The sequence below is a fragment of the Panthera onca genome, chromosome C2 (genome assembly GCF_046562875.1).
Source record: "Panthera onca isolate mPanOnc1 chromosome C2, mPanOnc1 haplotype 2, whole genome shotgun sequence".
NCBI classification, from domain to species: domain Eukaryota; kingdom Metazoa; phylum Chordata; class Mammalia; order Carnivora; family Felidae; genus Panthera; species Panthera onca.
The window spans coordinates 1905747-2179856 of NC_138347.1; the positions used below are offsets into that span (position 1 = coordinate 1905747).

The following is a 274110-nucleotide window of genomic DNA, read 5'->3' on the forward strand; positions in this document are numbered from 1 at the left end:
CCTCAGCGGGGGCCACGACACACATTTTTCAGCCTTCTACCTCCAGGGGAAGACGGGCCTGAGGGGCTGCCTGGAGGGAGAGTGAGACGAATGTGAGCAGGAGAGCAGCCTCCTGGACGAAATGTTGGTCTGAGTCCCACAGCGCAGTACCAGGAAAATGCACATGACCCCCGTGCTTTACAGCAGGGGAGTAAGTATGGCTCAGCACTGGGAACAGAGCACCGTAGTGAATTCCACCGACAAGGTGAACATCCCATCAACTGACGTGCACAAGCCTTTGAGAAGATACAGTGGTCATTCCTACTCTAAGTAAAAGAGGAGACGAGCTTTTCAGGGTGGTGATGCTCCCAGCTGTTCCCACTGAAATCAGGGATGAGAAGCCCACTCTCCTCGCTGTTGCCAACATTGCTCTGAAGGCTCCAGTCCCTTCTACGAGGAAACAAATTGGTACACACATTAAGACAGAAGAGCCAAAAGTATTCTTTTCTAAAGTTTATTTATTTTTGAGAGAGAGACCAAGCATGAACTGGGGAGGGGCAGAGAGAGACACACATACACAGAATCCGAAGCGGGCTCCAGGCTCCGAGCTGTCAGCAGAGAGCCCGACACGGGGCTCGAACCCATGAACTGTGAGATCATGACCTGAGCCGAAGTCGGACGCTTAACTGACTGGCCACCCGGGCGCCCCAAGCCAAAAGTATTCTTATTGGCAGACAATGTTTGTTTATCTAGAAAAACGGGAGATTCCAAAATCACTTAGTGAATCTGAGGTTGAGAGATACAAGATAGTTGTACTAAACCAGTTTTCTTTATACCACCAATAACTAATTCAAGTTACTACCAATAACTAATAACCTGTGGAAATAGGGGGGTTGTGTTCATAAAGGCGTAAGTAAGTGTATGGACGTTTACAGGGATAATTTTACCGAACACGTGTTGGGCCTCGGTAATCACACTTTTTTGATGAACTTAATTCAAGGTTGAAATAAACAGAGAGATACCCATGTTTCTGAGTGGGGAAGACTTCATATCATAGAAATGTCCATTATCTGAAATTAATCAGTAAACTGGTTGCCATTCCAATAGGTATCCCTATAACATTTTTGCTCGTTTGATTTTGGTTTTGGAGATGGAAATGAGAACCAATAATTTTTGAAGTTCACATGAAAGAGAAAATATGAAAGAGAAAAAGAGAACAGTTAATATGTTTTTGAAGTGAGAAAACTAGTGAGTTTGCCCTTGATCTGTAGGTATGAACACTTACTATAAACATTCACCCAAATGACGTGCTGGTAAAGGAAATAGACAAAGAGATTAGTAGAACAGAGACTGATGGAATAGTTCAAGTATTCGTGAGGCCTAATCCATCATAAATGTGACATTTTAGGGTGGTGGGGAGAGGTGAGGTATTTAATAAATGGTGCGTGCATAACAGCTTTCTGGAAACACAGCAACTCACTGCATTCCAGATATCCAAGATCACACCCCAGATGGCACGGAGAGCCAAATATAAACAGACGACATAACAGCAGAGAAATTTAAGAGTTGTATTTGAAGACGCATAAGGAAAATGCTGCTGACTAGATGATAAATTTAAATACCTGGCAGAAGACAAAAACATCACAAAATTATTTAAACTAAGGATCAAAAAAGAGGTGATCGGGGGAAAAATATTTGCAAAGAATGAATTAAAAGTGCTGCTGTCCAAAGGGGTCATCACACGACCAGGCAAACTCTCATTCTCATTCAATAACAAGCCCTCTCCTATTAGATCACTCTCGGAACGGAATTCTAGCCTGCGTTTCTGGAGACGGTGGGCCAGTGGCCGACAGGCGAGCGCTGGGTGCTGGGCGGGGGCCAGCTTGCCAGGTGCTCCCGAGTCTGTCTGGACTGCGGTGAGCCAGGCGCTCTCTTCAAACATCCTTAGAACCGTGTTCATTACGAGTCAAATTATGGCATACGTTCTGGAGGAATTTTCGAGTCTGTATTGAAAGCCCCTGTGGTTCAATAGTCCCCCCCCCCCCCAGGTGACAGGCTGGTCTCCCCCACAGGTGACAGGTTAGGTGACAGGTTAGGTGACAGGCTAGTCTCCCCCACGGGTGACAGGCTAGTCTCTCCCACGGGTGACAGGCTGGTCTCCCCCATAGGTGAGAGGTTAGTCTCCCCCATAGGTGACAGGCTAGTCTCCCCCACGGGTGACAAGTTAGGTGACAGGCTAGTCTCCCCCACGGGTGACAGGTTAGGTGACAGGCTAATCTCCCCCATAGGTGACAGACTAGTCTCCCCCACGGGTGACAGGCTGGTCTCCCCCACAGGTGACAGGTTAGGTGACAGGCTAGTCTCCCCCACGGGTGACAGGCTGGTCTCCCCCGCAGGTGACAGGCTAGTCTCCCCCACAGGTGACAGGTTAGGTGACAGGCTAGTCTCCCCCATAGGTGACAGGTTAGGTGACAGCCTAATCTCCCCCATAGGTGACAGACTAGTCTCCCCCACGGGTGACAGGCTGGTCTCCCCCACAGGTGACAGGTTAGGTGACAGGCTGGTCTCCCCCGCAGGTGACAGGCTAGTCTCCCCCACAGGTGACAGGTTAGGTGACAGGCTGGTCTCCCCCGCAGGTGACAGGCTGGTCTAATAGAACCAGCTGGGTGATCGATCGGCTGATACGACGTCTTACTTCTCTAACCTGGAGTTTTTGTGTCCCGTTGCTCCTATTTCGAGTCCTCGTCTTCCTGGAGAAAGCACAGTTCCCTCCTGGGACATGTGGCCCAGCCCCTGGAGAGAGGCAGACACGCCGCGGCCACGCTGGGATGCTCCAGGGCTATTGCTGCCACTTGAGGAGGCCCGCGTCCCCAGCGGAGCGAATGAGGCCCTCCTCTGTCACCACAGCGGACAAGGGGCGTGAGGGTGTGCCCAGAGTTAAGGAGACGTCCCGGGGACCTCCCGAGGCAGTCAGCAGACCGGTAGGTAGAGCGGCCTTCCGGCCAGTTCCAGGCTGGCGGGGCCCGCGTCTCCATAGCGATCAGGGACCTACCCGGCCTCCCCCCGGTGAAAACCCGACCCTGGGAGGCTCGGACAGGTCCCCAGCAATCGCGGAGCGGCCCTGGTCTGTGATGCGGCGGCGGGGACCTCTCTCTTACACACGGGTTGTACGTCAGCGTGGCTTCTGGGCCGGTGGTGAGGCGTCTCTGAGGCGAGGGAGCCCTTTCTGGCCCCGGTGGGCTTGGGGTCCGAGGGAGGGGAGGGAGGGACGTGGACCCCGGGCCTGCGCGTCTCCTGCTTGCTGAGCGTCTCAGAGCCCGTGTGCAGCTGCGGCCCGACGTAAACGACACCCGGCACCTGCTTTATAGGCTCCCACCCTGAGGGTCTCACCGGGTGCGTCTAGGCGGCTGGTCCGGGGTGCTGTGGGAACCGGTCCGGAGGAGGAAGTTCTGCGCTTTGTTTTCTGCGTTGAGGCACGTGTTTTTGCAGTTGTAAATGTGAACCGGCTTTCCACTAATGAGCCCTTGTGTGTCGAGGGAGTGTTGCTAGTGTTAGTGGGTCAAAGGTAATAGAAGGAGACTTTCCCGGAAGCCTCAAGGTAGCAGCATATCGATTCTTCAGATCTGCGCGTTAAAGAATGATACATACATGATCATTTACCAACCAGCCAGAGACTTGGGGTCAGAGGTCGGTGTCAGGTGGGAGGGGTCAGCAGGAGTCACAGTGATGCTGCCTGGGTCTGTGTCCCCTGCCCTCCTGACCCGTGACCACCCAGGGCCACCGAGACCCACAGAGTTCTCATCAAATGGGAAAGAAGAGAGGGCGACTGTTGGGTTTAAACCGCTGTCCTTCCTCCCACGGTGAGTTCCTCTCTCGCTTCGGGGGGGTGCCTGCACCGGTGGGGTCAGGAAGGCTGCGTCCCTGCGCCGTGTGCCGCGGGCCTGGGCTGGCGGGGGACCCGGAGCAGGGGTGCGGGAGGCCACCCCGGGGCCCACGGAGGCTGCTGTACGTAGTCATGTGCCTAACGAGCTTTTCCAGGCTTTCCTCCTGTGACCTCAGTGAGCTGAAACGTGCGACTAGGGTGGCGGCCGTCTGTTAACCTCTGTTGGAGATGTCTGTCTAGAGACAGAGACAGAGGGGCAGATGTCTGTCTAGAGACAGAGGCGGGGGAGATGTCTGTCTGTCTCTGACTGTCTAGAGCCAGAGACGGTGGGGGAACAAAATCTCTCCAGTCACATGGTTAGTTTCATGCAGAGAGGCTTCAACATCCTCTTTCCCTCCCGTCCTCTGTCTCTGTATCTCTCTGTCTCTCTCCCCTCCCCCTTGCCGGCCCCCCTCCCCCCAGCAAGCCCTACCCCAGGGGCTGGGCCCCCCTCACAAGCACCTGTGTCCCCCACAGCCTCTGCCCAGACCCGGGGGCAGGGGCTTCCCTGGAGGGAGTGTGGTGTTTGCAGCCACGGCAGAGTCATTCTGCGGCGAGGAAAAAGGTCACCGGCGGCCTACAAAAGGGTCCTGCGGATCCCGGGAAAGGGCCCAGGACGCAGTGTCTCCGCACACAGGCCATCGCCCCCCGCCGGCCCTGGGTGCTCTGGAGAGGGGCGGGCCGGGCAGGGCGTCATAAACGACAATAATCGCGCTTAAAAGCTGTCCTGCCTGGAGCAGCCTTTCCCGTCTGCTACCCTGCCCGCTGCGGTTTGGAGAGGTCAGACCCAAGTGACCCTCGGCCTCGGTGAAGGGCTGCTCCCGCCGTGAGCTGGGCCTCGGCGCTCCCCGCCCCCGGGCCGTCTTCCCGTGTCTTCTCATTAGCTGTTCCCGCGGACTGGCTTCCCTCCGGAGGGGAATTCCTGAAACCCACACACCCTCGGGAGGGCTGGGCACCAGATAAAAGCCGTCCTCAAAGCCCGGCCCCTCCTGGGACCCGGTGGCTGTGCTCGGCGCGCAGCTTGTCCTCCTAAGGCAGGGGTCTGCACCCACGGAAAACAGGTTCTCGGAGTTTTTCTGGTTTGTTCCCAGCTCTCCACCGGCACACCTATTTCTGTCTTTCCTTTGGGAGAAATGTGCTTTGCCAATGACTAACCGCAGTTGTGCTGAGATGCTATCACCTGTCACCTGCACGGCAGGACCCGAGCCCATGCGGAAATGAGATAGGCCCGCGCCACCTGCCTCCCCCCGGCAGAGCCCTGAGAAGGTCTGTGCCACCCGGGGCCGCCTCTGTCCTGTCTCGGGACTCGGGCATGTGGCCATCACAGTGACTGCCCCAGGGGCCCCTGCTGCCATCCTGAAAGGGCCCACCCGGGTGTCGGACGAGCAGCTCCCTCCCTGCGGGCCGAGGGCGGAGCCCCTGGATGGAGCTTGGGACCTATACTCCTCATGTCTGTCCTGCTGATGCTGTGTGTCCCGCTCCTGGCCCTGGCGACCCCGGGCCGAGGCACCCGGCGATGGGAACCCTGCACAGGTAAGGGGGGTATTGAGCTGGGGGCCGGGAGGGGGGCAGCTGCGCGGGTCAGTGCCACTTCCCATCCCCCGGTCAAGGTCACTGCGAGCCGGGTTTGCTTCGGGGGCACCGGCAGGTAGAGAGGGACGGGCAGAGGCAGAGATGAAAGGGGTGGGGGGTGGGCGGCACAGTGGAAAGCTGCTGACAGGGTGGGGACTCGGTTCAAAGCCTTAACCAGCCTCCATCCAAGGGCTTCACAAGTATTTTCCTGTGCATCCTGGGGAAAGGCCTTGCACCTGCTTCAGGAATGAGCCAGCACCCCCCCCACCTCCGCCCGCCCCCCTCAGGCCGCAAGCTCAGAGAGCCCCAGGTCTGCGCTTAGTAAAGCACAGCCCCAGACACCCACGCCAGCGCTGGGGAGAGTGCCACCGGCTGGCTCCCGGCGGGGGTGCGGTTCTGCTCCCCCTCTTTCGGAAAGGTTGACTAGCTAACGGCCATGACATCACTCTGTCTTTCTGGAGTCGCTACCAAGAGATTTTACTTATCAGAGCTAACATTAAACACAAAGTAGCCGGAGGAGGAGGCCCAGCAGCTGGAGACCCGCCGCAGGTGGGTGAGTGAGGTCCGCGGCGCGGGGCTGGGCGGGGGGCAGGTGCCGGGGGATTGGCAGGGCCCTTCCAGTTTTACGTGCAAATTACTCAGCCGGGGTCCCTTCCATGTGAGGGCTCTCTGCTCTGATGGGCCCTGGTTCCAGTGACAGGACCGGCAGATGACTGATGCTGACCCAAGTTTGGAATGCTGACCCACAGGGTGGACGGGTGCCCCGTGAAGGGGAGCAGCCAAAGCCCTGGGGTGGGGGCAGGACTGAAGCCCCCCTTCCCCCACCCCCGCACTCTGGGCTCCTGTCCGCAGTGACTGCCTTGGGACTCGTGGTTTGCGAGCAGTGCAGGATTTGAAGGTCACCTGTTGCCAGGCAAAACCCCCTGCACGGAGGCCACCGCGCGGTCCCGGGGGGCCCCGGAAGGACCCCCAGGCAGCGCTGCTGTAGCCGCTGCCCTGAGTGCGGCAGTCTCCCCGGTGGGGAATGAATCACTGACGTGTACCTTCACGTTCCCTTCAGCCCTGGGAACAGAGTCAGCCCGCAGAGTAATAATAAAGGTTATTTATAAAGCCCGCCCCCTGTGCCCTAAAGGCTTGTTGCAGATAGTTAAAAGGTGACCCAGTTATAAACACCGGGACTCAGGAGGAAAGATAAAAGTCGGGTGCATTTGGAGTGCTCCCAAGGCACTCGTGCTCGGCTGTTCGGGACTTCAAATGGTTAAAACAATCGCTTTGATTCCTCTCTGTTTTGGAAGGCACCTGAGTTTACAACGCAGGGTTGTGTGAGTGTGCTGGGGGGGGGGGGTGCGTTTCGCCCGCCTGGGGGCCTTGTTCCTGGTCTGTGCCACCGTGTGCACGCCAGGTGCCAGGAGCCTTGGCCGCCGCAGCCCTGGGCTGTCATGTCCTGCCCCGAGTCTGGGAGCACAGATGATACCAGCCTGGGGTGGTGACCGTGGGTGCCGTGCTGTCCGCGAGGGCTTTGGTGCCCCTGGGCGTCCCACCCCGTTCTGTGGAGGGTGCCGTGCTGGGGAGACGGGGCGGCTTTGGCTCCCAGTGCTGCCGTCGTCTGCCTCTGCTGCGAGGCTGTTGGGGGACTATGGGCTGGATTTGGGGGTATCCTCACCCCAGCGGGGCAGTAAAGGTACCCTTACGCCTGCACTTTGGGAAGAGGTAACTCAGTACTGGCGATGGCAGGGCGGCCAGAGGGGCCCAGGAGTCGGCAGAACTGGGAAGTGGAGTCCGGAGGACTCTGGGTTCGCCGTTGGGGAGGTGTGGGCAGGACGGTCCGGGAGGCTGGGGGTGTGGGGGGAGGGCCGCGTCTGGACGGTAAGCGGGCCACTTCTGTGCGGCTTTTGTGGGAACGGGATGGCAGGGCCGTGTGCCGGACAGCCAGGGCGGGCACGGGGTCCGGGCGGGAAAGCTGGCAGGGTCGCGTGGGCGCTCACGTTGGCGAGCAGCTCACTAGTGCTCTTTGGAGGGGGGGGCTCACCACTCCCAGGGTGACCCAGGGTGCCAGACACCTTACGGTCTACCTACTGTTTTAGTGGTAGGGCAGTTGGGTCACGTGTCTGCCCAGGAGACCACCTGCCGAGTGGCGGGGCCTGGGGCCTGGCCTTTCTGCGCAGGTGTGGGTGCAGGTGCGTCCGAGGTTGGGGCAAGTCTCAGAAAGCCTTGGCCAAGCGGGACAGAGGGGCCGGCGGGCAGGCCGCACGCACGAGGCCACCAGGGGGCAGGTGGGAGGTGCAGGCTGGGGAAACCTACGTGGTGGCCCTCGGACAGGTTTCAGGGCTCAGGGGCGCAGGGTGTGCACGTGGTGTTGGCGTGGCCTCCTGGGGGGTGAGTGTGGCCGGCAGGATTCCGGGGCGACATGCCTCTTATAAGCCGTTGGCCTCCCTGGCTCCAGGAGCCAGCCCGCGTCTCCTGACCCCTGACCCCCCGGCCGCTCCGCCAAGCGGGGCCAGCTGCTTTGGGACCAAAATGTTGAGGTTCGGGTCCCTAAGGTCCTTCCTGGTTCCTGTAGGACATCCGCGGTTCTGGGCTGCGTGCCGGGAAAGTGGCTGGGGCCGTCCTGGGGGAGACGCCCTGATGGGCTGTGCTGTGGACAGTGGGGTGGGGGGGACACTGGGCGGAAGTCCCTGGCATCCGTCACACCCAGCTCACGTCCACGGGGACGGGAGGCCGAGGTGGAGGGACGCGGCTGGACCCTCCCGGGCTGGCCGGCTGGGGGGCTCCAAGGGGCTGGGTACGGAGAAGGGGTGGGGGGCACAATTGTCAGCTGCTGCCGGACGTCAGGGTCACGGTGTCTCCCCTTCCACTTCTTTCCCTCCTGCTGCCCCCAGAGCAACCGGGGGTGGGCTCCTCGCCAGGGCTCAGCCTTGGTGTCACTCGCAACCTAGTCCGAGTGAATCCCTTCACTCACCCCTTCTTCCCCCTTCTTCCCTCCTTCATTCACTCCATACCCAGGCAAGGGCGGTGCTGTGCCCACCCCTGGGGACACTAGAATCACAGAGCCACCAGCAGCTGCGACATCCTCCAGAGTGGGAGGGGCCCGGGGTGGGGGGGCTCAAGAAGGAACCTTGAGGGTGGCAGTGGGGGACCCAGGGTGCCAGGGACCCCAGGCTGCCAGTTGCAGGAGCAGGTGGGGTGGTCAGACCTGGGCTCTGGGTGCCTGCGGGGGCCCTTCATCCCTAGAGCTAGAGAAAGTACTCACGAAATGACAGAACAGATCCACATTTTATTTTATTTTATTTATTCTTTTTTAATTTTTTTTTCAACGTTTTTTATTTATTTTTGGGACAGAGAGAGACAGAGCATGAACGGGGGAGGGGCAGGGAGAGAGGGAGACACAGAATCGGAAACGGGCTCCAGGCTCCGAGCCATCAGCCCAGAGCCCGACGCGGGGCTCGAACTCACGGACCGCGAGATGGTGACCTGTCTGAAGTCGGACGCTTAACCGACTGCGCCACCCAGGCGCCCCTTTATTTTATTTTTTAAAACGTTTATTTATTTTGAGACAGAGACAGAGAGAGAGAGTGCAAGCATGAGCAAGGGAGGGGCAGAGGGAGGGGGAGAGAGTCCCAAGTGGTTTCCCTGTTGTCAGCGCAGGGCCTGCCTCCAGTCTGGAACTCACAAACCCGTGAGATCGTGACCGGAGCCGAGCTCGAAAGTTGGGTGCTTACCCGACGGAGCCCCCCAGGTGCCCCCAGACCTGCATTTTAAAAGCTACCTGGCAGTAAGGAGGCCGGGGAGCTGGCCCAGCGGGCAGCATCGGGCCTCTTGCGCGTTTGGGGGGCAGGAAGCCTGGATGGCTCTCTCGGCCACCAACTTTGTCCTTGCACTTGTTCAGCCAGAAGCTTGCAGGAGAGTGGTGCTTTCCAGCCTGAGTTCTGGGGAATCCTGGCCCCTGGGAGAGGCCCTCAGATCGGTTCCTGGAGACCCTGTGTGGGCACGACGCCCCCTCCTGGCGGCTCACGGAGCATCCTCCCGCAGGAAGAAGAGGCTTCTGTACCGCCGTGTCCTTTGTCCAGGGGGGGACTTCCCACTGGGGGCTGGGGGCCTCCCGGTGGAGCGCAAGCAGCCCGAGCCCCAGGTCTCATCTGAGCGGCGCGCCCCCAGGAGACCCCTCCACACCCCTCACCTTCGTCTCCCCAAAATCACACCTCAGAGAGAACCACCCCACTCACTCCCCAGTGCAGAGGAGGTGAGATGCCAGCCAGGGCCCCGCACCGCCACCAGGGGAGGCTGACTCTGTCACCCTGACGTCGTCCTCTTTAAAAATTCTCACCCATTAGGCCAGGGCACTTTTTGTTTGCACGAAAGTTAGGAAGCAAAGAATATTAATTGAAAAAAATTTTTTAGCGTTTATTTTTGAGAGAGAGAGAGAGAGAGAGAGAGACAGCACGAGCAGGGGAGGGGCAGAGAGAGAGGGAGACACAGAATCCGAAGCAGGCTCCAGGCTCCGAGCTGGCAGCACAGAGCCCGACTCGGGGCTCGAACTCACGGACCGTGAGGAAGTGACCCTGTCTGGGACTGAGGCCTGCTATGGGGAACCCTGGGAAACGTGGGGGCCCCATCCAGACAGCCTCGAGGGAAGTGCCCTGGAAGGCAGCACCCCTGGGCCTCAGATGCCAGGGTGTTGGAACTCAAAGTGGCTTAGCCTCTGGGGTCTTCCTCTTGACCTCTGTCACACCGGGCGGGGTCTGCGGCCGGGGACGGCATGGCACATTGGCATGTGCAGGCAGAGGCGGGAGGACATTTGAATAAAACACTGAAGTTCAAGGGCGGATGGAGAGAGAGAGACTCAGAAGGCAATGCCCCCTTTAGCTGTCTCCCTGGAAGGCCCGGCCCCGCCTGCCTCCCGGCCCAGAAACCACCTTGAGCCCTGCATCCTGATGCTGGACTGACCGGGGAGAGCGAGGCCTGGGGCAATGGGGCCTTCTTGCCAAGGGGCCCGCTGTCCGGGTGGCTGTGGCCACCTGAGGCCCGAACCTTCCGTCCAGCCACCCGGAGCCGCCTGGAGGTGCAGTTGGTGACCACCAGGGTGGGCCTCAGAACTCACTGCCATTGAAAGTGTTCCCAAGATGTGGCTCGTCGGCAGGATTGCTAAAGCCGGGGTTCCGTTAGCCCGGAGGCTGGGAGAGAGGGCCAGTGGAGGCCAGGACTGCAGGTGTATTCGCTTAACTCCAGATGTGTGCTTGGGAGGAGGCAGACAGCTTCTAGGGCCAGGAGCCCCAGTAAGACTGAAGAGCTGGGGGCCGTGGCTGCCAGAAACAGCCTGGGGGCCTTTCAGTAACAGGGGAGGGCTGTCTCCGGTTCATCTGGTCGTGATGTGAGGCTGCGAACCGGCTCGGCCCTGGTTATTAGGCTCCGAAGATGGTGAACATTCACGCTGACCTGTGTGCCCGAGATTGCGCTGGGTTAGATGCTGAAGGAGGCAGGGAGGAGCCGGGGGTCCCCAGAGTGCTCAGCTGGCCCTGGGGGGACGTGCCCATCAGAATGGTGGCCTCAGCAGGCAGGGCGGGGGCACACGGGGCGGCAGAGCAGGGACACGCAGGAGGCCTGGCGGCAGCAGGAGGAGGCAGGGGTGCAGCAGGCGGGGCGGGGGCACGCGGGGCGGCAGAGCAGGGACACGCAGGAGGAGGGCCTGCAGCAGGAGCTGGGCTGGCAGCAGGAGGGGGCTGAGCAGGGGGAGTCCTCGCAGCAGACAGGGGTGCAGCAGATGGGCTTGCAGCACACAGGGGTGCAGCAGACGGGCTTGCAGCACACAGGGGTGCAGCAGGCGGGCCTGCACACGGGGCGGCAGAGCAGGGACACACAGGAGGAGGGTCTGCAGCAGGGGCTGGGCTGGCAGCAGGAGGGGGCTGAGCAGGGGGAGTCCTCGCAGCAGACAGGGGTGCAGCAGATGGGCTTGCAGCACACAGGGGTGCAGCACACGGGCTTGCAGCACGCAGGGGTGCAGCAGTCTCCCTGGCAGGGGGAGGAGGTGCAGCAGGACGGCTGGCAGCATGAAGAGGTTGTGCAGGGGGAGTCCTCACAGCAGACAGGGGTGCAGCACACGGGCTTGCAGCAGACAGGGGTGCAGCACACGGGCTTGCAGCACACAGGGGTGCAGCAGTCTCCCTGGCAGGGGGAGGAGGTGCAGCAGGACGGCTGGCAGCATGAAGAGGTTGTGCAGGGGGAGTCCTCACAGCAGACAGGGGTGCAGCAGACGGGCTTGCAGCACACAGGGGTGCAGCAGTCTCCCTGGCAGGGGGAGGAGGTGCAGCAGGACGGCTGGCAGCATGAAGAGGTTGTGCAGGGGGAGTCCTCACAGCAGACAGGGGTGCAGCACACGGGCTTGCAGCACACAGGGGTGCAGCACACGGGCTTGCAGCAGACAGGGGTGCAGCACACGGGCTTGCAGCATGCAGGGGTGCAGCAGACGGGCTTGCAGCACGCAGGGGTGCAGCAGTCTCCCCGGCAGGGGGAGGAGGGGCCGCACAGGAGGGTCAGGCAGGGGGCCGGGGCGCGGCACGGGGGCTCGCAGCAGCTCTCTGGGCAGTCGTCCTCCTGCCAGGAGGAGTCGGGGCAGGAGTCCGAGGCCCCGGGCAGGCAGACGTGGCTGCCATAGCTCAGGTCGCTGGAGCAGACGGACAGGGTGGACGCGGCCATGGCGGGGGCGGCGGGGCTGCAGGAGGCGGTGTGTGTGTGTGTGTGAGTGTGTGTGTGAGTGCGGGTGTGCGTGCCAGCTGTTCGGGCTCACTTTTATAGCCCTCTGTGTTGTGTGTTTTCCCAGCAGAGGCTCGGGACATTTCCCCTTCCTTGTTGGTGTTTAGAGCCAGTTTTCAGGGACCCCTCATTACGGCTTGTTTATTTTCCCGGAAGATGCCACCCAGCTCGTAAATGTGCCCCTGTGTGTTGGGTCCTGAGCGAGTCTGCTGAGTGGGCGTGGGGCCATCAGGCCAGGCTGGAGCTGAGGCAGGTGGATGTGGTGTGTGGGGAGGGGTGGGCTCTCAGCCAGTGGACAGTCGTCTTAGAGACATGGTAACAGGGGAGGTGACTCGGATTCTGGCCTCAGGAATAGCTCCTGATGTGGGTGCCCGTCTCTGGGGCACGTGGTCCCCATTCTTTTGCATTTGTCACCAAGTGCAAAGAGATGAAGGGAGGGTAGAAATGCCTGAGAGGGCTCTGGCCGTGGTGCGGGCTGTCTCTGCCTGACCACTGCCTGGGTGGAAGGCTGTGGCCTGTGGACGAACGGGCTGTGTGCTGTGGGGTCAAGTTCGTGGGCAGGGGGAGGGGTGGGCCTGTGCCTGGCCAGGCAGCCGCCATAATTCTCCTGGCGTGTCTCCTTTCCAACTTCTGGGCTCCCAGGGCCCCTGTGGCTCTGGCCACAAGGTGGGCGTGGTGGGGCAGGGCATGTGGTGCCCCTCACCTCCCCCTGGCTGGGCTGTGGACCGGTTTCGCACCCCCCCCCCCCCCTCCGCTTGCTTGCAGAGCAGCTGGTTGCGTTTCCTTCTGCCCCTTCTTCCGCCTCCCTCCCCGTGCCACTCATTCTCTCCCTGCCATTGTATCTTTCCTGGGGCTGAGCCTGGAGTCCCCTCTGTGGGGCTCCGGGACGCCCCTGTGGGATATTCAGGGTCCCGGAAACAGTCACTAAAAGCTCTTGTGCCAGGCACAGCCAGGGGCTGGGGCAGCAAGGAGTGGGGGCGTGGGGGGTGGGGGTGGGCGAGCAGATGTAGATCAGCCCTGGGCCAGGGCCTCTGCTGGAGGAGGGGGAGGGGAGACACAGGCAGGTGGGTAACCGGAGGCAGGGTGCCTGTGGGGGCTCAGGGAGTCAGCGGAGTCAGCACGCGGAGGTTCTGTGATATCTCAGTCACTGTGCAGGGGTGTGGTGGCCATGTGAGGGGTCTGGGGTGGTGGGAGGGCAGCCGACTCTCAGAGGCCGTACATACGCGACTGGGTTAGAGTATCTGCCAGGTTTGGGGGTGGCTGGACCAGACTCCTTAGAAGGCTGAGGGTTTATTTTATTTTTTAAATTATTACTGCTATTTTATATTGTCTCGGCGACATTTCAAACCAGAATCCTTAGAAACGATGAAAGCTACGTTCATCACACAAACTTGACCGTGCACGTGTGTATTTGCTTCCTGGGATTGGGTGTAACAAATGACCACACTCCCGATGCTTTAAAACAACAGAAATTTATTCTCTCAGTTCTGGGGACCAGAGTTCTGAAAGCAGGTCTCTCAAGCTGAGATCGGGGTGTGGGCAGGGCTCCTGCCCCTCGGGAGACTCTGGAGGAGGGTCTCTCCTGCCCTTTCCAGCTTGGTGACTCCCCCTGGCTTGTGGCCACAGCGTCCCGAGCTCTGCCTCCCATCACATCGCCTCCTCCTTGTCTGCCTCTCTGGTGTAAGGACCCCAGACGGCCCCTGGATGTCTAGGGCCCACGTGGCTGGCCCGGGTCACCTGCCCACCGTGGGATTCTGCATTTAGTCAGCCATCCACAGTTACCCTTCGAAGTCCTTTTTTTCCCATGCAAGGTCACAAGTGCCGTTTGGGGTTCTGGTGAAGCTGTCTTTGAGAGCGTTATGTGGCCTATCGCCGTGTCCCTGCAAACATACCTATGTTTTACCTGCACTGCCCACTGCCCACCACTGCTGGGGCTTGAACCACATCAGCTGGGCACTCTGTGGGCCTCTGTCCCCTCTGTGGCAAGATGGGCTCATAGTCGCTTAGACTAAGCTTAGAGAATGATGCAATCAGCTAGAAGGTTCTCAGCGGCTGTCAGGCACGTGAGTATGCCCGGAAGGTGCACAGCAGGGCCCGAGGCTTCAGGTCCCGGAGGGCGGTCACCATCTGGCCCTGTGGTAAGGTTCAAAGCACGGATTTCTGGGACATAGGTCCTGGCGAACTGGACGGCCTTGACCTGCACCCGCTGGGGCTTCCCTTTACAGGAGACCACGTGCAGGCCCTCACTCCCTAGGTGCTTTGGATCAAAAGGGGGGCTCCAGGAGGTCCGTGCTGGCTCTTCCCGCTCAGACTTAGCAGTTCCGCAGGCACAGAGCTGCAGGGCGAGGACAGGACCACACGGGGACGGGCGAATGCTCTGCCACGTGACCTCAGTGCCGGCGCTCCCCGGCCTGCCCTGCCCGTCGGCGTAAGGGCGCAGGGCCCCGGAAGGCAGAGTCCTCTCGCAGTCACAGTCGTTGAGTTCCCATCATCTTTCTGCAAGGGCGGCGTCTCCTACCGGACCTTCCTTAGAGGGATGTGCACGAGCCACGGGGGGCCTCCAAGCAGCAGGCCTGTCATCTTCTGGCCTGGCCCCGTTGCAGCACTCGGTCCCCGTCTTATCTGCCCGGTGTTGTTTAGCAAACGAGGGACCCCTGTTGCCAGAACCAGGGAAATGGAGGCAGGCACAGACCCTGAAGGCCTCTCCCTGGAAGAACCGCCAGCCGGGCAGGGGGTGGGGGTGGGGATGGGAGGGCCACGGCAGGAGCCCCATTCCCCTGGAGGGGGGGCCAGTTCAGCTCAGATGAGCCTAAGCTCAACTTCTGCAGGTCCTGGGGGGGGGTCACATCTGGAGGTGCACATGTGGCCTGGAGCCCAGGAGAAGCCGGACATGTCCGGAGAGAGGGCCAAGGTGCAGGGGGAGGGAGGTCAGGGTAGGGCCCTGGAAAAGTCAAGAGCTGTGTCCTAGAGGCCGGGGCCAGCTCTGCAGGGACAGATGCACAGGAGAGGGAGCAGGAGTGACACTAACGGGAGCACGGGGGCCTTTGGTGGCTGTGCCAGGCTGGGTCAGGGGCTGGGGTGTGGGAGGGTGGGGGGAAGGGTGTCTCCGTGGAGGGTGTGCAGCAGGAGGTCACTGAGAGCCGAGGCTCTGCTCTGAAGGGGACAGACACAGGCTGCTCTGGGCTGGGAGCGGGGTGGGCGCTGTGCTCTAATCATCACTACAGAGGGAAAGGCGTTCGGCCCTGTGTGTGTGGTCGGAGGACGCAGCTCCGGAGACAGGAGGGTGTTAGGTGCTGGAGAAGGAAGGAGAAGCAGGAGGGCTCCGGCGGCCAAGGGGGTGCTTGCTGGACGCCTGCACCCCCCCTTCCCCCCCAGGGTACGCCAAACCCTGCGTCCTGCCGGGCTCCCTGCAGAGGGGAGAGATGCCCAGGGTTGCTGCGCCCGGGATGGCTGCCACTGAGTCCCTGAGGGTCTACCCGCCAGGGCCGCGGCCACGGCCACCATGCCTGTGACTGGCCCAGATCTTGCGGGACGGGAGCCCCGTGCCAGGCCAGTGAGAGGCGGGGCCCTGAGGAAGGGCTGGTGTGGCCGAGGACCACAGGGCAGCCGGTCCTCACTTCTGCGGGGACCGGCTGGGTGTTCAACTAGGATTGGCCCCGAGAGAACCAGGTGACACGGGGTTAATGCAAGCACGTTTATTAGGTTTCCCCAAGCAGCTTCCGAGGAGGGGAGGCCATTGTGGCCTGCGCTTCGGACGTGGTCGCAAGTCATGACCATTGGGACCCCGGGAGGAGTGTGGCAGGGAGGTGGGAAGAGTCATCCTGAGTTGGGTGGGAACCCCCTCCCACCCAGGCCTGAGAGGAGGGGCTGCTGTCTATACTTCACAGGGGCCTAAGAGACAGACCCCAAAGCAGCTGGGAGGCTGGTAGGTGGGAGTGCTGGGGGTCCCCACAGTGACGGCTGGCCACATCACTGGCAGTAGGACTTCTGGGCCGAGGCAGGGCGGGAGCAGGCAGGGCGGGAGCATGCGGGGCGGCAGAGCAGGGACACGCAGGAGGCCGGGCGGCAGCAGGAGGAGGCAGGGGTGCAGCAGGCAGGCCTGCACACGGGGCGGCAGAGCAGGGACACACAGGAGGAGGGTCTGCAGCAGGAGGGGGCTGAGCAGGGGGAGTCCTCGCAGCAGACAGGGGTGCAGCACACGGGCTTGCAGCACACAGGGGTGCAGCAGACAGGCTTGCAGCAGACAGGGGTGCAGCAGGCGGGCCTGCACACGGGGCGGCAGAGCAGAGACACGCAGGAGGAGGGTCTGCAGCAGGGGCTGGGCTGGCAGCAGGAGGGGGCTGAGCAGGAGGAGTCCTCACAGCAGACAGGGGTGCAGCAAATGGGCTTGCAGCAGACAGGGGTGCAGCAGACGGGCTTGCAGCACACAGGGGTGCAGCAGTCTCCCTGGCAGGGGGAGGAGGTGCAGCAGGACGGCTGGCAGCATGAAGAGGTTGTGCAGGGGGAGTCCTCACAGCAGACAGGGGTGCAGCAGACGGGCTTGCAGCACACAGGGGTGCAGCAGACGGGCTTGCAGCACGCAGGGGTGCAGCAGTCTTCCTGGCAGGGGGAGGAGGTGCAGCAGGACGGCTGGCAGCATGAAGAGGTTGTGCAGGGGGAGTCCTCACAGCAGACAGGGGTGCAGCAGACGGGCTTGCAGCACACAGGGGTGCAGCAGACGGGCTTGCAGCAGACAGGGGTGCAGCAGACGGGCTTGCAGCAGACAGGGGTGCAGCAGACGGGCTTGCAGCACGCAGGGGTGCAGCACACGGGCTTGCAGCACGCAGGGGTGCAGCAGACGGGCTTGCAGCACGCAGGGGTGCAGCAGTCTCCCCGGCAGGGGGAGGAGGGGCCGCACAGGAGGGTCAGGCAGGGGGCCGGGGCGCGGCACGGGGGCTCGCAGCAGCTCTCTGGGCAGTCGTCCACCTGCCAGGGGGAGTCGGGGCCGGAGTCCGAGGCCCCGGGCAGGCAGACGCGGCTGCCATAGCTCAGGTCGCTGGAGCAGACGGACAGGGTGGACGCGGCCATGGCGGGGGCGGTGGGGCTGCAGGAGGGAGTGGGTGTGGGTGTGGGTGTGGGTGTGGTGGGTGCTCGGGGTGTTTGGGGCTTATATACACCTCGGGGCTGTGTGCTGTTCATCACGAGGCCTGAAAAGCCAGTCCGCTTGTTGCTGGAGCGCGTCCCTGAGGAAGCTGGTCAGGGGCCCGTGGCGGGTAGCTTAGCTCATTTATGTCGCGGGAGGGTCAGTCACTCCTGATACCCGCCCTCCGCTCCCAGCGTCCCTCTGCAGCTACTTACTGTTACTTCCCGTGCCTCTCAACACTCAGAGAAATAAATCATGTGCCTATTTTTTCATATTGTCTTTATTTGGGGAAATGACTCTGTTCCGAATGCATCAACCAACGGATAGCTTGGGAGCTGCGTTTATTTTTGGTGTATGTGCAAACAGGCGTGTGTAATAGCTCTTCTGTGCCCGCAGCTATTTGGAACGAGTTTGTGTACATTTTTTTAAATGTTTATTTTTGCGAGAGACAGAGCACAATTGGGGAGGGGCAGAGAGAGAGAGGGAGACACAGAATCCGAAGCAGGCTCCAGGCCCGGAGCTGGCAGCACAGAGCCCGACGTGGGGCTCGAGCTCGCAAACCGTGAGATCACAACCCGAGCTGAAGTCGGACGCTTAACCGACCGAGCCACGCAGGTGCCCTGAAAGTCTGTACATGTTAACTCCGTGACCCTTAACCTTGTGAAGTGGGAACTGTTGTTCCCATTTTACAGGTGGGGAAACCGAGGCACGAGTGAACACCAACACCCATACAAAGTGAGCAGAAGGGCCCGGATCAGAAGTGGGGGGCCCGTGTTCTCAGGCCAAGACTCTGCTGCCCCAGAGGGCGGAGAGCAGGCTGGCTTCTGGGAGATGCGAGGGCACAGGATGAAGGCAGATTGAGAGGTGTCCGGGAAGGTGTGCGGGGGGTGCCGGCCGGCGGGCAGCACCTGGTCAGGCGGTGCTTCTAGAACCTGGGAGAACGTGTGCTCAGTGGCCGCAGGATCGTGTGCACGGACTGTGGGGCGAGGTTGCGGGAGGCAGGTGGTCGGTAAGAGCAGGACCTTGTCCGGCTGAGAGCAGGGAGCGTGGGACAGGGTGAGTGTCCCACGCGGGCTGAGGCACCGGCCTGCAGGAGCCCGGCAGGTGGCGCTGGTGAGCCATCAGCTGGCGCAGGCGGGGATGGGGACTGGGGGCGGAGCCATCGCAGGTGACCCTGAGGGAGTCCGAACCTAGTTGGGGCGCCGCCAGGGGAGGCCTTGCGCACGGCCTGACTGGGACTGCCAACTTGGTGATCGCCCCCCGACGGTCCACACTCGCAGTGGGAGGGACCACTGCCCTCTGTGCGGGGAGGCCAGCCTGCAGTGGCCGCTTGGGCTCCGAGGGGAGCCTGGTGTCAGCAGGAGAGCAGGGATGCAAGGGTGGGGGTGGGGGGGGACAGAGCCCCTGAGCGCCCAGAAGCCTCAGGGGTGGAGGGAGAGCAGGTGGGTCCCCAGGGTTTGGGGGGCCCCTTCTGGAGGGGATGCGGGGCATTTCTGGGGAGCGTGCGGGCTCCGGGGAAGCAGGCTAGAGGGCTGTGGTGGGTGTGGCTGGTGCCAGCCAGACGGGCCGCCCTTCCTGAGCCGAGGCAGGTGCAGGCACCGGGGTCTCTGCTCATATGGGCACCGACGGGCCACACGTGCCCAGACGCCAATGCCCCGCAGGGAAGACAGATTTGATTGAGGATGACACGGCGGGGCCGAGACTTGGGCATGGAGCTGAACGGGGTGCCCCGTGCAGGCAGCAAGGTGGTTGGCCAGAGGGGAGCAAACGGTGACAGGCAGAGGGTCTAGACTTGGGGGGGGGGGGGCATCCGGGTTTGGGACTGGCAGTTTGGGGTGGGGCCCCTGCCTTCCAAAGAGACAGGCAGGCCCACCTTTCCTGATGACGCTTCAAAGGGATGGCGCCCTGCTTTCCGCGAAGCTGGGCTTGTGCCAGGCGCGCCTCCGGGGGATGGGGTCTGTAGCTGCTTTGTGGGGACGCCTCTCGAGCGGGGGGCTGGGGCTGGGGTCGGGGGCGGCCAGGCTTTCCCGGGGACGTGCTTCTCCAAATGCTCGTGCGCTGAGAGTGAAGGCAGTGCCCGCCTCGCTCGCGGCCGCCCACCCCTCTGATGCCTGCCCGGCCGCACACTCGGTCCCCTGGGACGCTGGCGCTGCTCACATTCGTGGCCGCCCAACAGGCGAGTGCTCTGTGGGCCAGCGGGGAGCCGTCCCGCCCTTGCCGCCCGAGCAGATGCCATGAAGAGCCACACGGTTATCTCGAGTCTCCCCGACCCGGTGCTGCGCCCACTGGCGGGGGCTCTGCCCATGTTCCCTCCGCTCACTGCCTCCCTGAGACGGCCACCTGCAGCCTCCTGTGTGCGTGTGCAATTATGAGCACGCAGGGGACCACTGGGTGGCTCAGTCGGTTGGGTGTTTGACTCTGCATTTTGGCTCAGGTCATGACCTAACTGTTCGCGAGTTCGAGCCCTGTGTCAGACTCTGTGCTGACGGCAAGGAACCTGCTTGGGATTTTCTCTCTCTCTCTCTCTCTCTCTCTGACCCTCCCCTACGCGTGCTCGCTCTCAAAATAAATTTAAAAAGACTAAAATTATGAGCATGCAGTGGTTGTTATATGTTATTATTGCAGCTACCATTACAAGTATGACAAAGCCATATTCTTCTGTTTGACTTTCTTTAAAAAAGTTTTTTAATTGTAGTAAAACAGAAATAACAGAAAATCTGCCATTGGACCCATTTTCAAATGTACAGTGTCGGGGCACTAAGTGCATTCGCGATTGTGCAGCCGTCTCCACTGTCCAGCTTCAGGACTTTTGCCATCATCCCGAACTGAAACTCTGTCCCCATGGGACACTGCCTCCCATCCCGCAGTCCCCCCAGCAACCCCCTCCCCTCCATCCTACTGTTTCTGAGTCTGGCTGCTCTGGTACGTCATACGAGCGGGGTCAGACCATCGCTGTCCTTTTGTGGCTGGCTGACTTCACACAGCATCGTGTCCCCAAGGCTCATTCATGTCGCAGCGGGTGTCAGAACGTCTTTCATGTCATGAATGAAGAATATTCCACTCTGTGGACGGACCACATTTTGCTTAGCCATCCGTCAGTGGACCCCTGGGTTGTTTTTACCTTCTTGCTGTTGTGAACAATGCTGCAAAGAACATCTGACTGCCTTTTTTACTTTTTTGGGGTCTATTCTTAGGAGTGGAGTTTCTGGGGGCATGTGGTAAGTGCCAGAATGTTTCCAGGCTGGTGCACGACTTGATAGTCCCAGTGATGATGTTTGAGGGCTCCAATTTCTCCACATCCTTACCAACACTGGTCCCTTCTTTTTCTTTCTTTTTCTTTCTTTCTTTCTTTCTTTCTTTCTTTCTTTCTTTCTTTCTCCCTCCTTCCCTATCTCCCTTTCTTTCTTTCTTTCTTTCTTTCTTTCTTTCTTTCTTTTCTTCCTTCCTTCCCTCCTCCCTCCCTATCTCCCTTTTTCTTTCTTTCTTTCTTTCTTTCTTTCTTTCTTTCTTTCTTTCTTCCTATCTCCCTTTCTTTCTTTCTTTCTTTCTTTCTTTCTTTCTTTCTTTCCTCCCTCCCTCCCTCCCTCCCTCCTCCCCTCTTCCTTCCTTCCTTCCTTCCTTCCTTCCTTCCTTCCTTCCTTCCTTCTTTCCTTCCTTCTTTCCTCCCTCTCTCTCTCTCTTTCTTTTTTCCTTCCTTCCTTCCTTCCTTCCTTCCTTCCTTCCTTCCTTTCTTCCTCCTTCCCTCCCTCCCTCCCTCCCTCCCTCTCTTCCTTCCTTCCTTCCTTCCTTCCTTCCTTCCTCCCTCCCTCCCTTCCTCCCTTTCTTTCTTTCTTTCTTTCTTTCTTTCTTTCTTTCTTTCTTCTTTCTTTCAATTTTAGCCATCCTAGCGCATATGAAGTGGTGTTTCATTGTGGTTGTGATTTGCATTTCCCTGATGACTAATAATGTGGGGCATCTTTTTGTGTGCATGTTGGCCCTCTGTACAGCTTTGTTGGAGAAATGTCCATTCAAGTTCCTTTCCCATTTAAAAAAAAGTGTATTTATTTTGAGAGAGGCAGAGAGAGTGTGAGTGGGAAAGGGGCAGGGAGAAGGAGAGAGAATCCTAAGTAGACTCTGTGTGCCATCAGTGTGGAGCCTGACATGGGGCTCGAACCCATGAACTGTGAAACCAGGACCTGAGCTGAAATCAATTTGGACGCTTAACTGATCGAGCTACCCAGGTGCCCCTCTCTGCCCATTTTTAAACTGGGTTACTTGTCTTTTTGTTGCTGAGTTGTATGGGTTCTTTATGTTTTCTGGTTATAAACTCTTATCAGACATACGATTTGCAAATATTTTCTCCCATTCTGTAGATTGTCCTGTCACTTTCTTGATGGTGTCTTTTGAATCACTAGAGCTTTTAATTTTGATGATGTCCAATTAATTTTTTTCTTTTGATCTTCATGCTTTTGGTGTCATAGCTAAGAACCTGTTGTCAAATCCAAGGTCACGAAGTGATTCCCCTAAGTTTTCCTCTAATACAGTTTGGTTTTAGCTCTTACATTTAGGATGTTTATGACTTTTAGTTAATTTTTGTATATGGGGTGAGGTAGGGGTCCAACTACATTATTTTGCATGTAGAAATCTGGCTTTTCTGGCACCATTTGTTGAAAAGATGATGTTCTCCACTGAACAGTCTTGAAATCTTTGTCAAAAATCAGTTGGCCATAAATATATGGGTTTATCTCTGGACTCTCAGCTTTACTCCGTCAGTGTGTATGTCTGTCCTATATGCCAGATACCACACTGACTCAATCACTGTACTTTCGTAGTAAGTTTTGAAATCAGGAATTGTGAATCCTTCAACGTTCTTCATCGTTTTCAAGTTTATTCTATTCTAGACTCTTACCAGTTCCATATGATTTTGAAGCTCAGCCTTTTCATTTCTAGAGAAAGAGACTTTGGGATTTTGATAAGGATCACACTGGGGAGTACTGTCACCTTCACGTTAAGCGTTCCCATCCATGAACATGGGATGTCCTTGCTCTTATCCTCGTCTCCTTCAGTTCTTTCAGCAGTGTTTCAGAGCGATCGGTGTACAGGTCTTTCACCCCCTTGGTTAAATTTATTGCTAGGTGTTTTATTCTTTTGGATATGATTTTTACTGCCTGAAAAAGTGTTGAAAAGCAGATGACCACGCACACACAAAATACAGCCACTTAGTTTTAGAAAAACACTCCTGCTTATTTAATACGTCTATTGCCAATAATGTGCTGTCGTGTTTATTACTCACTTAAGCATCGTTTACGTAGTTTTCTACTCATCTGTTTACTTACAGCACACCCGTGTTTGGAAACACAGGTTGGATTGTCACCAGGACTTTGTGAGCACTGCTCCTGAAGTTTGCTAAAGCGTGCAGTGCTGTTGATGGCAAGTCTGATGCCAGTCAGATTTTTACTTTTCCGTAGGTGACTTTTTTTGGCTTGTTTTGTTCTCTGGAGGCGCTTTTGGGAACCACCTATTGTCCATCCCATTCTGCAGTTCCAACAGGATGTGTCTGGGTTTTCCCCATTCCTTTTCTTGGTGTTGCTTAGTCCTTTAACCTGGGGACTGTGTTTTCCACTGTGGGAAGTGCTCCTCCCTGGGGACGCATTTCCTCATCCTCCCTGTGTCCTGACTGCCTCTCCTCCTGGAATCCCACACACCAGAGGCTGCAGCCCCCAGATGGGTCCCCAGGCTGGTTTCTTTCCTCTCATACTTCCTACCTCTTTGATGTTTTGTTCTAAGTCTGAGAGACTTCTCAGCCTCACTTGCAAGGCCCTTTGTTTAATTTCAAATACCAACAAGAGACCTTTTTTGGGTACGTTTGCTAACCGTTCCTTTTCAAAGCCTCTCCCCCCTTGCTCTATGGCTGTGACATCTTCTTGAATGTCTTTGAGTGTATTTAAGATTTGTTAAAAGGTGATTTCTGCTTCATGAGCTGTCTGCCTGCTCTGGGGTGTGTTTTATGTTTGCTACCCCAGGCTGGCCTTCTCACGCCACTGGCTTTGCTCATACGCTGGGGTGAGTGTGGGAGTGGTCGTGGCGGCCGGGCTCCCCTTCCTCTGCGTGTCTGTGCTGAGTTAGAGAAACCTCACCCGTGTGGGGAAGTTGACATGGTGCTCCGGGATCGGGGGTGGGGCCCTGCCAGGTGGCGGGGTTACCTGGGAATAAGAAAGTTGGGAGCCCAGAAGCCAGGATGAGACTTATGTACATGGGGTGTCAACAGCCCCCCAGGAGCCTTAGCCTTTCCCGGGTGAGGTGTTAAATTGTCCTAGAGATACACACCGGCGGCGTTCTGGGGAGGTGCAGAGCCTCTGGGCACTCTGCCTCCGATGGCTCCGGGTGCCCCCTCCCCTGTGGACACACCTTCCTCCACCGGGCCTGCCCATGGGGACCAGGTGCTGTCGTGCTCCGGGGCCCAGCCTGCTCCACCCTGCCTGGAGGTCGGCACATCTCTGCTTCCCGTTGGCTTTGTTGCGACCCTCACCCGTTGCAGGCTGACTTCTCCCCATGGCAGGTCTTGGGAGGGTTGAGATGGGGACAGTAGGCCCAGCCCGCCCTCTTGAACGGAAGCATCAGCTCTCTTGGCGTGCTGGCTTTGCCACAGCCCCCCTGGCGCTCTGGTTTGGCTGACCCACAGTCCTCCTTATTTCATTTGAATGCTGGGTCCCCAAATTCTCTTTGCACCCCAGTTCACGTGGAATATTAGGCTGCCACAGCATGAAAGCTCTTGGTTAAATTTCCCATCCAAAGCAGGAATCCCATTTGTGCCTTCTGTTTTCTTTTTAAAGGGAAATTTTATTTTGAACTACTTAGCTCGCCTACTTTTTCAACTATTTTTATTTTCATTTTATTGTGAAAAAAATCTCAGACATACAGAAAAACTGAATCACTCAGTGTGTAGCCACATATCCCGTCCTACAGTCCACAACCAACATTGTGCCTCACTTCCTTTCCCAGATTCTTACCCATCAGACCGTCCCTCTACATTGCCAAGTCAGTCGCAAACAATAGTACGCTTCACTCGAACACTCAGGAAGCATCCCGTTAGCAGGAGTTTCTGTGCTTTTGGGTGTGAAGTACCATGCCTCTTACGTGTGTCATTTGATGGCTTTTGACAAATGCGTGCATCCGAGTAAACCCTCTTGGGACCCACCACGGGACTGTGCACCCAACCTTATCGGGGCCCTGGACGCAGCCTGTGCCCAACCCTTTTGGCCCCGGCCCTAACCGTCCTCCCCAAATGTCCTCTTCCCCCTGGTCAGTTTACCCGAACCCCCCAGAAGCAGCCCGTGTTCTGGCCGTTAAACATCTAACGTGGTTCAGCTTGTCGTAGAGCCTCACTTAGACACAGTGGTGTGGCGGGCGCTGTCTGCCCGACTCTGCTCACCAGCACCGTGTTGCTGAGACTAAACAGTGCGGTCCTCTAACTGCTGATTCGTGTGACTGTCGTGGTGTTTATCCATCCCTGTTGATGGGCATGTGGGTTGATTGCAGTTCTGTCTGTTATTGAGAGAGTGGAAGAAACAGACCTCGTCTTCAAGGCTTCGGGGCCCGGAAGCCAGGATGGTCCCCAGGTGCTTGTTATTTTGCAGGGCAGCTCTGGCTTTTAGGGAACTTTTTGTTCTCTGAGCCGAAATCTGTGTCCCTGTCACCTTGGCTCTTTGGTGCAACCTCTTTTGTAGTATACTTTTTTTAATGTTTATGTTTGAGTCAGAGAAAGAGCGTGAGCAGGGGAGGGGCAGAGAGAGAGGGAGACACAGAATCCGAAGCAGGATCCAGCCTCCGAGCTGTCAGCCCAGAGCTCGACGCGGGGCTCGAACTCACAGACCGTGAGATCATGCCCCGAGCCGAAGTCGGACGCTTAACCGACGGAGCCCCCAGGCGCCTCTCCTTGCTCTGGAAAGCCCGCACGTGACTGTGAGCAGCCGTGGTCACTCAGGCGGTGCCCCCCCCTCCATCCCTTACCCCTTTGCGCAGTTTCTAGGCCCCGAGGAGCCCAGCACGAAGGTCCTCGCTTGAAATGGGGGGAAGGGAGGCCCCGTCGGGTTTGACAGCCTGGTCACCGCTTCTGTCAGAGGGGCTCCCCAGCATGCCGAGGGGCGTGACCGCCCCAGGAGGCCACCCAAGACAGGACTCGTACTCAGACATCGGCTTGTCCAAGGGGACAGGTGACAGGGAGAAACGGCTTTGGGGAACACTCACAGAAAGACAGCGTTGAGGTGCAGAGAGAGGGATTTTTAATAGATCCTGAGATCTCATGGATAAGACACTTGGGGATTCTAGTGTCTGTGGAGTGCGGCCCCGTCGGGGGTTCCGTCATGAGATGTGGCAGGAGAGCTCACGCTCCGGTTGATTTGCAGCTGCAGTTAGGGGTGCCGCAGGGAACAGGCCTGAGGACCAGGGTGGGGCAGGAGGGCCGGCAGCACCCGGAGGACTGGCAGGAGGGGGTCACGCACACAACAGGCTTGCGGCTCACGGGCACGCAGCAGGCCAGCTGGCAGGAGCTGGGCACACAGCTGGCGCTCACCCCCCACCCACCTTCGTGCTCCCTCTTCCCACCTGCAGTCTCCCCCCTCCCCCCTAATTCTCCCTCTTCCCGCCTGCGCGCTCCCCCCCCCGCCCCTGTGCTCCCTCTTCCCGCCTGCGTTCTCCCTCCTCCCTCCTAGTGCTCCCTCTTCCCGCCTGCACACTCCTCCCCCATCCGCCCTCATGCTCCCTCTTCCTGCCTGTGTTCTCCCCCCCAGTGCTCCCTCTTCCCGTCTGCATGCTCCTCCATGCTCCGCTCCTGTGCTCCCTCTTCCCACCTGCGCGCTCAGCCCGCCCCGCCTTCCCCACCCCCCTGCAGTGCTTCCCTCCTGCGAGGGCCACTTTACTTCCCTTTCTCTGAAATGTTTCACTTCACCCGGTTTCAAAGGACTTCTTTTTTGCTATCCATGGAGCTCTCGACGGGCAGTGCTTGTCCCCAGCACCTCAACACCGTTGCCGCTTCTGTGCCGCCTCTGACGAGAAGCCAGCAGTTTCCTTCTCCTTCTTTTTTATTTGTTTTAATTTTTTTAACGTTTATTCATTTTTGAGAGACAGAGCGTGAGCGGGGGAGGGGCAGAGAGGGCGACACAGAATCCCAAGCAGGCTCCAGGCTCCGAGCTGTCAACACAGAGCCCGATGCGGGGCTCGAACCCATGATCCGTGAGGTCGTTACCTGATCTGAAGTCGGAGGTTCAACACACTGAGCCCCAGCACCCCCCCCCCGCCCCCAGGCGCCCCTGGTGTCTTTTTTTAAAACCAGGTTTTGGAAGCTTGTCCATCGTGTGTTCAGCTCATTGTGCTTCGATTTCCTTCCCTCCTCCCGAGGGTGACCTTACCTGTGTGTTAGACTGTCAGACACCGGCTCACAGGCTCTTCTCATTTTTTCCTCACTCTCGCTTCTCCTGCAGGTCAGATAATTTCCCTTGACGTGGATTCACTTTCACACACTATTACTTCCGTCGTCGGTCCGCCGTCGGGACCTCCCAGTGGATATTTCATTTCTAAGTGCTGTGCTTCTTGGCTTGAATTCCCGGTTTTTAAAGCAGTTTCCATTTACCTGCTAACATGCCGTGTCCATTCACTCACAAAAGTAATATTTTCCTTTAATTCTTCGAACACGCGTTCCTTGGATTCTCGAAACATCTACAGTCGCTGCTCCACAGTCATTGCCCAGCCACTGTCCGGGCCATCTCGGGTTTCACGACTATTGATTGATTTTTTTCCTTAACTGGTGGATTGCATTTTCTCTGCCTTTTGTGGCCGGTGGTTTTGTTGTTGTATATTGCAATTAATTATGGTGATACATTTAGAAGGCCTGCATTCTCTTTTCCTGCCTATTCACTTTGGTTCTGGGTGATCGCCAGTTATTAACTGATCATGTTGAACTTGAGCGAGTTTTACACCTGCTCAGGGTGGATCTGTGGGAAGCCCAGGGGGATTACTAAGCTCCTTGTCTTGGTGGGGGTCGAATTCCAACCGTCTTCTCTGGAAATGTTGCCACCGGTTGGCTTTGTTGGGGCAGGCCCAGAGTAGGGCTTCCTGTGGGTCTGGTCGCTGCTCCGGACGCCTGACTGTGTGGGGCCCTAGCAGCACGTGGGGGCTCCCCCTCCGTCCTGTGGCACACGCTCAATGTTAAGCCTCCGGTGGTGTTGCCCCGAGCACAGACAGCCCTGCCACCTTGGACAGATGTACAGCAGCGTCTCACGCAGACTCACGCACGTTCCCTCCCTCCTGATGCCCCACTCCTGGGATTCTAGCTGCTTCTGCTGCCCGAGCACGGGGGGTCTTCCTCCTCGGCAAGCAGGCCGTTGTGTTCTGCGAAAACCCCAGCCCACTGAACGGCCTTCGGGACGCTGGCCTGGGCAGAGCCGGGCGAAGGCCGAGCGTCTCTCGTGTGCACTCTTCCTCTCAGCAGCCGGTCTGTGCCGGTCGGACCGACCGCGGCCCGAAGACGGAAGGCTCGTCGCTGTTCTTGGGTCGTGTCATTGAGGGAGCACTAGACTACCGGCGCTCCGCGGGTTTCCCCGGTATCCTTCCGTTCTCCAGACTCAACACTTGTCTGTTCTGGGAGGTTCCTGGTCCACACAGCAAAGGCTGTGGCTTGAGGAGCCCTGCAGGTGTCATTCCTGTCTGCCTCGGTGTGGGCCCCACGGAGACAGGCAGCTACCAGGCTCTCTTACCCACCTATCGCTGCTAGAACGGTTGGAGGACGTGGCTAGGTGTGTGGCTGCTGAGACAGAACCAGGCAGACTCCTGTCAGGGACAGCCTGTCCTGGAAAACCGTAGATGACACCCCCCGCCCAAAAGAGGTCACGGTTTTACGCTGAGATTGCCCCGTCCAGGCAGACCCCAGCCGGCGCTCTCTGCAGGCGGGCGGCCCCAGATCTGCAAGCAGAAAGGAGTGGAGCGGGGGGAGGGGGGTGGGAACACTGACGGACGTCTGTCCTCCCGGAGGAGACCTCGGAGTGGGGAACGGTGTCTCCCTAACAAACAGGGAGGCCCACGAGTGTTTGTCTGGGCCCGGATGTGTGTGCCTCTGTGGGGGTGCCTGCACCTCCCTGAGCTGTGTGTCCATCTTTGGGGCCGTGCGCCAGAAAATTCTCGTAAACCGGTCCTGAGTCTTGTGATGCAGCAGCCTCCTGCAGAAGCGTTTTCAGAAACGCCATCAAGTTCTCGGGGTGTTCTCACTGTCGGCAGGGCGGGGGGCATGCAGGTGGCAGGAGAGACCTCGGATTCTTTGTAGGAAAGGTATGGAGGTCATCCAAAGGCGATCTCTGGAGTTCACAGGCCAGAGCCCCGAGGAGGGTGGGGAGTGCTCCTCCAGGCCGGCTTTCAGGCCCGAGACGTCAGGCGAGAGCCCCAGGGAGGAGAGGAAGACCCACCGCTGACTCAGCCCGTCACCCGGGTCCCCAGTGACCCTGTGTGTCCATCCGCGGCCCCCCGGCCCTCACGCGCTTCCCGGGGACGCCCCTGCTTCCTGTAGGGCCGCACCCCTGTGCAGCGGATGCCCTGGCTTTGTGCAGCCTGCCTCTCTAATGATGAGGTTTTTCTCACGACGAGGATCAGAGGTCACTGCCCGTGAGTTCTCCGTGACCCGTGCCCTCAGTCCATACCCGTGCTGTGGGCCAGTGGCCACCGTGTCCTTCCCGTGTACCGGCCGCTGCGTGACCTCCAGCTTCTGGGACACTCGGACGTGAGCCCGACTCTCTCGATCTCCCCGTGTCTGCCCCGGAGCCTTCCTGACGGGCAGAGGCTGTTCGGGGACGTCATGGCGCACAGAGGCAGGTTGGGAGGTCTGCGTTTTCAGATTCACGCAAACGTAGCTCGTGTGAAATCGTGAGGAACGAGGCTCCAGTAAGACACTCGGGCAGGTTTCCAAGTGCAACACGAGCGTGGGGAGGGGCAGTTAGTCACGCGGGCGAGCGCCAAACAAACAAAACACGTGCAACAGAAAACTAAGTTCTGGGAGACGGCCCGGAAGCAGCTCAAACCAGGAAGACAACCGTTGTGTCCCGTGTTGCCAGGACGCCCACGGCCCGGTATAAAGGCGGCCCAGGCAAGGAGCCTCCAGACGTCCCCGCCCTCCTCCCTCCCGGACACCGGCCGAGCCCCACGCCAACATGTGCCACACCAGCTGCTCCGCGGGCTGCCAGGCTTCCTGCGGCTCCTCCGGCCCCTGCCAGGCGTCCTGCTGTGTGCCCGTGAGCTGCAAGCCCGTGTGCGTGCCCGTGAGCTGCAGACTCGCCGTGTGCGTGCCCGTGAGCTGCAGGCCCGCGTGTGTGCCCTCCTGCCAGTCCTCCGTGTGCGTGCCCGTGAGCTGCAGGCCCGAGTGTGTGCCCTCCTGCCAGTCCTCCACGTGCGTGCCCGTGAGCTGCACACCCACTGTGTGCGTGCCCGTGAGCTGCAGGCCCGAGTGTGTGCCCTCCTGCCAGTCCTCCATGTGCGTGCCCGTGAGCTGCCGACCCGCCGTGTGCGTGCCCGTGAGCTGCAGGCCCGCGTGTGTGCCCTCCTGCCAGTCCTCCACGTGTGTGCCCGTGAGCTGCAAGCCCGCGTGTGTGCCCTCCTGCCAGGCCTCCACGTGCGTGCCCGTGAGCTGCACACCCACCGTGTGCGTGCCCGTGAGCTGCAAGCCCGCGTGTGTGCCCTCCTGCCAGTCCTCCACGTGCGTGCCCGTGAGCTGCACACCCACCGTGTGCGTGCCCGTGAGCTGCAAGCCCGAGTGTGTGTGCCCGTGAGCTGCAAGCCCGCGTGTGTGCCCTCCTGCCGGCCCTCCTGCCCCACCCTGGTCTGCAGACCCGTGTGCTATAGCTCCCCGCGCTGCTTCTGACCAGGGGTCTCCTAACACCTGCTCCGGGGGCAGAGGGGGCCCCGCCCGTGCCCCTCCGGTGAGGACCAAGTCTTCGCCGGGCCTCCAGTTCTGCGCGCGGCAGGTCAAACACTCCCGATGAATCGTCTGAACCCTGGGGCGAGGAGGAGCAGGACGAGCCGGATCCCCCCGTGACCCTGCGTGTCTCCGCCGGGGTCCTTCTCTGTCTCCGGCAGGGAACCCAGCCCGTGTGAGCCCAATAAATCGTGCCTTCCTGAGGCAGCTTTCTACTCCTGTCTCTCTGTTTCTATGTTTCCTGCCCACTGAGTCGGCGCTACGGAGCGGGGAGGGCTAATCCCCTCCTCAAGGCGGCTCGTCCGCGCTGGGGGCTCCCGGTGGAGGGAGTGGCCGCCGGCCTCAGGCCCCCGTGATCCGTGGCCCGGTGCGTGTGGCCGCGGCCAGCGACTCGCCCTTTTCCAAGGCTGCTCTTGCTTCCCCTGGCTGTCAGTTCCGGCCCTCAGTTCATGATCCACTTGTGTCGCTGGTCCACGTGCGGCCCAGTGTTAATTGATTGATGATCAGTTATTATTATAATAAACCCCACGAACCCACTACCCCACGTGGAAACTAGAGCACCGTCGGTAATTCACCCCGGGCTTCTCAGGGAAACCGCTGTTAGAATCGTGTGCTCTTTGCTACCTTCTAAAAAAGAGAGCGGAGTCACCTCTGTGTGGCCCTGAAGCGCGTGTTTTCTCACGCAGGGCCCTGAGGGACGTCGGAAGGTATTGTCCTGCACTCCTGGCCTCGGACTCACTTTCTTCACTCCGAGCACTGTTGCTAGGATTTCTAGCGTCGTGTCGTGTGTCCTCTTGACCCTTCCCGCCTGCTCCATGCTGGGGCTGTTTCGGGTGAAACCTGCTCCCGTAGATGGGCAGGTGTGGGTGCCGAGGGAACGGGGGACCGGAGGGCCTGGCCGCGGACTGTCCACGTCCTCCTTTGGCACCCGTGACCTTTCCGTTTGGGGCAGCCGACCGCCCGTCCCCCGGCAAGGCTCTCTGTCTGTCTGGCAGTGTCTCAGGCTGGTGGGCAGGTGCATGGGAGCCTGCCCCCCCCCCCCCCCCCAGGAACACACACCTGCCGCAAGCCCCGGGCGACAGTGGAGAGGCAGAGACACCGGCTTCTCACCCACCTTGTCTCCAAAGCCACTGCACCTCCATGCCTGCTTTCTGGGGGTTGTTTTGTAATGAATTTTCTGAGTCGGAGAAGTGGGTGCGTTTGAGACCCGCCGGCAGTCTAGTCTGCCTCCACCTCCCCCCCGCGCCCCCCGGCTTTGCTCCCAGCTGAGGTCGAGAGGCCTGCACTGCGGACAGGAGCCTGGCTGCCCTCCCACCCCAGGGATGGCCTCCGGAGCCTCAGTCCTTCCTCCTCACGCAGCTCTGCGGTGACTAGATGTCACAATACCTGGATCCTGCCCGACCCCACCCCCAGGCCCCGTTGTCCCTGAGCTCCCGAGGAGGCCAGTGGGGGCCGGGAGGCAGGTCAGCTCTCTGGATGTGGCTCTTTTTTTTTTAATTTAAATTTTAGTTAACATGCAGTGCAATATTGGTTTCAGGAGTAGAATTCTTTGATTCATCCCTTACATACAACACCCAGTGCTCATCACAAGTGTCCTCCTCAGTGCCCATCACCCACTTAGCTCCTCCCCCACCCACCTCCCTCCATTCTCCCCCAGCTCGTTCTCTGTCATTGAGAGTCTCTTGTGGGGGCGCCTGGGGGGCTCAGTTGGTTAAGTGTCTGACTTCAGTTTAGGTCATGATCTCTTGGTTCATGGGTTCGAGCCCCTTGTCGGGCTCTGTGGTGACAGCTCAGAGCCTGGAGCCTGCTTCGGATCCTGTGTCTCCCTCTCTCTCTCTCTCCCCCTCCCCTGCTCACGTTCTGTCTCTCTCTGTCTCTCAAAAATGAATAAATGGTAAAAAAAATTTTTTTAAACAGTCTCTGTGGTTTGTTTCCCTCTCTTCTCTTCACCCCCTTCATATGTGTTCATCTGTTTTGTTTCTACATATGAGTGAAATCATACAGTATGGGTCTTTCTCTGACTGACTTATTTCACTTTGCATAATACACTTTAGCTCCATCCATGTAGTTGTAAATGGCAAGATTTCATTCTTTTTCATTGCTGAGTAGTATTCCATTATATATATACATATCTTCTTTATCCATTCGTCAGTGGATGGACACTTGGACTCTTTCCATAATTTGGCTGTCGTCAGTAGTGCTGCTATAAATATCGGGACGCGTGTGCTCCTTTGAATCAGCATTTTTTGTATCCTTCGGGTAAACACTCAGTAGTGTGATTACTGGGTCGTAGGGTAGGTCTATTTTTAACTTTTTGAGGAACCTCCACGCTGTTCTCCAGAGTGGCTGCACCAGTTTGCATTCCCACCAGCAGTGCAAGAGGGTTCCCCTTTCTCCACATCCTCGCCAGCACCTGTTGTTTCCTGAGTTGTTAATGTTGGCCGTTCTGACAGGTGTGAGGTGGTATCTCGTTGTGGTTTTGATTTCCATTTCCCTGATGATGAGTGATGTGGAGTATTTTTTCATGTGTCTGTTGGCCATCTGGATGTCTTCTTTGGAAAAGTGTCTGTTCATGTCTTTTGCCCATTTCTTCACTGGATATTTGTTTTTTGGGTGTTGAGTTTGAGAAGTTCTTTATAGATTTTGGATACTAATCCTTTATCTGACATGTCGTTTGCAAATATCTTCTCCCATTTTGTCGGTTGCCTTTTAGTTTTGCTGATTGTTTCCTTCACTGTGAAGAAGCTTTTTATCTTTTTTTTTAAGGTTTTATTTTATTTTTGAGACAGAGAGAGACAGAATATGAATGGGGGAGGGACAGAGAGAGAGGGAACACAGAATGGGAAGCAGGTTCCAGGCTCTGAGCCATCAGCCCGGAGCCGGACGCGGGGCTCAAACTCACGGACCGCGAGATCGTGACCCGAGCCGAAGTCGGATGCCCAACCGACTGAGCCACCCAGGCGCCCCCAGAAGCTTTTTATCTTGATGAGGTCCCAATAGTTCATTTCTGCTTTTGTTTCCCTTGTCTCTGGAGACATGTCGAGTAAGAAATTGCTGAGGCCGAGGTCAAAGAGGTTGCTGCCTATTTTCTCCTCTAGCATTTTGATGGTTTCCTGTCTCGTATTTAGGTCTTTCATCCATTTTGAGTTTATGTTTGTATATTTTTATTTTTGTGTAAGAAAGCGGTCCAGATTCATTCTTCTGCATGTCGCTGTCCAGTTTTCCCAGCACCACTTGCTGAAGAGACTGTCTTTATTCCATTGGATATTCGTTCCTGCTTTGTCAAAGATTAGTTGGCCATACGTTTGTGGGTCCATGTCTGGGTTCTCTATTCTGTTCCATCGGTCGGAGTGTCTGTTTTGGTGCCAGTACCATACTGTCTTGATGATGACAGCTTTCTAATACAGCTTGAAGTCTGGGATTGTGATGCTTCCAGCTTTGGTTTTCTTTGTCAGGATTCCTTTGGCTGTTTGGGGTCTTTTCTGGTTCTGTGGATGTGGCTTTTGAGTCCTGGAGGTACCAGTACTTCCAAGGGCAGTCTCACTACTGGCCGTCTGAGATTTCCAGCCCCTTTAGTCTTCCTTAGGGACAGGTGATAAACTTAGAGCTGCAGAACTGCTTTTACGACCTTTTAGCTGCACGGACTGGAACCTATTACATTGTTTGAATTTGGGGGACTTTGGTAAACTGAGCCAGTTGACTCGGATGTATGTAGACATGCACCCACATACTTGCATATGATGTATGCACACACACACACACACACACACAGTATATATGTATGCACCGTGCACACACCAGTGTATATCCCTCCTACACACACGCACACACATGCACGAGGCATCTGGTTTCCCCAGCCAGCAGTGGGAGGTGAAACCCACAGAGTAGAGATGGGGTGCGGACAGTGACATAACAGCACCCCCGAAGCTCCTCCCCAGAGGCCCCACTCAGCCTGCTCAGAGCCTATGGGACCCTCAGGCCACTCGGAGCCTCTGTTCTGTGGTGCTGCTTTTCCACATCGGGCATGTCTTAGGAATGAGGTTTTACAACATGAGAAACCAAAGAGGAGAATGGAAATCTGACAAATGTATTAATTAGGAAAAGGTCCTCCAGGAAAGTGCGATTTTCTTCAAAGCCACGATAAAGGGAGGAAAAGGAGCAAGTCCGAAACGGGGCCTGCGGACTGTGTTTCCATCCGCCCCGGGAAGGAGGTCTGTGGAGAGGGGAAGCTGGTGTGGGTCGGGACGGGACAGATCTCGCTGGGCTCCTTGATGTGGCCGGAGTGGTTCCTCCAGGACTTGGAGGCCGGGAACGGATGTCCTGCAGCAGGTGGGGGCACCAAAGGGGACAGGTGTGCAGGCGAGGGCAGGGCAGGAGGACTGTCATACACAGGGCCACCCGCACCTCACGGGGCACGCACGTGTGCGTACACATGTGCACACACACCCAGCTACACAAGGGCACACACACATACGCGTGTGGGCACACACAGGGCACAAAAGTACGCACAGGTGCACACAAGGGCACACACATGCATGCACATGCACGCACGCACACACACACACACACACACACACATGGCATTCACACACTGAGCTGTGCTTATCGGGTCCCTTGTCACACTGGCTGATGGGAATTCCCATGAAGCTCACAGTGTAGGCGGGACACAGGACACAGGACGCCGGTTTGGGAACCTTTGGCTACTTTGCCGTGTGAGAGGCACATGGTGAGAAAAGGCTGCTGGCAGAGTCCAGAGAAGGGAAAAGAGTTTTACTGGGTTAGAAAGGCCTCCCTAGCGCCCCCCACAGGAACCTTACTTGAGGCTGGGGTGGTCACCACAGGGTGTTTCTTCACCCATGTTCTGGGACAATGTGTTATATTCCTTAGTGGTTTTTAGCATTTACAAGGCATCATAAACTGTGCACCCTTTTAAACATTAAAAAAAATTTTAATGTTTATTTATATTTGAGAGAGAGACAGAATGTGAGCAGGGGAGGAGCAGAGAGAGAGGGAGACACAGACTCCGAAGCAGGCTCCAGGCTCTGAGCTGTCAGCACAGAGCCTGACGCGGGGCTCGAACTCACAGACCACGAGATCACGACCTGACCTGAAGTTGGACACTTAGCTGACTGAGCCACCCAGGCGCCCCCTGAGTCAATTTCTTTAATGGTTCAAAGTTATTCAAGTTTTAAATGGCTAATTTGGGAAAGTTACATATTTTTAGAGATTTTATTGGGATTAAGTTGTTCATAATAGTCATTATTTAAAAAATCTCCATTATATCTGTAGTCTTGTCGCATTTTTATCCCTAATTTCCTAGTAGTCTTTATTTGTGCTTTCTTGTTTATTCCACTGGCCAGTCTTGTCACATAGTTGTTTTTTCATAGAATCATCCTTGGCTTTGTTGATCTGTGTGGTGTGATTATTTTCTATTCCATTAATTTCTGCCTATGATTTTGCTATTTCTATACCGAGTAACTTTAACAACATTTCCATGACACTCTCCATAGAAAATCTTTGGAAAACCGAGTACAGATGTTTTCAGTATGTCGTAGAGTGGAAGCCAACAGGGAAATCCCAGCCCCTTGTTTTACAGCGACAATAAATTCATATTTCTGACCTGCTGTGGCTGAGCCTCATTCATTGTGGCAGAAACCAGTGTTTTTTTAGTCTCATTGAAATTCTTTGTTGACAGGTATAAAGGAGTCAGTGTATATACACCATGAGCTCAGATTTTTAGGCCACAATGAAATACATAAATATAATGTTTAACCTGAAAATAAAATACATGCTATCTTACCGTGTACTGGGAGGTTTTTGAGACAAAATACTGTGTCTCATCTATAGCTAAAGAAAAGTATTTGCCACTTGCCGAATTCTGAATGTGTTGACCATTGATGTCCTTTTTCTGCTTGCCCCTGTCATGTTTGAAGACAGTGTGTCACAGTCTCCCTGTAACAGGAGCTGTCACTCCTCCTTGGAATGCACCAGACATTGATATTTGAGGCTATACTTTGTGGTACATAGAAGGTCAGGATCATTCTGTCTTTCTGGGGAGTTGGATTTTATCATCACCAATGAGACATTCTCTTCATCAGTAACGGTGCTTTCTACCCTCAAGTACATGTTGTCTATTAAAATAGTTGTACTAGATGTTTTGGGTTAGTGTTTGCTAGGTGTCCCTTTTTCTCTGTTCACTTTCAGCCTTTCTGTCTGTGTGCTCTGGACCAGGGGTTGGCACCCTTTTTAGGTAAAGGACCAGGCAGCAGCTGTCTGCAGCCTGCGGGCCTCCTGGTTGCTACTGTAACCACGAAGCCCTGCTGTTGCAGCACGAGTTGCCATAGACGGGGCACAAGCAAGGAGCGTGGCCATGTCCAGTGAGCCTCGTGGACACCTGGGCAGAGGCCCAGCGCTGCCCCGAGGGAGGGGTGCAGCCTGTACCCTGACTTAGACCACAATAGCACAGAGCTGAATTTCGTTTCTAAAAGATTCGATCTCTGTTTTTTAACTGGAGAGTTTAGTCTATTTATATTTATTATGATCACTAATATATTTGAATATATTTCTATCATCTTATTTTGTGATCATCTTTGCCCCACCTTTCCATGCTGCTTCTCAAAGTCCCTTTCTACCTGCCGTCACGTTGACATTTTACAAGTTTCCTTTTGTTTTCTGTCTTCTCTGGTTCTGAAGTTCCTATGCTTTCTATTCTTTGATTGGCGGTCCTTAAGATTTCCATGGACATCCCTCATGTGGTCTGGCATCAATCATGTCCCTTCTCACCTGTACATAAAGCAGATTCCCTCCAGCTTATCGGCATTGTCTGTCCAGGGCTCTGGTTCGCCTTTAAATTTTTTCTAACCCCACTAATTAGCATTGTTGCTATTCTCCTCAGTTAATATTTGTTTATCCACATATCTACCAGCTTCTTAAGTCACTGCCCTGCTCCGCCTCCCCGATGGTTCCCCCTGGGTCTGGTCCTCCTCCCTGGGGACATCCTGCAGGTGCTCCTGTGTGTGCACTGCTGATGAGTGAGCTTGCCTGGGAACGTGCATGGAGGTGGAGGGAGGCACGCGGACCTTTCCATCCGCCTCACTGTCTCCTCGTGTGCAGCTATGGAGCCCACTGCAGCCGCTCCCCGTGGGCAAGCTGGACTGTTCTCTGGCTGCTTCCAGCACATTCTGTCCTGAGAACTCCCGGTGCTCGTCATGTGGGGGGGACTTGGGTCTCTCGCACTTGCCTGTGCTGCTCTTTGGGACCTGAGGCCGTGCTTCATCACCCCTAGAAGACAGCTTCTGCCCCTAGTTCTCTCTGGTCTCTTCCTCTGGAAGAGCAATTAATCGACTACCGGACCTTCTCCGTCTATCTTCCAAGTCTCCGGGCCACGCTTTGTCCTCACGGGGTCCCTGCAGCTCAGCGCTGTGGCTCGTGGCAGCCCGTGGCAGTGCACCCGCCCCGCCGTCTCTCCACGCAGAGGGCTTTCACTTCAGTGGTTTTACCCGTTTTAGCTTTAGAGGTTACATTTGGTTCTCCCGAGCGCACGTATCTTAAAAAAGAATGGAACCTTCTTCCTCTTTCATGTTTCTTATTTCATCTTTTAGTTTCACCCGTTTGAAGCTCACGTATTTAATGTCTGTGGTGGGATTTCTACGGCGCGAGGTTCTCGGGCGGCTGCTGTCTCTGTGGCACTTTGCCCGCACGGACGTGTGCGCTCACGCGGTCGCGTCTGTAACTTGAAATTTGTATCTTTTGACCCCATACCCATGTCACCCCCCCCACCCCTGGAAAACATCAGTATCTTCTCTGTATTTATCACCTCGTTTTGTTTCGTTTTCTTTCCTTTGGTTTGTGTTTTAGAATTCACATATAAGTGATATCATACAGTATTTGTCTTTCTCCAACTTATTTTGCTCAACATCATTATTTTAATGTTTCTGTCTGATAGCTCCAACATCTGTGTCATTTTTGAGTCTAGTTTTGTTGATTGCTTTGTCCTTAGAAAATGGATTGAGTTTTTTCCTTGCTTTTTAAAAATATGTCTTGTAATGTTTGATTGAATATCAGAGATCCTGTATTAATTGAAAGGGACATACCCAGTGTTTCTTCCTGGAAACGGGTGAGTCTCTCCTGTCGGGTCACCAGGGTGGTGGGGGGTAAGTTCCGATCAGCCTGCTCAGATGTTGACCTTGGCTTGGGCGTCACTGTTCTTGCGATGACCTTCAAGGTACTAAGACTTGAGATTCCTTCGTGCTGGGCTTCCAGTGCCGTGTGCGTGGGGCGAGGGCTGGAGGCGCAGGGTTCTTGCTCCGCCCTAAGTCTCCAGCAGCCCCTGTGTGCCCCGCCCACGGAGGGGACCCTCCACGTGCCTGCCTCCCCCCAGTGACCGCTGCTGCTCCTGCGGCCGTGCCGGCCAGGCCGAGTCGGGGGCAGGAGGGCTCTGTTGTCCTGGCCCCGGGTCAGTCCTGAGCAGGCCCGCGGGCCTGGGTCTTGGAGGGCGAGGCTTCCTCACTTCCGGCTGCTCCTCCCCGGGGTGGTCAGACTCCCCTTTGTAGTGGGGGTGGGTTTGTGTGAGCTTCCCCCTCCCTGTTGTAGCGATCCTCGAAGGCACCACGTCAGGCCCGGCGCCCGGCCCGATTCCCGGCCCCTGTTCAGCGGGGCGGGTTACCCCTGCACTTCCCCTTCTGCAGGGTGAGTCTCGGTGGTGGGTGTGTGGATGGCACCGCCCCCCCTGCGGCCTCCGAGGAGCCCCCGCCTCGAGCTGAGCTGTTGGAAAGGGGGCTCTTTGAGGAGGGGCGGCCGCGCTTATGGTTTGTATATGCCCTGGAGGAAAGAACTTCAAAGACTGTGAAAATAAGACAGGGGCAAGCTGCCTCAGGGAGGCACGATTTATTGGGCTCACAGGGGCTGGGTTCCCTGCCGGAGACAGAGAAGGACCCCGGCGGAGACACGCAGGGTCACGGGGGGATCCGCTCGTCCTGCTCCTCCTCGCCCCAGGGTTCAGACGATTCATCGGGAGTGTTTGACCTGCCGCGCGCAGAACTGGAGGCCCGGCGAAGACTTGGTCCTCACCGGAGGGGCACGGGCGGGGCCCCCTCTGCCCCCGGAGCAGGTGTTAGGAGACCCCTGGTCAGAAGCAGCGCGGGGAGCTACAGCACACGGGTCTGCAGACCAGGGTGGGACAGGAGGGCCGGCAGGAGGGCACACACGCGGGCTTGCAGCTCACGGGCACGCACACGGTGGGTGTGCAGCTCACGGGCACGCACGTGGAGGACTGGCAGGAAGGCACACACTCGGGCTTGCAGCTCACGGGCACGCACACGGAGGACTGGCAGGAGGGCACACACACGGGCCTGCAGCTCACGGGCACGCACACAGTGGGTGTGCAGCTCACGGGCACGCACGTGGAGGCCTGGCAGGAGGGCACACACTCGGGCTTGCAGCTCACGGGCACGCACGTGGAGGCCTGGCAGGAGGGCACACACTCGGGCTTGCAGCTCACGGGCATGCACGTGGAGGCCTGGCAGGAGGGCACACACTCGGGCTTGCAGCTCACGGGCACGCACGTGGAGGCCTGGCAGGAGGGCACACACTCGGGCCTGCAGCTCACGGGCATGCACGTGGAGGACTGGCAGGAGGGCACACACTCGGGCCTGCAGCTCACGGGCACGCACACGGAGGACTGGCAGGAGGGCACACACTCGGGCTTGCAGCTCACGGGCACGCACACGGACGACTGGCAGGAGGGCACACACGCGGGCCTGCAGCTCACAGGCACGCACACGGTGGGTGTGCAGCTCACGGGCACGCACGTGGAGGACTGGCAGGAAGGCACGCACTCGGGCTTGCAGCTCACGGGCACGCACGTGGAGGACTGGCAGGAGGGCACACACTCGGGCTTGCAGCTCACGGGCACGCACACGGTGGGTGTGCAGCTCACGGGCACGCACGTGGAGGCCTGGCAGGAGGGCACACACTCGGGCCTGCAGCTCACGGGCACGCACACGGAGGACTGGCAGGAGGGCACACACGCGGGCCTGCAGCTCACGGGCACGCACACGGCGAGTCTGCAGCTCACGGGCACGCACACAGGCTTGCAGCTCACGGGCACACAGCAGGACGCCTGGCAGGGGCCGGAGGAGCCGCAGGAAGCCTGGCAGCCCGCGGAGCAGCTGGTGTGGCACATGTTGGCGTGGGGCTCGGCCGGTGTCCGGGAGGGAGGAGGGCGGGGACGTCTGGAGGCTCCTTGCCTGGGCCGCCTTTATACCGGGCCGTGGGCGTCCTGGCCGCCCAGAGGCACAGCTGTGGACTTCCTCATAGCTTTTTCCATCAAGTTTCCCCAACACCCTCTTGTCCTGAGACGCCCTCCCCCGGGTGATGCGCCGCTGTAAATTAAGTTTAGCTTAGAGGCCAGTTTCTTCTTCTGTAAACAGGACGTCCTGGTTCGACTTTACTTGGGGTCCTTGTTACTTCTCCAGGCCGATACTGTGCCCGGAGCGCCACCGGTTCGACTCAGCACCGTAGCCTTTATTCCTTTTTGCTGTCAGTGGAGGCTTTGGGGCAATAATGCGTTTTGAGCTTTTATTTTGCACGGGAAAACATTAAAGTAGGGATCTGCAAACTGGGGAGCAGAGAAGTCTGTGGGACAAAGGCGGCCTGCTGCCTGTTTGGCAAATAAAGTTTTATTGGAAACGGCCATGCTCGTTTGCTTACGTGCCGTCGAGGGCTTGCGCTGTAATGTGAAGTGGTTATGAGACAGACCACGTCACTGCAAAGGCTGAAACATTTACTGTCTTCCATTTATAGAAAGGTGACCGACTTCTGCCTTATAGCCATCTATGTAATCATCGATTTGTTCGTGCAACAGACATATACTTTGTGCTGGCTATAGAGATGTCCTAGCCTCATGGGCCTTCTGGGGCAATGGATACATGAGTGCGTACAAATCAACGCCTGAAATAATTACAGAGAGGGCCGAGTCCCAGAAAGGAAAGCAGGCCCAGCAGGTAGAGAGTAATGGGGTGTTGGTGGGTGGTTGGGGGCCTCTGTGTGGAGGCGACGCTGAGCTGGCTCCTGGGTGATGCGGAGGGGTCGGGAGGCGGTGTTCCAAGCAGAGGCAGCCGTGGGAGTGTTAACGACACTGCTGCAGGATGGGCATGCTCCAGGAGCAGCGGGAAGCGTGGACGAGCGCGGCGTGGACGCTCGTCTTTAGGTGCGTGCGGACGGGTTCAGACCGTGCAGCTGGGGGTCCAGCCATCCCAGTCCTGGGCCGACAGAAGAAGAAGGACAATGTCAACTTGAAGACACGTCGGGAGGAATCATCCAATCCGAAGAAGAGAGAACAGAATTATGAAAAACGAAGAGGGCCCCTGGGACAATATCGGGAAGTCGAACAACAAGCAAGTTCAACACAAGAAGGAGAAGAGAATGATACTGAAGCACAAGAATGTTTTGAATAATGGACAAAATACCCAAATTTGATCTATTAAAAAAATTCTACCTAACAGCTCCAAGAAACTCAGAAACCCCCCAAAGCCCTAGCATGATTTGGCCCGATGGTGAGGACCACAGACTCCAGAGTGAAACCCAGCAGCTTCCAATTCCTGCTGCTTGGCCGCCCCAGTGAGAACGCGCACACAGCACAGAATCCTTCCAAACCTGATTGCACATCCGTGTAAGTGGGGCACACCTGCCCCTCGAATGGTGGCAGGGACCGATAACTAATCAGTTATGAGACGATCCACGTGAGATGCTTAGCACAACACCCGGCACAAAGCTGGGACTCCCTCACTGTTATTCTTGCAATAACGTGGCCACAGCTCTCCCCGATGAGGAGCCCAGCCGTTTGGCCCTGGCCAGGGGGGGAAGGCCTTGTAGGTCACTGAGTTTCCAAATCAAAACGGGGGCACCGCCCCCACCCCCCCACCCCGGGTCTGGTGACTTGGATGGTACTTGTGTGGACGGAGGGCAGGGTGTATAAACTTGGGGAGGACCTTGAACGTCCTGATGTGGAGTCCCCTGTCCCTGCTGACGGTCCTTGGCCATCCAACCTGGGGTCTGAATCCAGAAATCGCAGGGCCGCTGGGTTACAGTGAGCCTGGGGGCTGAGACAGAGTTTCCTGAACTGAGTCACTTCCAGCAGAACCTCCAGGAAGAGACGCACACAGGAGGAAGAGGAAGAAAACAAGCAGGCAACCAGGAGGAGGGCGCCCCTGTGGCTTGTTGCCAGGACGCCACAGCCTGGGTATAAAAGCCGCCTGGGGAAGGAGGCTCCAGACCGGCCCCGTTTTCCACCCTGACTCCACTCCAGCCCTACATCGCCATGTGCCACACCAGCGGCTCCACTGGCTGCCAGCCGGCCTGCCGTGTGCCCAGCTCCTGCCAGGCGTCCTGCTACGTGCCCAGCTCCTGCCAGGCGTCCTGCTACGTGCCCAGCTCCTGCCAGACGTCTTGCCGCGTGCCCGTGAGCTGCAAGCCTGTTGTGTACCTGCCTGTGAGCTGCAAGCCCATTGTGTGTGTGACCCCCTCCTGCCAGTCCTCCGGGTGCTACCGGCCCTCCTGCCCCACCCTGGTCCTCAGGCCTGTTCCCTGCGGCACCCCTAACTGTGGCTAGCCCGTGGCCTCCTGGGACCCCTCCTCCGTGGGGCCAGAAGTAGCTGCTGTCTGAACTCCCGGCAGGCAGACCTCGTCCACCTGAGACCTTCTGGACCTGACTAGACCATCTTACAGCAAAGCCGCCTGATCCCCACTAACCAAGCAGACAGAGTCACCCCCGTCCCCCGACCCCAGCCCGGGTCGTCCACACGGCACCCACCCTGGCTGGTGCAAGTGCCCAGCCTCTGCAGCCGCCAGCACTGAGCTCTAATAAATCCCAGAGTGCATGTGAAGCCCACCCGAGCGTGTGCTGTCTCTCCTTAGTGCTTTCCTCAAACTGCTTCCTCCAGGACTCGCTCCCAGGCTTCTGGAAAGCTCCTTCTGCAGAGAAGCCACAGGGGACCAGATGGCTGTGCCCAGGGGACTGACCACTCAAAGGCGGCCCCTTGGCGCGTGGGCACTCCTAGCTCAGCCCGACGGGCCCCCAGGGCTTCCTGTGTCCCTTGAACGTGAGGTCAGTTCTCACTCAGCTCTGGGCGGGACCCAGGGTGACCCTCTGACTTTGTGAGGTTAAAAGTCCCCCGCTCGGCAATTACTATGCGAGCCCACCCCGGTCTAACCATTAAAACTGTCCGCTCCATACAGAGTACAGCTCCTCCTGCAAACGTCCGGGGGCACAGGGCTTTGTGGGTAACTTCCGTGGGCCCCAGAGATGTCCGCGTCCCCATGCCCGGAATCAGCGACTGCAGCCCTACAGGCGAGGCGGCTTCCCAGACGGGGTGCACGGAGGGTCTCGCAACGGGAGACGCCCTGGAGTAGCCGGGCGGGCCCGTGTCATCCCGGGGACAGGCGGGAGACGCGCAGAGAGGGCGTGGTCGTCGGCACAAGGAAGCCGAGGCACACCGTGGTGCCGGGGGGAAGCTGTTTGGGAACCGAGAAATAGTGTAAGAGGAACACCATCAAGGGGGGGTCCTTCCTGCAATGGACACATATCTGGAAACTTCCCTTATCGTGAGGTCACGGGATAATAGAGGATGTGAAATTCAGGAGCGGCTCTCAGAGCACCGGCCGTTCGCAGCCCTTCCTCGTCCTTGGTCCCATTCGGACCCCACCGCCAGCCACTGTCTCACCGTCACAGGTGTTCAGTCGTTGCGTCAGGCCCTCGTCTTGCACACACCCTCCCTCCAGGACCCCGGGGCCACGGGCCCACCCACCAGGCAGCGGGGAGGCCCTCCTAGTCTCCTCAGTGACGCCTCGGAGGGGGCGACCGTCCTGGTCTCGGGCCTGACGGGTGACGGGGTGTCTGGGGTCGGGAGTTGCCCACAGACGGGCTCCCCCGAGACCTGGAGGGTCCCAGAACATGCTGCACCGTGAACGGCGTTCAAGAAGCTTCCAACGGTAACGACAGCCATCACCTCCGACTCGTTCTCTCCTGGGCAGCGGTCGCCCGCTGACTCTGTAGACGCTCTAGCTGGGAGTCGTCCCGCGGACGGTGTAGACGTTCTGTCTGAGAGCTGTCTGGCTGACCATGTAGACGCGCCATCTGGGAGCAGTCTGGCTGACCGTATAGATGCCCCATCTGGGAGCAGTCTAGTCTGGCTGACCGTGTAGATACCCTGAATGTGAGCAGTCTAGTCTGATTGACCACGTAGATGTCTATCTGGGAGCAGTCTGGCTATGTAGACTGTGTAGACGCCCCTCTGTGAGGAGTCTGGCTGACCGTGTAGATGCCCCATCTGGGAGCAGTCCAGCTGACCATGTAGACGCCCCAGCCAGGAGCAGCTTGGCTTCAGGGTGGCCGGCCACGCCTTCTGCAGCTGTGACCGACTTTCCCGGGGAGCCGTCAGAAAGTCCTGGATGTTCTTGTGCCACGGGGCAGGAGTGGGGGCGGGGGCACGTCCTGCAGGGGCCCTGCCCCTCCCTCCCATGCACTATCCTGGCACCGATGTGCGTTGTGGGTTGCCGGTTTCCACGTGAGTCAACATCCGTGCACTGCACTCTTTTTGGTTCCCGATGAGGCGGAACTTCCTCACGTCTCTCACTCTGTGCTGTGAGGAATCCAATCTGCCCGTCTATCTGTGCAGACGGTGGAATTTTTCTTAAAATTCAAATGGACGAGGAACGGGCACAGGTTTTGAATAAATGTGGGGAAACTGAGGGATTTAGGAGTCAAGGCAGGTAACAATCCAGCCCCTTTCTCTTCACAGGCCCCTGGGGATTTTGCTCTGTCTCTGCTTCCCTGGGAGGGGGGTGGGGAGAGCCAGCCTCTGCGAGGAGGTACCTCCCGTTCCCGGCTGCCGGCCTCTGCTATTCTGCTCCCGAGGGCCTCTTCCGTCTGTCCCTGGCACAAGGGACAAATAGGGAGCCTGATGCTGACCTGGTGGGTCTGGCCGGTGCTCCCTGACCCTCTCTAGTGCTAGTGGTCCACTGAGACTGCAGGCTCGTCCTCTTCCACTGTCCTGAGGATTGGTTCACAAGGCAGCGTTTTGCTCCCTGTCTCCTCAATCAGGCCTTGAAACCTCGAGCAGAATGCGTGATGCCTGAACCGACCCCTGCACCCCTCCTGGGGCCCGCGGGAATCTGCTGGCGCTCAGAGCGTCAGCCCTCGTGCCCAGACCAGCACGCAGGCGTTCCTGCATGTGGACGCCTCTCTCCAAGGGCGTCAGCGCGGTGTTACTGGGCCCTCGGGTTCCCACCAGGTAGGGTCGTGCTGCCCCCAGCTCACCTTTAACCTGCACGGGCAGGGGGCCAGGCGTGGGCAGGGCCCGAGGCCCACTCAGGGTGCGAGGCTTCTGCAGCCGCACTCACGTGCCGGGCCCAGCCCGGGGAAGGCCTGGCTCTTCCCCGGGAGGAGGGTGGGGCCGCGGGGTGGGAAGGGAAGTGGAGTATGTGTGCAGATCTCCTCTTTCGGGGGCTTTGAACTTGGACTTGGAGGCTGCGTCTTTGTCGCTTGCTTCCACCAGGCAGAGCAAACGCTGCCCGCTTTGGCGTGGTCTCTGGGCTCAGAGGAGAGGGAACAACACAGCCATCTCTGTTTCATGATCCAGACATTTTATTGATGATAGCAGTGGCCTTTGTCACCCGGAATGCGAGCAACCAGCCCTGCAGGGGAGGGCTCCAGGGTGCAGCAGCCCCCCCCCACCCCCCCGTTGAGGGACCTGTCTTTGCAGAAAGGGAAGCCGGGCATGTCCGGATCCCCAGAAGGCAGCAGCCGTGCGTCCACCGAGGGGCAGGGGGTGTCCTGGCGCCCCCAGAGGGGTTCCGGGGCTCCTGAGAGAGGACGTCTGTGCTCTGGAGCAAAGATGGCAGAAGGTCTTCTAGAGGCAGAAGCTGGAGCCGGTCAGCAGCAGGGCTGGCCCGAGACAGGGCCGCAGCAGGCAGGGCGGGGGAACGCGGGGCGGCAGAGCAGGGACACACTAGAGGAGGGTCTGCAGCAGGGGCTGGGCTGGCAGCAGGAGGGGGCTGAGCAGGGGGAGTCCTCGCAGCAGACAGGGGTGCAGCACACAGGCTTGCAGCACATAGGGGTGCAGCACACGGGCTTGCAGCACACAGGGGTGCAGCAGACGGGCTTGCAGCACGCAGGGGTGCAGCAGTCTTCCTGGCAGGGGGAGGAGGTGCAGCAGGCGGGCTGGCAGCATGAAGAGGTTGTGCAGGGGGAGTCCTCACAGCAGACTGGGGTGCAGCAGACGGGCTTGCAGCACACAGGGGTGCAGCAGGTGGGCCTGCACACGGGGCTGCAGAGCAAGGACACGCAGGAGGATGGACGGCAGCAGGAGGAGGCAGGGGTGCAGCAGGCGGGCCTGCACACGGGACTGCAGAGCAAGGACATGCAGGAGGATGGGCGGCAGCAGGAGGAGGCAGGGGTGCAACAGGCGGGCCTGCACACGGGGCTGCAGAGCAAGGACACGCAGGAGGATGGGCGGCAGCAGGAGGAGGCAGGGGTGCAGCAGGCGGGCCTGCACACGGGGCGGCAGAGCAGAGACACGCAGGAGGAGGGTCTGCAGCAGGGGCTGGGCTGGCAGCAGGAGGGGGCTGAGCAGGGGGAGTCCTCGCAGCACACAGGGGTGCAGCAGACGGGCTTGCAGCACACAGGGGTGCAGCAGTCTTCCTGGCAGGGGGAGGAGGTGCAGCAGGACGGCTGGCAGCATGAAGAGGTTGTGCAGGGGGAGTCCTGGCAGCAGACAGGGGTGCAGCAGACGGGCTTGCAGCAGACAGGGGTGCAGCAGACGGGCTTACAGCACACAGGGGTGCAGCAGGCGGGCCTGCACACGGGGCGGCAGAGCAGGGACACGCAGGAGGAAGGTCTGCAGCAGGGGCTGGGCTGGCAACATGAAGAGGTTGTGCAGGGGGAGTCCTCACAGCACACAGGGGTGCAGCAGATGGGCTTGCAGCAGACAGGGGTGCAGCAGACGGGCTTACAGCACACAGGGGTGCAGCAGTCTTCCTGACAGGGGGAGGAGGTGCAGCAGGACGGCTGGCAGCATGGAGAGGTTGTGCAGGGGGAGTCCTCGCAGCACACAGGGGTGCAGCAGGCGGGCTTGCAGCACACAGGGGTGCAGCAGACAGACTTGCAGCACGCAGGGGTGCAGCAGTCTCCCTGGCAGGGGGAGGAGGGGCCGCACAGGAGGGTCAGGCAGGGGGCCGGGGCGCGGCACGGGGGCTCGCAGCAGCTCTCTGGGCAGTCGTCCACCTGCCAGGAGGAGTCGGGGCAGGAGTCCGAGGCCCCGGGCAGGCAGATGCGGCTGCCATAGCTCAGGTCGCTAGAGCAGACGGACAGGGTGGACGCGGCCATGGCGGGGGCGGTGGGGCTGCAGGAGGGAGTGTGTGTGTGTGTGTGTGTGTGTGTGTGTGTGTGTGAGTGTGTGAGGAGCTCCGGCTGTCTGTCGGCTTTTATACCTCCCGGCTGCGTGTTGTCCCAGCCGACGGCTCACACGCCTCCTTCCTTGTTGGTCTGAGAGCTACTTGCAGGGTAAGCCCTCATTAGCGCTGCTTTATTTTCTACGATTGGATTTTACTCAGTCGTCTTGTGAGTCTGTTGCAGGACTCTGTTTTCCCACATGTTCATTGTTTGGTTCCAGAAAACTTGTGGAAAATATTTGAGGCAGGTTTTGCTGAGTGAGGTTAGAGGGGAGCCCTTCTCCAAAGTGATGAATTCTGGTTACAGCTCCCCTGTTTGGAACTGCTTTAAATATTTTAAAATTCCTTTGAAGTCTGATAAAGTGCAACTCACCTTATAAAATGCAGAGGACTGGCTCATAGAAAGCTAAGTACCCACCCTGTGCCTGTGTCAGGAGCAGTGTTTCCATGCCCCCAGACAGGCTCAGTCTCAGCTCCTCTTCGTCCTCCATGACTAACTCAGAGGCCCCTTGTTACATTTCAAGATACATTCTGGACTTCTTTGTTCCATTTTCATTTGGCTATGTTAGAAGATCAAAAACATTTTTATATGTGGTGGTCGGTTTTATATTTTAGGACTTTTTTCATGTCTGAAATGCAGCAATTTATGATAGTTTGGCTGGGTATAGAATTCAGATTTTTAACTGCTTGTTTCCTGAAAGCCTCAAAGGTACGTTTCCATTCTCTTGTGCTGCCATTGTTTATTCACCTTTTATCTCTCTCTTTTGTTTTATACTTGAGGAGCACTTGGTTTTCTTTTTATTGTAGTTCTGAACTTTGTATGGTTGGAACTCATCGAGCATTTCAGTGCGAAGGCTCACTTCAGGAAATGTTTGTGTACAACTGAAAAAAATATCTCATCTTTCCTTGTCTCTCTTTTTGTGCTCCAGTTAGACATCAGACCTTCTGGAACCAGCCATTTAAAAAAAATTTTTAATGTTTATTTATTTTTGAGAGAGATAGAGACAAAAAATGAGCAGGGGAGGGAAAGAGAGAGATAGAGACACACACACACACACACACACACACACACACACACACACACACAATCAAAAATATGCTCCAGGCTCTGAGTTGTCAACACAGAGCCTGACACAGGCTCAAACTTGTGAACCAGGAGATCGTGACCTGAGCCAAAGTTGGACGCTTAACTGACTGAGCCACACAGGCACCCCTGGAACCAGCCTTTCTATCTCTCAACTTTTCTCTCATTTTCCTTATGTTTGTCATTTGCCCTCTTGACTCTCTTGGTTTTATGTTTTGGACCACGTTTCAGTCTTTAGCCATTTCTAGCCTATTATTTGGCATTATTTACAAGCTTACAGTTTTCAAACATCATCACCTGATTATTTCTTGTTCATAGCAGCTTGATTTCATCTTGTGATGTGAAGGAGATGTGTTCTCCACAACTCTGATTACGGTACAGGTGTCTCCATGCTTTCCACCATGTCTTACACGTCTATTTCATTGGACATCAGGCAAGGCCTGCTCAGTGGTGTCAGTTCATTTGATTTTATGAATGAAAAACTTCTGGGGCATTGAGGTCCTGTTCCAATTTATATACAAATGTTTCCATCTGCGTCTCTTTTCTACAAACATAAAAAAATCCCGAGCTTCCTTCTTGCTTTTATACTATTTTGATTTAGTTTTCCTTATAATGTTTGAGATATCCTTTCTGTAGGCCTTCTAGGGGTTGTGGGAGAACCATGCATTTAATCCACTCCCCTGAACGGAAGAATGCAGTGTTGCTATGGGAAATACGAATAACCACCTGGTACTACAGGGTGTTCCGGTGCTTTCCTGTGTAGACACACACAGTCACGGTGGGCAGCTTCCGAGGTCAGCCACTGTGTGAAGTGCCCCTCGGGGACCCACTTTCACAGATGCAAAAATGCTGGAGAAGTGAACCATTCAATGGTGGGTGGGAAGTTCAAGAGCCCACAATTCCGGATACATCTCTCATGCCCCCTGGTCAAGCCCCCAGGCCTGGCCCCCAAAGCCTGGGGTTTTGTGAGTGGGCATGGGGAGGGAACGCGGGCTTGAAGCCAGTGGAGTCGGGGGAGGCTGACGCTGGCTTTGGGGACAGGCCCTGGTGCCGGTTTGATGACTTCTACTCTGCCCACAGCTGCCTCTGGGGTCCGGCTCAGTCTAGCAGGTGTTGGGGCTCATCCTCCTCTTCTGCTTCTGATTTGTGGCCCACGTCCCTGTGTGTGATGCCCTTTCCCTTGGCCCATACACTGCCTGCTTCTCCCTTCTCTGGACGGTCACAGCATCATTCAACTGCCCCTACTTCAACCACACCTCCTGAGGGTTGCCGGCGCCCTGACCCAGGTCCGGACCCCTCTCTGAGACGGGCCACTGTGGGTCGGGGGCCTCAGGCTGGTGCCGGCAGGCCAGGGTCAGTGGGAGATCGAACGATCACATGATTTCTGAAAACAGGAAGAAAAGCTCTGGGCATCTGAGCGGGGACAGAAGGGCAGCGAGCTGGGTCCTGGCTCGCAGGCACGGAGGCGCCAGCAGTGAGCAAGAGTCCAGAAGGCTGTGTCGCAGACAGCCACGTCAGTGGCAAGGGATTCACGTTTCGTGTCTTCCTTTCCAAGCGCATGCATTCTGTTTATTTTGCTGTCATGGCACCAGCTGGGATGTCTGGTACAGCCCGAGCCCCTGGCAGCAGACCCTCCTGCCTCACTCCAGGGGGGAACCAGAGTGCATGATGGAGCGTGTGGCCAGGCCGACGTTCATGGCTTTGTGGTGGAATTTGGTTGAACTTACGTGGTTTCTTTGTCTTCCCAGTTTGCCAAGAGTTTTGCTTTGGGCTTTTGAGTAAAGAATGAGTCAGATTGTGTGTGTGTATGTGTTCATCTGTTGGGAGGAATTCTAACGGCTTTTCTGCTCCCACTCTCCAGCATCGTTGATCATATTTCTAACTTGCATTCGGACATTGACTCGACTTTTTACTCTTGTCGGGCAGCTCCGTATTGGATGAGCTAACACTTTGGAATTTCTTACTTTGTATTCTTAGGTGAGCCTGGGTTACAGTCAGTTTCTCTGTCTCCCTCCCTCTAGAGAGAGGTTTTGGCATCAGAGTTTTACCAGGCGTGTTAAATAAACCCAGAAGACTTCTGGCTTTTTCTAAGCTCTGCAATGTTGTGAATGTAACAGGAAAGGCCTCTGTGTTGAAGGCTGGCAGTAGGCAACCTTACTGAGTCTATGCCTTTTGAAGATCAGACCTTTACATATCTTTTCAAGATCTTCTTTGGATATCGTTGTATTACAATTTTCATCTTGTTAGTCAATACAGGCAACTTATAATTTCTAGAACTTGGTATATTTCATTTACATTTTCTTTTTTTAATGTTTGTTTATTTTTGAGAGAGAGGGAGAGAGAAGGGGGAGGAGGGGCAGAGAGTGAGGGAGACACAGAATCTGAAGCGGCTCCAGGCTCTGAGCTGTCAGCACAGAGCCCGACGTGGGGCTTCAACTTACGAATCATGAGATCCTGACCTGAGCCGAAGTCGGACGCTTAACTAACTGAGCCCCCCAGGCACCCCTTCATTTACATTTTCTAATTTTAGGATAAATATACTCATATACTACTTTTTTTATGCTTAGAAACAAATATCTCTGAATCGGTGAGCGTATTCTTCTGTCCATTTTAAAGTTTATTGTTAGTAAACTTGCCAGAACTTGTAACATTTTACTGATACTTTTATTAAAATTTGTTTTCATGTTTATTTTAGGGAGAGAGAGCAAGGGCACAAGCAGGGGAGGGACAGAGAGAGAGGGAGAGAGAACCTCAAGCAGGCTCTGTACTGTCAGTGCAGAGCCTGACATAGGCTCGATCTCACGACCCTGGGATCATGACCTGAGCCCAAATCAAGAGTCAGACGCTCAACCGACTGAGCCACTCCTACTCTTTCTTAATTTGTTTTTTGAGGGACACCTGTGTGGCTCAGTTGGTTAAGTGTCAGCTCAGGTCTGATCTCACTGTTTGAGTTCAAGCCCCGCGTACGGGCTCTGTGCTGACAGCTCAGAGCCTGGAGCCCACTTAAGACTGTGTCTCCCTCTCTCTCTGTCCCCCACACATACTCACACACTCTCTCTCTCTCAAAAATAAACATTAAAAAATAAATTTAAAAAAATTTTGCTTTTTCAAGTATTTTTTTCTAGAGTGTTGAGGGGAACACTTAACCTCTGTCCCGGAAGCCACGCACCAGGGGAGGTGAGGCTTTGTCAGTAATACTGTTCCACACGCTTTTGTTTAGGCTACTGTGTTTTCGGGACTGTCCTACCACCACCATAAGGCCAGGCCTCCCTAGGAAAGGCTCGACAGACTGCAGGCGGGTGAGTTTCTGCTTCGGAGGTGACGGATGGTGGTGTCACGGCAGGTGCCTCGGGATTCCCTCTGGGTCCCAGGCGCAGATAGTGTCCGTGAACGTTCTGTGGACACGTGAAGAGCCCGGGCCATTTCCGTCTTGCCGGAGATCGCTGAGCAGAAGTTTGGGAGGTTCATGGGCAGTGAACTTTCCGGGCTCCTGTTGTTTAAAAGCCGTCCTCTGTGGTGAGTGGGGCAGGGCCAGAGGTTCCTCTATTTTCTAGTCTTTTCTCTTGCTAGAACCTTGTAGAAACGTCCCCCTCCTGGCCCCTGCCACCTCGGATTACCGTAATGTTTTCATCGCCTTGTTTCATCTTGCTGCTCACAGCGTCTTCTGGCTCCAGGCGCGTTTGTGCAACTTTTATGCCATGACTTTCTTCCGTGACGGGGGTTCGATCCTTCCCCTTCCGCTCTGCTCGGGGCCACGGATGCTGGCCGGCTGCGTTTGCCCTCCTCGTGTCCTGAGCTCTTCGGACCTTCCTCGCTCTGTCCTTCTGAATCGCGTTCTGTGCAGATCCTTCCAGAATTAGCTTTTACCCACACGCTCTACTGCACACACTCTTATGTCTCCTTTTATCTGGAGCGTCGTGCTTTTAGCTTCCAAGAAGTCCCAAGTATTTCCGTCCTTCTTCCCTCCCTCCCTCCCTTCGTCTGTCAGTCTGTCTGTCTTTCTGTCTTTCATAAGCATCCTGTTCTTACTTTAGGAAGTGGTAGCCTCTCCCTTACTTCAGTGTCCGCTTGACGGTTAGTTCAGAGATTTGCTTCTCTTCCACACTTACGCTTCCCTTACGTGTTTGGAGACCTTCGGTGTTCCCGTGTTTACGCGAGGCTCTGGAGAGCTGGGTGTTCGTTGGCGGTATGTGCTCTGCACAAGCAAACGTCTCTTTCTTCGTGCAGAGCTGACGGCTGGGGCTCTGAGGAGCGGAGGGAGTGTCCTATCTTCCGGAAGTTTCTAAGAGTGCTGCGTGTTTCTCTCCAACCCTCAACCAGGATGGGAGCCTCCAGGCCACCCCGCCCCGTGTGGTTCCTCTCCCGCCTCTGCTCTGCGTCAGCCGGACGCACCGGGGCCGCGCAATGCAGGGCTGCAATCCAGGAGTCCCTGGCCCAGGGGTCACACACAGTCTGTCCTCAGGTCAGCCCCTGACGCCCCCACCTTGGGCTGCTCCAGGTCCTCGGAGGAAAGCTGCGACAGTCTGCTGACACCTGCCGTACTTCCTGTCGAGGTTTAGAGTCAACCTGCGCTTTCCGCTCAGACTTTCCCAGAAGACCTTTTAAGGGTTTGGTCCCTGGGTGGCCCTCCTTGGTTTTCTCTCCCTGCCCGGGACTCACTGATTCTCATTTGGATGCAGGGGAAATGGCAGCGTTCGTCAGCAAACCGGTCCAAACTGGAAATGGAACGAGGTTTTGTGCGTGTGTGTTTTAAGTTTATTTATTTATTTATTTTGAGAGAGAGAGAGAGTGAGCGCATGTGAGGAGGGGAGAAAGAGAGAGAGAGAGGGAGAGAGAGAATCCCAAGCAGGCTCCGCACTGCCAGTGCAGATCTCCACGTGGGGCTTGAACTCACGAACCGTGGGATTGGGACCTGAGCCGCGATCAAGAGTCTGACCCTGAACTGACTGAGCCCCCAGGCACCCTGAGGCTTTGTGTTCTTGACAGACTTCTTCTATATATGTGGCTCACCTGCCGCCGTGTTCACCTACTCCGGGTGCATGGTCCGTGGTTTTGTTGTGTTCGCAGACTTGTGCCGCCACCTCCACGCCTTAATTTTGGAGCCTTTTCACCACCCCTCCCCCTCAAATGTAGGGACTGTGATGGTTACCAGTCGCTACCTCTGCCTTCCCCAGCCCCCAGCAACCTCCAGTCGCTTTCTGTCCCTGGATTGTCCGACTCTGGACATTTCTGATGAATGGGAACCCACGACACGTGGCCTTTTGCGTCTGGCTCTCGCACTCAGGCCCAGCCGTGCCGGGGTGGACGGTGCTTCCCTCCTGATGAGACTCTGTCGCGTGGCCCGGCCACATTTTGTGTGACCTCTTCGGCTGGTGGACATTCGGGTCGTTTCCACTTTTGGTTACTGTGCGTCAGGCTGCCTCGAACGCCGTGTCCGGATTTTGCCGGCACACCTGTTCTCCGTCTTCAGGGAAGGTACTGGGAGGTGGGCCTGCTGGGTCACGTTGTGACTCTCGGGAACACGTTTGGAACTTTCTTTCTCCAGCCTGTGCCTGGGACCCAGGTTCAGACGGGGCAGAAGGACACTGCAGTGGGGCGTCCCCGAGGGCGGCTGACACTTCCCCCTGGCGCGCTCCCGGGGGACCAGGGCAGGCTGGGCCACGCTGGCTGTGACAGTGGCATAGGACCAAGTAGAAGAGGAGGGGGAGGGAGCCCCGGGCCCTCTGCTGCCATCCGCTCCCCCTGCGGTGGCCAGAGGACACAGAGCCCGGAGGCTCAGGCCGTGTGGGAGCAGGAAAGCCAGACTCTCTGCTGCCTCAGGCCCTCACTGTGTCCCTCCCTAGGGAACTGGCCGTGCTACCAGGAAGGCGGGCCAGCCTGTGTCACCTTGGCCTCTAGCTCTGGGGGTGCCTGTCCTAGGGGGCGGCCTCAGGGAGGAGCAGGGTGGCAGCCGTATGAGATGGGACAGCTCAGCCCGCTGTGCGTGCCTAGCCACCTGGCCGGCTGTCCTCCGTGCCTACTTGCTCGGTCCGTGTGCTTGGGATCCCGGACCGCGTGTCCCGTGGGGCGCCCTGGAGGGGGCCTGAGCCCCAGCCCGAGGGGCGGCGGGCAGAAGCCAAGCGGCCATTTGGGGAGGCCGGGCAGACCTCGGGGTGCGGGAAGGGCAGCCTGGGGGGCAGTACGTATGAGTCCTGCTCCCCCACCCCCCGCCCCACCACCAGAGACGTGGGCATCTTCCCACCTACCTGGGATGTGGGCCTCAGGGGCCCGGTGCAGTGGGGGTGGGGGGGTGGGGGGCCGGGGCTTAGGGAACAGCGGATGTGGGAGCATCAGACCAGGTGTCGGAATCCAGGAAATGGTCAGGAGGCAACCGGGAGGAGGCTGCACAGGGGCTGGCGTCCTCAGTCGGTGAGCACCGTACCCCCGCCGGCCGTGCCTGAGAGCCACGGTGGGGGCTTCTTCATCCTGGTGTGGGGCGGGGACAGGCCGGAGGAGAGGCTGCTGGGTGTGGGCAGCCAGCGAGCTGCAAGGGAGAGTGTGGCTCAGGCGCCCGTGGCTGCTGACGGCGTGGGGGTGGGCGTCCACTGTGTCCCACGAACCTCGGTCTTGGTTAGAGAGACAGCTTTTCTGAGATGGACCCGGGGGCCACGTGCTGGGGCCGGGGGTCCCCTAGGGCCCACGGGGGCCTGGCCTGTGGGGTTCCCAGAAGCCAACACCAAGTGTCCACCTTCACCCTGACCCTAGTGTGTCCACAGAAAGACAGGAGGTCGGCAGGAGTCAGAGGTGGCTTTATTAGGACCCAGAGGTGATGTCACTGCTGGGGTGGGGCCAGGTCTGCTGGGGGACAAGGAACACCCCAGAGCTCATGGGGCTGGTGCTGCTGGGTGCCCTTGTGCAACTGGGGTCAGGGCAGATGTGGTGAGCATCCCAGGTCTCTGAATAAGCGGCCAGGCCAGGAGGAGGGGCTCTCCTTCCCCTGGTGCTTGTGCAAGCCACAGGGGGCACAGCTGGCTTGAGGTCAGCGTCCTGCCCGGAGAGGACCCTGGGTGATGTCTAGGAAGGCTCAGCAGCAGGACTGGCCCGAGGCGGGGCCACAGCAGGCAGGGCGGGGGCACACAGGGCGGCAGAGCAGGGACACGCAGGAGGCAGGGCGGCAGCAGCTGGACCGGCAGGAGGAGGCAGGGGCGCAGCAGGCGGGCCTGCACACGGGGCGGCAGAGCAGGGACACGCAGGAGGAGGGTCTACAGCAGGGGCTAGGCTGGCAGCATGAAGAGGTTGTGCAGGGGGAGTCCTCGCAGCAGACAGAGGTGCAGCAGACGGGCTTGCAGCAGTCTTCCTGGCAGGGGGAGGAGGTGCAGCAGGACGGCTGGCAACATGAAGAGGTTGTGCAGGGGGAGTCCTCGCAGCACACAGGGGTGCAGGAGAAGAGCTTGCAGCAGACAGGCGTGCAGCAGGTGGGCCTGCACACGGGGCGGCAGAGCAGGGACACACAGCAGGAGGGTCTGTAGCAGGGGCTGGGCTGGCAGCAGGAGGGGGCTGAGCAGGGGGAGTCCTCGCAGCACACAGGGGTGCAGCAGACGGGCTTGCAGCACACAGGGGTGCAGCAGACGGGCTTGCAGCACGCAGGGGTGCAGCAGTCTCCCCGGCAGGGGGAGGAGGGGCCGCACAGGAGGGTCAGGCAGGGGGCCGGGGCGCGGCACGGGGGCTCGCAGCAGCTCTCTGGGCAGTCGTCCACCTGCCAGGGGGAGTCGGGGCAGGAGTCCGAGGCCCCGGGCAGGCAGACGCGGCTGCCATAGCTCAGGTCGCTGGAGCAGACGGACAGGGTGGACGCGGCCATGGCGGGGGCGGTGGGTTGGAGGAGGGAGTGGGTGTGAGTGTGTGTGCGAGTGTGTGTGTGTGAGTGTGTGAGGAGCTCCGGCTGTCTGTCGGCTTTTATACCTCTCAGGTGTGTGTTGTCCCAGCCGACGGCTCACATGTCTCCTTCCTTGTTGGTGTTTTGGGCTGTGAGGACTGTCATTAGGGCCTATTCTGTTGTCGTGTCATGATCTTGCCTCAGCTTGTAAACCTAGGACAGCGCTCGTCAGGGCTGGTTGTCCCTGGCATGAGCCTGGTTCCCCTGGGACACGTGCAGGGAAGGCATAGCCTCTCTGCGGCTGACTCCGCGGCTCCCACCTGGCCGGTCATGTGCCGGGGCCCCTGGTGATGGTTCTGGGCTCATGTGCTGTGCTCCTGTGGACCCAGCCTGGACCTGATCTGGAGCAGCTGGCCTGGCCCATGATTGGGAGAAAAGAGGACAGAGGTGCGTGTTGTAGGGCACGGGCAATGTGGGACTGACCCTTCTGAGTGGGCTTATAACTTCTGTGGTCCCGATGTCAGCCATGGCCGGCAAGGAGGGGGACGTCCTCAGACAGGACTGGACCTCCCTTCCCCAAGGAGGAACTGGAATGTCCCAGGAGGCCTACACTCCCTAGGTCCTTAGGAGGAGCAGATTCAGGGACTGACCTTTGGTTCCGAAATCTCGTTCCCCCGAGCCTGTGGTCAGTGGTCCTGGCAGAGGCAGGTCCCCGCTTGGGGCCTGAGGGTGGGGTGAGATTTAATCTGGAGGAGTGGGCGTGGAGCAAGGGCGATATGGGGACCGTCCATCCAGGACCCTCCATCAGTGCTGTATTTCAAAATTCAAAGGGAATCTTTTTGGAATACAAATCAAGGATGTTGAACTATAAAAAATGTTGACAATGTGCCTGATGGATGAAGGTCAATGAAATTGATAAAGTCCTCACAATGAAAGGAGAGGGTACAAAAGAGTCACACACAACGTTCAAGACATTCAGATTTCCACTAAGCACATGGCAACTACTTCAGTTTAGTAATAATCAGATGTTCTCAAAGTAAAACAAAATGTCCTACCTGTGAGCTCAACAAGATTTACAACGTTGATCACTTCCAGTGCTGCTGAGTGTGGGGGCTCACTCCCAGAAGCCCCTAGCAGGCATGATTTTTACAAACAGAACCCATAATATATAAAATTTATGATCGTATCCATTTTATTTTATTTTTTAAATTTTTTTTAATGTTTTTTATTTTATTTTTGAGACAGAGAGAGACAGAGCATGAATGGGGGAGGGTCAGAGAGAGGGAGACACAGAATCCGAAACAGGCTCCAGGCTCCGAGCTGTCAGCACAGAGCCCGACGCGGGGCTCAAACCCACGGACCGCGAAATCGTGACCTGAGCCGAAGTCGGACGCTCAACCGACTGAGCCACCCGGGCACCCTAGATCATATCCATTTTAAAGTGCACAAGTCAGTGGCATTTACAGGAGTCACAATGTTGTGCAACCCCAACCACCCTCTACTTCCAGAACATTCTCATCAATCCAGAAAGAAATCCCGCACTATCTCGGAGCCCCCCTCCCAGCCCCCGTCCGTCACTAATCTGCTCTTGTCTCTATGGCTTTGCCTGTCCCACACATTCCACAAACAAGGAATCCCGCAGCACGTGGCCTCTTGTGTCCGGCTACTTTCACTGAAAATCATGTTCTCCAGGTTCGTCCGCGTTGTAGCAGGTGTCCCTGCTCCGCTCCTGTTCATGGCTGAGTAATATTCCACCAACCGGGGAGACCACATTGTACTTACCCGTTCGTCAGTCAGTGGACATTTGGTCGTTTCCACCTCTTGGCTGTCGTGAACAGTGATGCCGTGGACATTTTTGTGCAAGTTTTTGTTGGAATAGCTCTTTTCGGTTCTCTTGGGCGTATATACCCAGCAGTGGGATTGCTGGGGCAGATGGTCACTCTGTGTCTACCTTTCGACGAACCGCCAGACCACTTTCCACCGCAGCCGCGCCATTTTACATTCCCAGCAGTGAGGTGCGAGGCCCCAGTTCCTCCGCGGGCTCCCCAACACCGGTTCCATTGTGTTCGGCATGAAAAACATTGGAGCCATCCTAGTGGGCGTGAAGTGGCATCTTCTTGTGGTTTGGACGCGCATTTCCCCGATGACCAATGACACGGGCTTCCTTTTGAGTGCTTGTTGGCCATTTGAATATCTTCTGTGGAGAAATATCTAGTGCTTTGCCCATTTTTAATTGGGTTATCTATCGTTTTATTGTTGAGTTATAAGAGTTTGTTATGTATTCTGGATATTAAACCCTTATCAGAATTATGATTTGCAAATATTTTCCCTCATTTTCAGGCTGGCTTTCACTCTCTTGATAGTGTCCTTCAATGTACAAAACTTTAACTTTTGATGAAATCCAATCTATCTATGTGTTCATTTGTTTGGTGTCATAACCCAAAAAACCATTGCCAAATCTAAGGTCATGCAGATTTACCCCTATGTTTCCTTCCAAGAGTTTCATGATGTCAGCTCTTATATTTAGGTCTTTGATGCTTGAGTTACTTTTTATATATGGTGTGAGGTAGGGTTCAACTTTATTCTTTTGCATGTGGATGTCCAGTTGTCCCAGCACCATTTGAAGAGACTATTCTTTCCCCACTAAATGATACTGATACCCTTGTTCAAAATAAATTGACCATAGAAATCCATTTATTTCTAGACTTTCAATTTTATTCCATTAACCTATATATATGTAAATCATTATGCCAGTACCACTGTTTTGATTACCGTAGCTTTGTAGTAAGTTTTATTTCTCCTTTCTAATTTGGATATATTTTATCTTGTTTTCTTACTGAACTGTTCTGGCTAGAACTTCCAGTACAGTATTGAATAGAAGTGGTGAAAGTGGGCCTCCTTGCCTGTTCCTGGCTTAGGGGACGGCTTTCAGTCTTTTGCCATGGTGGCTGATGTTTGCTGTGGGTTTTTCATCTGCCCTCTTATTATTTTGAGGAAGTTATTTTCTCACAGTCTGTTGAGGGTTTTATTATGAGAGGGTGTTGCCTCTTGTCAAATGCTTTTTCTGTATCAGTTGAGATGATCGACTAATGTCGTTTTGCTAATGTCGTGCATTACTCTGGTTTTCATGCGTTGCATCACTCTTGCGTTCCTGGGATAAACCCACTTGGTTATGGTGTATGATTCTCTTAAAATGCTGCCAGATTTTGTTTGATTGTATTTTGTGGAAGTTTTTAAAATCTTTATCTGTAAAGATTATTGATCTGTAGGTTTATTTTGTTGTCTTTGTCTGGCTTTGATATCAGGACCTCACAGAATGATTTAGAAAGTGTTCCCTCATTTTCCGTTTTTTGGAGGAATTTGAGAAAGTTTAGTGTTAATTGTTTTATAACTGTTTAGCACAACTCATCACGAAATCATCTGGTCCTGGGCTTTACTTTTAGGGGAGGTTTTCAATGACAGTGTTATCTTGTTACTTGTTTTATGTCTGTTCCAGTTTGCCTATTTCTTCTTAAGTCAGTTCACTCACTTGAGATTCAAAGATACAAATACATTGAAAAGAAAGGATGGAAAAAGATATTTCATGCAAATAGTAACCAAAAGAGAGCTAGATGGCTATAATAAAATCAGACAAAATATACTTTCAGTCAAATATTGTTGTAAGAGACAAAAGGACATCAAATATTGATAGGGGCACCTGGGTGGCTCAGTCGGTTAAGCATCCAACTTCAGCTCTGGTCATGATCTCACAGTTCATGGGTTCAAGCCCCACATTGGGCTCTGTGCTGGCAGCTTGGAGCCTGGATCCTGCTTCAGATTTTGTGTCTCCCTCTCTCTCTGCCCCTCCCCAGCTTATACTCTGTCTCTGTTTCTCAAAAATAAATAAAGCATTAAAAAATATTGATAGAAGTGTCAATATATCAAGAAGATATGACAATTATAAACACATATTCACCCGGTAGCAGGCCCCTAAAATATACGAAGCAAAAATTACAGAATTGAAGAAATAGTTTCAGTTCTACAACAATAGTTGGAGACTTCAGTAAGTCATATCCACTAATTAAAAAAATGACATAATAGAACAACTAGATCAAAGATCAATAATGAAACGAAGGCTATAAACCAACTAAATCCATGACATATACAAGACATTTAACTCAACAACAGCAGAATGCATGTTCTTCTCCAGTGCCCATGGAACATTTTCCAGATTAGACCATATGTTAGGACACAGAACAAATCTTAGTAAATTTTAAAAGACTGAAATCATACAAAGCATCTTCTCTGACCACAGTGAAAAGAAACCAATAACAGAAGAAAGATAGGAAAATTCACAAATATATGGAAATTAAACAACACACAGGGAAACAATTAATGGGTCAAAGAAGAAATCACAGGAGAAGTTAGAACATACATTGGGATGAAAACACAATAAACCGGTACTTACAGGATGCAGCAGAAACAGTGCTCAGAGGCAGATTCATAGCCATCAACACTTAATTTAAAAAGAAGAAACATTTAAATCCATAACCTGACTTTACATCTTAAGGAACTAGAAAAAGAAGAGCAGACTAAACCCAAAGCTGGCAGAGGAAGGAAACAAAGCACAGATTAATGACATAGAGGGGTAGGAAAACCACAGAAAGAATCCATGAACCCAAAAGTTGGTTCTTTGAAAAGATCAACAGAATGAACAAACCTTTAGTTAGACTAAGAAAAAAAGAGAGAAGACTCAGATTAAAGAAAAATGGGGACATCACTGCTGACCTTACAAAAAGAAGAGTACGGTGAACCACTCGACACCAAGGAATCAGATGCAACACACAAACCCTTATAAACACACCCACTACCCAGTCCGACACCCTTGCTAGAGTTCTTCATCCCTAACTATGTCTCCAAGTTTAGTGCCTTTTTATTTCAGCCCAAATGGTCATTTCTTGTGGGGCAGATATATCCACTAATAATGAGCTCTTTTAACTTTCATTTACCTGGAAGTGTCTTAATCTGTCCTTCATTTGGAAAGTGTATGTCTAACATGGACTTCTTGGTTGGTGGTCTTTTCGGGACTTTAAACACATCATCCCACTGCCGCCTCGCCTCGCATTTCTGATGAGGAATTGGCTATTATTATTCCCACTTGCTGCTTTTAAGATTCTCTTTGCCTTTGCCTTTGGATAGTTTGGTGATAATGCATCTTGGTGTGGATGTCTCTGAATTTATTCTACTTGGAGTCGTTTGAGCTTCCTGTATGTGTAGCTTCCTATGTTTCTTTAAATTTGGGAAGGTTTTGGCCATTATTTCTTCAGAATTTTTCCTGCTCCTTTCTCTCTCTTCTTTCTTTTGGAGATTCCTGTCAAGTGTATGTTGGTCTACTTGAAGGTGTCCCCACAGATCTTGTAGTCTCTGTTCATTTATCTTTATTCCTTTTCCCCATCTACTCCTCATACAGGAGTATTTCAACTGGACTGTCTTCATATTTACTAATCCTTTCTTCTCCTGATCACATGTGTAACTGAGCCCTGCTGGTGAAGCTATTGGTTCAGTTATTGTGACTCATTCAATGACCCTAGAATTTCTTTTTGGTTCCTTTTTATACTTCTGTCTCTTTATTGACATTCTAAGTTTGATGAACATTATTCTCTTGGTTTCTCTTAGTTCTTTGTCCACGGTTTTCTTGAACTCCTAGAGTATATTAAGAGTTTATTTAAAGGCTTTGTCCAAAAAGTTCAATCCCTGGGGTTTTTCAGGGACATTTTCTGCTAATTGCTTTTTTCCCCTGTGAATGAGCCATCCTTTCTTCCTTCTTTGCACACTTCATAGTTTTTGTTGAAAACCAGAGATTTCCAATATTATAATGTAATCATTCCAGATATCAGATTCTCTCCTTCCCTATAGTTTGTTGTTGCTGATTGTTGTGACCTGTCATTGTGTTTTGTTTAGTGAACCTTCTAAACTATTTTTGTAACAACTATACTCTTTGTCAGGTGTGGTCACTGTTCCATTAGGTTAGTGGTCAGATAGTGGTTTGGCACAGAGTTCTTTGAACACCCCTGGAACCAAACAGTATTTGTGTCCAGACTTTGTGGCTGGGCTCTGCTTGTGTGTTGGGCCATGCCCACAACCCTGGGCTGGGCGTTTACAGCTCTTCACCTCCACTTCCTGCCTTTCAGAGCGGGATGTGCAGCCAGCAGTGAGTGCGTGGGGCCTTCTCAGGTCCTTTGTGAGCACGGGCCCCTCGTGGGCATGGGTGGGGTCTTCTGGACTTGCGGCCATCTGTAGAAGCATTGAAAGCCCTATTCCCCCAAGAATTTCATTCTTCAGGCTTTCTGTCCTCGGTGTTTTGGGGTGTCTTCTGTTTGCCACAACTGATACCCTTTCCCCAGGCGGCAAGGGGTTAAGTTGACAGACACTCTATGTAGCTCCTTCTCTGCCTTGAAAGAGTTCCGAGTTAGGAGAAAGAAAGCCAAGCCTTTGGTGTGGGCGCCTCCAGAGGCCACTGCACAGACAACCACCCTTCTGGTAGAACAGGGGAACGGGCCCGCTCTCTCCCTCCAGCACCAGGCCCCTCACCGGGACCAAGTCCGCCAGGCTGCAGTCGCTTTTGTCTTGATGAAGCATTCCCTTGGTTGTTGTAAACCTTCGGCCATTTCCCACAACTCAGATGAAACTGACTCCCACAGCTTTGCCAGTTTCTTCAGTGTCTGGGGCTGGGGAGCGGGCCCTTAGAGTTCCCTATTCCCGGTCTTTTCTGACATCACTCTCAGTAGGCACACTTTTCAAAAGTCCTTTAGAGGGCACCTGTTGGCATCTCTCAGGATTTAAAATTGGCAAACGCTCTGACCTGGAAGTCACTTTGGAACTTAGGTGTGGTGAAAACGCACGCCAGTGCACACAGGCAAGTGGTGAGGACCTCACAGTGCGCTGTTTGTGATAATCAAAAGGAGAGAGACTTTAGATGCCCGTTCTCCTGTTTCTGCAAAAATAACAGACTCTTTTGAGAGAGAGAGAGAGAGAGAGAGAGCAGGAGAGAGGGGCAGAGGCAGAGAGAGAATCCCAAGCAGTCTCCACGCTCAGTGTGGAGCCTGATGTGGGGCTTGATCCCACAGCCCTGAGATCATGACCTGAGTGGAAATCCAGAGTCGGATGCCCAACCAACTGAGCCCCAGAGGCGCCCCTGTTTCTGCATAAATAAAATGGCATATCCACACTTTGGGAGGCTATATGTCTAGGCAAAAAGGAATAGTGAGAAGGTATTATTCTCTATCAAGTTAGCAAAGATAGAAAAACGTGGGCTCCCCCCTCCCCTGTGGGACAGCCCGTACCTGTGCCCACCCCCTGTGGGACGGAGCTGCTTCTACCCACGGCGGGTGGTGGTGTCTTTGTTCCCAGCCCAGGTGGTGCCCACAGATTTCCCCAAGAGCAAATCTTCATACCTGTGATGGCGGCCGGACAGCAGAGCGATGGCCCGAGGTAGACACGGCTGCCGAGTGTCACGTGCAAGAGCCCTCGGCCCCCCAGAGGTGGCGATCTGAGCCCCAGAGAAGAGTGGCAGAGGCCCTTGGGCGCTGGCTGGTGGCCACGTGCTTCCCCTGAGCCCCCATTCCCAGATGAGCCGTGGGTCTCTTCGTCAGCAGAACAGCCACAGGAAGCAGAGGGAGAGGGTGTCAGACATGTGAGGATTCGCTGGGGGTTATTCTTCAGACGGGCAGTTGCATGGCCTGCCTGACCCCGGGGTTGTGTGGGGCTGAGGGGGTCAGCTCCTCGCCTGTCAGGCCCCGAATGCCCAGGAGGGTCCATGGTGTCTGCCTTTCAGGGCATCCTGGGGACACTTTGGGGGCATTTTCTGGGGGGGCTGCAGGTGTGGCTGGCTCAGGCCTGGAAGGAGTTCACGGTGATGGATCCACTGGCTGTGAAAGGGAAAGGCTGGCGTGGCTTCTTCCTGAGTCGAGAGTGGCCTTGGGGGCTCAGCAGTAAGCAGGGTCCTACAAGTGGCGGCTTAAGTGACATGGGCAGGACCCCGAGGGGAAGCTCATGGGCGCGTGGCCGGCTGGGCTGCAGGAGCTCCCACGACCCCGGGGAGAGGGCGGTGAGCAGGGACACAGCCCAAGGTCTTGGGGGGAGCTGGCTGGCAGCCTGTGGAGCCGCTGGTGTGGCACGTGGGGGCTGGGGGCTGGAGGGAGGTCAGCGTGGAGGTCGGGGCTGGTCTGGAGGCCACTTCCTTGGGCGGCCCTTAAATGGCGTCATGGCAGCCAGCCACACTGTCTCTGCTGTGTTTTCCCAACTTTGTCCCGGGAGCATCTCTCTGTGGGACTCTCCTCTGGCTGTTATGAACATGTCTGCTTGGAGACCGGTTCTCCAAGTAGGAGAGCTCTTCTGGCTTTGGATAGAAGCCGCAGGCTTCTAGAGCGTTCTGTGCCTACTACGCGGAGAGCCTCAAGTTTAGCCACGGCTCAGGGGGTGGGTCAGAAACTGCCCTCAGCAGTACCTTCGGGCCTGGCCCCAGTTCCAGGGGACCCTGCTCAGCTCCCCTCCAGCTGTGTCAACCCCCTGCCTCCGGGGTGAGGGGTCCCGGGGCCAGTAGCAGTGTCTGGCCAGAGCCAGTGACCCCCTTCTAGACCACGCTCACTTCAGTGCCAACCCCCCAGATGCCCACCCAGGTGTCCCCAGGCCTGCCAAGGGCACACATGGGTCCTTCCATGGTGTGCCCAGGGTGCACTCCCCAAGGCCCCAGGGGCCCGAGGGCTGGTGGACGGGGCTTGTGAGGAGCAGTGCGGGGCTGGGAAGAGGAGGGCAAGGCTGCGTTTGCACCCTCACCCAGGGCCCTGACCCTGAGTGTGGGAGCAGTCTGGTCTGTTTCGGGCTGTTGGGCATATGCTTCTCAGTCCCCCTCTGCCAGCGGGGCCCCCGACACTCTGTTTAGCCTGTAGCCTTCTGGTACCTTCCCAGCCACCATGACCACTCTTTGTCTCAGGACTGTCCCAGCTGCAGCACAAAGCACATGACAGAGGCCACCTGGTGGTCGGTGGGGACAGCCACCCCTGTTCAGGTGTGGGCCAGGCTTGGACCCGCCATGGCAGCCAGGAACTGCCCCGTGGGCAAAGACTGGCAGGTGCCCTCGGGTGATCGGAGAGCGGGCCCTATGACAGCCGGTGGCAGGGTGGCCCTTTCGGCGTGCACCATCCACACCACTTGGGCCACGTCACTCAGACCCAGAATCCCATGTCTCCCGTGACGTGTAAACGTGCAGACATCATCCTGGGGCCAAGAGACGCTTCTGTCCCAGAAAAGGAGTTCTGCCGCAGGGCAAAGTTCACGTCTACGAAGTTCTCCCACAAAGGCAGCAGCCGGAGCACCGCCTGGACGGGGCTGGCCGTCCCGTGTGTGGCCTCAGCTTCCTCGTCGTGAGGGGCGTGAAGGGGTCTGAGAGCAGGGACCACAGTGAGATTAGCTCCCGAGGCCTCCTGGTGCCTACAGCTGTGAGGCCCGGAGAAGGGCTGGGCCAGGCCACTGCTTCTTGGAATGGCAGGTGGGCTCAGAGCGTTCAAGACCGTGCGCCTTGCGGAAGCGACAGGAGAGCCCAGAGGGCCCGGGCAGGAGATGCTTACCAGACGGGATCAGCAAACTGGGGCATGGGAGTTTATTAGCACAGCTGCGAGGGGTCTACACGGCTGGATGGACGGAGGCAAGGGGCCTGAGCCAGAAGCACACGGTCGGTGTGGACACATACTGGAAGGGTCTTCACCAGCTGGGCTGGCACGGCTCCAGAGACTGGAGAGAAGCCCGCAGAATCGCAGGTCACGTGTGCAAACCACTCAGGACAAGTGTTCCTAGGGTGGGGGCAGGGGCCGGGGCGGGACAGTCCCGGCCACCGTGGTGGTGACCTCGCTACATATCCCCGCCCTTGTCAGCAGGTGCCCTCACGTGCGGCCAATGTCACCCAGAGGTCAGAGCGGACTGTCACCTACAGCACTCGGTACATCGTGGCCTGACGGGGTCCTCAGTTCACAGGGAGGGCCCTGCACCATGACTCCGTGTCCCTCATAGCCCCCCGGGCGGAGCCCAGCCTACCAGATGGTGGCCCCAGAGTCTGGCCCGGGACCGCCTGGGGGTCCTGCCACCCACCCTCATACTTTGTTTCAAACCTAGTCGATTTCCATGAGAGGCTGGAGCACTGCCTGCCCCGCTCCGTCACCTTTCTGCTAAATGGGTAGAGCCCGCGGGAGGACCACAGGGCGACCCCAGGCCCGTAGAGGCTGTGAGCCTGGAGCCCCCAGGCCTGCTTGTCTGGGCCCGGTTTGCCCGGATGGGGCAGTGGGTGGAAACGGGCCAGGCCACGACCCGTGGGCAGGTGACCAGCCTGGGAAGCCCTGGGCACCGGGCCCACCGGCACGGAGCTTCCTGGGCCAGGGCGTGAGTCCCACCCGTGGCCCTGCCCACACGAGGTAGGCCCGCCTCTGGGACTGCTCAGTCCCTCGTTCCTAGAAATGTTTGTGGCTGGAAGAGACCGTGTCTGGGCCAAACCCCGGGGTCCCCGCACCCCCATGAGGGTCACATGAAAGGAAGCAGATCAGCTGGCAAAGTGAGTTTATTGGGGTACCCAAGGAGGTACTGACAGGTTAGGAGTCGAGGTCAAGTGACCTGAGCAGAGAAAGGGGGAGGGAAGGACAGGTGACCCAGAACAGGTGCAGGTGCCCCCTGGGAGCAGAAGCTCCAGGAAGCCGCGGGGTCAGCGTTCCTGGGAGGCAGGAGGTCAAGGTCAGGTCAGGAGAGTGGACACATGGAGGACCCCGTCCTGGGTGGGGGCAGCCACCTAACACAGGTCAGGACTGACTGAGGGGTGGCCGGGAGGACCACAGTCACCAGGTGGGACCTGAGCCCAGCTGGCCCTGGGGGGACGTGCCCATCAGCAGCAGGACTGGCCCGAGGCGGGGCCGAAGCAGGCAGGGCGGGCGCACGCGGGGCGGCAGAGCAGGGACACGCAGGAGGCCGGGTGGCAGCAGCTGGGCCGGCAGAGGGAGGCCGGGGTGCAGCAGGAGGAGGCAGGGGCACAGCAGGCGGGCCTGCACACGGGGCGGCAGAGCAGGGACACGCAGGAGGAGGGTCTGCAGCAGGGGCTGGGCTGGCAGCAGGAGGGGGCTGAGCAGGGGGAGTCTTCGCAGCAGACAGAGGTGCAGCAGACGGGCTTGCAGCACACAGGGGTGCAGCAGACGGGCTTGCAGCACACAGGGGTGCAGCAGGCGGGCTTGCAGCACACAGGGGTGCAGCAGTCTTCCTGGCAGGGGGAGGAGGTGCAGCACGCGGGCTGGCAGCATGAAGAGGTTGTGCAGGGGGAGTCCTCGCAGCACACAGGGGTGCAGCAGACAGGCTTGCAGCACACAGGGGTGCAGCAGGCGGGTCTGCACACGGGACGGCAGAGCAGGGACACGCAGGAGGAGGGTCTGCAGCAGGGGCTGGGCTGGCAGCAGGAGGGGCCTGAGCAGGGGGAGTCCTCGCAGCACACAGGGGTGCAGCAGACGGGCTTGCAGCACACAGGGGTGCAGCAGACGGGCTTGCAGCACACAGGGGTGCAGCAGTTTTCCTGGCAGGGGGAGGAGGTGCAGCACGCGGGCTGGCAGCATGAAGAGGTTGTGCAGGGGGAGTCCTCACAGCAGACAGGGGTGCAGCAGACAGGCTTGCAGCACACAGGGGTGCAGCAGGCGGGTCTGCACACGGGACGGCAGAGCAGGGACACGCAGGAGGAGGGTCTGCAGCAGGGGCTGGGCTGGCAGCAGGAGGGGCCTGAGCAGGGGGAGTCCTCGCAGCACACAGGGGTGCAGCAGACAGGCTTGCAGCAGACAGGGGTGCAGCAGACGGGCTTGCAGCAGACAGGGGTGCAGCAGACGGGCTTGCAGCACACAGGGGTGCAGCTGTCTCCCTGGCAGGGGGAGGAGAGGCCGCAGGCCGGCCGGCAGCAGGAGCCGGTGCGGGCCGACTGGCAGGGGCCGCACAGGAGGGTCAGGCAGGGGGCCGGGGCATAGCACGGGGGCTCGCAGCAGCTCTCCTGGCAACTGTCCACCTGCCAGGAGGATCCAGTGCAAGCACTGGGTGAGCAGACGCGGCTGCCACGGCTCAGGTCGCTGGAGCAGACGGACAGGGTGGCCGCGGCAATAACACAAGTCCTAGAGCAGCAGGGGTCAGCCATGCTGGAGTTTTGTGCCGGGAGCGGAGCTGGACGGGGGTGTGTGTGGCAGGTGCGAGGGCGAGGTGCTCCGGGCCAAGGGCTTTTATATCCCTCCCTGGGGTGCCGTGCGTCGCCGGAGTCTCGACCGGACTTCCTTTTCCTTGTTATTGCCGGCGTGTCTGCTGACGATGCTGATTGGTTTACCTCCTGCGAGGTGTTTGCGGCACCATCTCCAAGACCCTGCGTGTGTCTGGTGGTGGCTCGTGTCCAGAAAGCAAAGCCTGGGATGCAGAGGTTCCGTTGGCTGAAAGGCCGGTGGTTGGGTGTGTCCACTCCAGTTTTGCTTGTGTGTATTTGGTGTGAATTCCGGTCTCTGCAGGTGCTCCGCACGTGGCCCAGACCCTCCTCGCTGAACGAGGCTGTGTTGGCCGGAGGGGTGTCCCCTTGCCGGCTCCACCTGCAGACTCTGGCAGGTGCGCCCAGCCCTGCCGATTGCGTGTGACCCCCGAGGTCCGTTCCAGACCCTGTTCTTAATTCCCTGCTTATCTCAGTTACCTAACGATGTGCGTTATTCTGTTCTCTCCCGAGTTTGCAGTTTCATTATTTTCTTTTAACTTTTGACTTTTTTCCAGTTTTTATGTTTATCACCTGGTGCTCATCACAAGTGCCCTCCTTGATCCCCATCACCTGTTTCCCCCATCCCCCCACCCACCTCCCCTCAGTTCTCTGTAGTTAAGGGTCTGTTTCTTGGTTTGCCTCTCTCTCTCTTTTTTCCCCTTTACTCATTTGTTTCAGTTTTTAAATTCTGCATGTGAGTAAAACCGTATGGTATTTGTCTTTGACTAATTTTACTTAGCATAATACTCTCTAGTTCCATCCAGGTCTTTATAAGATTTCAGTTTTTTCAAAGGCTGAGTAATATTCCGTTATATGCATATATCTATCTGTCTATCTCTGTATCTACACACACACACACACACACACACACACACACACACACACGCCCCTTCTTGATCCATTCATCAGTCGATGGAAGTTTGGGCTCTTTCCAAAATTTGCTGTTGTAAGTAATGCTACTATAACCTTTGGGGTGCATGTACCCCTTCAAATCAGTATTTTTGTATCCTTTGAATAAATACCTAGTAGTGCAATTGCTGGGTCATAGGGTAGTTCTATCTTTAACTTTTTGAGGAACCCCCACACTGTTTTCCAGAGCGGCTGCACCACTTTGCATCCCCCCCAACAGTATAAGAGGGTCCCCCCCTTTTCCACATCCTTACCAACATCTGTTGTTCCCTGAGCTGTGAACGATAGGCATTCTGACAGGTATAAGGTGGTATCTCATTGTGGTTTTGATTTGCATTTCCCTGATGATGAGTGATGTGAGCATTTTTTCCTGTGTCGGTTGGCCATCTGGATGTCTTCTTTGGAGAAGTGTCTATTCATGTCTTTTGCCCATTTCTTCACTGGATTACTTGTTTTTTGGGTGTTGAGTTTGAGAAGTTCTTTATAGATTTTGGATACTAACCCTTTATCAGATATATGATTTGCAAATACCTTCTCCTATTCTGTAGGTTGCCTTTTAGTTTTGTTGGTTGTTTCCTTCTCTCTGCAGAAGCTTTTTATTTTCATGTAGTCCCAGGAGTTAGTTTATTTTTGCTTTTGTTTCCCCTGCCTTGGGGAATAAATATAGAAAAATGTTGTTATGGTGGATGTAAGAGCAATCACTGCCTGTGTTCTCTTCCAGGATTTTTATGGTTTCAGGTCTCATATTTAGGTCTTTATTTTGAGTTAATTTTTGTGCATGGTGTAAGAAAGTGGTCCGGTTTCGTTCTTTTGCACATTGTCGTCCGATTTTCCCAACACCATTTGTTGAAGAGACTGTCTTTTTCCCTTTGGATATCCTCCCTTGTTTTGTCGAAGATTAATTAACCATATAACTCTAGGTTTATTTCTGGAATTTTCTATTCTGTCCTATTGATCTATTTGTCTATTTTTGTGCCAGTACCATACTCTCTTGATGACTACGGCTTTGTAATATAACTTGAACTCTAGAATTATTATGCCTCCAGCTTCGCTTTGCTTTTTCAAGGTTGCTTTGGCTATTCAGGATCTTTTGGGGTTCCATACAAATTTTAGGACTGTTTGTTCTAGTTCTGGGAAAAATGCTGTTCGTATTCTGATAAGGATTTCATTACATGTGTAGATTGTTTTGGGTAGTATAGACACTTTAACAATATTTGGTTTTTCAACCCATGAGCATGGAATCTCTTTCCATTTCTTTGTGTCCTCTTCAGTTCCTTTCATCAGTGTTCTGTAGTTTTCAGAGTATAGGTCTTTACCCCTTTGGTTAGGTTTATTCTTAGGTATCTTATTATTTTTGGTTCAATTGTAAATGGGATTTTTTTCTTAATTTCTCTGTCGACTTCTTCATTATCGGTGTGTAGAAATGCGACAGCTTTCTGTACATTGATTTTGTATCCTGTGACTTTACTGAATTTATTTATCAGCTCTAGCAGTTTTTTTGGTAGAGTGTTTCGGGTTTCTTATCTATCGTATCATGTCATCTGCAAACGGTGAAAGTTTGACTTTCTTCTTACTCACTTGGATGCCTTTGTTGTTGCTGTCTGTTGCTAAGACTTCTAGTACTATGTTGAATACAGTGGTGGGAGTGGACATCCCTGTCTTGTTTCAGACCTTAGGGGAAAGGCTGTCAGGATGATGTTAGCTGTGAGGTTTTTATATATTGCCTTTGTTTTATTGAGGTATGTTTCCTCTAAATCTACTTTGTTGAGGTTTTTTATCATGAATGGATGTTGTACTTTGTCAAATGTTTTTTCTGCATCTATTGAAATGATCATATGGTTCTTATCCTTCTTTTATTAATGTGGTATATCACATCAATTGCTTTGCAAATATTGAACCATTCTTTATATTGAATAAATCCCAATTGATTGTGGTGAATAAGTCTTTTTAAAGTATTGTTGGATTCAGTTTGCTAATATTTTGTTGAGGATTTTGCATCTGTGTTGATCAGGGACATTGGCCTGTAGTTGTGTGTGTGTGTGTGTGTGTGTGTGTGTGTGTGTGTGTGTGATTTCTTTATGTGGTTTTGGTATCAGGGTAATGCTGGCCTCATAGAATGAATTTGGAAGTTTTTCTTCCTTTACTAGTTTTTGGAATAGTTTGAGAAGAATAGGTATTAACTCTCCTTTAAATGTTTGATAGAATTCCCCTGTGAAGCCATCTGGCCCTGGACATTTTTTGTTGTTGGGATTTTCTTGATTATGGATTCAAATTCTTTGCTGGTAATTGGTCTGTTCAAATTTTCTATTTCTTGCTGTTTCAGTTTTGGTAGGTTATGTGTTTCTAGGAATTTATCCTTCTCGGTTGTTAATTTGTTAGTGTATAGTTTTTTATAATGTTCTCTTATGATTATTTGTATATCTGTGGGGTTTATTGTTATTTCTTTTCTCTCATTTGTAATTTTATTTTTGGGTGTCCTTTCTCTTTTTGTCTTGATTATTCTGGCTAGAGGTTTATGAATTTTATTGAATTTTTTTTTTTCAAATAACTAGCTCTTGGTTTCATTGATCTGTTTTACTGTTTGTTTTATTGTTGTTTGTTTGTTTTAGTTTCTATATCATTAATTTCTGCTCTGATCTTTATTATTTCCCATCTTCTTTTCGTTTTAGGCTTTATTTGCTGTTCCGTTTTTAGATCCTTGAGGTATAAGGTTAGATTGTATATTTGAGTCTTTTCTTGCTTCTTGAGGTAGAGCTGTATTGCTATAGACGTCTTTCTTAGAACTGCCTTTGCTGCATCCCAAAGGTTTTGGACCCACTTGTTTTCATTTTCACTTGTTTCTATGTATTTTTTAAAAATTTCTTTAATGTTCTGGTTGACCCATTCATTCTTTAGTAGGATGTTCCCTAACCTCCATGTATTCGTGTTCTTTCCAGAGTTTTTCTTGTGGTTGACTTCAAGTTTCATAGTGTTGTGGTCAGAAAAGGTGCATGGTATGACTCCAGTCTCTTTAGATTTGTTGAGGCTTGATTTTGACCTGATATATGATTTATTCTGTAGAATGTTCCACATGCCCTTGAAAAGAATGTTTATTCTGCTGCTTTAGAATGGAATCTTCTGAATATAGCTGTTAAATCCAGCGTGTCATTCAAAGCCACTGTTCCTTGTTGATTTTCTGCTTAGATGATCTGTCCATTGTTGTAAGTGGGGTGTTAAAGCCCTTTACTATTGTATTTTTATAAATTAGTTTCTTTGTGTTTGTTATTAACAAATTAGTTTCTTTGTGTTTATATATTTGGGTGCTTCTCTGTTGGGTGTGTAAGTGTTTACAGTTGTTATATCTTCTTGTTGGATTGTCCCCTTTATTATTATATTGTGTCCTTCTTTGCCTCCTGCTACAATCTTTGTTTTTAAATCTAGTTTGTCCTATATAAGTGTGGCTACTCCAGCTTTCTTTTGACCTCCATTTATACGATAAATGTTTCTCCATCTCCTCACTTTCAATTAGCAGGTGTCTTTAGGTCTAAAATGAGCCTCCTGTAGGCAGAATATAGATGGGTCTTGTTTTTTTTCTTTAATCTATTCTGTCACCCTCTGTATTTTGATTGAAGAGTTTAGTCCATTTACATTCAAAGTAATTAATTGATAGATATGTATTTATTGCCATTTTATTGTTTTGTGGTTGTCTCTGAAGATTTTCTCTGATCCCTTTTTGTCTTTCTTTCATGGTTGAGACTTGCTGGTTTTCTTTAGTGATGTATTTGGAATTCTCTTTATTCTTTGCATATTTATTAGTAGGTTTTGACATATGGTTACCATTAGGTTTGTATATAACCTCTTCTGCATATAGCAGTTCATCTTAAGTTGATGTTCATTTAATTTTGAACCCATTCTTCTTCTTCTTCTTCTTCTTCTTCTTCTTCTTCTTCTTCTTCTTCTTTTAATTTTTGAGAGAGAGAGAGAGAGAGAGAGAGAGAGAGAGAGAGAGTCTGTGAGTGAGGAAAGGGCAGAGAGGGAAGGAGAGAAAGAATCCCAGGCAGACTCCATGCTGTCAGCGCAGAGCCCAGTGTAGGGCTCAATCTCATGAACCATGAGATCATGATCTGAGCCAAAATCAAGAGTCAGATGCTTAACTGACTAAGCCACCCAGACACCCCATGAACCCATTCTTTACTCCTCCCCATATTTTAGGTATATGTTGTTATATTTTATATCCTTTTATTTTGTGAGTTCCTGGACTGACATTTTACAGAAATATTGATTTTTTACAGAAACATTCATTTCTTACCTTCATACTGCCACTTTTGGTCATTCTTTCCACTCAAATAATCCTCATTAGTATTTCTTGCAGGGCTGGTTTAGTGGTCGTGAACTCCTTTCATTTTTGTTTGTCTGGGAAACTCTTTATATCTCCTTCTATTCTGAATATTAGCCTTGCTGGATAGAGTATTCTTGGCTGAAATTCTCCCTTTCAGCACTTTGAATATACCATGCACCTCCCTTCTGGCCTGGAAAGTTTCTGCTGGAAAATCTCCTGCTCGCCTTAGATGTTTTCCCTTTTAATATAATTCTTCTTTTATCTCGCTGCTTCTCATATTTGGTCTTTATCACTGTATTTTGCAATCTTAAATACAATATGTCTTGGTGTGGATCTGCTTTTGTGGATTTTGTTGGCGGCTCTCTGTGCCTCCTGCATCTAGATATCTGTTTCCTTTCCCAGACTAGAGAAGTTTTCAGTTATTATTTCTCTGCCTTCTTTTCTCTCTCTTCTTCTTCTGGGATCCATATAATATGAATTTTATTACATTTTGTTACATTTCATGGATTCACTGATTTCTCTAAGTCTATTTTCATGTTCCATAATTCTTTTTTTTTCCTCTTTATTCACCTTCATTGCTTTCCATTACTCTGTCTTCTAGTTCATTGACTCATTCCTCTGCTTCTTCCAACCTGCTGTTCATCCTATCCAGCATGTTCGTCATTTCATTTATTGAAACTTTTATCTCTGCTCTTATACTTTATCTCTGTGTTAATGGTCTCACTGATGTCCTCCACTCTTTTCTCAAGTCCAGTGAGTATCCTTATGATCATTGCTTTAAATTTTCCATCAGGCATGTTACTGATATCTATTCCTCTTAAGTCTCTTGCTGTGACCTTGTCCTGTTCTTTCATTTGGGACAAATTCCTCTGCCTTCTATTTTGCCTAAGTCTGTGTGCCTGCTTCTGTGTGTTAGGAGTCACTCTCCTGTTCTTAAAGGTAATGGCCTTATGAGGAAGAGGTCCATTAGGGCCCCTAATGTAGTGTTCCCTGTTCCCCAGAATCTGATGCTTCCAGGAGTGTCTCTGGTGTGTTCTGTGTGTACTCTGCTGTTATGTCCTGGCCACTTTATCTTTCAAGTCAGTCATCTCTAGGCTCTCTTTGCCTGTTGTGGGAAGTGTTTGGTTCCTGGCCTGAATGTGGCACATTTTAACGATTTGTGCTCTGGCCTGCTTGTGAAATGAGACCTGTTGCCACCACCACCGGAACCAAGGTCTTGCAAAACTCCTGTGTTGGGAAGTGCAGTGTGAGCAGGGGTTTGGGCTGGTCTTCTAGGGGAGGGGAAATGTCATGCTGGGACTGTGGTGAGCATGACTGGGAAGGGTGGTTCTTCTGGAACACGGGGGAATGAGGCTTGGTGTAAGCAAGGTAGATAGCCAGTGTCAGCACTGGGCTGGTTCCTGCAGGTGGCCCTGTGCTTTTGATGGAGGTGGTAGGAGGGAGATGGCATTGGCCAGTTCCTTTGTTCACAGAGAAGTCTCTCCGTGAATGCTGCCTCTCTTGGATATGCTTCTAGATGAGCGAATAATATCCCCACTGTGTGCCCCAGGTGCTCTTCAGATTGCTGTTTCCATGCTGTATGTCTGTGGACTGTTTGCCTGTCTCTTCTCCAAGAGCAACCCAGTGTCCTCTGTGCTCTCCCAGAGACAAGCACACTGATCTTTCAAACTCCAGGCTCTAAGCCCCACTGGTTGTAAGAATTCATGAAAATTGGGCCCTTTCACTTTCTAAGCCACTGGCAGTGGGGCTTTGTTTCCCCCGTGTGCTTCCCTGTGTGTTAGTCTGTCTCTCCCCCTTCTCCACGACCACTGTTCCTTTCCCCCTGCAATGGCCACGATCTGTTTCTCTTTCAAGCCACATCTCTGCACATCCTACCTTCTTTGATGTGACCTTTTCTCTCCCATTAGTTGTGGGGTTTGTTCTGCCAGTCTTCAGATCAATTTCTGGGGTATTTAGGATGATTTGATGGTTATCTAGTTGTATTCATGGGACAAGGCCAGCCTAGGGTCCTCCTACTCCACTACCATCCTCCCCGCTTCTTGAGTCTTCAGTTTTAGATACGATGTGAGTTTCTGTTGTGGAGGAAGGCACTTTCTCATATTTTCCACCAGGCCCATAAAAAGTTCCTTTTCCTAGAAGGCAGCAAAATTTGGTTAAATCAGTGTCAAATCTGTATCATTTTAACCAAGGTGTATTGCTTATAGCCAGGTCTGTGTAGTGGAGACAGACTTAATTTCCTCATTTGTACATGTTTTGCTTTTGCTTGTGTTTTTCTGTTCTTAGAGTTAACAATCGCTTCTTATGTTTATTTGCTTATTTCTTTGTGTACCTATCATTAAATCATCCCCAAATCCTCTGACTAATGTATCCCCAACGTCCACACAAGAAGGTTGAAAATATTGGGTAGTCTGCCAGCTTCATTTATTTTGTGGAAACATCTCTCCAAGAACTCTTTCTATTTGTGGGCTGTTGTCTGCTGTCTATTCGCTCAGCTGCACGTGTGTACAGGTGTCATCCAGGGATCTCCCCTCACCATTGTCTTTGGATTTTCCTCCATATCTCTCCTACCATGAATCTCTTATTTCCTGAATGTGGTGTTCTTTTCTTTCTGGATCTATGCCTTTATTTTGAGGAAGCACACCCTCTGGTAGCTTTCTGAAAATGGTGCATGGGAGATAGATTTTTGAGCATGACATAACTAAAAATTATTTTATTTATTCTCCACTTATTCTTGATTAATAATTTAGCTGGGTATAGTCCTCTGGATTGGAAAGGTTTTCCCTTAGAATATTTTTTTATGTATATTTATTTTTGAGAGAGAGAGAGGCAGAATGAGAGAGGGGAGGGGCAGAGAGAGAGGGAGACACAGAATCCAAAGCAGGCTCCAGGCTCCAAGCTGTCAGCACAGAGCTTGATGTGGGGTTTGAACTCAAGAATTGCGAGATCATGGCCTGAACCGAAGATGGACGCCTAACCAACTGAGCCACCAAGGCGCCCTTCCCTCACAATATTTTCTTGAAGACAGAATGTTTCCAGAATCCCAAGTGTTCCCTTGTGCTGTTTCTCCATTAACCCACCTCCTCCAAGGAGTCGCTATTCCACCTTATCTCTGCATGGATTGGTTTCGCCTCTTCTGCCTACTCCTTGGTTTATGGCTCCTTTTGTTCAACACAGGGTCTATGATAAGCATCCATGTTGCTGCAGATTCAGTAGTTCGTTCTTTTTTTGCTGTGCCATAAAAGTTGTTACATTAAACCTGTTATGTGTTATTGATTCACTCTCTTTCCCAGTGATGGAGTTTTGGACTGTTTCCAGAATTTGGCTAATATTAATAATGCTGCTATAAAAATTCCTGTGCATTTTGTTTTTGGTGGACATATCTGTCAATATCTCTTTAATGAGATTCCATGAGTGGGATTTCCAGATCAAATGTTAGGCACAGGTGCAGTTGAGCAGATATATTTTTTTGTCCAATGGCTTTCTAAAAACATTTACATTCCCACTGACCAATCTTACGACTTCTAGTCACTCTGAATCTTTTATAAAAGAGGTATTGTCAGTCTTTTAAAATTTTTACCCATTTTGGAAAGGGTGTAGGGATACCACATCATTACATTAATTTGCATTCCCTGATGAGTAAAGCTGCTCATTAAACATTTGGATGTCTTTTCTTGTGAGGTGCCAGTTCAAGTCTTTTGCTTGTCTTTTTGTTAAAAGTAGGATTATTTGTATTTCTCATTGGCTTATAAAAATTTATTATATATTCCAAATATGAGTTAGTTGTATGCATGCAGTGGTGTCTGATAAATGTTTAATAATTGGCTCTCTATAAAACAAAACAAAACAAAACAAAACGAGCCCTGATTTGTTGCATGTCCCTGCTTCTGTGCTGTAAACACACCACAGCTACCACCATGATGTTCTGAGCACAGACCTGGGAAGAGCTGATACACGTGTGCTTCAGCACTCCATTGGATATGAGCATTACACAGGACTCTTCCTAGAGGGGGTTTCATTTCCTCATCCTCTTGATGGCGTCCTTTTAAAAGAGTCAAATTCAGGGGCACCTGCGTGGCTCACGATCTCACAGTTCGTGGGTTCGAGCCCCGCGTCGGGCTCTGTGCCGACAGCTGGGAGCCTGGAGCCTGCTTCCGATTCTGTGTCTCCCTCTCTCTCTGCCCCTCCCCGGCTCATGCTCTGTCTTTCTCTCTCTCAAAAATAAATAAACATTAAAAAAAAGGTCAACTTTATTGAGGTATGATTACATACTGGAATGTGTATCCATCTAAAGTTTCCGTTTGTTGAGTTTTGGGAAAATCTACCCCTGCATGCCCACTGCCATGAGCAAGATAGAGAACTTTTCCATCATCCCCCAAATTTCTCATGTGTTCTTAATCCCACCTCCTTTTAACCTTGACCTGGGAAATTACAGATCTCCTTCCCATCTAGGTTAGTTTTGTCTTCTCTACAGTTTCACATAAATTAAATTACATTGCACCAACTCTTTGGGTTTGACTTCCTCCCCTGAGTATATTGAGATGTATAAACATGTACGTGGTTGCCTTCTTTCTGTGCTGAGTAGCATTCCATTGTGTGGATATAACACAATTTGTTTATCCACTCAGCTGTTGATGCACATATGGCTAGTATGAACATTCGTGAGCAATTCTTCATGTGGACTTGTGTTATCTTTGCTCTTGGGTAAACAGCCAGGGGTGGAATGTCTGGGCCACATGGTTGGCATATGATTAAGAGACTGCCAAACCGGTTCCAAAGTGACTGTACCCGTCCACGTTCCCACAGGCACATGCGTACGCTCTGGTTCTTCCACATCCTCCCTGACACTCGGGGTAGTTAGACTTTCTGACGTGCGGCGTAGACTACCCCGAGTTAGTCTGGTTAGTTAGGCGTCCTAATGGATGTGTTGTGGTTCATGGTGTCCTTTGACGAATAGGAGTTCCTAATTTTAACGAAGTCCAACACGGTGATTCTTTCCTTTTATGTTTAGTGTTTTTTTAATGTACTATTTCCAGTCTTTGCCTACCACACATGGTGAGGATATTCTCGTGTGTGTCCTTCTGGACCTCCACTATTTCACCTTCCACACGAAGCCCTAAGATTCCTGCCTCCCCTCCATTAATTTTGTGTGTGGCGTGAGGTAAAAGGCAGTTTGTTTTGCCCATATGGAGAGCCGGTGGACCCGTCTCACCACTACCCCGCTGAACCGCAGTGACATCCTGATTGGGGATCAAGTGGCACTGGGGGTGAGGGTCGTTACTGGGCCCCTGGGAGGCCCCTTGGTCTGTAAGTCTGATCCACATCTGGATCTTGTGCTTTGTGTGACAGATAGCGTCGCCCTGTCCTTTCAAGTTCTCCTAGGATCCCTACCTTTCCAAGTGTCTTAGCTTTCCTGACACTGGTTTCAGGGATGATCTTTTCCTAGACAGTTATCCCCTTTGCCTAAAAAGTTTGATTGTGTTGACTTAAAGATGTATATTTTTCTGTAATTTCACATTTTCTCCATCGCCTGTCGTGTGCCTGTTTTCATATTCGATACCCATTATCTCTCTTTCAGGTTTCCAACGTTTTTATTCTTTTATAGACCTTTTAAAAACACTCCGTTTTCTTGATTAGATCTACTATTGCTGTTCCTGTTTTTAATTCATTAATTTTATTAATTGGTTTCTTTTTTTTCCTTTGGAAGTTTTTTTTTTAACTTTCTGAATTGAAATCTTACTGATTTTAAACTTCGCTTATTTTCTGCTGTATGTCCTTAAGGATTTGATTGCCCCCTGAATCCTACTTCACTCAAACCCCCAGGCTCTGAGATGTAGGACTTGGCTTCCATTATGTCCTGGGAACTTACAATTGCGTTTCTGTTTCCTTTCCAGTTTGAGAAAAGCAACTTTACATTTTCCCAATGAAACTTCGATTTATTGCTCTAAGTTTATCTTACTGAATCTGGCTCAGGAATTGGTCTGTGTAACATGTCTCTACTTTTCTGGCTAGTATTTTGATTATAAAATATTTCAAAAAGCATAGAAAATAATATAATAGACACCCACGTACCTATGAATTAACAGAAATCTTAACCTTTTGCCATACTTACAGAATATTCCAGATGCCGTCAACACCCTCACGTGCCCACCCCACTCCCTCCCTTGGGGCAGCCAGCCCCTGTTTGGAGGCTGGCGTTCACACCCCCCCCACGCACCTTTGTACTTTTAGTAGAGTTGTTTACAGTCGTGAAGACAAGATATTCCTCTGTGCTTTTAACCTTCCGATGTGTGCTCTTCTGCGTGGATCGGTTGCAACGTGATTCTTGTTCTCACTCCATGTTACGTTTTTGGGACCCATTCATGTCGATGAGTTTCTCCGGTTCAGTCTTTTAACCGCTACATGCACTTCCTTTGTGTGCAAACACGCACTCTAGCTGTCCATCCTCCCGCCGAGGAGTGCCCGCTGGTTTTTAACATGGACGCCTTTTGAGCTCCGTGAAATAACCCACGTGGGGGTCAGGTGCAGCCCGTGAGGTCTTGTCCAGGAGAGCCACCCTGGGGTGTGCACGGACTCGGCCTCTCCGGGTTGTTACCACTTTGCCCCGAAACAGGAGGACTGTCGCCGGCAGCACTGAACAGAGAGCCGTGCTTGTTGTCAGACTTGGACATTTCCGCCAATCTGACGGTGGGGGGGGATCCCCAGGATTTGGTGATTTGCGGGGGGACCTCACACGACTCAGCACACACAGCACAAAGGCGCACGGGGGAAAGTCGAGGGACACCAGGCACACGTTTCCAGAGCCCCTCCCAGTGGAGTCATACGAGCTGTGACAACACATGTGATGTGTCGCCCCCCACTCCCGCCCCCACCCCGGGACCCATCAGAGATCACGGTTTCTATCAGGACCCGGTCACATGGGCACCCTCTGCCTGGCTCGTACCCAAATTCCAGACCCCCAGGCAGAGCAGGTATTCAGCACAAGCCATGGTATTTGCACAGTGTATGCCCATTGGGGCCCTCCTATCACCTGGGTGGGAACCCCAAAATCCACACTCCCAGACAACAGCCAAGGGCTCATGCTGTGAGCAGGCCTAAGGGCGGCCGTGCCGGGCCTGCGGTGCTAACTCCCAACTACACAGGGCCCGTGGCATCCAGAGGCACCGCCTGGACCGCCGAAGGCCGGGAACACGCGGGCCTGGGGAAAACCACAGACCACGCTCGTGGGGGATGTCAGGCAGGGGTCTTTGTTGGAAAGCACAGAAATGCATCCTGGTTAAGTTGATAAAGAAAAGAATTTATTGGAGGAACCGATAGCTCGCGGGATGAGGGACGATAAAGAAACCAGCTCGGGAATCAGTGGGGGAGCAGGGGCCACACAGGGTCCAGGGGTGACGCTGCGGATACCGTATCTTCTCTCCCTCCACTCCACATACGGTCCGAAGGCTGCGGGAAGCCCGGCTGGGGTCACTGCCAACCCAGGCTGAGGAGGCAGGGCACGCTGATTTGGGAAGTCAGCACTTGAGCAAATGAGTGAGCTGTTTGTAGGAGGACAGATGCAAAATGGGGTTGGTGACCGGTGTCCACTGCAGGGACCCGGGAAAGGGGAGCTGACACCTGTCTCGGTGCTTTGTAAAGAGCCCACAGTGTGTGGAGGAGCTCTCGAGATTCAGGATGCCCTTAAAAAGATCGCTCAGCGGCAACACTCCTGGCCCGAGGCAGGGGTGCAGCAGGCAGGGCGGGGGCACACAGGGCGGCAGAGCAGGGACACGCAGGAGGCCGGGCGGCAGCAGGAGGAGGCAGGGGCGCAGCAGGCAGGCCTGCACACGGGGCGGCAGAGCAGGGACACGCAGGAGGCCGGGCGGCAGCAGCTGGGCCGGCAGGGGGAGGCAGGGGTGCAGCAGGAGGAGGCAGGGGCACAGCAGGCAGGGCGAGGGCACACAGGGCGGCAGAGCAGGGACACGCAGGAGGAGGGCCTGCAGCAGGGGCTGGGCTGGCAGCAAGAGGAGGCTGAGCAGGGGGAGTCCTCGCAGCACACAGGGGTGCAGCACACGGGCTTGCAGCACACAGGGGTACAACAGTCTTCCTGGCAGGGGGAGGAGGTGCAGCAGGACGGCTGGCAACATGAAGAGGTTGTGCAGGGGGAGTCCTCGCAGCACACAGGGGTGCAGGAGAAGAGCTTGCAGCAGACAGGGGTGCAGCAGGCGGGCCTGCACACGGGGCGGCAGAGCAGGGACACGCAGGAGGAGGGTCTGCAGCAGGGGCTGGGCTGGCAGCAGGAGGGGGCTGAGCAGGGGGAGTCCTCACAGCACACAGGCGTGCAGCACACGGGCTTGCAGCAGACAGGGGTGCAGCACACGGGCTTGCAGCAGTCTTCCTGGCAGGGGGAGGAGGTGCAGCAGGATGGCTGGCAGCATGAAGAGGTTGTGCAGGGGGAGTCCTTACAGCAGACAGGGGTGCAGCAGACGGGCTTGCAGCACACAGGGGTGCAGCAGACGGGCTTGCAGCACGCAGGGGTGCAGCACACGGGCTTGCAGCACACAGGGGTGCAGCAGACAGACTTGCAGCACGCAGGGGTGCAGCAGTCTCCCCGGCAGGGGGAGGAGGGGCCGCACAGGAGGGTCAGGCAGGGGGCCGGGGCGCGGCACGGGGGCTCGCAGCAGCTCTCTGGGCAGTCGTCCTCCTGCCAGGAGGAGTCGGGGCAGGAGTCCGAGGCCCCGGGCAGGCAGACGCGGCTGCCATAGCTCAGGTCGCTGGAGCAGACGGACAGGGTGGACGCGGCCATGGCGGGGGCGGTGGGGCTGCAGGAGGCGGTGTGTGTGTGAGTGTGTGTGAGTGTGTGTGTGTGAGTGTGTGAGGAGCTCCGGCTGTCTGTCGGCTTTTATACTCCCGGCTGCGTGTTGTCCCAGCCGACGGCTCACACGCCTCCTTCCTTGTTGGTGTTTGCAGCCCAGGGGACTCTCATTAGTTCCAGGTTTATGTTTGGTTCCATGAGATGTTGCTTAGCTATAAAACTCCTCGTACATTTTTGAGTCTGTTGACGCACCCTGAGCATCCAGAACGTGCGTTGAGCGAGAAAAGGTGTGAGTGTGCAAATACCATGTTCTGTGGCTGCGTAAGAAATCCAGATATTCTAATTCCTTCCGCCCTTTTGAGGCACGTGGATGGGTTTTGCGCTCACGGGGGGGATCCGCTTGTCAGGGTGGCACAGCTTCCAGAGTGCCAGGCTAGAGGAACCAGGGTCGACGGGGGTGTGCGGCCAGAACTTTCCTGGTCATGACCCCCCGGAACTCTGTGTGGTGCCTGAGGGCACTGGTGCAGGTGGCAGGCAGGGAAAGGTGGGACAGTCAGGTGTCCTTGGGTGGCCGTGCATGCCCCTGTCCTCTGCCTGAGCACTCACTGAGGCCGGAGATGCCATCTGTCCGTGGCCTTCTGATTCCCACTTGGATTTACCCCAGACGCTGTGAAGCATGAGTACAAACGGACCCCCTGTTTTCTCCCTGAAGAAGGCGTAGCCTCAGCTGAGCCTCTGTATGGAAAACAGTGCCTGCTTTTGCGCTGATCAAATCCCGTTGATTTTCTTGATTGTGAACTGAAAAATGCCTCGGGTGACTGCAGCCAGGAACGTCACGCAGGCCCCTTCCTTTCTTCTGCAGATGCTATCCAAGTGGCCACCACGTGCTTTGGGGGTCCTCTGCTGGATGAGTTTCCATCCTCTCCGGCCCTGGAACCTTCCAAGCATGAGTTTATTCACTGTGGAGCCACGGCCTCCCCACCGTGTGCTGGAAATGTGGGCTAGCACCAGAATGAAACCTGCACTGGGCCCTGCTGGCCCGGCACAGGGAGCCTTGTGGGCCAAGGAGGCAGGCTCTCGGTGCCCTGTGATACCAGAGAGAAGCCGACTCAGCAGCAGGGCAGGAGAGGCACCCCGGTGGGAGGGACTGTGACGCCCCCGCCCCGGGAAGTCCCTGGGCTCAAATTCTCACCTTTCCCTTCCGCCCTTCTCTTTCCAGCAATGGTTCTTACCCCGGTGAGAGGGGTTCATGACAGTCCAGGAAGGGGTTGTGAGAATGCAGTTAAACTGCGGGCCGAGTCGTCTTTCTGTATGTCTCGAGCTATAAAAATAGGGTAGAGTCGAGCCTGGCATCCTGTGCTCAGGCCCCTCTGGAGCTACAGGAACTGATCCATAAGCTGGATGCGCGTGGCCGAGCAAGGGGCGGGGGGGGTGTTTGCCTTCCAATACGCTCCTGCCGAGGACAGCATAAAATACAAAAACGTCTGCGTAAAGCCTTTGAAGGCTGCTGATGAGACTCAGCATTGAGAGTCAACAGGTGGAGATGGGGTGACTTCCGAGAGGCGAGCTGGCGTCTCTGAATGGCTTTTCCTGAGGTACCATTGATGAATCTTGGTGTGGGGTTCGAGGGGAAGTAACTAGCACATAGAGAGGCCGGCAGAGCTTCTAGAAACCTAGGGGGGGTGGACAGAACTGTGGCAGCAGAGGCAGCGCGGACTCTAGGGGACAAGCCTAGATCAGTGGCGGGCACCAGGGGGAGCCCCAAAGCTGCCGGTTAAATGTCCAGGCATTTGGCATGCTTTCATGCCATGCGGGAAAGATGCTGAGGAAGCCAGTAGAAAGCCAGGACAGCCTGAGCAGAGCCTTTACAGCCTCAACCAAGGAGGCAACGACTCTGATGACTGGCCAAGGCAGAGTGGCTCTGGGTGGACGCCTGGACAGCTAAATCCCAGGAGCAGCCTCACGTCAGTGAGTCCCTTGCCCCCACTCAGGCCACCAGCCAGAGCGAGAGGTGAAACTCTTCGGAAGGAGACAAACTCATCCACAGCTGCCAGAATTTTTCATAGACGATGTCAAACATTCAATCAAGAATTACAGTCATGCCAACAGAAAAAACAGATGATAGAAACAAACCTGAGATGACAGGGGTGGAGTCCTCGGACAGAGACTTGCAAAACAATGGTGGTGAATGTGCTCAGGGAAACGGGTATGACACCGTAAAACTGAAACATGCATGAAGAGACAAGTAGACATTCTAGACTGAAGAGAACAGGAGCGGCGCTCTTAGGTGGGTGTTGCGGTAGCACGGGTGGCGGAAGGGCCAGACAGCGGGAATGGAACAGTGGGGCGGCGTGTTTAAGGGCAAAGGAAAGGGCTGCACAAGTGGAATATTGCTCCCCAAGAGCGCCACCCAGAGGTGAAGGTGCCCCAACACATCGCCAGACCAACAGAAATGGAGCACGGGCCACACCGGAAGATCCACTTTAAAGTAACTCCCAAGGGAGGGTTTCGGGTAGGATGGCGAAGGACAGAAATGCAGGAAGGTTGAAGAGAGCCTGGAAGGGTAAACAGACGCACAGTTGAAGTGACAAATGGCCCACGTTTCCATTCACAACGTTACAATGTGTATCATATTTACAATTTCCCATGGGCTCTAAACTGTAAGTGGAAATGAAACCACGCATCATGAGATGGACGAGGCCCTTAGGCTGTTGCTCTGGAAGCGGCCCAAGCGCCCAGGTCCCTCAGACTTGAATATCCCAGGAAGGTACGCTGTGGCCTCTGGGGCAGCCGCCGAGACAATCCCCAAACCGCGTGAACTAGTATTGAGTGAAAGACGGGAGATAAGTGATAAAAAATACCCAAAGCAGTCAGGAAATGAGTTTTAAATTTTTTTCAATGTGTATTTATTTTTTGAGAGAGAGAGAGAGAGAGACAGAGCATGAGTGGGGGAGGGGCAGAGAGAGAGGGAGACACGGAATCTGAAGCAGGCTCCAGGCTCTAAGCCATCAGCACAGAGCCCGACGCGGGGCCCGAACTCACAAACCGCGAGATCATGACCTGAGCCAAAGTCGGACGCTCAACCGACTGAGCTACCCAGGCACCCCAGGAAATGATTTTTAAAAGGAACATAAAAATTTGAGAGAAATAGAAGAAGACATGCACTCAGATAGTAGACATAAACCCAATTATCAATAATGAAATTAAATGTAAAGTATTAAACAGTTCGATTTGCAAATAAGGACTGTTAGTCTGCATGGAAATCACGAAAAACCTGTGTGCTGAACCCAAGAGCTAGATCCTAAATATAAGGGCACGAGAATGATGGAAGGCCAAAGATGGGAAAGAATACAAGTCAATACACAGGACAGTGTGAAGTTCTACGCAGCTGCAAACTAGAAAGAGAAATCGTTACATATTCACGGGAGCTGCACGTTGTATTAACTTATGAAAAAGCCAAGTGGGTAGAACACAATACAGTCTGTATTTTGCAAACGGGTACACACAAATCCATTCTATGCATATGTACACATGTAGAGAGAGAAGAGATGTAGAGAGAGGATGGGTGGATAGAGTCAATCTCATTGTTCATGGATTCTTTATTTGTGGTTCACCTACTCGCGAAAATTTACTCGTAACCCCAAATCACTGCTTGTGACGTGTGCACGGTCACGCGAGGACATGTGCAGAAAGCCCCGACCTTGAGATGCCACCACACAGCCCCGGCTGACGTGGAACGAGGTGGCGCCTGCCTTCCGGTTTCAGCCCCCAGATGTGAGCGTGTCCTTTCCACCGTGTTGTGACCTCTAGCGCCTAATCCCCAGGGGAAGAGGCGCTTGAACCACAGAGAAACCCCCGAACGCGGTCCTCCCGCCAAGTGAGCACTGCCCTGGGGCTGCCCCGGCTGGTGTCCCCAGGACGGTCTCAACACACTTACCCGACACCCTCCACCCCTGCTTGGAGACCCAGGGTTGGGGCCTTGTCCATCCCACTCCCGCTCCCCTGGGACACAATGGGACCTGCTCTGAGTCAGAGGCTCTGGGAGATTTACGAGCTGCGGACAACATCCAGGCAAATAAACATCCCTAATGCAGCCTGGGAGCCGGAACTAGAGGCTGTGGGGCCTGGGACACAAGAGCCAGGAGGGTATAAAAGCCGTCAGCCTAAGGCACCTCACACACTCTCACACACTCACACACCCACACCCACTCCCTCCTGCAGCCCCACCGCCCCCGCCATGGCCGCGTCCACCCTGTCCGTCTGCTCCAGCGACCTGAGCTATGGCAGCCGCGTCTGCCTGCCCGGGGCCTCGGACTCCTGCCCCGACTCCTCCTGGCAGGTGGACGACTGCCCAGAGAGCTGCTGCGAGCCCCCGTGCCGCGCCCCGGCCCCCTGCCTGACCCTCCTGTGCGGCCCCTCCTCCCCCTGCCAGGGAGACTGCTGCACCCTTGCGTGCTGCAAGCCCATCTGCTGCACCCCTGCGTGCTGCAAGCCCGTGTGCTGCACCCCTGTGTGCTGCAAGCCCGTGTACTGCACCCCTGTGTGCTGCAGGCCCGTCTGCTGCACCCCTGTGTGCTGCAAGCCCGTCTGCTGCACCCCTGTCTGCTGTGAGGACTCCCCCTGCACAACCTCTTCATGCTGCCAGCCATCCTGCTGCACCTCCTCCCCCTGCCAGGAAGACTGCTGCACCCCTGCATGCTGCAAGCCCGTGTGCTGCACCCCTGTCTGCTGCAAGCCCGTGTGCTGCACCCCTGTGTGCTGCAAGCCCGTCTGCTGCACCCCTGTCTGCTGCGAGGACTCCCCCTGCTCAGCCCCCTCCTGCTGCCAGCCCAGCCCCTGCTGCAGACCCTCCTCCTGCGTGTCCCTGCTCTGCCGCCCCGTGTGCAGGCCAGCCTGCTGTGCCCCTGCCTCCTCCCACTGCCGCCCAGCCTCCTGCGTGTCCCTGCTCTGCCGCCCCGCGTGCGCCCGCCCTGCCTGCTTCGGCCCCGCCTCGGGCCAGTCCTGCTGCTGATGGGCACGTCCCCCCAGGGCCAGCTGGGCTCAGGTCCCACCTGGTGACTGTGGTCCTCCCGGCCACCCCTCAGTCAGTCCTGACCTGTGTTAGGTGACTGCCCCCACCCAGGACGGGGTCCTCCGTGTGTCCACTCTCCTGACCTGACCTTGACCTCCTGCCTCCCAGGAACGCTGACCCCGCGGCTTCCTGGAGCTTCTGCTCCCAGGGGGCACCTGCACCTGTTCTGGGTCACCTGTCCTTCCCTCCCCCTTTCTCTGCTCAGGTCACTTGACCTCGACTCCTAACCTGTCAGTACCTCCTTGGGTACCCCAATAAACTCACTTTGCCAGCTGATCTGCTTCCTTTCATGTGACCCTCATGGGGGTGCGGGGACCCCGGGGTTTGGCCCAGACATGGTCTCTTCCAGCCACAAACATTTCTAGGAACGAGGGACTGAGCAGTCCCAGAGGCGGGCCTACCTCGTGTGGGCAGGGCCACGGGTGGGACTCACGCCCTGGCCCAGGAAGCTCCGTGCCGGTGGGCCCGGTGCCCAGGGCTTCCCAGGCTGGTCACCTGCCCACGGGTCGTGGCCTGGCCCGTTTCCACCCACTGCCCCATCCGGGCAAACCGGGCCCAGACAAGCAGGCCTGGGGGCTCCAGGCTCACAGCCTCTACGGGCCTGGGGTCGCCCTGTGGTCCTCCCGCCGGCTCTACCCATTTAGCAGAAAGGTGACGGAGCGGGGCAGGCAGTGCTCCAGCCTCTCATGGAAATCGACTAGGTTTGAAACAAAGTATGAGGGTGGGTGGCAGGACCCCCAGGCGGTCCCGGGCCAGACTCTGGGGCCACCATCTGGTAGGCTGGGCTCCGCCCGGGGGGCTATGAGGGACACGGAGTCATGGTGCAGGGCCCTCCCTGTGAACTGAGGACCCCGTCAGGCCACGATGTACCGAGTGCTGTAGGTGACAGTCTGCTCTGACCTCTGGGTGACATTGGCCGCACGTGAGGGCAGCTGCAGACAAGGGCGGGGATATGCAGGAAGTCACCCACCAGGGTTCCAGAGCTGTTGCAAACCCGGGACCGGAGTCCCCTACCGGTGAAGGATCAGACCGACTTCCACCCTTCCTGAACCCCCCACGGGGACTGGGTGTCGGCCCCCTTCCCCCGCGCTGCTTCCTCTCCCCACGGCTGTGGCCATGGCCAGAACCCACAAAGGGAGCCGCTGCTGTCCCCAGGACCTCAGTCTCCTTCCCTGAAACCCTGCCACCTTCCACCCCATGCCTCATGCCCCGCCTGCTGCATTTTCCTTGCCCAAACCCTTCTCCCTCCCCACTTACCAGTGTTTTGCTAATACTTCCATTAAAATTGCCTTTTTGAGGCGCAATTTACATGTAATCAGATGCACCCTATTTCACTGTTCAGTTTGATGAGTTTTGAGAAAGGTCTTCATCTTGCAGCCTCCACTTGTGTCAAGATTTCCCTCCAAAGGTTTCTTTGTGTCCCTTCCCAGCCACCACCGCTGGCCACAGCCGGGCACCACTGCTCTGCTGTGTTACTGAAGGAGTGCCTTGAAAAGAGGCAACACTGTGCGTGCCCGGGGTCTGGCTTCCTTTACTTGTCCCTTTGTTGTGGATACTCGCAGCGAATTCCTTCTTAATTGCAGGGTCATGTTTTATTGAATGGATCCGTCACAGTTGTTTGTTTGCCCATCGAGGTACATTCGGGGTGTTTATGATTATGGATGATCCCACTGCAAACACCTGGACTCTGTGTGCTCTCACCTCTCTTGGGTCAATACCTAAGGGTGGGCGTACTGGGTCCGTGGCAAGGGCAGTGGGCACAGTGATATTTGCATCTCCTGCTGACGGATCTGTGGGGGGTAGGTCAGTGGCTCACCTGCCTCTTTCCCATTCAGCGAAGCATCTGTTCAAATCCTCTGCCCGTTTTCCATAATTGGATTGTTCGAGTTCTTATTCACTGTTCAACTTAAAAATTTTTAAAAATGCTTGTTTATTCTTTTTTGAGAGAGAGAGAGACAGAGTGCGAGCGGGGGAGGAGGGAGAGGGAAGGAGAGACAATCTGAAGCAAGCTCGTGCACTGTCAGCAGAAAGCCCAACGCGGGTCTGGAACTCACGAACTGAGAGATCATGACCTGAGCTGAAGTCAGACGCTTGTCTGACTGAATCGCCCAGGTGACCCTTATTAATTGTTAAGTGTTCTTTATGTATTCCAGGTACCATGCATTTGTCATACGTGTGTATTGCAAATTCCTCCACCTGTGGCTAGACTTTTCATGTTCTTGACCGTGCTTTTGGAGAGGCTGGCATCTTTAATTCTGATGAAATTCAATGAATTCCCTTTCTTCGGTGGTGCTGAGGAATCTTTGTCTACACGCAGGGTCACACCAGTTTTGTCCTGTGCGTACTTCCAAGATACTCCGTGGCTTTAACTTTTATGTCAAGTTCTATAATCCCTTTCTAGTTAATTTTTGAATGTGCTGTTGGTTGGCGAGCATCATTTGTCGAGAGGGTTATCCTTTCGCCATTGAAGTATCCTTGCCAAAAATTCCATTGACCGTGTGTACGTGTGCGTCTATTTCTGGACGCTGTTCTCTCATCTTCTTCTGCATTTGTCCTTGCACCAACAACACGTGTCTCCATCAATGGCGCTTCAAATTAAGTCTTGAATTCCAGCACTTAGTCGACCAATTCCTCTTTCCTTTTTCAAAATTGGTTGGCTATCCTAGGTCCGTTACATTTCTGTGTTGATTTTAGAATATATTTTAGAATCAGCTCATTGCTTTCTAAGGAAGAATTTGCTGGGATTTTTATTGGAATTGCATTAAACTTGTAGGTGAATTTGGAAGGAAGTGATATTGTAACAAAACCAAGTCTTTCAGTTTATAAACATAGTATATATTTCCAGTCACTTAGGATGACTTTTTTCCACAATATTTTGTCATTTTTTAGTAGATAGATGTTGTACATATGTTAAGTTTCTCTATTACTTCACTTTGCAATGTTTTAGATAATGGTTTATTTATTACATTTCCAAGTATTCATTGCTAACATGTAGAAATTTAATTAATTTGTGTGTATTTACCTTGTATCCTGTAACCTTGGTAACTACATTTATGAATTCTAATAGCTTTTTTGTATATTCCTTAGGACTGGGCTTGGTATTTTCTTTGTGGGAAGGTTCTTAACTATAATTCAGTTACTTCAACTGATAGAGGGCTATTTTGTTTTTCTGTATCTTCTTGTATTCGTATTTATAATTTATATCTCTCCAGTTATTTGTCCATTTCACCTCAGTTGTTGAATGTATCAGCATAAAATTGCCTTCTTCTTTTATTGTTCTTTTTAAAAATTTTAATGTTTATTTATTTTTGAGAGAGAGAGATACACACAGAGCATGAGCAGGGGAGGGGCAGAGAGAGAGAGACACAGAATCTGAAGCAGGCTCCAGGCTCTGAGCTGTCAGCACAGAGTCTGACGTGGAGCTTGAACTCATGAACCGCAAGATCATGACCTGAGCTGAAGTTGCACGCTCAACCGACTGAGCCACCCAGGCACCCCTTTTATCATTCTTTTAGTGGCTATAGAATCTCTAGTGATAACCCTTTCTTTATTCCTGATATTGTTAATTTATTTCCTTTTCTTTCTTTCTTTTCTTTTTCTTGACTGGGCAAGGTAGAAGTTTATCAATTTTGGTGATCTTTCAGAAAATTAGACTTAGGTTTATTAATTTCGTCTCTTGTTTGTCCATTTTCTATTTGGTAGATTTCTACACTTCTCAATTATTTCCTTCCCTCTACTTATTTTGGGTTCAAATTGTGCTTCTTTTGTAGCTTCTTAAAGTAGAAGCTTAGATAATTGATTATAGGCCTTCCTTATTTTCTAATATAAATAAAGCCTACATATTTCCTTCTATATATTGTGTGAGTTGCATTCCATAAAGCTTATTTTTATTTTATTTAAAATATTTCCAATTTTCCATTGTGATTTCTTCTTTGACTCATGGACTATTTTGAAGTTTGTTATTTAATAGCCAAATATTTTTCAGTTTTCCAGATATCTTTCTGTTCATGATTTCTGATTTTGCTGTGGTCAAACAACATTCTCGGTATGATTTCAATCCTATTAAATACACTAAGACTTGTTTTATGGCCCAGCATACGATTTATTTTGGTGAATGTTCTATATACACTTGAAAAAATGTGAACTCTACTGTTGTTGGATGGAATAAATGTCAACAAGGTCATGTTAGTATATATTGTTTCTCAAGTTTTCCATATATCTCTCAATTTCATCAAATTTGGAAGAGTTATTTGGCCATTATCTCTTTAAATATTTTTTGTCTCCCACCTCCTGAACTTTTTCTCAGGTACTCCAATTATATGTATGTTAGACCACTTAATATTGTTCCTCAGATCACTGAGGCTCTGTTAATTTAATTTTTTTTTCTTACTGTCTTTTGTTTTGGGTAATTTCTCTGATTATGTCTTTTAGGTCAGTAATCCTTATACTGAGTGTAAATTCATCCTTTAAATTTTTTTATTGTTAATATTATGTTTTCCAGCTCTTGGAGCTCCATTCAGTTCTCTTTTGTACCTTACATTTCTCTCCTCATTGTGTTCATTTTTTCCTTGAACTCCTCGAACATATTTATCGTAGTTGTTTTTACTACCTTGTCTGCTAATTCCATCAACTGTTATTTCTGGGTTTATTTCTAGAAACTGTTTTGTCTCTTGATTATGAGTTAGATTTTCCTCTTCTTAATGTTTCTAGCAATTTTTATTGGTTTCTGGATTTCAGTTAAATAATGTTCTCATACTGTTGACTATCGTACTTTGTTTCCTTCTTTTAAGGAGTGCTGGGCTTTGTTCTGTCTGGCAGTTACCACCTATGGGAAGGCTTGATGATTGTGATGCTTCTGTGCTTGTTTCTACATTTTGTTACGGCTGATCTAGAGAGGCCTTTATTCTCAGGCAGGTTTAGCACAACTATCATGTGATTTCTGGGATCTGTACTGAATGTCTCTGGTACTCAATGAGGTCTCTCCACTCTGGTTGTTTGGAACTCCGGTGTCTCTCAGCCTTGCATAAACTCTGGGAATTGTTCACCTTTGAGCTCCATGGTTATTACTGTCCAGCCTCATGGGGTTCTGAGCTCTGAATGGATGGCTTGGTATCGACAGTGGTCTCAGGGGGTTCCCATGGAGCATTTTGCTATATATTTGCCTCTTCTCCTGTGTCTGCCCTCATAAATTCCCGGTGCCTCAGCCTCCTTGACCCTGATTTCCCTCTCTTCAGCTCGACAAAACACATTGCTGATAGCATTCCCTTCTGTGTACTGTGGCCTAGAGACTCTCTTGGCCCTTGAGCCTGGGCAATCGTAGGGTTCACCCCCTCTGCTTTTCTTCTCCCAGGGATCTGCACTGTCAGTTGTCCAATGTCTAAAAATGGGTTTCTTGTATCCTTTGTCCCATCTTCTACTTATTTAAGGTGGGAGGACAAGTCAGGTCCATCGTGACCCAAACCAAAGCCCCACTCCTTGTTTTTGAGACTTCTGTTTCTTTTCTAGACAATCCCTTGCTTTCCTCTTTAACTGCTCAAGATCTTCCCTGACTCTGAAACTGAGTCTGCCTTTTTCACTCTGGGAAATGCTCCAGCTAGACTCAATTCCAAACTGACACATACCTGCTGCCCAGAACTGGAGCATGCAACCAACAGTCTCCCTGTAGAACTCTTATAATGGGTGCCGGAGCCTCAGCCTAACTTTTCTGAGGCTCTGAGCTCCATGAGAAACATCAACAACCCCACATCCCAACCAAGGTTCAGTGGAGTCCTGTTTGCACATACCCCATGGTAAGTATATCAAGCCCCAATTGAGGGCCCCATATGTGGAAGCAAAATCCAGATTCACAGCTAAGAATTTTGTGGGTAAGAGTGGTCAAGGGAGGTGCTTGGACTTTCATCCTGGCATTGCTGATGGTTTCTAGTGAGTAAATGAACAGAGGGCATTTCTTGGGAGAAATGGGACATGTGTAAAGAGTCTGAAGCCAGTCTGAGAGGCAGAAGCGTGTGCTTAGTTATGGGCCTTACAAATTCTCCAGGTTAAATATATTCAATCAGACTGCTCTGTAAGGGTCTAAAACAGGCTAAGGAAGTGCTTCACCTGGTGATAATGAATTTCACAGATCAGGGTCCATTCAAGGGCGTGGGAACATTAGGTCTTTGTTCCAGTCTCTGAGGATGCAGACAGGGGCATCCCAAAGGTGCTGGTCTCTGTGCCTAGTGAGAAGCACCAGTTATTCAAGGGGGTAGATATGACCTCTAGTCACGGTCTTTGTCTCTTGAGTCATCAACATTTGTATTGTCGCTAAGTTAGAAATTGAAATAATATCTCTTAGTGAATGAAAGACCAATGAAGAGAGTTTTGTTTTTTGTAAACGAATTCTTCATGAGATGAGGCCCCACCCAAATGGCCAATGGAAATGGGTAACAGCGTTGGATATCTTGGTGAGGTTTGCTCCCTGCCTAGCAAATTACTTTCTGCACTCAGAGTTGACTTCGGTAAGCACACTGATTGCCTTGATCACGAATGGCCATCTCTGCTGGGCCACAGCAGGGGAGCAGCACTTTATTTTAAAGAAGACTCTCCCCCAGAATTCTCAATCTTTGGATGATCTTTACTCTCTTGTCCCATGTATTACAGTTGGCACACTGAGCTGGTGTCTGAAAACCTGTGTGATGAACATTCTCATCCATCCTGGAACCAGGCTTTCGACATGGCGGGTACTCTGGAATCCTGGACAATCTCTGCCTCTTCTGCGGTCGAGTTGTAGGCAACTCTCAGACACCTTCACTTAAAATCCTTCTTGATTTTATAATCGTTGGAAGAGAATCAGTACTTCCTGCAAGGACTCCAACACATCAGTCTTCCAAACATAATTTTTAAAACACTGCTAAAATACCCAGAAATCATGACAGTGTCTTTATGTTCTGACCAATCCACCTGTGCCCCACACATTCAGTGATCAGAATGTGCTTGCCCTTTGCCATTATTACCAGTCCTTGTAAATATCGTAGGCATGAGTCCTATTAATCTGACCATGGGGAGGACGCGAAAGCCCAGAGAGGGTGAGGAAAATATCTCTGCTCACACAGGATGTAAGCAACAGATTACACCCCTCGGCGGCGATATCAGTGGGGCATGTGAGAGGATTTCAGGCAACACAGAGATGAAAACCCCTAATGCGAGTGTGTGCCAGGTTCTCTGGTTTTCTCTTCACACCCTCCTGGCTTGTGCTGTCCTAGCAGCAGGCTCCCCACACCCTCCCACCCGGGGTGCCAAGATTTTTGAATGTTGGTTCCTTGCAGAACCAGCCACAGCTGTTTTCCTTCCAGAGGTCCTTGCTCCGTTCACAGAACTCAGGAAATTGGCTTGGGAGTCTTTCCCTGTGTTTAGTTGGAGAAAGAAAACTTGGGGGTGGAGTGTGGTTTCTTGTTGTTTTAGCAGGGGTCACCGGGGGCCAAGGTAGAATCCCTGTGTGTTGGGTGCTGGGTCCTAGGTCCTGGTCTGGGGCGAGTGCTTCCGCGGAGTGCCCTGCTGGCTGAGCACAGTCACGTGCCTCTGTGCTTGGCAGGTTATTTGGTTTCTAAATAGCGATGAGCCATGGTTTGTATGTGGCGCTCAGTCGGTCACAGTAACGAAGCACCACAGACCGTGGCTTAAACAACAGATTCGTTCTCTCACCGTTTGGAGGCTGGGGGTCTGAGATCAAGGATCGGCAGGGTTGATTCTTCCTGAGGCCACGAGGGAGAACCTGTCCCGCGCTTTCCCAGCTTCTGGTGTTCGCTGGCAATCTGGGGGTTCCTCGGCTTGTAGAAGCATCTCCCGATTTCTGCCTGCATCTGCACACGGCACCCTCCCTGGGTGCCTGTCTGCATCCACATTCGCTCATTTTACAAGGACACCAGGTCGTATTGGATTAGGATCCCTCTCCCCCAATGACCTCAATGTATCTTGATCCTCTACGAAGACCGCCTTTCCAACTAAGGTCACATCTGCGGGTACCGGAAGTTAGGGCTTCAGCACCCTCCTGGGGACACATTTCCACCCAGAGCGAGCAGCTGCGTTGAAGCAGATCCAGAGCCAGAACCTGGGAGGGAAGAAAATGTCGAGCAGGTCTCCTTTCTCGGGGACTCCAGGCTGCAGCAAGTGAAGGACGGGGTGCAGGTAGCACGTGGCATGACAGGCCAGCAGCACACACACATCTGCTTGTCCAGGCGTGGCTGAGCTCACGGGACAATGTTTGGTTTTGTGCAGTTGGCAGAATACTTGTAAAAAGAGGACGGAAGATTTACGGATGCCCCTCGCCCAGCTTCCTCTAGTAACATCTCACATACCCATAGATCGATGACGAATCTTAGAAGTCAATGTTGGCACGTTACTAGTCACTAGAGGACAGACCCACTTCCCACAAATGTCCCCTCTCTGGTCCGGGACCCCACGCTGCATTTGTAAGGTCTCCCTAGTCTTGTAGGGAAGACTCAGTCTGAGAGTTTCTTGGTCTTTCCTTATCCTTTCTGTCTTGACAGTTTTGAAGAACCCTGACCAGGTGTCTTGTAGAAATTTAGGGTCGTCTGAGGTTTTGTCACAACTAGACCAAGGTTATTATATTTGGGGAAAGAATCCCACAGTGAAACAAGGGCACATGATGTTGATGTGTCTTGTCACAGGGGATATGGTTATATTTCCCTATGTAATTGATAAATATTTGTGGTGGGGGAGGTTCTATGAAACTTTGCAGATACCACGTTTGTCCAATGATTTTGGCGTCCCTCTGGGGACTGTGCCTGCAACAAGGTCCCTGTGGTATTCTGATGGTGAGTTTCCACTTCCCCATCCCACCTCCACTTATTAACTGAAATCCTTCTATAAGGAGGAGTTGCCCCTTCTCCTCCACTTATTCACATGTTTTTATTTATTTCAATGTGACTTAGAGAGTATTTGTTGTATTATTTGAGTTATAATCCAGTATCATCATTATTTATTTTGTTGTCCAAATTGTCCCAGCTTTGACCATTGGGACCTCCTTCGTTTGGCTCTTGTACCTTTCAGCACACCTGCAGCTTTCCAACATCTCAACTCTGGTCCCAGCTCATCTCGAATTCTCCCCGTCCCCTCCCTACAATCCACCCCTTCTCCAAGGAGTCCTGCTTCTTTCAGCGGATGATGGCATTTAGAAGCCAAGATCCGGAGCTAGATGGGCTCGTTGATGCTGGGCTCCAGTGGGCCAAGCGAGGAGGTGTGGGTGCGCATGCCAGCACATCCCTGGTCTTGGGGGGAGGCGTTCAATATTCATGCCAGTTGGACCGTGGTCGTGGTGGTTTTGTCTAGATTAGCTTTCCCAGGCTATAAAGCTCCCTCTTATCACTGAGAGATTTTATCATGAATGGATGTTGGGTTTCATGGAATGCTTTTCATGTACCTGTTGAGATGACTGCATCATTTTCTTTTTTAGTCTCTTAATACAGTGAATTACATTAATTGGTTATTAATGCTTTTTATTTTGATATTTACAGGAAATCGCAAAGCCAGCACAGAGAGGTTCTGTGTACTCACGTTAATTGATTTTTGAATCTTGAGCCAGTCTTGAATTCCTAGGTAAACCTCACTTGGTTGTGACGATTGTCCTTTTTATATGTTGCTGGATTTGGTGTGCTAACATTTTATCCGGGATTTTCATGTCTGCTGTGATGAGGATATAGGTCTGTAGTTTTCTTTTATTGCCAGGTCTTCAATTTTGACAGTGCTGCCCTCGCGAAAGGAGTTGGCAAGGGTTCGTCCTCTTCTACTTTCTAGAAATCTTTCTAGAAAAGATTGTGTAGAGTCAGTGTTTGGTCTTCTTTAAATATCTGGGAGAATTTCCTAAGAAACTGGAGTTTTCTTTAGCAGATACGGGACTTTCTGGTCATCTTTCTTCTTTAATGAGTTTCAGGAATTTGTGCCTACTCAGGAATTGGTCCATTTCACACAGGGTTTGAATATATAAGCATAACGTTGTTTGTGGAGGTCCCTCCTTAACCTTTTAATTTGTGGAAAATGGTTGGTAATAGCCCTCTTTTGCTCCCGATATTGGTAAGTTATTTCTTCTTGTTTTTTCCCCCTTGTCAGTCTGGCTGGAAGCTTATCAATTTTATTCATCTTCTCAAAGAAGCAGCTTTGATTTCAATTGATTTCCTCTATTTGTCTTGTTTTCACTTCCTCTGAGTTACATTACGTACAATTACATTAACTTGTCCTTCTGCATTCAAGTTTCTTAAATCCAAGTTAGTTGGTCGGTCTGATACCTGTCTTCTCGTCTAATGGAGCACTTAGTTCTATAAACTTCCTTCTCCTCTAGCCGCACACTACCAGTCCTCCCTGTGCCAATAGCCCTGACGTGTCAGCCCTTTCCGGCTCCGACTCCAGAATCCCTGGGCCCAGTGCACACGTTTGAAGGCTAATAGAATCAAGGAGGAGTCGCACACAACGGGATTGGAAGGCGGGTGAAGCTCCAGGTGCTGAGCGGTTTGGACTTTCCACATCCTGCAGCCTGGGGCCCCTGCAGCCGGATTCATCCTCTCATCCTGTTCTCACTTGCCAGAAGGACGTGAGATAAGGGAACACGGGAAGCTGGCTCGATCGCAGAGATAATCTCGCCTGGCGGGGGAGAGCAGTGTTTTGATTACAAAGGTCCCCGGGGGGCAGGGACTGCCCCTTCATGTTCGCCTCTCCCACCTCTCAGCTCCTGGCAGAGGAGATTAGAGGTGGCATCTTGGATCGATAGGGACAAGTTCTGTGGGTGGGGCCCTGCGGGCAGCTGAGCATCCTGTCTCGGGAAGAGCCCAGATCAAACCCGCTTGTCCCCATGCCAGCCTTGCGGTCTGTGTGATACGTGACCCGTGTTTCGCCTCCTGAATGTCCACGTGTCCACTGAGGCCGGGCAGTTGCTATACCTAATGGACAACACTGGAGAAAGGAGGGAAAAGAAGGTTCCGGGTTGGGGCTGGCAAGTGTGGGTCCAGCAGGTGGACTCGTTCCAGCTGTGTGTGTATTTTTCTGTGTCAGCTGATTAAGGCACCCCTGGGTACCCTATTGCCGATTTATGCAAAGCGGATGTAACACCACGCTGTGTACTTGCCACATGGATCTTACTCGGCTCCTGCTTAGCCAGCCCTGGGAGCCTGCCTTCCTGCAGGCAGCTACATCCTCCCACAGACTCATGTAGGAAGTTAACAGCTGACCTGAAACGTGGCCCAGCACAGGGCTGACTGCCTCGTGAGGGACAGGCAGTCCGTTTCCAGATCAGTCACTGTGAGGCTGTCCATTTCTGGGGAGCGACTTCTACCTGCCAGACAGTATTTCCAATCCCTCCTACAGCCCTGCAAGAAAGGGGGATACCATTCCCTATTACTAATGAGGAGACTGAGCCTCTGAAAGGCCAACGACAGAGGCTCTGGGACACACAGGTCTCAGGAGAGCTGGACGCAAAGGCCCCAGTCCCTGCTGTACCGTCTGCTTGACCCTTTGGGCAATGTGCACACTGAGTACCCTTGAACCCAAGGAGTTAAAGCAGACTTTGGCGGGAGACTGAAGCGGGTGAACATGGATGGAAAAGTGTCGATGTGTGTAGAGGGCTTAGCTCTGGCCGGCCACGGGCACTCTGTTATGCCTTTCGAGGTTATTCTTGGTGTCATTGCTATTTTGGCACCTCCCTGAAAGCGCAGTGGTCTAACTGCCACACTGCTTTTGCCTTCGCCGGTTTTGGATGTGTCCGTGCTGCAGCCCCAGAGAGTCTCAGGGTCCCGCTCAAAGCCCAGTGTGTCAACCTCTTCCGTATCCCTTGGCTTCCTTTAAAACAAGTTAAGAAAAGCAGGTTTGAACACACAAAAGGGACATGAGTTATTTTCCTATTCATGCTCCGTCTTTACACTGTTTTCCTATTTCCTTTTTTAACCAGTATAATAGGAGAAAAGTGGTCTTTTATTATTTTTGCATTTTTTTGCATATTTTGCATTTTATTATTATTGCATTAATCTGACTCCTTATTGACTTGAGTATTTCGTCATATGTGAGCCCTTTGGGTTTCTTCTTTTTTAGGTTGCCTACCTTTGTTTTTGTTGTTGTTGTTGGGTTTTTTTTTGGTGAAGATTGTTCCTAGGTTTTCCTTGTTGGTTTTCGGGGGCTTCCTGTTCCTTCTGTACCTTTCTTGGTATGACAGACACCTTTCTTGTTCCGTGCTGGGACTATTGGCTCTGCCCGTGGTGTGGTGTCTTTCCTGAGCAGAAGTTCTTGTTTTGACATGAGCAAATGCACCGGCTTCTTTCTAATGGCTCGTGTTTATTGAGCTTGTTTGGGGAATCATCTGTACCCCAAAGTCACAGAGACAGCCACCAATCCTCCAACGTGGAGCGTTCTCGGTCCACCCTCCTGGGAGGAGGAGGGAGGGACGTCCTGGGAGGGACGACTACATGTCCTGTTCAGGGAGGAGTTCAGCCTGGTTTTCTCCCCACAGACACCCAGCCTTGCCATCACCCTCTCTTGAATGCCCTTCCCTCCACGCTGATCCACGCGGACTACTGACCCATGGGCATTTGAATTCTCCATCTCTTGTCCGCACGGGTCCACCTGCCTCTTCTTAGGCCCAAACTGGTCTGATTTGTGATGATGGCTATACAGTCAGTCTTACTGTCCCACAGAGCAACACTTATAATACCCCAACCTAAATTCCTGGAAATAAACTTCTCCTGGGCTCTGGGCACACAATTTAAATCAATGAAATCCCCAGAGTAAGGGGGACTTTCTTGGCCATTGAGTTCTGCCTCCTTTCCCGCCGCAGTGGGGGAGCCCCCCTTCTTGGAGGCCATCTAGAGTGTCAGGGTCCAGCTGGCTGAGGAGCTGTGGCCCACACCTGCACTGCCAGCCAACGCAGGTGGCCTCTCCCGAATAACCTGGGTCTTGACGGGCTCCAGTACAGAAAGCCCTCCCAGGAAAGAGTTCTGGAGCGTGAAGAGCCTGGCTCCGGGCCAGAAATCCTATGCGTGACCTATCAGCCCAGCGGCAGTCAATCACGAAGGCTTCACCCAGCGGGCGGCACGAGAAAGCCCCGCCACACACTGGGATTGGGACACAGCCAGGGCACTGCCATCCTGGGGAAACTGCAGCAGGGACCCAGGCCCGCCAGCCATGCTCCGATGTACATGTGCATTTCTAGCCCTGGGGCCGCCATCAGAGGCCTCCTGGAGGGATGCCTGGAAGCCACTCCCCCCCATCCCCGCTCTGACTCAGTACCCGGTGCTTCATGCCCAACCCTCCCTCCCACTCCTCCCCACTCCAGGACTCCTTGAACCACGGGAGGCTTTCATCCTGGGCTCCTAGGCATGACCCCCACCACATGCCTTTCCCGGGGGGTGGGGGGGGGGCAGTCCGTGCTTCCTCTGGTTTTCACCTCTTGCTCAGACCACTGCAGTGAGTGATTAACAGCCTTCACTGCTTCCTCCGCTTTGCCTTGCTGCTGTTACCGGCTCACCCACCCAGCCGCTCAGCTGGGTCCCTGACCGGAGAAGCCCCCACCTTCCCATCTTACAGATGAGAAAACCGAGGCTCTGAGAGTTTCAGTTTCAGTGAGTTAGTTGTGGGACGGCTCTTAAGATCTAGAGGCTCGTTTAGGACCTACGTGTGGCCGGTTTTGAGTTCATGTATTCGTGGCTACCACCGCTAAATTGTAAGTACCCTGAGGACAAGTACCCCTGAAGCTGCGCTTTCAAGAAGTCTCTGTAGAGTAAAGGAAGACCCCCTAAATGAGAAGAAGCAGGGGCTGTTCCTTCCAAGCTGGCTGTGACAGGGGGCCCCCCCCCACCAGCACCGGGTTTGGCAGACTCCGAGCCGGGGAGGGAGGGAAGTCATAGGGGTAGAAGAGAGGCTCTGGGCAGCCCGGAGACCGTGGGGTGGGGAAGCTGCAGGCAGCCAAGGCGAAGCCCGGCCTCCGACGTGAGCTGTTAGGGGTTGGGGGAGGGGGTCAGTCGCCGACCTTTGGGCCGACGGCTTCGGGGCCGGCTGCTGTGGAGGCCGGGAGTCGGGGTCCCGTGGCCATGGGCACGTAGCGTGGTCACGGTCGGCACGCGGCGTGGTCGTGGTCAGCGCGCGGCGTGGGCACGGTCGGCACGCGGCAGGGTCAAGGTCGGCACGGGACATGTCGCGGCCCGCACGCGTACACAGCCTCCCGGCGGAGCAGGGCGCTGCGGTGCGTGTGTGTCCAGCTGGTTAGAATGAACTTGCCGAGCGTCTCCGTGTGCGTCTGAGGGTCCTGCGGTGGCTCTGCCTCTTGTAGACTCGGTCACCCCTCCTCCCTGCCTCCAGCGGGAACACCTCCAGGGAGGCAGGAACTCCCCGCCCGCGCGTGCAGACGGCACGCGGGGCGGGGGTGGAGACCCGGAGGCCGCGGACCGAGCGTGTGTCGCGGCGGAGCCTGCGCGTCTGCATGGCAGTGGGGGGAGGGGGCCCAGGAAGAGGCTCTTTAGCCAAACAACGGAGGGAGGGAGGGGCTCGCTGGGGGATCAGCCAGACTCGGGGCTCCCCGTGCTGCTGACGCACCCCGATTGCCTGTGTCCGGGGCGCAGCCGGGCCGAGGCCCGTCCTGGGTGCTGGCGGCCTGCCTGGTGGCAGACGCGCTGTCCTGAACGAGGGGCCAGAGCCTGGTGGGGCCTCGGCCTAAACCATCCGGCCGGGCCGTGCGCCCAGCGTCTCTCAGCGTTTTGGGGGGTGAATGTGGGGCACAGTGTTTCCTTAGAGCCTCACACCCCCCAGGGGCCCCACCCCGACACAACCCCAGAGGACTTGGAGTCCGACCCTGGTGCCCCTCCTGCCCCAGGCCTCGTCAGGGTTAGGTCCCGGAGCCCAGGCTCGCCCCCACCCCTGAGATGCCAGTCTCCTCCCTACAGTCGGTCTGGGACCCTGCCCCCCCCCCCACACACACACACAGCTGCCTCAGGGGTGACCCCTGCCCTTGGCGTGCAGACCCTTGAGGGACGCAGACCCTTCTCCAGGAGGGAGTTCTAGCGCCGCTCTTTCCAAGAAGCCCATGGTCTCCCGGCTCTCCACGTGCCATTTGTAACTCGGGAACAATAGTGACAATGCTGATATACCCGCCCCTCCTCACAGCGCCCCCCAGAGTCAGCCGTGGTTGTCCTCCTGACCCAGTTCAGGCCCCTCTCGCGCCCCACTGGCCCCCATGCGCCGTGCACACGCTTCCTCCTGACCAGCGACCGGCAGGGATCTGACGGTGAAACCCATGGGGGGGTGGGGGGCGTGGAGGGGGTGGAGGGGGCAGGTGTGATCTGGGTCGTGCTCCATGCTCCTGGGCAGCATGGGCAGGTCCATGGTCCCCACTGCAATGGCTGCTCCGGGCTCCCCTCCTGTGAGCCCCGGGGGCACAGCCCTGCTCGGTGTCCTGCTGGGGGCATTAGGGAGCCGGAGTATCCATACTGGGGTGCCCATCGTTCTGCCCCCTCCGCCTGGCCCCCAAGTCCTGATGGCACTCAGTGCTGCAACCCAGCAACGCTTGGGACCCGTCTTCCCCGACTCCGGACCACAGGCCCGCGGCTCGCTGTCTTGTCATTTCTTCTTTGCGCCTGGTGCCTGTCCTCTGAACTCCTGTTTCAGACTTTCCTTCTTACGTCCCTCTGATCCGAGGGGGGGAAATGTGCCCTGTCCTCACGGGTCCTGGTCCCAGGCCACCTGGCTGCTCAGCCCTGCAGGGGGTGGCCTCTGACGGGGCTGCTGGCCGAGGGCGGGGGCAGGGTTTGTGAGCTCAGCCTGCCCTGTCCTCAGAAGGGGGTCCAACTAGGGAACAGCAAAGCCCCTCTCAGATGCATCAGTCGCCACCCACCGTTCTCGCTGGTGCTGCCTCCAGACTCTGCTTCTCACAGAAATGGGGAGTCGTGATCATGTCGTCCCCCAACAGGCTGGAAGTGACTCCAGACCCCCACACCCCTTGAGCCACAGCCCTTGCTTCAAGGAGGATCACTGGTTCAACCCCTAAGGGAGGGTGTCCCTGGGTTTTCTGGATTATTCTGTGGGCTGCCTGAGAACTGTAGGTATACGTCTGCCCCAGCTGCTGGGGTTTGGTCCGGTGTGACTGCGGTGGGTGGCCATGTGACTCAGGAGAGGGAGTGATGTTCCCCAGCCTCGCTGGGAAGGAGCTCTCCACTCTGGTCACCCGGTGTCCTCACCCACATTCAGAGAGCAGACAGAGGGCTGGGTGCCCTTCCTCTGCACCCTGATCGAGGCCTTCGAGGTTTTTCCAGGCACAGGGAATCGGTCACGTCCTCTGTGCGACACCAGCCTGGGCCAGGTGTGCATGAGGTGGACGTAGCCCACAGGGGCGCCTGGAAGCTGGCAACCGTCCCCAAATATTAGCCGTCTGTCCCTGCCAGCGGGGACTGGGCTCGGAACCCGTATAACAGGAAAGGTGTGCCGAGTGCCCGTGAAGACAGAGCCAGCCAGAGGGGCGGCAGTCACCGCTGAAGTTTTCTGGGTTTTGTTGGTGACGGCGACCCTGCTCTGAAGAGCTGTTCCCCTGGTAAACCAGAGGACTGGTCAGTGACGGCCGAATGTCCATCTACTTGGAGCCAGCCACGAGCCCAAAGTGGCGCTGTGTGCTCACGGGAGGCGGTCCGGGTTCCTGGGTCCCAGCACCTGCTACAAACTACTCTTGCCGCTGTTTCTCTGCCCACGCCCTCACCACGAGCGGCGGACACAGCCTGTGTCCCTCGAGTCTCTCAGCCTGTGGCGGCAGGCACAACCCATGTTCAAGACCCTCTGCAGGGTACCCCGCTTTCCCTGCCCAGTTCACATCAGTGTGGCAGACATTTATCCAGCAACGACGATAGGCCAGGGGCCGGCCCCACACTTCTGGGGAAATGGAGGTACCACAGTGTCCGTCCTGGACAGGCCTTGCACTTGGGAGAGGACACAGGTCACTATGTCCCAGACCAATGCAGGCGGGTGTATGCCGTGGGCCTCGCCAGGCTGCGACGGCACAGAAAGCCCTTCAAGACCCCGGTCATGGGGCCTCCTGTCCCAGGGAGGCTTCTCCATCCTGGAAGGACACTGAATCAAGAGACCATGGCTCCTGTAGGGACGGAGGGAGGGACACCTGTGACAGACCACACTGGACCTCAGGTCAGCCTCCACTGTCATTGCCGCTGACCTCGCGTGGCCGGGTCGGGAAGGGTCCCGGGCGGCAGCCACGGGCTCTACTCCAAGCCGGCACCTCCCTTCTGGAGGCCGGGCCCTGTGAGTTGGTCCAGAAACAGCCTCTCTGGGCACAGGTGCCCCCCTCCGGGCTCCCCATTTTCCTTTCCCATCATCTGGCCTCGGCTGAGGCGGGCCAGCCCCTCAGCTGTGTTTCTGACGACCTTGAGCTGTAGGACGGAGGCTCTCCGGGAGCATGTCTGCCCCTCTGCAGGCTGTGTGAGGAGCAGTGCCCGTCCCACGGCGGCCCTACCTTCCACAGCACGTGGGGACACGAGTCACGGAGCCCCGCTGAGGCCACAGGAAATGCCACGCTCCACGTTCCAGGGTCCCTGAACTCCTGGAGCCCAGCCCCCGAGGGGACTCATCCGTCCTCTGTCCCCTGGCTCGCCCAGCACAGGGCTCGGCCCTCAACTGGGAAACAGTGGCAGCACGGGATGTGCTCCAGGGTTTGGCGGAGCGGGGAGGGGTCGCCGCAGACTCAACTGCCGTCTTAACCCTCGGGGCCTCGGTTTCCCCACTGGTTCCAGGGGAAACTCGTAGGGGCCCCATGAGGGTTCAGAGCCTGCCGCGCCAGGCACCCCGTAAGCACCCGCATAACCCACGTGTGGTTTCCCTGACACAGACCTGCGCCCCCTGGACATCCTGGCAGAGGCCCTCCCTCCAAATGGCGCTGCGGGCGGAATCAGGGTGACACAGGCGAATGGCGTGCGAGGACTCCAGCTCTCGGCCGCCGCCCCCCACGCCATGAGCTTCCCCGCATCGAGGATTTTCTTCCAATGCGACCTCTTCCCTGAAGAATTTTCGATCGTCATAACCTTGAAAGTTCCCAATCTTCCCCCTAAGGTCAGTGATGCTTTTTACTCATGTTCCTTTGTGATGTCCTCACTGCCCCCGCGTACAGCGGGCACGGCCGCCCCAGACTGTGGCCAGGCTCCAGCCAGAGGCTCCTACGGTATCTGTAGGGTCAAGAGTGGCCGGACTCGGTAGGTAGTGAGGTCCCCGTCACAGTGTGTGTGTGCAAGCAGATCCTGAGGCACCGTTTGCTGGGAATTCGTACCGGTAATTCCTGCAATGGTAATTTTTCTGGTGGGCTGAACCGTCGAAGGCTAGGGATGATGCTTAGAGTTTTTACTTTGCCGTCTCTTCACGGGAAATGTAGACAATAAAACGCTAAGAAGAGGCCCTTTTGGACGTGGTTACCTGCGATCTGCGGTTTCATCCACCTCAGATCCAGCTAATATTCCCATCCCCCCACCAGGCTGGAAGCCCCCCAAGGTGAGGCCCCCAGGGGCCCGTTGCTGCTTCCCCGTGGGGCCCAGGACAGTGCACTTCATAGGTGTGTGACCAGGTCAGAGTCCTCAGTTAGGAAAGGAGGGCCCTTCCGCCCCCGGTCACGGTCCTTGCTGGCTTGCGCTGTGGAAGGCGACACTCCCCGATGCGTCAGTGACGTCTGCTCACGAAAGCCCCTCTCTTTCCTGCCGTCAAGCCTGCCGAGTTTTCTACTCCATTCGCTGCATCTTCCCCTTTCTATAATTTCTGTTTTCTTCTGCTTTACATAAATTCCACTTCTCGGCGTAAAGCCTCTGTCTTGTCAGCTACTGTCCTGAACACGACTCCAATAGTTGGATGCGAGGACTCTACTCTGGACGACTCTGACGTGTGTACCGCCCACGGGCTGGCTGTGCTGTCCGCTTCATCTCTTACTTTCTGCTGTGCTCAGTGATTATTTCTTCGGGTAAAACTTGTGTTGCAGAAATGTCTTTTATCCTAGTGCTTCTACGTAGGGGATTAAACACAGCATGTGGTGAACACGTCCTATCACCGAGATAGCGCTACCCAGGGGACTCAAATTACATCACTCCGGGAAGCAGCTTTTATACAAGTGGCTTTCTTTATGTTGTATTTAAAGTTTATTTATGTATTTTGAGAGAGGGAGGGAGGGAGCAGGGGAGGGGCAGGGAGAGACAGGGAGAGAGAGAATCCCAAGCAGGCTCCGCAGCAGGGCTAGAACCCACAAACCCGTGCGATTGTGACCCGAACACGGGTCGAAATCAAGAGTCGGACACTTAAGCGACTGAGCCACCCAGGCGCCCCAGGTCTTCTCATCCTTAAACGGGGGTGTTTTCCCACGGATTTATATTTTCTTTAATGCAACAAAATGATGTTCTACAGCCTCTAGAGTACCAGTCTGACAGTCATTTTGTTCCTAAGGATCTGTTCATCTAACGTATATAATTTCTTGGCACACAGTTGTTCATAGCATTTCTTTATAATCCTCTTTGTTTCTGTAAAGGCTGACAGCACTGTTCTCTCATTTCTGATTCTCACCGTTTGAGTCTTCTCTCTCTCGGTCTCTCCGTCTGCCTCTCTCTCCTTGATCAATGTAGCTGAAGGATTGTCAATTTTTTTTATCTTTTCAAAGAACCAGTTTTATTGGCTTTATTGACGTTTCTGTATTATTTTTCCATTCTCTATTTAACTTATTTATCGTCTGATCTTTATCATTTCCTTCCTTCTGCTTGTCTGCCATGTCTGAAAGTGGAATATAGCAACTTACAGCTGTAAATCTCTAAGAAGCTGCATCCTGTAAGTTCTAGTATTTCGATCTTCACTTTCATTCATTTAAAAGTATTTTTTTAATTTTTAAAAATTTAAAAATTTATTTTTGAAAAAGAGAGTGAGAGATCACAAGCAGGGAGGGGGAGAGAAAGAGGGAGACACGGAATCCGAAGCAGGCTCCAGGCTCTGAGCTATTAGCACAGAGCCCGATGCAGGGCTCGAACCCACAAACCACGAGATCATGACCTGAACTGAAGTCGGATGCTCAACCTTCTGAGCCACCCAGGTGCCCCTAGAAGTATTTTATGATTTCCCTTTTGAATTCTTCTTTGACCTTTTGGTTATTTAGGAGTGGGTTGTTTAGTGTCCACATATTTATGAATTCCCCCAATTTCTTTTCTGTTACTAATTTCTAATTTCATTCCCCTGTGGTCAGAGAACATACTTTGCATTTTTGTATCCATTTTAACGTAGTGGTGTTTGTTTATGGCCTAGCCTATGCTCTGTCCTATTGGATGTGCCATGTGCATTACTGAAGGACGTACATCTGCTGTTGTTGGTTGGGGTGTCCTACAGATGTCCATTAGGTCTTGCTAGTTTATAGTACTCTTCATGTCCTTGGTGATCTTCTCTCCAGTTGTTCTTTCCATTGTTGAAATTGGGATATTGAGGTCTTCAACTAATGTTATTGAATGGTCTATTTTTTTCCTTTATGTGTGTCAGCTTTTGCTTTGTCTATTTTGGTACTCAGTTATTATTTGCATATGTGTTTATAATTGTTACATGTTCCTCATGGATTGACTTTTTTATCATTATAAAATATCCCTCTTTGTCTCTAGTAACAATTTTTGGTTTAAAGTCTACTTTATCTGATGTTAGTAAATATTAATATTTTCTTGTGGCTGGTGTTCGCATATGTTTTTCCTATCCTTTTACTTCCAGTCTAGCTGTATCTTTGACTCTAAAGTGTGTCTCCTATAATGAGTATATAGTTGAATCTCAATTTTATCCAGTCTAACAATCTTCCCCTTGATTGTATTATTTAATTCATTCACAATTGATGTTATTATTGATCCTCGTTATTCATGGATTTGGCATTTGCAACTTCAGCTACTCACTAAAATTGATCTGTAATCTCAAAGTCAATACTCACAGTGCTTTCACAGTGTTTCATGGACGTGCATTGAGCAGCAAAACATTGGGTGCCCCCACACACAGGTTCCCAGTGGAAGTCAAACAGGTGTCTTGTGCTGTCTATTTAGTGCCACATTTTCCATGATCCTGTGCTTCTTTTGGTGATGTCACTGCTTGACATGGCCTCATTGTGCAAGAAGGCTGCGGTGTGCCTCTTGGAGAAAATACATGTGTTAAATAAGCTTCCTTCGGGTGTGAGTTATGTTGCAATTAGAGGTGAGTTCAGAGAATCAGCAATGAATGCTAGATATTCACTGTGAAATAATAATGTATGTTGAGATATATAATATGATATATATATAGAATATGTGTATAATAAAATATATGTGTTTCTGTCCCTGGTTCTTGCTAATATTTGGTCTTTGACCCCAGTTCCTGACACAGAGCTCCTAAATGCCTTGGGACTTCCTGGGTGGTAGGAATGATTTCTGTTCTAATGAGGTGACTGACTCTGGGTTAGCTTCAGGATGGGGGCTACTCACCAGAATGACCAAGCTTTGGTTAGAAGCTTCATGCTGTAGGCTCCATTCCCATCCTCAGGAAAGGGGAGAGTGGCTAGAAACTTAGTTAATGACAGATCGTGCCTGCATGAGGAAGCCTCCATAGAAACCCCAACGTGCAGAATTCTGAGAACTTCCAGTCTGGTGAATGTGTCCATGTGCCGAGGAGGGTGGCGCACCCCAACTCCACAGGGAGAGAAGCTCCTGTACTCGCCGCCCCCCCCCCGCCACAGGCCTCGCCTTGCGCATCCCTCCATGCGGCTGTTTATCTGTATCCTTTAAAATAACCTTTGTAACAAATCAGCAATAGAGCTCATCTATTTCCCTAGCAAAGTAATAAACCCGAGGGGGAGGTCACAGGAACCTCCGTTCTGTAGCCAAGTCAGGCAGACGTTGTGGGTAGCTGGGCACCTACTACCAGTGGCTGGCCTCTGAAGTGGGGGCAGTCTCGTGGCCCGCACCCTTAACCTGGGGTCTGCGCTAGCACTGGGGAGTGTCGGAATGGAACTTAATCATGGGGCACCCACGCAGCTGGCGTCAGGAGCGTTATGTGCGGGTGAAGGGAGACGCTGTGTTTTTTCCTGGACACACATGAAACGGCGTTCTGTATTGATCGGTTGATGAAAATGAGACCAGGGGCTCACAGGAACCTGACTCTAGTCCCCCAGGAGCCAAGCGTCAACATTTGCTAATCCAGCGTGAGCGGCGATTTTCCATCACATGACCGCCGCCCGCGGGGAGAACCAGCCGCAGCTGGAGGGAGCACCTGCTACCACCCCGTTCCACTCCCTCTGCGTCTCGCGTCGCCCGCCCGCGTTCCTCTCGTCCTCCGTTGGCACGTTCCTGTGCACTTAGTGAATGTTTTCTCAGGCGGCTTTTTTATTTAATGATTTTTCACTTAAAAAAAAAGTTTCTCCTAGTGTTTGCTCTCTAGGGCTTACGCGTGTTTATTTTACCTTAGCCGAATTAGCTTCTGATTTATACCAGCTCCACTCCCGTGACATAAAAACATTCTCCTTTTCATACAGGACGCTGTCCTTTCTTGTCCCTTTCGTATGGGATGCTGTCCCTTCTTGTCCCCTTTCGTGGTCTTGCTGTTAACACACACTCCATCGGTCCATGTAAAAAAACCCAATAATGTATTGTTGTAATTATTGCCTAATGCTTCTTATGACTTTGAAGAAGCTGTGAGAAGAAAGGAAAACAAGGATGAGATGTAAGGCTTTTGCTCTCCTGGCCTTTTCATCACTTCTGGTTCTCTTCCCATTTTCCCGTGGATCCACGTTGCCATCGGCACCCTCGCCGCGACGTGTGTGTCTGCGGGTCTTTTGTGCGTAACTTATTTGAGTGCGTCGAGCCTCCTGGATGTGTAGATTAAAGTTTTTCAATAGATTCGGTAAGTTTTAAGCCACTATTTCTTTGAGATAATAACATTTGTCCACTGAGGGCTGACTGGCAGAGCCCCCAGTCCCATCCATCAGGGGTCAGTGAGGCTTTAAACCCTGAAGCCCCCTGGGCCCCCACAAGCCCCCGCCAGAGGCCTGCAGCTTAGAGTACCATGGCCGAGTGTCCGCGAGGACGTGAGGGGCCACGTGGGGTGTTATGTGCTCACCAGGTCTCAGGTGTGGAAGCAAGCATGGGGCATGAGGCGGTGAAGCAGACACATGGCCCCTCACGGTCATTCGTACGGTGCTAGCCAATGCCTGTGACCCTGGCCCCTTCTGTGAGCCAGTCTCTGCCCCCAGGACTCTTTGCCCTCACACCTGCCCCAGGACTCCCTCCCGGGAGAGCGAGTCCAATCTACGCCCACTGCAAACAGCGGCATCACCCCACACGGTGCATCCTGCCCTGTGGCCAGGCCGGCCGAGCATCGCCAGACCTGTCCTCAGCTGGGCCTCCCTCCCTTGGCTCAGAGCCCAGATTCCAGGACTGCCCCCCTCCTCGTCCCTGCCCTTGGAGACAAGGTCTGTTTACACGGGCAGTCCCCCACGAGATGGAGCCCGGGCTGTCGCTTCCAGAAAATCTCCTGATTGCTACGGTCTCCGCAAAAGCATCAAAGCATCTCTACTGTCTCTCCTCCGGGACGAACGCAGGTCAGGATGGCCTGAGGTCCACTCAAGAGCCTCACAAGCCAGCGGCTCTCGGACTGGGAAGCAGCATAGTGAGCACTCAGCAGAGCACCAAACACCAACAAGGAAGGGGAGCTTCACTCAGCCTGCTGCTGGGACAACACACAGCCGGGAGGTATAAAAGCCGACAGACAGCCGGAGCTCCTCACACACTCACACACACACACACTCACACACCCACACACCCTCCTGCAGCCCCACCGCCCCCGCCATGGCCGCGTCCACCCTGTCCGCCTGCTCCAGCGACCTGAGCTATGGCAGCCGCGTCTGCCTGCCCGGGGCCTCGGACTCCGGCCCCGACTCCCCCTGGCAGGTGGACGACTGCCCAGAGAGCTGCTGCGAGCCCCCGTGCCGCGCCCCGGCCCCCTGCCTGACCCTCCTGTGCGGCCCCTCCTCCCCCTGCCGGGGAGACTGCTGCACCCCTGCGTGCTGCAAGCCCGTGTGCTGCACCCCTGTGTGCTGCAAGCCCGTGTGCTGCACCCCTGTCTGCTGCAAGCCCGTGTGCTGCACCCCTGTCTGCTGCGAGCCCGTGTGCTGCACCCCTGTCTGCTGCGAGCCCGTCTGCTGCACCCCTGCGTGCTGCAAGCCCGTCTGCTGCACCCCTGTCTGCTGTGAGGACTCCCCCTGCACAACCTCTTCATGCTGCCAGCCGTCCTGCTGCACCTCCTCCCCCTGCCAGGAAGACTGCTGCACCCCTGCGTGCTGCAAGCCCGTCTGCTGCACCCCTGTGTGCTGCAAGCCCGTCTGCTGCACCCCTGTGTGCTGCAAGCCCGTCTGCTGCACCCCTGTCTGCTGCGAGGACTCCTCCTGCTCAGCCCCCTCCTGCTGCCAGCCCAGCCCCTGCTGCAGGCCCTCCTCCTGCGTGTCCCTGCTCTGCCGCCCCGCGTGCCCCCGTCCCGCCTGCTGCGCTCCTGCCTCCTCCTGTTGCCGCCCGGCCTCCTGCGTGTCCCTGCTCTGCCGCCCCGTGTGCAGGCCCACCTGCTGCACCCCTGTCTGCTGCAAGCCTGTCTGCTGCACCCCTGTGTGCTGCAAGGACTCCCCTTGCTCAGCCCCCTCCTGCTGCCAGCCCAGCCCCTGCTGCAGACCCTCCTCCTGCGTGTCCCTGCTCTGCCACCCCGTGTGCCCCCGCCCTGCCTGCTGTGTGCTCGCCTCGGGCCAGTCCTGCTGCTGATGGGCACGTCCCCCCACTGCTACTGGGACTCCCACCCAAAGTATTCGGAGCCTCGAGCCCAGTCTGGGGTCTCCTTCTGCCCCCAGGTGCCCACCGCAGCAGACAAAGCTGAGCCCTCACTGTTGGGCTGGTTCCCTGGGGCAGCTCCAGCTTCCCGAGGGCCCTGTGTGTCACCCGGTGTCTTCCTCTCTATCATAGCTGGATTGAGGTCACTTTGTCCTGTCCTACGTGAACGACCTATTTGTTAACCAATAAAGTCACCGTCAGCCCCTCCGAAGGCCTCGAATGCGCGTCTCGGCCAGCAGGGAAGGGCTGCGATGTTGCACGCGGGCGGGGCTGCTCTGAGAGGCCTGGAGTCACGTCCATCACAACAGCACCGTCGGGCAGGGCGGCCACCCGCACCCCCTGCTGGGCCTCCTGCGCTGGCTGTCCCCCGGCAGCCCCACAAGCCTGCCCACCTGGGAGGCCCCTAGAGCCCTTCACCAGTGAGGGACGGAGGGCCATCTGTCGGGCCCTGAGCCTTTGCCAGGGACAAAGGAGGCCCGGTTAATAGAGCTTCCGCCTTGGGGGCATTCATGGTGCCAGCCACTCTCCGGTGGCCCTCGGCACAGGGGCAAGCGCTTACCTCTGTGTGAAGACGCCGGGAGCATGAGTGCTGTGCGCGGTGATGACGGGAGCCCGTGTCGGTCAGGATGCTCCAGAGACACAGCCAATAGGATGTGTGCGTAAACATGCGGCGGTTTTGAGGCATAGGTTCACGTGAGTGCGGGGGCCGGCAAGTCCAAAATCTGCAGGGCAGGCTCCCCAGGGATGAGCTGATGTTGGAGCTTGAGCCCAGAGATGGTCTGCTGGTAGACCCCGGCTACCTCTTGGGGGACCTCTGTCTGTGCTCCGAGTCCTTCAACTGATTGTGTGAGGCCCACCCACCATATGGCAGATAATCTGCTTCACTCAGAGCCGACCGATGTAAATACCAGTCTGGGCCTTCACAGCAATGTTTGTATGTATTTGACCAAACAACTGAGCATGATGGCCTGGCCAAGATGATGCATAAAATTAACCATCTCCCCGGACCAACAGCCCAGGGTCTGGGGTACTGAAAATGGTGGGTCTCATTGGGCTGTCCCCTCAGGATTTCAAGTGTTCAGGCAGGTCGCCTTGTTGGAAGAAACGGGGAGGAGGGATTCCCACCGGCCCTACAGGCACGGTGCCCAGCAGGCACGTGCCCTGGGCCACGATGATCCCCAGTGAGGAGGGGCCACGTCTGGGAGGCCTCACAAGCCCTCTGGCCACATTCGAGGGAAACCATGCCTGGCAACATTGTGATGTACCAACCTGCGGTCAGAAGGAAGCAGGTGTCCCTTGGGGAGCGTTTCCTGGCACAAAACATTGTGACTCCTGGATGGCTGGCCGGCCAGTCACCCGGGATCCCTGTGGATGCCAACATGCCCCCCCACTGTGGTGCAGGGCGTGTCCTGTCCCTCGTCCCCGGTCCCCAAGTCGCTCGGTAAACAGCCACACCCACCCACCCAGCAGCCTGGCCTCTCCCTGGGCGCCGCCCCTCCCCTCCTCTGCCCCATCTCACTGAGCTTCAGCTTCTGGCCCCCACCCCACCCTCCCTGCCAGGACGGCCCAGGCGCCCAGCCCCGTCCTGCTTCTCCCTGAAGACCCCTCCTCCCCTTCTTCCTCTGCCCTCCCTGGCGGGCGCCTGCCGTTGACTTGTGGTCCCTTCGACCCCCAGAACCGCTCGCTCCCTAGTCCCAGTCGGCCAGACTGGCACGTGCCCTGGGGCCCGAAGCGACTCTGGGTTCTGCAAAGTGCTGCGGATCAGAGCAGGGGCGCTTCCCTGGGCTCTGACCCGGGATGAGAAGAGAGGAAGGGCACCTTTAGTCTCACCGACGTGCACCCGAAATCCAGCGTTTCGAGCGGTTGTGAACAGCCAGCAGCCCCGAGTGGATCAGCAGGGCCCGAGACTTCGCGGCCGCGGACGTCAGGTGTGCGGGCCTCACGGGGACAGCTGGTCCCACACTCACGGACGGCCGGGCGGCCGGCACCCACCCCGCAGGACATCACCTGGGGCTCACTGGAGGAGTGTGCTAAATCACTCGCTTGTTTTCAAGTTTCAACGTGCCTTCCTGTAATCGGTGCCCTTTGATTTCCATCAGGTTTTTTCTGTCTTCATTTAGAACCAGCTGAAGGCTTCTCAAGCTGGCGGGGAGGGGGGGCAGGCACAGAAAGGGTCAGGGCGCCCGGCACCCTCTGGACGTGAGCAGCTCTCTGTGGCTCTGACCACCAGCAGGACGGTGGTCAGCCCCACTCGCCCACGGGTTCCCGGAGGTGAGGCGCAGCCCCGTGACGCCCCGACTCTCAGGAAGGACCGTGTGTGTGTCCCTGTCGTTTGTGGACCCTTAATTCTCGAGGGGCCCTTCCCTGTCAGCCACGGTGTCTTTTCATTTGTCCCTCGTGGTTTTCACGGCAGGTGTGTACGACCTGACTGAAGAGTCGGAGGGCCCCCGAGGGAGGGCGGGCGGCAGGGAGAGCTGCCCAGTGAGCCCCCGACGTGCAGGAGGCGGGCGGTCCCCACTCCGGATCAGCGGCACCTCAGCGGGAGGCGGGAGGCAGCTGAGTGCGGCACACGGCCAAGCACTCCTCAAGGCCCTGTTGGCTCCTTGGGTCGTGATGGTACCACCATCTTTCTGGGTTTTGATATGACGAACCGTTTCGAGAGTTTTGTTGTCTAATAAAAAATAGTAGATGAAATGTACTTTGGGTGTTTTTTTTTTTTAGTTTATTTATCTTAGAGAGAGAGAGAACATGAGTGGAGGAAGGGCAGAGAAAGGCAGAGAGAGAGAGAATCCCAAGCAGACTCTGAGCTGTCAGCGCAGAGCCCGACTCGGGGCTCAGACCCACAACCCGTGAGCTCGTGACCTGAACCGAAGTCGAGAGTTGGGCGCTTAACTGACTGAGCCCCCCAGGCACCCTGCCCTGATAGATGAAATGTCCTTCGAAACCGACGGCTGAGCCCTGCCTGCTGTCATTTTCTTTTTGTTTCTGCTGCTTCTTGTCTTTAAAATACCCACCATGGATGTTTTTCTTCTATTTTCCCTGCTGTTTTGAAAGACATACATCCTGTTTTCAGTCACACTAGTGAATGTCTAAGTCTCCCTTCATATTTGTGTTTCAACTGGTCGAGTCACGAATCAACTATACGGCGTGAGAAATTCCTCCTTGAGACGGAATTGGGTGTTTCTCCCACCATCTGGCCGCGCCCCACGCCTTTCAGCTTTCTGGGATCATCTGAAGGGCCACCGTCTGAGAGAAACATGGTACGAGCCACATATGTATTACAGCCATCCCAGCAGCCGCATTTAAAAGTGAAAAAGAGGGGACGCCTGGGGGGCCCGGTGGGTTAAGCGTCCGACTTCGGCTCAGGTCATGATCTCACGGTCCGTGAGTTTGAGCCCCATGTCGGGCTGTGTGCTGACAGCTCAGAGCCTGGAGCCTGCTTCCGATTCTGTGTCTCCCTCTCTCTCTCTGCCCCTCCCCTGTTCATGCTCTGTCTCTCTGTGTCTCAAAATAAACATTAAAAAAAATAAACTTGTAAAAACGTTTGGACGCTTAATCGACTGAGCCACCCAGGCGCCCCCCCAACCCTTTTTTAATTTCTTTGACTGTTGTTTTGATCTTAGCTGCTCCTCTCCCTCTCTGGCCACTGGGTTATCGCGTTTGGTCTCAGCTGAACACCCCGTCCGTGCGTTACATGCTGTCTGACCACATCTGTGGGTGTTTTCTTGTGTTTTGGGGGTGCCACCAGCGTTTGTCCTTCCGACTGCTGACATGATTGCTCTTTCCTGCCTCTGTTGTGAGTCTTTAATCCAGCTGCTTGGTGTTCAATTTCCTTGAACACTTGCTGTCTTCCACCATTTTCTTAGGAATGAGGAAGTCCTGGTTAGAGCGTAGATCCCGTATGCGCTGGCTTCAGTCCCGCGTCAGCCACGTTGGGCTGCGTGACCTTGAGTAGGTTGCTTAACCTCTCTGTGCCCAGGCTCCCTCCTCTGTTCATTCGCAGTATGGAATGACGTGTCACTTAGTTGATGTGAAAATTAAGTGGGTTACCAGATGTGAAATGCTCAGAGCCCCCACTGACTCAGAAAATGGTAGCTAATGTCACCAACATCGTCATTAGTGCTATTTTGAGGGTCTTCTCCTAAGACGTTGAATTCCTGCCCGCCCCCCCCCCCCATCACCTGCACACGATGGCTTTCTGTTCTGGGTTCACTGGGACCATATCTTCTTGCATCCCACGTCGCCTGACGTCTTCTTTTGAGCGTTGCTGTGGATCCACGAGTGTCCATCACTCTCGCGCAGTCTTCAGGAGATGTGCCCTCTCTGTCCACACTGTGTGCTCTGGGGCATCGTCCTGGGGTGAGGGGGTGCTGTGCTCAGCCATGGGGCGTGGAGGGCACGGGCACCCGCTGAAGGCCACCTGTGCATGAGTGAAATATCGATGGAAACTGAATGGCCAAGCAGCATACTGGTCCTGCGCCCTGGGACCCCCACGGTTGCATCTCAGCCCCTCCATGAACCCAGACCCGTCGTGGAGTTTCACAGCGTCCCCCTCTAGTCCCTTAATGCTCCTTGCAGAGAGAGAAGGAAGGGAGAGGCAAAGAAGGTACTGGCAGAGAAGCTGCCGATCGCTGACACGGACAATGAGGGGAGCAGCCTCACTGGAGGCCCCCCGGACCCCCCAGGAAGTGTGATAAGGGGACATCATGAGCCACGTGACGTGCGTGGATTCGACAACCCCAGTGAAATGGACAAGAATGTATTTCTCCACTCAAGAGGAAATACATAACCCGAACAGCCCCGTTCTATTAAAGACATTGGATGTGTCCGTAAGAACCTTCCCGCAGCCCGCCCGTCCTTCAGCAGGCGAACCGTAAAGCGGCACAGGGCATCGGACCACAGAACCGTGCCTGCGTCTCAAGGGAGCCAAGTACGAGAAAACCTCCGACAGTGGCCTGCTGTGTGATTCCACTTCGGCAACGGCCTCGGTACAGCCAAGGAGTAGAGGTGGAGAGGCGGGTGTGCGCGGCCAGGGATGCATGTGCTGGGTGTGGGGTGTGGCCGTCAGGGGCGCTGGAGGGGGCCTCCGGTCGCGCCCACACTGACCGCGGTGGCCGTATGATCCACAAATACGAACACTGCAGAGAGGCACATGCGTGCCCACACAGAGACACACGCACACTGAGATGCACACACACACACACACACACACACACACACAGACCGATGTGGGTAAATGTGGTGGGATCTTGGGTGGCCGATCTCCTGGTTGTGACTTGTGCTAACGTTACACAAGTGGCCATCACTGAGGGAAATGCGTAAAGGGCGACAGGAGCTCCCGGTATAATTTTTTATAACTTCTGGTGAATCTATAATTTCAAACAAATCCACGTAGAAACCCCCAGGCCCACGTGGCTTCACTGCTGGGTTCTATCAGGGGGACACCGACGCCAGGGCAGGATCCTGCAGACCCGCCGTCCGCCTCCTGGCTGGCACAAGACGCTGTCCCCTGCTGTTGCCCCGTCACCCCTCGAGCTTACACCAGGGCACCACCCAGATCCCCGTCAATGCCACGGAATCGCCAAAATCTCTGAGAGTTGTCCTGTGCTGTCATCACTGCTTCTGTGACACCCACACCGCCTCCCCCATGGGAGCACCGTGCACCCATGGGCGTAAGAGACAGACCCGCCCCGGCTGCCTGCCTCCCTCCTGGGGCTGCCGTCTGTGTGCTGGGACCCTCACGCCCCGCGGCCACACCCCCGCATCTCTGCCGCGGGTGTGCATATGACAGACCAACGACCCCAGGCTCCCAGTGGCACCAGGTGCCTGCGACGCTGCCCTCTGCTCCCGCCCAGCACGTGGCCCCCCCCACGGGACCTGATGTCCTCCTGGGCCCCCTGGGGCAGTGGGAGCAGGTCTGCACCTTTCTCCCACTTAACCCGCGGAACCCGGTGCAGCCACAAGCCGCCCCATGGGGGGCCGTCACGGCCGTCTGCCACAGGGAGGCACGGACACCCACTTCCCTGACTCCCCACAGGGACCCCGGCTTCCCCGAGGGCCAGACCCCAGTCAGGCGGTCATCAGAACCTCCTGGGCAACTGACTCATCTAATGTGGCTTCCCTGACCTGGCACCACACCAACAAGGAAGGGGGTGAGGCTCCTGTGGGGACAACACAAGCCCGGGGCAGATATAAAAGCCATGGCGTCCCAGGGTACCCGGCACACATACGCACTCCTCACGCACACACCCACACCCACACCCACTCCCTCCTCCAACCCACCGCCCCCGCCATGGCCGCGTCCACCCTGTCCGTCTGCTCCAGCGACCTGAGCTATGGCAGCCGCGTCTGCCTGCCTGGGGCCTCGGACTCCTGCCCCGACTCCCCCTGGCAGGTGGACGACTGCCCAGAGAGCTGCTGCGAGCCCCCGTGCCGCGCCCCGGCCCCCTGCCTGACCCTCCTGTGCGGCCCCTCCTCCCCCTGCCGGGGAGACTGCTGCACCCCTGCGTGCTGCAAGCCCGTCTGCTGCACCCCTGCGTGCTGCAAGCCCGTCTGCTGCACCCCTGCGTGCTGCAAGCCCGTCTGCTGCACCCCTGTCTGCTGCAAGCCCGTCTGCTGCACCCCTGTCTGCTGTGAGGACTCCCCCTGCACAACCTCTTCATGCTGCCAGCCGTCCTGCTACACCTCCTCCCCCTGCCAGGAAGACTGCTGCAAGCCCGTCTGCTGCACCCCTGTGTGCTGCGAGGACTCCCCCTGCTCAGCCCCCTCCTGCTGCCAGCCCAGCCCCTGCTGCAGACCCTCCTCCTGCGTGTCCTTGCTCTGCCGCCCTGTGTGCAGGCCCGCCTGCTGCACCCCTGTCTGCTGCCAGGACTCCCCCTGCACAACCTCTTCATGCTGCCAGCCGTCCTGCTGCACCTCCTCCCCCTGCCAGGGAGACTGCTGCACCCCTGTGTGCTGCAAGCCCGTCTGCTGCACCCCTGTCTGCTGCAAGCCTGTGTGCTGCACTCCTGTCTGCTGCGAGGACTCCCCCTGCTCAGCCCCCTCCTGCTGCCAGCCCAGCCCCTGCTGCAGACCCTCCTCCTGCGTGTCCCTGCTCTGCCGTCCCGTGTGCAGACCCGCCTGCTGCACCCCTGTCTGCTGCAAGCCCGTCTGCTGCACCCCTGTGTGCTGTGAGGACTCCCCCTGCTCAGCCCCCTCCTGCTGCCAGCCCAGCCCCTGCTGCAGACCCTCCTCCAGTGTATCCCTGCTCTGCCGCCCCGCGTGCCCCCGCCCTGCCTGCTGCGGCCCCGCCTCAGGCCAGTCCTGCTGCTGATGGGCACGTGCCCCCAGGGCCAGCCGGGCTCAGGTCCCACCTGGTGACTCTGGTCCTCCTGGCCACCCATCAGGCCTGACCTTGACCTCCTGCCTCCCAGGAACGCTGACCCCGCAGCTTCCTGGGGCTTCTGCTCCCAGGAGGCACCTGCACCTGTTCTGGGTCACCGGTCCTTCTTGCCCCCTTTCTCTGCTTGGGTCACTTGGCTTTGACTCCTAACCTGTCAGCACCTCTTCAGGAAGCCCAATAAACTCACTTCACCGGCCGATTTGTTTCCTTTCATCTGACCCTCATGGGGGTGCGGAGACCCCAGGGTTTTGCCCAGACACGGTCTCCTCCAGCCACGAACATTTCTAGGGACTGAGCAGTCCCAGAGGCGGGGCCTACCTCGTGTGGGCAGGGCCACGGGTGGGACTCACGCCCTGGCCCAGGAAGCTCTGCCGGTGGGCCCAGTGCTCAGGGCTTCCCAGGCTGGTCACCTGCACACGGGTCATGGTCTGGGGGTTCTCAGCCCCTGGCCCGTTTCCACCCACAGCCCCATCTGGGCAAACAGGCCCCAGACAAGTGGGTCTGGGTGCTCCACGGAGTTCTCCCATAGGGAGGACATCCTCTATGGGCCTGGGGTCGTCCTGTGTTCCTCCCACGGGCTCTACCCATTTAGCAGAAAGGTGATGGAGCGGGGGAGGCAGTGCTCCAGCCAAGATGGGGTAACGGGGACGGGATTCCTTCCCACCTGGGCCAACTCTGAAAGTTGACAAGATCATGAAGCAAGGGTGTCAGATCCCAGGCCCAAGACGCATGGAACCAGTGCACTTGTGAGGGAGATAAGCAAGGTTCCTGTCACTGTTGGTACCCTCACCACCTGGACAGGATCTCCAGCCCCCGTGCAGGAGGGCGAACCCCACGGAACTCCAAGGACCCCGAGTTCCATAGATGGCCTTGGGGAAAGCCCGGGCAGACAGTGTTGGGGTCAGAGTGCTGGAGAAGAGGCCCCGTCCCAGCGGTCTCCCCACCTGAGACCCTCTGTGCTCTGCCGTGTCCCCTCCCCGGCCCTGGAGCCCACGCTTCTGCTTTCTGTCTCTGAAGCTCCTCACATAAGTGGAATCACATTTCACTCGGCCCAGTGTCCTCATGCCTCATCCGTGTTCTAGTCAGACTTGCTTCCCTTTACGGCTGAATAACGTTCCACGGTATGGATGGGCCACATCTGCTCATCCATCTATCTGCTGAGGGCACCGGGGTCACTGTGAACATGTGTGTCCAAGCATCTCTTCGAATCCCTACTTGCAGTTCTTCTGAGCATATTCCCAGTATAACCCCCAGACCATAGAGTAAGTCCGTTGCTACTCCTTCAAGAACCACCACACAAGCTTCCACGGTAGCTGGGCCTTTTCTCACTGCTACTAAAGACACGCGAGGACTTCGGTTTGTCCACGTCCTCATCAACACTTATTTTCTCCTTGTTACGTATGTTGATTACGTGTTATCTCCTCGTTGTGTTTCTATTTGTGTGAATATTCTATATAATATAATATATATTCTATATTATTCTATATTATTCTATGGACGTAAGGTGGCTTCTCATGGTAGTTTTGATTTGTGTTTCTCTAGTGATTAGTAACGTGGAGCCTCTTTCACATGCTTATAGGTCACGTAATTTGTGCTTCTTCTTTGGAAAAATGTCCATTCAAGTCCTTTGCTCATTTTGGAATTGGGTTGTTTTGCTTCTTGTTGTTGAGTTTTGGGAATTCTCCACACGTGTTATATATAATTTCTTATCACATGATTTTCAAATATTTTCTCTCATTTTATTTAGGTTACCTTTTCTTTTCCATTGGTATTGCCTTCTGATGCAAAATATTTACAATTTTTGTGAAGGCCACTTTTTGTATTTTTCGTATGTTGCCTGTGCCTCTGGTATCACATCCAGGAAATCACCGCGAAATCCAATGTTGCAAAGCTTTTGTCCTGTGTTTTCTTCTAAGAGTTTTATAGTTTCAGGTCTTCCTTTTAGGTCATGGGTCTATTTTGAGTTCATTTTTGTGTATGGTGTGAGGTAAGAGTCCACTTACCTTCTTTTGCCTGGGGATAGTCAGTTTTGCCTGCACCGCTTGCTGAAGAGACTGTCATTTCTCCATTGAATGGACTCGGAGCTCTTTCAAAAATGATTTCACCTAATATGTTTATTTCTGGACTCTATTCCATTGGTCTGTATGTCTGTTTTTATGCCAGTATCACCCTGTGCTCATTATTGTAGCTTTGTAGTGGTTTTTTTTTTTTTTCACATAATTTATTGTCAAGTTAGCTAACCTACAGCGCGTACAGGGTGCTCTTGGCTTTGGGAGTAGATTCCCATGATTCATCGCTTACATACGACACCCAGTGCTCATCCCAACAAGTGCCCTCCTCAGTGCCCATCACCTGTTCCCCTCCCCCATCAACCCTCAGTTTGTTCTCTGTATTTAAGAGTCTCTTATGGTTTGCCTTCCTATAGATTTGTAGTTTTGAAATCAAGGAGTGGGAGTCCTCTAGCTTTGTTTTTTTTTTTTTTTTCAGGATTGTTTTGGCTATGCAGGATCCCTTGATTCCACATGAATTTAAGGATGGGGTTTTAGGTTTCAGTAAAACACCTCACTGAGATTTCAGTAGTGATTGTGTTACATCTGTAGATTGCCTGAGATGACAGTGATATCGTAACGATATTGAGTGTTCCAATCCTTGAACATGGAATGCCTTTCCATTTATTTGTCTTCCTTACTGTGTTTCAGCAATGTTTTGTAGTTTTCGTTGTACAGCTTTCACCTCCGTGGTTGTTAATTCATTTTACTTTATTCTTTTTTGGTGCAATCGTAAATGGAATTGTTTTATACATTCCTTTTGGGGTTGTTCATTAGCAATGTATGGAAACGCAACTGAATTTTGACTTTGTATCCTGCTGTCTTTCTGAACTCATTTGCTAGTGCCAACGGGTCCTTAGGGTTTTCTACAAATAAGATCACAGTGCCTGTGAACAGAGTCGATTTTACTTTTTCCCTTCCAATTTGGGCTACTGTATTTTATTCTCTAACTATTCTCCTAGAACTTGCAGTCCTGTGGTGAATAGAGGCAGTGAAAGTGGGCATCTCTGTCTGTCCTGATCTTACAGGAAAAGCTCTCAGTCTTTCACTGTTGAGTATGATGTTTCTTGTGGGATTTTCACATATATATTTTATTTTGTTGAGGTAGTTCCTTCTACTCCTAATTTGTTGAGTGTTTTATCATGAGAGGGTGTTGAACTTTTTCAAATGCTTTTTCCACATCAATTGAGATGACCATGTACTTTTTTCTTTCTTCTGGTAATGTTGGCTATTATATTGACTGGTTTTCATATGTGGAACCACCCTTAAATTCGAGAAATAGGTCCTCCTTGGTTGTGGTGCATAATTCCTTTACTCTGCTGCTGAATTCAATTTGCTAGTGTTTTATGGAAGATTTTTGCATCAATGTTCATAAGGGATATTGTTTTGTAGTTTTCTGTTCCTGTAGTGTCTTTGCCTGGCTTTGTTGTCACAGGATTATAAATCTCATAAGATGAGTTGGGGAGTGTTCCCTCCTGTTTAACTTTTTTAAAGTTTATAGTGAACTAGGAACGATTGAATAAACTCTGAACCTGATATAAGGCATCTATGAAAAACTTACAGCCAACATCATACTTAATTGTAAAAGACTGAATGCTTTCTGCTAAAGATCAGGAAGAAGATACAGATGTCCTCTCTCACTGTTCCTGTTCAACATCACGCTGAAGCCTTACCTGTGCAACAAGCAAGGAAAAGAAATAAAACGCATGCATATTGAAAATGAAGAAATGCAGTTGTCTCCATTCCCAGAGGACATGATCATCCACATAGAAAACCCCCAAGAATAAACAAAAAAACTCCTAGAAATATAAGAGAGTTTGGCAAAGTTGAAGTATGTAAGCCTAAAATAATAAAAATTAATTCATTTATTTTTTTTATTAAAAATATTTTTTGACGTTTATTTATTTTTGAGAGAAAGAGACAGAGCACAAACAGGGGAGTTTCAGAGAGAGAGGAAGATACAGAATCTGAAGCAGGCTCCAGGCTCTGAGCTGTCAGCACAGACCCCGACGTGGGGCTGAACTCACAAACTGCGAGATCATGACCTGAGCCAAAGTTGGATGCTTAATTGACTGAGACACCAGGTGCCACCAAGTTAATTCATTTCTTTTTTTTTTAATTTTTTAAAATGTTTTGCTTATTTTTGAGAGAGAGAGACAGAGTGTGAGCAGGGGAGGGGCAGACAGAGAGGGAGACACAGAATCCGAAGGAGCCGGATACGGGGCTGGAACTCACAAACGACAAGATCACGACCTGAGCTGAAGTCAGATGCTCAACCGACTGAGCCACCCAGGAGCCCCAATTCATTTGTAGATAATAGCAATAAAGAATTGAAACTGAAAATTTTTGTTTAAAAGTTTGATTTACAACAGAATGAAAAATGAAAGCTTAGGTATAAATCTCACAGAATGTGTGCATGAGAATGATAAAAAATACTGATGGGAGTAATTTAACAAGACGTAAATAAACGGAGAGCTCGACTATGTTCTAGGTTACGGTCGAGTAATTGTCGTGACGTCACATACCTCCAGACTGATCCACAGATTCAAGGCAATCCCAGCAAGAGATTTTTGTCAATCTGAACAAGCTAATTCTAAAATTATTTGGAAAGGCAAAGAAGCTCCACTACCCAAACCATGTGAATATGATGAACAGAGTTGGTGGAGCTCACCACCTGATTCCAGATCTGCTTTAAAACTATAGTAATCAAGACAATGTGATGTCGGCAAAGGGACAGAAGCGTGCAGATTAATGAAACAGGATAGACACACACACCCACACGAAAACAGGCAACTGATTTCTGACACATCAGTGACACAGTGTGTTTGGAACATCTAGATGTCCATATGCAAAAAAAAAAAAAAAGTGAATCTTGACCCATACCTTACGCTTAGTGTAAAAACGTAATCAAAATTGATCCTGGGCCTAAATGTAAAATGTGAACGTTTTAAACTTGCAGAAGAAAACACAGGAGAACATTGTGACCGTGTGTTGGGCGGAGTTCTTAGGTTTAATACCAAAGGCATGGTCTGAAAAAGACGAAAATTGATAAATTGGACTTTACCCGTATTAACTCTGCTCCTCAAAAAAGCTGGTAAGAGATACACAACATACAGATCCGTGTCCATCGGTGATCAGTAGGGCTTCTGGTCAACAGCAGGCAAGAAACAGTTAAGGTCTTGGGGAGTCAAAGTTATACACAAATGTTTGACGGTAACTCCCGTGTTAGCCGGGGCTCCACCGTATGCATCCGCAGTGCATAAAGGACTCTCAAAATTCAATGTCAAGAAAACCTACAAAGGGGAGGGGCCTGAGCCCTTGCAGAAATACCAAAAAGACGCATGGATGGCAAATAAACACGTGAAACGATGCTCGACGCCGTTCGTCATCAGGGCAATGCAGAGGCAAATACAGGAAGATAGCCCTGCTCACAGATTAGAATGGCTACTGTTTAACAGAAAGCCAGCAGCCTCAAGTGCTGGCAATGATACACGGCCACTAGGGCTCTCCGTGCTGTTGGGGGGGGAGGGTACGCAAAAAGGCACAGCCACTGTGCAAAACAGTTTGGCTGCTATTTATTTATTTATTTAGAGAGCATGTGCACAAGCAGGGGAGGGGCCGAGAGAGAGGGAGGGAGAGAAACCCAAGCAGGCTCGGTGCTATCAGCACAGGGTCCGATGCAGGGCTTGGAGCCACGAACTGTGGGATCATGACCTGAGCCGAGATCGAGAGATGCGTAACCACCCAGGCGCCCTGTAGTTTGGTGGTTTCTTATCACGTTAAACAGGCTCTTGCCCTGTGACCCAGCGACGCCACTCCTAGGTGCTTACCCTGGAGAAATAAAAACTCGCTGCATTGCAAAAACCTGCACACGATGTTTGTGGCAGCCTGTTCATAACCCTCAAAAGCAGGAAGCAATGAAAATGTCCTTCACCCGGAGCGCCTGGGTGGCTCAGTCGGTTAAGCGGCCGACTTCAGCTCCGGTCATGATCTCGCGGTCCGTGAGTTCGAGCCCCGTGTCGGGCTCTGTGCTGACAGCTCAGAGCCTGGAGCCTGTTTCAGATTCTGTGTCTCCCTCTCTCTGACCCTCCCCTGTTCATGCTCTGTCTCTCCCTGTCTCAAAAATAAATAAAACGTTAAAAAAAAATTTTTTTTTTAAAAGAAGAAAAAAAAAAAAAGAAAATGTCCTTCACCCGTCGACAGAATAATCAAGTTGTGGTACGTCCATACAGTGGAGTCCACTCAGCAGTAAAGAGAAGAGAACTGTCAGTTCACGACATGCATGAAGCCCAGTGCATTCTGCTAAATGAAAGAAGCCAGACCCGGAAGGCTGCATACTGTATGCATAGGACATTCTAGAAAAGACACAACTGTAGTGACTGAGACTCAGTGGTGGCAGGGGTTTGGGATGGGGAACACAAGGGGCTTCTGCATGGTGCCGCCACAGAACGAGTGAAACGTAGAGGGACACGGGGTGGGACAGTGAACAGTTGCTCTATAGATTCTGTAAGGCCAAGCGGCCAAAATTCTTCCCCCTGAGGACGTCGAGGACTGCAATCTGCTCTTTGCTGAATTTTTTTTGTTTGTTTTTGCTCTTGATTATTTGTTACGTTCTGCTTCTCTTTGTTTCTGCACCGAGTTTTGCTGGCCCACGGAGTCCCGTCTGCGTTCATAGACGGTGTGGGAGTAGCAGGTTCTCGGAGCAGCCGCGAACCTTCCCGTCCCGTGCACCAGAGGGCTCAGTGCTGCCGCATAATCGATCCCATCTCCCTCCAGCTTTGCAGATGTGGTTCCAGGTCTTTACGCGTCTCGGTTCGCTGAGTTGCTTCCAATCCCTTCCGATCTCTCTGGAAGCTTCCAGGATGCTTCTTTAGGTTTGGTGTAAGACAGCTCACCGGTGTGTCCCAGCGTGCAGCATTCTCTGTGTATCTCATCCCACGTTTGGTCAGATTCCACCTCCGAAGACCACATCTCCCTCTGCTCTGAGAAATGTTGCCTTTTGTCGATCGGTCTTCCTGGAAAGCTTCTCTGATGAACGTTGGATGCTGTGCACATCGTCCGTTTCTCTTAGGTTTTGCACAGTCCATCTCTGTCGTTCTGCGCTGAGACACTCTGTCCCCTTCCCATTCACTCCTGACTGCCTGGCCTCCACTCAGCACTCGGTGTGCGGACGTCCTGCAGCCAATGGGCAGACCTGTCCCGGCGTTCCGGTCCTTCTGCTCGCTGAGACCCGGGGATGCACGGTGCTCACCTGGACCGCTGCAAGCCCCCGGGCATCAGGGCGCACACTGGGCAGTGAGCAGGCTGCATGCCCGCAGGGCTCCAGGACTCTAGTGTTTTCCTGTGGTGTTTGCTTAGAGAACCAAAACTAGTCAGGGGCCAACCCAGTCCTTAACCATGACAGGCATTTTCCAAGCAGCAAACTCTTTAGTGTAAATAAACCAGAAGTAATAAACACTCTCAGGACTCAGTCAAAACACCAACAAGGAAAGGGAAGTCTTGGTGACAACACACAGCTGGGAGGTATAAAAGCCGACAGACAGCTGGAACTCCTCACACACTCACACACACACTCACACACTCACACACACTCCCTCCTGCAGCCCCACCGCCCCCGCCATGGCCGCGTCCACCCTGTCCGTCTGCTCTAGCGACCTGAGCTATGGCAGCCGCGTCTGCCTGCCCGGGGCCTCGGACTCCTGCCCCGACTCCTCCTGGCAGGAGGACGACTGCCCAGAGAGCTGCTGCGAGCCCCCGTGCCGCGCCCCGGCCCCCTGCCTGACCCTCCTGTGCGGCCCCTCCTCCCCCTGCCAGGGAGACTGCTGCACCCCTGCGTGCTGCAAGCCCGTCTGCTGCACCCCTGCGTGCTGCAAGCCCGTCTGCTGCACCCCTGTCTGCTGTGAGGACTCCCCCTGCACAACCTCTTCATGCTGCCAGCCGTCCTGCTGCACCTCCTCCCCCTGCCAGGGAGACTGCTGCACCCCTGCGTGCTGCAAGCCCGTCTGCTGCACCCCTGTCTGCTGCAAGCCCGTGTGCTGCACCCCTGTGTGCTGCAAGCCCGTCTGCTGCACCCCTGCGTGCTGCAAGCCCGTCTGCTGCACCCCTGTCTGCTGTGAGGACTCCCCCTGCACAACCTCTTCATGCTGCCAGCCGTCCTGCTGCACCTCCTCCCCCTGCCAGGGAGACTGCTGCACCCCTGCGTGCTGCAAGCCCGTCTGCTGCACCCCTGCGTGCTGCAAGCCCGTGTGCTGCACCCCTGTCTGCTGCAAGCCCGTCTGCTGCACCCCTGTGTGCTGCAAGCCCGTCTGCTGCACCCCTGTGTGCTGCAAGCCCGTCTGCTGCACCCCTGTCTGCTGTGAAGACTCCCCCTGCACAACCTCTTCATGCTGCCAGCCGTCCTGCTGCACCTCCTCCCCCTGCCAGGAAGACTGCTGCACCCCTGTGTGCTGCAAGCCCGTCTGCTGCACCCCTGTCTGCTGCAAGCCCGTGTGCTGCACGCCTGTGTGCTGTGAGGACTCCCCCTGCTCAGCCCCCTCCTGCTGCCAGCCCAGCCCCTGCTGCAGACCCTCCTCCTGCATGTCCCTGCTCTGCCGCCCCGTGTGCAGGCCCACCTGCTGCACCCCTGTCTGCTGCAAGCCCGTCTGCTGCACCCCTGTCTGCTGCAAGCCTGTCTGCTGCACCCCCGTGTGCTGCGAGGACTCCCCCTGCTCAGCCCCCTCCTGCTGCCAGCCCAGCCCCTGCTGCAGACCCTCCTCCAGTGTATCCCTGCTCTGCCGCCCCGTGTGCCCCCGCCCTGCCTGCTGCGGCCCCGCCTCAGGCCAGTCCTGCTGCTGATGGGCACGTGCCCCCAGGGCCAGCCGGGCTCAGGTCCCACCTGGTGACTCTGGTCCTCCTGGCCACCCATCAGGCCTGACCTTGACCTCCTGCCTCCCAGGAACGCTGACCCCGCAGCTTCCTGGGGCTTCTGCTCCCAGGAGGCACCTGCACCTGTCCTGGGTCACCGGTCCTTCTTGCCCCCTTTCTCTGCTTGGGTCACTTGGCTTTGACTCCTAACCTGTCAGCACCTGTTCAGGAAGCCCAATAAACTCACTTCACCGGCCGATTTGTTTCCTTTCATCTGACCCTCATGGGGGTGCAGAGACCCCAGGGTTTTGCCCAGACACGGTCTCCTCCAGCCACGAACATTTCTAGGAAGGAGGGACTGAGGAGTCCCAGAGGCGGGGCCTACCTCGTGTGGGCAGGGCCACGGGTGGGGCTCACGCCCTGGCCCAGGAAGCTCCGCGCTGCTGGGCCCAGTGCCCAAAGGCAGAACAGGGGGATGTGGGGATTCGGTCCCAGCAGGTGCCATAGCTGCGAGGTCAGTGCTCCTTCCCGGCCACCTGCCCACGTCCCAACCGTCACCATGTGAGGATTCTGTCCTGAGTTAGTGGGTTTGGCTTCCACGCCTCACCCCCACTCCCTACCCTGTGGAAGGTAAGTGCAGGCTGGGCATCCCACCGTGGAAACTAACGGGGCCACGTGTGGCCCTCAGCACACAGGCCGCATAACCCAGGCCACGCCAAGTGTATTTTACTGGCTTAGGTGTTAAGTTTAAATACGAGGGCCACGGAGGCTTTAATTTCTTCAGCGGAACGGTTGCACGGGTTTGGTCCCAGTGCCCCTGGCCGAGGTTCGCTGCAGAAACCACAGTGCACAGTTTCCCCCGGCCCTGGCGCCCGGCTGGTCACTTTCATGCCGTGGCCCCTTTCCCTGTGTTAGGCTGGGAAGCAATAGACCCTAAACCGCAACGACGGATAATCCAGGATGCGTCGTACGACGTGCGGCTGGCCTTACTGGTGTTTCCGGGTCACCGTCTTGCTGGCGGAGGCTCGTGGAGGTTTAGTGGTGTTGAGATGGACGTGACAGAAAGCGTTCCGTGTCCATTTCAGCGCAGCCATCCCGCCGTCCTTGTCCAGACTTTTCCGTCTTCCCCGACCGGCCCCCTTCCCCGCCTCCCCGGCCCTGGCGCCCCCGTTCCAGGCTCCGCCCCTGAACGTGACCGCACTAGGTCTCTCACAGAAGTGGGCCGCGCGGTATTTGTCCCTGGTGATGGCCTACTTCACTCGGCGTGACGTCCCCCGGTTCGTGCGTGTGGACGCTGAAGCCTCTTTGTAAGGCTGAGTAACGTTCCGCTGTATGGCTAGAGCGCATCTCACCGCCGCGGCTCCCGCACTTACCTTTGCGCACGTGGGTGCCTCTCTCGGGGACCCTGCTGTCAGTCCTGTCGGGCGTCGGAGGTGGGCTTGCGGGGTCACGTAACAGTCCTACAGTAACTTTTCCGGGGACCGCGGGCTGTGTTCCAGAACAGCTATACCGTTTGGCAATCCCACCACCGGGGCGGACGGCTTCCGGTCTCTCCACATCCTCACCCGCACTAGTTTCTGGTTTTCTGATAGCGGCCACCCTGACAGGTTGGAGCAGGGATTTGGTGGATCACAGACCTTGGTCGCTGCAGTAGGCCCTGCCCTGTGAGCCCCGTCCTCCCACCACACCTCCCCTGCCTATCCTCCCTCACCCATCCTGCCTCCCCTTGCCCCGCCCTCCCCTGCCCGTCCCCCCCCCTCCTCCCCCACCTGTCAATGCCTCCCCTGCCCTGCCCTCCCCTGCCCCGCCCTCCCCTGTCCCACCCTCCCCTGTTCCCCTCCCCTGCCCAGCCCTCCCCTGCTCTTCCCTCTCCTGCCCCGCCCTGCCCTGTCTCACCTCCCCTGCCCCACCCTCTCCTGCCCCGCCCTCCCTTGTCCCCCCTCCCCTGCTCCACCCTCCCCTGTCTCCCCCATCCCAGCCCTGCCCTCACCTGTCCTCCCTCCCCTGCTCCACCCTCCCCTGCCCCGCCCTCCCCTGTCCCCCCTTCACCTGTCCCCCCTCCCCTGCTCCACCCTCCCCTGCCCCGCCCACTCCTGTCCCACCCTCCCCTGCCCCCCTCCCCTGCCCCCCTCCCCTGCCCTGCTCTCCCCTGCGTCACCCTCTCCTGTCCCACCCTCTCCTGCCCCTCCCTCCCTTGTCCCCCCTCCCCTGCTCCACCCTCTCCTGCTCCACCCTCCCCTGCCCCGCCCTCCCTGCCCCGCCCTCCCCTGTCCCACCCTCTCCTGTCCCACCCTCTCCTGCCCCTCCCTCCCTTGTCCCCCCTCCCCTGCTCCACCCTCTCCTGCTCCACCCTCCCCTGCCCCGCCCTCCCCTGTCCCACCCTCACCTGTCCCCCCTCCCCTGCTCCACCCTCCCCTGTCCCCCCTCCCCTGCCCCGCCCTCCCTGCCCCGCCCTCCCCTGTCCCACCCTCACCTGTCCCCCCTCCCCTGCCCCACCCTCCCCTGCCCTGCTCTCCCCTGCGTCACCCTCTCCTGTCCCACCCTCTCCTGCCCCTCCCTCCCTTGTCCCCCCTCCCCTGCTCCACCCTCCCCTGTCCCCCCTCCCCTGCCCCGCCCTCCCTGCCCCGCCCTCCCCTGTCCCACCCTCACTTGTCCACCCTCCCCTGTCCCCCCTCCCCTGCCCCGCCCTCCCTGCCCCGCCCTCTCCTGTCCCACCCTCTCCTGCTCCACCTTCACCTGTCCCCCCTCCCCTGCATCCACCCCCTGACCCACCCTCACCTGTCCCCCTCCCCTATCCCACCCTCTCCTGCCCCACCCTCACCTGCCCCGCCCTCCTCCCCTGAGCCCTCCCCCACCCTCACCTGCCCTGCCCTCCCCTGCCCCCACCCCCTGCCCCGCCCTCACCTGTTCCTCCCTCCCCTGCCCCCACCCCCTGCCCTGCCCCTCCCTCACCTGTCCTTCCCTCCCCTGCCCCGCCCTCACCTGCCCCGCCCCCTGCCCCGCCCCCTCTTGCAGAAGAATGAATACCTGTTCACCGTGGTGACGGAGGAGTCTGACGGGCTGTTGCTGGGTCTGCGGTACTCGCCCACCAGGCTGCACTTCCTGTTCCTCAGCCAGGACGCGGCGGGGGCCTGGCAAACCCGCGTGACCTTCCGCAGTCCCGCTCTGATGGACAACCAATGGCACACGCTGGTCTTGGCCGTGTCCGAAGGATCCTTTTCCCTCACCGCGGACTGCGGCGTCCCCGCGGACATGTAGGTAGGGGGGCGTCCGGGGAGGGCCGGGTGCTGCCGGACACGGCGGGTCCAGGGCCGCGGGGCGGGCCGGCTGGCCGGGTGCTGCGGGCACCGTGCGCCCTGGGCTCGGGCCCGTGGGCGAACAATCTTTAGGGACCATCCCCTGAAGCGGGAGCGCAGGGTCATCAGCAGGGTCGCCCACCAAACCCGTCCTCCAGAGCAGCCGCAGTGGGTGGGGGCGAGTGCAGGTGCCCAGGCCAGGTAGGTTGGACTTGGGTGGCGGGGGGGGGGGGGGGGGGGGGGGGGGGGGCTGTGCCTTGCAGAGCGGGGTCACCATCAGGAAACACGCAGAGGAAGGTCACAGAGAACTCAGGCACCAGAGCCAAACTGAACCTGCAGCCCGACTGGAGCCCAGCTCCTGCTTTGTGATTTTCAACACATGGTTTGGCCTAAGACCCGGTTTGCCCGTCGGGACGAGTGAATAGTCACTCTAACTCCAAATAAACACGCAGAGTCGCCCTTCTGGCAGCTTCGGCACAGCCCCAGGCACCAGCAGCCTGAGTTCCATCCCTGCCCTCGCCGTCGCCTGGTCACTAGGCTGGACCAGGGAGCATCGGTCCCCATAGTCCCACCGGCTCGTGACGACCATCCTGGCTCAGTGGGGCTGGTGACTCTCTTAAATCACACATTTTCTGGTTTACATTAAAATCTATCATTATTCCAGATACTACTTTCAGAGGTAGAATCTTACTTTGCTCTGTTACTATGAAGCTTATTCCATAATAAAAAGATTCTTTGCCATTCGGACACTTTGTTTAAATCCGTCTCTGCTCCCAAGCGCATCAGGGCCTTTACCAGGGTGATGATGGTGGGCACCCAGCAGTGGGAGCAGCTCTGTGATGCGGAGGGGGAGGGGGCCAAGGAAGGGGAGGGAAGGAGCCGCGGCTACAGCCAGTGGTGGCCAAGGAGGACTCCGGGGCCTGGGGGCCGGGCGTCACAGGCCTCGTGGGCACCACGGAGGGCACACTGTGATCAGAGCACGGTGGATTCTGGGACGGCGCTCAGAAAGTGGCCTCACCACGGCCAGCTGCAGCCCGATGCAGGCCTGGAGGGAGCAGGTTCTTACAGGGGGAGATGCCTGGCTCATCCACCCCAGAGGCTCCAGTCAGGCCCTCCCCTCCAGCAGGCACCCACCTTCCCCCCACCCTCGGGGTGCAGGGTCCACTTCCGCGTCAAGACCCAGCTCTGGCCACATCTGCCGACGCCTCCCAGGCCACCAGCGAGGACCCCTCCCGCCCGGACACCATCCGTTTCCCCATAGGCGTGGTGGAGGGTGGGCAGGCTGGGGACCCAGTACCGCTGGAGGCCACTAGAGTTTCCAGAGAGATGGGAGAACCCCTGAACGGACACCTCTGTGGCCACACTTTTGCAGAAGACTCCTGTCCTGGGGAAAAGAGCGCTCCTCAAATTCACGTCCACCAGAACCCTGCAATGCAAACTTGCTTGGAGACAGAGTCGTTGCAGGTGTAGTCAAGTTAAGTTGAGGTCATGACTGCAGTCGGGCGGGTCCTGATCCAGAGCCTGGTGTCCTTACAAGAAGAGGAGAGGCACAGACAAGGCCACGTGAAGACAGGCAGAGGGGGTGATGTAGCTACAGGCCAGGGAATACCAGAAAGCCCAGAGCTGGATGAGCCTCCAGAGGGAGCGGGACCCTGCAACGCCCTGACGTCAGACTCCCGGCCTCCAGAACTGTGGGTAATCTGCCACCTAAGCCCCCAGTATGTGGTGTTCATTACAGCCACCCTGGGAAACTGATACCCCCGTGCACTGCTTCCCCTGTCCTTTTCTGCATAAACGGGCTGTGACGCTGCTCTCCCATGGCCCTAAAGCCACCCTCAAATGTTTTCAGAATGGCTGATGTGCCCTTCCCGGCCACCCTCTCGGTGCGAGGAGCCCGATTCTTCATCGGCAGCCGGAAGAGGACCAAAGGCCTGTTCACGGTAAGCACGGGAGGGGCTGCCTGTCTGGCCTCCCAACGGCAGTGCTCACAGAGGGGCCGTCACTACAGGCCCCGTGTGCTCACACTCTGATCCGACAGATCGGCGTGTGCCACACGGGAGCAGGGAGTCCTGGGGTACATGGGGCTCCACACTCGCGAGGCACAATTTGCCACAGGGCCTTTTCACTCACGGTTCCCTCTTCCTGGCACAGTCATCCCCACTGTCACCACAGATCACACCCTGTACCCTCAGGACCCCACCCCATGTCATCCTCCTTGGAGACCTTCCCCTACCACTTGGAGAAGATGAGGCTTGCACCCAACCCCTTCTCCTGGTTGTCTTTCCTCCATAGCCCTCACCACTCTCAGACCAGCTGTGTGTTTGCTCACTGGCTGTCTCTCCCATAGAGTGCAGGTGAGGGACCCCGTTCCATACTGTGTCCAGTTTCTAGACCCATGCGTGATATATAATAGGTGCTTGGTGAATATTTGTGGATGGCATGTTTGGATGGATGGATGGACAGATGGATAACTGTATGGGTGGTGGGCGGACATATGGATGGAAGGATCAGTGACGGACGGATAGGTGGGTGAACATAAGGCTGAGTGACAGATGGGTAGATAGATGGATGAGTGATTGATGGACATATGGGTGAATGGATGGGTGGATGGGGGATGGATAGATGGATGGATGGGTGGATGGGGGGATGGATGGATGGATGGATGGATGGATAGGTGGATGGATGGGTGGATGGATGGGTGGATAGATGGATAGATGGATGGATGGGTGGATGGATGGATGGATGGATGGATGGATGGATGGGTGGATGGATGGGTGGATAGATGGATGGATGGGTGGATGGGGGATGGATGGATGGGTGATGGATGGACATATGGGTGAATGGATGGGTGAATGGATGGATGGGTGGATGGGTGGATGAGTGATGGATGGAGATATGGGTGATAGATGAGTGGATGGATGGGTGGATGGATGGATGGATGGATGGACAGATGGGTGATGGATGGACATATGGGTGAATGGATGGGGGATGGATGGATGGGTGGGGGGATGGGGGGATGGATGGATGGGTGATGGATGGACAGACAGATGGACAGATGGATGGATGAACAATGCAGCCCAGTCACTCTAGGCTGGTTCACAGGAAAAACCCCTTCCGTGGCTGTTACCTTAGAACAGTGTAGAATTATCCACCATTGCACCAGTGCTCCCCACACTCCCAACCTATTAGCAGACTCTTCTCACCTGGCTCTTGAGGTGGCCAGACCCTCAGTCCTCATTCTCACCCCTCCACCAGGGTCTGGCCAGGCTGAGCCCAGGGGTGGGTCCAAGCAGTCTCTAGCGACGATGTTCTGAGCATGCTCTCCGTCTCTCTGCAGGGCCTGGTGAGGCAGCTGGTCTTACTGCCTGGCTCGGATGCCACCCCAAGGCTCTGTCCCTGCAGGAGTCCCGAGCTGGCTGTGCTGTCCGTCCCCCCAGTCCTGCAGGGCCCCCCGGGGAAGCCAGAAGATAATGAGGTGCTAAAATATCCCTATGGTTAGTAGGTCAAAGCCACCCACTCCCCCTCACTTATGGCAGACCCTGAGAGCCTTGTCACTTGGTAACAGAGAAAGGAAGGTGACTATTAAGTTGACAAAGGGACTGGCTTGATGCAGATGGGCAGGGGTCCCACCCAATGGCCACCAGAGAGCCTGGTTCTACCTGGGCCCCCAGTGCTGTTCCCTGACCTCGTCTTCCTTCTCTTGAGCCTCTGACTTCCATCTGCTGCCTGTTTTGTCCCCAGAGCAGTATTTGGGGTCTTTACCCCCATCCCTCTCTGATAGACATCTAAGCCTCAGCCCCCACCCCAGCGGGGACCCCAAACTGTGAGAGGCACATTCCAATCGTCCGTGACCCCCCAGCCCAGAGGGTCCCCAGCATTTAGCCCGTGCTTGCGTCTCCTGGGGCTGAAGTCACCATGCTGCGTATGTAAGCCACACACCCCGCCCCGGCGAAGCCGGATTCCCGCCCCCACTGCAGCCCCCACCACTCAGCGAGGCGGGAGAGACAGCCCCAGCCCCTCCTGAGCCTCACGGTCATGCCTCACCAGTCAGGGGATGCCCCTCAAGCACATCCGCCTTTACACTCCCTCCCGGGATGGGGTTTCCAAACTCCCAGAAGCACCAGCTGTAGCTTTTTCTATCGTGCTGGAGAGAGCTTTAATAGTCTATAAACTGATGCAGTTTGTTGTCATGCTATGTTGAATAATTTTGTAGGAACGGTACAACTTTGAATGATTTTTATAGTGAAAGAAGAGACACAGAGGAAAATAATTTCCCTGCACAGTGGAATTTTCATATGCTACACGGGAATTTTGCACGTGTCCCGTCATCTCAGAATAGGCGGGAGGCAGGACTGCCCCCCTGGGCCTCTGCTGGGCGCTACGTCAGGTCGAGGTGCCCCAGGTCACAGTCGAGGTGCGGGTGTCGGCTTGGCGGCGACAACGATGTCGCTGTGAACCCGCCACGCGGCATCATTGAGACGTGCGGGCCTGGCTCGAAATGAGGTGTAACCACCAGCAGCGATGGGGTCAAACGCCGCGGAATTAGGCAAAACTCAAGCTTAGATAAACTGACGTCAGGGAGAGAGGTCTGAGCGGCGAGCAGGGCAGTGGGTGTGCGATCACCAAGGCTTTTCCAAGGGGAGGAGGGCCGCCCTCTGGAGTGGGCGGTGAGGCTGGCAGGAAGCCGGACAGCGTGCATCCCGCCCCACGGACACCCGGGGGGGAGCAGGCCACGATGGAGACCCCTGTGTCCTCATGGTCCCCACAGGCAGAGGCAAAGGTGGGACCGCCTGGGTCAGGGGTCCTCCTCCAGGGAGCATGCTCTCTGGACACTCCCCTTCCTTGTTCCCCCCAGAAACCGACCTGAAGGTGACTCTGGGGTCCCGGCCTCCGTGCACCAAAATGGAGGATGCCCAGTTCTGGTTTGATGCCAGCCGGAAGGGGCTGTTCCTGTGTGTGGACAGCCAGTGGGTCTCCGTGTTAGCAGGTGAGGAGGGCGGCGCGCCTCCTGGGGCTCTGGGGACTCGGGAGTTCTTCTTGGAGCCAGCGCGACTTGGGAATAGGGAGGACCCCCCCAGACAGCAGGCTGCATATTCAACCTGGAGACGCGTGTCCTCCTGGGCGGGGCACGAGGGGGGCAGGGCTCGCCACCCCTCCCCTCGTGCATGTCCAGTCCCCGTCGAGGGGACACCCTCCTCGTGCCGTGTCTGCCCCTGTCACACATGCTGGGGATGACACCAGGAGCCTGGATGCATGCTGTTCCCCTGGGACCTTTTGGCAGAGCCTTCCGCGTGGGGACAGGGGGGTCGAGGTCGCCCAGGGCGCTCTGGACAGTCACCCACGGGAAATGGGAGCTGGCTGCAGCCGCCGCCCTCGGCCGCTGACCCCGCTGCTCATGGGCACAGCTTTGTGTAGGAGCAGCGGGTGTGGGAAATGTCTAATGAGGACGCGACACGTCAGTTCCGTCCCCTCAGCGTCCCTGGGCGCCGCATAGACCCTAAAACCCGCACAGCCTCCCCTGATGGCCTCTCCGTGAGGGTGAAATGCCCCCAGGTAAACCGCCCTGGCAGTCGCTGATGCTGTGGGGCCACGGCTCGGGGCCCTGGGGTCACACTCCCAAGCCGGCCTGTCGGCTTCCATGCGGGGAGGCATTAAGCGGGTCTCCACGTTTCTACCGCCAGCCAAGGAGAAACTGGACTACGTGGAAGAACATCAAAGCCTGTTCACCGACTCGGAGACGCTGGGCATCGAGGTCTTTGCCATCCCCGAGGCCGGGCTCTTCGTGGCAGCCGCCAACCGCAAAGCCACATCCGCCATCTACAAGTGGACCGATGGGAAGTTCGCCTCCTACCAGAACATTCCCACGCACCAGGCACAGTCCTGGAGACACTTCACCATTGGGAAGAAGGCAAGTCTGCGTTCGGCGACTTTCTCAATCCCTCTTATCTTGGAGAAACCCGGAGTCCAAAGGTTGGGACCCCTTCCGTAGGAAATACGGGAAGAGTATTCCTCGTGGTTTCAAAGTCTTACTTGGGTTCTGAGGGGCTTTCGAGATCAGACACTTGGTGGGGTCTCTAAGCCCAAAGTGTGACGTGCCTTGGGCTTCCTACAAAATAAAGAGAAGACCTTTCCTAAGATGCTGTCAAGTCCGTGTAGACCCATTGTGACTAAATCGAGAGCTTGTTGGCTCACTTGATGAGCTGGTCAACAGCATAGAAAGCATCTCAGGATGTGGACGACCACAGTCCTGTCTCCTTGACTCACTCCAGGTCCCGAGGACATGCGGTGTCCAAACGGAGAGGGACAGGCCCTTAGGTGAGGGTGTGAGACCCTCACGGACAGCCCCCTCCCAGCCGGGGCTGGATGGACCAGAGGGCATGATGGGGGGGGGTGGTCTGAGCCGCACCCCCAGGACGATGCACTCTCTCCCCGGCCCCGACACCCTCTGCTGCAGTGTCAGTGGCCGAGGGCCTCCCCCCACGACCCCGTGCCCGTCCTCCAAAGCGCTCACTCGCCAACACGAGTGTGCCCTGTGCGGCCCTGCCCTCACTAGGTGCACCCTGACGAGGAAACAGCCAGCAGGTCAGACAGACCTCTAGGCCACCGCCCACCATGGCCCGGCCGTGCTCCCAGTCCAGCATGGCGGATGAGTGACTGGCGCTCCGGCCTTTTGGTTGACGACATTTTCATTATAAAAAATGCAAACTTCTTTTTTTATTTTAGAGAGAGTGCGAGAGCACGAGCAGGGAGGGGCAGAGAGAAAGAGAGAGATATAGAGAGCGAGGGAGAGAGAGAGAATCCCAAACAGGCAACACACTGTCAGCTCAGAACCCAGTGCGGGGCTCGATCCCCCAACCGTGAGATCATGGCCTGAGCCGAAATCAAAAGTCAGTCGCTTAACCAACTGAGCCACCCATGGGCCCCTAAGAAACGTTAACTTCACGTCAAGAAATATTAGGAAATTCAGAAAAACATTTCACCGAAGCAGGTGCCGGGCTCACTGAGCGCACGCTCGCTTCCGGGCTCAGCGGACACACCCCACACGCCGAGCCGGCTTGCCTCCTGGTCCCGTCCCACGTTGGGCACTTGCGTGTCCTACTCAGCTACGTGACAACATGTGCGTCTGTGCGGGAGGAGGACGTGATCGTGTGTTTCTGCTCGTCCGGGTGATGAGCGCGGTTCTGTGCACAGAGCCGTTCCTGATTTTGGAGACAAAAATGCAGACAACAGACTGATGAACGTGACTGACAGATCCGGAGAGACAGTGGCCATCGGACAGAGACGCAGGTGCTCAGAAGATCAGCCCCAGGCCCCTCGCACAGGTGACAGGAACCAAGTGTCCCGGTCCTGTCTTTCAGATCTTCCTGGCTGTGGCTAATTTTGAACCGAATGAAAAGGGCCAGGAGTTCTCTGTCATTTACAAATGGAGCCAGAGGAAGCTGAGGTTCACACCGTACCAGAGGGTCCCCACCCACAGCGCCCGGGACTGGGAAGCCTTCGAGATGGCCGGGGAGCACTTCCTGGCCGTGGCCAACCACAGGGAAGGTAGGCTGTGGCCTCCCACCTGGAAGGGAGCCACGGGGCGGGGAGCTGACTCACCCGAACCCTCACCTCATGACCACGTTATAATAAGCCACACCCAGCCTGATTCTTCGGGCTTGGCCATCTGACAGTGACGTCTGAGGGCGAACACACCTGAGCACCCTGTCAGCGTCCGGGCAGGCGGACAGGCAGGCACAGTCCGTGCGGGTGCCTGCCCTTGGGAGAGCGGTTACGGAAACGCGGGCCGCCCGGCTACACAGACTGCCGCATTCAAAACTGACCACCCGACTGACTAACCAACCAAGTGACTAACTTTCCCGGAGGAGGTGACTGAGACAGGTGTGAAGGCAAGCTGTTCGCCCGGCATGCCCGTGTCCCCTGGAGGGACGTCGGCGTGGACTCCGGCTGGCAGAACAGACTCGCTGGAAGGATGGGGGGGGGGGGGGGCTTGTTTGCCCCAGAACATGCCTTCTGCACACAGACCCTGTGACACAGCAGGTGCGGTGGGGGGGACAGGCCTGGCAGAGGCCGGGAAGCCTGGTTTCTGGGTCGGTGACAGCCTGAGTGACCGCAGCAGGCCCTTCCTGGGTGTGTAACTCTCGAGGGCAGGGTTCAGGGCAGCTCTGCCCACAACCTGTGGGGGAGGAGCCCTGCCTCCCGGCTCATGGGCAGGGGGACCCCAGGGCCCGCTCCCCAGTGCTCCCCAGGGAAATGAGTGTTCCGGGAGAGGCTGGCCCAGCCAGGGGGGCTCCTGGGAGCATGTTGTGGGGAGGGGCCTTCCGGACAGAGGGTCAGGAAGTGCAAAGGCCTGACCTGTGAGGGACAGTGAGAGCAGGGGGCTCTCAGAGGGAGACAGCAGGGGGCAGTGTGAGCAGTGAGGCTAGGGAAGGGTTGGGGCCCCGTCTCCAAGACCGAGGGCCGCGGGGCAACAGGTCTGGAGCCCTCAAAGGCGGGGACCCAGGGAGGGCCTTCCTCTGGGCGCAGGGGCAGGGAGTGCGGGGTGAGCAGGGAAGGTGCCCAGCGGCCAGAGGCCTCGGTGCACAGGACAGACCCCTCCCTCCGGCCTGGGGCAGGTCCAGGGCGGGCCAGGGCTCCGCCACGGCCGCCGTGAGGCCTCGGAAGTCCGCCTCCCCCCTGCCCCCCGCTAACGCGGCTGCTTGGTGGCAGGTGATAACCACAACATCGACAGCGTCATCTACAAGTGGAACCCGAGGACCCGACTCTTCGAGGCCAACCAGACCATTGCCACCTCGGGCGCCTACGACTGGGAGTTCTTCACCGTGGGGCCCTACTCCTTCCTGGTGGTGGCCAACGCCTTCAACGGCACGTCCACCAAGGTGCACTCCCACCTGTACGTCTGGCTCCTTGGCTCCTTCCAGCTGTTCCAGGCCTTCCTGGTAAGGAGCCGGCGGGAGGCCCGCGTCTCACCCCTGCCGGGCCGCGTGGCACCTGTGGCGTGGGGGCCGGAGCCGGGACCCCCCGCCCCAGACCCTCCCCACCCAGGCACCTCCCCCACAGGGCTCAGGCTGAGCCCGTGTTGCCTGCAGCAGCCTGTTACCCCGAGTAGGGCCTGGGGGGCCCCAACGTGTGGCGGGAGGGCCCCTGGCCTGCCCTCCCTCCGGCACGGAGCTCCCCCGGGCAGCGCCGGGTGCTCGGGGGCTCTCATGCCCCCCCGACTCGCCTTTGTGGGGGCGTCAGGCTCCTGTCCTGGGGCAGCTGAGCAGCGGCCCCGGGCCCGCCCGGGGGTGAGGGACGGGGCAGCACTTCTCCCTCAGACCACGAGTGTCCCGTAGCCGGTTCCAGGCTCCTGGGCTACCCGCTCGTGAGCAGAGGATCATGGAGAGGAAGCATAGGTGCTGGCGGGGGGCGGGGGTTGGGGGGCCACTGTCTCAGTCTCAGGGCTGGAACTGGCTGCCCATCTGTTTTCCTGGTGGAGCCGTGGGGACTCCCTGTCTACCTCCGGGAATGGTGGAGAGGATGCATCACCAGTGTGACTCCTTCCTCCCTGGATCCTTCTGGAACATTCCTTTCCTGGTTTATCTGTCCCCTCATCCGCCCGGGAGAAATGCTTCGAGGGCCCTCTGAGCCTTGGGGTGGTGGCTCCTTTGGCATCGGACGTCCCAGCGAGGCGTCCTGTGCGGGCGGTGCCCACAGCCTGAGGCCGGTGGTCACAGGACAGAGGAGGGAACACGGGAACACGCGGAACCCACCCTCTCGTCGGCTCTGCGGGGAACTGGGAAGGGCAGGCGGGCTTTGCTAAGCAACGCCTACCTTGAGACCAGCAGCCGTGCAGAGAGGCTGTAGTGACCGAAGGCAGTCTAGAACATTCCACACGCGCCGTCCCATCTAGGACAAGCCCGGAGGTGGCACATGGGGTGGGCTTCAAACGCAAGGGAGGAAAGATGAAGTTCAATGGTTCGGGCTCCTCTGCGGGGCGGTGGAAGGGTAGCATAGGGAGGTGGAGCACTCAGAGGAGCCCACGGCGAGGACACGGACGGGCTCGCGGACAGCAGCTTGAGCCAGTTCCTGTTTGTTCCCGCCGCCGGGCTGGGCTTGCACCGGTCACGGCTGGCCGGCTGGAGGCCGAGGCGCTGTCCACCGCCCGCTTGGGGGGCTCACACTGCAGCCCCCCCAAATCCCAGCCAGGGCACCGCGTCCCAGCGACGTTAGGACAAGCCCCAGAGGGCGAGGACAGCTGCAGGAGGGGCAGCCGGGTCCCCGAGCGCTGACATTGCCCCAGAGGGTGTGGGTGTGAGCGGGGAGCCGGCCCGGCCCCGAGTTTCCCAGCAGGGGGAGGTCATTCTTGGGGCTGCTGGTTCCCGAGATGGGGCGCCCCGGGGAGAAGTGGGACCGGGGTGGGCACGATTCCTTTGCAGCCATGCGCCTCCGTAACGGCCGGAGGGGCTGAGCGGGCTGAGCCGCGTGGGCGGCTGCCGCTGGCCGAGCAGTAACCACGCAAAGCACCCGCACCAGGAGCTTCGCCCGCCTCCTCCCACTCAGTCCTCACAGCCACGCTGCGAGCTAAGTGCTGCCCCCAGTCTCCCTGTACAGCTGGGGAAACTGAGGCACGGGGGTCCCAGGACTCGCCCCTGCCGGAGCCGCAGCTCTGGATGGGAACCCAGGCGGTGCGGTGCTTGTTATTACTCCATTCGGCGTAGGACAGGGTCCTCGAGCACGCGCTCCTTACGAGGCCTTGTGAACGCCAGGACCCGGGAAACAGCTCGGACGGCCTGGGGTGGGGCTGTCCCCAGCAACGGGCCTGGGTGTGTGCGCGCCGGTTGGAGGGGCATCCCGCAGTGGGCTGGCCCGGGGTCTGCCTGTGAGGGCCCACGTGGGACTAGACGCCAGGCCTTCGAGACTAAAGATGCGGGAGCGTCTGGGGCCTCCGCTGGGGCGTCTGGGGCCGGACGGCCAGGGAGGCGGGCCTCCACGGTGGCAAAATCAGGAATCCCCAGGAGGCCCAGACACGCGGGGACGGTGGCTGGGAACGAGCACGTGGCACTGAGCAGCTGTGAAAGGCGACAGGCCGACGCAGCTCATGTGGAAAGTCCGTGGGCTCTACGCTTACTCCGCGTCACCGGGTCGCGTGGATGTCCTACCGTGAGCGCGCCCGGCCTGAGGTGGGCTTCCGGGTGCTCGCACACCTGTAGCCCACACGAGGGGCGACCGCAGGAACTGAAGGCTTTATTCATCTGGAAGATTCAGGAAGCTTGTTTCAGGTTCCCGTCTGGCTTGGGGGTGCACTTTGGAGATTTTCACCAATGCCCACCGACGCCTTGACCCTAAACCTCCTGCATCTGAAAAAAGGCCAAGTTAGAGGGTGTTCGTCGTCTTGGCTCCTCATCCGGGGCCACGACCAGGTGGCCCGGCTCCCGGAGCACAGCCCAGCACCGGCCATCCTCACCATCACCTCCAAGCCGACGGCTGGGGCCTCCCGGGGTTTGACCCGATCGCACGATAGCTAAAGCAGCACGTACGTCCATGCTGGAGACCAGGCTGGCTCTGGGACACAAGGGGGTTTTAAAAATTATACTGATCTTCAGAGGTGTTCAAGAAGGTATTTCATTTATAAAGTCAGCACAGAGCTCCGAGGAATCACAAGTACCGTTGCACATTGTTAACGTGACTGGAAAATCGAGGTCGGGGAAACTTCTAGAATGCAGAACCAGAAGCTGAGACAGAGAGGATCAAGCCGGGAGATCCAGAAGGAGTGATGCTGGGGAAGAGAGCAACGGGGCCATCAGAGGGGATCCCTGAGACCCGGGAACACGCCCTCGGAGGGGGCGCTGGCCCCGGAGACCGGATCACGCGGGTCTGACTGTTTGAGGAAATTCGCGGGCATTGCAGGAAAGATCCTAGGACACTTTCCCAGTTTCTCACCCGTAGCCGTGCGCCCTGGCCCAGAGTCTGCCCTCCGTGATCCTGGGGAGACCACTCAGCCTGGATTCTGTTTGCTGCGCTTTGTGCAGGAGGAGGGGCACAGGGCGCCACAAATGTCAGTGGCTTCCTGCCACCGAAGGTTAGTCCTCACCAGGTGAAGCACCGTGAGGTTCCCGGCTCTCCCCTGCCACGTGTCTGCACCGTCGGAGCCTCGACCACGGCCAGGAGAGGCGGGAAGGCCCCACTGGCCGGCACTGGTCACATGAGCTGGCGTAGCTGCATGGGACACTGGGAAAAGTAGGGGAAGGTGCTGTCCTTGAGGTGTGCCCCGTGGGAGTCACCCCCGACACAGGAGATCAGAATCAGAACTGGTGGCTCCAACCAAAGATGGTGGTGAAGGAAAGTTCCAGAAGGGGAACCAGTGCCCAGATGGCACAGGTGGGAGGTTAGGGAAGCAGGACTCCGTGCAGGTGGGCTGAACGGGATGCAAGAGTGGCCACGCGGGTAGATTCCCCGGGACGGCGTCGCAGGTGCGGCATCCGCAGGGCAGGAGGGAACGGCTCCCGAGGTGGGGGGCTGGGGAGGGGGTGCAGCAAGAGGCTGGAAGACATGGTCGCGTGCAGAGATGGGGTCTCCTTCCCCAAGAAGGAAAAAGAGGGAAACAGGGATGGATTCCGGAAGACGCAGCAACCAGCATCTTGTTGAACAGCCACGATGGGCAGCCCTCCGGGGCACGTGTGCGGGAAGCCATAGGCAGAGCCGTCACCGTTCAGACTGCACGTGGGGACGGTCCCCAGGGCTGGCCCGGAGCTCCTCCCACCACTGAAACCCCCGGGCAGGGCATGAGCTCAGCCTGGCCCTAGGCTCTGCCAGAGTGACATTGGGGCATGGCCAGCGCGCCAGAAATGCGAACAGTGATGTCTGGATTCTAGAGCCATCCTGTGGACAAGGTCTGGGGTCCGACACTGAGTGCATCTCTTGGGGCTCGTCAGTAGAGGGCCAAGGGCAAGGGGAGGTGGAAGGAGGGTGGGGCCCCCTGTCTTCATCCTAGAGCTGCAGTGGGGTGTGAAGAGCCCATGCCCACACTGCTCGCAGGAATCGGAGGGGTCTCCGCAGGACCCCCTCAGGGGACAGGCAGCCGCAGGCCCCAGGCAGGGGCAGCTCTGTCTCCAGGTGCCCAGGCCGGGCGCGGGCAGCCTGGGGCTCCCCAACAGACAGGACCACGTGGCGCGGAGGCCCGCCCTGTGCTTGGGACACGGTTTTCCCCCTTGCTGGCAGCCTCATGCAGCCACTCTGGGATTGCTGAGGGCCACCTTTCTTGCTTCCCCTTTTGAAAAGCCTTTCTGCCATTTACAGAGATATTTGAAGGGAGGTCTGCGGCTGCATTTACTGGCTCTTGATTCCACCTCAGACTCATTTCACAGCTGAGAAAACTGAGGCTGGGAAGTGAGGGGACCCAGTTGGGGACACGGCTGGGACGTGCAAGAGCCAGTGCACGCAAACGAGGCCCCATCGCTGGTGTGGAGCCCGGAAGGGGCCCCCGGGGACGCGTGTCTCCTCGCCCTGCCTGTGTGTGCGCCCCGTCCCCCTATCACAACAGGGTCGGGACAGGTGCTGAACTCCGCCGAGCAGACTCACCAGGGTCTTAGAAGGCAGGTGGGAGGCACTCCCGGACTGGGGTTGCAGGAGACTATCCTCAGAGACACGGGCAGCGGTGGGCAAGTCGGCCCGGGAGGTGGGGGGCGGCCACGCTGCATTTTCGGATGGCACCTGAGAGCCAGCACCAGCCTGTGCCCAGGCTGGAGCTGTCCCAGCAGCCAGAGCTCTGCGGGCACCGCCACCACCCGGCCCGACGGGCGACAGCAGCCCCGCGCCCGGCCCGGAGGCCTTCTCCCGCATGCCACACCGCCTCATGCCTCGACCACACCTCAAACCCACAAAATCCCACTTTCATGTTTTGCCAACATTTTTCACATCACGTTTAAGTCCTTTTAGGTCCTGGTGATGCCTTCGTGTGTTTACGATTTGGTTTGCAGTTTGTAACGTCTTTTGTGACCGTGAGCTTTGAAGCGGGCAAGGTTGGGTGCTTTGAAGGCGTGCGCACGTGGAGAGGTGCTGACCTCGAGGAGGCCCTTTCTGGAGGCACCAGCCAGACATGGGGTGCAGTGGGGGCAGGGGGGCGTTTGAGCAGTGGCTGTGCACACACATGTGTTGGGAGGGAGCCGGGGGCATCCCAGGGCTGCAGGGTTTGTGGCTCACCTGGGGCACATTCCTCAGCCTCACCCCCTACGTCTCCCCACCTCGCCCACCAGGAGTTCTAGAACCTTCCTTCAGCTGGCAGAGGCCAAAGCTCCAATGACTTTGGCCCATCGGCTTCGATCAAAGAAGGCCGGAGCTGGGGGTGTCCGGGAAGGAATGAACCCCACCCACGGGAAACCCGGCCTCTAGCTGTGGGGCCTGGGCCCGGGTCACCCGGTGTGGACCCAGAATGGAGGGGAGAGGCGAGCGGCTGACCCAGTCAGGGTGTGGATGTGGGAGGCGGGACTGATGCATGTGCCGCTGGCAGAAATGAGGTCCAAGAGCCAGAGGGGCCAGCTGAGTGCCCACGGGAGCCCTGGGAGAAAGGGTGTGTTGTCTGGGGGGGGGGGGGGGCAGGGCAGGCAGGCCGGTTATCAGCGGGTGTGTGGGGCCGGGGGGGTGAAGCTGAAGTTTGTCAGAAACGTAGCTTCCACCGGGAATGTAAAGGGCCAGGAAGGAACTGGAAGACAGGCCAGAACGTTGGGTTCAGACCCCTACCGAGGGGAGGGTCGCGTAAGAGTGCCCCTCGGTGGTCGGTGCTCCGGACAGCCCTGGGAGGGGGCTTCCTCCTGGTGACTTCTGTGGCCAGACAGCCTGGGGGATGGGACCCTCGCCCACTTCGGCCACCTGCATGCCACGAGGACAGCAGCGTCCCCCCGGGGACCCTTTGGGGGAGCTGCCTGCGTGCCCCTGGCAGCTCACCCCGCCTCCCGTCCTGCACCCCAGGCACCCCCTGACCTCGATTCTTTGCTCCCCGAAGCCAGAACCCAAGGGCCTCCTGGCCCAGCAGCTGATCCTCTCCTTCCCGGGAGCCCACCCACCCTGGAGGGAGGTTGTCAGGGGCTCCAGGTACACCTGGCTGCCGAGTCCCCCAGAAGCGCCATTATCCCCGTGAGGTGCGTGGGCAGCCCGCCAGGCCGCGTGTTGGGGGCTGTTGGGACAGGGCACCGGGGGATTTCCACTCAGAAGGAGGGAGGGAGGGGCCCGCCCAGCCCAGCAGGTGCCTGGCTACCTTGCTGGGTGCCAGGCAGGGTTTGGCAGAGCTGTTTGATGTGGGAAGTTCTTCTTCTCTCTCTGATGAGTCCCTAACGTGCCTAGAATCCAGGAGGCGCCTGACATCGGGCCCCAGGCCCATACACCCCGTGCCCAGGCTGGTGCAGCCCCAGGTAGAGACTCTCCCCACTCTCACTTCTGAGCCACAGGAGCCCGGCCTCCGGCCCAGGGCGAGGGTGTTGGCCCTGTTCTGTGAGGGGCGCTGGCAGCCCGGTGCGGGGAGGAGGGGTCGCTGACGGCCAACGCCCATGATCGGGGAGACCCCGTGTGGGCCTCTGCCACCCTCCGCCCAGATGAAATACAGGATGCCTCCTTCAGTTTGAATTCCAGGTAAACAATGAATAATTTCTTGTAAAATCATGTCCCAAGTCGTGCATGGGATACACATAGACTGAAAACTCATTGTTTATCTGAAATGCAGATTGGATGAGGCACCCCCATGCTCGCCGTGGCAGGCGCCCCGGGGCGGTGGGCGTGCGGACGAGAGCCTCGAAGCCACACGCACCTGAGTGTCCCCCCCTGCCTTACTGCCACCAGACACACCTCGTCCTTCCTCCTCCCCCGGGACCTCTCCCTGTGCTCCCAGAGCCTCCCGCAGCCCCTCCGTGCTGGGACTGAAGGCAGGTGAGCAGGCCGAGGGTCACTTGGAGCTGGAAGGAAGCCGTGGCGACTGGGGAGATCCCGTCCTCGGAGCAGCTCCCGGCCGCTTGTACTGCAAGGGTGGGCCCAAGCGCATGTGTGCGTGCAGATATGCGCACGTGTGTGCATGGGTGCGTGTGCATGTCTTATGTATGTGAGTGTGCGCGGGTGTGTATGTGCCTACATACGTGTGTGCGTCCGCGTGCACGCGGGCACGTGCATGTGTGTGTGTGCACGTACGTGTGTGTATACAGGTGCGTGTGTGTGTGTGTTTGTACAAGGTGCGTGTGTGTGCACAGGTGCATGTCTGTGTGTGCAGGTGTGTGTGCAAGCATGTGCATTTGCAAGTGTTAGTTTCCCAGTGACGTGGCTTCTTCAGCACAGGGCTGGGGGAGCGTGTGACGTTCTGACGACTCCCGTTCGGTTTCTGGAAAGTCACGGAGCCGCAGGCGGAACTCTGCACGCGTGGGTCCTGAGCAGGTGTCCCGTGCAGCAGCCACAGAGAGGACGGGGCTGAAGACTCCATGGGCCCCAGGTGTCTCAGAGCCTCCTCAGATGTTGTGAGGTGGCCCCAGGGGACGGAAATCGTGCCACCTCGTGGAGCCACAGCAACGACAGGACAAGCTCATCCAAGAAAGCTTTAGCCCGGCTCCTGGCCCGCGCGTGGAGGCAGTGACTGCCAGGTGTCCTGGCCCCTTGTCCTTGTCCTTGCGGCTCTTATTCTTTTAGCCGAAACTCGCCTGTTTCTGCTCCTCAGGACAGGTCTGGACCCGTTTCTAGAGCAGCAGAACTGGGAGCCCAAACGGGGCGAGGCCTGTCCTCCGTCAGGGCCCTGTTGGCTGGGTCACGGCAGGCAATGGCGCCCTCTGCTGGGCGTGGAGAGAATGCCGCCACGTCAGGCCAGAGTTTGTTCTTTGTCCCGCGGCTGGGGTTGGCTGGGCTCTGAGGCTGAGGGGGGACGGGGCAGCACATCCCGAATCTGCACGTGGGCAAAGTGACAGACGTGCCAAGGAGGGGCAGGCACGTGAGGCCTCGCTGGGCATTGTGTAGCCAGGGAGGGACGCGGTGGCGGGTCACAGGCACGCTCCTGCCATACGGCCAGCTCCGGCCCAGCCAGGACAATCTGGGACCCGCCCCCCCGGCCGGATGCAGTGTCCCCAGGGGAGCAGCCCAGTCCCCAGCCTGCCCGCTTCGTAGCTTTGGGCATCCCCTCGCCCCTGGGCTCGGTCCTAGTCCACGCAAAGGAATCCCCCTAGACCCCGGCCCTGAGCACGGCCCCAAAATGTGCAGGGTGGGGACGGTGCTAAGAGCCAACTGTTGCCCAAACACGAGGAGTGTCCCTGTGTCCGGGGCCGCGGCGGCCGGCAGGATGTGTGGAGGTGACCTCCTGTCCTTAGCACGCTGCAGGGGTTCCCCAGCAACGTGCCTCAGACACTGACCCAAAGCACCGAAGACAAATCTTTTTCTTGCCTCCGAGGTGCCTGTGGACACAGATCCTGGATCTATTGTCCTGTTCCAGCTTTCTCGGTGGCCAGAAAAGCTGAAAGTTAGCCTTGGAAGGAAGGAACGGACCCTCTGCCTTCCACCACGCTTCATTCTCACAGGCCCCACCCCCACGCTTTCTGCCCCCACCCCCCCCCACACACACACACAGCTCCCCGCTACCCCCTGCAGCCAGGCAGGTGCACCCAGAACACGCCGAGCACCTCCTCTGGGCTCCACCACGGCCCCCCCCACGGAAGATTCCAGATGAGGAGAAAACGTTTGCTTTTGTCAGCATTTTTACACATTGGGTGCGAAGTGATGTCTCTGTGTGGTTTAAAGTTGTTAATTCCCTGAGGACTCAAGATAGGGGGCGTGTGTCCACGCATTTATTGGCTTTCTGTACTTTCATTTGGGAAATGTCTTTTGTCCTTATTTTAATTTTTTTTTTTTTTGCCTTTTCATTATCGAAAGACAGCTGTGCTCACCACTATGCCACCAACACGCCTTTTCACTATTGATAACGTAGGAGTAATAGCCTTGTGACAATATAATGTTATCCCTACCTGTGTGTCGGGCTGCTGTGCAACGTGTGTGTGCACGTGTGTGTACATGTGTGCAAGCGTGTGCATGCATGTGTGTGCGTGCACGTGTGTGTGCATGTGTACATGTGTGTGCTGTGTGTGCTTGCTTTAGACGTCTGGGATCTGTCAGTATTTTGCTGTGAACGCTCAGCTGTCTGTATACGCCCAGAGCTCACCTTCCAGCGCCCTTGAGCATCTGTGCGGCAGACCCTGGCTCGGCCCGGCGGGGTCCGCCCTCAGCCCTGGCAGTGGCCTCCAGCTTTTCCTGCAAAGCAGGGCTGCTGGCAATCATTCTGTCACTTCTGTCTGAAAAGGGCCTCATTTCACTTTCATTTGTGAAGGATAATCTCACCAGTTTTAGAATTCAGAGCTCATACACTTTGAGGATGTTTCTCCGTTGACGCTGGTCTCCGGTGAGAAGTTCGGGGTCACAGGCACGGCCGTCCCTGTGCCGATGTAGCGAATGTGTCTTCTCCCGCTGCCTTTGAGGTTCTCGCCTTGTCTTCTATTTCAGTGATTTGAGCACCACGTGTCTGGGCGTGGATTTTTGTGTTTATTCTGCGTTGGGTCTCTGATCTTGGATCTGTGGTTTGGTGTTTTTAATCAAATGTGGGAAGATTTTGATTTAAATGTTTTCTTCTGCCTCATTCTCTTTTCCTTCTGGAAGGTCCAGCTGTATGTGCGTTGGATCGCGTTGCATTATCCCCCTTCTGTTCATGTTTGTTACCATCCCCTTTGTGTGTTTCAGTTTGGGTAACCGCCAGGGGTCTCCCTTCTGGCTCCCTGACGCCCTCTGGACGGCCCGGCCGGGTGGCTCCCCGTCCCAGCCCTTTTCCCTACACACTCCCATCAGAGTCATTGTGGCCTGTGCCCGCCAGCTCCAGTGGCACCGTTGGTACATTTCTGTCCAGTATTTTCTCTTGATCAGGGGTCACGCTTGCCTTCTGCTTACGCTTCTGGCCTCTCACCTCTTGTTTGTCTGTGGGTCCCGGGTAACTCGCCCCATGTGTGCAGTTCAGGAGCCAGACAAGGACTTGAGAGAGGTTAACGGGGAGACATCGGGGCTCCCCCTTCTGAGCCTCCCTCCTCTCTCGGATAGTCCCCTTCTGTCTCTAGACACTCTGGGAACTCCAGACTCTCCCCTCAAGACCCCCAGCCAGTCAGCCTGCTGCACCCACCCGAGTGCAATGCCCACGTGTGGTGGGACAAGGACAGTCCTCAGAGGAAAAGTCAGATAAGCACACACCTTGTGCGTGTGATTCCCTTTGTTCAAGGGTCACGGCCCCTCCGGTTTCTGCCTGCCCTTGGCCACTCTCCAGAACCTTCCGACAGTTGCATGCACAGTCGTGTTTACAGTTGCTATCGGCAGGGGTCAGTCTAGCAGGCAGCCCTCTGCCACCATCAGAAGCCAAAAGTCAGGAGGCAAACTTCAAAATAAATTTTTTTTAATGTTTATTTTTGAGAGAGAGAAACAGAGCACAAGCAGGGGAGGGGCAAAGAGAGAGAGAAAGAAAGAATCCAAAGCAGGCTCCAGGCTCTGAGCTGTCAGCCCTGACGTGGGGCTTGAACCCATGAACCATGAGATCGTGACCTGAGCTGAAGTCGGACACTGAACCATCTGAGCCCCCCAGGTGCCCCTGGAGGCAAACTTTTAAAGACAACCTCAATGCAAAGTGTGCCACTGGAGAGTTTCTGCAGCTCTCACCAGCCCGTGGGGACAGATGGGGCCAACAGAACCCCCTTCCTGCGGACATGGGAACTGAAGGCCCGGCAGCCTGCACTGGCCGTGGTTCAGGCTCCCCTGGGCGTTGACATGCTCTCCCATCAGCCACAGACCCCGCCCCGGGGAGCGACCACGTTCTCCCTCTCCTCGGCCCCTGCCATTTGCTGTCGCCCAAAGGGCCTCTCCCTGTGCCCGCCCCTGGTTTTCCTGGGAAAACGTCTCCGTTTATTTCCGCCCCCGCCCTCTCCCTCGAGGGCTCAGACCCAGGGCCCGGACCCGGACCCCTCGGGTCCTCTCCTTCCCTGCACCACCTGCGTCACCACAATCCCTGAGATGCTGGCCATAAACCGGACATGAACTTCCTCCTCGTGGGCCCCACGTGCAAATCAGCGCGTGCAGCTGGAGGTCGGGGCAAAGGCTCCACGGCTCGCCACTCGTGTCCAAGTCCGGCCCCGTTGCACCACGTGTGTCTCACCCCCGAGGGCTGTAAGTGATTTGTGGACGAGCAGCCTGCATGGGAGCCCAGAGACGGGGCTGCGGACAGGGTCCGAAGAAAGCCTCAGGCCAGGGAGAGCGTGTGGTGAGGAACACAAGTATCTAGAGGCTGCTCCTGAGTTCAGAGCCAGGACTGGAGGAAGCAGGGAGGGCTCCCTGGAAGAGGTGTCATAGCAGCTGGAGGGGCAGCATTGCGCATGGGGGAGTGGGGGACTCAGAAGGCTAAGAGGTACTTTGCACAGATGACCTCTTCGGGCGTGGGTGCAGCTGGGCACCCACACTCGGGACAGGAGTGGTGGCGAGGAGGCTGGGAAAGCGAGCGAAGCCAGACGGGGACCGCCGCCCGACTGGTGCGTGCAGCGCAGCGGGGCCCCAGCCGCATTTGCGGGTTAGGGGTGTCTCCCCGCGGCCGCGCCGGGACCCTTCCGAGGGCCTCTCTTCACGCCCGCCCCCCGCACTCCTCTTTCTGTCCCAGACGTTCGGCGCCGCGGACTGGGAGGTGTTTCACATCGGAGAGAGGGTCTTCCTGGCTGTCGCCAACAGTCACAGCTACGACGTGGAAATGGAAGCACGCAACGACTCCTACGTCATCAACTCGGTCATCTACGAGCTGAATGTCACCGCGCAGACCTTCGTCAGGTTCCAGGAGATTACCACCTGCAGGTGCGCCTGGAGGCTGGGGGCCGGCTGGAAGGGCAGGGCACGGCGTCCCAGGGGCTCTGGGGCGTCGGCTGCCTGCGCTGCCCGCCGGGGCCCACCTGGCGGAGGCGGCACGGCTCTGAGCCCCGCGGGAGACTCCCAGGGCACACGCGGCGGCCGCCTGAGGCGCGGTGCGCGGCCGCTGGGGGCGTGACGGGGCCTCACTCCTCAACACGTTGCGAACCTCCCGCTGGGCCCGCTGACGGACTCCGTGGCCTCTGCGGTAAAACCTGGATGGCGAGTCTGCACGACGAGCAACCGTCTCGAATAAGCTTCGACTTGGCAAACGCGCGACGCCTTGCCACACGCCCAGCGTCACGTGATCCCAGCTGAGCCAGTGGTTCTTGAAATTTGCTTTGAGATACGAGTGCTTTGGATGACGAGCCTGTTTCCAGGGCGAACCGCGCTCGCAGACCAAGGTTTTACTGTATTTGTAGGCTCGGCTCTCACCGCTTTCCAACACTGTGGCTGGTTGGTTTGCTGCGATTCAGTGATTTTTATTAAATTCACAGAGATGTGCAACCACCACCAGGTAACTTGGAACGTTTCCATCACCCCAAGAAGAACCCCTACCATTCAGCTGCCCCCCCTGCCCCCACCCCAACCCTGGCAACCAGCGCTCTACTTTCTGTCCCCACGGGGTTCCCCATTCTGGATGTTTCCAAGACGTGGAGTCATATGGGAGGTGGCCTCTGGTGCCTGGCCGCTCTCACTCAGCGCACTCCTCAAGGTTCACGCACGCTCTGGTGTGTGTCAGCACTCGCTGCTTTTCACGGCCGGATAATACTCCATTATGCGTGGGCGGATCCGTTTTGTGTACCCCCTAGATGATGGACGTGTGGGTCTCTCCACCCTGACCAAACGGTGTGGCTCTGGAGGACAGAGATATACCCGTTCTGGGGGCTCAGCAGGGACTCACGGCTGGACGCCCCCATTTCTACCGCGTTAAAGCAAAGCTGGCCTCTGCTAGGAGTCTGGTGCAGACGGCGTGAGTCCCACGCGCCTTGACTCGAGAACCCGCCGCCTCTGGACGACTACCTCCCGGGGCACCACCCTGCCCGTCACCCGCGGCCACACCGCACAGGCGAAGGCGTGGCCGGCCTCCCCTCGGGGAGCACTTTGGAGCCGAATCATAACTGGCCGTCACTGGGGGCGGCCCTAGACACGAACCTGGTGGTGGAAGAGAAGAGGCGATGCCCCCGAGTGTCCCAGGGGCCGCGTGAGCCCCCTGCTCTAGGCCAGCGCCTCGGCCCCCACAAGGAAGGAGCCCAGAGGCAAGTCCGCAGTAACACGGGTGGCCCTCCACCCCCCGAACAGGCCACGGCTCTGAGCTGCTGGACGCAGACACAGTGGCCTGGCCTGGGGCGCCCGGCCGCATCCCGCCTGCCGCACAGCGGTGGCCTCGGCTTCCCCATCCAAGAAGAGTGCGGCGGCAGGGGGTGGGGCGTGGGATGAGAAACAGAGCTTCTGAACGCAGGAGGAAGTTTCCGTGTCGGCACCTGAGCAGGTACCAAGCAGGGAGCCGAGGGGCAAGCCCGTGTCCTCACTCCTGCCTCCAGGGGCTCTGCACGCCCCCGCGGAGTGACCCTGGGGACCTCTTCTCCGCTGGCTCCCCCCTCTTCACAGTGACGGAGTTTTGCCTTCGTTCCACGGCAGCACAAGCACCCGTGGACGGACGGAGGGATAAGCAAACCGTCCCTCCACACGGTGGAGGGTCATCCGGCCTTGAAAGGGCTGTGACACAGGCCACCACACGGCAGACCTCGAGGACGTCATAGCGAGTGAGATAGGCCAGTCACCAAAGGACAAAAACGGTGTGATTCCACTCGTACGAGGCCCCTCAAGCTCGCAATTCAGAGACGGGGAGCAGGGTGGGGGCCAGGGCTGGGGGCGCGGGGTTAGTGTTTCACAGGGACGGAGGCTCAGTTTGGGGAGCCGAGAAGTTTCCGGAGACGGACAGTGGCGATGTTAGACAGTGTTATTAATGTACTTAACACTGCTCGACTGTATGCTTGAAAATGGACAGGATGAAAATTTTATGCCATTTGTATTTTATGACTTAAATTCAAAAAACGTTTTTAAAGCGAACGACCAGTTCGCACCTCCCCGGAACAGACCCATGCGCCGTGTGACGAAATCGCTCTGGATCTTGGGTGGGCAGTGGGCCCTCGGTTCTGCGCCTGGGGGAACGGGCTGGAAGCCAGAGCGCCGGCTGCCGCTGATGCCTGCTCACCTGTCTCCGCAGCGCTCTGGACTGGGAGTTTTTCTCGGTGGGAGAAGATTATTTCCTGGTGGTCGCAAACTCCTTCGACGGAAACACCTTCCTGGTAAACAGTATTATTTACAGGTAAGGAGCCTCCGAGGGCCACCCCCTTCCGCACAGCCTGGGTTTGTCGGCAGTGGGGTGAGCGCCGGCCACAGCCAGGCACAGGCGGGCAGTCTGTGGGTGACCTCAGAGCAGGCCGAGTCTGGGTCATGCCCCGGGGTCAGCCGGGTGGCCCGCTGGTCACGCAGACGCCCCCACCGTCGGATCCTGGCCGCAGGCACAGTATTCCGGCACCGTGCCTTGAGAGTTCGCGATATTTCATTCTATGAAATGTTCCCGTCCAGGACTGTGGCAGCTCTGTCCCCATGTCAGATGTCCTGCCTTTCCTCACACACGCACCGGGGCGCTGTCTTGAAGTCGCCTCTGGGAGGTTTTCGAGTTGTGCGAGCACAACACCTGGGACGTTTCCCTTTCTATCTCCAGCTGTTTATCATGACGTTTTCCACCTGCACCCCCAGACTGGGATAGTTCAAATAGTAAGATGTATCTACTTTCTCTGTGGTTAGCTTAAATTCTTTTTTTTTAATTTTTTTTTTTACATTTTTATTTATTTTTGAGAGACAGAGCACAAGCAGGGGAGGGGCAGAGAGAGAGGGAGACACAGAATCCGAAGCAGGCTCCGGTCTCTGAGCAGTCAGCACAGAGCCCGACACGGGACTCGAACCCGCAGACGGTCAGATCATGACCTGAGCCGAAGTCAGACACTTAACTGACTGAGCCATCCAGGCAGTCCTAGCTTCAATTCTCTTATAAAGCCACTGGGGCTTTGTTCTCGTTCAATAGCGTCTCTTGAACAACTTGCCCAATTTCTCCCAGGGTTATCAGTGAAGTCAGTTTTTTCTTTTACCTCTTCTCCAGACAACTTTGGTCATCTATATCTTACTAGAAAAATCGCCAAGTTTCTTTAGCCTGTTCGATTTACTAGAAAGTAGAATTTTTAACATGACAAAGTAGTTTTAAAATTCATGTGGAAGAATATATTTTCAAATGTGGCCAAGATTTTGAAAAAACACAGGAGGGGAGGAGGCCCTCAGACAATGGAAACACAGCAGGTGGTTTCTGCGAAAAATAAACACACAGGCGGGAAGGCATATAGTCCAGAAGAGAAGCCAGCAAGTTATGAACATTTAATGTGATAAATGTGTTTCAAGTCAACGAGGAAAGCATGTGCTATGTGTTACTTAATAAGTAATTGTGTATAATTTGCTATCCGTCTGGAGGAAAACACAGCCATACCCTGCTGTATATTATACACAGAAATAAACTTTACAGGGATTAAAAATCTAACTGTAAGCAAGTAAACAACAGAAATATTAGCAGAAAAGCTAAGACAACTTTGACCGCAAGCTTACCCGGGAGGGCGCGATGCCTCCGTAAACAAGGCCTGTGCAAGGTTGCCGGGAAGATACCCTAAACTTCAGGGTTCTGGGGGAAAAGGCATCCTATTCACAAAGAAAACTATTGGGGCGCCCGGGTGGCACCCTAAGTGTCTGACTTAGGCTCGGATCATGATTTCATGGTCTGTGGGTTCGAGCCCCGCATCGGGCTCTGTGCTGACAGCTCGGAGCCTGGAGCCTGTTTTGGATTCCGTGTCTCCCTCTCTCTCTCTCTCTCAAAAAAAAAAAAAATTAAAAAGAAAACTTTTGACCACACATTTAATGGAAGAGGAACCCCTACAGGTTAATCAAAGCTAATTTTAATTTGGAAAAATGGGCAAGGGCACGAACAGGAATCACGGGAAGAAAATCAGAAACCTGAGTAGAGTACACATTAGGAGCTGCTCTCTCAAAGCTTGAGGATGGTGTCTCCCCAGACTTAAAGGCTGTTTAAAGGCCCCGCCCCTTGTGGAACAGCCCCGCCCTTCCTTCCCCGTCAGAACAGGACCTGCCCAGGCCTTTCTGGGAAGTTTCTGGACAAATACCAAATGAAAACCATGGTGCCCTTTGACCCAGGTGCCCGCCGTGGGAACCCCACCTTAGAAAGTGAAGCCACCGCCAGTGGACCCCTTTTGGAGGGCAAACCCTAGAACGACTGATGGCCACACATGGTGGGCAGGTGTGGGGGCCCAAAGTGGGGAGGGGGCCGGGCTGCAGAGCCCCTGTAAACAGACGGCACGATGGTGATGCCCTTGTGGTGACAGGTATGTGTTTGAGGGCAGGTGCTCACTGTCAACACCGACCCCAGGAGTAGGGGAGGCCCTGGCTCAGCCCCTACAATGAACCTTCTGGAACCGCCGGGATCCCCTCCACGTCCCCCCTGCCCGTTGAGGGGGGGTGCCTGCCGCACGGCACTCTGGACCAGGGGCAGAATCTGGGATGGATGCGAGGAGCTGCGGGGTCTGGGACAGGGCAGGGTCCCCCTTCCTGCCTCAGTTTCCCTCTCTGCAGGCTGACTGTGGTGCGGAGAGCTTGTGCAGCCCCGGGGGGGCAGGTGGGGCGGAGGGGCAGGAGCAGGCCCGGAGAGGGTCCTGGAGGGTCCCGCTCGGACACCCAGTGGGCACCTCGCCCCCTGCCTGTGGCCGGCCAGGCTGACGGTATGTCTCCGGCAGGTGGCAGGGGTATGAAGGGTTCGTGGCCGTGCACAGCCTCCCGACCTTCGGCTGCAGAGACTGGGAGACCTTCCGCACAGCGGCGGGTTCCTACCTCGTCTACTCCAGCGCGAAGGAGCCCCGCTCCCGGGTGCTGAAGCTGAGGACGGGGTGAGGGCACCGGCGCCCCTCCCGGAGCCCTGGGAGAAGCCGGCCCTTTCTGGGCCCTGGCCCTCGTCCGGGGGGCCGTCCGTCCACCTCTCTGCCCCGGTGACCGTCGCGGCGGATTTGGGGGCTCCGCGGGCGGTCGGGCCGGAGTCCGGTGCTGCCCTGCGAGCCCGGGCGGGCTGCCCGGGGTTCGCCTCAAGGGAGAAGTTCATACAAAATTTTACCTCAGAACCAGCGGGACCTCCCCACGGTCCTCCCGGCCCACCCGGGCGCGGGCACAGGCTTCACGCGGATTCACGTATCTCACACCGGCTATTTATTGTATACTGTCTGTACAGAAATATATTTATGACGCTCTTTACCAAAGGCCTGAAGGCGTCTGCGTGTTTGTGGGGGGGACGGTTCACTCGGCCAGCGCGGTGGGATGTGCCCTCGGGTCCCGGGTCACCGAGCCGGAGGGCGCCCCTCCTCTGCAGGGACTCGCTGCCTCTTCTGGCCTCGGTTTAGCCAGGAATGCGGCGGGGGTCGGTTTCAGGGAGGAACCAGCGGTGCGGGGACTGGGTCCCACCCCATCCCACCCCGTGCAAAGCCACGCAGGCCGGCTCCCTGGTCACTGCACTGGCCTCGTGGACGTGCGGGGTGCACTGGGGACACCTCCTCGGGGCCCGTGCTCACTCAGCTCCCATGTCTAACGCCCCAGCCCTGCCCTGCGGGGGCCTCCTGCCTCCCTGGGCGCGACAGGACACACGCCCTCGCAATCTGCGTGTAAAAGAACTTTCATGTGCTGCAGCCTTTGCTGGGAAGGCCTGTGGGGTGAGGACCAGGCCAGGCCTATTCCATCACCCATGGCCACGGGCTCCAGGAGAGCGAGGGCCGGGGAGGGATGTGGAGCCGGGCCACTGCCCGAGCTCAGGGACCCACCCTTGGTTTGGTACTCTGCTGTTTCTTTCAAGTTTCAACTCTCGGTGATCTTTGCCCAAGATCACAGAGCAGGGGGCACGGCGCAGCCCCAGCTGTCGCCGGGGTCTGGCTCCCCACGGCCACGTGCATGTGAGAACGGGGTGCCCTTCCCGCTCCCAGGAAGGAAACCTACCCCACGCCTCCTCCGGCCAGGCCAGAGTTGGGATTTCAATACGGATTTCCAAAAGCTGAGATTTTTCTGAGCCCCCTTCAGGCCAATAAGCGGACCGTGTACCTCGGGGAGGGCTGGAGCTGACCCCGGACGAGGATGTCCCTCCCCAGGGAGAGCCGCAGAGGGCAGGGGGGCCTGGGGCTCGAGGGAGGTCTGGGCCAGGTGGTGATGGCGACAGCCGGTCCAGGGACAGCCGGCCGAGGGTGCCACATAAAAATGCAGGCTCTCCAGCTAAATCTGAATCACAAGTAAACCACGGATGCTGTTTTTAGTATATGTGAACCCCAAATACTGCACGGAACATACACTAAAGGGGTATTTGTCGTTCCCCTGAAATTCAGATTCAAAGCGGTGTCCTGCACTCCCAGAGAGGGGTCGTGGGGAGACGAGACCTTCTTAGGGCCAACGGGGGGCGGGGGCTCTGATTTTATCTGAGATTTGACACAAGGAAGAAAGAGACCCCACGGGCTGGGGTGGCCTGCCGGGGGGCGGGCAGCCCTCGGGCAGGGTCGGCAGAGGGCACTGGTGGGTGGTCATCTTGGGGGCTTATTCCACAGGTGCCTCCACACAGGAGAGGGGAGGCCGGCCCGGGATGGTTACTTTTATGTGTCAACCGGGAGGATGTTTCTGGATGAGATTAACACACATCACAGGAGTCTGGGTAAAGCAGGTGGCCTTCCGCAATGCAGGGGCCTCACCCAATCAGGTGAAGGGAGGAATGGAACAAAAGACCAGCCTCCCCGGCAAGGGGGATTCTCCTGCCTTCAGACCGGAATGCACCTTCGGCCCTGCCAGATCTCCCCCCGGCCGGTGGCCCTCAGCAGCCGCTGAAATCCTCTGCACCCGGTCCCTGTGACAAAGCTCTTGTCTCTACACATCCCGTCCTGGCGGTTTTGATGCTCTGGAGAGGCCTGGTGAACACAAGGGGCTAACAGGCAACGGCCCGCAGGAGTCCCACTTGCCACTTCCTGATCACCCAGCCTCAGTTTACCCGTGGGGGAGGGGCCAGCCGGGCGCCACCCCACGCAGCTTCTCTCCCCCCGGAGTGACCCAGACGTACACCAGCGGCCTCTCTGCCAGGCTGGTGTTGCTGTGTGTCTGGCTCGCCATGGGGGACGAGCCCAGGGAGGAAGGAGGCAGGTGACAGCGGCACATACGGTGGGAGCCACCTCATCCTTCCCGGGACTTTGCAAGCAAACGGTGCCTCCGCGTCTTTGGCACAGAACCTGATCTCTGTTCTACTGGGTGGAAACACAAAAGTGTAAATCAAGATCTGTTTAAAGTACAAATGCGAGCAAGAGGGGAAGCGGAGAGAACACTAAAATATTTACATCTTTTCAAGTAAGCTCTCCTGGCTTTTGTCCGTTGATGAGCATTTGCAAGGCGGCCTGCGCTTTCCCATGAATTCGTGCGTGGTTTGACGTGGCCACCTTCTTGTCCCTTTGGCAGCTGAGCCGCATTTCCCCGAGGCGGTATTCCGGAGCGTGCCGGGCTGGGCGCCTTTTGTTAACCCGTGGGACTCTCAACCGTCTTTACGGCGGTAAATAACTTGAAGGACGTGTTGGTACAGCTGCAGTTCTCTTGGGGTCATTTCTCCGAAGTCGCGACTTCCGGGAGAAATGTCCGTGAAAACTTCTGCACGGACTTCTCACTCCCAGGGCTCCCTCCTGAAGCCCGGACGAGGCTCGGCACGACCAGGGTGCGGGATCACACCCGCCCCGTCAGCCCGGCCAACGTGGGGCTTCGCCCATTTCACCATCCGCCAGGTCCGCACGTGGAGTGCCCTGGCAAGGTCGCGTGTTCACCGCGGTCGACACTCGACACTTCCGGCGCGATGGGCTCCTCTTCCGGGCACCTCTTAACCTCGGCACCACCAACATCCCCCTCACCCTCTGCCACACATGCACGTGTATACCTCACATACATGCATGTCCCCCCCAGGCATACATGCCTGCACCCACGCACACACACACAGACGTACGCACCTGCACACACACACCCATGCACATCCCCCTCACAGACACACCCACTCATGCACACACACATATCCACCCCATGCACACACGTGCACATGTATGCACACACACACCTCATATACATGCACACCCACACCCACCCACACACGTGCACACACCCCCACATACTCCCTCCACATACACACATACCCACTGATGCACATGCACATGTCCACCCCATGCACACATATGCACATATACGCACATACCACTTCACACGCACGCACACCTACACACACCCACACACATGCACATCCCCCACACATACATAGACACCCACTCACGCACACGCACACGCACGCACACACACATACACATACCTTCCACTCAAACACATATTCACTCATCCACACATGCCTACACACACGTACACGCGCCCACGCATATACACCTGCATGTGAACACACACCCATGCACACGTGCATATACACTCTTACATGTGCGCAAATGCACATATACCCCACAGCTGTGCACACACACACGCACACAGGTGTGTACAAACCTTCCAGGCCCTTCTAGCCAGGGACCGTGTCTTGGGCATGTCCCCAAGGTGCCCTGGGCGCTCCCAACCGTCCCCAGGGTGCAGGTGCCCCGAGTGCTCCGCACCGTCCCCAGGGCAGGTGCCCGGAGTGCTCCCCGGCGTCCCCTTCTCTAGTTGTATGTTGCTGAGAAGACCGTCCAGCGGGACCGTGAAGTGCACACATTTCCTGTGAGATGGAGCGGGGTCAAGCCCTGTTTCTTCTCTTTACTGTTTGAACTCGAGCAAGTATCCGAGCCCCTCAACCTTGGTCTCCTGGGGTCCCTCACATCTAAAATAGGGGACCCCTCATCCCTGGGGCTGCAGCATGAGGACGTGGTATGGCCGCTGCGTGGCCCGGGGCACATTCCCGGACACACGAGTAGGCCACGGTTGGACCGGGCTCGTGGCCACTTACCTGCTCAGGTGTGTTTTCCTAAACAAACTTGGATTACGTAAAATCACTTTTGAAAGAGAAAGACAGGCTGTCCTACTTCTGAACGTGGATTCCTTGCCTTAAACCACATGCTAGCAAATCAGCAACACACAACGCCCAAGGGGGTTTCCCCGCTCCAGGGAGGACCGTTTCGTACTGGGACAGCCCCTAAAATGATCCGTTATGATCAGCAGCTCGTAAGCGAGCCCGGAGCGAAAGGGCGTCTCGGCAAGGCGCGTGGCTCCGTGACTCCGAAGCAGCTCCTTAATTTTGCCCTCATTGTTGTTTAATTTTACTTTGATTTCATTTTATTTAATTAAGACGCACGGACCGTAAGGGTCCCGTTCAGTGAGTTTTGCCAATTATGCAAATCCAGACAACCAGCCCCGGACAAGGTCTAGAGTCTTTCCGGGGGGCCCCCCAGGCCCCCTGGGGCCCCGTTCCGGCCCATCCCGGCCGCGCCACCTCCCGCCTCTGTCGCCGGCAAGCTTTGTCACCCTCGGGTTCCCTTCAGTGGGGTGCACACTCGCACTCCCGTGTGCCTCTGTTACTCTGCTACGTGGTGGCCATGCCTGCACTTTGCTCATTCTTATTACCGACTTTATTGTTCACTTTGTCGCTTTCTCCCCTGGTAGGACTAGCTCATCGCTTGTGCACCCGTTGACGGGCCTGCGGGTGCTTTCCCGAGTGCGACGGCGGCAAACGTCACGGGGCGCTTGCGTGCGGCACGTGATTTCCCCTCTCTGGGTGCGTATCTAGTGGTGAAGCTGCTGGGTCCCAGGACAGGCAACAGCTGGGCTTTAGGAGCCAGCCGTCCTCCAAAGGCCTGGCGCATGCGTGGTAACCAGGTAAATCGCGGTGACACCGTGCATGCGCGGGAGTCCAGGCGGCCCGGCCTCTGGCTGAGAGCACAGGACGAGGAGGCGCCGTGTGGGGAGAGGACAGCGCGGGGACGCCTTGCAGATGGCCTCTCTGCCCGGTGGGAAAGTGCTGGAGGGTCAGTGGAGACCTGCCCGAAGTCGTCAGAGAACCTTGTGGGCTCGGCTGGCCCTAGGCACGTACAAGGACCCGAGCCTGACTGGTCCTGCCTCGTCCCCAGGGAGGGAGGGCAGCAGATGCCGGGGAGAGGAACACCGCCCGCCACGTCCACCCAACAACAGGCTGGGCCCCCTGTGCCAGTCTCCTGTGGCCTCTGTCACAAACTATCACACACTCAGTGGCCGAAAGCAACAGAAATGTATCGTCTTATAATTCTGGGGCTCAGAAGTCCCACCTGGGTCTCGCTGAGCCAAAGTCAAGGTGTGGGCGGGGCTGCATTCCCCCTGGAGGCTCCGGGGGAGAACCCCTTCCCTGTCTCCTCCGGCTTCCGGAAGCGAACCTCTCCTTGACTCGAGGTCCCTTCTCCATCTTCGCGGCCAGGAGCGGGAGGCCCGACGCCCTCTCTCTGGATTGCTTTACCCTGGCTCCTCCCCCCACCTCGTCCACCAGCAACAATCTCGAGCAAGACGCCCACAGGGATGACACAGGATAGCGTCCCTTTCCCAAGGCCAGCTGGCCGGGACCCCTAATCCCACCTTGCTGTGAGACCTGATGCATTTACAGGTTCTGGGGACTGGAGGAGGGCGTCCTTGAGGCCGAGCACTCCCAGGGGCTTTGACCCCTCCCCACTCCTACCCCTCCTGCCTGGGCCCCGGACCCCCTTCTGTGCCCCCAGCACTGGCAGAAGTCGGGTGCCGTCCTGTGCGGGCAGAGGGGCAGAGCCGCGTTCAATCATGACCCTCAAGGTCTCACCCAACAGAGTGTGGTGTTTGCAAAGACGGTCGCCCTGTGCACAAACACAAACAGTGCCTGGTTAAAACTGCCCGGCTCCTTAGATGAACTCTAAGGAGACCCCAAAACTCACACTCCTAGAGACGAGATTCGGACAAACCCTCCAGTGACACCTCACACTGTCACTATTTCCTACATGTGTGGTTTTTGTGCATGTTGACCAAAAGCTCAGCGCTGTCCCTTTTAATGATGAACAGAGAAATCCACAGAACGCTTCAAAGAATTAACACAAAAAAAATACCTTGAAAAATAAGGGAAATCCTGGCCTCCAGGTATTAAATTATATAAAAACAATTCAATTTGGTCTTGCCATAAATTTGGAGAAGTTAAAGTTCCAGGTGTCAGAAAAAAAAAGATTCTGAAATGGAATTTTTTTCTATTTGGAGGGAAACTTTTTTTTTAATGTTTATATTTGAGAGACAGAGCATGAGCAGGGTCCGAGGAGCAGAGAGAGAGAGAGGGAGACACAGAATCCAAAGCAGGCTCCAGGCTCTGAGCCGTCAGCACAGAGCCCGATGCGGGCCTCGAACTCACAAACCGCAAGATCGTGACCTGAGCCAAAGTCGGATGCTCAACTGACAGCCACCCAGGCGCCCCTGGAGAGAAACTTTTTAAAGGTAAACACAAGAGCAGTAAATGGAAAGGGAAGACTATATATTTGTCAAATAGATATTTATATATATTTTAAAAATATCAATAAAGTTGAAATACCAGCACACTGGTACATCCAGGGCTTGACTGGTTCAAATGGCCGACACCCGAGGTCCGAGGCCCTGAGGCCCACAGCCAAGCGGGAGCAGAGCACGGGAACCAGAGCAAAGAGCGCGAGCAAACATCCACAGCAGAGGAAATCCGAACGGTGGAAAACAGGCTTAAATTCTGATGACTTAAACCCACTTGGAATGGAATGGATGTCACAACGGCAGGTGCTCCTGGGCCCGCCGCGGTGACAGGACCGGCCCGGCCTTCCCATGGGGCCACATAGTTAAAACCTGAGCAGAGCGGCTCCTGTCAACAAAGCAAGTCATTGGCTTGGAAAACCTCACGTTTGGTGTCCTAATTATTGTGACATGTGACTGACAGGCTGTGATTCTCGGCCCAGAGCAAGGACAGGAGGTCTGGTGTCCGTCCCGAGCCCTCGCTCCAGCAACTCCAGCGAGCAGCTCTGGAGAGACCAGAGAGCAGGGGAGGCTGGGGCGGGGCGGGGGAGCCTGGCCCCGGCTGACCACACGCAGGGCATGTCAGCACCACCAACCCCGGGAGACGGCAGGATCCAGCCCTCCGGCCGAGCAAGGCCCACCCTGGTGGTGCCCAGGAGTGGGCGCAGAGGGGGTGCTGGCAGATGTGAGACAGCAGGAGTGCTGAGGGCCCTGGAGGGCAGGACAGCGTGTGCCCATCCAAGGGGGCCACGGCCAGCTCACCCGTGTGGATGGAGGGCACGGTGGGGGCCGGGCAGCGGTGCGGGGGGCCCGGGGGGCTCGCCCTGTGTGTGGGCTCCGACAGCCGGCCCTCGGGGGAGTCCAGCACCGAGGTGGCCGCTGTTCAGGGATGTCCCAGGGGCCTCCTCCCTTTGGAAGGAATCTCCCTGCTCTTCCAGAAGCCTGTGGGGAGGGACAGGGTGAGGAGGGGAGGGGCAGGGTCTCGGTGAGCACCCTCATTGGCCCCAGCCTCCTCGGGCTGGCTGGGAGCTGGCGGCCGGGTGGGCTTCACGAGGTGAGAGGCTTTCCACAGGTGACCTACGGGCTGCGGACTCCGTTCTGGAGCCACGCCTGCCTGCCACAGTCACCAGCTGGGCGGACACACAGTCCCCACACCTCCACACAAACGCACTTTTCCCGCTCCGGGATTTTTGCCACACCTCAACTGCTCAGAAGCCTCTGCCGGCTGCTGAGGTTTCAGAGACGTCCGACGTCTGTCTGCCCCGACGTCTGTCTGCCGTCCACAACCAGCCGGGCATTCACCAGCCCGCAGGACCTCGGGGAAGTCATCTAATGTCCCCGCCCCCTGCCACTGCCTGCGGCCACACGGCACACCGCCCCCCCCCTCCCCCCGGCCAGGCTGTTTCTCCCTCCCTTCGCCGGCCCAGCGTCTCCAACAGGGTCAGGAGAGCTCAGCCCAGTGGGCCTCTCGCTCTGGGACACGGTCTCCCCACCTCCGTCGCACAGGTACCCAGCAGGCGCTAGGTGCCCGACCTGGCACCCGGCCCCTCGCCCGCTCCCTCCAGGTCAGTGTCGGTGCCAGGGTGACAGAGGCAGACCCCGCACTCCTGGCCTTGCCGGGCCGGGCCGTGGACGGGCTCTGCTCCTCCTGGCTCCCCTGGTGCTTCGACCTGGGGTGAAACCGAGGCCCGCCTCTGCTCTCTGACAGCCCTCGGGCCCGTCCTTCCCAGAGTGAGAACTTCCAGGCCTGGGCATCAGAAGGCCCAGATTCCTGCCCAGCCCAGCCCCACACAGCTGCCTCCCAAGTTGGGCATCTCTCCCCTCCAGACCTCAGAGTCTCGGCTTCTCGTCTGAAAATGGAAATATTCCCCACAGCGGCCAGGCCCCGGGGCGGGGGGGGGGAGTTCGCCAAGGCTGGCTCGAGAGCAGGCCGTCCCACCTGGGGCCTGGGGCTGCTGCAGGCCTCCCCGCCCACTTGCCGCAGGGCCCTGCACCCTCCTGACTCTGGTCCTGAGCTTGGGAAGAAAGCGCACACTGAGATCACAGGAACTCGTGCCCAGCAGGCGCGTTTACTGCGGGTTACGGTGATCTCGGTGACCCTCCCGCCAGCCTCCTGCCCCCACCGCCCTGTCCCCAGCAGCGGTTCGCTCCCACATGGCTAACAATCTCCTGGAGCGGGAGAGCGGAGCCTGGTTGTGGTGCCATCAATCGCCTGGGGTACAGACTCTCCCCGTGGTCAACCTCAAGCTGCCATGATGATGTCGACTGGCTCACAAGATGCCCTGCAACTTAACTATTGGCCGTCGTGAGCCGGTTGGAGCCTGTATGAGCTCTGTATGCACCCCTCTGCCACGCTGTGGGCTCTCAGGTGTGCTGGGTCCGGAAACTTCAGTACTGGCAAGGTCTGCAGCAAGGAGGAACGGGGGGCAGGTCTGGGTCGAGTGGGTCAGAGACGCAGATAACAGAATCCACTCCAGCCAACGTAAGCACAAAGGGGTTTATTGAGAGGTCAGAGGCAGCGGGGAGGGCAGTGAGACTTTGGACCCAGCTTCCGGGAAAGAGGACTACAGAAACCATGCCAGGCTCCCGCGTTTGCCGGGAGCTGCCACAAATCCAGAACATTCCATCTCTGCCACAGTCTGCCAAAGCAGCCCTGGCTTCTCCCCAGGTAACTCAGTCCAGGATCAACGCCTCCTGTAGATGCATCTGTCGAGAACCCGCGGCAAGGGAGCCCGGGGAGCAGGTGCAGGAAAGCCGGCAGGGCTGAGGCCGGCGCACAGCGCCCACCGAGCTGTCTCCGGTGCTCGTGACCGGGACCCAGCTCCACCTCTCAGATGCCCTCGCACCCCAGCCTCGACTTGGCTGATGCCCCAGCGTTCTGCTGACCCTCTGGGAGGAGCCGACCCCCTGCAGCCCCGCACTGGAGCGTCCGCATGCACACTCCTTAGACCGCGTGCGGAATCCAAGCCGCCACAGGGCGGAGCCAGAAGCGCTGTGCTGTGCAGCCCCTGCTCTCAACCGCCTGACTCCCCTCCCCTGCTGCCCGCAGTCACCTTCCATTAAGAAAAGCACACCCGAGGGCGCCCGGGGGGCTCGGTCGGCTGAGCGTCCGGCTTCGGCTCAGGTCTTGATCTCACGGTTCGTGGGTTCCAGCCCCGCGTCGGGCTCCGTGCTGGGAGCCTGCTTTGGATTCTGCGTCCCCCTCTCTCTCTGCCCCTCCCCTGCTTGCACTCTGTCTCTCTCTCAAAAATAAATAAAGAACATTTTTAAAAATTTTTAAAAAAAGAGGAAAATACACCTGGGTTTACCCAATCGCGTGTCTAATTTAAAACCATCATCCACCCTCACTGCAGGCCAACCTGGGGACTTAGGGCCCCATGGCGGGAGGCGGCCCCTGGCTCCAGGGCTTTAGAACAGAGTCTACAAGAGGAGCCCCCAGTCCCAGCCATGCAGGAACCCTGGCGGTGCACGTCCTGTCCTCCCCACGGAGCCCAGCTGGGAGCACCCTCCACGCAGGGGTCTTCTGCCCAGGAGCCCACCCACCAGGGACGGCCCCCGAGTGTCCAGATGGCCCATCCCCACCACTGGGCCACCCAAGGGAGCGACCCCAAAGCCCAAAGTGGAGGCAGGCTGGGGCACCAGGAGGCCACGAGTTATCAGGCGTCCCCTCCTAGGGTCAGGTTGGGGGTGGGACTCTGGGCTCCACGAGGCACATCCACGGTGAGGCTGGGGACCAAGGGAGCAGAAAGCCTCCCCCAGCCCAATCAGAGCAGCTGGGCAGGGAGACCAGGCTCCCCGAAGGGTTCCATGAGCCTCTCACGGCCCCTCGTCACCCCTCTGGCCCTCAGGCCTCCCTAGAAGCCAGACCCCTTCCACCAACCCCCATGGGAAGGAAGGGAGGCCCCATCACCACCCTGAGCTAGGGTGGCTGCTCCAACCTCCTGCCCCATGGGGAGCCCTGGAGTCACCCTGCCCTGACCCCCAGACCTTGTGACGTGTTACCTCCCACGGTAAACGGGCTTCACAGACTGGAATGCGTCTGTGCATGAAGAGCTTTGAAGGTCCCTTGTTTGGGGATCACAGTGAGAGCCAAGGGCCACCCACGTTCCACAAGGCTGTGACCCCACTACCCCTGAGACTGGCCAGCCAAGACACCCCCTTTGTCGCATACCTGACACTGTCACCACGGATTCTCCCTGGGAGGCCAGCTGGACCCTGCCCCGCCCCGGCAGATTTAAGATGGAAGTAAATGCCCACCGGTGCAGGGCTGGGGCCGCTCAGCCGTGGGACCCTTGGGGGCGTCCAGCGGGACGCACCCACACGTGGCAGTGAGGAGGGGGGTGGGCCCTGGCAGGGTGTCGTTAAGGGGTCCCTCAAGGGGAGGGGAAAGAGGGGAGATGATGATTGTAGCCCGGGAGGGCAGAGGGCTCCCGGGGACCAGGGGGGGAGCGCATGAGCAGGAAGGAGCTTCGTGGTCCCGGAGTTTAGGGACCCGGTGGTCTTCCTTGGAGGGAGGCGTGCGCTCTGGGACACCCCCTGAAGGGCGAGGTCCCGGAAAGGCCAGGAAGGCCTGGCAGCCGGACTCTGGCTCAGGGTACGAGGGAGAGGACCTTCTGGTGGGTCCAGGGTCCTCAACAAGGGCAAGGAGGGAAGGAGCCCCCACGCCCCGCGCACTCCCTGAAGAGCCACATTTGGGTGGAATCCAGGCTCTCTGGGCTCATTCTGGCGTAAGAGGAAATGTCGAGTTCCCTGGCAGGGGACAGGCCCCCCACAAAGCCAAGGCCTCCCTCACAGCACGGAGGCGTACCCACAGGACCCCGGCGGGGACCTGTAGCGTGTAGGTGCTACGGGTCCTGTGGCACCTGTAGCGGGTCACCTCCATCGGGCAAACCCACAGGTGGTGAGCTCCTCGGGTGGTGGCCCCCTTCTCCCCACCACATGCACCCTGGGCGGGTGGGGCCCCTGCCCTGCTGGTCAGCCAGCAGCAGCACCTACCTTAGTCCCTGGGAGTGTCGGGCTGCGGGAGGCGGCCCTGGGCCCTGCCCCCCATCCCTGCACACCTGATCTGGACAGGGGGCAAAGAAGTGGGGGGTTTGGGTGCGGGAGGGTATTTGGAAGCTGACAGCTGTTTCTTTTTAATGCACCATAACTGAAAAAATCATGACCTTGTTTGGACGAGCCTTTTGGGTCTCAGCCGGGGAATCTGACTCTCTGAATCAACACTCAGATAGGATCCCGTGTTCGTGTCCCATGTCAGATCATGTGACGCTTTCCGAGTACAGACCACCCTCTATTTTAATCCTTTCCAAGCATCTGCTCGATGAAACTTGTACCCTTTATACCTCAAGTTCATGAGCAATGTGTCCCAATTTTGTCTCCCCCCCCAAATATTTGAAGCAATTTAAAAATAAATACTCATACAAAAGACATCAAAAAATAAAACTGGGAAGACAGATCACAGTTACACAGGTGGAGGTAATGTCTGCCCCGAACATAAAGTTGTACAGGAATTAGCTCTGAGATTCCTGGTGGCAAAGGTGGAGACAGAGGCAGAGAGACAGAGAGAGGAAGGGACAGACTTCCTGTTGCTGGAGAAAGGTGGCATCCCGTTGACTGGCCTTGAGACACCAAATCCCAGTCCTCCTGTCCTGGAGAAGGACCTGCTTTGGGCATCAGTGAGTAGAAAAGCAAGGCACGGTATCGACCCAGGATGACGGGCCTTCCCCCAAACCAGGCTCGGACAGTGGCGGGACCGAGGGCAGGGACGCACCGGTCTGGCTGCGGACACCGCCCTCCTTGACGATCCACTCTGGACCTTTTTCGGGTTGCTGTCCGTGGTTTTCTCGGGTTTTGATTTTTACGATTTTTCCCCCTCTCCCCGGAGTGAAATTTCAGTACAAACGTTACTCTTAACAAACATTCTGAGAATAAACAAAGCTGTTCAAAGGTTAGTTTGAACTACGCTTTTTCACTTACCTCTCGAGAAAAACCTGGTCTCTACTACTCTGCTCTGGAAAGAGTTCTGCGGTCGGATGTGCTCAGGAACCGCTACTCGGGGGCAAGGCAACCCAGTTCTGCGGTGTAGGACTCTGCCGCCAACAGACCAGTCCGCGCCCCGCCCTCTGCGGGCTGACCTCACGCTCCCGGGCGCGAGTCCATTCTTCTCTGAACGCTGTTCACACCCTACGGACGCCACGGGGAAGCGGCCAGCTGAGTGCACGGGACGTGGAACGTCATGACAGGCGGCCTGGTGTTAAGTCCCGACTGGGTCGTTTCCCAACTGTGTCGTGGCGGGCGATGCCGCTTCTCCAAGCTTTGGTTTCCTGGCCCGTCAAGCGGGCCCGACGGTAACATGTTGGACTTGAAAGGCGGCGTGGTGACTAAAACACAACACGAGAGAGGGTTCTGGAAGGGCGGGGTGCTGCACAGAAGGGCTGTGGGGACCCGCCGCTCAGGGGTCTGGCAAGCAGGAGTCAGTCACCATCCTCTCCAAAAGCGCCGGGGGCCAGGCGGGCACTAGGGCGCGGGGCCGACGGGGTCCTTGGACGCGGGGGCGCTGGGCAGGGACTTCAGGTACTCCAGGTGCTTCCTGGCGTCCTCCTGGTTCTGGCGCACGTAGTACACGACGTAGGTGATCACCATGGCGAACCAGCCGAACATGGTGACCAGCATGGCCACGTCGGTGGTCTTGTGGTGGGTGCTGCAGAAGCTGACGCCGGAGTCGAGCGCCTGGATGAGCGGCTTGCCCACGTACTCGTCCCGCACGGCCGTGTGGCAGGCGATCTCGTCCACCGACTCGGGGTCCAGCTTCAGCTCCCACAGCGCCTCCTGCAGCGCACACTCGCAGTGCAGGGGGTTGTGGGACAGGCGGATCTTGGCGCTGAGCTTGCCCAGGGCATCCTTGGGAATCCTGCGGATGCGGTTATGAGACAGGTCCAGCAGCCGCAGGCCCCCGGCCAGGCCCGAGAAGGCAGCGGGGCCGATGGTCTCGATGGTGTTCTGGGACAAGTCCAGCTCTCTCAGCTGGTTCAGGTGCTGGAAGGCGCCGTTGGGGATGTGGGCGATCTTGTTGGCATCCAGCTTCAGGAGCACGGCGTCGGCAGGGATGTCCTTGGGGATCTCCTGCAGGCCCCTCGCGCTGCAGTGGACAGCCACGGCCCCAGCGTGGTCAGGGCACTGGCAGCCCTGTGGGCAGGAAGCGCCCAAGCGCAGGCAGAAGAGGAGGAGGAGGCAAGACCCTCCCGTGGGGCCCGGTGGGGCTGAGGGGCTCTGCTTGCCCACGGGGCCCATGCTGACCACGCCTGGGGACACACGACAGCGTCCGCTCACTCAGTGCTGCAGAGCTGCGTCTTTCCCCGCTCCCCCGGCCGCCGCTGCGCAAGCGACCATGGGACACACACATGAACTCTCGTTCCTCGCGTGCCAGGAAAAGCGGGGTTCCGTCAGTTCTAAAAGAGAGCAGCGAGCAGCATCAGTGACCGTGCTCCAGCAGGGAACCCCGGGGCACTCTGACTTTGGGGGGCATGTCACGGGCACACTGAAGCATCTGACCAGCGGGGGTCTCTGTAACTTATTTCCAGGGATTCCCAACGCCACCCAGAAGAGCAAGGACAGGTCGTGCCGACCGCTGGCTGGGTCCAGGAACCCTGGACACACCCACTGCACACCTAGGGGACCAGGGGCTTGCCCGGCCGGGCGAGGGTCCGCCGCCCCCCAGCTGCTCAAGGCTGGAAACCGAGAGGACCGGGCTGCAGGGTTCTCTTAAGAAACCGTAATGCAGGGCGGCCGGATGAGCCACCGACTGGCGGCGCTCCCTCTGACCGCCCTCGGGGAAGTGTAGTAAGAGCTAAAGGTCCTCTTTGTCAGCCCCGACAGGACGGAGCACGCGGCAGCGGGGGCGGCGCCTTTTTATTTCAGTTGTGTTAGAGAAAGAAGGAAACCGAGAACAGAAAAGCCAAGCCCTGGGCGCGCGGCCGCGCTGGGGCGTGGAGTGGCGGCGCCGCGCGCCGGGCCTGGCGGGCGGGGCTCGGACCCCGCGACCCCCGCGACCCCCGCGACCCCCGCGACCCCCGGGGCGGGGGCTTTACCTGCGCGGCCGCCTCCGGACACCGTTCTGCGCGACGCTCCCGGCCGCTCGAGCCCGACCCGAGCCACACCCCGGTGCGGAGGCGACCCCGGGCCTGCGCCCACCTCTGCGGCCGCTCGGGACGCGCGCGGCTCTGCCTGCGGCTCCGCGAGGCGGGGCCTCGGGCGGGGGCGGGGCCTGAGGACGAGGGGCAGGGCCTGGGGGCGGGGCTGCAAGGGCGAGACGGGGTGGGGCCTGTGGGCGAGGCCTGCGGTGGGGGCGGAGCTGCAAGGGCAGGAAGGCGAGGAGCCGGGGATAGGGCGGGGCTGGAGGCGGGGCTGTAAGAAGAGGTGGGGCGGGGCCTGGGTGCGGCGAGGGGGCGGGGCTGTGAGGCACAATGGGGCGGGGCCTGGGCGGAGTCTTGGATGGGGCGGGTTTGGGGCGGGGCTGTGATGCATCGTGGGGTGGGGTCTGGGGCGGGGTCTGAGGCCGTGGTGGGGCGGGGCGGGCCTTAAGGCAGAATCTGGGACGGGGCGGGGATTGAGGCGGAGGAGGGGCGGAGCGGGGCTCGGACGGAGTCTGCAGAGGGGTGGGGCCAGGGCAAAGAGGGGCCTGTGGGACAGGGGCGGGGCCTGGGCGGAGTCTGGGGTCTGTTGGGGGGAGGTGGCACCGTTAGACCGGAGGTGGGGCGGGGTCTCGGAGGCTGTGGGCGGGGCTGAGGGCGGGCCGTAGGGCCGCAGACCCAGTCCCCGCCCTGCCGCCCGGCTCTGAGGCTGGGGGCGGTGGGTGTCGGGCGGAGACCGAAAAACCGGTGGTTTTTCCCGCAGGTCCGCTGCCCGCGGCCCCCGAGGCTGGTTAGTGAGGTTGGGTCTCCGCCCGGCTGGGTCCTGCCCCAGCCCCCACCCTCTCAGGTCCTGGCGAGGGAATGTGGGGGTGGGGTCTAGCGTTTAAGCTGGATCAGAGCCCTCTCCAGGGTTTCAAAAGCATCTTTATTGTGGTGTAATGACACACCTATTTGCATTCGCTGTGTTTGACACCTGCATGCACGCGTGAAGCCATCACCACGAATAATGCAATAAATAGCCCAGAGTTTCCCCTTTCCCTCCAGCCCCCTCCCCAGGCAAGTACCTGCTGAGCCCAGTCCATGAGCTCGCGCTTGCTGGAACTTGTATAGGCGGAGTCTAGCTCATTTCTCTCTGCACTCCTGGTACTGCAGCAGTCGATGGTTATTCCTTTGTAGGAGCACGTAATATGAATGTGCCATGCTGTATATGCCCACGTATGTCTCTTATCCATCTTGAGTTAGTTTGGGTACATGGCGTGAGATATAATTCAAGTCTGTTTTTTTCTGCGTGTGGATATTCAGTTTCCAGGGCTGCTTGTTGAAGTAACCGTCCCTTCTCAGCTGAGGTGCCTGTGACCCTCTGTTGAATATCAGTGGTCCTAGATGTGTGTGAGTCTCCTTCTGTGCTCTCTGCGTTCCATTGGTCTGTTTGCCTATTTTTATGCCAATTGTCCAAGCTGTCTTTATTGCTGTGGCTTTATAACAGTTCTTTTTTTTAATGTTTATTTTTGAGAGAGATAGAGACAGGGCACAAGCAGGGGAGGGGCAGAGAGACAGGTTAGACACATAATCCAAAGCAGGCTCCAGACTCCAAGCTGTCAGCACAGAGCCCAATGCTGGGCTCAAACACATGAAGTTGGACGCTTAACCGACTGAGCCACCCAGGCGCCCCTTTATAATGATTCTTGAATCAGGTAGTGTAAATCTCCCAGCTTTGTTCCTTCATATTCTTTTGGTCATCTAGATCTTTTGCACTCCCTCATGAATTTTAGAACCAACTTACCAACTTCCACCAAAAAAACCTATGGCGTTTTGTTTGGGATTCCACTGAATCCATAGATCAGTTTGAGAGAATTAATATCTTGACAATATTGAGTCTTTCAGTCCATGAACATGGTATATCTTCTCATTTATTTAGAACTGCTTTTGTTTCTTTCAGTTGTGTTTTGTAGTTTTTGGTTTACGTATCTTGCACATCTCTTGTCATACTTATTTCTGATAGTTTTATGTTATTGTAAATGATATCTTTATTCTAATTTCTGTTTGTTAAATGATAGTATACAGAAATAAAAGTGATTTTTGTATACCAAACTTGACTTTGCTAAAATCACTTATTAGTTCCATTAACTTTTTCATACATATCTTAGGATTTTCTACATATACAATCATGTTATCTGTAAATAAAAAGAGTATTCTTTCTTTCCAGTCTGCGTGCCTTTTACTTTAATCTGTGCCTAATTGCTTTGGCTAGAGCCTCTAGTTCAGTACTGAATAGGAGGGCTGAGAGCAGATATCCTTGTCCATCCTGATCTTAGGGGGAAAGCAGTCAGTCTGTTAGGAATAACGTTGGTGGTAGATCTTTTGAAGCTGTTCATATCAGTTAGGGGAAGTTTCCTTTGTGAAAATAGAGGAAACCTCTTGAAAATGGAGTCAGGAAGTACCAAAGGGGTACTGTCACACATTTATCACTCCTTGAAGCCTGCATCACCAGCAGGACGAAGGAAGATAAGAATTATCTTGTGAGGGAGGACATTCTTCCGATAGGAATTTAATCTCCTTTTAAGAAAAGGAAGGAAGATCCCTCCCTGCCCCGGCAACAACACACTAACCACCACTTCCTGCCAATCAGGAGATGTCACAACCTCGAACTCTTGTTCTCCTCCAATAAACTCCTGTTCAACACAACCCTCCCCAAGTTCCTCCTGCAACCTAATAAAAGCTGACCTTCCCTTTGTCTCTTCGGACTTGCATGTGGCTCACTGTAGTTTGCCGTGTTCCAAATTGCAATTCCTCTGCGCTTCCTGAATAAACTCATTTTGCCAGTAAAATAACTGGCTATTTTTAAGGTTGATACCTTCTATTTCTAGTTTGCTGAGCGTTTTTATCAGGAAGCATTTTGGATGTTGTCAAATAAATGCCTTTTCTTCACCCATTGAGAACCTTTTTTTAAAATTGGTATGTTTATATGGAAGATTATATTAACAGATTTTCAAGTGTTAAGTGTTAAGTTAACCTTATGCCCTTGGAATAAATCCCACTTGACTATGATGTATCACCATTTTTGTATGCTGTTGAATTATTTAATAGAGATAGAGCTGCTGAGGTTATTTTTTTTTTTCCTTGACCGAATGTTGGTACTTCATCTCTCTCGAGGAATTGTCTGTTTCATCTGAATTAATTGATCAGCATAAAGCTACTCATAATGCTCCCTAGTTATCTTTTCAATACAGAGTATGAAGTGATGTCAATCCATTCCTGATACGGGTAGTTTGCATCAGCTTTCTTTTCTTTTACTCATCAGTCAGTCAGGAGAGAAGTTTATCAATTTTATTGACATTTTCAAAGAACCCATTTTTAGTTGCATTGATTTCTTTTTTTTTTTCTTTTTTCTTTCCCAATTGACATCCATTCTGATCTTTTGCTTACATCGGGTTTAATTTTCTCTTCAATTTTTTTTGTTTGTTTGTTTCTTACAGTGAAAGTTGAGCTCACTGGTTTGAGACTTTTCTTCTTCTCTAGTACAGGCATTTTAGTGCTATAAATTTTCCTCCAAGTCCTGCTTTAGCTACATCTCAGGATTTTGTAATGAAATTCACTAAGTTTGAAACACTTTCTAATTTACCTTTTGATTCCTTTTTTGACTCATGGACTTAGAAGTGTTTTATTTTGTTTCCAGATATTTGGGGATTTTCTGAAGATCTTTCTGGTTTTGATTATTCATTTAAATCCATCATCAGAGAGCACACTCTGTATCCTTTGGGTCCTTTTAAATTTGTTGAGGTTCATTTATGGCCCAAAAGTGGGCTGTGTTAATAATCGTTATATGTGTATTTAAATGTGTTCTATGGTTGCTTAGTGGAATGTTCTAGAAGTGTCGATGAGGTCAAGTCTGCTGATAGTGTGAATCTAGTATTTTACATTATTGCTGATTTTCTATTTGTTCTATTAATTACTGAGAGAGGGGTGTTGATGTCTCTTTGACTGTAGATTTGTCTGCTTTCCTTCAGTTCTACCAGTTTTTGCTTCCTGCATTTGAAGTCGTATATTCAGATTAATATGTATTTATTATTAATTGACCCTTTATCATTATGAAATAACCCTCTTCACCCCGAGATTTTTTGCCTTGACCTCGGTTTTGTCTGGCACCAGCACAGTCACCATGGCCTCCTTGCGATTAGGTCAGCGCAGGGGTCTGCTTCCATTGTCCCGCTTCCTTTGGGGTTTCTATAGCACCAAAGTGTCTTTCTCACTACATTCGTTAACTACAAAGGGAAAAATAATGGTTTTACGGTAGAGAAGCCTGGCAGAAGCCACCCTACCTATGTGACCAAGGTTAACATCATCGGTAATAAGACAAGCCGGCGTCACTCAGCCCTTGATGTGATGGACCCAGAAACACACAACATCGCTTCTGTGACGTTCTTGCCAAAAATGCATAATCTCACTGCACTGGTGAGAACACTTCAGACACACCCAAACTGAAAGACATGTTACAAGGTGACTGGTCTGTGAACTTCATAAAAGACAGGAGGAAAAGACTGGGTCACTGTCACAGACCAGAGCAGACCACAGAGTAAGAAGAGCTAACTGCCATGCGGGTCCTGGGTCGGACAGGGACGTGGGGGAGGGCAGAACAGAATCAGGCCACAGCGTTTCCCGGAGGTGGTGTCCTGGCTGTGAGAACCCACACTCGGCGCTCGGGCTCTAGCCTGTCTTCCTCTGCTCTGCTCCCTTCTCCTCTCCCCCTGCCTCTGTTGGCAGTGAGTGTTATGACTGCGTCTTCCATCCTGAGGTGACCCCAGCTGTAACTCTCTGCCACGTTACTTCAGTGGCTGCTCAGGGTGTCACGTCCAGCTGTCGCTGCTTACCACGGTGGTCCCTCGGGCCACGTTTGGCCACGTCACGTGCAGTGGGTGCTGCGTGGCTGACACGGCATATATGTCCTCATATGTAGGATCCCCACAACACAGGATTATTTCTGCTTTGAGCAGCCAGCTCTCTTTTAAAGAGATTAAAATCTTTAAAGATTAAAGAGGCTTGAAGCTGACAGCATGTTAGCATATGGCAAATCAAAGAGAGGCTGGAAGGGAGCCCCAAGTTAAGGAATATCTTAATGTTTAAATTAAGCAAATTAAACGGGGTTACTACCAAAAAGTACAGTGCCGATGCAGGGGGATCCACAGACACTAAGCAGAGTGGGAGAGTCCAGATGCTGTGAACTCAAGCTGTGTGGTTCTGCTTAGGGAACGTTCTAGTAGGGATGGGGCGGGGCGGGGGGGGGGGGCTCCTGGGCTGCATGATCTGGATCTGGAGCTCAGTGCTGATTGTTACCATAAGTAAAAACACATCGGGCTGCTCATAGTTAAGATTTGCCCAGATGACGAAGCGTATTCTGCCTCGATAACAGAAAATAGTAACGTGCCACCCAGGTTTGCGCTTCAGGGATGGTCACAGGTGTCAGTGGTTCCGCATCAGTGGACAGACGGATGGATGGATTCAAGGCGCTCGTGTAAGGCCGTGTGGTGAGCGGTCTTCCTGCTCGCAGGCTGCCCTTACAGGAGGCTCTGGCTGCCGGCCAGGCCCGGGCCACAGAGCCCTGAGAGAGTCTGGCTCTCCGTCCACTCCAGACCACCAGCCTGTGCTCTCAAAACACCAGAAACCTTCTAATGCTATGCTGGCCACGTGGACCGCCCTCTGTAGCTGCCCTTCCGACTGTAATTGGGCTCAGGGCTGATTAGCTCACCCATTTATCCACCCAGAGTCCAGGCTTCCTGTCCCCAGGGATGCCAGGCAGCTGCGCCAGCCGGCTAATTGCTTCCCCATCAGGAAGGTGGTTTTGCTGGGCGAGTCTGAGAGCATCTCTCCGGGGACCAGCACGGGAGGGCCGAGCTCACGGCAGCCTCGGGAGCCAGGACAAAACCAGGCCAAGGAGTGAAACAGCTCGGTGAGGCCGGAGTGCCGCTCTGCTGTCACGACCCCCTTGCTGGCCCAGGCTCAGCCTTCTCCACCTCGACCTCCACGCTGCCCCAGGGGGCCCCAGCTCCTGCCCTGGCCCAGCCAGGGGACGCCCAGACAGAACCCCAGCTGGCTCACAGGAGGGGCTGCGGCCGCACCAAGGGAGAGGGCTGCGGGCTGCTGGTGGGGGACCCGAACAGGCAGGGCCAGGGGGCCAGCGGCCCTCCGAGAGCCCGGCCGGTGGATGGATTGCCACATTTTGTCTGCTTTGTCTGGACTGTCTTTTCCAAGAACCGATTTTTTAATGTATTCATCACACCATTGCTTTATTTTTTCCTCCTCCGTAAACCCTGACTTCGTTGGCCCCTGCATTTATGTTGTAGCCGTTTCTTGAGTTTCTTAAGTTATAACCCTAGGTAATTCACTCTCAGTCTTCCAAGTGCAGCTAAGGTTAGAAACCTTCCCCACGAGACTCTCCAGCCACAGCCGGCAGGTTGGGACACGAACATCCTTGCTGTCTCGCGTTGGTCTGCTCACGACTAACGGTGCGGGTCTCAGGCGGGGAGGAGGGTGTGGAAGGACACGTCCTCGCAGGGCGTGGTGGCCCCATTGGGTTCCCTGGCCAATGCCCAGCTCCGGGTCCTCACCGGCCCCTCCCCGAGCAGGTGGGGGTGGCCCAGAGACCGAGCGCTGTGCAGAGTCGCAGGGACAGCGCCTGCTCTCCCGAGAGGCACGGCCGTTCCCCACCGGTGCTCCCACCCAGGAAACAGGCAGCTTCAGAGTGGGGACAGAAGCCCCCCCGGGAGAACGGAGACCAGAGGGACACATCATCCGGCGGTGCCCTGCCCTGGACGCCACCTCCTTGCCCTCCGAACTGGTCAGGGGGCCGGTCACTCAACATCCCAAGCACAGGCTCCTGGAACCACTGGACGTACTTTCCGTCCCTTCTGCTGTATGTTTTTGTTCTGATGTGACTGTTCTAAGAGTGTGGAGCGTGTGGCCCCGTCCCGGAGCCGCCTTGGCAAAGTTGCTGAGATCTGCTCGGTGGTGTATATAGAGCACGCCTGGTTTTTGTGAATATCCTGTGTGTGTCCGAGAACCGTGTGTCTCCTCTGGGCCTCTTGCTGCTGCTATTGGGGTGGGGGGTACAGAGCCATATACGCACACATATATAAGCAGTGTATGCTTATGTATGTGGCACGTGTGTATGCATGCTAAAAATTGTTTTTAACGATTTATTTATTTTTGAGACAGAGAGACGCAGAGCACGAGCAGGGGAGAGGCAGAGAGACAGGGAGACCCAGAATCCGAAGCAGGCTCCGGGCTCCGAGCTGTCAGCCCAGAGCCCGACACGGGGCTCGAACCCACAAGCTGTAGGATCACGACCTGAGCTGAAGTCGGACGCTCAACCGACTAAACCACCCAGGCACCCCTGTATGCATGTTACACTTAAGTTATTATACAGACATAAATATATATTTATTATGTATGTAAATACGTTGTACATCATTTATATAATTTATGTGTCGACAAACTTACACATAAGTTGTACATAATGTATATATGCTTAATATATACATTATATATATAAATACATAACATGTATGAATGTATATGTGCACACACACACCACACAGAGTGACTTCGGTCTTCATTGTGTTATTCACATTCTGCCCTATTTTCCTCTTCCTCTTTGATTTCTTGATTCCTGAGGAAGTATCTCAAATATTACTGTGAATTTGCCAATTTCCCCTTGAATTTCTGTCAAGTTTGCTTTACATATTTAAAAAGCGAGGGTGTTGGGTGGGTAACGGCTCCTGACAGCGATGCCTTCTCCGTAGATGGATGCCTTTCTCTAACCCAGGACCCGTGTGTGCTCCTTCGAGAAGGCCCAGACCGGGGTTGGCGGCCGGCTTAGCGCTGTCTCCCCAACCATTCTCTCTGAGAGCGTTTGCCCAGATGACTTCTCCACTCTGCCAGCTCTTCTGAGTCTCTCTGTCTCAGGTGATACAGAAAAATACATAGAAAACAATAGAAATGAGTCGGGTTATTATTTTTTTTTAACAGTCCGAGTCCTTTATTTCCAAGCTGCTCCATGCCTCCCAGAAAATGCAGTAGATACGTTCTGCTCAGAATCCTTTCCTGAGCTACCCACCCCTTGCGGAAGAAGCCCTCCCTGCCCGTCTCTACCACCGTCACAGCGTGGCCCGGCCTCTCAACTTGAAGGTGTCTCTTGCATACTTTATGCACCATCAGACTGACCATGCTCCCTTTTCTCCGACCCGAGTGTCTCCCGGTTGATCTGTTTCGCTGTGAATGAAAAAAATTAATTAAGGTGGTTTGATAAGGCATCACCCTATTTATTTCTTGTTCTTCAGCCTCCGTCTCTCGGCGATCTGCCCCTGGCCCCCTTCAAGCGGCTGCCCACGAGTCTGACGTACTCTGCAGCTCCTGCTTAGTCTTCTTAGCGTCCTGACCCTTCCGAGCAGTGTGCCGACGTCCCTGCTGGAGGACACGCGGAGGAACAAGACCCCGGGCGCTTTGGCCCGAGGTTTCTCACCCTCTCTGTTTAGGGGCGTTCTCACAATGTGCTGGCGGACGGCCTCTTCCTTCGAGAGACTGATAAAGCTCGCGGATCCCGCTAGATCGGAGTCCGTGGGTCAGTGAGGCCGGCAATATCCTTCTCCCCTGTCCCACAAGGACCAAGTGGAGAGCACTGAGGTTGGCATCCGCGACGCACCCCGAGCAGAGTCGCGCTTTCTCCCCCCATCCTCCCGGGTCGGTAGCAGGAACCCCCTGCTCAGCAGCAGGCGGACGCGGCCGTGGGTCAAGACACCCCCCTTCACGGGAAGCCTTGTCTGTCACGGCCACCTGTGACCCAGACCACGTCACCCCTCCATTCTCCCCCAAGTCCATCCAGCGTCTGCGGCCATTCGTTTCTCAAAAAAAGGTACGAGGTTTCCGTTCAAAGAGTTTCCGGCAGCCCACCGTGTCCGAGGTGGGCTTCATCCTGAAGCAGCCCACCGTGTCCGAGGCGCCACAAAAAAGAACGAGTCGGGTTGTTTTTTATCCCAGTATGAAAACCCAATTCACACGTGTCCTAATCACTGAGGCGTTTTGAGTGTCTCCTCTCGTTCTATTGCACAGCGACCATCCTCCGCTGGTTCCTGTTTTTCCCCGATTTTGTCGTTCCACCTGACCCCGCCGGGGGTTCACAGTGATTTGTGTGTGTCTGCCCCGCCAGCGGCCGCTCGCCCCGCAACAGCCCAGCTTGCTGCCCGCGTCCGGGAGCCGCCGCCGTCCACGCGGCAGTGTGGCCGGCCAGCCCGCCCCCGTCGTCCTAGGCAAGAGGACACCCATGCGCTGGGATCGCCCTCCACCGCCAGCTGCCAGTGACCCCATCGGGGGCTTTAGTGCTGAGCGCTTGTTAAATTTTCTTTTTACGCTGTGCCTGAACAGGTCTAAGACGCAGCCATACATCTAAATGGTCTCTTTGCTTACACAGAGCTTGGGCTGTGCACCTGTGCACGTGTGTGTGTGTGTGTGTGTGTGTGTGTTATTGTGTCCGCCCCACCCCCAAATTCATATGCTGGAGCCCTATCTCCCCTTGTGGCTGTATTTGGAGGTGGGGCCTCTAATATAGTAAATGAGGCCTTAAGAGTAGAGCCCTGACGTCATAGGATTAGAGTCCTTCTGAGAGGAGACACCGGAGCACTGGCTCCCTCTCCGTGCACACACTTGAGGACAGGCACTCGGCACACGGCGAGAGACAGCCGTCCCCAAGCCAGCAGGGGAGCTCTCACCAGAGACGGGTGCTGGCCCCTGGGTCTCAGACCTCCAGCCTCCAGGACTGGAAACAAGTCCATTGTTTAAGCTGCCCCGTCTGTGGAATTTTGTTACAGCAGCCCAGCTGAGTCTGCAGTTCGCTTTTCTGGAATCCGTCTTAGAGAAGTTCTTTTAAAGGGCAACCCTCTTGCACTGCTGGTGGGAATGCAAACTGGTGCAGCCGCTCTGGAAAACAGTGCGGAGGTTCCTCAAAATATTAAAGATAGAACGACCCTACGACCCAGCAATAGCACTGCTAGGAATTGACCCAAGGGATACAGGAGTGCTGAGGCACAGGGGCACATGTACCCCAATGTTTACTGCAGCTCTTTCAACAATAGCCAAATTACGGAAAGAGCCCAAATCTCCATGGTCTGCCAAATGGATAAAGATGTGGTTTATGCATACAATGGAATACTACTTGGCAACGAGGAAGAATGAAATCCTGCCGTTTGCAAGAATGTGGACGGAACTGGAAGGTATTATGCTGAGTGAAATAAGTCAGCCGAAGGACATATACCATATGTTTTCACTCATATGTGGAACTTGAGAAACTTCACAGAAGACCATGGGGGAGGGGAAGGTAAACATAGCTTCAAACAGAGAGGGCGGCAAACCGTAAGAGACTCAAATACGGAGAACAAACTGACGGTTTGAGCTGGGAGGAGGAGCAAATGGGTGACGGGCACCGAGGAGGGAACTTGCTGGGCTGAGCACTGGGTGTGGTATGTAAGTGATGAACCACAGAAATCTACCCCTGAAGCCAAGAGCACACTGCATGCACCGTATGTTAGCTAACGTGGCAATAAATTATATTCATAAATAAGTAAGTAAACAATAAAATAAAAACAAAGAAGATGCTTCAGAAAGGATGCACGAGCGACACATTTTCTGAGTCTTTCCATTCTAAAATGTTTTTATTCGGTGCTGCCAGTCGGATGCTAGTTGGGAGTCTAGATAAAAAAACCAAGGCCCCCCCACACCTGGGCGTGGGCAGCCACAGACAGGGCGTGGCCTTGCCAAGTCCCAGCCTGGGCACCAGGGGCCATGCTGGAGGCGGGTCCAGGAGAATGAAAAACGGGGGGCCGGTGGGGGTGGACCGGTCTGGGCCCGAGGAGCCTGCAGGGTGTCCAAGGGGAGGAACCCCGGGGGGAGATGGCCACAGGAGACACCCTCGGGCCACAGGCAGCTGGGCCGCGGGCCGGAAGAGGTCTCAGTGGCCCAGACACAGCCCCCTGACCGCTGCCCATGTCTGTAACTTTGTAGGGAACACAGAGAGGCTGGCCGGGCTGGTACGGGCAACAGATTTAATGTTGGGTTTTACGATATCCTGGCCCTGATGACTGCTGGCGGTTTATGCTGATGGCTTGAGAGTCATGGACACTGAGCAGAGCGGCCCCCCCACCATCTAGGCCCACCGCCTGCCCCACCCTGGGCTCACAGGGAGTGCTGTGCGTGGAGAGCCCCTGCCCGGATCCCCAGGACAGCACAGAGGCAGACACACTTTGACCCCCAGAGAAGGCGTGTGCTCGCCTGGGTCTTGACCCTCAAAGGGGCTCAGCCCTGAGAGGCCAGGGCCGTGAACTGAGGCTCCCACGGGGCCCCACCCCAGGGCAGGTGAGGGTCCGAGTGAAGTCACGGTGGGTGCCACCTCTGGGGTGTGGGCTCCAGGACAAGGCCACAGTCCCAACTGTGCAGGAAATGCGGGCCTTGGGCCAATGCACATCTGGTGGTGGGCGAGCTGCTCACGACGTGACCAGGAGGGAGTCACTTGGGCTGAGGGCTGAGGCCGCCAGGGGCAGCCATGGCTGGCGGGATCCCAGGAGCCACGCCAGCCGTGAGGAATGGCCGTGTGACCAGAGCCGGCCCGTGCCCTGCCTCGGCTCTCCTCCCAGGGCGCCCTGACGCCCTCCAATTCACAGGCTCGTCTGCTCAGTGACTCGAGGTGGCTGTGAGAAGCAGCAGATTCCCAGACCACACCGCGAGGCGTCCCAGCAGCAGCCCCTTGCCCATCCGAGGCCCAGGGCGGCCCGTGCCTTGGGTGGCCGGCCTCGGCCTGAGTCCCTGGCAGCCGAGCTTCCAAGGGGGCTGTGGGTAGACCAGCCTCACCCGCCCCGGGCATCGGGGCCCGGCCAGAGTCCACGGGTCAGTAGAAAGCCCCATACAGAGTGGCCACCTTCTGGAGGATGGTCTTGTGGTTGGCATACAGCGGGATGCGCCTGTCCACGACCTGCCATCGGACGGACATCCCGGGGTCACAGGCATGCAGGTGCTGCAAGGGCAAACGTAGGTCCTGACTCCCTCCTGAGCTGGCCCCGCCTCTGCCCCATACCCCAGAGCTGCGGCTGGGCTCAGAAGGGCCCGGTGGCGGGGGGGTGACACGCGCCCCCGGTCTCTGCCTAGGGCTGCCTCCCTGTATTCTTCTGTCAAAGGGGAGAAAGAACAGCTACTTCAGGCATGACGGGAAATTCCCGCCAAGCTCTGAAAGTCCTTGACGAGAAAAGAGCAGGTGGCCTTCATCTCAGGTGTTCTGTCCTTTAAATCCAGTCTGGATTAGGGACGGTGGGACTGATATAAATGTGGAGACATTATCCCCATGAAGGCGTGGGAACCAGCCTCCCCCAGGGAGTCCCGTCCGAGGGTCCCCATCCAGCCACCTACTGGTGCCCTCTCGCCTCTCCCAGTGCCTCTCGGAGCCCTCTGCTCTCTGCAGCCCCTGCTCTCTGGTCGTGGCCAGCTCCGGCCCCCCGGGAGGCCAGGCAGACCCTTCCTGGAGGCCCCGAGTGACCCCCAGAGCTCACTCGCCTGCATCTCCCCCCCCCCCCCCCACCCCACAACCGGGAGCCTGCGGCCCAGGCCCATACAGAGTTCAGCCTCTTCAGGTCCATGTCGCTCTGGTCTGAGAAGTGGATGCTGATGGCCACGGTCTCAATCCAGGCGTTGTCCGTGTTTCTCGGGTCGTCCACGTACCCTCTGTATACCTGGGAGGCAGCGCAGGGGTGAGCCGGTCCGCCCCGGCTTCCTCCCCGAGGGAGGGGCCCCATGCATGTCCTGCGCTCCGTCCCGGCCCAGGGACACTGAGCACAGCCGTCCACTGCTCCCGGGGCCCCGCCGGGCTCTCTCCCTGCCCCGTGCCGCCTGCTCACCAACGCCACCTCCCGCGTGCCCGACCCACCGCGGGGTCCGCGCCTCCCTCAGCTCCCTCCTGGTCTCTGGCTTGGCATCCACACCCGCCTCGACTGTCCTCGGGAGGATGAAAACGGGATGGCGGATGTCACAAACACTGTACTAAGTGAAAGAAGCCAGACGCCAAAGCCGGCGTGCGTCCTGTGTGATTCCACTCACAGCCAGTGTCCTGAACAGGCCGGGACGCAGAACAGAACGCAGGTCAGTGGGTGCCAGGGAATGGTGGGGGGAAAGGCAATGACTGCTCATGGGGGATGGAATGTTCTGGAACAGGTGGGAGGTGATGGTGGCACAACATGGCCAATGCCCTAAATGCCACTGACCTGTTCACTCTAAAATGGTTAATTTTATGTTATGTTTCACCTCCATAAATAAACTACTTAATTCTTTTCTACAAAGAGACGGTGCTATTCCCTGGGGCACTGCACAGGACAGCCCTTATGAAATGACCAGGTTCACAGGTCAACACCCTAAATATCAGCAATCGCCTGTTTCATCCTAAGATAGGAGAGACACAGGACCAGTACCAACTCTGGGTCCACCGAGAGGACGTTCAAGAAATCATGACACACATCATTATGCGACCATGGAAAAGAGGAGGCAAATATGTAAATATGAGCATTGCAAATTAAGTGAAGAAGCAAGTTACAGAGAAGCGTGTGCTGTGTGGCCCCATTTTTATTAAGAGTGTATGGGCGTTCGAGCGCAGAGAGAAAACTGGCAACAGAGCCCGCGGCAAGCGTGTAAAGAAGTAAACAAAGTCTGGAGCGGGGCTCCTGTGGGTGAGTGTGAAGGTGCGTGTGTTACACCAAACGTGTAACGTACCGCTTTCGTAACTAAGAAAAGACGGTGGAGAATACAGGCCCCCCGCCCCCACCCCCGTCCAGGCCTTGGGGAGCCGGGCTCTGGCCCAATGCCCCCTCTGGCCTGGGAGACTCAGACACCGCGGTCCCCGTGCACCCACGTGCTCCAGGGCAAGAGTGTGTGTGGCGGAGGAGGCGGCCTGCCCCCCCTGACCTGGAGAGAAGAAGGTCAGGGAGGGAAGGCAGGTGCCCAGGGACCAGAGCCAGGGCCACGCCTCCTGGTCCCAGCTCCTTCCTGGGGCGGGAGCAGGGTCCCCAGTGTCCCATCCGGCTCACCCTGCAGCCCTCCCCACCAGCACACCGTAGGGGGCCGGGGCACACAGATGGGACCGCAGCAGAGAGGCCACCTTACCTCTGTGCCCTGCGTCAGCAAGTTCTGGAAGGAAGACCAGAACTCTCTACGGAGGATCTGCTTCAGCTTCCGGGGCAGTATCTCTCCTGGTTCCCGGGAGCCCTGGGCAGAGAGGAGGCAGGGGCAGGTCTGAAGGCTGTTCGGAGACCCACCTCCACTGGCCATCTGCCCAGAGTGGGCAGCAGGCCAGCCCCCTGGAGCCACAGGCAGATGACTGTCGGGCCGCTTGGCTGTCTCAGGGCTGGAGTGACATTGTCCAGAGTGCACTGCCCACGTCAGCCTGTGCGGAGCAGGGGTGCGTCAGACCAGCGGCACAATGTTTGGGGAGTACGTGTGGGCGCCCATAAAGCAACACGCGCCCTGCCCTCCAGCGCCCTGGCCACCAGCAGAAGGGCACGTTTTAACTATTTGCTTGCATTCCCCTACATGCCGTCTCTCACCTCTGCTCCCCCAGGCTGAGCTCCCAGCCCCTCCCGACGCCACCCACCCCGGGGACATGGGCCCTGCACCTGCACTGCCCGGCCTCCACCCCTCCGAGAGACCCTGTTTGTTATTAACGTCTCTCGAGGTCCACATCACATCCATCCGCTTTGTCCCCTGAGACGCCTGTGCCCCCCAAAAGCTGCAGTGGTGAGTGGTGGGGGGACACTGCTTGGAAGATGCCACCAGCGACTGGGCCAGTGTCCCACCCGGAGAGGCCAAAGTGCCCACGAGGAAGGCTGAATCGTGCTAGAGACTCTCTCCCAGGGGAGAGGGGCCGGCCCGACACCTGGTTCAGAGTGGTGCTCCTTCAGCTGGGGGGCACAGGGGATCGTGGCTGCAGGGCTGGAGCTGCCCAGAATCCTTGTTGCAGCCTGGGGACCCAGTGGAACCACCGCCCCACACATGCTCACCAACAGGCCGCCCCCAGGAGAGCGGCCACTGGGCCACGGTGGGTGCCGAGTTGGGGTAAATCACTACTTCCCAGAAGCAGGCTCAGAGGAGAGGCTCCCAAATGGGGCTGCAGCCCAGATGCTGTGCACCGACCCAGAGCCTGTCAGGGAACGTGGTCCTCTTGCCAGGACCCCCAGAACACGGGTGGGAGTCGGGGCAGGCAGACTGATCTGGGAGTAACACCTGGGGGGCCCAGCCCAGGGCCTTCTGCAGCCCAGTTATGTTGATTCCCACAAGGCCCCGGATGCATTCTGGCCTTCAGCCCTGCAACCAGTTGCCACTCCAGAGCTGAGGGGCCATATGCCCCCTCCTCCCAGCCCTGGCCCCTGTCCTGTCCTTAGGGCTCAGCTCAGGGCCGAACACCAAGAGGCAGGTGCCTGCCTGAGACACCTGCATGGGGAGCCATATTTGCCTCCAAGGCCACGAGCTCCTCGAGGACACGCAGCCTAGCCCCTGACGCAGCCGCAGTGCTGAGCCTGGTGCTCGGGACACAGTGCTCACACCAGAGAGTATCTGAACCCGTTTTCACTACAGCAAAATGAGTAGACAGCAGGGAGAATCCCTCCTAAAAAGCCAAGTATTGGTTTGTCCTTCAGCACCAGGGACAGAGTCCAGAACTGCCCAGGGCGGGGACTGTAGGAGCAGGTGTTCCGTCGTTGGGTGGGATGGATGGAGGGACAGACGCTCTGGACAGACAGCTTGCATGGCTTACCCCTGGCAAGGCCCAGTGTTCTGAGAGAGAGTGCTTTACGACCAGCACTTCGAGCATTTTCTTTATGCTTTTCCTGCAGATGGCTCCATCCTGGTTCCGCCTCCACCTGTAAAAGGGGCAGCTCACAGGGACTCTGCGGTCAGCCCCCCCACCCCTACTGAGGAGGACACGGGGCGGACGGGGGCAACCCTGTCTCCTTTCCCAACATGGCTCCAGGGGAAGAACGGAGACAGGGACCATTAGGATGTCTTTCCTGCTTCCACACCACTAGATGGACTGGAGTGGACGGGCCTTTGAGGAGAATATTTTTTTATCACGAGCCTCAAAGAAGCACACGGCCTGGCCCCACCTGCTCCTCTCCTTACTCTGGAAATGCTGGGCGGGATTATGTGTATTTTCATCTCGTCTGTGGTCCTGGGCCCTGGCCATGGCTTTGCCCTCCTCCCAGAGGCCCGCTAACCGAGGGGGGCCCACAAGGAAGCAAGGGCAGCTTCCAGGGGTGGGGACAGGCCTGGGCTTTTCCCAGGGGACAGGGACACCCCTGCCCTGCATCTCGGGTGCACTTACACTTATCCAGGCCCCACCATGAGCCTGGCACCATGTGCCACGTGCGATCTGTCCCCTCAGCTCTGAGCACATGGGGAGGGGCCCGTGGGTGCCTCAGTGGCACACTCACCGGGTGATCACAGGCTGTAGCGTGTGGTTGGGTCCAAAGCAACCGAGGCTTCCACGTCCACGCAGTCCTGTGCGGCCCATGGGGTTCCTGGGGAGGACGGGTCTGCTTAGATTGTTGCCTGCATCCGGCGGGACCACGTGGGGCCGTGGGCGGGGGCCACTCACGGGGCAGTGTGCCAACTCTACCTGGACCTGCCCTGGCCCAGGGCTCTCAGACCCCAGGCCGCTCTCCTCGGCGGGAGGCAGGGAAGGAGCCAGTGTGTGGAGGCTGGGATAGGATCCCCTCCACCAGCCTGGCCGAATCTGCCTCCCCACCCAGGACTGTCCACCTAGGGACAAATCTTGTCCTTTAGGGACTCCAAGAGATGAGGCAAGAGATTCAGGTCACCTTGGAGTTGGTTGGAAAAGAAAGAGATCTCCTTGGGAGCAGAAGTCCAGCACAGGTGTTAATGTGGCCATCCCGACCCCTAGAGACCGTGTGACCAGCCCATTGCGCCGCACGACACGCGTCTGCATCCCAAGGCCTCACACATGCAGGGGCAGGGCCTGTGGGTCCCTCTGTGACTCTCCAGCCTGCTCTCTCCCACGGCACCACCTGTGTCCACCCCATCGCACGCGGCCTCCTGCCACCTCGACTGGGACCAGGGACTCCGCGTTCACACCCCGCCGTCTCCCGCCACCTCCTTATACCACCTCTGGCTCCGGGCACAGACACCCACTCCTGTTTCAGGACATTCCCCAGAGGCCGCCCCACCCGCCCCCTCTCTCAAGCCACCTCTGGCCCCGTCTGTGGTCCCTCCCCTAATTCTCATGGTGCCTTCCTCTTCCTCCGGCCCCTGGTGCAGCACCCTGGGCAGAGGAGGTTCCTTTATCTCCAGGACCCCAGGCTGACACCCAGAGGTGCTCACCAAGTGACTGCTGGGTGTGACGCCACCGTCACTCAACATCTTGACATTGGATGTACTCAGTGTACAATGGGACAGGGTGCCCGTCCCCACAGAGAACAGAAGTAGGAAACACCACCGTCCCCTGACGCCACCCCGCTGGCCCCTCAACTCCTCCTTCTCAGGGCAAGCCTGCTCTTTGTCAGAATCTGTGGAGATGGCGGGAAGTCACCAAGGGCACTCAGGGACGAGGGCCAAGCCCCAAGGCCAGCCGGGGTAAGTGCGCCTCCCCAGCTCCACACCAGTGTCCTGGGAGACGCAGAGATGGGTCTCATCGAGCAAGGCAGCGTTTTACATCAGCATCTCTTTTCTTCTGCGTTTTGTTCACTTCCATCAGAAAGATGGCTAGTTTGCCAGGACAGGACGGCTGACCCCAGAAGCAAGCCCCACAAAGGCCCGGCTGACGCGGGATGGCGGGCGGCCGCACTCACAGAGGGAGCCCGTCCTGAACCACGTAGACCCCGTGGAAGCTCCGCCGGTCTATGGGTCCGTCCACGGCGTTGTAGCTGATCCCAGACAGAGGCTCCAGGGCGCTGGGAAAAGCGGAGAGGCCACGTCCCCGTAAGAGAGGGCAGTGACCAGGACTGTCAGAGAGCCCTGTGTCTCTGGCAGGTGCCCCCAGCCAGGTGCCTCACCCAGAATGTCCCAGCCCTTGGGGAGGACAGGGCACCCTGCCCAGGCAGGAGGCAGGCCCTCACCCTGAGCTCCTTCTGGCCGTCACCCCGGAGCGCCTGCTGGTCCCCCACCCTCCCTCCTGCCCAGGGCCAAGGATGTGCACACTCACTTTCCCATGGGGTCCACCAAGCCCCTGTCCTTCCTGTCGTCTGTGTAAAAGGGCGGGTCGTAGATGAGAAACGCCGTCTGCACAAAGACGCCGGTCCTGCCCTCAGACTGGCACCCCCGACCACGGCTAGGGCCCCCGCAGCCCTCAGACTGGCACCCCCGACCACGGCTAGGGCCCTGCGGCCAGGATGACCGACAGCAGCACCTCTTCCTCAAAGCGCTCATGCCATGGACCCCGAGACAGACCCCAAAGTGCACAGGGCAGCTCTGAGCTCAGGCAGGCTGAGCGTACCACCCCCAGGGACGCAGCCGAGGGGGCTGGAGACGGCACTGGTGGTCCAGGGGAGCCCCCAGGATGGGGCAGGGGTCTAGGCTGGACTCCAGAGGGACTCCAGCTGGCAGAGACTGGGGAGAAGGAATGGGGGCAACAGCCTGGAATGTTCTAGAGAAAGGCCAGAGGGAAAGCCCGTGGGGGCGGGGAGGGCACACAGATGCTGTTGCCCTTCCTCTTCCTCCCTCCTCGATGCTATCCCTCACCTGCACTCACGAAAGGGGCAGCGACCAGTCCTTGGGGATGCTGGGGTCTGGGATGAGTGAGGCCACTGGAGGTAACGGGGCAGTCACCTCCCTGTAGGGTCAGCAGCCCACTGGGCGCCCAGCTCCACTACCTCTAGCTGTGTGGTCCTGGTGACTCAGTTTCCCCCTCTGCCCAGCACGTCCCTGTGGGACTGCACAGGCTTGTCCACCCGGCGCCTGGCCGTGTCCAGAACACGGGGCACCTCTGGCCCGGTGGGAGAGCGCCAGGACCCGCACTCACCTCCCAGGGCACCTTCTCGTTGGGCACGGGGAAACGGGTGACGTGGGAGTTGGGGTACAGGAGGTGCCGGGCGTTCACGTGGTGGGTGTCGCCCACGTCCTCCTCCTCCTGTCTGCCGTCCGGCTCGAGGTCCTGCCCCTCTGAGGCCTTCTGGGGTGCTGGGAACAGCCACAGGGAGCCGTGGGCAAAGCCAGGCCCCGGCTCAGGCACCTGGCCCACAGGACAGGGGCGTCCTCGATGGTTCTTTCCCCAGAACTGGGCCACCTCCGCCTCCCCGAGACCAGACTGAACACCACCAGCCCCGAAGGGGAGCTCCCCACTACGGCCCTGGGGGGGCAGAGATCTGGGGTCGGGCAGTGTCCCCCCAGCCAGCACCTGCCTCCTTGTGTGGCTGCCCCAGAGTCCTCGGTAATTAGCTGGACTCACGGCCCTTACAGAAGCCCATCCGGCTAGGGAGGGCACATGTGCCCCCTCCAGGGTCAGCACCGCCCCAGGAGGGCCAGTCTTGCCCATTTCTTGGCTGGCTGCAAACTTAGAAATATGGACTTTGGGGGGGCACCTGGGTGGCTCAGTCAGTTGAGTGTCTGACTTCGGCTCAGGTCACGATCTCACAGTTCGTGGGATCAAGCCCCACGTTAGGCTCTGTGCTGACCGTGCGGAACCTGCTTGGGATTCTCTGTCCCTCTCTCTGGCCCTCCCCCTGCTCACCCCTTCTCTCTCTCTCTTTCTCTCTCTCAAAAATAAATAAACATAAAAAAAAAGACACACGGACTATAGTTTCTGCCACCCGGTCTGGGTCTTGGCCACATCCTGGAGCGGCCCCTCCTGTATAGCATGATGCGCAGGCCCCCTCTCAAAGCCCCCCATCAGGTCCAGTCAGGGGCTCGGTTGTGCAGGGCCCCTGCTTCTGTGGGGCAGTCTACCCTCCCCCAGGCCCATGGGACCCAGGAGCAGCTCAGTCGGCCTACCCCCAGCCCCCGCCAGAATCCAGCCTGCTGCGTCTCCTCCCCACAGACCCCCAGACTCAAGCAGGTACCAGCTGCTGGCAGGGCCGCACACTCACCCGGGGCGGGGATGCCCTCCTCTGAGCCGAAGCCACCGTCCCTCAGGGCCTTCATGACCCAGTGCAGCGCTCTGGACGTCTGGGCCACCTGGAAGGCACATCCCAAACAAGATTTGGTCCACGCCTGCCTCCGTACGGCACACCCAGCCCTCCACTGAACCGGCGAGGGCACTATGGGAAGGCTGCAGTGACCCACAGGCATCAGAGCCTGCCCTGCTTCCCTCGGTGTCACGGGCAGTGCCCACCCGTGAGACGCAATGGCCACTGGGACTGGACACGGCAGAGGCCGCTGAACCATCCTGAAGCCACAGTAAGACAAACCAGAGCCGCAGGAAGGTGGTGCGTGACCGCCCATCAAGGCTCCCCATGGCTCTTGCTCCTCCCAGAGAAAAGAAACTCCTGGAAGTCAAACATGTTCAACTACGGGAGATGGTGGGAGCCAGGGGACCAACGGGGCCAGGAGAACTCAGTTCAGCAGCAGCTGCACCCGTTTGGGAGGGCGTCAGCAAGGCAGGGACCCACAGGGGAGAAGGCAGTCGGGGCAGACCCCCGTGTACAGCGGTCCCAGGGCAGGGGCTGGCTCACGGTGGGCACCCCACCATCACAGGGCCGAGTGGCTTGCCCCACCTGACACAGCAGAGCTGGGAAGAGACAAGATTCCTGTGACAGCGTGTGGGGCTCAGGTGTTGCCTGCTGGGAGGCTGCTATGGGCAGCAGGGGTGCTCATAAGAAAGCCCCCAGCAAGAGGGGCACAGAGGGGCAGGGACCCAACCTCCTCCCAGTCCACCCCTCTTACTCTGAAGGCCCGAGGCCTCCCTGACCACCGGCCCCTGCATCTGCCTTGATTGCTGCACTTACTAAACCATACTGTGACAATGGACGTTTATGTCTGTGCCCCCCAGACTGCAAATCTCTGAGGGGGAGGCAATGCCTGTTTGCCTTGATGTTCCCCAGGCCAGCCCTGGATGTGGCATGGACGAGGGGCACAGGAAACATGAAATGACAGACGGATGGGTGGATGAATGGATGAAGAGAGGGAGGGAGGGAGGGGGAAGGAGGGAAGGGAGGAAGGAGGGAAGGGAGGAAGGAGGGAAGGGAGGAAGGAAGGAAGGAAGGAAGGAAGGAAAGATGGATGGGAGGAGGGAGGAGAGAAGAAAGGAAGGAAAGATGGGTGGATGGAAGGATGAAGAGAGGGAGGGAGGGAGGGGGAAGGAGGGAAGGGAGGAAGGAGGGAAGGGAGGAAGGAGGGAAGGGAGGAAAGATGGATGGGAGGAGGGAGGAGAGAAGAAAGGAAGGAAAGATGGGTGGATGGAAGGATGATGGATGGACGGATGGGTGAACAGATGTTCAAGCACCTGAGCCCAGCTGGCCTGCAAGGTGATTAACTCTCAGATGTGAGGCTGCTCAGGGCTGCCTGTCTCAGGTCCAGGACTTGGAGCCCAGCAGGCGTGGCCCGACTAGTGGGGGGACCATCAGTGGGCATTGATGGGGGATGAGTGGGGCGGAGGCTGTTCATCGACTGCCTGCTGCCTGTTGGCAATGTCCTCTGAGCTCCCCCTCGTGCAGAAGCATCAGAACCTTGACCCAACCTTCCAACCGTCTGGGGCCGGTCTGAGACGTCCACACGCTTTCTGATGTTACTCAGCCCAGTGCTCCACCCAGACGTTCAAACGCATCTTGCTGCCCTGGGGCCCTCCCTCCCCAACAGCATCGGCGGTTAGCCTGGGAAAGCAGCCGCGGGCGTTTGGAATTCCCACAGCTTCTGGATGTGGAGTCCTGCGGCCACGGTCACCTCGGAGGACAGCTCTGAGGAGGCCAGAGCTGGGGAGGAGAGCGGCTCCCTCGGAGCAGCCCATGGTGTAGACGCCCCACAGTGCAGGGTGGTGAAGCTCAGTGGGGAAGTGTTTGGCAGAACGTTCTGGAGGGCAAAGAAGGCACCTCTTCCGGTTGGGAACGATGGCCCCAACATCCCCCAGCTCCTTCTCCTGGCCGTTTCCCCAGCGTGCTCATCCTCAAAGCCCCTGCACCAGAGCGGTGCCCCGGCCAGGCAGATCCATGACCCGGAAACAGAGGCGCTGGCCTGGAACTCACCTGCTCCTCCAGGGAGGCCAGTCTCTGCTCCATGGAGCCTGAGCGCTTCAGACTTTCCATTTCCAGCAGGTCCACCATGGTGCTGACCCTGAAAGAACACCCAGCTGAGCCCAGCCGGGCCGGCCCCAGGGGCCTGGATGTCGAGGATACACGATGCTAGTCTGTAGGTGCGAGTCCCTACCTGACCCCTTAACTTCAGGCACCTTCTCCTGAATCTGAAAGTATTTATAACCCGTTTCTGTATAGAAGGAACACTGCCCACGGCCCCAAAGGGGAAGATCTTCCAGCAAGTGGACGCCCCCAGCTCACACAGCCACACTGCCAGCCGTGGGAGCATCGCTGGGAGTCACACAGGGATGAGCAGTCCTCCCTTTGATTTGCTGACAGGCCGCTAGACAGCCAAGTGCAAAGATCAAAGCTGCTTCTGGGCACCGATGGGTTCGGGGGATGGGCAGTGCCGCTGTTTGGGGAACGTCTGTTTGGGTTTGTCTTATTTTGCTACCACATGGGGACGTCACCCAACTTTGGCTGCCAAGTGTATAGGCAAGGGATCCCGCGGCTGAACACTGCCCAGACTCTCCTGCCTGGCTGTGCCCGGCGTTTCCTACTTCTCCCCTCAAGGGCACCTTCAGAGAACCTTCGTAGTAACAAAGTCAGCAGCCCCTTCAGTGAGTGCTGAGCTGGGCCCGGGACCCGCTGTGAACAGTTCTCGGGGGGCGGAGGAGGGCGCAGTTTACTCCCCCCTTCACCACGTGTTCCCTAATCCCACAAAAACCACGGAACCGCTTCCTGCCGTGTTCCCCAAGTCAGCCTGTGGATATGCTGTGTGGTTACTGGAGAGAAGGTGACGGAGTGGCTTTGGCAGCACGACCCCCTGCGTCTCCAGACGAGACGCACACCCGCTCTCCATGTGCCCTCCCTCCGGCACGCTCTGGAAGCCGCGCCAGGCGATGGCTGCCATCATTGGCTCCAGCCCACGGATGAGCTGAGAGACACCCAGCAAGGCAGGTGCACAGCTCTGAGGAGAGGGCGCTCGCCTGCCTGCAGGGAGCCCGCCCGCTGGCTGTCCCCCCACCCCCACCAGGCGGCAGGACACCCCTCTCCCTGCATGGCCAACGGGACTGCACCAGGGCCAGGAGCTGCCATAGCCACATGGCACGTGTCCCCTCCTCTCCTGGCCCAGGGAGAGACACAGGGCCAGCAGGACCAGCTCCCCCCACCCCTGCCTCCTAAGGAGGTCAAGGATCAGCCCTGCCCCCAGTGCTGGTGCAGCCTTCACCCTCCTCCCCACCCCACGCGATCTGTCCTTCCCAAGGGGGGAGCCACGGGTCAGCTGGAGGACACAAGCTTCCCGCCCCAGGAGCAGTGCCTGGGCCTCTCCCCCAGGTGAGCCGTGTCCCCGGTGCGACTTGGGGCCGTGGGGGTTTCGCGCGCCCCTGGGCTGCCCCGGCCTCCTGTACTTATTGCCAATGTCTTGAATCTTCTGCTCCGGCCTCTGCTTCTGCTGGTACTGCTGGTTCTGCAGGTAGCTCTCTTTCAGGTAGATCTCCCAGGACAGAAGGGCGGCCTCCTCGTTCTTCTCCAGCTTGCTCTCTGCGGGCGTAGGGGGGCGGACAGAGGGGGCCTGAACGCCGCGTGCAGGGGACACGGGAGGCTCTGGCGGGGAGGGGCCCTGACCGGGAGGACCCCGCCCCACGCCCGTCCGAGGGTCTGCACGCCTGCTGAGCCAACAGGGTTCTAGAAGGAGCAGCCACGCTCACCCACCGGCCCCCGACCGCACCCCAAGCCAGCGGAGCGCGCCCCCGGGGACGGCGCAGGCGGCCTTACTGAGCTGCTTGCGCCGCCTGGCGGGGATCTTCAGGACCACCCTCTTGATGAAGAGATGCAGGTGGCTGAGGAGGATGAAGGGGGGCGGCGCGGGGGGCCTGCCCTGGTACTCCTCTATCAGGTCGTGACGCTGGAACTTCCAGATCTGGTCCGTGTGCTCCTGGACCTGCTGGAATGTGTAGCTGGCGGGAGGCAAGGAGAGCGCGGGTTACAGGAGACCCGGCCAGCGCTGCGAGAAGGACCCGCCCACCGCGCTCTCCGGGGTCGAGAAGGACCCGCCCACCACGCTAACCAGGGGCAGGAAGGACCCGCCCACCGCGCTCTCCGGGGGCGAGAAGGACCCGCCCACCACGCTGCCCAGGGGCAGGAAGGACCCGCCCACCGCGCTCTCCGGAGGCGAGAAGGACCCGCCCACCGCGCTGCCCGGGGCCCTCACTTGAACATGGCGATGAGGAGGTTCAGCAGCAGGATATTGGTGAAGAGCAGGTACAGGCAGAGCAGGATGACCGTCAGCCACTCGGGGAAGGCAGGCTCGTGCCGGACGGCATCGCTCTCCGGGCATTTGGGCTTGTAGGGATCTGTGCCGTTGGGGCTGCACTGGTCCAGGCTGAAGTTCACACCTGGGGGCGGGGGGGCGCAGGGAACAAAGACAGCCAACGCCGAGTCACCAGAGTCCCTCGGCAATGGGCGTCCTCAAGGCCTGGACACCTGCACAACGGGGTGACCTCAGCTGTCAGCTCAGGTCCAGAGAGAGGCGTCTGTCTACCCCCAAGCGTCCTCCGCGGGAGAGGGAAGTGAGGAGCCAGACCTGTACTCCTGCCTCAGGCACACACGCCCACTCAGCACCCAGCTGTCCCCTTCAGGCCACTTCCTGGGTCCGGGGCAGGGCCCCGCACCAGGAAGGGGGAGGGGCTGTCACCACTGAGACACAGCCGCCAACCACAGGGAGCCCACTGCGGTGGACAGAATTCAAGCGGAGTAAATGAACAACTCTCAGGAAAAGAAGGGAGGCAGGGGAAAAGAAAATTGCGGCACAGGTAATGTACCCATACCCAACAGGTGATTACAAACAGAAATGCAGTCCCACGTTTGTAGAAAAGTGAAGGGCATATTCAACAAAACATGTCCAGCTTGTATGTTAAAAAAAAACAAACCCTCCAAGGGGCACCTGGGTGGTTCAGCTGGTTAAGCATCCAACTCTTGATTTTGGCTCAGGCCATGATCTCAGGGTTGTGGGATCAAGCCCCACGTCGGGCTCTGCACTGACAGCGTGGAGCCTCCTTGGGATGCTCCCTCTCTCTCCCTCTCTGCCCCTCCCTGCCTCAAAATAAATAAACTTAAAAAAACAAAAAACTCTCACGAAACACACTAAGTGGCAGTTATTAATTGTGGTTAACACCCAGAAGTGGGATTATGGACATTATTCTTTATACTTACTTGGATTTAAAATTGTCAACAATGAGCATGTACTAATTTTTTAAAACTGCAAGTCAGTATCCTGCTGCCCTGCGCCCAGTTGTCAGTCCCCCTACAAGAAGGTGCTATGAAAAAGAAGAAAGAGGGGTGCCTGGGTGGCTCAGTCGTTAAATGTCCAACTTTGGCTCAGGTCATGGTTTCACAGTTCATGAGTTCGAGCCCTGGGCCCAGCTCTGTGCTGACAGCTCAGAGCCTGGATTCAGATTGTGTCTCCCTCTCTCTCTGCCCCTCCCCTGCTCGCTCTCTCTCTCAAAAATAAATAAAAACATTTAAAAACGTTTTTAAAAAAGAAGAGCTCAAATCAATAACATAATCTACCACTTTATGAAAGAGAGAGAGAGTTCAAGCAAGGGAGGGGCAGAGAGAGAGGAAGAGAGAGAATCCCAAGCAGGCTCCACCCTATCAGCACGGAGCCCGACACAGGGCTTGATCTCATGAACCATGAGATCATGACCTGAGCCAAAATCAAGAGTCGGCCACTTAACCGACTCAGCCACCCAGGCACCCCAGTAACACAACCTTCCACTTTAGCAAACTAAGACAAAAGAAAAGCAGACTGAACCCAGAGCAAGCAGAAGGAAGGAAATAATAAAGATCAGAATGCAAATAAGTGAAATGGAGAATACAAAAACAATAAAGGAAATCAATAAAACCAAAATCTGGTTCTTGGAAAAGACCAACAAAATTACAGCCTTTTACCTAGACTGATCAAGGGGGAAGAAAGGTTCAAATTGCTAAAGTCATAAACGGAAGAGAGAACATCACCACCAACCCTACAGAAATAAAAAGAACTGTAAGGAAATACTACAAAATTGTGTGCTAACAAAGTAAATGGTGTAGAAAAAATGGACAAAAAGTCCTAGAAAGAGGCAAGGCACCACAGGGGACTGAGGAAGAAATGGGAAGTCCAGACAGACCTGGAACAAGGAAAGAGACAAAAATAATAATTTCAGAACTTCACACGAAGAAAAGTTCAGGCCCAGGTGGCTTCACTCGTGAATTCTCCTGAACGTTTGAAGAATTAAAACCAATCCTTCACAAAGTGTTCCAAAATAGTGAGAGGAGGAAACACTGCTAACTCGTGCTAGGAGGCCAGTGTCACCCTCATCCCAACACCAGACAAAAACATTACGAGAAATGAAACCACAGACCAATGCCCTTTATGAACATAGATGCAAACATCCTCCACAAAACGCTGGCAAACTGAATCCAGCATCACATAAAGAGAGTTACACACCGTGACCGAGTGAGGTCTGTCCCAGGAGGGCAGAACCGGTTTCACATCTGAAAATCAGTTAATGAACACACCGTGTTAGTAGCATAAAGAACAAAAAATCATGCAGACATTTCAACAGGTGCAGGAAAAGCGTTTGACAGAATCGTGCCCGCTTTTATAATAAGAGCACTCAAGACACTAGGGGTGGGAGGGAGCTTCTTCACCCGGATGAAGGACGTTTACAAAAACCCGCAGCAAACTTCGTACTTAATAGTGAGACTGAAAAAAACTCCCGCCTCTAAGATCAGGCACCACAAAGAGATGTTTGTTCTGGATACTTCTATTCAATGTTGTACCAGAGGTTCTAGCCAGGATAATTCAGCAAGAACAAGTAAAAGGTATCAGATAGGAAAGAACAAGTGAAAATATCTCTATTTGCAGAAGACACGATCTCCTGTACAGCAAATCCTGGGGAATCCACTAAAAACTGGTAGCGCTATAAAGAACCTCAGCAAGATCGACGTGTAAATACAGTGTATTTTAAAAAATTTTAAATGTTTATTTTTTTTGAGAGAGAGAGAGAGAGAGACAGAGCATAAGCGGGGGAGGGACAGAGAGAGAGGGAGACACAGAATCCAAAGCAGCTCCCGGCTCTGAGCTGTCAGCACGGAGCCCGACGCGGGGCTCGAACTCACGAACTGCAAGATCATGCCCCTGGGCCACCCAGGCACCCCACATACAGCGCATTTCTATACATTAGCAACAGACAATCCAAAAATAAAATGAATAAAGCAATTCTCTTTACAACAATATGAAAAAGAGTAAAACACTTAGGAATAAACTTAACAAAAGCAGCGTAACTTAGACCCGGGAAATTACAAAATTTTGTTGAAGGAAGTTAAAGATCTAAATAAGCAAAAAGACATCCCACGTTCACCGTCAAAGTCCTAGATGCTTTTTGGAGAAATTGAGAGGTTGATCCAAAAATGTGTGTGGACCCAAGGGACCTGGAGGCCAAAGCAATCTTGAAAAAGGAGAGCAAAGTTGAAGGCCTGACACGTCTTAATCGTCTTAATCGTAAAACTTACTACAAAGTGACACTCACCAGGCTGTGTGGTGTTGGCCCAAGGGCAGACACACAGATCAATGGAACAGAATGGAGAGTTTGTAGATAAACCCTTTCATTAATGGTCCATTGGTTTTTGACAAGGGGCCAAGACAATTCAATGGGGATTTCAACAAACTGGGTATTTGCATGCAGAAGAGTGACCCCTGCCTCACACTGTTTACAATGTTAACGTAAATAGCTCAAAGGCCAAAAGTAAGAAGTTATTCTAACTTCTAGAATAACAACACAGACATAAATGGTCACGATCTTGGGTCAGGCAGCGGGTTCTGAGATACGACAGCAAAAGCACAAGTGACCAGAGTGACTGGGGGGGTGGACTTCGCCAAAATTAAATCCTGGTGCTTCAAAGGACACCATCCAGAAAGGGACAAGACAGCCTGCAGCATGGCGGAACATATTGGCAAATCAAAAGCATGAGAAGGGACTGGCGTCCGTGTAACTCAGGAAGAAAGAAAAATAACCCACTTGAAAAATGGGCCAATGACAGGAGCAGACGTTTCTCCAAAGAAGGCACGTGAATAGCTCCGTGAGCACACCGGCACATTTGCCATCAAGGAAATGAGACGCGTCTCGTGCCCACTGGGATGGCCAGAAGCAAGAAAGACAACAGTGACAAGCCCGCTCGAATCTGGAGCGCTGGGCCCTGTATTGTTGCGGTGGGGACGTGAAACATGGTGCAGCTGCTGTAGAAAATAGTGTGGCCGTTTCTCAAACTGCTAAAGACAGCACACAACCCAGCAGGCATACAATCCACTGCCTGACCTCCATCCAAGCGGGAGGGAAACACGTCCACACAGACACATAATTGGAAACATCACTGTTATAACGGTTCCGAGCAAGGTTACACATAACGGCCAGAAGGCAGAAACAACTCAGGAGCTCACCGATTTACAAATGCAGAAACAAAATGTGGCCTGTCCGTGCAATGGAACATTGTTTAACAACAGCAAAGGGGGACTAAATGCTGACGCAGGCTACAATGTGGCTGAGTCTTGAAAACGTCATGCTAAGAGAGAGCAAGACACAAAGATCATCCAGTTCATACGAGATGTCCAGCAGAGGCAGACTGTATAGAGGGAAGGCAGATTAGAGGTCGCCAACGGCTGGGGACACGGGGAGTGACTGCTAAGGGGGGTGGGTGTCTTTGGTGGGTGATGCAAATGTTCTAAAATTCGATTCCGTAAGTACAGTGAAAACCACTGAAGCACACACCTCAAACAGGTGAGCTTTTCCTATTAGGTGTTCTATCTCGATGAAGCTGTCGAAAAGAAAAAACTCAGCGTACAGAAAGGATTCTCTCCGTCTAGAGGAGGAGGAGGAGGGACAGGGTGGCATGTGGTGTGGGGGAGGGGTGTCAGAGCCCCAGGCCGCACCCTCGGCCCACCCCAGATCTCAGCCACGGCCCAGGCTCCCCCCACCCCGCTGATGCCAACCCCCCCCCCCCCGCAACTAAGCATCACGTGCACTGGGTCTCCTGCCACACGGGCACCCGGGGAGCCACCCCACTCCCCGCCCCTCACCTCCCAGCCCTCAGGGAGCCTTCCAGGCACCCCTGCTGGAGCCGTCAGGGACCCGTGTCCTACCGTCGATATAGGCCGGCATCTGGCCGAAGATGGTGAGGTACGACTGGTAGACGACCCCCCGGAAGATCCAGTCCACCCGGCTCTCGTTGTGGATGAGGATGGCCTGCTTGGCCACCCCGAAAGACACCACCCACACCGCCAACAGGAAGAGGAAGAAGAAGACGTCCTTCATCTGCAGAGAAAGGGTGGCACCAGCTGCAGCCGCGCACCCACACGCTCCCGCTGCCCCCCATACTCGGGCCGTGTGCTCTGCGGTGGTGGGAGGAGCTGCTGTCACCCTGGACAGGGACGCCTGGGGCCACAGGCCTGGCCTGCCCGCACATCCTAATAGGGTGCTGGGCATGATGTGTAGGAGGGGCTGGGTATGACTGTGACCCATGGAGGGAGTGAGAGGAGCTGTAACAGGGATCGGGAATGAGCTGTGGAGATCAGGGGAGGCTGTCTAGAAGAGGGGACATACAGGCAAAGACCTGCGATGGGCAGGCTGGGGTTGGGAGCCCAAAGGCAAAGCAGGGACGCGCTTTGCTCGAGCCCTGGAGCACCTCGCTTGCGACTGGCGTCCGGACCCCCTGATCCCCTTACCATCCGCTTCACGATGATGATCTTGGGCCCCAGTGTCTTACTGATGGTGAAAATGTGCATCAGCCGGAGGCAGAACATGATGAAGTCCAGAGAGAGGATGATGCGCCCGGGGTACAGCAACGCTGGTATGAGCCTGGCCCCCAGGCAGAATCAAGGACCCCTGAGCTCACCGCTCCCAGAGCCCGTCCCCAGCTGCCCGCTCACCTGACCAAGCCCACGTGTGCTCTGGAGGCCCCCGGACCCCAGAGAACTAAAAACGGGGTATGAGCTCATGGAGCAGTGCCTCCAGGGAGGTGTTATCCAGAAAGGTCCAGAAGCCCAGCCTTGGGCAGGGGAGGTGGGCCGTGCGGGCCTCTTGGGAAGCAGCAGGGCTGGGCTGGTCCCTCTTGCCTCATGGAGAGAGGGACTGAGGCAGGGACACCCGTGGCCCTAATGGGCAGGGGAGTGGGCGGGGCCCCAGCAGGAGGCGGAGCCCCTGGGCTGCAGGTGCGCAGCCCTCTGAGGGGGCGGGAGCTCTGGCAACTTCCCCTTTGCTCAGGGCAGATTTTGTCCCCCAGACAGACGGCAGACATGGCCAGAGGGGACGTGAGCCCGCTGGGCTGCAGCCGCAGACGGGAAGCCTCAGAGAAGACAGGCCACTCACCTGCAGGTCAGTCCTGCTATGAACAGCAAGATGGCACCGATGTCCAGTTTATTCCAGAAGTCACTGAAGTACAGGAGGGCCATCTTCATCAGCCCGAACTCGTCAGAGTCATAGAAGAGCTGCGAGAGGACGAGGTTAGGGGTCTGGCTGTCTTCACCAACCTCACCAGCAGCAATGAAAACACTCCCTCCTTCCCGGAGAGTGAGGCTAGCCAGGAAGGGGACAGATTCCCACCGTCCCCTGGGTCGAGGTACCCTGGGTCGAGGAAGAGTGGGAGAGGAGCCCAGGCAGAGGTGTCGCCAGGCGGCCCTGAGCCCACCGTCCGACCCACCGCAGCCCTGCTCGGTCCACAAATGTGTGTGGCAGGGACAACCCCCTCCTGTCTGTGTGAGCCAGCTTCCCACAGGACCCCTGTCCACCTGCTTCCGCAGAAGACCCAGAGAAGCAGGACCACGGCAGCCCCGGTCCCCGGCAGCTGGGTGGGTGGGGCAGACGGCCCCCCTCGGGGAGGAGGGCACACCCACCCTCCGATCTGGGGCTTTGCCCCCTGGGAGCGGGTCGGACCTCAGGAGGCGGCACAGCCAGAGGGGAAGCCAGCTGGACAGCGCCGCCTCCCACACTTGCCTCCCGGGGAACTCTGATGCCACCCCGGACCCTGACTGCAGCGTCTAGGTGCCCGGTTAGCCCGCCGTGGGCCTACGGAGAAGGTGAGCCAGCCGCGGGTTCCAGTGCCGGGGGACTCGGGTGGGGATAGGGACCAGTGGACAGGCCACGGGGGCTGGAGACCCAAGGGAAGCGGGGAAGGGGGCTGGGCGGGCACACCTGCCGCAGCTCCTCGCACACAAGGGAGAAGAGCCAGAAGTAAATGAGGTACTCGCAGCACGAGGGTGTGGGCTGGAAGTCCACCATGAGCACGTAGGCGAACAGGCAGAGGAAGGCAAAGTAGGACAGGATGTTGAGGTGGAAGATGACCACGGGGGCATTGAAGAAGGCTCGGACCCGGGGCAGACCCGGCCCGGCCTGCAGCCTCCTCTCCCTGCAGGGCAGATGCAGACGGGAGGGGGGTGGGCTGTGAGGGGCCTGGGGCTCAAAGGACCTCTGCCTCCCCTAAGGAGCAGGGCCGCCGTGCCGGTGTGTTCCTGTCACACGGCAGAGACGGGCCTGGGCACAGCGGGCATCCATGCAGCCCACAGACTCTCCACACACAGCCACATGGGGGCTCCACCACAAGGCCCCGCACGGGGAGGGCCCTGAGAGCACCTGTCTCTGGTTCCACCAGGACTGAAAATGAATATTGGGCCCAGGGATGCTCAGTGCAGGGGGGAGCTCAGTGCAGAGCCAGTGCTCAGGGCATGGGGGAGCTCAGGGCAGGATGGGTGCTCAGTGCAGGGGGTTGCTCAGGGCATGGGGGAGCTCAGTGCAGGGAGGTGCTCAGGGCAGGGAGGGTGCTCAGGACAGGGGGAGTGTTCAGTGCAGGTGAGGTGCTCAGTGCAGGGTGGAGCTCAGGGCAGGGGCCAGCTCAGTGCCAGGGTGTGCTCAGTGCAGAGGGGGTGCTCATGGCAGGTGGTGCTTAGGGCAGGGGTGCTTAGGGCAGGGGTGCTCAGTGCAGACAGGGTGCTCAGGGCTGTGGTGTGCTCCGTGCAGGGGGTTGCTCAGGGCAGGGAGTGTGCTCAGGGCAGGGCCAGCACTCAGTGCAAAGAGGTGCTCAGGGCAGGGCCAGTGCTTAGCCCATTTTTGGTGCTTGGCATGGTAGGTGTTCAGCACACAGAGAGACCCCTCCCCCCTTGCCTCCTGCCTGCATGCCTCTCTATCACCGTAGGACCTGGTGGCAGCCACCAAGACAGGTGTGACCTGCCCCCAGCAAGCACATTTGGGAAGGAAGGGCCGTCCCTCCCCCTGCAGCCCAGCGGCCAGGCTGGCACCTGAAGGAGATGAGGCCGGTATAGAGCAACGGGAAGGCCAGCATACACGCGATCACCCGCCAGAGTCCGTTGTCCACGCAGAGCTGGCCCCACCACACCTTGGTTAGAAAGGCCTGTGGACAGAGGAGGCAGCTTCAGGCCGGTGGGCACCCCCTGTGCCCCACCCCTGAGGGTGAACAATGTGTCTGCTCGGCGCCACACGCCCACATGCCCCAAACACAGCACTCGGAGCCCCCAGCCACGCAGCGTGGTGGGCAGCATGGGACAGGCCCCGTCATCTTCCGGCAGAGGAAGAGGCTCGGGTGGGCAGGGCCGGGCCAGTCTTTCCCGGAGGTAAGGGCTGGGGCCGCGCGGAGGACTGTAGGCTCCCAGGTAGGGGACCCCCCCCCAGGGGGTCTCTTTTAGCACCAGTTTGCTGACTTGCAAAGGGAGTGGAGAGGGTGTGTCGGCCCGCAGCACAGGACCAAGGCCCAGGCCTGTCCCCGGGTCCCCACAGCACAGGGACCCGTGTGCACCCGCACCGGCAGCACCACGGACAGCTCCTCCTGGAAGCAAGCCTGCAGCACGTCACCTGGACGCCTCCGTGAGACACGAACTTCATGTCCTTGGCCTCCAGGGCTAGCTGCAGGCAGGTGGTCTTGCCCCAGGCCTCCGACACGCGGGTGAGCAGCTTCTGAGCTCGGTCCTCGTCCTTCCGGTGGCACTCGGTGAACACCCCTGGGACGAGGAAGATCGTGTCATGGCAGCAGGGTCCTAGTCCCTGACGCCGGGGCACAGCGTCAGGGAGCAGCCCCAGCCGATGAGACGGTCTGGACAGAACTGGGCGCGGAGGCCAGGGACGAGGATCCTGGGGTGACATGTGAGGAGGGGAGCCGTGGCCCAAGGCCGCCACCTGTGGACTCACCGATGGCTCTGTGTTCATACTCGTCAGCGAGCGCCAGCATCTCCTCCAAGCTGTCCGTGTCCTCCTCCTCCTTAGACAGCTCCTTCAGGATCTTGCTGCAGGCCAAGGCCGCGGCAATGCAGTCCTGGCTCTGGGCACCAGGGAGGCCACAGTGAGAACCTGGGTGGTCCAGCCCGGGAACCCCAGACACGCTGCCCAGGGGTGATGAGAACAGAGGCCCCGCGACACATGGGCCACTAGCTGATTACTTGTGCTCCTGTCTGTATCACTTGGGTCACCCCAGATCTAGAGGTGAGCCTTAGCTGGTGGCCCAGGCTCCCGCACTGGCCAGTGGGAGCGGTCTGCTCACCCACCCGGAGCACGGACCTGATCAGGCATGAGTCTCAGCGCTCCCTGGGCATCTGGTCAACCCCCGGCATGGGGCTGAAGGGCAGAAATGGGACCAGGTCCACGCAAGACCCCACAAGGCTCTGGGCGCCCTGCCTCAGCGGCACCAGGGATGTTAAGAAAATCTCAAGGAAAGCTCTCAAAGCACTGCCTGGTCAGAAGGCAGCACTGGCCCAGGACGAGGGGCCGGTGGCAGAGCCTGGAAATCTCTGGGCCTCCCATCCACTTTGCCCCACAGAGCACGCCTGAGGCCACGGTCAGGCCCAGCTCCACCACGGACCCACCACACACTTTGGGAGAGGGCAAAACCCCCAGAACCACAGACCAGGTAGGAAGCCACCTATGCCACTCTGCTGGTGTCACTGGGGAGGGGACCGGTTCCACAAGAGCAATTTGGAAAGGCCAACACAACAACATTTTTCTCTGAGAAAAAATGACACTTTGTTTTAAGAAGAGAATCTGCTTGAAGTAAAGGAGAACCACGTGTGAGAGACTTGGGTCCACAACACTTGGCTTCAGGCCCCACCTGGCATGTCCTCCGTCATGACCACCAAGCTGCCCACGGGCCCAGTGGCAAGGGAGCTGCTGACCGATGTTCTCAGGTGGCTCAGAAAGGGGCTCTTCCCCCATCTAAGTACCAGACGGTCTCTGTTGAGACCCCTAACGGTCAGTGGAAAGAGATGTAGCGCCGCCGGGGACGTAACTTGCCTCCAGACTGTCTAGTGAACAGGACGGCCACAGCACAGGTGCCGACCCACCGGAACCCCCCGTGTGGGCCATGGAGGGCGGCTCCTCCCAGCTGTGTGTGCCCCCTGAGCTCAGCCCCCGGACAGAATGGCAGGAGGCAGCACAGCTTCTTAAAATTCTTTCCTTGCCTGAGCCAAATTCTCTGTTCTCCACCACTGGGCACCCTGGGTCTCTTCTGGGGTCATGGATGCCCACCGCCCTCCCTCCAAGGCCACGTGCTCCTCCACCTGCTGTCGGCACTGGCTTTCTGGCCACACTCCCTGGCTGAAGCCCCGTCACTAGTCCACATGTAGCCGCGTGTGCTGAGAAACAGGTCTGGTTACCTGTGCCCAGATGATTTCTGCCAGCTCCCGACGGTTCTGGATGATGGCCCAAATGAGAAGATCACGGACTGGGTCCATGGTGAAGGCCACGTGGCCTGGTGAACGCTTGTAGAGGGACCGGAGACTCACTCCCTGCACCTGGTGAGCAGTGGACATTCAGAACCTCTCCTAGGTCCCCACTAGCTTCAGCATCCCTGGGTGTGCCTGCTGAGCACGCAGGTCCTGAGCCCAGCTCCACACCTTTCTGGAACCACTGTTCCTGGAGGGTGAGCCCTACAACCTGCATCTTCAGCAACACTTTAGATCAATCTCGTGTACACTGGAGTTTTAAGACCATCACTCTGGAGACGTGTGGAAACACTCAGAAAGTGGAAAACCCAGCTAACTCCTTTGCCAACAATTGTAGCCTCACGTTACACATCAGGCACCTCTAGTCTCCTTCATCTTAGCTGACGGCATCCAGCCTTTTTCTGTGAGGTAAACTTCCAACACAGAGTCTGTTATAGATTCGTGGCAGTGAGCTCCTCAAGGGAACCTACGGTGTCGCCTGCAGAGAAGACCAACAAGGAATTGTTGCTGAACAAGACAAGGATTACTTGTGAGCAGGAGGGCACCTTGCCCCCAGACACACTCAATTTACACAGTCACATGGGAATCCAGCTTCCTGGCTGATCAGTAAGTAAACATCTACTCAGATGGTCTGGAAATAATTACCAGAGGTGAGAACAACTTCCCACATCAAGCACAAAATTCCACTTTCTTCAAGTCATTTTGTACATTTCCTAAAAGCTTTATCTTTATATTTTTAAAAACTTAATCGACAAATTAAGTTATAGACACAGTTAACTGTAAGCTTCCACTTTAGACCTTCTTAAAGGGCATCTTAAATACGCTGGAATTAATTAAGAAATGCAGAACTGTGAATATACAAAACCAAGCCGCAGCCACGTCTTTCTCCAGAGTCAGGCATAGCCTACCTGGGACGATGGATGAATTTGAAAACTCAAGGAAGCGGGTAATTTTCTAGCAGAAGAGAAAAACCCAAATCTAATCTTAGAACACATAGAAAAGCTCAACAGATCAATTATCAGAAAAGAAACTGAGAAAATCCTCAGAGCTACTACTGAAAAAGGCACTGAGCCCTGATGGACTCATAGGAGAGCCTGCTGATCTGTAAGAACAGGGAGTTCCAGCCACATAAACTGTTCCAGAGCAAAGAAATGAGGAAGATTTCCCAATGGTTTTCACGAGGACAACATCAAGCTGATACCAGAACCTGACAAAGACAGCCCCCAAAATAAAACCACAATCAAAGCTTCAAACATTCTGATGCAAAAACCATGAAAATATCAGCAACATAATCCAGTATCATAGTAAACACATGTTACAATGCAATCAAGTTGAGATCAAAATAGGATTAAAAATGTTTTGGTAACAGAGCGCCTGGGTGGCTCAGTTGGTTAAGTGTCTGACTTTGGCTCAAGTAATGCTCTCACGGTGTATGGGTTCGAGGCCTGCGTCGGGCTCCATGCTGACAGCTCCGAGCCTGGCGCCTGCTTAAGATCCTCTGTCCCCCTCTCTCTCTGCCCCTCCCCTGCTCATGCACTCTCTCTCTCTCTCAAAAAGAAACATTAAAAAGCTTAAAGAACTGGGAGACGGATACTTGCTAACATAAATTCAGAAGCCGGTCTCGCACTTAACACAGAGATGAGTCAAGATTCCCATCAAACACGGACGGAGACTAGAAAACAATCTCTCCCGTGCTCCTGTGTGGCAGTGCACATGCTGGGCACCTCACAGCAATATGGCGGAATCTTGCTGACCTGACCACATGAAAATCCAATTTCACCTGGTGGCCAGGACTGGGGGTACAAGGCACGAAGGAGATCATTTTCCCTGCATAACCTTTTGTACCGTCTGAAATGTTTAGAAAGGGAGAATAATGGATGAAAACATGTCCCCAAAGTTCATACACTGAAGCCCCAGCTCCTAAAGTGACCGTATTTGGAGGTGATTAAGGTTGAATGAGGTCATAGGTTGTGGCCCTGATCTGATGGGACCTATGGCCCTGTAAGAAGGGGAAGGGACACCGTTGCTCTCCGTATCTCTCTGCCTGCACGCCGAGCAAAGACCACGTGAGGACATGGCAGGAAGGCGGCTGTCCTCAAGCCAGAAAGAGAGGCCCCCCTAGAAACCGGCCCCGCGATGCCTCGAGCCCAGACTTCAGCCTCCAGACCGTGAGGGACTAAATATCTTCTTTAAGCTGCCCGGTCTGTGGTATTTTTTTATGGGGGCCCTGGCAGACTACAATGGAGCATATTTCTTTCCCAATAAAAATAAAGGACAATTTCTTTTAAAAAGAAGCCCTAAGGACATAGCAGTGGCCCAGCACACGGGCCAAGTGGGGCTGGGGCCACGTCACCAGCACGCACGTTTAGCTTGATGTTCGGCACGGGAAGCAGGAGCCGTGGCCGGTCGCCGGTCCGGGGCCGGGGGTACAGCGGCTGCGTGAAGTCCCCCAGCAGCTCCCGGAGCACCTGAGCCACGTGGTGCATCTGCACACGGGGGGCGGGGGGCGCGGAGACCGGCCGCTCCGGCTCCTCGGCCAGCACCTTCTGAAGCTTGCTGTGGAACAGGCAGGAGGGGTCCAGGTTCTGGTACAGGTAGAGCAGGGTGTCCCACGTGACGAACTCCTTCAGCCGCACCCCGTTCTCCAGGAAGAGCTTCACGAATTCGGGCTTGTTGGAGATGAGGGCGGCCGTCATCATGGGGTGCAGCTCTGAAGGCTGAGAGAGAGCACCGTGGGGGGCAGGCCTCGCACACCCTGATGGCCAGGCCGCTGGAGACGGGACTGCCGTTGTCTCCACCGGGGGAAGGGCTGGGGTCGGGCAGAGGCCCCCCTCCAGGGCCTGGCCTTGTTCCCGGGGGCCAACAAGGCCCTCCACGGGGCAGCCCAGGAGCCCTACCTTCCACTGCCGCTCGTCGGTGAAGATCTCGCTCCGGGCGATGTCCACGCGGTTCCACGCCACCGCTAACTTCAGCTGGTGGTCCCAGTTCTCATGGCCAAAGTGGTCATGGCTCCGAGAGGCTGCAGGCAAGAGCACTCGTGTCAGGAGGCTTCCGTCTGGGTCTCAGAGCCACTTCCCTGCCATCTGATAATGTCACACAGGGAGGGATTTGTCACCAACCGCGGTGTCTCCGTGTGCCCAGTGGCGGAATCCCCACCACGCACACACCTTTGTGAAAAGCACGTTTCCTTTCAGTGCTGGAATCGGAGAATCTCCGGGTTTCGGCCTCACTCTGGCTCGTCCCCGCCCCCACCTCCTGGTCAAGCCCCTTGGCCCCAGCGCTTACAGAAGACACGGGTGTCTGAAAGGCAGGTGTGTTTGCACGAACCCTCGGAAGTCACCACTGCATATGCCGTCAGTTTCCTTTCTCACCTTGACTGCAGAACCACTGCCCCACCCAGGCTCTACAGCGGCTTTCCCAACTGGTTCCTGCTCTCCCTGGCGGGTTTCACACCTTAAAGCATGGGCTGCTATTTGGGGAAGTGAAAAGGGAAGTTGGACCCTCACCTGACACCACACACAAGACCCAAGCTGAGATGTGCCCCAGACACCTCCACATAAAGGCCCTGCCTGCAGACTTTCCACGGCGAAACACGAGACAAGATCTGCAGCCACAGAGCAGCTAAAGATTTCCTGGGGTGCGAAGGACACGGACCAGACAGGACAAAATGGACAGATGAAACTCCAGTAAAATGTAAGCCTTCTGCTCGTCAAAGACAACTTGAAGGAACTCGGAAGGCGAGCAAGGAACCAAGAGAAAATCCCCCCAGGGCATCTCTCTAACAAAGGATTCGTATCAGAGTATTTCAAGAGCTCCTGCAACTCGAAACTGAGAAGACAAACCACCAAACAAACACGGACAGACGATCCGAAAGGCACGTCCCCCGGATGCTAACTCGCGGCCAACAAGCCCAGGAAGAGACGCGCCGTGTCACGGGCCATCAGAGAGACGCAGATCCAAACCACCCCGAGCTGTCACTTCACACCCACTAGGACGGCTTCGGTTTAAAACGCTGACCCTGCCAAGCGCCAGTGAGGACGCAGAAAAGCTAGAGCCCACGTCCACGGCTGGCAACGAGGGAAGGCGGTGCCATCTTGTTGGAAAACAGTTGGGTGGTTTCTTATAAACGTGCCCGTGCCACAGAGAACCATAATTCCACTCCCGTAGATGTGGACCCGAGAGAAACGGGAACAAACTGCAGCTTTTATTGGAGCCCCACACCGGAGGCGGCCTTCGGGTCCAGAGACAGGCGGGTGGAGAAGCGAGCTAACCCTAACCTTCGCGCAGTGAAATAGCACTCAGCGGTAGAAAGGAACAGAGCTCTGACACACGCCCACGCGGAAGAATCTCAAACGTGCTGCTCTGAGCCGACGCGAGACACAAAAGAACACCGAGTGTATGATTCCATTTCTGTGAGTTTCTAGCACAGGCAAAACCGTCTCCGAGGACAGAAAGCAGACAGATGGTTACCCAAGGCACACAGAGGCACGAGGGAGCTCTTGGGGGTGGGGGGAGCTGTCCTGTATCTGGATTGTATCAGTCTGCAGGGTACGCACCCGCTCAAATGCATCTGGCAGTAAACCCAGGATGGGGGACGTCACCTTCTTTAAACCATAACCTCGATAAAGTTGATTTTTAAACGGGGTTGTCATTGGGGTGCCCGGGTGGCTCAGTCGGTTAAGCATCCGACTCTTGGTTTTGGCTCAGGTCATGATCTCGCGGTTCACGAGTTGAAGCCCCATCAGGCTCTGAGCTGACAGCACAGAGCCTGCTTGGGATTCTCTCTCTCTCCTTTTCTCTCTGCCCCTGCTGCTCGCTCCCTCTCTCTCCCTCCCTCTCTGTCTCTCTCTCAAAATAAATAAATAAACCTTTAAAGGGGATTGTTACTCAAAAACCACATACGTATTTCTATTGTTTTCATATATTACACACATAATAAAGAGAGAGCCACTTTCTCCCAGAGGCCCACCGCCTCTCCCCTGAACAACCAATTACACTGTGTTGGCTTCCAGAAATAAAGATGCCCTCGTTCTCCCCCAGGACCTGCCCCGCCCCCGGCACACGTGGGAGGCACCGTGACTTTTGGCCGACGTCCACACCTGTATAACCACCGCCACGAATGAAAAATGAAACATTCCCACAGCCCAGAGGCCCGCACGCCCTCCCCGCTCAGCTCCCCCCGCACCCAGGAGAAACCACGATTCACGGCATATTTTCACTTGCTCTTGAACTCGGAGAGCAGGCGCTGGGCTCCGTCCTGGCCGTGAGCAGGGGTCCTTCCCCCCACCCCCGGCGCTGTGCAGGGATGCCCCCGCTCAGGGCCCCAGGCCCCTCATCACCACCTCCCAGACGTGGCAGCCTGGCGTCTCTCTTCCTGCTCCGTGGTCCCTTCACCGAAGAAGGCAAGGAAGGGACAGACGCTCTCACTGCCCCGTCTGTGAACAGGAGGGTCGAGTGCCACGAGCGGACACTGTCGAACCCCTGTGGTCACGGGGATCTTCACAGCGGCTTCCCGGCCTTCGGCGTCCTTGGTGGCGGGGGCCGGCCGCACGGGCCACGGTGGCGTCCCGGCTCCTGCACAGTTGCTCTGAGTCTATTCAACCGGCTCTTCCCGGTTCTTGTGTCTCCCCGGACGGGGGTCTTCAAATGAGAGCCCCGGTCCTGGTTTTAACCGTCTCACTGGCTCCGTGAGGTTTTACGTGCCATCCCGAGTCCTTCTGTCAGGAGGAGGCCACGGAACAAGCCCAGGTTTGCCCCCCTCTCCCGGCAAAGCTTCCTGCCGCCCTGCTCCGCCCGGGCCGCGTCCCTCGGGGGTGAGGAGCCAGCACGACGGCTTCCTGGCGTGGGGACGTCGTCCACAGCGGGAGGGGCAGGGGCACCCGCCGTCCCCCAGAACCGGAGGGAGAGGGGAGCGTGGGGCGGAGGGCAGGCCAGGGGCTGGCCCAGGGGCGGCCGCCGCGGGAGCTTCATCGCCCAGGAGGGGCCGTGGGAGCGCCGGCACACGAGCAAGCACGCAGGTCAACAGCAGGCCTCCCAAGGCCTTCTTCCCTCCCCGACACTGTATGGGCGGCTGCGATGCCCGCGGAGGGACCATTCGGGCGGCTGCACCCGGCCTCCGCTGAGGAAGGCAGTCGGAGAAGGGAGCCCGAACCCCCAGCCCCGGCGCGGGCCCCCACCTGCCTGGCGGGGCCGTGAGCTGGGCCCGGCGTGGCCCACCCCCGGCTGCCCTGTGACCGGTGCCTCTGACTCAGGGGTGGGCCTCTTGGTGCCTCCAAGCGTGGGGCCCCGGGCACCTCCCCTCCGCTTCTCCCTCCACCCCACCTTGCCCGACCCTCACCTTTCAGCAAGGCCTGCAGGATGGCCACGTCCACGTCCTGCTGGCCATCCTTGCCTTCCCGGAAGATGGTCAGCAGCTGCCGCCTCCGCACAATGTCTTGGATCTGCAACCGACACGGCCCAGGTGAGGTTTGGGGTGACGAGCGGCCCCCCGTCTCCTCGAGGGGAGCCGCAGAACCGAGGCCCCGGACACACAGCCGGCGCCCCGGCACGAGGCCACCACCTCGCCTCCCCACGGTGAAGACGAAGACGTGTAAGGACCAAATACACCATGTGTGCGAGAGGTCTGCCGGGAGGAAACACACCCAAGTGTAAGGGCTTCCGCCCGCCACGAGACTGTCTGCAGAACGCCCGACACTGCTGAACTTGAGACTCCTCCCCCACTTCCTCACCTTGCCTGCCCGCCCACCCCCAGAGCCCCCAGTCTCTCTTCCAATGTTTGTGGTGACGTTCTAGAAAATCCTTGCAATCTGGTGGCTGGCTAAATAGTGTCAGGCTTAGGAAGGAAGGAGGAAGGAAGGAAGGAAGAAAGAAAGGAAGGAAGGAAGGAAGGAAGAGAGGGAGGGAGGGGGAGGGGAAGGAAGAAAGAAGGAAGGAAGGGAGGGAGGAAGGAAGGAAGGAGGAAGAAAGGGAGGAGGGAGGGAGGGAGAGAGGAGGGAGGGAGGGAGGGAGGAAGGAAGGAGGGGGAGGGGAAGGAAGGAGGAGGGAGGGAGGGAGGAAGGAAGGAGGGGGAGGGGAAGGAAGGAGGAGGGAGGGAGGGAGGAAGGAGGGAGGGAGGAAGGAAGGAAGGAAGGAAGGAAGGAAAGAGGGAAAGAAGGAAGTAGGGAGGAAGGAAGGAGGGGGAGGGGAAGGAAGGAGGACGGAGGAAGGAGGGGAGCGCATAATGAAAGGGAAAAGGCTAAACGCAATGTGGTAGAGTCTGATTTGGATCCCGGGACGGAGAAAGGACATTAGCAGACCAACGTCAAAACCAACAGTGCGGAGCTTTGGCTCGTCTCTCAGTTCTGACCGCAGCTCTGCAGGATGTGACCCTCGGGACGGGCTGGGTAACGGTTGGCCAGAAGGGCTCTACTACCTTTGCAACTATTCTACAGACCTAAAATTACCCCAGAACCAAAGGGCGAGAGAGAACCAGCAGGACACCTGAAATGAGGGCCACGCCCGGTCCTCACGAGGATGTCCTGATGTCCTGAGGCTCCCTGCTTCCAGGCAGTATAACCAGCCTGCCCCCGGGGACTGGGTCTCCCAAACACCCCGGAGACCGGGGCTGGGGTCCCCTGAACACTCACCGGGCCTGCGAATCCTCAGGATGGGCTCACGCCTGCCGACGCCTCCAGCTCGGCAGACACCCTGAGACGCCCTGAGGGGCGCGCAGACACCCCACGGCCCCCAGGAGCCACGCTCAGGCCCCTACCGCCTCACGGTCCCCCTGCCCCCCTGCCTTGCCAGGGCTCAAACGCCCCCATTAATCTGCCCGGGCGGCCTGGGGCTCACCAGGCTTGGAGGCTGTGCCCGATCCCGTGGCCGTCACCCGGCAGCCCCCGCGCTGCCTGAAGCTCGCTCTCTACCCCTCTGCCCTGCGCTGGGCTCAACAGCCGCCTCCTGCCCCCCCGACCCAGGCAGTCCTCGCTCCCAAACGGCTGTGCTGTCAGCCCCGTCCGTTCCCCAGTCCAGCCTGCAGTTCTGGGGACAGAGGTTCAAGACATGCCCTCCCCCTGGGCGGGACAACGTGCTGCCTCAGTTGAGGGCTTTCCGTCCACCCTGGGCCCCCGCCTGGCACAAAGCCCCCCACTCTTCCAAGATCACATCCATGCGTGCTCCAGGCCCGTGGGGTCTCTGTTTCCAGGCCCTGGTCCTGATTCCAGGCTAAGGGCGTCTGGGAGCCAGCAGGTGCCTGTCTGCCTACCTTCTTGGTCCACTCCGCAATCCTGCTCTCAGTGAGGGTCTCAAACACCTCCTGGAAGAACACACTCAGCTTCTGCTGGATCCGGGAGATGGTGATCTCAGATATGGGCAGGCCGGCCACCTGGGCAATGACGTCGGCCACGCGGCCCGAGCCCTCCACCACCACGCAGGGGGTGCCGTTGGTGATGGCGTTATAGATGGTCTGAAACGCAGGGGCCCACGGTGAGCCCCAGGGCCCGAGTGCCCGCCCCGCTCTGACCCCTGAACCACGGGCATCTCAGCGTCAAGGCTACGGGGCTACTGAGAAATGAAGCGAAAACACTGAGTCTGGCAGCCTCCGCTGCTGGGGGAGAAAGGCGCTAATCCTGACACAGGGGCGTCCACCTGATAGACCAGCTCCTTCAGGCCTACTGCTCAGCTGGACCGTGGCCACCGGAATGGGAGCCCTACAGCGTTTTGGCCCACGGGTGTGTGGTTGAGGGAGCCATCCCCGGGAGACCGTGCTGCCGGCTTGCGGTTTCGCTCCCTCGTTAAGGCCCAGGGTGAGACCAGGGCCACACGAGGAGACCCCTGGACACCCGGCACGAGGTCAAGTTCAGGAAGAGACTCGGGACCCCCGTGGGAAGGACACCCTCCACATGAGCAGGCACCGTGCTCTGGGCGTGAGGGAGCGGGACCTCCATGCAGAGAACCCCGCGTGGGGAGGGGACAGGGGACCAGATGCATTCCTGTCCCCCGGGGACTGGGTCTGAAACGGGGGAGCTCTCCTGCCATTCCTAAGCATGAACACACATCTCCTCCAGTCTCATAAATGCAATGTCCTTGCTCCTGCCCCAAACCTGCAGGCTGTAATAGCATCACGTGTCCCTGCGGTCAGCCTTCCTCCATCAAGGAGAATGTGTTAAAACAAGCAAGGAACCTGCTTTATGTCCAGCTGCTAGTCCCATGGGGCTGGGGTGCCCGAGGGCCGGCACTTCGAGAACTGTGCAGAGTGGCCACCCTGGGGTCCTGCAAGAAGGTGCCGTGCGGGTCCCCCTGGGGCCCCTCCTACTGGTCAGCCACCCAGGCCCGGAGCCAGTGTCCCCCCACCCCGCAGCAGGGTACTTCCTCGAAGGCTGCCTTCCCACCCACAGTCACCACTCTTTCTCGTTGCCCCTCCCCCTTGCCAACGACCCCTCTGGGGTGCCAGTCACGGGGCTCTGGGCCAGAGCGCCCCCTGCAGCAGGGTTGCACCTCAGATCCCTGCCCCACAGGCCAGTACTCACGTGCAGTGTGCCCGGTCCCCCCTCCAGCACCACACAGACTATGGGGATCTTGATGGCCACTCCTAGGACGAAGCATGAACCCCGAATTAGGGATGCGGAGGCCCAGACCCTCCCCCTGGGGCCCTCTTGCCCACCTCCCGCCAGCTCCAGAGGCATCGATGGAGACGGGCAGTTGGTACTGAGTGGTTTTCAAAGGCTGACGCTCGGCCGTCAGTGGACGATCTGCCTGTTCTACGTAATGAGAGCAAATTCGAGCCCTGAGATGGCTCGTCCACCTTCTACTTCTGTTCCCTTTCTGGGGGTGCAGGCGAAGGCAGGGCTGTCTGCCTCAGAGGCCACCCCGACCAGCCTGCTTTCCTTGGCTTGCCTTTCGTGGAGCCTCAAATCTGCGCACGCCAAGCAGGTGGGCTTTAGGCACCACATACACGGCAGGGGAGCATAGCATCGGGACCTCCATCCTCTGTCCCGTCGCTCAGCCCTCGCCCTGAGCCCCCCATCCATCCGGCAGCCAGGGCACCTACAAAGACTTCAGAAATCTCCCCGGGGCAACAAACATCCCCCCACGTGCCGCCTTGGTGTCTCCGGCCCCGCACCCCCACCTAGGCTCTCTGGGACACAGCAGGGCTCTCACGTGGTCCCCGGGCCGGCAGCCTCAGCCTCACCTGAGCACGGAGAAGAGCAAGTTCTCCCCGCACACCAGGGACTCTGACGTGCAGTGAAGCTTGAACACCGTGGCTCTGAAGGGGCCCGCCCAACCTGGCACAGAGCTAGGACCTGCTGCTATTCCGGTCCCTTCTCCGCCCCTCACATCCTGTGCATTTGCCCTTCCCGTGTCCTGGAACCTGGCCCATCTCACCCACGAGGGAAGACACGTCAGGGCCGAGTTATGCACGTTGCTATTTCCAGACTGAGCCGTGCTTGTGGTGTAGAGTGACTACTGGTGGTCTATATATGACCTGAGGGACAGCAGACACATGGGGGCTCCCTCACCTCCTCTTTCCTTTGTCTGCTCTGATATGAACTTCTCCAGCCTCGTCCTCAGGGGAATCTCGACCCCGTAGCGGCCGTGGGTCCCGTCGTCCACAAGGATGAAGTGGGAGTGGTTACTGTCCAGGCAGGTCAGGTGCCCTTGGCCTTCCTCGTCCATGACGTACTCGGCAGGAAAGCCGCCCTGGGGACGGCCAGAGAGAGTCAGACACAGACAGACAGAGAGTTCTGCATCTTGAGTGCCAGAAATGGGGGCCTAGTAGGCTGGAAAGTGACCCCCAATGCACGAAGTCCTCATTCCTGGAAGCTGTGAACGTTCCCTCATTTGGAAAAAGAGCCCCTATAGATTTAAGTTAAGGATCGTAACACAGGGAAGATTTATCCTGAAGTATCCGGGTGGGTCCTATATGTCTCCACAGCGACCTTCCGAGAGGGAGGCAGAGGGAGATTTGACCACAACAGGAGGAGAGCCCAGTGACCGTGAAGGCAGAGATCGGGGCAATGTGGCCACGGCCGGGGAAAGCCAGCGGCCACCGGAAGGCAAGGACCGGCTGCCCCCCCGCCGGCCTCCGGAGGAAGCAGGGCCCCGTCGCACCGGGATCCGGGCCAGGCGAGGCCGATCCGGAGCCCTGGCTCCGAAGGGGAGAGAACACATTTCTGCGGCTCTGAGCCACCAGGTGTGCGATCGTCTGTTACAGCGGCCGCGGGAAACCGGAACAGATCTGACAATCAGGAAGTGGAGCGTCGCCGTAAGAAACTCGCACAAATGTGGAGATGGCCTTGGAACCGGGCAACGGGCGGAGACCGGAAGGACGCTGGGGACACGAGGGACAACGTCCGAGGGGCCTCGAACAGACTGCGGTAGGAGCGCAGGTGCAAGGGCACACCTGGTGACGCCAGACGGGAGTGGGGGGCGGGCAGAGCGAGCTTCGACCGTCTTCGACGTGCCGGCAGAGCGTCCGTAGCTCTGGACACTGAGGGGCCGCCAGCCAAGGCCCAGAAGGAAATGAGGACCGCGGATCAGAAACCGGAGGGAAGGGGGGCGCCTGGGTGGCTCGGTAATGACTACCAGAACCAGAGCACCGTGGCGCCTGGGCTCAGGGCTCCTGTGAGGGCCGGGTTCACAGGGTTCAGAGGTCAGGCTTTGGGATCAGAACGCGACACTCTCTGGCCGCGCAGAGGCGGCCACGCCCCTGCTTTCTGCTAAGTCGTTTCTGTGTTTCTAAGACCCGTGGTGGCTCTTACGTGGACCCATCCTGTAATCGCAAGGGGGTCCAGCCACGTCAGCCGCTCGGCCTGGCCATCAGGGTCTGTGGTGCGGCTGGGCGTGAGCCCCGGTCTCCTGCACCCCTGTCCAGGGTCCTCCCCTCCGTGCTGCATTTACCCTGGTGTCCAGGCAGCGGCCCGTCCACTGTAGACCCAGGGGGCCCTACCCGTCACCCCCTCTGACGCCGCCCACCAGGAGAGGTCGCCGAGCTCACCGAGGGGTGGATCAGGTCTTCACGGTTGTGCACGGTGCCCCACGTGGCCACTCCGACGGTGACGACTTCTCCTTCGTTGTGGCTGCTGCTCAGCGTGAAGTCACGCACCGCCTCGCCCACCTGTTTCATCACACCCGTGTGGGAGCCGCCGGTGATGATCCAGGCCCCTGGGGACAGGACCGGAGCTGTGCACCCTCCACGACACGCCTGATGCCCGCGGCCCCGTGTGCTTCTGACGCCCACTGTCCTTCTTCTGCGGGGCCCGGCTCAGGGGGCTTTCAAACTCGTCATCAGGTGTAAGTCTCGGGACCAGGACCACGGAGGAAGCGGCCACAGCGCGATTCTGCCTTCACGGAGCAGCTCTGGGGGCCGAGGGTTCCCGCCTTGCTCAGGGAGGTGGTGCGGCCGGGAGCGGGGACTGTGGGCCTCTCCCCCCACCCCACCCCCCACCCCCCGCCTGCTGCTGCTTCCCTGTCCTGCACTCGGAACGCACGTGTCTGAATTCTTCTACTCCAAGTCATAAACGTCCCTTCTTCTCCTCAGCTCTCGGGGCCTGAGTGTGGCGGACTGTACCCCTCTCCTGGCCACTTGCCCTGCCACACTGCCCAATGCCATGTGACCTGCAGGGGCCCTGACAGGGCACACACTTCCCAGCCCTGTGTGACCTGACCAGGGGATCTGCTCAGGGCATCGCATGTGGGAAGCACCGTGACCGGGGGACCCGCTTGGGGCATCGCATTTGGGGAGCACCATGACCAGGGGACCCTCTTGGGGCATCGCATGTGGGGAGCATCATGACCAGGGGACCCGCTCTGGGCATCACATGTGGGCAGCACCGTGACCGGGGGACCCGCTCGGGGCATCGCACTCGGGGAGCACCGTGACCGGGTGACCGCTCGGGGCATCGCATTTGGGTAGCACCATGACCAAGGGACCCTCTTGGGGCATCGCATGTGGGGAGCATCATGACCAGGGGACCCGCTCTGGGCATCACCTGCGGGCAGCACCGTGACCGGGGGACCCGCTCGGGGCATCGCACTCAGGGAGCACTGTGACCGGGGGACCCGCTTGGGGCATCGCACCCGGGGAGCACCATGACCGGGGGACCCGCTCGGGGCATCGCATGTGGGGAGCATCATGACCAGGGGACCCGCTCTGGGCATCACCTGCGGGCAACACCGTGACCGGGGGACCCGCTCGGGGCATCGCACCCGGGGAGCACCGTGACCGGGGGACCCGCTTGGGGCATCGCATTTGGGGAGCACCATGACCAAGGGACCCTCTTGGGGCATCGCATGTGGGGAGCATCATGACCAGGGGACCCGCTCTGGGCATCACACGTGGGCAGCACCGTGACCAGGGGACCCGCTCGGGGCATCACCTGCGGGCAGCACCGTGACCGGGGTACCCGCTCGGGGCATCGCACTCGGGGAGCACCGTGACCGGGGGACCCGCTCGGGGCATCGCACTCGGGGAGCACCGTGACCAGGCGACCCACTTGGGGCATCGCATTTGGGTAGCACCGTGACCAAGGGACCCTCTTGGGGCATCGCATGGGGAGAGCATCATGACTGGGGGACCCGCTCGGGGCATCGCACTCGGGGAGCACCGTGACCGGGGGACCCGCTCGGGGCATCGCATGTGGGGAGCATCATGACCAGGGGACCCGCTCTGGGCATCACCTGCGGGCAGCACCGTGACCGGGGGACCCGCTCAGGGTATCGCACTTGGGGAGCACCGTGACCGGGGGACCCGCTTGGGGCATCGCATTTGGGTAGCACCATGACCAAGGGACCCTCTTGGGGCATCGCATTTGGGGAGCACCATGACCAAAGGACCCTCTTGGGGCATTGCATGTGGGGAGCATCATGACCAGGGGACCCGCTCTGGGCATCACCTGCGGGCAGCACTGTGACCAGGGGACCCGCTCGGGGCATCGCACTCGGGGAGCACCGTGACCGGGGGACCCGCTTGGGGCATCGCATTTGGGGAGCACCGTGACCAAGGGACCCTCTTGGGGCATCGCATGTGGGGAGCATCATGACCGGGGACCCACTCTGGGCATCACATGTGGGCAGCACCGTGACCGGGGGACCCGCTCGGGGCATTGCAATCGGGGAGCACCGTGACCGGGGGACCTGCTCGGGGCATCGCACTCGGGGAGCACCGTGACCAGGGGACTCGCTTGGGGCATCGCATGTGGGGAGCATCGTGACCAGGGGACCCGCTCTGGGCATCACCTGCGGGCAGCACCGTGACCAGGGGACCCGCTCGGGGCATCGCACTCAGGGAGCACCGTGACCAGGTGACCCGCTTGGGGCATCGCATTTGGGTAGCACCGTGACCAAGGGACCCTCTTGGGGCATCGCATGGGGGGAGCATCGTGACCGGGGGACCCGCTCGGGGCATCGCACTCGGGGAGCACCATGACCGGGGGACCCGCTCGGGGCATCGCGTGCAGGGAGCACCGTGAACACCAGGTCTGGGAGCCCTGAATCTGCACCAGCCATCTTTGCTGCACTTTGTCTGCCAGGAGAAAGCAGGTCCCCAGTGCGCTCTGCTCCCCCAGCCCGTGTCCGGATGAGAGGAGACACGGGGAAGATGTGCAGCTGCCTCCTCGGAAAAGGGGTGAAGTTCTCTATCGTTCGGGCTGCCTGCTACCGGGGCAGTGCCGGCCACGGCACACCACCCGGTGCCTAGAAACCAGCTGTGCGTGGTGCTGCCGTAAGGAGCCGTCTAAAACGTGTGGCCCTGGCTCTGGGGCTGGGAGGTGACAGCAAGGACTTTGCTATCGAACCCTAAAAAGATAACTGTCAAGACGTGGTAAAACCGTCACCTGCGATTACCTGGGGGACAGGTGAGCACCTAATGGGCTCACTGCGAAGGTCACGAGCGTGCCCGGGGGATGGTCGGCTGCTTTTAACCAAATCCCACGTGCTGCGGAAGCCCCAAGAGACACGGGCCAGTGAGACCCCGACCGAGCCTCTGTTTCAGGGCAAAGACCAAAGGGAGAGCACGGCCCTCACGTGCTGCTAAAACCAGATCCTAAAGCCAGCGTCCTCTGGGTGGGCCAGTCTCATCCGGACCAGAATCCTTGCTCTCCTGCCCTTAACCAACCCGGCGTAGCCGCCTTGGAGGCCACGGGCAGCACGGCTGCTTCTCCGGCGTCACTTTGAGGGAGCACCCTGGGCTGCCTGCGTGGAGCTCGCGCAGCCTGGGGCCTTGTCCTGTGCTCACTGGGGGTGCACCCCGGGGGGGCACGGGACCCCGAGGCAGTCACGTCATGTGTAAAGATGGACACCGTTGTCCCTCCCTCCCAGATGTGAACAGACGGGTTAGGTAACGGGGGTTTGGTTCGTGGAGACCCTCCCCGAAGGCCCCACGGTGAACATGACCCCCTCCAGCCTCCTCTGCCTCCCGCTGTTACCTCGCAGCTAAATGAGGCCTCCTGTGGGGGCAGAGCAGGGAGTCCCTCTCGGGAGCTGGCTGGAGCCCTGTCTGCCCCACGAGCACGCCCAGCGGCAGCCGCCGTGGGCCGGCGAGGCCTGGGGAGTCTGACTGGGCCGGGCACGGCCTGGGTGGCCCCCGAGGACCTCCCTAGTCCCAACAGCCATGGTGCTGCGTGCTCAGCCCGCCCGTGGCTCCAGCCCCCGAGGGCTACCTGTGGTCTGGGCCACCTTGACCAGGCCTCTTCGGAAGACACTCTTCAGCCTGGGCTTCATGTTGAAGTCCTTGGCCCCGCCTGTCACCGAGATGAGGAGGTTGGGGACGTCCAGGCCCCAATACTGGGTCATCAGGTGGTAGATCACGCTGGGGGGTGTGTCCTGGGAGAGGCGAACGTACTGCAGGGAAGTGACAGGGCGGCAGGGGGGAACCCTGTGTCAGCGGGGGGCCCAGCCCAGCCCTAGAGACGGCAGGGCAGCTGTGGGCACCCTCCCACCAGCCCGCCCGAGAGCCCAGCCAGGTGGGCGGACGCCCCCCACCCTGGGTCTAGATCCGGTGAGCAGAAGCGGCCGCGCCTAAGCAGGACACGGATCGAGAGGAAGGGGGAAGGGGCAAAGGCCCAGCGGGACAACAGGCCGCCCTGGGAAGACCAGCCCCATCTTCCAGCCCCCTCCGCCCAGCCTGCACTCACGGCGCCCCTCTGACCCCCGCCTCTCTGCTGTGGGACGCACCCGCCCTGCTTTGTGGTGACCGAGAACCCCGAGGGCACCCTTGGGTCTCCCGTGAGCCTCGTGAAGCCCCGCCTGCCCCGTCCCTAGCGCTGGCAAGGCTCGAGGCCTCTCCGGAGGCGCCTCAGGTCACGGAAGGGTGACGCGAGTCACAGCGAGAGCAGCGGAGGGGTGGAGACCAACCTTCCCCACCTTCTGGCCCAGGCCCGTGAAAACAATGTCACCAAAGGCGTCCGTTGGCATCTCCTGCACGTGCTTTTTTGGGTCCCAATCCTTGCCCTGCCAAGCGTGGGGCCTGGTAGCCTCCTCCAAGTGCTGCTGGCGTGTGTAGCCGCACTCGCACACCACCTTCCTGCAAGGACCACACGGTCACGGTCAGCGGAGGGAAGGAGGTGCCCGTGCCCCCCGCGGGGGGTGTCAACAGGGGCCCAGCGGAGCGGCAGGACCCCACCCCCCGCTGTGAGGAGGCGCCGTGTCAGTGAAAGCCCAGCGGGGAGCTGAGGCTCCCACCCCTTCCCACCGAACGTCAGCCCGGGCTGAGAGGGGCTTGGACTCCCATCGCCACGTGGCGGTAATGAGGCAGGGCCCCCCTCCCCCACAGACACGTCATAGGGGACCTGCTAAGCCACAGGATGCAGTCTCGTAACATAATACCCCAAAGGTCAAGGTTTCAGACTGAACATCGCCATCACACCAGGAGCCAGGAAAATCTCCACAGGAATGAGAAAAGACAGCAGCCACCGATGCCAAGGTGACGCTGTTAGAATCATCTGACAAGGACGTTAAGGCAGCTACCATAAAACTGCTTTACCAAGGAATCACGAACACACTTGGAAAAAAGGAAAATATATAAAGTCTCAGCGAAGAAATGGAAGACATATCAAATGGAAATTTAAAAACTGAAAAAAGTGCACAAGCGAAACAAAATCTTTTCAAAACTCAGTGGATGGACTCAGCCACAGAATGAAGGTGGCAGAGGAAAGAATCCGTGAACTTGAAAACAGAGCATAGCAATGACCCACCATGAACGCCAGAGAGAAACAGACCTAAATGAACAACGACGTGAAGAGCCTCTGAGCCTCAGAGCTGTGAAGGAAGCCCGAGCAGGCACGTCACAGAGTCCCCAAGGGAAGAGGGAGAGGGGGCGGGGCCGAGGGAAGGGGGGCGGGGCCGGAAACGCGTGTAAAGAAATTGTGACCAGCCGTGATGAGCACCGAGTTAGGTACAGAAGTGGCTGTATTGCACACCTGAAACCAATCTAACACTGTATGCTGATTACACTGGAATTAAGATTGAAAACTTAATAAAAAATTATGGCCCAATGGGAGCTTTCCTAGGAATGTGAGGTTGGGTTATCACTTAAAAACCAATCAACATAGTTTATCATATTAGCAGAATAAGGGAGAAAAGCCGTCTGATCATTTGCTTGGATGCATAGTGTTTTATCAAATTCAACACCCAGTTGTAATAACAACTGTCAGCAAGGCAAGAACAGAGAGGAACTTCCTCAACCTGGTACAAAAGCATCTGTGAAAATCCTACTGCTGACATCATACTCGAGGATAAAATGCTGAACCCTTCATCACTAAGATTGGGAACAAGACGATGCTGTCCACCCTCAGCACTGCTATTCAGCATGGCACTAGAGGTCCTAGCTAATGGGGTGGCAGAAAGAAAGGAGAGGAAAGGGTACAGGGGAAGGGAAGGGAAGGGAAGGGAAGGGAAGGGAAGGAAGAGGGAAGGGAAGGGAAAGAAGAGGGAAGGGAAGGAAGAGGGAAGGGAAGGGAAGGAAGAGGGAAGGGAAGGGAAGGGAAGGGAAGGAAGAGGGAAGGGAAGGGAAAGAAGAGGGAAGGGAAGGAAGAGGGAAGGGAAGGGAAGGAAGAGGGAAGGGAAGGGAAGGGAAGGAAGAGGGAAGGGAAGGAAGAGGGAAGGGAAGGGAAGGGAAGGAAGAGGGAAGGGAAGGGAAGGGAAGGAAGAGGGAAGGGAAGGGAAGGGAAGGGAAGGGAAGGGAAGGGAAGGGAAGGGAAGGGAAGGGAAGGGAAGGGAAGAGAAGGAAGAGGGAAGGGAAGGGAAGGAAGAGGGAAGGGAAGGGAAGGGAAGGGAAGGGAAGGGAAGGGAAGGGAAAAGAAAAGAAGGAAGGAAAGGAAAGAAAAGGCACATATAGAAGAAAAGAAGTAAGACAATCTTTATTCACAGGTGATGGAATTGTGTGTGTAGAAAACCCCAGGGAATCTACAAAAAGGTGTAAGACTGACAATAGCTCTAACAAGTTTGTAGGATACAAGGTCAATAGAAATAAATCAATTTTATGTCTATACAGAAGTAACAAACAGAAAGTGAAATTGGGGCGCCTGGGTGGTTCCGTTGGTTAAGCGTCTGACTTCAGCACAGGTCACGATCTCACAGTTTGTGAGTTCGAGCCCCGCATCAGGCTCTGTGCTGTCAGTTCAGAGCCTGGAGCCAGCTTTGGATTCTGTGTCTCCCTCTCTCTCTGCCCCCACCCTGCTCACGCTCTGTCTCTGTCTTTTGAAAATGAATAAACATCAAAAACAATTAAGGAAAGTGAAATCAAAACAAAACACTACCTATAATAGCAAAGAAAATTAAAAGTGGCCAAATTTCCCACATTTGGAAAGAAGTCATAAATTCTACATTCAAGAATCTAGGGAACACCACACAAGGGAGACCCAAAGAGATGTGTGCCAGGATACTAAAGTCAAACTTGCATCAACTGAAGACAAAGAAAAAATCTTGGAAGCCACAAGACAGAAATGACACTTTGCCTACTGGGGCAAAGAAACTCACGTAACAAACAACTTCTCATCAGAAATCAGAAAGAAGTACCAGGAGCGGGGCGCCTGGGGGGGCTCAGTCGGCTGAGGGTCCGACTCTTGGTTTCAGGTCAGGTCATGATCTCACAGTTCGTGGGTTCAAGCCCTGTGTCAGGCTCTGTGCTAACAGCGTGGAGCCTGCTGGGGATTCTCTCTCTCTCTCTCTCTCTCTCTCTGCCCCTCCCCTCATGCTTCACGCGCTCTCTCTCTCTCGCAAAATAAACTAATAAACTTAAAAAAAAATTTTTTTCAGGAAGTACAAGGAGGAAGGGGCACAACAGCTTTCAAAAAGCACCAACCCAGAATTGTACACTCAGCAGATGCATGGCTCAGTCAGACGTTCTCGGATGAAAGAAAACGGAGGGAATCTGTCACCCACAGAACTACCCTACGAGGGTGGATAAAGGTCGTTCTCTAAGCAGAAGCGAAGTGATGGACGGTGGAAAGGTTGAACAGAAGGAAGGAAGAATGACAGAACGGGTAAACGGAACTCTGGAAAAATGTTCAAGTCACCTGGAAAGGCAGGAAAAGAAAAACCTTAAAACGGAAAGATGCAATGGCGGACGTAAGTCCTAACATCAAAACTCACCTTAAATATAGTGCCGTAAATACACCAGTTTGAAAAGACACAGGTTTTGCAGAGTGGATGAAAAGAGTAAGGCCCGATTATTTATTGTCTACAAAAATCTCGCTTCCAATGACGGAGGCAAGCTGAGAGTGACCGACCACTTGGCAGCAAAGGGGGGAGGACTGCCGATACGCACAACAACCCGGATGGATGGCGAAGGGATCGCGCTGGGTGGAAAGTGACACGGTCACTTCGGTCGGATTCCTTACGTGACGTGCTCGAAGTGGCAAGGTTGCGGGCATGAAGAACAGACTCGTGGCTGCCGGGGGCTCAGGGCGGTGGGGGCAGAGGACGCAGGGGCTGGACCAGGCTCGGAACCCAGGGAGCTGCGACGGCATCTTTGCAACTTCCTAAAATCTATGATGGTTACGGAGTAAAAAGGGTAAGGAGCCCCCGCGTGGTGCAGGCTCAAAGCAGCACGCGACAGACCCGGGCCAGCCCGCCGGGCACCTGGACGACGCTACGGGAGAACCCGCGCCCGGGACTCCCCGCTCTGGGTTCTGCTTTTCCCGCAGCAGCACCTCAGCACCTCCTTCCAACTGTGACCTCCCCTCTCGTGTCCTTCAGGTTCGGGGCCTGAGACCTTTTCACTCCTTTACTGCTATTCACTGGGGCTTCGGGAGAGAGAGGAGATAAGTGTGTTCTCTACACCTCCTTACATTGGAAATTGTGAATTTTTAGGTTCTGACATCTCGTTAGTATCAAGTGACCTGAAGGACGAGAGACAGATGAGACAAGCAAGCAGTCTGAGGCCAGGTGAGCCTGGGGCCAGGTGGCACAGGGAAGGACGCTGGGGGGCAGGTGGCTCGGGCAAGGACGCTGGGGGGCAGGTGGCACAGGGAAGGATGGGGGGCCAGGTGGCACAGGGGAAGGACATGGGGGCCAGGTGGCTTGAGGGAGGATGCTGGGGGGCAGGTGGCTCGGGGGAAGGACATGGGGGGCCAGGTGGCTTGAGGGAGGATGCTGGGGGGCAGGTGGCACAGGGAAGGATGGGGGGCCAGGTGGCACAGGGGAAGGACATGGGGGGCCAGGTGGCTTGAGGGAGGATGCTGGGGGGCAGGTGGCTCGGGGGAGGATGCTGGGAGGCAGGTGGCACAGGGAAGGATGCTGGGGGCCAGGTGGCTTGGGGGAAGGACATGGGGGGCCAGGTGGCTTGAGGGAGGACTCTGGGGGGCAGGTGGCTCGGGGGAGGACGCTGGGAGGCAGGTGGCACAGGGAAGGATGCTGGGGGCCAGGTGGCTCGGGGGAGGATGCTGGGAGGCAGGTGGCACAGGGAAGGATGCTGGGGGCCAGGTGGCTCGGGGAGGATGCTGGGGGACAGGTGGCACAGGGAAGGATGCGGCGGGGGGCAGGTAGCACAGGGGAAGGACGCTGGGGGGCAGGTGGCGCAGGGAAGGCCGCAGGGGGGCAGGTGGCACATGGGAAGGACGCTGGGGGGCAGCACAGGGGAAGGACGCTGGGGGGCAGGTGGCGCAGGGAAGGCCGCAGGGGGGCAGGTGGCACATGGGAAGGACGCTGGGGGGCAGGTGGCACAGGGAAGGATGCTGGGGGGCAGGTGGCTCGGGGGAGGACACTGGGGGCCAGGTGGCACAAGGAAGGATGCAGGGGCCAGGTGGCACAGGGAAGGACGCGGGGCTGCCCCGCTCAGACGCTCGGGCTCTCCATTTCTCCACCGCTACAAGGGGAAAACAGTACATCCCCTGACCCCCAGCCTACAGAATGCCTTGAGGGTCTAAAGAGGTTCTAGAAATAACGTATAAAATTAGTGCCAAACAACTAAGCATGCAGAGCACCCAGGATGGGTTAAGACACCCATGGCCTGCCCTGCACCCAGGTGCTGCTGGGCTCCTCCCCGAGGGCTGTCCCTCCTTCTGCGTGTGGTGACCGCAGGGGCCCCCCAGTGCTCTGAGCACAAGCCCCACCCGTGGAGAGCTCGGAGTGCACCCTCTGACCTCCATCGACCCCTCAGGGAGACTCAGGCGCTTTCAGACCTGCAGGGATGGCAGGGTACACGTTATGTGTTGTGTGACCACCTCGATTTATGGTCAGAGGCAGGGAGGGGGGAGTCACCAGGACGAGGACCCAGCTCTTGTATCTTGGCCCAGCGCTGCCCCCAGGCATTCTGTTCAGTCTCTAATGGCCTAAGACGGGTCACCTCCTTACCTCGTCTCTGAGCCACCCCCTCTGCTGAGATTAGATCTTAAATCTACGTGGCCGCCCAAGCTCTCCATCTGGGCTGCTCCGTGCAGTCTGGAGAGGCGCCTCGGTCTTACTAAGCATGCACGCCTCGTCCTGAAGACAGCTTCTGAAGCATCCGCTTCGGTCCCTGTGTTTTATGGATGAGGGTTCCAGGGACGAGAAAGAGCCAATATGTCTGTGACAGTACGGGGAAGGTCTGGGGTGGCGGTGGGGGGAAGGGAAACGAGTCAAATCTGGGCAGAGCTGAGCAGGACCCTCAGGACGTGAGACTAATTAGATTATGGGGATGTAGGGAGGTGGGGGGGTTCAGGTCTGGAAGGCGGTGGGGGAGACCCCAACGCCTTTGATGGAAATATGTAAGGTGTATACATAAATCTGTTCCAAGGCTCCGTTCGTGACGGGGAGGACCTTCCCGCCGTCTCCTCCTGGACCGCACTCTGCTCTCACAAGGGAGCACGCCCTCTCCATCCGCTGGAGGGACCCCTTTGATTGGTGAGATGGGGAACACCCTGTGCAGGACCCAGTCCCCGCAGGCCTGGGACCAGTGTCTCTGGAGGGGCTGCTCACTAGGCTGGGCTTTCAGAACGGTCTGCATTCCCCAACCCACTCATCCCAGACTGTGCAGAGGACACGATTTGTGCTCAACACCCGCTTTCCCTGGGCATCTGGAATGTGGGGGGTGCTAGGCAGAGGTGCCGACGTCACCAGCCCGGGACTAACCCCGGGCGCTCAGCCCCTAACGGCTTCGCAGGACAGAAGCCCAGCACACAGCTGCGTTCTTCCCTGCTGGCATGCCCCTGGGGAGGGAGAGGGGGGACAGAGGTCGCAAGCCTGCACACGGGGTCTCGGACCCGCCCGTGTGCTTTCCCTGCTGAGCCTGCTGGGTGGCCCCGCGCTGTGACCGCTGTCCTAGAACACGTACGGCGACCCCAAGGACCCCCAGAAACAAGTCTACACCGCCGTCTCTGACTCGAATCAGAACCCCATCTCTCTGGGGTCTGCCAGCCCCCGGGGAGCACCTTCCTTTGCTTTCCTTCTGGTTCCACGTGGGGAGCACAAGGGGGCCCATGAGCATCAGGGCTGTGGGCACACTGCCCATCTCCACGCCAGGCAGCCGGGACGGCCCCCGCCACCAGGATCCCGGCCTCTCCGCACACCCCGCTCTTGCCACGTGGGGTCCCAAATCTTTGTGAAGGAAAACAGGAGACAAGGAGAATGCCCTGTTCTTCCAGGAGGGAGCACCAGAAAACAATCTGCGGGCCACTGGTGCTTCCAGACAAAGACCCAGGAACCGGCCGCCCCCAGGACGTCCAACACGCCTGGTGAGTTCCCAGGCAGCAGACGACCAGAAGCGTCCACTCGGATGCACCTCGCCAAGCCCCCCGCCCTCCCTGTGCTTCCTGCCGTCCCTGGGCCTGGAGCCCTCCCCGGGACCTCCGGGCACCTGCTTCACCTCTCCAGCTATAAACCCCATCCCCGGCTTCCATCAGGCTCTGAAACATAATTTAGGAAACTGCTTTAGGTCGTAAGACACGGCTAATCAGGAAACCGGTACTTCATTCTAGTTGCTGTTAACCAATCGCACGGTAAAAAAATATCTCTGGGTGCCCCCATCTTTCACACGGTACCCTACAAGAAAATGTCTCTGGGTGCCCCCACCTTTCCGGCCATCACTGGGTCCCGTGCTTCCCAACCCTCGATGTAACATCTGAGCGACACCCCCCTGTAGCAGCCCCTTGCGTCAAACCTGATGCTAGTAAACGTGCTCCTGGAAATTTCCAGAACCAAAGGCATCCTGAGCGGTATTTCTTCAAAGCAGGAAAGAGGCACTGAAGGAGTAGGAAGCCCCGTTTCAGCCTCAAATCCCAGCTGAGTCCCCCGGCCCTCGCTGACCCTTGTCAGCACCCTCCACTGGGTCTTAGCTCAGAGGAAAGAAGGGGCCCCGGGTCGGGTGGGTGGCGGCTCCGGGCCCCGCGAGCCGGAGACCAGACTGCCGCGTAAGCCTTCGGAACGACTTTGAAGCCAGCGAGTCCTGCACGGGGCGTCCGGGTGGCACTCATTCCCTCGGAGGCTATTTTCATAAGCTTCCTGTAAACTAACAAAGACTGGAAACCTCGACGCAAAACGCTCTCTGTACGTCGTCAGAGCGAGCGGCGTGGCTGGGAAGCTCCGATGACGCGCCTAGTACGTTGGCACTCCCTGCCAAGCTGCCAGCTGGAACATGCTGGCAACCCTCTCTGGCTCAAGGGTCTGCTCCCAGGACGGAGAAATGAGGACGCGGCCCTGACGCGGAGCCACGCCGGAGGCGTGAACCCCAGCCCCTCAGTGACGACGCCGGGCAGATCGCAGGGCCCCGGGAACGGCCTCGTCGGCGGTGATCCCTCCTGCCCGAGCCGCGGCCTAATCTCTCTCCCTTCCCCACGCGGGCTCCTCCCCCCAAGTCATTCGACACGCGGGGGCTGGATGCTATTCGTCCACCGTGGGATGCGGAAGAGGGATTCTGCCGCCACGAAGCCACACGATCTCGGGGCGCGAGGGACTGGTAAAAAGACAGGTAGATGGAGCGTGGTGGGGAGAGAGGTTACTTCCCCGTGTGGTCAGGAAGGGCCGCACAGCAGAGCCGGCATCCGCCACAAGAGCTCAGTAGGCGACAAGGAAGGCGGAGGAGAAAGAGCGTGGCCGGTCGGTGGCACGGCACGACTCGGGCGCGGCTGGCGGGGAGGCGCTGACACAAATCATACTCCTCAAGGAACGCCGAGGACGGGCCACACCTCCCAGGAGGTTCCTCCAAAGCTGCCCGCAGCGCCCCCAAGCTCCCGGGCGGCCCTGCTGGGGAGCCAGCGGCCCAGGAGGGAAACGTCCAGCCGTGTGGAGGCGTAGAGGCCACCGCTGCCCGCGGAGGTGGTCTTGGCAGCCACACCAGAGCCATAGGCCCCACAGGTAGGAGAGGCAATGGCGGGGGGGGGGGGGGGGGGGGGGCCGGTTCCTGAGGGTGAGGTGGCCCGGTCTGCATTTGGCACCGACCTCAGCGAGGGGCCCAGGCTGGGCGTTCTCCCTGAGTCCCCGTAGAGCCCCCACGGCACTGTGACACCCTCTACTCCAGAGGGAAATGAACATTCTAGAGGCATGCAACGTGGCACCCAAATGAGCACGTTCAAGTCCAAGTGCCCCTGCGGAGCGGTCCCCTTATGACCCTGGATGAGTCACCTAAGCTCTCCGCACCCCACCTGCAGGACGCGTGAGGCAAAGCTGCTCGCCCACAGCCAGCTGGACGGGCACGTGGGGCTGCCGCAAGCGTCCGAGGCCACGTGGACTGGGCCCACTGAGGCCACACAGACACACAGACAAGGGACTGTGCCCCCCGAGGCCACGCAGACACGGGACTGGGCCCACTGAAGCCACACAGACACACAGACAAGGGACTGTGCCCCCTGAGGCCACACGGACACGGGACTGGGCCCCCCAAGGCCACGCAGGCACGGACTGGGCCCACTGAGGCCACACAGACACACAGACAAGGGACTGTGCCCCCCGAGGCCACACAGACATGGGACTGGGCCCACTGAGGCCACGCGGACACGGACTGGGCCCACTGAGGCCACGCAGACACACAGACAAGGGACTGTGCCCCCTGAGGCCACACAGACACGGGACTGGGCCCCCCGAGGCCACGTGGACACGGACTGGGCCCACTGAGGCCACACAGACACACAGACAAGGGACTGTGCCCCCCGAGGCCACACAGACACGGGACTGGGCCCCCCGAGGCCACGCGGACACGGACTGGGCCCACTGAGGCCACACAGACACACAGATAAGGGACTGTGCCCCCCGAGGCCACACAGACACGGGACTGGGCCCACTGAGGCCACACAGACACACAGACAAGGGACTGTGCCCCCCGGGGCCACACGGACACGGGACTGGGCCCCCTGAGGCCACGCGGACACGGACTGGGCCCACTGAGGCCACACAGACACACAGACAAGGGACTGTGCCCCCAAGGCCACACAGACATGGGACTGGGCCCCCCGAGGCCACGCGGACACAGACTGGGCCCACTGAGGCCACACACACACACACACACACACACACACACAGGACTGGGCCCCCCAAGGCCACACAGATACAGACAGACACACACACACACACGGGACTGGGCCCGCGAGGCCACGAAGACAGGACTGGGCTCGCTGAAGCCATGCAGACACGGGCTGTGCCTGCCAAGGCCACACACGCATGGACACACACACAGACACCACACACACACACACACACACACACACACACCAACGGAGCCCGCCGAGGCCCCGGCCCGTGGGAACAGGGGGAGTGGTGGCCACACTAACAGGCCCCTTACCCAGCGTCAGACAGCTTGGAGCTCTCCACAAAGTACATGCACTCCTTCTTCTTGATATTGTCGGGGATCCACGAACTGAGATTTTCTTGCTGAGGATAAAAAGGACGCTTTGAGATCCCCGGGCAGTCATAGCAACACTGTTCGGGACAGCAAACCCTCCGCCACTCCCTGTCGAGCTACACGGGACTTTTCCAGAAGGCGTGAGCGGGGCGGGGGTGCCCAGCCCCCGCTCCCAGGTGTGGGAGGAACAGCCCTGTGGGACCTCTTCCTCCTTTGCCCTACTTAAGTAGCACAGCACTTTCCCGTTTCTCTGTCAATGCTGCCTTCCTCGGGAATAAAGCAGTGCGGCGGGTAGGGGTGTGGACACCTGCCTCTGTCCAGACGAGACGGCAGGCCAACGCCCTCCCGCCACCTGACCAGGGGCCGAGGGAGTCAAACATGCCCTCAACACAGTCTTGTCGCGGGCCTTGGGGAATCTAGCCCAGGACGTCGGTGGTGCTCAGGGCCCTCCAGTGACATCGGAGACGTGAAGTCATCGCACAGTGAGGTCAGGGGTGACGGCTTCCAGCGAGTTTCCCCGGGACGGGGTTGCCGTGCTTGCCTAACGCCCTCCCAACCAGACCAAGAACAGGAAGGGGCGTGCGATGCATGGAGGGGGCGGACCTGGCCACTGACCATTTTCTCCAGGTCCCCTTTCCCCGGCTCAGCCGAGCCTCTGCCCAAGCAAGAAACACACCCATCCCTGGGTGGTCACCGTGTCCCACAAGGGCTCTGGGGGGCCCGGCGGAGGGGGGCCCTGCTGGCCACCGGAAGCCTACCTTCTCACTGTTGCCAAAGAGGTTCTGGGACCTCCTGACCTTGCGCAGGCTGCTGTTGCTGCGCCGGAGACTGGGGACCGTGCCCAGGTCAGCGACCCTCCGGGGCTGCACCCCAAAGGCCTCCTCCTGCTTGGAGCCGGCTTTCCTCAGGGTGGGGGCCTCCATCGTGAGGGCTGCCTCCACTCCAGCTGCCACGGTCTCCTCCCTCCCTCAGGACAGCCTTTACTCCAGCTCGTGAGGCCGAAGGTTCTGGAAACACACCATGGAGGGCTGCTGGAATAGATCAGAGAGGGGAATGAGGCAGGTGTCCTGACAGCACGGGGCACGTGCTTCCTCGCGTGGGGCCTGTCCACTCGTTGGTCGGCGCCTTTCCCCAGCTGTCCCAGCTCTGTCCGCCAGCAGGGGCCCTGGGTCGTCTGGAAGCACATGCACATCCCCAGGGCCCCAGAGGCCCATTTGTAGCCACAGCGACCTCAGGTCACTGTGAAGGGCCGGAGAAGGCACTCCATCCCCGTCCATGGGGCCGTCCTCCCAGCACAGGCCCAGAGTGCGAGGGCCTGGGGGGCGGAACGATTGCAAACGGGGAGCCACAGCTGCCCTGCACCCCGCTCATCTTGGGCCCGGCTCTCCCAATTCCCCGCAGCCCCAGGCGCCGCTCCAGCTGGCCCCCTGTGGCCAGGTTAGTGGCACCTGCACGATGCCATCACTGCTGTTCTGAAAAGCGTGCAAGTCTGGGGGTTCAGCCGCCTCCACCCAGATTTTAACAGATGAGGCCACCCAGAGCCTTGGGCACCTGACCCTGGGAGAGGGCCGCTGCCAGGACAATACCCAGTGGAGCTGTGGGGTGGGGTGGCCCCAAACCAGCAGAGCCACTGGCATGCGTCTCCAGCCGGGGAGAGCTGCAGGGTGGGCTGTGCCCAGAAAAGCCATCGGGCAGGACCACCAGGCCAGGGGCCTTAAGGTTTAGGTTTGCTTGGACCCCATCACCCCTCCGGTTGCTCCCCCTTCGGAGTGGGAGTGCCCGACCGGTGCCCCACCACTGCTTGCCGGACAGGCCCACAGCCGGAGAGGAATCCGCCTCAGGATAAATGCAGCTGGGGTCTCCCCCACCCCTGACTCAGATGAGATTTAGATCAGACTTCGGAGTAGCTGCTGGAATGCGTTAACACTCGGCTGTTGGGATGGAGTGAACGTAGTTCTCATGCGAGAAGGACATGAATCTGGGGGGCTAGGAGTGGACCGCTATGGTTCGAATGTGCCCCCCTTAAGTTCGCATGTGGAAACCGCCCCCCAGCGGTGATGGTAGTCGGAGGCGGGGCCTCTGGGAGGTGAAGAGGCCCTGACGACCGGGGGTCTGTGCTCTGATGGAAGCCCCAGGGAGTGCCCTCGCCCCTTCCCCACCATGAGGACAGAAGTCTGCAACCCAGAAGGGGGCCCTCCCTCCCCCGTGCTGCCACCCTGACCTCAGCCCTCCAGCCTCCAGGGCTGTGAGAATAAACTTCTGTTCACAAGCTGCCTGAGTCTGGCAAGCCTCACACCTGAGCAGCCCTAAGGCCATCGCTGTCACCTGGCCCCTCAGGCAGGGCCAGGAGCCATGCAACACGGCTCCCTGCTGGCTCCCCCCTGGGGGGGGTGGGAATGGGGATGCTGACTGACCTCTCTCCTCCCCTGCCCTCCCCTCCTCCTCCCTCCCCCATCCAAGTCTGGGCCCTGGAAGAGTCTGGAAACCCAGGGCTGACCATGACCTTACAAAATCCCCCATCCACCTTCTCTGGGGCTCCCCCCAAATCCAACCCTCCATTGTTTTCTTCACATATCACCAGAAGGCAGTTGTGGTCACCCCGGTTTGTAACTCTAACGCTCCATATGCAATGGCAAACACGTGTGGTAAGAACGATGAAAGTGGGGGCACCTGGGTGGCTCAGTGGGTTAAGCGTCCAACTTCAGCTCAGGTCATGATCTCACGGTTTGTGAGTTCAAACCCTGTCGTCGGGCTCTGCACTGACAGTGCGGAGCCTGCTTGGGGTTCTCTCTCTCTGCCCCTCCTCCCAAGCGCTCACTCACGCTCTCTCTGAAAATACATAAATAAACTTAAAAAAAAAAAAAAGAGCACTTTGTAAGTAAATGACTTCCAAGAAGACAGGCACATAGATACATAAATAGACAGAACATGACGGCACACGGGCCTGCACATACAGTCACACAAAATGCACATCTAAGGGTTCACTGCAAAATTCTTTCAACTTTGTGTATGTTTGGAAATTTTTATTTAAAAAGTAGGAAAAAGGGGCGCCTGGGTGGCTCAGTCGGTTAAGCGCCCGACTTTGGCTCAGGTCATGATCCCATGGTTCGTGAGTTTGAACCCCGCATTGGGTTCTGTGCTGACAGCTCGGAGCCCGGAGCCTGCTTTGGATTCTGTGTCTCCCTCTCTCTCTGCCCCTCCCCGGCTCACACTCTGTCTCTGTCTCTGTCCCTCTCTGTCTCTCTCTCAAAACCAAGCAAACGTTTAAAAAAATATATAAATAAAAAGTGGGAAAAAAACCAAGGACACAGACTCAAAAAGTGGAACATAATGGTAGAAACACTAACGATAATAGATATATGATATAAGTGTATCTAGATAAGTGTTTCTGAAAAACAAACAAACAAATGCACATCTATAGATGCCCTTCGGCACAGGACCCCCGACAGACGCGCGAAGCTGTTGCCATGGAGTGAGCGGGCCTGCAAGAGGCAGGGCCACAGTGGGGTGGATGTCCAAACGCAGGGCTGAGGAGGAGAGAGGAGTGGGAGGGGCCACGGGCAGCGAGCACAGGTGCATGGGGAGGGGCCACACGGCAGCTCCTGCGCCCAGGTGGGCCCCCCCATCCAGGCTCCTGCAGTCCGGGGGTGGCATGCTAGAAGGCTGTGCCCTGGCGACATTGGGAATAGACACCAAGTCCAAACAGAACAAAAGTCCTGAGGACTGTCCTTTGCAGCAGCCACCTAGGCCCTGACGCTGGGAACTCACAAAGACAGCGTCCCATATCCCCGCCCCATATCCCACCAGCCCAGCCCAGAAGGCTGAACGACAGACTCCCTATGTGAGGCTATTCAGGGCACGCTGGCCAGACTTCCCCCCCCCCACCCCCCCTTCCCACTTCTCTTTCTAAACCGTTTGCCTGCTCCCTGCCCATCCCCAGGTCAGGCATCCTCTGAAATCCCTGCAGGGAAAACACTTTCCAGACTGTAAATAGCAGTACACCCATCAAAGGAAGTGCCTGCCGGCTGCGGCAATGGGCCCCGTGGTCTTGCGGTGGGTGGGGGTGGGAAAGCTGTGGTCAGAGCCTAAGTCCTAGATGTGGCAAGTTCCTCATCTCCCCAGGTCGGAGCAAGGCGCCCCCGGAAAGACTTCACCCTGGCCCCGTCGCAACGCCTGTGCCCGCACCCTGCCTGCAGCCTGGGTCCCCGCACCCCGCACTCCCGCCTGAGCCCAGGCCCGCATCTCCACCCCGGAGCTTACACTCGAACCTGCGCCCCTGCGGCGCCCCAGCGTGTGCCCCGCGCCCGCACCGGCACCCCGGCCTGCGCCCAGGCCCCCGCACCCGGCAGCGCACGCACCCCAGCCCGCCCTCTGCTTGTACCAGCAGCCCGGCCCGCGGCCCTGGACCCTGGGGGGCACCCTCCTCCCACCCCGCGCCCCCGCCCCTCCCCCAACTGCGCCGGCGGCCCGCGCCCCGGCCCCAGCGCGGGTCCTGTCACGTCTCTCCGCACCCCGGTGTTGTCCATCCCCGGCGGCGGGCGGGCGTACCTGCTCGGAGCCGGCCCGTGTCCCCGCGTCACCCGCGCCGCTGCGCAGGAGCGCCAGCTGGCCCCGCGGGGCCGCCCGCATGTCTCGCCGAGCGTGCGTCCCGCGCGCGCGGTCCGCGTCGCCCGCAGCGCGCTCTGCGTCACCAGCCCGGGGCGCTCAGCCCGCGACTCCCGCGCCCGCCAGCGCCAAGGACGCACGGAGACGCCCCACCAGAGGGGACCCCCGCCCCGCCCCGCCCCGCCCCGGGCTCTTGGGCCAGTACCTGCCTCCTGAGGGAGGAGCAGCCGGCTTCTCCTTGAAAGGCCCGACGGAACCCCGTCGGGCAGGGAGGGGAGTGGGGGCGGGGGTCGGCTGGTGGGCGGGGCAGGAGACCGAAGTGGGCCTGGAGCCTGGGACCCACCTCCCCTACAGACCTCAGGATGCTCCTTCGCCGAGATGCCTGCAGCCACCCTCACCCCCGTCTTCCTGGAAGTACCCGAAGCCAGAAGACCATTCCCAGTAAGGCAGGGCCCGAGGGGGCAGGGAAGATCTAACCTCACAGCACCCATGTGGCAGGTGCTGGCCATGGGGTCCCACAGATGTCCAAACTCCACCCTGGTTGGACTGCCCCTTGGCAGTCCTCCTGGCTGGAAGGATAAGGATTCTGACTCCACCCCCTCACACAAAAAAGCTGACCACAGCTTTCCTAAAGGTCCAGACCACCCCCCACAGTGCCCTCACCTCACAAAGACCACTGCCCTCTCCTTCCCAGACGCCAGTGCACAATGCCCCCCACAGTGGCACAATGCCACTCCCGGGCCCTGCACCTCTGCCAGCTGACTCCTGGCCGCCTGACCACGCCCTCATTTCCTCCCCTGGGCGTGCTGACCTAGTGTTCAGATTCCTGCCCGTGACACCCTCCACTGGAAGGCCCCTGGCCTTTATCTGCCCCTGCCTCTCCACAGAGGGGTGAGCCACAGCGCCATGGGCCCACAGGACCCCTGTGGCCCATCAGAACCCCTTACGTAGGGCAGTGCTCGATGGAATTCTCAAGGCACTTTGATGGGCACAAAGGTGGTGGAGCCCTCCTCCGAAGCAGTCGGCACCCTGGAGGTAAAGGGTGGACAGCAGCGGGGGGTGTGACGGCTGATTGGAGGCTCTCACCTGCAGGAGGCGCCCCCGTGTCACTGCTGCGTTGTCAGAGTCCGGCAGCCCAGGCCTTCGGCAGGCACCCGCCCAGGAGCTGGCTTGCCACCGCCCCCGGGAGGGGTCTTAGACCTTAGTTAACAGGCAAAGCAAGCAGAGACCCACCGGCGTCTGCAGCTGGTTTTTAGCAGCCGTGCCCAGACTCTGGGCTAGCGCTCCTTCCCTGGGGGGCCTTCTGGCCTGAGAGCCATTCCACTGGCTGAAAGCACATGGCGGAGGACCAGTTAATATTTCAAGAGACAGCAATCACCGCAGAGCTCTGGGGGGCAGGCACGGGCGGTCTGACTTTGGCTTCCGAGTATCCCAGGGCCAATGTGGGAACGTCGGTGAAGGGGAAGCAGTATGTGAAACAGGCTGCTGACCAAACATCAGCGCTCATGTCCCCCCTGTGGCTCCTTCCCTTCTAGAAAAAACCACACATTTCACAAGAAGGCCACGTTCTGTCCGCCAGGACGCCGTTGCAAGAGCAATTATGAAACATCCATCCCATAAAAATAAAGAGGCCATAAAGCAGGAAAGCAGCAGTCCTGACTTTGATTGCGACTTGGCTCACATCCAGCTAAAGGAAACGCGGAGGACGTTTTCACAGCGTGGACAACATGGCCAAGGTAAAAAGTTCTGGCAGCGAAAAGAAAACTCAGTCAGTGAAAAAGAAAGCAGTCTGGCCACATGGCATGGGCATGCTGTGGCCGGCTGTGAACAATCCACGGGAGCAGAGAAGCTGGCTGCTGGGGTGGGTCCAGGGGGTGGGGTGACAACACGGCCAGAGTCTAGGGCGGAACTGCAGTGGCTTCTCTAAGGGCCACTGGTAATGCTTCAGGATCCGCAGGCCCAGAGGCTCCAACTACTCAGCTCCCGCTCCCTGCAGCCAGGAAGCAGCCATCAGCCACAAGTATATGGATGGGTGTGGCCGTGTGCCAATAAAACTTTATTTACAAAAACAGGCAGTGGCTGTGGCTTGCCGAGCCCTGGTCCGGGGACAGAGCACCAAGAGAAGTGGGCTTCATGCTGGGGACACCATCGTCCCTTCATGCCTTCATGCCTGAGGCTGACAGATCATCTGCATTCTGGGAATGACCTCTCAGAAAGGACGGTTGAGATGTGATGGTGACGAGGGAGCAAATCAGCGCAGGGGCCAATGCCCTGCACCACGTGCCTTCCCGACAGCCATAACAGGCAGCGCGTTTCCAAGCAACAGATATGGGGTCAGAGCTGGGAAGGACCCCTGTTGCATCCACGCGACTCCTGAAACAGAATGCTACGGGCACCAGTGACAGTTACAACAAAGTTTATGACAATGAGAGGCAAGGCTGACCGATCGGGACCAACACTCTGGATAAGAGTGTGGCTCGAATAGCCGGGGTACAGAGTTTTTAAAGCCGATCGCATCGTTTTATCATTATCTGGGAACAGAACAGAGAAACAGTTCCCAGATGAGTTAGAAACAGTTGCCAGATGAGTCAGAAACAGTTATCGAATGAGGTGATTATTTTAGACTTTCTGCCGCTAAGTTGCAACCAGTGGATCTCCTCGCCCTTGTCTCTGATGCTCTTTTTTGAGGTTTTGTTTCCTTCATTGGTAAAGCCTGATTCACAAGAGTATGAAGTATGATTTACAAGAGTAAAAGCAAGGTTGTTATCTTTTGACCTTCAGTGTCAGAACAAAGTTGTTACCTTTGAAGCTAAGCTTTAGCCTTACAGTACAATTTAACCTTTACACCCCGAGGCCCAAACAACCTCTCAGGACACTGTGTTAAATGAACACATGCAGGCTACTCTTCTCTCGCAAGCCGCGTGAACGAGCCCGGACCCCACTCAGGTCTCCAGAGACGGCAGCCCCGGCCCCCGGCCCCCGGCCCCCGGCCCCGGGCCCACAGCCTGACCCCGCGAGAGGCCCCAGACCGGGCCAGCAGCCCCACGGCTCCCAGATTCCCGCCCCTCAGGCACAGTGAGGAGGTAATGTCTCCCGGCGTCAGCTGCTAGGTTTGGAGCCATTGTTACATAGCTGCGGATAACCGGGTAACCAAAAGGTTTGGAGGCTGGGGTAGGGGTGGGTGGAGAGAAGGGAAGCTAGGGCAGAAGCTGGGGCAAGTCCCAGTCACCCCCGGCCCCGCATGGTCAGAACACGATCGCCAGCGGGCCCAGCGTGGAGTCCCCCACCAGGCACAGCGCGGAGGGCGCAGGCAGTGGTTGTTGCCCTCAAGGGTATTCCTGGGTGTGAGAGGCAGCCGTCCCCACGCTGGCAGGCGAGGCCTCGGGGAGCCCTGGACAGCCGGCTCGGGGAGACGGGCCAGCGGCTCCAGGCCGGCCGAGTCTGGTGCTCTCCCAGGAGCCCCAGGGAGCTCTGAGGCCGGGTGGCCCTCCAGCTGTGCACCCAGAGCCACAGGGCCCGCCTTTGTACCCCAGCAGTGATAGGCCGGGGGCCGTGCCCGGGAGGGTCTCAGCTGAGAGCGGAGGCAGAACCGGAGGCAGAGTGGCTAAAACACACGGAGGCCGAGTCCCCAGAGGAAAACCAGGCAGGAGGAAGGTAGGCAGGTCTGGGGACGGTCCACCCTGGGGTGACCTTGCTGGCTACTGACAGTTTCTGCTGCCATCGGAGAAGCAGAGCTCACACCTGGAGGAGGTTCCTCCCTCTCCACCCCAGGACCTTCTTCTCTGCCACCATCCAGCCCAAACACCCCGAACTTTCCTCTGTGCTTCAGTCCCCACCCGCTGTGGGGCAGCCCCCTGGGGATGAGGGCGGAGTGGTCAGCCCGTCCAGGGTCCTGGGAGGAGAGGAGGCCCCATCCCTGGGTCCCTGTCACGCCTGCTGGAGCAGTGCTATCTCCCAGACTGCACAGGGGCCAGGACCCCAGCAGAGGGAGGACCGTGCCTCCCGGCCTGGAGGCCACCTGGCCCCTCCCACTCCCCCTCCAACCCGGGGGCTTCAAGGAGCCGTAAGGAGGAGACGCTGGGGGTGTAGCTTCCAGAAGCTCACAGAAGTTCAGGGGAGCCACGCGGGTCTCTGGGACGTGGTGCTGGCAGAAATGAAACTCGTGATTCAGCTGGGCTAGAAGTGAGGGAAGGACACTGTCCTATAGTAGCCAGGGCCACGTGGGAATCTGGTGAGCAGAGCCCCAGAGTGACCGCTGGGAGAGGGAAGTTCCCCTGGAATAAGGAAGTCTGTGCAGGGGACACAAGGAGAGAACGTGGTGGGGGGCAGAAGACAAGGCATGTTCGGGCTGTCGCGTTTCCCACAGCAACCGCCAGTCTGAAGCAGCGGGTTCCCTTCTTCTCTGATGTTCCTCTGGGTCACTTCCCCTCCCTCACTCCCATCATCCACCTTGGGCATGTGGCTCAGGCCGGAAGCCCGGGCTTTGCACAGCCAGCCGCAGAGCCGGATTCGGGGTGCATAGGACTGATGCCAGGCCAGTCCCCAAACAGGCACTTGAGTCACTGGGAAAAGCTTTCTTTCTGCTGGACTCAAGCAGCCACGGTGCAGGCCTGAAGCAGAGGGTAGACAGCATCTGATGCGGGCGAGTGTAAGCTGGGAGCGGGAGTAGAGGCCGGGCCCCAATAACGAAGGCCGAGGCCCTGGATCCAGCCACACTTGAAGCCACTGCCCTTGGCTTCTCGACGACGCCCACCCGTGTCCCCTCAGCTTCTCGACGACGGGAACCGGTGTTTCCGTTTTGGTTTAAGCAAATTGGTGCTGCATTTCTGCCTGTGTCAGGGTTCATTCCAGGAAGCAGGAGCCCTGGGAACATGGCAAAATAGGAGATGTGTTACAGGAGCTCATCTTTACACAGTAGCGGGAAGGAGCTGGGGACACAGAAGTCCGGGAGAAACTGGAGAAGGGGGAGCGAGAAGCAGTTCTCCCAGGGCAGGGGGGCAGATGCACAGGAGCGAGCTTGCGGGGGAGCTGGGGAGCTCGGCGTGGCCAGCTCTGGAAGCAGGACCACGAGGGGGGCTGTGGAGAGGTCTGTGGACGGCGGTGGCCTCTTCAGAGCTCTGCCACCGTGAGTTTGCAGCAACAAGGGCTGCTGGCGGCAGGTAAGGCCACTGTCGGCAAGAAGAGGACAGACTTCAGGGAAGACCCTGGGCCCCCACCCCCACCCCGCCCTTCTGAGTCCATCCATCTCTCCCCATCTCTGCCCAGGATGGCCTTCCACCTGCTGTCTTCCACCTTCCAAAGCGCATGCAAATCTCTCGCCGGAGCTACACGGGGAAGGGAGTTCTGGGGATGCACAGTGACACATCCAAACCGACACACTTCTACTTAAGCAGGCAAGGAATCCTTACTTTACAAGAGTCACCTGAGTCACCAGGACCTTCAACCGCTTCACACCCCAGCCACCCTCTTGAACGGCCACACAGCCGGCAGGGGCTGCAGAGGCCCCCAGAGGCCGGAGGGCCGTAAGCACACCTGTCTCCTCCTTCCCTCTTTGCCTGGGTGCCTGGGTGCCTGACAGGGGCCCATCCTCAACTTCCGCTGAGAAGATTCCTCCCAGAGGCCCAGGCCTCCTGGACTCAGGGCCCAGTGGTTCCTGTTCCCCAGTGGTTAGTGCAGGGAAATCCACACACCCTGAACCTGAGGGTCGACCTACTCCAGGCAGACCTGCAGGGTCCCCACACCTTCCCCCGTCACCCCCATTGCCTACACAGAGCCTCCCAGGTGCAACCCTGTTGCCAAGAGCTGGGCCCTGTCCCACAGCCTCCCTGGCGTGGCTCACGCCCCACCTGGTCTGGTTCTTTTACCTGGACCACACCAGTCCTGGTAGGAGGAGGAGAGGCCATCTCAGCCAGGTGAGGACAAGCAGGGCCAGCAACTGCAAAGCCCCCTTCCCACATGTCCCCGGCCCACGGCCACAGCACCCCGTGCTCGGCCTGTTCCGCCTTCCCCAGGACCAGCTTCTGCAGATGCTGGCTTCCATCTGCCGGTGGCAGGTCACCCACACCTTGGGCAGACTCTCCTGTCACCTGATGCGGCTCCCAAGTTGGGACAGCCAGAAGGCCTCTGCAAGCTTGCACAGCCTGGGCTTCTTGGACTCTTCCTGCCACTCTCGGTGAGGCTGCACTCCTGTCCTGCCCTGAGACCTGGACAGGTCGCCAGAGCCTGATACTAGACCCAGGGTCCGTCTGAGAGCTCCGACTGGCACTATTTACGGGCTTTCTTCCTCCTCAAAGAACAGCACTGCTCTCCGTTGCCTGAGGAGGCTCACACACCATTCTGGGGGGGCCACCTCACCCACGCACTGATGAGAGGCCTCAGGGCAAGAATCTGACCGATAAACTGCTCACGGCACCCCGTGGCCCAGCAAAACACAGCACGTGGACAAACCCCACAGAACAGCAATAATTGCTCGACTTCCACGGGCAGACTTTCCTCTTTGTAAAATCCCTATGTCGTCTTTGTGATACAAGCGGCAGGGCTGAGAGGGATGGGAGACCCCATAGGAAGTCTACTCTCTCCCACAGCGTCTCCCCCTCCTGTCGTGCAGTAGGCCCCTGGTACGGGCAGGCCCTCCGCCAGTCTCAGGGGCCCTGGGCTTCAGAGGTTGCTGTGACATCCTGGGAAAGCAGTCTCTGACCTCCGCTCAAGAAAAAGTTATTCTGACACTTCTTAAAACAGTAAGGAAGACTTTATTCAAGGCTATTGGTATAGGGGAGAGAGACTGGCCTCAACTCCAAATACAAAGACAAATGGGGTTTACAGCCAAGGTCAGCGTGGTGGCGGGGGGGGGGGGGGTGGGGGTGGGGGACCCAGGGGACAGAAAAGTACTGAGACATCGCGGGTCGGGGGTCTTGCTAAAGGCAGGCGGAGACGATCAGATACCACCTGCAGGAGACCCGGATCAGACAGTGAGGGCGAACAGACATCAAGGGTGGAGCGACTTAGCAGGCTCTGCTGATGGGCCGGGCAGGCCAAAGGCAGGGGACAGAGGAGGATGACTAAAGCTGGGTCCTGTCACCTTCAACAGCTCTGAGATCCCAAAGCCAGTCAACGTAAGCTGCGCCTCTGGCTTCTGAAACGCCTAATACGGGGGGGTGGGGGGGGGTACCTTTATGCTCAAGGGGAAAGGGAATCCACACGGGCCTAGGGCTGGCTTCGTATCTGAACAGTGTAAATCTCCGTTATTCAGGGAGTCAAGACACTGTCACGTCTACGTTCCAGGCTCCGAGCTTGGGGGCTCAAGAGCTAGAAGGCTCGGGGCTGGGGCGGTTCAGGATCTCAGGGCTCGAAGACTCGGAGCTGGGGGCCTCGGTGCTCGGTGACTCGGTATCACCGGTCTGTCCCGACGAGGGGCCTCACCTGGGTCGCAGCAGAATTACGTCAGAAGCAGACACTTCTCCGTCCCCCGTCCCCCCACGCCGCGCACGCGCAGGCCTGGACGCGCGCAGCCCGAGGGGCGGGGCGGGGCAGGCGAGGGCCGAACCCACGCGTCGAGCGCTCGCCCGGGCGGCCCCACCTCGCTCGCGCCGCTTCGCCCCTCAAGGAATGGCCAATGGGCTCGCAGGGCCCGCCCCTGACGACGCGGGCCCCGCCCCCTGGAGACAGGCCGCCATGGAGCCGGGAACCCGTGGCTAGCGGGCGGCTGGTCGAGGGCGGGACAGGGCCGGGGGCCGGGGGCCGGGGGCGGGTTCCGGGAGGCCCTCCACCATGAAGCTGACTCGGAAGATGGTCCTGTCCCGGGCCAAGGCCTCGGAGCTGCACAGCGTGCGGAAGCTCAACTGCTGGTGAGGGCCCAGAGCCCGGGGCCGTCCCCTCACGTCCTCCCCGCTGCCCAGCACCCCCGCCCGGCATCTGGGCTCTGGGCCGGGGGCGGGAAGGGTCTGCGGAGGGGCCAGAAAAGGGTTCGGGACGGAGGAGAGCAAGTGCCAGGGCCCCCCTCCCCCCCCCCCCACCCCAGCATGCAGGAAGTGCTGCCACCAGCCCAGGTGGCCTTTGGCAAGGATCATTCCAGAATCTTTGCCCCCGCGGAGTGGTGGTGCTCAGACCCAGGCCCCAAACATCCACTCTTTGAGACAATTGGCATTACCGCGAAGTCTCTGTCAGCCCTCTAGATGGCATTGGGTCCAATGCAATGGACAAACGGGTAGATGGGGCAAACGGGTCCCCTCTGGAAGGGTCTGATTTCTGACATTGCCAGCCACTGGGAGCCAGGTGTACTAATCGGGTGGGGGATCGAGGTGATTAACACCATTTCTAGTGGGAAAGAGAGAGAGCTGAGACTCCCAAGTAAGGAATCCATAAACATTCTTGTAACTGGGCCCTGTTGGGGAGGGGCTGTCCCCAGGTGACTCCCTGTCTGGGGGGTGACCAGGTCTGGCTGGGCTGAGGAAGGACCAGAAGCACTCCATGAACTCTGGGAAGGTCTACAGGTGTTCACTGGGAACTCAAAGCGAGGCTTCACGCACCCCTGTACACTGGACAGTTCAGGTGGGGCGTGGGGAGCCCAGCCAGGGGCAGACCGGCCTCGCAGGAAGTGTTGGCAGATTGCCCGCAGTGGGCCCTGCCTGTGCATTAAAAAGCCTTTCCCTCTGCCCTGGCACTTCTGACATTTGGCTCTGCCGTTTGTTCTCAACAATACGCTTCTTTGTCTTGCGTGGGGTGGCCATGCTTCCCCAGAGCGGGGAGAGACAAGGGCCCTATTTCAGGCTCTCTAGTGTTGGTCTCATAAGCTGCGTGTTCAGCCTTTGAACGTGGCCTGTTACAAGGACTTGCTTGTCTGCTTACATCAGCGAGGGAAGTGGTCCTGCCTTGCGGCAGCCTGGAGAGTGAGTGGGTCTTTGTGCCCTCCAAGTGGGGCAGCCCTCCAGCTCCTCAGTCTGAGAAGCACCCCTCAGGCACCAGGCATAAACAGTTTTCAGCCATGTGACAACTTTCAACACCTTTGTGAGTCATCTGGGCAAGCTTTCCCTCACTTTGTCATTGGAATCATAGAATTTTAGTTTGTAGACATTTGTCACTAATTTGTGTCCATTTGTTTTCTTACTCAGCTTTAACAGAATTAAAGTATGTCTTCTCTCTCCATAGGGGCAGCCGCCTCACAGATGTAAGTATTCTGCTGATCATCTCCAGATGCCCCCTGGTCCCCAAAGGTGTCACCTGTCCCTCAAGAGAACTGTTGAATTTACAGAACCGCACACATTCAATTCAGCCCCTAATCTGGTACTTTGTTCATTTAGCAGTGCTTGGAATGTAGAATGACTAATGAAAAACATACCCCCGAGTGCCCAGCTTTATTCTGAAGTTCCTTTCAGTATTTAGTCGATGAAAGGCTTCGTGTCCCAGGTCTCCCAGGGGAGGGGGAAGGCTTTGGGTCACTGAGGAGTTGCTCGTTTTGGCCCTGTTCTTGGTCAGATCCGGCATTCTGCTCCCCACCCCCACCCCCACCCCCCGGGCCACGGCGGGAAGAGATGGGCACCTGGGGTGGGCGGGGGCAGTGCCCCGAGCTGAGTTCTGGGTCTGTGAACGAACGGTCTTGCCCTCTCCCTCTCCGAGAGTGAACGTCCCAGACTTACACACGGATTGTGTACCTGTCGTTTCTTTCTCACTTTTGTAACGTGAACCGTCCCTTTCCTTGAAAACAGTCAGAAGTGCTGCTGAGACACTGGGCTATCCAGAAAAGCTGATTCCACCTCCTGCTATAGCTGAAATGCTGCATATTCAGCAGCCCCCCAAAACCCCTAAAACCCAAAAATGCCACTGTAGCAGAAAACAAACCCATTGCACATGCAAAGCACTCTGAGCCAACCGTGAGCCTCTGGAGGTCAAGGGCCTCATCTGGCTCCACGCCTGACACGTGGCAGCACAGACGTTTGTGGGGGCTGTACCCCCCATCGGCCTTCCAGGCTGACTTTATGGACCCAGCCAAGCGCCCCATTGGTCTTTTCCCTGAATCAACAGTATTGATGTGGTGTGAGGTCCAGTTCCAATCCTGTCTCCCTTTTGCCCCAGCTCCGTTGGCCAAGCCTTCTCCCCGTGCCTCAGGGACAGCAAAAGAAAGGTTCTCTGTCCATGCAGGGGCCATTGAGGTCCCCTCCCCTGATGTCTTCTGCGGGCATCTCAGGGATCCTGGCGGCGCCTGATAGCGGCGATGCTCTCCAAAGTCCTAGACAGAGCGCGTGCTTCTTCATGTTGAGGGGGTGTCGGGGTGCAAAGCGGAGTGTCGTGCGGAGCCTGCCTGCCGTCACCTGTCGTGTCAGCCCCCATGAGGCCAGCGGCTGCCCCGCGTAGGCGCGGAGGGCTGAGATGGGGCTGTCTGTGGTGCCACCCCGTCCCTGTGCCGGGCTCGCGGAGAGAGCGCCTGGCGGTGCCTGCCATCACATTCCTTTCCTTCCTAGGTCTCCATCTGCCGGGAAATGCCCAGCCTGGAAGTGATCACCCTCAGGTACCTAAACGCTTGCTGTGCTCTGAGTCACGGGGCTCAAAAGGAGAAGGCTCAGATCCCCTCGCATAATCTGAAAGCTCCCAACAAGAGTCTGTCTGGGGGCGTGGGGGTGGGGAGCTTCTGTGCGCGGAGCAGTGTCGGCGGCACAAGGCCTGGCTGTGCCTCAGCCCCCCTGAGCTCTGCCTCCTTATGAGGGGCCCCTGGCCGTCCCCTCGAGCACGCCCCGCTGTATCCGTGCCCAGCCTCACCATGCTCAGTGGGTACAACCCCCACGTGACGAGCAGCTGCGCTCAAGGTGGCCACGTCCGCCTCCAGCACCCCCCACCGTTTCTGCCCTCTGGTTCCGGAGCTGCCGGGAGCTCCACCAGTGTACCCGCAAAACACGGCCTCTGACCGATCATAGCCACCTCTTCCGGAGGCCTTGGCATCTTAACAGACTAGGGAATCCGTGGATGAACCAGGTGCCGTCGGGACTTCTGGCAGCTGGGCCGTTTGGAGAAAGCCCTTGAGTCATCACCGCTTGCCAGATGCCGGCCCTCCCACGTCGGGCAAGACTCAGATCCCTGGGCCTCAGTTTCCCTATCTGTAATATGGGAATAATACCAGCGCCTGCCCCTTGGGGGCAGTGAGGAGGGGCTGCAGCGCTGAGCCAGTGCGCACACACCAGCTGTCACTGTCACCGCCTCGTATCCGTGAAGCCGAGGTTTGAGCCCACACCCCAGGAAGCCTTACCTGACAAATATATTGCCTTTCATTCCCCAAAGTAGCAGGAAACCTGGAGGTAGGCGTGGCTTGAACCCCGGCTCTGCCGTGCCTGGAGTGGTTTGGGGCAGGTCGCTGGGCCTCTCTGAGCGCCCTCGTGGACGGCTCTGAGAAAGGACAAGGCCCAGGGTTGTTGACTGAGCCCAGGTTCCAGGGCCTGGGTATCTGGCGGCACTGGGACTGGGTATAAATTGCCGTGTGAACACAGGGTGCCGGTCTTTGGTGAGGTGCGGTCATTTCCCTGCGGTCTTAGACCTCGTGTGTACAAGGGCTGTCTCAGTCTATTCCGGAGCCGCAAGTCCAAGATGAGGGTGTTGGATTTTCGGTGTCTGGTGAGACCTGTTTTCTGGTTCACATGCCATTTTCTCGCTGGGTCCTCAGGTGGGGGCAGGAGCGAGGGAGCTCGGGGGTCTCTTTCCTAAGGTCCCGTTGTGAGGGCTCCCCTGACCCAGCCACCTCCAAACACCGTCACCTTGGGGGGTAGGTTTCAACGTATGAGTTTGGGGGGCACAGACATTCAGTCCAACTACAGATAGCCCGGTGGTCGAGGAGGAGGACCGGGCCAGCGTGTAGCCTCGGGTCCCGCCGCACCCCTGCCTGTGCCTTGGGCAGCTCCCGCACACCTTGAGGGCTGGTAACTGCGGTCAGTGAGTGTTCAGAATTGCAGGGGTGTCCCTGGAAGAATCAGGACATCGCTGCCGACGCAGATACAGACTCCAGAGAGAATGTTCTAGATAGGTCTCGTCGGGCAGGGTCTCTTGGAGTGGCCGCACCCGTGCCCTCCGGCTCTGCAGGGAGCAGCAGCGTCCCCAACGCTGTGGAGGAGGAGCTCCCACCAGGCCCACGAGGACGCTGGGCTCTGAGCTCAGCTGGACACTGCGCTGAGCGTGTGTTCACGGTCCGTTTGCTTTTGTGGAGGTGCGAGCTTTCTGCTTGTGTCCACTTAGACCGTAGAGTGTCTGCCTAGATGCCTGGGCGATCTGTCTGTGTGTGATGTGCTCACATCTCTGCGGAAAATGTAAACCCATATACCCTGCTGCTCAAGCCGGGGCTCAGAAGTTCGGTGCCCAGCGTGTGTAGGGTAGGGCTTCCTTGTATTTGCTGTGGGTTCTGCTGGCTGCTGCCTGCTTTGGGGCAGGGAGACGGTCCCTTGGAGGCCTGTTTCCTGTCCTGTGAGGGAGAGTGGGCCCTCCTACCTCCCCATTGACTCGGTGAGCCTAACAACTCACCGAGTTGGGGGTTGCTCACTGCTGCCCGTACTCCCGACGCTTTCTCCTCGCCCCGGGCACCTCGTTGAACGTGACTCGTGCCTCCCAGCTTCGATCAGCTTCCCGGGGGAGGGCGGATGGGCGCGGGCCTTACAGCTCACACCGTGCTGTCCCCGTGCAGCGTCAACAGCGTGTCCACCCTGGAGCCCGTGAGCCGCTGCCAGCAGCTGAGTGAGCTGTACCTGCGGAGGAACCGCATCCCCAGCCTGGCGGAGCTCTACTACCTGAAGGGCCTGCCGCGCCTGCGCGTGCTGTGGCTGGCGGAGAATCCGTGCTGCGGGCCCGACCCACACCTCTACCGCATGACCGTCCTGCGTAACCTGCCACACCTGCAGAAGCTGGACAACCAGAGTAGGTGTCCGCGCCGCCCCGACGGGGCCCCTCCTCTCCCCCGCCCTTCCCGCGTGTTGCTGATCCTTGCGGACCTGGCAGGTGTACCCCACCCCCCACCGTGGTCTCTGGGGAGAGCCCCCAGGTTTGCACCCCTCACTTCGCAAGCGTGAGTGGGGCGAGGGGCCCTGGGCGCGGCCCCACGCTGCCCATCGGCCCCACTGTCAGAGCAGACTTGTTTCCGCTGCCCTTTTATTGTCAGAATGCGCTGCTGCACTTCCCTGAGCGCCCTGGCGAGCGCGTCGAGGGTCCGGGAGGGCTGGCAGCGTCCCTGCAGGCAGAGGGGACCCTTGCCCTCCAAGCACCGGGTCCCCTGGTTTTCCTGTTGGAGGCGGGAGGGCGCCTCCCTGCAGCCCGGGTCGGCGCCACCCCCGTTGTCCGGGACCCGTGCCTGTTTCCTGGGGTCCACTGTAATGGCCGTGCCGGTCCCTGGCCCTCCCCACGTGTGCCGTTCTGTGCCCCTGGATGAGCAGTTTTCATATACGTTAACTCCGGGAAATTGAGCCACGTGTGAGTGAAACGGACTAAATATTGTGCACTCTGTTCCTTTTTAAAGTGTACCTTAATTTCACTTCTTTTTTTTTTTTTTTTAATGTTTTATTTATTTTTGAGACAGAGAGACAGAGCATGAGCAGGGGATAGTCAGAGAGAGAGGGAGACACAGAATCCGAAGCAGGCTCCAGGCTCTGAGCTGTCAGCACAGAGCCAAATATGGGGCTTGAACTCACGAACTGTGAGATCATGACCTGAGCTGAAGTCGGACGCTTAACCGACTGAGCCACCCAGGCGCCCCTCACTTCTTATGAATACTTGCAGAACTGCTGAAGTTCAGGCTCTCATCCAGCACATGCCAGGGTCGACCCCACCGTGCTGTTGAGCTGGCCAGCGGGGCGGACAGGCATGCCTCTTGTCTGAAGCAGAGCCGAATGCTGTGGTCCAGGGGGCTTGTGGCGGGGGGTGGGGGGGGGGGTGGGGGAGGGAGGGTCCGCACTGATGTTTCTGCTCCCTTCCCATCATCTGAAGCGGTGACCGAGGAGGAGCTGTCCCGAGCATTGCTGGAGGGAGAGGAGGTCACGGCCCCCGGCGGAGAGGGAGCAGGGAACGGCCGGCCCGAGCTGTCCTACGGCCTGAGCGCCCTGAACACCGCCGCCGAGATCCAGCGGGACGCGCTCAGCTGTGGCGAGGAGGAGGCCAGGTGAGGCCGGAGGGACGGCAGGCCTGTCCCTGGGGTCCTGCTGTGGGGCCAGTGGGCCTTTCCCGGACCTACATGACTGGGGAGTGAGGGAAGGGAACCCCCCCAGGGTGGTTCTTCCCCATCCCGGGTGCTCAGTAGCCCCCCAGCCTGCCTTCTGCTGCGTGTCGCAAGGCTCAGGGCCCGGGGCCTGTGTGGGTCTGGACCAGCCCTGGCCCTGGAGCAGCCCTAAGGTGGGGGTGGGTGGAGCGGACCGGCGGGCACGGGAGCATTGCTGGGCCCAGCACCGCAGAACCTGAGGGAAAGTCACGTGGCTGTGACCGTGGCCTGCTGAGCTGCCACGGGGGAGGGGAGGGGAGGGGTGTGTGCCCCGAGGGAGGGCCCTCTGGGCCACAGCATTGCCAACACGGCTGACACGGCCTTGGGGGGCGGGTTGCACTGTCGTGGATGTTTCTGAGCATAAACCGCACACGGGGAATGTTGCAGAAACCGTTGCTCCCAGTGAGGCTGTCGGGCTGAGTCCAGGTGACGGCAGAGCCACCTGTTCCGTTTGCCCTGCGTGCGAGACCATGTGGACGCCACCTTGGTGGCAGGCTTTGCAGCCCCTGCTCTGCGTTAGCTTTGTGTGTTCAGAGCGCCCGGCCCTGGTGGGAGCCCAGGCGCAGCAAAGTTGTCTCCGGCGGGGGTGTGGAGGGTAGACCCACCGTCCCCCTGCCCCTTCCCCACCCCGTCCCCCCCCAGTCCCCCCCCCCGCCCTTCCCCTGCCCTGTCCCCCCCACCCCATCCCCCTGCCCCTACCCTGCTCCGTCCCCTCCCATCCCCCCGCCCCTCCCCCACCCTGTCCCCCAGAAACATCACAGAGTGGCAGTCTGCCTCCCTCGCTGCGCTCAGCCTCCGGAGGGTTCGACATGGGGCCCCGAGCAGGTCAGGCTCACACACCCTGTGCTCTCTCTCCCACCGGCAGCGTCCAGGGCCAGCTCAGCCCGAAGCCCCCTTCCCGGGACCCGTTCCCCTCCTTCTCACAGAGGGAAGCCGTGAGCGGTCGCAGGAACAGGGTGAGTGTGACAGAGACAGCCCGGCTGGAGGTGGCTGCCACTTCCCTCTGCCCAGGATGTGGAGAGTGGGGGCGGCGGGGTGGGGGGGATGGTCGGATGGGCTGGAGACACCCAGGGACACCGAGCCAGGCCCCAGAGGGCGGGACGCTGGCTCTAAGCTCAGTCAGTGGGAAGGAGCCGGCCTAGAGAGAGAGGAGACCCCCCCCCCCCGCCGGCCCCCGGCCCCCAACAGCTGCAGGAGAGCCCTGGCTCTGGCCTGGGGGCGGGGCGGCTGCTGTGGTGGCACGAAAGCTGCAGGGGTTCGCTGCTGGGGGGCCTCCCGCCTGCAGGTGGACACAGTCCTCATCCCTGGGAGGAGTAATGGGTTGTTGACAAGAAGTCGGTTATGTGGGCAGCTCGGTCAGAGACCCCGGTCCTTTCCAAGTGTCTGTCTACCTCCTGGGTCATTCTGGCTCGTGCTGGGGCTTGTTCCCCTGCTGGTCACAGGGCTGGCCCTCCGATCCAGGCTCACACCGTTTCTTCCCGTGTGTGTCCCCTCGTTGGTAAAGAGCAGCTGTCGCGTGTACCCCCAGCCAGCAGGCCCGGCTTCATCAGCTGGAACTGCTCACATCCCCAGTGGGAGCCGTCACTGGCCAGGAGGACAGGGTTACCGCCGTTAGCTTGGCCCGGTGGGGACCCCGCCACCTGGTCACGTGGGAGGGTGCTGCCTGAGCAGAGCCACGGGACTGGTGCGGGCCCACGAGGGAAAGGCTCCACAGTCGGGGGGCGGGGGCCGCCAGCACCCCCTCGAGGAACTTGCCAAGCTTGTGGGGGGCACAGAGGGAGAGGGACCGAGGCCCTGTGCCGGGGAGGGGCCGACCCACCCTCCGGGAGAAGCGTCCCCCCAGAGCCACCGACAGAAGTGACCGCAGACTGAATGCCAGTCTTGGCAGCTGCCCCCGGGGCCTGGGGACCACACCCCGCACAGCTGACGGTTCCACGCAGGGTGTGTGCGTGGGGTCAGCTCAGCAGTCTATGCAAGCTTCTCCGACACCTTTCAGGAGGAGCCCCCACGTACGCAGCCCCGGGGCAGGTCAGGCCCTGCAGGCAGGGCGAGGCCCGAAGCTCCCTGCTCCGCAGGCCCAGGCCTCTGGAGGGCACTGGTGAGGGGGGCGGGGGGAGCCCCGAGACTCAATGCTGACCCAGTTCAGTGCCCTCCACAAACGCAGACTCAGAGTCACCAAAGCAACTTCTGGGGACGGGAAAGAAGGAGGCCCGGGTTCTGCTGTGAACGTGGACCTGGACCGTGGCTCCTCCCTCCCCCAGGGGTGGGCAGGGGGGTGTCCTAAGGGCAGAAGGCCAGGGCAGGGGGACCCTGGAGATGTAGGGAGATGGGGGTGGAGCGGGACACCCGAGCGTTGCTGAAGCCACAGGTCAGCGCTCTGGTGCGCGCAGGGACTCTGTGGCTCAGCCCGGTGACCCTCTGAGCACGTCCCTTTGCTCACACGCGACTCTCCTGTCACCCCACGAGAAGAACGAGCGGGAGCAGTCCTCACGTGCAAAATCCTTTCTTGCTCAAGTGCAGACAGAAACCTGTGGTGGGTGCACGTGTGCACACGCGTGGCACACGTGAGCACACGTGTCTGGTCACACGTTACTGATCGCCGTCCTGGGCCACTCACTCCCTTCTGCCTCCGGCTGCCTGGCTCGCTGTGTGACTGAGGGCCGGCCGCTTAGCCTCTCTGGGCAGTGCCCGCAGGCGGCCGCGGCTCTGTCTGCCTGAGGGCCTGCCCGGTGTCTCCTGTCTGGAAGGCTGTTCACCCGGGACGTGCACATCGGGGTGGGGGCGGCCTAGCCGTGCCCGGCCTGGCCCTCAGCCAGCGACTCTGTGCCCCCAGAACAATGTCCTGACCGCCATCCTGCTGCTGCTGCGGGAGCTGGACGCCGAGGGGCTGGAGGCCGTGCACCAGACCGTGGTCAGCCGGCTCCAGGCTCTGCACAAGCAGGAGCCGCAAGAAGACGTGGAATGACGGTCAGCCGGGACCCGAGCCGCCGGCCTTCCTCCCAGGACCCTGTGCCCTAGCATCTGGGAGGTGTGGGGTCCACAGCCACGGCCTCCACTGCATCCTGAGTGCCCGCACGCGGGCTGTGTCCCCAGAAGCTCAGCGCCGCCTGGGAAGGCCACGCCCCGGGTGTAGGAGGCGGGAAGGGCGCCGGGCACTGCGCCGGGCACGCTCCACTGTGCGGGGCCCAGGCGTGTGCCGCCCGCCTCGCCTCGCCTCACCTCTTCTCAGGCGGCGTTGCAGCCACTGTCCCTAATAAATATCTTCCCCAAGTCCAGTCTGGAAGCAGACGTCTCCTAGGAGACGGACGTAGCCTTGACGTTGTTTTGGAGCTAAGGGCCACGTGCACGTGCATTTCCCCTGTCGGCTCTCCCACCGGGTCGGGGGTAGATTCCGCCCAGGATGGTGCCGTCCCTGAAGTAGCAGCGGCTCCGGGCTCCGCCTCAGCCTCGGCAGACCCACGCGGCCGTGCCCACCGCTGCCCACCTGGGAACGTGTTTGGCAGGGTGCAGGGGTCTGTACACCGTGCGGGGGGAGGCCGGGGGTGGGCAGGCCCGCGCTCCTGTCTGGGGACTCAGGTACAGCCGAGGGACAGGCAGCGGGGCCGGGGAGGATGCCCGGAAACCGCATCTAAAACGTGTTCTCCCGTGGGCAGAGCCACAGGCCTTGCCGTGGTGCACAGGCCCCGAGTGGTAGCGTTGCAGCCCGGGGCCCTTCCTCCTGCCCCCCAGCAGCTCCGGGGGCCGGAGAGGAGCGTGGCCTCTGAGCCATTAGTCTTACTGGTGCTGAAACGGCGGGACCGGAGAGGGGGGTTCCCTCCGCCCCGGCTCCCGTTAGTGTCTGTGTCGCCGTGCAAGCGAAGGGGTGGGACTTCACCCACCGTGTGCGAGAACCCAGATGGGGTGACTGCCGGGGAGACCGTGGCCGTCCTAGAAGGTGAAGCCACACTCAGGCAGGCCGCGCTCGCACTGGCCCGGCCACACCGGGCGGTGGCGGATATCGGGTGTCGTGGCTCCTCGGGACCTGGGGGGCGGAAGCAAGGGGTCGCCACGTGGGGGTGTCCGGAAGGGTGGCCGCAGGGTCCGCGCGTGCCTTCTGTTGTACGTATGGATGGTTGTCACGCTCAATAAAGCGTTGTCTTTTTCAGAGCCAGTTGGGGCGGTCGTGTTAAATCCAGAACATCTTCCCTTTCCTCGCCCACCAGGCAGCTCACACCAGCTTCCCGCCTGCCCACGACCTCGGTTAGTGACCTTGAATCCGCCCCACCAGGCAGCTCAGAAGGGCCTGAAGTCCGGTGGTCCCGGTTGACACGCCTGTCCCGGCTGTCCTTGAGCCAAGGACCCAGCTAGGCCGTGCCCGCGCCCCTGAGCCTCTGTGAGTCACAAACGGGGGTGTTGGAGCCTCTATGTTTGTGGCTGGAAACCCCCCCAGGCTGGAAACCAACACCGTCCCCTTGGGGGGGCGGGGGGCAGAAGTCCTGAGCGAACTCCAGCCCACAGCTGAGCCCTGCTGCCTGCCCACAGCCCCTTCCCAGGCACGGCCCACCACCTGCTCGCCACGACCTTCCTGCGGTGCCCACCCCACCCACCCCTGTGCACGGCAGGACCCACAGGAGGGATCCGCCGTGGGCTCCCTCCCAGCCACGTGCGTGTCTGGCTTAACCAGAGGCAGACTTGTCAGGGCCTTGGCTGTGCGCTCCCCAGGAGTCTCTCGCCTGCCCTGGGCCGGGCCTCCCACGGCGGCAAGCCCCTGGCCCTGGGTGCAGAGGGCACATTTGTCAGCGCACTGTGGCCAGGCCACACACCCCCTGCTGGCACCTTCGGGGGACGTGGGCTCTGCATCTGACACCTTGTCATGCTGGCCTCACGCTTGGCGTCCTCGAAGCTGAGCCGGAGGGCAGAGCCCGGCGGGTCTGGGTTTTGAAACCTGCCGTCCAACGTGGGATGGCCCCAGGACACCCAGGCCTGGGGGGGCTTCCTCCAGGACGGGGAGCCCCCCCTGCGCTTGGGGAGCCAGGGTCCAGCTGCCAGGAGGGGCCGATGGGACAGCAGGGGCCGGGCCGCAGTCACGGCCTGCGCGGCAACCCCCAGAAGAACGTGTCTCCAGACACGGCACGTTCAAGAAAAAGCAGCAAGAACATCCTGGAAAGTTGGGCTCCCAAGCCTCTTTGGCTCCCTCCCCCGAGCCGGGCACTGGGTGCACTGGGAGGCCTCACTGGCACTTGGAGGCCGGGAGTGGGGCGGGGGGGGTGCGGCTGGCAAGGGAGAGGTCAGCAGGGAGCAGAGCCTGGGCCAGTGTGGCATCTGAGCTGGGTGTGGCTGTGGGACGGACCGGACTCGAGGCTGTACCCTGGAGGGTGTCTGCCACAGCCAGGGTCTCCCCCGGCAGTCCCCACCCCACGCCTAAGTACACCCGCGTGCACTCACACGCACAGACATCCACGCACGTGCACACGCACACACAAAGGCATTCACACGCAGGCACACTCAGGTTTCCGGGACCCAGGAATTTGTCCCTGGTCTCTTGAGACAGGGGTTTAAACACTTGGGACCCGTTCCTTGGCCTGCCCCAGGACCACCCAATCTCGTGGCAGGCAGAGCAGACCAGAGGGACCCCAGCTCCAGCAATGGGCACCTGGGAGCCCTCAGGCTCTGGGGCCCCGCACGGTGAGGAGGGTGTGGTCCCCCGGCAGGGGCCCCAACCACGCCTGCCGCTCCCCGGGGAGCGACCACACGCACCCTGCCGCGGAGGTCGGGAGGTGCAGGCAGCCGGAGGGACAGCGGGCCCCAGCAGGGACCCTAGCCCTGGATGTGGCCTGTGAGCCCCAAAGGCCAGGGGCTCCCCACAAAACCCCGTGGGTCCCAGGCCCTCCTCTTGAGCCTCGGCAGGTGCTGAGGGCAGGTGCCCAGGCAACCACAGTGGGACCAGAAGTGCGCTGTGCGGTGACCTCAGGAGGAACGGGGCGGGGGTGGGGGGGTGCCCAGAAGTGCAGGTGGTGTCACTGAGGTTCAGCTTCTCCTCCCGAGATCCCGGTGCCCCGTCATGCTGCAGACAAGCCTCCATGCCACCCCCAGAACCTGTGCTGGATGGATCAGCGGGTGACGTTTCTGCCTCCCTCGTCGCCCACCTCCCAGTGTCTCCATGGATACTCCCTCGCTCAGATCTTGCCCCTGGGTCTCTGGCTCTGTTGCTGAGACCCCAGCCCGGGCAGCCTGGGGACGGTTCCAGGTCAGACCCAGGGCTCAGAGCCAGGCTCAGAAATGCTCCCAAGCCTGGGGGAGGCCAGGCCCAACCTGTGTGTGCAGGTCGGGGGGCACCACCAGCTGCCCACTGCCACCCCCCCCACCGCCCCAGATCACAGAGGGCCTGCTCCCCACAGACTGGTCACCCTCCACAGTCAGGTGACTTTATTTCCAGAAAAGGTGACAAGCTCTCCTCCAGGGTGGCCAGTGCACACAGAAGCAGGGTCACAGCAGGGCCCACAGCAGGACAGTGGTGTCCCCGCACGGAGGCCCCCTCCCCCCCCCGGGGCAGCACTCCCCCCGGCGGGCAGCGGAAGAGAGGGGGAAGCCGTGGGGCCAGACCCAGAGGGCTCTAGCCCCCGCCCGCCCACCGCCCGCCCGCAGACTCCAGGGAGGGGGAGAGGGGGCGGGGAGAGGCAGCCGGGGCGCAGCTTCAGAAGCCCTTGTCGATGCTGAGGGTGCGGCGGGTGACGTGCTCCAGCTCCCCGGACACGTAGTCGGCCATGCTGATGCGGTAATGCGCCAGCATCTTCAGCATGAGCCGCAGGTTCAGCCACCACTGCTCCCGCGGCATGCGGTGCCTGGCGGAAGGGTGCGGTCAGCGCTGGGGACACCCGTCCTCGGAGCACCGGAGGGGTCCGACCCCCTCCTCTGAGCACCGGACGGACACGCCCTCCTCTGAGTACCCCCAGCACCCCCTCCTCTGAGCACCGGACACCCCCTCCTCTGAGCACCCCAACACCCCCTCCTCTGAGCACCGGAGACCCCCTCCTCTGCACACCGGAGACCCTCTCCTCCAAGCACCAGATACCCCCTCCTCTGGGTACCGGACACCCCCTCCTCTGAGCACCAGAGACCCTCTCCTCTAAGCACCAGATACCCCCTCCTCTGCGCACTGGAAATCCCCTCCTCTGAGCACCCCCAACACCCCCTGCTCTGAGCACCCCCGACACCCCCCTCCTCTGAGCACCCCAACACCCCCTCCTCTGGGTACCCCGACACCCCCTCCTCTGAGTACCCCCAACACCCCCTCCTCTGAGCACCGGACACCCCTTCCTCTGGGTACCCCGACACGCCCTCCTCTGAGCACCAGACACCCCATCTTCTGAGAACCCGGGCACCCCATCCTCTGAGCGCCGGGAGACCGCCTGGAGAGGAGCCTGGCAGCGGTCTCTGGGGTGTCCGTCTCTGGGGGCTCAGCACAGGCTGGCTGGGGGAGCGAGGGGGGTGTCCGCAGCCGGACCAGCCCGCTGACCCCACCCTATGGGAGGAGCCCCGGCCTGGGCTCAGGCCCGGGTGTCATCACCGCTCTGGCCCTGGGCGGGCAGACGGGGCAGCCCTGTGGGGTCAGGGCCCGAGCGTGGCTGGGCAGGCCACCCCTCTCTTCGGAGGCACTCACTCAAAGTCGGTGTCCTTCTTGAGCTCGGTGACGGGGCTGAAGGCCACCGCCTTCTTCTGCAGGCCGATCACGCAGGCTGAGTCGGGGGCGTTGGCGAACACCCGCCCTGTGGACACAGGCCGCCCTGAACCCTGGGTCCGGGCAGAGGGCGAGGTCAGGCCGGGAGCCACCACCCCTTCCTGCCACATACGCACCATTACGGTAGACGGCCCGCAGCTTCTCCGACATCCAGAGCATGGCCTTCACCCCAAGCTTCGTACCGTAGTTCCGGTCAAAGGGGGTCGGAGCTCCGCCCTGGAAACGCAGTGGATGAGGGCACCTCCATCGCGCCAGAGACGGGGGGGGGGGGGGGGGCTCTGGCAGGAGCCCAGCAGAACGGCCCCACCGTGACCGCAGGAGAGCCCTCCCCGCTCCTGACACCCCATCCCGTCCAAGCTCCCTGCATCTCTGTCTGCGGCGCCCCAGCCCCTTTGTCTACCCCAGTCCAGCCTAAGGGCCATCTCCAGAGGCCGGGCGGTGGGCTGACTGCCCGTCCTGTCGGGCAGCCTCTGTGGGCCCCGCACAGTGCAGGCTTCCTGCAGGGCCACCAGGAGGCCACGAAGGAGGGGACCAGGCAGGGCGGAGGTGGCCACAGGGGTCCCAGCCCTGCCCTGTCCTGGTGGTGAGGACTCAGGCGGACAGGAGCCTCACCCCCCACCCCTCACCCGCACGGAGGGGTGACGGGCAGGTAAGCGCAGGCACAAGGAGGAAGGGTCGGGTGCCCCACGAGGTCGTGCACAGGGAAGGGTCCCCATCCTGCCATGTCCTCCCGGGGCCCCTCAGCTCGGGTCAGATGGAGGCAGAGGCCAGAACCAGGCCCCCGGGCCCCTACCTGCTGCAGGTGGCCCAGGACGTTGGTCCTGCAGTCAAAGACGCCCTTCCCCTCGGAGGAGTACAGGTTATACAGAAACTCCGTGGTGTAGTGTTCATGGCACTTCTCGTTTCTGGAGAGAGGGCCGGGGCCGGGGCCGGCTCGGGTCTCGTCCAGACGCTGAGCCCCCCCGCCCCCCGGGCCCGGCCACAGACCAGTGCTGGGGGAGGGGCCGGCGCCCCTCAGCAGCCCCGAGCCACCCTCCGGGTCCGGCAGCCTCACCGAAGCACCAGGCCCCTCTGGATGTGTGTCTTCATCTTCTCGGTCATGTGTTCCACGTTGGCCTGCGGGCGTGGGGGGTACACGGGGTGAGCCCGGAGCGAGAACGGCAGCCGCACAGCACCCACCCACAGCCTCAAGTCTGTCTGGGAAGGAATAGCCCGGGCTAACCGCAGGGCCACCGTGACCCAGGGGTCATGGGGACGCACGCAGGTCGACTGACGTTGGCGGGGCCCTGGGTGATGGGGCTGGGCCGTGAGGCCGGGTGGGTGGCTGGGGCCAGGGGGCCACGGCAGCGACAACACGGACGCTGGGTGGAGGTCTGCACGGGGTCGGAGAGGAGGCGCTGGGGAGCCCCCAGCCTGGCTCGTGTGTGCCTCAGGAGGGGACCCCCGCTCAGCCCCGCTGGGACGTCTGTGGCAGGAGAAGGGCTCGGGGCTCGGCTCACTTTTAAGTCTTGGATGTTGAAAGGGTCCTCGAAGACGTAGGCGGCGTCGGCCCCCACGGCGATGCCCGTCACGGTGGCCAGGTAGCCGCAGTAGCCCCCCATGGTCTCCACGATGAACACACGGCGCTTGGTCCCCGAGGCCGACTGCTTGATGCGGTCACAGCTCTGGGGGCCAGAGGTGGTCAGGGACTTCCCCGTGGGCCACAGGGAGCCACTGCCCCTCAGGGACCCGGGTCTCCCCCCAGAGTTGCCCAGGGTGTCACAGCCCACACCGCATGCTCTCCACAGGGCCTTCAGAACCAGGTCCTCAACCGGGGCAACTGTTCGCCCGGGGGACAACGGGGGTGTCTCCGGCACCTAGCGTGTGGAGGCCAGGGATGGGGCCGGGAGGCTCTGACGTGGGGCCAGGGAAACGCTGGGCCTCAATCCTCTCATCTGTACACGGAGCGACGCTCCAGCCACTGTAGGGTCATTGTAACAAGGGACAAGGCGACACGTGAAGGTACACATCCTGCAGATGCCAGTGATGATGCGACACAGGATGATTCTAACCCAAATGTTCAGAGTTTGAGAAAAAATTATAACATTAAACAAAGAATTGAGAAGGGACCAACAAGACCAGTGGGGTAGTGGGATCTGAACCATGAGGCTAAGCCCCAAGTAAGGGACAACCAGCAAAGTGGAGGAAACAGCTCCAATGTTTGCCAAAGGATCGGTGTCCTACATATATAAAGAGCACTGACAAATACAAAAGAAAACTCACCAGGAGGAAAATGGACAAAATACAGAAAAAGGTAATTTTCCATAAAACCCATAAATGGGCAATAAATATAGAAACAAAAGTTCAACTTCATCAAAAATCAAGGTACAAAGGAAAACAATACAATTCTTCCTGTCGTAGAGGCAAAAAAACCAGGACGATGTTTGGTGCTGGTGAGGGGCAGAGGCACAGAAGTTTCAGAGGAGCCATGGGTGGCCCCTATATAGCTGCCAGGATGGCAGGGGTGGGGTGAATTTGAAGAAAACCCCTGCAAGACCACAGGTCCGGGTCAGCTCCTTTCTCCTTTCTCTAGCGTGACGCAGAAGCTGCTTGGGTTCAGTCCCCTGGGCCCCCCGAACACAGAAGTGCTGGACCCTGGGGGAAAGCGGGGCTCCTGTGGGGCCACGGATGGCGTGGGAGAGGTCTAGAGGTGGAGAGAGCCGTGAGGAGGCCCCCATGGAACACCAAATGGGGCCAGCCCTGCTCTAGTGACAGCACGTTCTCCCGAGCACCCACCCTCCCATGTCCCAGCCACGGGGCTGGGCTCCCCCCAGTCCACGTGTGGCTGCTCACTGGGCAGAACCGTGGCCCGACGTCCACACGTGCATTAGCTCAGCTGAGTCAGCTCTGGCCCTGACAGCCACCGTCCCCACACCGCAGTGACCCCAGAGCCAAGTCCTGCGTGCCACCCATGAGGCCTCGAGGGACAGCCCACCTGGGAGCTCGCCACCGTGCCACTCGCCACTTTCTCCTGGGGCCACCCCACGCCCGCCCGCGTCCAGCCTGGCACCCTACCTACCTCCATGGCGGCGTTGACGGCGGTGTCGGATCCCAGGCTGAAGTCGGTGCCCGGTACGTTGTTGCTGATGGTGGCCGGGATGACGCACATGACAATGCAGAGCTCCTCGTAGCGCCCACGCGCCTCCACCAGCTGCAGCACCCCCTCGTAGGCCTGCGGGCGCATAAGGCAGCGCTGGGCGGTGAAGGCGGGCTCCCGGCCCGGGGCTGCTTTGGCCCTGCTCCCCAGCTGACGCGCTATGTGCCTGGGGCTGGGTGCCGGGACCCCTGCAACCACCCCGGGGCCGCGACCCGGCGGACCCCAACCAGGGGCTCCGCAGCCCGTCAGCCAGGGAAGCAGGGCGCCAAGGAGGACAGGAAGGAGACTCGCCCACCCTGCTGGGACCACCATCGACACCGTGCGGGCTGCAGGGGGCCTGGGGCACCTCAGGGAAAGGGCAAGAATGGGCAATTGTCACTGGGGCTGGCCAAGCACCATGTCACACCAACGATGGCCTACCATGCACAGCACAATGACTGCGAGCTGCCACAGGGACCCCACCACCTTGGAATCCCACCTCCCAGGGGCCCCACCTCCCAGGGGCCCCACCTCCCAGTGGCCCCACCACCCAGGGACTCCGCCTCCCAGTGGAACCTCCTTCCAGGGACTGCACCTCCCAGGGACCACGCCTCCCAGGGACCACGCCTCCCAGTGGTCCCACCTCCATGGCCCCGCCTCCCAGGGACCCCGCCTCCCTGGGACCCCGCCTCCCAGGTACACCACCTCCCAGTGGCCCCACCTTCCAGGGACTCCACCTCCCAGAGGCCCAACCTCCCAAGGGCCCCCGACTCCCAGTAGCCCCGCCTCCCAGGGGCCCCACCTCCCAGTGGCCAGCCTCCCAGGGACCACGCCTCCCAGTGGCCCCGCCTCCCAGGGAACCACACCTCCCAGTTGCCCCTCCTCCCAGGGACCCCACCTCCCAGTGGTCCCACCTCCAAGGCCCCGCCTCCCAGGGACCCAGCCTCCCAGGGACACCACCTCCCAGTGGCCCCACCTTCCAGGGACTCCACCTCCCAGGGGCCCAACCTCCCAAGGGCCCCCGCCTCCCAGTAGCCCCGCCTCCCAGGGACCCCACCTCCCAGGGACCCTACCTCCCAGTGGCCCTACCTACCATGGACCCCGCTTCCTAGTGGCCCCGCCTCCCAGGGACCCCGCCTCCCAGTGGCCCCGCCTCCCAGGGACTCCAACCCCCAGGGGCCCCGCTTCCCTGGGACCCCACCTCCCAGGGACCCCACCTCCCTGGGACCCCACCTCCCTGGACCCCACCTCCCAGTGGGCCCACCTCCCTGGGACCCCACCTCCCAGGGACCCCACCTCCCTGGGACCCCACTTCCCTGGGACCCCACCTCACAGGCGGGGCACAGGCCAGAGCAGAGTGGGGATGGACCAGGAGGCCACAGGGTTTCTTGCCCTGGGGCTGCCCACCCCTACCAGGAGCTGCTGCTCAGAAGGTCAGAGCTGCCCCCCCCCTCCCCCCTCCCCCCCCCCCCCCCCCCCGCCTGCTTCTCCCCTCCCCCTCCCCCTCCCCCTCTCCAGCACCGGGCGCCAGCACCGATTTAAACTCTGTGAAGCCCACAGGAGAAGGTAAAAACCTTCCCAGAGCCAAACACCACACCGAACCCCATGGCCCCATCAGTCGGCTGACCCGTGTGACTCCCCAGCCAGGAGCAAGGGGTTTCCAGAAGGGCCACCCCAGCGGCCCCAGGCAGAGAAGACATTCTCCAGGGTCCTTGCCCCAACCTGGTCCCCTGCAGTGGCCCGCACCTCAAAGCCGCCGATGACCAGCAGAGCCTGGATGTTGTAGGTACGGATGTTTTCCACTACCTTCTGCATGTAGCTCTTGGGCAGCGTCCTGCAGTGGACAGAAGTCAGATAAACGTGGCCCAGAGCGCCTGGACAGAAGGACACGCTCCCACACCGCACCTGGTCGAGACGCGAGGGGGGGCGGTGGGGGGTTGCCAGCCCTAGATGTGCTGCTGTGATTCTCGTTCAGCGCCCAGGCGTCAGTGGGGCCCACGGTGGGACAGGGGAGGGGGAGCTGCCCGCCAGCTGCCTGACAAGATGCTTTCTGCGGGCGGGGGGCCACCTGGGCCACTCTCCTGTGCACAGGTGGTCTCAGGAGGGGGTGCAGCCCACCGCGGGCCGGCCGCCAGCCAGAAGCGAGGACCTAGTCCAGGCCACGGGGCCGGTTTCCCCCGGCAACGTCCACTCCTCCTGAACCTGCCTCTGGATCCCCCGCCCCCCGCTGCCCACGGTGGCCAGGGAGCCGGGCCCGTCAGCCAGCAGCTCACCTCTTGGTCCCCAGCATGGAGCCGCCACGGCCCAGCCAGCCGGCCACATCGTGCCAACTCACTTCCTGTACCTGCGGTGGGGAGGTGCAGCTGTAGGGGGCCGGGCCAGGCGCTGACCATCACTGCAGGTCAGAGCAGAGCCCCAGGCCCCTCTCCCGAGGGCCTCTCATCTGCTTTCTTCAGGGACCTGCCCCGGGGCATTGCCTGAGACTTCTACCGTGAGCCCCCCGGTCCTTGTTACAAGCTGGGGGTGGGTTATAAACACACCGGCACACGCGCCGGAACCACCGTGTGGTTGCCGTCACAGCCGCACCTACCTGACCCTTGGCCAGGCCTTCAAAGCCATCGTGCACGACATACACCGTGTGGCCCTGGGAGATGCCAGACCGCACCGCCGAGCGCACAGCCGCATTCATGCCGGCCGCCGGGGCGCCCACGTTCAGGATGGCCAGGGAGAAGTTGGTCTTCAGACAAGAGGAAGGAGACGGCAGCGTGAGCACGGGGCTGAGTGGGAGCCAGCCGGCCCAGACACAAGTCAGCGAGGGGGTGGCCCCCGGAAAAGGGGCCAGGCTCCCCTGCCTGCCTGCACACCGTCCAGCGAGTGGACTCCGCTGGGAAGGGCACACATCTGTCCCACAAATTCCTGGCAGAGACCCAAATGAGCCACAGTGCAGGCCCGCCCGGCTCATCAGCTCAAGTCCTCTGGTCGCTCTCGGCCAAGTGCAGCTCGTGGGGGGCAGCGCGCGGGTTCGGGCCAGAGCCAGCGCCTGTCCCGAAGCCTCCAGCAATCACCCCACACCCTGGGCTCAGAGCAGCCAGCGCCCCAAGATCTTGGCGAGCGGCACGGATGCATAGCGGAGGGGGCCACATTCATCAAGTGCAAAGAAGCGGGTGATGCTATTTTAGTACCGGAGTTGCGGGAGGTAACCAAAACATCACCCCGACCTAGAATCAGCCTAAGAAATTACCAACGGACTATTCCACGGTTTTCCAGACCGTGTCCCCAGAACCCGGGGCGTGTGGCACATACAGCCCACCTTGCTACAGGCAGCCTCGTGGCCAGCACTCCGTGGTCACATGTGGCTCTGGTGGGTCCCGGTCACACAGCCCTGTGGCCCCAGATGTGGTCACGCCACCAGTTTCAGGAGGGGACATGGAGACAGCTCTGCTGTACTGGGGGTACGGCCTGTCCCTGACCAGCCCCTGGGACAGATGGGGGCCAGGGCCCCGCTGGCTGGGACGGTCCCAGCGGGACCCTTTCCTCGTCCCCGGGTTTCAGAAACAAGTCCCGTTATCATTCTTATTTTGAAGAAAGCCCATTTCGTGAGGTTTTGGGCTGTTTTATAACACATCATAAGCACTAGCTCCCCTCTGTCCTGACCTAAGCCTATAGGCCTGACTTAATTTCCTCCAGCTGTTTGATACGTGACCGGCCAAGGTCACCTCCAGGCCCAGACGCCGGCTGTCTGGGACCCGCTGGTCAGGCAGAGGCCAAGCCTCTCAGCTCACGGCTCTGACCCAGACAGGAGGGAGGGTCCACAGGGCCAGCTCAGAGCTTCCTGCTCCCGGGGCAGACCCCGGCTCTGCGGGCGGGCGGGCGGACCCAGGGGCAGGCTCCAGAGGTGACAGTGACGAGGGCCCTGCGGCTCACCCCCCTCACCTTCTCTGTGGAGACCTTCTGGTGTGCGAGCAGCTTGTAAATGTTCCAGTTGTTCTCAAAGCTCCTGGAAGGGAAGCCGGTCATGCCTCATGCAGCCCACAGCTCACAGCCACACAGCTCAGCACAGCCCGTGGCCCCACCACACGTCCACGAAGAAGCTGGACGCTGGCGTGGCTCACCACCCCACTCTGGTGGCTACGAAAAGCCCCGAAGAGCACGGCCCCCACGCCCCTCTTAGCAAAGCGACAGCCCCGCATCCGGCCTGTGCAGGGGGGTGGGGAGGGGGTGCTGCGGGTCCAGCCCTCCCGGCCGCTGCAGGTTGACCCCCACCGTTTCCTTCTGTGGACGCCCCTCCGGGTTCCCGCCCCAGCCGCCCCTCTCCCCTCCACCCTGCGTGGCAGCTCCCGTCCACCTCGCAGCCCACCCGCTTCCCCCGTCACAGGGACCCTGAGCCTCCGTCCTGCTGCCCCACTCCTACGCTTGGCCACACACACTCTCGGAAGGAAGGGTCTCTGCCAGGGCGTGCGCCCTGAGGGCCAGGGGCACAGCCACGTGGGCGTCGGCCGAGGGCCTGTGGAACAGACTGTGCTCGCCGCCGGGCCCCGGGAGCCCCTCACCTGCCACGGAGCTGGATGGCCTCGTCGAACCTCTTCTCATCCATGGCCTTCTGGACCTCCTTTGTCTTCACCAAAAGAGAGGTACAGGCTGGAGGAGGCCCGGGGCACGCTCACGGCCGCCGCCCGACTCCAGGAGCTCAGTGAGCTCGGGCCACCCCCACACCTCTCGTGGGGCCCAGCTTGAGGACACGCTCACGCCTCCCTCCCCTCCCTGGAGGGCCGTAGGCCCCCGATACCCCGAAATGCGACAGGAGGTGGCATGTAACAGGGGAGCAGCGGGACAGGGTGGGGACATGAGGTGGGGACGGGGCCTGTGCCCTGACAGGACCTGGAGGGACGGGTGGTCCCGGCCAGCCGGGAAGGGAGCGGGTGAGCAGAGCAGGCATCTCTGCAGGGAGCGCCCCCACCCCGGCCGGCCCGAGGCGGGGGCTGGGCACTCACCACCTGCACACACTCCATGAGGGGCAGCCGCACGGACTGGTTCCCCGACAGGCTGACCACGCAGGCCTGCGTGTCGGGAGCGGCCTCCAGAAGCGCCATCACCGCCTCCATGCCCATCTTGCTGCTCTGAGCAGGGAGAGGGGCGGGCGGGGCTCAGGGAGGGGCGGCCCACCCCCGAGCCACGTGCACCCACACACAGGCCGGTCCAAGCTTCTGGAGCAGGTGATCCCAGAAATGACTTCATGGGACCACCGTCCACAACAGCCCCTCCGGGGTCTCGGACAGCCCCGCTAAGACACCACCGTCGCTCAGCCTGACGGGTGGGAGGCGACGGGTGGGAGGCGGGACGGGCTTCCAGCGCTCTTTGCTCTAACAAGGCTGCTGGCTTGGGCTCCAGGTCACGGCTCCTGTGTCCCCGCCCCACACCTCAGCATGCGTGAGAAGGAGGGCCGGTGGGCTGGGCTGGCCAAGACATTCAGGACCTGCTCTCCTCTGTCTCTGACCCGGGCGCCTTGTGTCTTCCACCAGCATCTACGAAACTGGCAGGCCACTCTGTTCTCGTAAGCAGGGGACACCTAGACCCGTCCCCTCACATCTCTGCCCCCCAGGTTTGCGAGGAGGACAGTGCTCCGTCCCGCCGTCCTGGGGCCCTCAGGAGGCTCTCCCAAGTGCTGAAGCCTCGTGCAGGCTGCAAAAAATGCCCAGCCAGGCGGGCAAGGCCCCTGTCCGGGCTCAGTGTCCCTGCTTCTCTGTGTGGCACTAGGGGGACAGCACACGGGGTCTCCTGGGTAAGGCAGGTGCAGGCCCCAGGCGCAGGGTAACCAGCCCTCGTGTGTGGACACTTTACCACCCGTGGGGACTTTTCGGGCCCCAGACCCTGTCTCCATCTGGTGGCACAGGATTCCCACTTTGCAGAGGACGAGGTGGGACCCAGCAGTGATCAGGGCGGTGACGGCACTCAGGCCACAGGCCAGGTCTCTGCCTCCCCGGGGCCTCCCCCAAGTCATAAGAGCTGTCGTACTGGCACTGTGGGCCACACTCAGAACCACCAGACTTCAGACCCTAGAAGGGCGGAGCCGGGGTCCTGCCCTCCATGCACCGCCCCCTTTTCCGGGGGCCAAAAGCCATCACGGGGAGGCCCGGGAGCCCAGGTTGCTGAGGTGAGGGGAGGGGACACAGGTCCCCAGCCCCGTGTTTCCCCCCCACACAGAAACGGAGGGGCCCTGTCTCCATTTCATCTGTGAGACCAGCGGCAGTGAGGAAATGCCCGCCACACTCACCCACTCGTGCACGCCCGGGACAGAGCAGCGCCCCACCTACCAGGATGCGGTCAAACGCCGAAGGGGTCCCTCCCCTCTGCACGTGGCCCAGCACAGTCACACGGGTGTCGAAGCCCAGCCTCTGGACCACCAGCTGCTCATTGGGAGAGAGTCGGGGCCGGGGGGGGGGGGGGGGGGGGCGGTCCTTGGGTTCAGCGCCCACCCTCACTGCCCTACCACCCCACGGGCCCCTAACCCTGGTCCTCGCCCCTCCCGATCTCAGGGATACCAGGGTGTCAGCCCCCCAGGGCCCCGTGAGCCGGCTCAGGATTCGTGCCCACGGGGCGTGTGTGCGTGTGCATGTGGAGCTCCCGTGGGGCGGGGGGGCATTTCTCTGCATGTGTGGACGTGTGGTGGTGTCCCTACAGCCCCGGTCCTGTTGCTGGCACCATGCTGGTCCTCAGCCCCCCGGGTCAGGCTCCCCCAGGCCCTGAGTCTGTGCAGACACACAGGTGGGCTGGCTCCTGACCGGGGACACGCGGACAGGGTGGCAGCCAAGAAAGGGAGGAGAGGCTCCCAGGGGCTGTGCCCTGTCAGGACGGGGGCCCGGGGCCCGGGGGGTGGACCGTGGCAGGTGGGTGGAGGTCACAGGGAAGAAGGGCTCCCAGCAATCTGTTATTCGGCCGTGAGCCCTGCACAGGGTGGGGGTCACCGTCCCCCCGAGGGATCACCGGCAGGGGCAGGGCCCCATCGTTGGGATGGCACTGGGGGCCTGGACTCGGCCTCTGGGATGGGGAACGGGCCTGGCCCTGCAGGGAACGTGTTCTGAATGGAGACTGGGAGCCAGGGGCAGGCGGCTCGCGACAGATGTGGGGCCACACCTCAGCCTCGGGACCAGGCCTTCTCGGGGGGCCCCTGGCACACCTACCCCACATCTGGCTATCACCGGGAATGAAGAAGCTCCCTCCAGGAGCCTGCTGTCTATGGGGTGCTGGGGACGGGCCCCAGCAAGAGCACTTGGCACTGGAGATAAAGGGGTGCCCATCCCACCGAGGCCCCACCCACCCCATGTGACCCCCCGCCAAACTCACGTCCTTCACGTAACGGGACGAGATGGGCTTCCCGTTACGGTCAATGGCGCCCTCCGCGATGATGATGATGTTCAGTCGGGACCCTCTGCTCCGAGTCTAGGTCAGAGATGCCCCAGGGCTCAGCGGCCCGCCTGCAGACATCTACCCGGGACACCTGCCGTCTGCGAGCCTCCCTGGGGTCCACACCAAGGGGCCCACAATCCACATGAGAAGAGGGGAGGCGTGGACTGAGATGTGCCGACGGGGACCCTGCCCCCCCTGCCGCCCCGGGGGTGGGGGAGGCGCTGGAGGAGGGCTCTCTGCCCGCACACCTGGCAGGTGGGGGCAACAGGGGAGGACGGGGGGCCCTGGGGCTGGGAACCAGGCAGACGGTACAGGGAGGTCGCTGCACATGCTCCCAGGGAACACCTGCAGCCCCCTCGGGACTCGGGAGCCAGGAGCTGGGACGGGGCCAGAGGGACCCTGAACTTAGGTCCGCGAGCCAATCAATCCTCAGGCATATGGCCTGACACACTGAGGCAGGCCTCCGGGCCTCCGTTTTCTTAGCCCTAGAATGGAGTGACCTCACAGCGCTGGCCACCACCCAGGCCTCCCTGGACACCCAGCACTGCTGGCGTGAGACCCCCTCCCCAGGCTGTGGAGGGGCCAATGGGGCACCGAGGGGACCCACAGCATCCTGCACCAGCCCTTGGTGGGATTAATCATCACAAATCCAAAGCTCTCTGGGGAGAACACTTCTCAATCATTTCTTTCTTCGAAAGCATACAAAATATTCACTCTGGCCGACAAGCCGTGTCTGCCCCACAGCATCCAAAGAGCCTCAGAGAAGACAGGGCCTGAGCCGCTCCTGTGGGGTCCAGGGCAGTGGGAGGGACAAGTGGGAGTGGAGGGCTGCCTGGAGGAGGTGATGCTGGTACAGGTGAGGTGAGGGAGCCGGAGGCAGGGCCTCAGGTGGAACAGAAGAGGCGGGAAGGTGGGTAAAAAAGGGGTAGCACCCGCACCTCACAGAGGGTGTCTGAGGCTCAGGGAAGCCTAGGGAGGGCCCGAGGGCCTCACACAGCAGGAAAGAACTGACCCTGAGGGCAGGCACCTCAGGAAAGGCCCAGCCCCAAAGTCGCAGCGAGTGAGCCAAGGCCGAGGTCAGCCAGAGACCATGCTACAGAGCCTCGCTCCACGTGGTCAAAGCCACGAGGCCCCGGACTCTACCCAAGGACAACATGGGCCTCCGGCCAGCCCCACCCGCTGGGCTCCGCGTGGCCCTGCCCTCGGCTTCACCAGCCCTGGGCAGAGATGCAAGGCCCAGGGGCTGGAGGCAACACCACAGTGGATGAGACTGTTGCCACCCTCACCGTCACACGGGGACGGGGACACTCGAGAGCCAGCCCCGGGCCCACCCGTCAGACTGACCTCCCGGGGCTCCTGAACTGAAGAAAGGGCCAAGCCCCTGGGCTGCCTTGTGCTCGCCCCGAGGTCGCAGTCCTGGCCTGAACGTGAACTTCGGCGCACAACCGCGAGGCCCCCTGCCTCAAATCCAGACCGCAGCCCCTTGATCTGAAGGCCCCCCCAACTCCCAGCATAGTCCCCCCACCTCAGGGTCCTCCTGTCGTCCACAGAGCCCTGAGCTGAGGGGCCAGCCCGTGCCAGCTGGGGCATCTTCGGGGTCCCCAGGGCAGACTCCATCTGGGGGGGCCCGAACCGTATTCCAAACACCCTGCTCTTCCCCCCAGACAAAGCCTCAGCCCCCACTGCCTCCCCATCCTGCCTCCATGGCCCATTTGGGGCCTCGTCTGCTGGGGTCACTGCCCGGTGTCCCATCCACCCATCGTCATGAGGCCACTTCCCTCGGCTCAGGCTCAGCGGCCACAGCCCCCGGAGGCCGGCACGACCGTGTCCCACGCCTGCCCCCTCCCCATGTCAGCACCGACCAAGGAGCCGAGCCCAGGCCCGCGTCCTGAGCGCCCTCCCCTGCTCCTCTGCCCAAGGCCACGCTCCTGGGGGACACCCATCTCTCTGCGTCCCAGCGGCTCGCGGCAGGAACCTCCAGGAGAACCCCCCCACACACTCACCTCCCCAAGTCTCTCACACATGAAGTTCTCCCAGCCGTCCTCGGGGGGCGCCTCGGGGATGAACAGCCAGTCAGCCCCCGAGGCCAGGGCGGACACCAGGGCCAGGTACCTGGGCGAGCAGGACGCTTAGGGGCTCCAGCGGGCGGCGGGGTGTCGCTGTGAGCTGTGATGGGACTCCCCACACCCGAGCCCCCAGTCCCTCGGCACCAAGTCAGCACCTGCACCGTTCGGGCCCCGCGGAGGCGCCGCAGCCCCAGGCCTGCTCCCCAGGAGCCCCTCCCCGCCCTCCCGCCCGGCAGGGCGGTCCCCTTACCCACAGTGCCGCCCCATCACCTCCAGCACAAAGGTCCTCTGGTGGCTGTGGACACGGAACAGGGGGACGCGTCAGTGCCGCCCCCGGACCAGCTGCACGAGCGGGCACAGCCCAGCAGAAGCAGCCCGGGCACAGGGGCAGTGCCACGCCGCCCATGGCCCCCGCCCTGCCAGGGAAACGCCCTGGTGACACAGCAGATGTAGGACAGACGGCCCTTCCCACACCCCGGGCAGCCGAGACCCTGCAGTGCGGGCCACCCGTGCCTCGGTTTTCACTGATCTGCTCCTGGGGCCGAAGGCCACGCGCCCTGCCTGGGCCCGGGGGTCCCCGCCGGCAGCCTGAAGGCCCCTCGGGGACGCACGGTTGCTCCGGGGCCGGCGGGCGGCCTAGCGGAGACCGGGTGCACAGCTGGGGTCCTGTGGCTGGGAGACGGGACC

At 57.7% G+C, this 274110-nt stretch overlaps 16 protein-coding genes, 1 non-coding gene and 1 pseudogene across 42 annotated transcripts in view; 8 read left to right on the forward strand and 10 right to left on the reverse strand.

The window, feature by feature from the left end:
* The first annotated feature begins 4906 nt into the window (after positions 1 to 4906).
* On the forward strand, positions 4907 to 160715 carry TSPEAR (thrombospondin type laminin G domain and EAR repeats). Its single transcript, XM_060641014.3, has 12 exons — positions 4907 to 5434; positions 105875 to 106095; positions 132159 to 132397; positions 134289 to 134379; positions 135777 to 135933; positions 137295 to 137426; positions 138121 to 138347; positions 139798 to 139984; positions 141149 to 141378; positions 153111 to 153298; positions 155580 to 155681; positions 158209 to 160715. The coding sequence occupies exons 1-12, from the start codon at positions 5350 to 5352 to the stop codon at positions 158360 to 158362; spliced, it is 2013 nt and encodes a 670-aa protein (XP_060496997.3). The 5' UTR covers positions 4907 to 5349; the 3' UTR covers positions 158363 to 160715.
* Positions 11018 to 12163, reverse strand: LOC132684393 (uncharacterized). The gene is made up of 3 exons (XM_078452593.2): positions 11701 to 12163; positions 11432 to 11628; positions 11018 to 11266 (listed from the first exon to the last, which is right to left on the reverse strand). Exons 1-3 carry the CDS (start codon positions 12161 to 12163, stop codon positions 11018 to 11020), a joined length of 909 nt encoding a protein of 302 aa, XP_078308719.2.
* Positions 16026 to 17307, reverse strand: LOC144617339 (uncharacterized). The gene is made up of 3 exons (XM_078452594.2): positions 17060 to 17307; positions 16466 to 17002; positions 16026 to 16393 (listed from the first exon to the last, which is right to left on the reverse strand). Exons 1-3 carry the CDS (start codon positions 17285 to 17287, stop codon positions 16190 to 16192), a joined length of 969 nt encoding a protein of 322 aa, XP_078308720.2. The 5' UTR covers positions 17288 to 17307; the 3' UTR covers positions 16026 to 16189.
* Positions 29458 to 30219, forward strand: KRTAP12-2 (keratin associated protein 12-2). Its single transcript, XM_081796537.1, has 2 exons — positions 29458 to 29891; positions 30113 to 30219. Exons 1-2 carry the CDS (start codon positions 29513 to 29515, stop codon positions 30217 to 30219), a joined length of 486 nt encoding a protein of 161 aa, XP_081652663.1. The 5' UTR covers positions 29458 to 29512.
* Positions 46205 to 47719, reverse strand: LOC132676174 (uncharacterized). The gene is made up of 4 exons (XM_078452634.1): positions 47433 to 47719; positions 47048 to 47126; positions 46737 to 46972; positions 46205 to 46550 (listed from the first exon to the last, which is right to left on the reverse strand). Exons 1-4 carry the CDS (start codon positions 47654 to 47656, stop codon positions 46205 to 46207), a joined length of 885 nt encoding a protein of 294 aa, XP_078308760.1. The 5' UTR covers positions 47657 to 47719.
* On the reverse strand, positions 55869 to 56642 carry LOC132682832 (uncharacterized). The gene has a single exon (XM_060638012.2). It carries the CDS (start codon positions 56640 to 56642, stop codon positions 55869 to 55871), a length of 774 nt encoding a protein of 257 aa, XP_060493995.2.
* LOC132684395 (uncharacterized) lies at positions 67347 to 68838 on the reverse strand. The gene is made up of 2 exons (XM_081796560.1): positions 68483 to 68838; positions 67347 to 68359 (listed from the first exon to the last, which is right to left on the reverse strand). The coding sequence occupies exons 1-2, from the start codon at positions 68836 to 68838 to the stop codon at positions 67561 to 67563; spliced, it is 1155 nt and encodes a 384-aa protein (XP_081652686.1). The 3' UTR covers positions 67347 to 67560.
* On the reverse strand, positions 81549 to 82982 carry LOC132682831 (uncharacterized). Of its 3 annotated transcripts, none has more exons than XM_060638011.3 (3): positions 82701 to 82982; positions 82463 to 82628; positions 81549 to 82312 (listed from the first exon to the last, which is right to left on the reverse strand). In XM_060638011.3, the coding sequence occupies exons 1-3, from the start codon at positions 82941 to 82943 to the stop codon at positions 81852 to 81854; spliced, it is 870 nt and encodes a 289-aa protein (XP_060493994.2). In that variant the 5' UTR covers positions 82944 to 82982; the 3' UTR covers positions 81549 to 81851. The 3 variants fall into 3 exon arrangements, with proteins under 3 accessions (XP_060493994.2, XP_081652665.1, XP_081652664.1); XM_081796539.1 differs by having other exon boundaries at positions 81549 to 82274; positions 82398 to 82598; positions 82686 to 82982; XM_081796538.1 differs by having other exon boundaries at positions 81549 to 82289; positions 82428 to 82982.
* On the forward strand, positions 87169 to 88017 carry LOC144617340 (uncharacterized). Its single transcript, XM_078452600.2, has one exon. The coding sequence runs from the start codon at positions 87190 to 87192 to the stop codon at positions 87961 to 87963; it is 774 nt and encodes a 257-aa protein (XP_078308726.2). The 5' UTR covers positions 87169 to 87189; the 3' UTR covers positions 87964 to 88017.
* LOC144617341 (uncharacterized) lies at positions 111846 to 112805 on the forward strand. Its single transcript, XM_078452601.2, has 2 exons — positions 111846 to 112625; positions 112701 to 112805. Exons 1-2 carry the CDS (start codon positions 111846 to 111848, stop codon positions 112803 to 112805), a joined length of 885 nt encoding a protein of 294 aa, XP_078308727.2.
* LOC144617342 (uncharacterized) lies at positions 119164 to 120271 on the forward strand. 2 transcript variants are annotated; one of them, XM_078452606.2, is made up of 3 exons: positions 119164 to 119606; positions 119709 to 120003; positions 120046 to 120271. In XM_078452606.2, the coding sequence occupies exons 1-3, from the start codon at positions 119164 to 119166 to the stop codon at positions 120181 to 120183; spliced, it is 876 nt and encodes a 291-aa protein (XP_078308732.2). In that variant the 3' UTR covers positions 120184 to 120271. The 2 variants fall into 2 exon arrangements, with proteins under 2 accessions (XP_078308732.2, XP_078308730.2); XM_078452604.2 differs by having other exon boundaries at positions 119709 to 120271.
* Positions 127920 to 129240, forward strand: LOC132676732 (uncharacterized). The gene is made up of 2 exons (XM_081796540.1): positions 127920 to 128147; positions 128298 to 129240. Exons 1-2 carry the CDS (start codon positions 127920 to 127922, stop codon positions 129132 to 129134), a joined length of 1065 nt encoding a protein of 354 aa, XP_081652666.1. The 3' UTR covers positions 129135 to 129240.
* LOC145715743 (uncharacterized) lies at positions 130104 to 132142 on the forward strand (annotated as a pseudogene).
* A 6712-nt stretch (positions 160716 to 167427) lies between the features above and the next one.
* LRRC3 (leucine rich repeat containing 3) lies at positions 167428 to 173192 on the reverse strand. The gene is made up of 2 exons (XM_060640597.3): positions 173032 to 173192; positions 167428 to 172392 (listed from the first exon to the last, which is right to left on the reverse strand). The coding sequence occupies exon 2, from the start codon at positions 172232 to 172234 to the stop codon at positions 171461 to 171463; it is 774 nt and encodes a 257-aa protein (XP_060496580.1). The 5' UTR covers positions 172235 to 172392; positions 173032 to 173192; the 3' UTR covers positions 167428 to 171460.
* Positions 173193 to 183751: 10559 nt separating this feature from the next.
* Positions 183752 to 239679, reverse strand: TRPM2 (transient receptor potential cation channel subfamily M member 2). Of its 20 annotated transcripts, XM_078452699.2 has the most exons (34): positions 238853 to 239061; positions 235063 to 235335; positions 234245 to 234333; positions 224410 to 224578; positions 223716 to 223896; positions 220055 to 220221; positions 218577 to 218757; positions 217587 to 217648; positions 216323 to 216523; positions 214418 to 214520; positions 210978 to 211099; positions 210444 to 210797; positions 208012 to 208149; positions 206555 to 206684; positions 206222 to 206367; positions 205651 to 205763; positions 204551 to 204764; positions 203729 to 203847; positions 203086 to 203218; positions 202504 to 202675; positions 197536 to 197719; positions 197100 to 197281; positions 196733 to 196865; positions 195273 to 195360; positions 193182 to 193269; positions 192119 to 192276; positions 191303 to 191379; positions 190950 to 191051; positions 189576 to 189662; positions 188900 to 189005; positions 187255 to 187356; positions 186029 to 186097; positions 185718 to 185834; positions 183752 to 185125 (listed from the first exon to the last, which is right to left on the reverse strand). In XM_078452699.2, exons 2-34 carry the CDS (start codon positions 235225 to 235227, stop codon positions 185000 to 185002), a joined length of 4578 nt encoding a protein of 1525 aa, XP_078308825.2. In that variant the 5' UTR covers positions 235228 to 235335; positions 238853 to 239061; the 3' UTR covers positions 183752 to 184999. The 20 variants fall into 20 exon arrangements, with proteins under 20 accessions (XP_078308825.2, XP_078308811.2, XP_078308813.2 ...); XM_078452685.2 differs by lacking the exons at positions 186029 to 186097; positions 238853 to 239061 and adding an exon at positions 239573 to 239679; XM_078452687.2 differs by lacking the exons at positions 186029 to 186097; positions 238853 to 239061 and adding an exon at positions 239573 to 239656 and having other exon boundaries at positions 235063 to 235332.
* Positions 188870 to 188946, reverse strand: LOC132684477 (Z6 small nucleolar RNA). The gene has a single exon (XR_009612687.1). It is a non-coding gene; the product is annotated as a Z6 small nucleolar RNA (small nucleolar RNA).
* A 2060-nt stretch (positions 239680 to 241739) lies between the features above and the next one.
* CFAP410 (cilia and flagella associated protein 410) lies at positions 241740 to 257267 on the forward strand. Of its 3 annotated transcripts, none has more exons than XM_060640584.3 (7): positions 241740 to 241992; positions 248054 to 248072; positions 249364 to 249410; positions 251562 to 251791; positions 252854 to 253025; positions 253987 to 254077; positions 255955 to 257267. In XM_060640584.3, exons 3-7 carry the CDS (start codon positions 249382 to 249384, stop codon positions 256084 to 256086), a joined length of 654 nt encoding a protein of 217 aa, XP_060496567.1. In that variant the 5' UTR covers positions 241740 to 241992; positions 248054 to 248072; positions 249364 to 249381; the 3' UTR covers positions 256087 to 257267. The 3 variants fall into 3 exon arrangements, with proteins under 3 accessions (XP_060496567.1, XP_060496564.1, XP_060496565.1); XM_060640581.3 differs by lacking the exon at positions 241740 to 241992 and adding an exon at positions 246555 to 246753; XM_060640582.3 differs by lacking the exon at positions 241740 to 241992 and adding an exon at positions 246638 to 246753 and having other exon boundaries at positions 248017 to 248072.
* A 2244-nt stretch (positions 257268 to 259511) lies between these two features.
* The window catches only part of PFKL (phosphofructokinase, liver type), a 26479-nt gene continuing 11880 nt past the window's right edge, over positions 259512 to 274110 (reverse strand). For both annotated transcript variants that reach the window (XM_060640580.3, XM_078452700.2), the window contains exons 6-22: positions 273674 to 273718; positions 273361 to 273469; positions 271295 to 271390; positions 270265 to 270357; positions 268945 to 269070; positions 268504 to 268568; positions 267887 to 267950; positions 266544 to 266690; positions 266227 to 266297; positions 265700 to 265787; positions 263897 to 264049; positions 262338 to 262502; positions 261893 to 261954; positions 261632 to 261743; positions 260955 to 261054; positions 260761 to 260866; positions 259512 to 259942 (exon numbers count right to left, since the gene is read on the reverse strand). In XM_060640580.3, the coding sequence (XP_060496563.1) occupies positions 259795 to 259942; positions 260761 to 260866; positions 260955 to 261054; positions 261632 to 261743; positions 261893 to 261954; positions 262338 to 262502; positions 263897 to 264049; positions 265700 to 265787; positions 266227 to 266297; positions 266544 to 266690; positions 267887 to 267950; positions 268504 to 268568; positions 268945 to 269070; positions 270265 to 270357; positions 271295 to 271390; positions 273361 to 273469; positions 273674 to 273718 (1750 nt within the window). In that variant the 3' untranslated portion in view covers positions 259512 to 259794. The remainder of the gene's footprint in view (positions 259943 to 260760; positions 260867 to 260954; positions 261055 to 261631; positions 261744 to 261892; positions 261955 to 262337; positions 262503 to 263896; positions 264050 to 265699; positions 265788 to 266226; positions 266298 to 266543; positions 266691 to 267886; positions 267951 to 268503; positions 268569 to 268944; positions 269071 to 270264; positions 270358 to 271294; positions 271391 to 273360; positions 273470 to 273673; positions 273719 to 274110) is intronic.

Coding starts and splice junctions, on each gene's coding strand:
- TSPEAR (XM_060641014.3), top strand. CDS start 5,350: ATGTCTGTCCTGCTGATGCTGTGTGTCCCGCTCCTGGCCCTGGCGACC. Junction 5,435..105,874: donor GCGATGGGAACCCTGCACAG/GTAAGGGGGGTA, acceptor TCCCTGACACAG/ACCTGCGCCCCCTGGACATC. Junction 106,096..132,158: donor TTCCCAATCTTCCCCCTAAG/GTCAGTGATGCT, acceptor CCCCTCTTGCAG/AAGAATGAATACCTGTTCAC.
- LOC132684393 (XM_078452593.2), bottom strand. CDS start 12,163: ATGGCCGCGTCCACCCTGTCCGTCTGCTCCAGCGACCTGAGCTATGGC. Junction 11,629..11,700: donor CTGCTGCACCCCTGTCTGCT/GTGAGGACTCCC, acceptor CCTGCCAGGGAG/ACTGCTGCACCCCTGTGTGC. Junction 11,267..11,431: donor AGCCCGTGTGCTGCACCCCT/GTGTGCTGCAAG, acceptor GTGTGCTGCAAG/CCCGTCTGCTGCACCCCTGT.
- LOC144617339 (XM_078452594.2), bottom strand. CDS start 17,287: ATGGCCGCGTCCACCCTGTCCGTCTGCTCCAGCGACCTGAGCTATGGC. Junction 17,003..17,059: donor CCCCTGCGTGCTGCAAGCCC/GTCTGCTGCACC, acceptor GCGTGCTGCAAG/CCCGTCTGCTGCACCCCTGT. Junction 16,394..16,465: donor GGCCCGCCTGCTGCACCCCT/GTCTGCTGCAAG, acceptor GTCTGCTGCGAG/GACTCCCCCTGCTCAGCCCC.
- KRTAP12-2 (XM_081796537.1), top strand. CDS start 29,513: ATGTGCCACACCAGCTGCTCCGCGGGCTGCCAGGCTTCCTGCGGCTCC. Junction 29,892..30,112: donor CGTGAGCTGCAGGCCCGCGT/GTGTGCCCTCCT, acceptor TGCAAGCCCGAG/TGTGTGTGCCCGTGAGCTGC.
- LOC132676174 (XM_078452634.1), bottom strand. CDS start 47,656: ATGGCCGCGTCCACCCTGTCCGTCTGCTCTAGCGACCTGAGCTATGGC. Junction 47,127..47,432: donor TGCACCCCTGCGTGCTGCAA/GTCTGTCTGCTG, acceptor CCCCGTGTGCAG/GCCCGCCTGCTGCACCCCTG. Junction 46,551..46,736: donor AGCCCCGTGTGCAGGCCCGC/CTGTTGCACCCC, acceptor CTGCAAGCCCGT/CTGCTGCACCCCAGTCTGCT.
- LOC132682832 (XM_060638012.2), bottom strand. CDS start 56,642: ATGGCCGCGTCCACCCTGTCCGTCTGCTCCAGCGACCTGAGCTATGGC.
- LOC132684395 (XM_081796560.1), bottom strand. CDS start 68,838: ATGGCTGACCCCTGCTGCTCTAGGACTTGTGTTATTGCCGCGGCCACC. Junction 68,360..68,482: donor TGCACCCCTGTCTGCTGCAA/GCCTGTCTGCTG, acceptor TCCCGTGTGCAG/ACCCGCCTGCTGCACCCCTG.
- LOC132682831 (XM_081796538.1), bottom strand. CDS start 82,943: ATGGCCGCGTCCACCCTGTCCGTCTGCTCCAGCGACCTGAGCTATGGC. Junction 82,290..82,427: donor CAGCCCCCTCCTGCTGCCAG/CCCAGCCCCTGC, acceptor CCCTGCACAACC/TCTTCATGTTGCCAGCCGTC.
- LOC144617340 (XM_078452600.2), top strand. CDS start 87,190: ATGGCCGCGTCCACCCTGTCCGTCTGCTCCAGCGACCTGAGCTATGGC.
- LOC144617341 (XM_078452601.2), top strand. CDS start 111,846: ATGGCCGCGTCCACCCTGTCCGCCTGCTCCAGCGACCTGAGCTATGGC. Junction 112,626..112,700: donor GGCCCACCTGCTGCACCCCT/GTCTGCTGCAAG, acceptor TCCTGCTGCCAG/CCCAGCCCCTGCTGCAGACC.
- LOC144617342 (XM_078452604.2), top strand. CDS start 119,164: ATGGCCGCGTCCACCCTGTCCGTCTGCTCCAGCGACCTGAGCTATGGC. Junction 119,607..119,708: donor CCCGTCTGCTGCACCCCTGT/GTGCTGCGAGGA, acceptor CCCTGTGTGCAG/GCCCGCCTGCTGCACCCCTG.
- LOC132676732 (XM_081796540.1), top strand. CDS start 127,920: ATGGCCGCGTCCACCCTGTCCGTCTGCTCTAGCGACCTGAGCTATGGC. Junction 128,148..128,297: donor CCCCTGCGTGCTGCAAGCCC/GTCTGCTGCACC, acceptor GCGTGCTGCAAG/CCCGTCTGCTGCACCCCTGT.
- LRRC3 (XM_060640597.3), bottom strand. CDS start 172,234: ATGGGCCCCGTGGGCAAGCAGAGCCCCTCAGCCCCACCGGGCCCCACG.
- TRPM2 (XM_078452699.2), bottom strand. CDS start 235,227: ATGGAGGCCCCCACCCTGAGGAAAGCCGGCTCCAAGCAGGAGGAGGCC. Junction 218,758..220,054: donor AAGACCTGATCCACCCCTCG/GTGAGCTCGGCG, acceptor GGCCGTCCCCAG/GGCGGCTTTCCTGCCGAGTA. Junction 203,219..203,728: donor ATAGCAGGACTGACCTGCAG/GTGAGTGGCCTG, acceptor CCTGGGGGCCAG/GCTCATACCAGCGTTGCTGT.
- CFAP410 (XM_060640581.3), top strand. CDS start 246,677: ATGAAGCTGACTCGGAAGATGGTCCTGTCCCGGGCCAAGGCCTCGGAG. Junction 249,411..251,561: donor CTGGAAGTGATCACCCTCAG/GTACCTAAACGC, acceptor GTCCCCGTGCAG/CGTCAACAGCGTGTCCACCC. Junction 254,078..255,954: donor TGAGCGGTCGCAGGAACAGG/GTGAGTGTGACA, acceptor CTGTGCCCCCAG/AACAATGTCCTGACCGCCAT.